Source organism: Peromyscus maniculatus, chromosome 12, assembly GCF_049852395.1.
Source record: "Peromyscus maniculatus bairdii isolate BWxNUB_F1_BW_parent chromosome 12, HU_Pman_BW_mat_3.1, whole genome shotgun sequence".
Classification (NCBI taxonomy): domain Eukaryota; kingdom Metazoa; phylum Chordata; class Mammalia; order Rodentia; family Cricetidae; genus Peromyscus; species Peromyscus maniculatus.
The window spans coordinates 22868294-23156651 of record NC_134863.1 but is presented as its reverse complement, the minus strand read 5'-3'; the positions used below and the strand labels follow the sequence as shown (position 1 = coordinate 23156651).

General features: G+C 42.0%; 2 protein-coding genes, 1 long non-coding RNA gene and 1 pseudogene across 21 annotated transcripts; 2 read left to right on the top strand and 2 right to left on the bottom strand.

Moving 5' to 3' along the window:
* Positions 1-31660: 31660 nt before the first annotated feature.
* Meltf (melanotransferrin) lies at positions 31661-54473 on the bottom strand. 2 transcript variants are annotated; one of them, XM_042259161.2, is made up of 16 exons: positions 54343-54473; positions 53082-53236; positions 51291-51390; positions 48518-48700; positions 47476-47632; positions 46183-46250; positions 42844-43031; positions 42211-42391; positions 41568-41719; positions 39819-39915; positions 38847-39041; positions 37950-38106; positions 37784-37851; positions 35832-36019; positions 34092-34290; positions 31661-33603 (listed from the first exon to the last, which is right to left on the bottom strand). In XM_042259161.2, the coding sequence occupies exons 1-16, from the start codon at positions 54389-54391 to the stop codon at positions 33521-33523; spliced, it is 2220 nt and encodes a 739-aa protein (XP_042115095.2). In that variant the 5' UTR covers positions 54392-54473; the 3' UTR covers positions 31661-33520. The 2 variants fall into 2 exon arrangements, with proteins under 2 accessions (XP_042115095.2, XP_076404815.1); XM_076548700.1 differs by lacking the exon at positions 31661-33603 and having other exon boundaries at positions 33610-34290.
* Positions 33193-38616, top strand: LOC143268105 (uncharacterized). Its single transcript, XR_013043709.1, has 4 exons — positions 33193-33299; positions 33985-34161; positions 37098-37213; positions 37481-38616. It is a non-coding gene; the product is annotated as an uncharacterized LOC143268105 (long non-coding RNA).
* Positions 54474-67338: 12865 nt separating the features above from the next.
* On the bottom strand, positions 67339-274252 carry Dlg1 (discs large MAGUK scaffold protein 1). 18 transcript variants are annotated; one of them, XM_076548687.1, is made up of 27 exons: positions 274231-274252; positions 272821-272872; positions 272050-272181; positions 253078-253244; positions 207620-207784; positions 174291-174389; positions 164246-164299; positions 153863-153913; positions 150982-151106; positions 148673-148842; positions 146592-146728; positions 143254-143398; positions 129534-129654; positions 122820-122976; positions 118344-118446; positions 110352-110466; positions 108259-108435; positions 103392-103461; positions 99032-99131; positions 86362-86403; positions 85560-85595; positions 84027-84077; positions 83040-83141; positions 82623-82795; positions 78144-78253; positions 72492-72583; positions 67339-69026 (listed from the first exon to the last, which is right to left on the bottom strand). In XM_076548687.1, the coding sequence occupies exons 2-27, from the start codon at positions 272837-272839 to the stop codon at positions 68920-68922; spliced, it is 2820 nt and encodes a 939-aa protein (XP_076404802.1). In that variant the 5' UTR covers positions 272840-272872; positions 274231-274252; the 3' UTR covers positions 67339-68919. The 18 variants fall into 18 exon arrangements, with proteins under 18 accessions (XP_076404802.1, XP_076404801.1, XP_076404803.1 ...); XM_076548686.1 differs by lacking the exon at positions 274231-274252 and adding an exon at positions 273382-273519; XM_076548688.1 differs by lacking the exon at positions 274231-274252 and adding an exon at positions 273382-273519 and having other exon boundaries at positions 99032-99128.
* LOC143268181 (nucleoporin Nup37 pseudogene) lies at positions 137834-139341 on the top strand (annotated as a pseudogene).
* Positions 274253-288358: the final 14106 nt, after the last annotated feature.

Sequence of the window (288358 nt, the reverse complement as noted above, 5' to 3'; positions counted from 1 at the left end):
AGTAACTCAGCTGGTAGGGAGAGGTTGGCTCCCCTCTTCCAAATCCTGATTTTGTAAGGTCTGGACAGTGACCTGCCTGCGCTCCTTTGGTGATCCACAACAGTGTTCACATGAAAAATCAATCAATCAATCAAACAAACAAACAAGCCAACAAGCCAAAAGCAAAGGAAACTAAAGAACTACTGTATTGAGAAATTATTTACATACAAGAAACGCCAGAAATTGTCCATATTGTCTGAGACCTGAGGCTTTTGACAAATGCCTCAGTTCAAGAAACATGTTTTCATCCCCCACCCCAAGCTCCCTCGTGTCCTCTTTCCAGCCTTCCGACTTCTTCCACTGTTCCAGACATCCACTGCTCTGATTTCTATTACTGTCCCCTGTCATTCCCAGAATGCCCTCTAAACAGAAGCGGTCAGCCAGGGTAGTTTGTGCCTGGCTCTTTTCATGGAGCGCAATAGCTTTGAAATCCACCCCAGTGGCTGAACACAACAGACGCCTGTATTCTCTTCTGACTCTGGGTCGAGGTCTGTCACTGGACAGGGTTATATACCTGGCCTTGGCCTCGTAGAGCCCCGGACTTGGACTTAATGTTTACACGGGACAGTGGAGGGCAGCCAGCTGCCTACGTGTGTGACCTATGACCACACGTCCCCATCACAGGAAATTGGTTCACACTGGCAAGTGCCCTTTTGGCTCTTCTCTTACTGGTGTCTAAATTATTCCTAGAAAGACAGCCCTCTCTATAAGAAACCTGGCCCCCTGCCCCTTAAAACACTCGGTCAGGTGTAGTAGGCATGTGAGCCGCAGGGCAGGGACCCAAGGAAACACACTGAATATGGGTGGTATATTATAGACCCGAGGGAAGGCAGGGGTGGCTGGACCCTTCCCCTTCACTGTCCTCAACCAGGAGACGGACAGGGAGGCCTTGACCAGAGCCAAGAAGACACCCCAAGGCAACTTCTAATTGGGTTGTTTAGTTAGAGCAAGCAGACTTGAGTGGGGTACCTAGGAAGCGGGCAGTGTAGGTTAGATGCCTGGGTCACATTAAAGCTGGAAGGGACAGAGCTGGAAACTGTCAGAGATGATCAACCCTTGCTTGGGAAGGAGTCAGCGCTGGACTCAAAATGGCCTCTGAGGCAACATACAATCTCTAGTCCTTGCTGAAGTGTGTCTCTCTGATGTCTCCTCTGTCACCAGGGTTTTCCTCTGCCTAGAGACACCGCACACTCTTACCCATTTAAACACTCCAGGCTGGTGTTGAGGCACCTTCTCCGTGCCCCAAAGTGAGATACCTGGAGGGGGGGGAATGCTGTGATTAAGAATGACTTTCATATGTCTTTAAAACTCATTGTATGCACACCTGTTTCCTTTTTTTGGGGGGGGGGAAGTACCTAGAAGTGTGTGGGCTGGCTTGTGTGTGGGGGGATTTGTTTTATGTTGCAGCGTTGAAGGCTAAAGGTGGGCACTGCACATGCGTAGATGCTCTGTCACTGAGCTATTAGCAACCCCCCACCCCCTTTAACTATTTATTATGAGGCAGGGTGTCACTGAGCTGTCCAGGCTGAACTTAAATTCACTCTGTAACTCAGGCTGACCTTAACCTGGTTAGCCTCCTACAGCCTCCCAAATACTCCCCGTAATTCTAATTACAGGCTCTCACCAGCAGACCTGCCGAAGTTAGTCCTTCTCTGCAGCTACAGGAAGCTGTCAAATTATTTTGCAAAGCGGTTACACTATTTCTTTTTAAGTCTATGGCAACCTATGGATTGGCTTTGAGTCTCTGTTCATTCATGTTATCTTTCTCTTTCTCCGTTTCTCTATCTCTATCCATCCATCTGTTGTCTGTCTGTCTATCTCTCCAGGGTCTCACCTAGCCCTGGATGGTCTTGAACTCATGATTCTCCTTACCTCCACCGGAGTATGGGTTTACTGGCACTCAACACCATGCCTGGCTCACTTCCTACCTCTCTCCTCTGGATCATGCTGGGTTTGGTGTTGGGCTCTGTGCCTGCTAGGCAAGTACTCTATCATTTAGCCACACCCTTATCCCTTAAAATAGGTGTGTACATATGTGTGTGTGTGGGGGGGTGTTTGTGTGTGTGCCCTTATATGTTCATGTATGTGTGTGTGTGTGCCAGGAATGTTAATCACAAAGGGGTGTCTTCTCAATGGAGGAGGTAAAAAATCAAATACCCAGCACTTGGGAGGCAGAGGAAGGCAGATCTCTGTGAGTTCGAGGCCAGCCTGGTCTACAGAGTGAGATCCAGGACAGGCTCTAAAGCTACACAGAGAAACCCTCTCCTGAAAAGACAAAAACAAAACAAAAAAAACCCAAAAACAAACAAACAAACAAACAAAAACAAAACAAGGCAAAAAACAAAAACAAAAATCAAATTCCATCCAGAATGCTGAGAGTGGATGTCGTTAATGACCTGGTGATATTTTTGCTGTCTGTGGAGGCAGACCTCACCCACCTTTTGCTATAGAGGCAGACCTCACCCCAATTCACCAGAATGATTACCCCAGACTCTTCTCTCCCTAGACTGTTACCCATCCTTAGGGGAGATGTCACAGGTACTTCATGGCCTGCTGACCTCTGTGCTGTAGGTCAGAGACCACACGAGATTCTAGGCCTTGAGCTACAGAACCCACCCTCCTGTCACATGTACTCTGTATAAGAGTCTCTCTGTAGTCATAGCTTAAGCTTTATTGTGCACCTGGAACTGGATTGATTGTTGTCTGGAGACCTTTCCCAAATTGTACTGTGTTTTAAATGCGCTGACAATGGACCACCTGGCATTAGACTCCCTGATGTCTGATCCAGGTTGATGAAGTCAGTCTGCACTGGGTTTTCATTCTCATCTTGTTGAGCGGTTCTCCTCCCTGAATGACACCTGCAGGAACCCCCTCAACACGCCTTTAATCCCAGCACTCAGGAAGCAGAGGCAGGTGGAACTCTGTGAGTTCGAGGCCAGCCTGGTCTACAGAGAGAGTTCTGGAACGGCCAGGGCTTACACAGAGAAACCCTGTCTTTGTCTGCCACTGGCTTCTGGCTCTCCAAGTAGACTGGGCTAACTGGTCAATAAGTCCCAGGGACCTCCTCTTTGCCTCCCCAGTACTGGAATTTCAAGTGCACGCACCTGGCTTTTTACATTTAAAAAAAAAAATTTTTTTTTTGAGACAGGGTCTCACTATATAGCCCTGGCTGTCCTGGAACTCACTATGTAGACCAGGCTGGCCTCCAGTTCACAGAGATCCAACTGCCCTTGCTTTCCAAGCGCTGGGATTAAAGGCTTGAGCCCCGACTCCCCCGCCACACCTGGATTTTTACATGGGTTTTGAGGATGGGATTCTGGTCTTCAAGCTTATGTAGCAAGTACCTTATTCATCTCTCCAGGCCTAAAAATGTTTTTTCCTTTCCTTCTTTGAGACAGGGTCTCACTAGGTTATTTAATCTGGCCTTGAGCTCGCTTTATAGTCCAGGCAGGCTTTGAACTGGTGATCCTCTCTTTTAGAATCCCGAGTTGCTAGAATTACCGGCCTGTGCCTTCAGGCCTGGCTTCGAACACGCTTTTGGATTAAAGAAAGTTTTGCCTACTTTATATTTTCCTCCTATGTTTTGGTCTGCAATTGAAGAGGTTGTATCATTGTGTTTGGATGTCTGATACAAGCAAATTCATTTTTCCATATGAGATGTGGAGGAGGTCAAGACTCATCTCTTCAGGGGCGGGAGAGATGGCTGAGAGGTTAAGAGCACCTTCCAGAGGTCCTGAGTTCAATTCCCAGCACCCACATGGTGGCTCACAACCATCTGTAATGAGATCTGGCACCCTCTTACAATGTATACATAATAAATAAATCTTAAAAAAAATTCATCTCTTCCATATGTGCATATCTAGTTTTTCAGCTTATTTGAAAAGACTTTCTTTTACTGTTTCGTCTACATTGATAACCTTCTTAGCATCCAGTCCATTGGGCCAGCACTGGCGGGACACACAATGGCCTCTGGACACCTTGAAAAGACATCTGTCACTCCAGGCAGAGGCCTGTTGGCACCTTTGTGAGTTGTGGTGTCTTTTTGTAGGTTGAATTGTGTGGGTGTGGATGTAGGGTGCAGGGGTGTCTTGCTATGAAGTATACACTTTATCCTGGGGATGATGAGGGGCTGGTGAAATGCTCTCAATAACAGGACAGTGGCTTGGCCAGATTTTCAGTTCACACAGCTATTATGGCTTCAGAGCCAAGGGGGAGGGGAGGTCAGAATGTGGCAGGCAGACAAGTAGGGGGTCATTCACTATACGCCAAGCGGGTCTCCCCGTTAATCTTTTCAACTGGGGTAAGCGGTGTTGTTTTGAGATAGGGTCTGGCTATGTAGCTCGGGCTGACCTTGCATCTCTTTGCCTCAGACTCAGGGAGCTGAGATTAGTGAGTGGCACAGTGCTCCCCAGGATGTCCTGATAATGTCATTGAGAGATGTTGGGGGCAGCGTTGAAGTAGTCCATTTTTTTTTTTGAAACAGGGTCTCACTCTGTATTCCTGGCAGCCTTGAGCTTGTGGCAATCGTCCTGGCTCTGATCCTGAGTGTAGAGATTACAGGTCTGTGTCCCCAAGCCCAGTTTCTGCCATCTTCTTGTTTTGTTTTGTTTTTTCATTTTTTTTTTAAATTTTATGTGCATTGGTGTTCTGCCTGCATGTATGTCTGTGTGAGGTGTCAGATCCCCTGGAACTGGAATTATAGACAGTTGTGAGCTGCCATGTGGGTGCTAGGAATTGAACCCAGGTCCTTTGGAAAAGCAGCCAGTGCTCTTAACTGCTGAGCCATCTCTCCATACCCTCTGCCATCTTCTTCAAGGGCCACTGGCATCTGTGTGGTGGCTCACACCTGTAATCCCAGCAGTGTGGCTCGAGTTTTTCTCTCCGGGCCCGACAAGCCCCAGCAGTCCCGTAGCCCACTTATAACGGAGGTTTAGTCCATTGTCATCATGGCGGGGAGCATGGCTGCGGGCAGGATGGTGCTGGAGAAGCCGCTGGTACAGGCTGATCTGCAGGCAACAGGAAGTAGACTGTGACACTGGGAGTAGCTTGAGCATAGGAGACCTCAAAGCCCACCCCCAGAGTGACACACTTCCTCCCACAAGGCCACACCCACTCCAACAAGGCCACGCCTCCTAACAGTGCCCCTCCCTTTGGGGGCCATTTTCTTCCAAACCACCGCAGCTACGCAGTGAGTTCCAGGCCGCGTGTAAACCTGACACTGCTGTTTAATTCTGATCTCTCACTAATGGCCCCCATCTCATCAACCTAGCGGGGTTAAATACTTTACACAGGGGATTAAACTTTCCCAGCAACCAGATGCACGCCACTAATCCAGCACTCGGGTGCTGAAGGCGGGAGGATTGGGAGGCATTAAATGCTGTCAGCTAAATGAGACCCTGTCTCAAAAAGGAAAAGAAAGAGCGGGTAGGGCCACAGGATGGCTCAGCAGGTAAGGGTGCTTGCCGCTAAGCCCGATGACCTGAGTTCAATCCACATGGTGGAAGGAGACACCTGACTCATGTAGGCCTCTATTTGTGCCCTGCAGGGTGACCTCTGACCTCTGTCTGTGCCCTGCAGTGTGACCCCTGACCTCTATCTGTGCCCTGCTGGGTGACCTCTGACCTCTATCTGTGCCCTGCAGGGTGTCCTCTGACCTCTGTGTGCCCTGCAGGGTGACCTCTAACCTCTGTGTGCCCTGCAGGGTGACCTCTGACCTTTATCTGTGCCCTGCAGGGTGACCTCTAACCTCTGTGTGCCCTGCAGGGTGACCTCTGTGCCCTGCAAGCTGTCCTCTGACCCCTCTCTGCCCTGTGACCTATGCATTCCTCACATTAAATAAATGTATAGGATAGATTTGTTTAGGAAGAGACATCAGATGAGGAAAGTCTCCACCAGATTGGCCCGTGGGACGTTTTCTTATATTGCGATTGATGATGGAGGGCCCAGGCCATTGTGGGCTGGTGGTCCTGGGTTCTATAAGAAAGCAGACTGAGCAAGCCACGGAGAGCAAGCCAGGAAAAGCAGCACTCCTCCACCGCCCCTGTGCCGTCTCCTGCCTCCAGGTTCCTGCCCTGTTTGAGTTCCTGTCCTGACTGACTTCCTCAGTGATGGACTCCACTGTGGCTCTGTAAGTTGCCAAGCTGGATTTGGTCAGTGGTGATCAATCACAGCAAGAGTAACTCTAAATAAGACAAGAAATAAATGTGAGGAAAGAAAGACATTTTAAAGAACTAGAGAAACGCACAAACAAAACAAGGTAAAAACTTCAATAGCTTTAGGAGAAGACAGATCATAGCAAGGACATTCTCCTGTTTAACCCTTTGTGTTTCGTATTTAAGAATGACCGTGGGTGCCGGGTGGTGGTGGCGCACGCCTTTAATCCCAGGACTCAGGAAGCGGAGCCAGGTGGATCTCTGTGAGTTCGAGGCCAGCCTGGGCTACAGAGTGAGATCCAGGACAGGCACCAAAACTACATGGAGAAACTCTGTCTAGAAAAACAACAATAACAACAACAAAAAACCCAACCAACCAAACAAATAAACAAAAAAAGAATGACCATGGGCCAGGCATGGTGGTGCAAGGATTGCAATGAGATGAATTGGGAAGGCAGGTGTGCGGAGGATTCATTATCTGCCCCAAGCAGCCTACAAGCCTTTCCATGTTCCTTCTTTACCCTTCATCTTCATAAAAAACATGGTTCTGTGTGTGTGTGTGTGTGTGTGTGTGTGTGTGTGTGTGTGTGTGTACTTGTCTATGTGTGTGTGCTCTGTGTGTGTCTGTTTATCTGTGTCTCTGTGTGTGCATGAGTGTTCAGCTGATACACGCTGTTATGTGCTAACCAATCTCATCCTCTTTCTCACTTAGTTGTGGATATCCCATGATTACCTGAGATGCTGATGTGAAGCGAAACTGTGCCGCCCCTGTAGAGACAATCAGCCCATCTTAGAGCCATCTGCTACTTTCCCTGAACTGCTAAACTCCCAGCATGCAGCAGTCCCGAAGTGGTGTGGGCCAAAAAGATTAGCTTTCCCAATTAAGGCGTTACCTCCTACCTAGCACCCTCACAGATCCTTTCAACTCAGAGGCCCCTGGTGCTGCACACAGAGATGCTTCCCCTCTCCTCAGAGATCCCCTCTCTAGAGTCTGTGAAAGGGATTGCTGTGTTCTTGGGATGCTGTTGGATCTCTTACCCAACTTCTCCCACTGTAGGGCGTTGTTCCCAAAGGATGTTTCACCTGAAATCCACCTCTGTGCGGCTCCCTATCAAACCTGGGAGGAATCCGTATGATTTAAACCATACGATTCTGAAAACTAAAATTATTTCAAAATAAAACTTAAGTGGTAGAGCATGCATTTAGCATTCAAAGGCTCTAGGTTCAATCCTCCGGCAGTATATACATGCTCTCTCTCTCTCTCTCTCTCTCTCTCTCTCTCTCTCTCTCTCACACACACACACACACACACACACACATATACACACACACATACTCACCTATGTGTGCACACACAAATGCACACAGAAAGAACTTTAAATATATATGCATATTTATAAAAATATATTCATGTATGTTTGTATTTGTAGGTAATGAGAGAACTGAAGAAATAAAAAATAAAATGAGCGCCGGGCGTTGGTGGCGCACGCCTTTAATCCCAGCACTCGGGAGGCAGAGCCAGGCGGATCTCTGTGAGTTCGAGGCCAGCCTGGGCTACCAAGTGAGCTCCAGGAAAGGCGCAAAGCTACACAGAGAAACCCTGTCTCGAAAAACCAAAAAAAAAAAAAAAAAAAAAAAAAAAAAGAAAAACATTTCTTGTTAGGGCTGGAGAGATGGCTCAGCTGTTAAGAGCTCTGGCTGCTTTTTCAGAGGGCCCAGGTTCGATTCCCAGCATCCACATGGTGGCTCATAACTGTCTGTAACTCCAGTTCCGGGTATCGGATGCCTTCTTCTGGCCTCCATGGATACTGCACACACCAGGCTCAGCAGTTAAGAGCACTGGCTGCTCCTGCAGAGGACCCGGGTGCAGATCCCAGCGCCCACTTGACAGCTCACAACCATCTGCAACTCCAGTTCCAGGGATCCACTGCCCTCTCCTGGCCTCTGTGGGCACCAGGCACACAAGTGGCACCTGAGGAAGGAAAACCCGACTCAGAAGAATAAAGAAAGGGGGCTGGAGAGGTGGCTCAGAGGTTAAGAGAGGCGAGTATGCTTCCAGAGGACCCGGGTTCAATTCTCAGCACCCACATGGCAGCTCACAACTGTCTGTAACTCCAGTTCCAGGGGACCTGACACCCTCACACAGACATACAAGCAGGCAAAACACCAATGCACATAAAATAAAAATGAATAATTCTATGGTTTTTTTTTTTATTTTTCAAGACAGGGTTTCTTCATGTAGCTTTTTGTTGTATTTATTTATTTATTTATTTATTTATTTATTTATTTATTTATTTATTTATTTATACAGAAGAGGGTGCCAGATCTCATTACAGGTGGTTGTGAGCGTGAGCCACCATGTGGTTGATGGGAATTGAGCTCAGGACCTCTGGAAGAGCAGCCACTGCTCTTAACCTCTGAGCCACCTCTCCAGCCCTCTTCATGTAGTTTTGGGCCTGTCCTGGATCTCTCTCTGTAGCCCAGGCTGGCCTCGAACTCACAGAGATCTGCCTGGCTCTGCCTCCCGAGTGCTGGGATTAAAGGTGTGTGCCACTGCCACTGGCTAAAGATAAATAATTTTAAATAAATAAATAAATAAAAGACTAAAGAACTATACAAGATAAAGGAGAGAACCCTGCCAGGCACAGTGGCACAAGCCTGAATCTCAGCATCCTGGGGCCTGAGACAAGAAAACTGCAGCCCATCTGGGACCGGCCTGGACTACATAGCAAGACCCCATCTCAAGAAAAAACTTAAAAAGAGGGATTGCTGAGTAGATAAATGTGAATAATGCATCCCAGTCCCAAAAGCCCTTTAAAAGCTTGACATGGTGGCACATGCCTGCAATCCCAGCACTCAGGAGTCTGAGCAGAAGGGTGGACGCTCAAGTTCAGCCTGAGCTTTATAGCAAGACCTTGTCTCAAAAAATAAATAACTGTGCACAGTGATTGTACAGATAATATCAAATTTCTCTTCCCTGGAGTCGTCTAGCAGCTTACTGTGCACCATAAAAAACCGTCCGCTCCAGCAGGGCAAGCGTCACACACCTGTAACCTCAGCCACCCAGGAGGCAGAGACAGGGGCATTGAGACCAGGCTGGCCTCAGACTCAGAGATCTGCCTGTCTCTGTCCCCAAGCGCTGGGATCAAAGGTGTGCGCCACCATGTCCAGCTCTACTTTTCAGTTTGAGACAGGGTTTTACTCTGCCGGGATCTCTAGTTTTCTTTTTCTTACTGGGGTGTGTCCTGATGCCAAACTTTCAATTTAGTTTTTAACTATGGCAAAATGAGTACACAGTTTAAAAGCTTTAGATAGATAGATACATGAGCTTAAAAAAATAAGCTTTAGGTAGATAGTCTGTGAGTTTTTGAACATCTGGGACGGAGCCTTTCTCCAGGTGAAGAGGGCAGCAGCCAGCTCTGAGGGATTCTCTAGTCAGGCAGTCCAATGTCATCTCCCGTCAATGGTCAGGACCCCTTCTTCCTGTTGGGGAGTCCCTCTCCCCTTCCTCTGTCCTCACTCCCTTTCATCTCCTTCCCAGTCTCACCAGGACTGAGCCCAAAGACGACGTGGCCCTCAGGCATCTGGAGACTGGCCCAGAGCCCATATGACAGCAGTCTCCCACTGTACCAGGCTTTTTCTTTTGGGCCACCAACCAGCTCCCAAATCACCACCCAGAGAGTTCTTATTAGTTATGAATGCTCGGCCTGGCTTAGGCTCATTTCTGGCTAGCTCTTTTAACCTAAATTAACCTGTTTCTCTTGCCTTTTGCCTTGGGACTTTTTACCTTTCTTTCCTTCTGTGTATCTTACTTTTATGGCTTCTCATGGCTTCTGGCCCCAGGCGCCTCCCAGGTTCTTGCTTCCTCCTCCTTCTCTTGTTCCTCTTTTTCTCTCCTGAGCCGAGATTGCTCCTCCTATTTATTCTCTCTGCCTGCCAGCCCCACCTGTCCGTCTTCTGCCTAGCTATTGGCCGTTCAGCTTTTTTATTGGACCAATCAGGTGCCTTAGGCAGGCAAGGTGAAACAAATGTTTTTGGTTGTGAGCCTAGCCTTTAACGGCTGAGCTATCCCTCCAGCCCATGGTGAAACAAATGTAACACATCTTTACAGAATTAAACAAAGGCAGTGTAAACGAAAGTAACACACCTTTACACAGTTAAAGTAATATTCTGTAGCATAAACAAATGTAAAACATCTTTGCACAGTTAAAATGATATTCTACAACATCCCACCCCTTCTTTCTCTCCCTGGTTGTACAGGGGGATACAAAGGCCTGAGTCATGCCAGGCTCTAGGAACAGCTGACCTCTAGGTTCAGGTCCATTGTGGTTTTCCTGTCTCATCCGGTTGAAAGTAGTAGTAGTAGGTCCACCTCCTCCTAGAGGGGCCTGAGGGACTTGGGACAGTGTCAGAACCAGGGAATAGGTCCTAGCTCTCCACCAACTACAACTGTGACCCCTAGCAAGCTGTCTTTTCTCTGGGTTCTTTGATTTCCCTATCTGCCGTACCACACGGTTGCCTTGAGGAGTCACACGGCTCCGTGTCCTGGAGACAGACAATGTGACGTAACCCAGACAGTGTGCTGAGGGGTCAGCCCACAGGATCGCTACAGAGACTGACATATGGCTCTGACTGGACTCTGGGGAGCCCCCTGCCCTAAGCACAGCTTTACCAGGCCGCAGGCAGTCAACCACAGCCTCTTCCCTTTGCCTCTGTGTTTTACAGGTTGAAGAAGCAGCCACACACACAATACACAACACCAAATGTGTGTGCCTGCCATTCGGTTCAGTGAATGTTGTTGTTTGTTTTTATCGCCAATAAAAAAATTTCAATTAAGAACATTCTTTTTTTTTTTTTTTTTGGGTTTTTCGAGACAGGGTTTCTCTGTGTAGCTTTGCGCCTTTCCTGGAGCTCACTTGGTAGCCCAGGCTGGCCTCGAACTCACAGAGATCCGCCTGGCTCTGCCTCCCGAGTGCTGGGATTAAAGGCGTGCGCCACCACCGCCCGGCCTCAATTAAGAACATTCAATTTGAATGACACCAAGTTCTGATTAGTCTTTTAATTAAAGATTTGTTTGTGTTTGCCTGAATATATAAAAGAGTACCGCGTGCATGCCTGGAGCATGCAGAAGTTAGAAGGGCATAGTTCCCCTGGAACTGGAGTTACAGATGGTTGTGAACCACCATGTGGGTGCTGGTCCTCTGCAAGAGCATTACGTGCTCTTAACCATTGAGTCATCTTGCCAGCCCATGTTTTTAAAATTTAAAGAACATTTCCCAAGTGGTGGTGGCACATACCTAATCCCAGCCCTCAGGAGGCAGAGGCAGGAGGATCTCTGTGAGTTCAAGGCTTCAAGGCTAGCCTGATCTACAGAGTGAATTTCAGGACAGCCCAAGGTACATAGAGAAACCCTGTCTCAAAACAAAACAAAACAAAACAAACCAGAAAACAAAAAAACAACCCCAATAAAATAAAAAACAAGCAACCAAAAATTAAAAAACCCACTTATTTATTTATTTATAGAAAGTGTGTGTGTGTAGATAGTCAGATTTGACAAGAAACACCTTTACCTGCTGAGCCATCTCGCAGACTCTAAAAAACGCTATGAAATGGATTTATTTATTTAACGTGCACGGGCATTTTGCCTGCATGTATATCTGTGCACTACATTCCTGTCTGAAGAGGGAGGAAGAAATCTCGGAACTGGAGTTACAGGCAGTTGTGAGCTGCCCTGTAGGTGCTGGGACTTGAACCCAGGTCCTCTGGAAGAGAAATCAGTGCCCTTAACTATGGAGCCATCTCTCCAGGCCCTTCTAAAGCAATTTAATAATACCTGCTTTAGGTCTCTGAGTTCGAGGCCAGTGTGGTCTAGAGAGCAAGTTCCAGGGACAGCTAGGGCTACACAGGGAAACCCTGTCTCACAAAAACAAACAGCACCCGCCTTCATGGTTCCATGTGAAGATAATTCAGGTGTGTGTGCCCTCCATGGGGCCTCACAACATTTGGTGTCTGGCTTGGAAGCCTTGAGCTCAAGCCTGGCTCTGCGGGACTGGGCTGGAGGACCTGCCCAGGGTCACACATCACTGGAGACTTGATTTTTCTCATCGCTGAAAGGAAACCAACAGGAGTGCCTTCCTTTACCCCAGGAAAGAAGCTTGTATCACCTAAGTGCTGTGGCTGTGCCCAGAGTCCGTGCCCTTTTCAATTAGCTTGTGAAACCCCGTTCCCAGTGGGAGTGCCCTGGGTCAGTTGTTTGTCGCCATCAGTGAAGCAGACCGTTCTCTCGTTAGAGCCACTAGGTGGCACCATGGATCCGCTTCTGTGAGTGTTTCCGGCTCAAAGGCAGCAGTGGGATCTGGTTGAATCTTGCTAGTGATGCTGCTTTTTTATTTTTTTTTAAATCGGCCATTTCATACGGTTCTCCTAATGCATGTCTATCTAGTCTTCTGCCCTGAGCACTTTCGCTTGGCTTATGTCGGTTAAATGCTGCCCCTTGTCTGCAGATTCACCTGCAGAGATTCCCTTACCAGCCGGCGGGATTCTCTGTGCAGCCCTGGCTGCGAGGTGACCCAAGGCCCAGGGCTGTGTCTGGCATGGATGGAGATGGATGGAGGTCTCCCTCCTGGAATCCTATGCAACCTGTAACCTTCAGGTCTTGCTGCCAGAAACATGGGGACCCTTGCTGGGCGGAGGGAGCGGAAACGACGGCTGCAGAACTTCGGGTGAGAGCCAGCCAAGGTCGCAGAGGTTTGAGCCACGAAGTGCGGCCTCCTGTTTGTCATCTGGGCAGGTTTCCCTGGCTCCCAGGAGTCTTTCTCATCCAAGGGGAAGCCATGCGCATGTGACATCGACTTTCAGTTCCCTGCTTCTTGGCGCCCACAGGCAGGGCTTTGGGCCCCCAGCGTTGTGAAAGACGCTGAGATACATCAGGAAGGTCTCCAGTCATTAACAGGATTGCCCATGATCCTAAGAGTGGGGTGACTCCCCCGAGGGCTGGGTGCGCGGCTTCAGCCAGGTCCTCACTAAAGAGCCCCTGGATTGACCTGAAGGTCAAAAGTGCATTTGTCCTGATACAGGAGGTCCGCCGGCTGGTCTCTTCCCCGAAGAGTGGCCGGAATGCTCAGCGGTTGGTGCTCACACAGCAAGGGCTCAGATAAGAACTTTGTTTAGCTGTTGTGAGGTCTCCGTTCACTTGCTGCGGGGGTCGCTTTTTCCTTCTAGGGTCCATTGAATTTCTGCTCCTGTGGCCCCCTTTCCTTTCCTTTTTAAAAACTATTTCTTCTATTTTTTGAGATTATTATAATTACACAATTTTCCTCTCCCCCTTCTCCCTCCAAACCTTCTCATATTCCCCTTCTTGCTCTCTCTTTCAAATTCAAGGCCTTGTCTTTTCATTGATTGCTGTTATGTGCACATATGTATATACATAATGTATTACTAAATACAGAGATACAACCTGCTCAGTCCATATAATGTTACTCGTGTGTGTTTTCAGGGCTGACCATTGGCGTTGGATAACCAGTTGGTGTGCTCTTCCTGGGGAAGTCTCTCTCTGTCTCTGTCTCTGTCTCTGTCTCTGTCTCTCTCTCTCTGTCTCTCTGTCTCTCTCTCTCTCTCTCTCTCTCCCTCTCAGTTCTTTGTGTAGGGTGAGGCCCCTCGCCTTGTCCACATCCACTTTGACATGTCTGTGGGTGTCTTCCCTGTTCAGCTCACATCTGGACAGTCATGCTGGTGAGACCTTATGTGTCTTCAGACATTACTAGGAGACACAGTCTCACAGCAAACTTCCTCGTCCTCTGGCTCTTCAGGCTTTCCTCCCATTCTTCCTGAGGATTCCCTAAGGTTTTGTATCTGCTGGGACTCTGCAGCTGCTTTTTTAAGGGCTAAGGGGGAGAAACAAAATTCAATTGTTTTGGTTTGTTTTCTTTCTTTCTTTTTCTTTTTTTTCTTTTTTTTTTTTTTTGGTTTTTCGAGACAGGGTTTCTCTGTGTAGCTTTGCGCCTTTCCTGGAGCTCACTTGGTAGCCCAGGCTGGCCTCGAACTCACAGAGATCCGCCTGGCTCTGCCTCCCGAGTGCTGGGATTAAAGGTGTGCGTCATCACTGCCCGGCTTGGTTTGTTTTCTTTAGGAGATGAGGTCTTCCTGCATAGTGAGGCGGCAGGACTCAGCTTCCTGAGAGCTGGGGTTACAGCCAGGCTCTCAAAGGGGTTACAGGGCTCTCTAAGAAATTTTTTTTAAAAGTTACCTTAGTCAGGCATGGTGATGTACACCTTTTAAAAAAGATCTATTTATTTTTATTTTATGTGCAACGGTGTTTTGCCTACATGTATGTCTGTATCCTCTGGAACTGGAGTTACAGACGGTTGTGAAGCTACTATGTGGGTACTGGGAATTGAACCTGGGTCCTTCTGAGAAGCAGTCGTGTTCTTAACCCCTGAGCTGTCTCTCCAGCCCAGTGACACACACCCTTGAGCCCAGTCTCTGGAGGCAGAGGCAGGTGGATATCTGAATTTGAGGCTAGTCTGGTCTACAGAGAGAGTTCCAGGGCAGTCAGGACTACACAGAGACCCTGTCTCAAAAATAAATAAAAAATGAAATAAATAAAAATAAGTTACCTTGCAGAAATATCAGAATGGTTCAGCTGGGCATGATGGCATAAGCTTGTAATCCTAGCACTTAGGAGGCAGGATGATGAATTTGAGGGTATCCTAGGCTACATAGTGAATTTCAGCCAGCCTGGGCTATAGATTGAAACGCTGTCTCAAAAACAAAATAAAAGCTTCACTACCAGGAAGTTGATGTAATTTATCATACTACCAAATGAGTAAATAAAAGGTCAGGGCTGGGGGATGGGAAGGGTCTGCCGCACAAGCATGGGGCCTGAGTTTGGATCCTCAGCATCTGAGTAAGAAGCCGGGTGTGGCAGCAGGCAGCCTGTAACCCCAACTACTGTGGGGTGGAGGGGAGACAGGTGGATTGGCTGCTCTAGCTGATTCAATGACCACCAGGCTGAGTGAGAGACCCTGTCTTAAAAATAATGAAATAAACCAGGTGGTAGGACACATGCCTTTAATCCCAGCACTCGGGAGGCAGAGGCAAGCAGATCTCTGTGAGCTCGAGGCCAGCCTGGTCTACAGAGTGAGTTTCAGGACAGGCTCCAAAGCTACACAGAGAAACCCTGTCTTGGGGGGGCTGGGGTATGTTTATCATAGTATCAGAGCCAACATCATGCTTTTTGGGCACAAAATAAGAGCGTTCCCTAGTCTGATGTGGGAACAAGAGAGAGATAAGCACCTCACAGGTGTTAGTTAATGTTTTTCTGGATTTGGCAGAAACTAGAACAGAGAGATGCTGACACCAAAGGAAGAAACGATCCAGACAGCATCGTCTCATACCTGGGAAACCCAAAGTCCTTGAACGAAGAAGCATCCCAAATCTAACGAGGATGAACAGAAGGGCCCGTTTGTTGCCTGTGGGAGGGCGGAATGGCACAGCCGGCCTGGAAGTCTCTTCAGCAATTCCCCACAGAAGTGAGATCCTGTCACCCTGTGGGGCAGCAGCCGAGACCCTTGGTGCTTAGCTAAATGAAACAAAATCTTCGAACCACATGAAACCTGAACAAAAATGTTTGTGTCAGCTTCATCCAAATTGCCAAAGCTTGGTATATAATGAAGGTGCCTTCAAGGGGTGATGGTCTGGACTCTCCAGACGATGGAATATTATCGAGTGCTGAGAAGAAATGAGCTTTCTAGTCTTGGGGACACCGAGCTCTCTCGAGTGCATACGACTAGGGGAGAGGGGCAGCAAAGCGTTTGGACAGTCCCTCTGACTGTGGGACCTTCTGGGAAAGCCAAAGCTGTGAAACGGTAGAAAGATGAGAGGATGGCCCGAAGGAAGAGGAAGAGCATGAAGGATTTTGTCCCATCGGTGAAACCGTTCTATGTGGGATCAATTTGTCCAAAGCCATGCGATGTACAATTCCTAGAGTGAGGCCAAGGCAAACCACAGAGCTCAGAGGATGACGGTCTGTCCATTTGGGTCCATGGGTGGAGCAAACATGTCCCTCTGGGGCCAAGTGTGGGGGAGGGTGCAGAAGTATGGGGGGGGGCAAAGCAGGGAGTGTGGAGAAATCCCTGAAGAGAGGCAAGGTTTCTCTCTCTGTCTCTCTTTGTTCCTCTCTCCCTTCTTCCTCTCTCTTTTCCTCTTTCCTTTCTCCCTCCTTTTCCCAATATACTATTTTATTGTCTTTTGAGAATTTCACGGAATATATTTTGAGCACTGTGGTGGGTTGAATGAAAAGGGCCCCATAGGGAGCGGCACTATTAGGTGTAGCAGCTCTTTCTTGTTGGACTTTCTTTGGACCACCAGCCCCCAAATAATGACACAAAGACTTAATCATGAATTATGAAAACTAAGCCTGAGGCTTGTTTTCAACTAGCTCTTATAACGTCAATTAACCCGTTTCTATTACCTGGCTCTTTACGATCCTCAGCCCTGTGCATCCGACTCACTCTGCATCTCACTGGCAAAGCCACAGGGCTCAGATCCTTCCAGTTCCTCTCCCCTCACCCCCCCGGAAGTCCCGCCTATCCTCTCCTGCCTAGCTATGGGCCATCCAGCTCTTTACTAAACCAATCAGAAGGCGCCCCAGGCAGATTGGGGCAAAACAGAGACCTATCTTCACAGTGAACAGAAAGATCACCCCACAACAAAGAAAAGGTGTGTCCTTGTTGGAGGAAGTGTGTCACTGGGGGTGGGCTTTGAGTTCAAGTCTGGTCCAGTGCCTCTCCTCTCTTCCTGCTGCCTGCCGATCCAGATGTAGACCTCTCAGCTCCCCTCCAGCACCCCGTCTTGTTATGTAGTCCTGGCCGGGCCCAGATGTGCTGCAGTTTTCTTGTCTCAGGCCCCAGGATGCTGAGATCCAGGCTTGTGCTACTTTCCTGGCAGCGTTCCCTCATTTACTTTGTGTTGTGAGGTATTCACCACAGCAGAGTTCTCCGACGTGGGTTTAAGCCAATAGGAAGTCTTTATCAGCTGGCTGGCGAATACACCAGGTGTTCAGTACCCCAGTGTAGCCCTGAGCCTTTCACAGGGTGATCTTTTAAACACAAAGCCATGTTCTGGGCTGACATGCTTCAGTTCACGAGAACAGTTAGTCGGAAGCAGAACTGCAGAAACTGAAAAGCAGGGTTAGTATACTAAAGACTTTCCCAGAACTATGTGGCCTTTGATGGAGTAGGTCTTTGTTTTAGTTTTGGCAGGTGGTCCTGGGTTTTATAGCCTGAGTGGTACCTCCCTCATGGAGTCAGTTGTGCTAAGGTCTGGGGCCTGCTACACCTTGCATCTTTATTCTTCTGAGTCAGGTTTTCCTTCCTCAGGTGCCACTTGTGTGCCTGGTGCCCACAGAGGCCAGGAGAGGGCAGTGGATCCCTGGAACTGGAGTTGCAGATGGTCGTGAGCTGGGATCTGCACCCTTGACCTCTGAGCCACCTCTCCAGGCTAGCGCAGGGTTCTCAGGGGCAGACGATCATTTTTCACCGTCACTGGGGAGAGACAGTTTCAAGGGTTTCCAGTGCTAGGCCAACAGTTGTCTCCCATCAACATCTGGACGATTATAGTCATTAGTGTTAATATTCTGAGCCACCCCTTGGAAACTCGCCTCTTGAAAACCGGCCCCTTGGGGCTGCCCTGCGCCCTGATGTAAAAGCCTGGTTTAAGGAAAAACCTTTCCCTTCTCTCTCTCCCGCTCTCCTCTCCATTCCCACGAGGTGTGCACCCTTGACCCCCTCCCGCTCTTCCTCTCTCTTCCTTCTCTCTTCTCCTATCTTTCTCTTCATCTCTCTATTATAATAAACTCATTGCTGAGGATGCAGTGCCTGGGTTGACATGCTGCCTCTGCCACCACATCTGCCCAGCACGTTTTCCCTCACGTTGGGACACCCTGGTCCAGCTAGCGGGAAGGTGTGCCATCGCCCGCCCCCCCCCCCCCCCGTGCGCATGCGCGTGCGCACAATATCACAACAATGAGCTCCTGTCTTCTTTTGTTGAGAAGGCTGCCAGTTGCCCACCCTTTGTGGGTCACCTCTCCTTTCTCTCTCTTCCCTCTTGTTTTACAGAGGTAAGTGTTGTGTGCGGATTTATTATTTATTTATTTATAACGGTAAACAGTGTTCATACAGCATATTTTGATCATGTTTTCCTCTCCCTCAACTCCTCCCATATTCTCCCAACCTCCCTATCCACCTAACTTTGTGTTCTTTCTCCCTCTCTCTTTAAAGACAAACACAAAACAAGAAGCAAAATCAAAACAGAACAAAAAAAAAAAAAAAAAAAAACAACTCAAGAAACACAGAAATGAAAATCAAAACAAATAAGTAAAAGACAAAAAAAAAAAAATGCCAAAAGCATTGAGTGGTGGTGGTGGCGGCGGCGGCGGCGGCGGCGGCGGCGGCGGCGGCGGCGGCGGCGGCGGCGGCGGCGGCGGCGGCGGCGCACGCCTTTAATCCCAGCGTTCGGGAGGCAAAGCCAAGCGGATCTCTGTGAGTTCAAGACCAGCCTGGTCTACAGAGTGAGTTCCAGGACAGCCAGAGCTACACAGAGAAACCCTGTCTTGAAGAAAAAAAAAAATGCCAAAACAAAACAAATTGTTGGCCAACCACTCCCGGGCATAGGGCCTTCCCTGGAATGTGGTTGATATACCCAGTGAGATCCCTCCGACAAACCTGATTTTCCCTTCCCCCAGCTCTCAGTTCCAGAGAGCTTCTTGGTTAAGGTTGGGACCTCATGTCCATTCCCCCTCTCAGTGCTGGGACCCCTCTGGCTCCACCCTGTGCAGGCCTGGGATTGCTACCACAGTCTCTGAATCAGTTCTGCTGTGTCTGGAGGACACCGATTCCTAGGGTCATCCTTCCCCTCTGGCTCTCACCTCTTTCTGATTCTTTGGGTTTTTTTTTTTTATTTATTTTTTATTTTACTTATTTTATTTTACAATACCATTCAGTTCTACATATCAGCCATGGGTTCCCCTATTCTCCCCACTCCTACCCCCTCCCCTTACCCCCAGGACACCCCCCATTCCCACCTCCTCCAGGGCAAATCCTCCCCCGAGGACTGTGATCAATCTGGTAGATTCAGTCCAGGCAGGTCCAGTCCCTTCCTCCCAGCCTGAGCCTAGCGACCCTGCATAAGCTCCAGGTTTTAAACAGCCAACTCATGCAATGAGCACAGGACTTGGTCACACTGCCTAGTTGCCTCCCAAACTGATCAAGCCAAACAACTCTGATTCTTCTTCCACGTAGATCCCTGATCCCCAAGGGGAGGGGTTTGGTGAAGACATTGGTATGGTGTATTTGTCTTGCTTGCTGTGCATTGGTATTCCTAGACCCATGATATGCATTTCAGTAGCTGTAAATATATATATATATATTTAATTTTTTTAAGTCTCTTTAATCTGCATCTTGTGTGTGTGGTCTGTCTCTGTCTGTCTCTGTCTGTCTCTGTCTCTGTCTGTCTCTCTCTCTCTCTCTCTCTCTCTCACACACACACACACACACACACACACACACACACACATGCTCCTTTTACATTCCCCACTCCTGTTCTTTTCTCAGGGTTTCACCCTTGGTAGATTATTATCCGGTTTATTTCATTCTCTTTTTATCTGTGTCAGACTGGCAGTTTGAATTTTTCTTTAGACTTTATTTTTGTTTTATGAGTATAGGATTTCTGTGTGCATGTGTGTCTGTGCACCATGTGTGTGCAGTGCCTGTGGAGGCTGGAAGAGGGCATTGCATCCCCTGGAGCTTTCAGACAGTTGTGAGCTGCCATGTGGGTAGGTGCTAGGAATTGAACCTGGATCCTTTGGAAGAGCAGCCAGTGCTCTTAACAGCTGAGCCATCTCTCCAGCCCTTACATGAAATGTTTTTCATTTTTTCTTTTGTCTTTTCTTTTTGGTTTTTCCAGGCAGAGTTTCTCTGTGTACCCTTGGCCGTCCTAGAACTCACTCTGTAGACCAGGCTGGCCTTGAACTCATAGAGATCTGCCTGCCTCTGTCTCCAGAGTGCTGGAATTAAAGGTGTGCGCTGTGGACACCACCACTGGCTAAGAAATGTTTTTCATTTTACTTTTTTCTTTATTTTTTCAGTTCTCTCATTGCCTACAAATATAAACATGCATGAATATATTTCTATAAATATGCATATATATTTAAAGTTCTTTCTGTGTGCATTTGTGTGTGCACACATAGGTGAGTGCATATGGGTGTGTGTGTGTGTGTGTGTGTGTGAGAGAGAGAGAGAGAGAGAGAGAGAGAGAGAATGTATATACTGCTGGAGGATTGAACCTAGAGCCTTTGAATGCTAAATGCACGTTCTACCACTTAAGTTTTATTTTGAAATAATTTTAGTTTTCAGAATCGTATGGTTTAAATCATACGGATTCCTCCCAGGTTTGATAGAGAGCCGCACAGAGGTGGATTTCAGGTGAAACATCCTTTGGGAACAACGCCCTACAGTGGGAGAAGCTGGGTAAGAGATCCAACAGCAGCCTGAGAACACAGCAATCCCTTTCACAGACTCTAGAGAGGGGATCTCTGAGGAGAGGGGAAGCATCTCTGTGTACAGCACCAGGGGCCTCTGAGTTGAAAGGATCTGTGAGGGTGCTAGGTAGGAGGTAACGCCTTAATTGGGAAAGCTAATCTTTTTGGCCCACACCACTTCGGGACTGCTGCATGCTGGGAGTTTAGCAGTTCAGGGAAAGTAGCAGATGGCTCTAAGATGGGCTGATTGTCTCTACAGGGGCGGCACAGTTTCACTTCACATCAGCATCTCAGGTAACCATGGGATATCCACAACTAAGTGAGAAAGAGGATGAGATTGGTTAGCACATAACAGCGTGTATCAGCTGAACACTCATGCACACACAGACAGAGAGACACAGATAAACAGACACACTCAGAGCACACACACATAGACAAGTACACACACACACACACACACACACACACACACACACAGATATGCGCTCGTTTTATGCAGATGTAGGGATTATCCCAAGCGCAGTAGAATGGATGCCTGTGTTGGGAACAGGGAGGGAGAGGAAATTGAAATGGCTGAGAGATGAAGGGAAGATAAGGGATCTGGAAGGGCTTAGGCTGCCATAAACCGAGGCAGATAACGAATCCAGCCTGTGCAGTCCACAGGAACCCTAATCTCTGCTGTCAGCAGAGAGGTTTGTGTGTGTGACCTGTCACATGGCTGGTACATGGTCTTCCTGGAAAACTGCAAGCCACTGGGGGCCCAGAGGAGAGGCAGATGAGTGACCCACTCTCTCAAGGTGTCAGCTGTCCCCCCAGTCCAGTCCAGGTCCCCAAAGCCCGCATCACTGTCTAGAGGAGACACAAGCCACCCATGGAGTCCTGCAGATGCAGCCTCAGCTTGGCCTGGGCTTCTGGGTTTTTCAGGAGAATTGACTCGAGGGTCTGGAGAGATGGCACTGGACGCTCTTTCAGAGGACCTGGGTTTGACTGCCAGAACCAACATTGGTGGCTCACAACCATCTGTAACTCCAGTTCCAGAGGATCCCATATTCTCTTCTGACCTCCACCGCAAGCACAAACATACAAGCAGGCAAAACAACCACACACATGCAATAAAAACTGAAATTTAGAAAGAAAAAGGCTTGAATCCTGTCAGCGAAGTTCTCCAGTGTGTCCCAAACCTGGCTAGAGTTCTTTTTTGAGTCCCTTCCCCTCCCACTTATGTAGACATATCTGAGTTAGAAGCAAGTCTGGGCCTCGATGCACCACATGAAATCCTAAAGAGAAGAAAGGCTTCAGTGACAACCTTCAGGGCACCAAGGGGTTTTATATTAATTATCTTTATTTTTTGGTTTATGAGACAGGGTCTGGCTAGAGCCCTGACTGGCCTGGAGCTCATGATGTCAGTTAAGTTGGCCTCAAACTTGCCCGGACCTTTCTGCTAGGGCCTCGCCAGTGCTGGGGTTACAGGCGCACCACCGCGCCTGTTCCCTAAGGACGAGAAGTTTTAAAGAAGGTTGCTCAGGGACGGGAAAGCTGTGTCCTTGAAGAAGGTGGAGAAGTGGTGGGGAACTGGGAGGAGTAGAGGGAGGGGAAACCATAATCAGGATGTATTGAACGAGAGAGAGAGGAGCAACTCATGTCCATACTGTCAACGTACTGTTAAGTGTCCATTGACAGAGAAACAGAGTGTTCCGCTAATCACCGGGAAATGTAATCCCAAACCGCAGTGAGGCGATGCCTTTCATCTATTAGGAAGGTTCCTCTCCAGAAAACCACAAGGGCTGAGGGTGTGGCTCAGCAGTGAAGTGGGGGGCACTCAGGACGTGTGGGCACCGAGCTGCCTTCCAGCCCTGCCCAAAACAGAACAAAACCAAGAAGCAGTTGTTGACGGTGAGGTGGAGAAATGGGGGACTTGGATGGTGCCCGGGGATGGGAGCGGCCCAAATGCTGTGAAAAACGGTTTGGTGAGTTCTCAGGAAACCAAAATAGAAATACTGTAGGAGCTAGCAATTCTACTTCTGGGCATATACGTGTAAGACTGAAAGGCAAGGTCTGGAACAGATGCTCATGGGGAGAAGAGGGGGCGGGGGGGGATACAGGAAGAGACAGCTAAAATTAAGGGCCATTGGAGGGGCAGCGTGGACACCTAATACAGTTGGAGCTTCCTAAAATATGCACATACATGAAGGCGATTTAAATGAAATTGCCAAATAACAGAGGAGACAGAGCCCCAGCTGGACATCCCTTATCACCAAATGAAGCTTCCGGTACTGAGAATGGGTTACATCTAAGGGAGTTGTGGGCCAAAGGGGGTCCCACGGGGAACCCCAAACAACCCAGGCTGTTGCCAAGAGTGTAGGCTGCTCTCCACAAGCTGACATCAAGACCCACCTGTAGCTTGATTTTTCCGCCTTGCCCACAGTCAGGACAAACCTCTGTCACCCGCCAGTCCCACAGCCGCTCAGACCCAACCAAGTAAACACAGACACTTATATTGCTTTCAAACCATATGGCCGTGGCAGGCTTCCTGCTAACTGTCCTTATCTTGCTAACTGTGCTTTTATCTTAAATTGATCCATTTCCATACATCTATACCTTGCCATGTGGCTGGTGGCTTACTGGCGTCTTCACATGCTGCTGGTCATGGCGGCGGCTGCAGTGTCTCTGGTCATGGCGGCGGCTGCAGCGTCTCTGGTCATGGCGGCGGCTGCAGCCTCTCTGGTCATTGCGGCGGCTGCAGCGTCTCCTTCTGCCTTTCTGTCCTTTTATCCTGCCTAGCCACGGCCGATCAGGTTTTATTTATTAACCAATCAGAGCAACTTGACATACAGACCATCCCCCAGCACAGCCAAGTGCAGACCATCTCAAACACCTGCACTCAGGCCCATGGTCCTAATCATCCTCTATACGGACCTGCTGGGTAACGCCACAAAGAACCTGAGAATGGGCTCCCACAGGACATACAGAACATCCCACAGCACCCACCTGCTGAAGACAACAATACACAACTGGTGCCTACCTAGGTCCTTTACCTTACAGGATAGTGTCCTTGGCACCAGAAATGCACGCTGCAGGCTACCAAAGGGGAAAGGTCAACACTAATCCGGCTACCAACCCTTTGATCTCCGATGGTGACCTGCCTGTATGCTAGTACAGTGGTGGCACAGAGCTTGTGGGGGTCACCAACCAACACTTGATTTGACTTAAGGTCCGCTCCATGAGATGGAACCCATACCAGACACTGCTTGAGACTAGATAAGGCAAAGACCTAGGGGAAAACCAAACACTACTGCTCTACTGAAGGAACCTAGCAATAGAACGACTCCTAAGGACATTCTGCTGTGCTCACAGAGGAGTACTTTGCTCAGCCATCCTCAGAGAAGCCCAGGAAGAGGAGACACCACAGAGCATGTCCTGACAGTCCTTGGTGAGTGAGGTCTCAGAGGAAAGCCACGTTCAGCTAATGAGTCCTTAGCCTCTGATGGAAATGGCAATGAAGGATGCACACGCTCTGAGCCTTGAGACCTCCCTGGGTGTGGCTATGTCGTGCAGCCCTCTGCCTCTGTGCCGGAGAAAAGGCCCCGGTAAAGAGGTGCGTGAGTGCGTAAATGCTGATGCTTGTGTACTCATGGCTGTCACAGCTTCGCACAGTGCAGGGCCCGGGGGAGCTTTAGCAAAAGCAGTAACTAGCCCATCCTCTGGGGCTCAGTAGCTAGGGCAAGTGGCACTTTTCAGCTCTGCAGGTCACTGGTCCCCATTCATACCCATGCTACGTTGTGGGGTTACAGGCCCCCTCAGCCAGGAGGCTGAAGGCAGGGAGGGCTGCTCTTTACTCACCTCTGGCCCACCCAGGCCTAGCCTGGCAGCCAGTGCAGGCTAGAGAGCTGCGCTGTGGAATCCTGTCCTCCAAGAGATGAGCTGGCACCCAGCCCATCTCTAAAGGGCAGGGCCAGCCCTTCTCTTATCAGGGAAGAACCTCTGCTTCCTTCAGCAAATGCTCACAGGGCCTCTCGGCTGTGGGGGCGCCTGACTCAGTGGCCCCCAGATGATTATGGAGATGGGGAGCAGAAGAGATAAATGCAATTGCACCTGGACTTTGGCCAGAGTGTCCTGGAGGCTACAGGCAGGTAGCCCAGACAGGCCTGCAGAGGACGCTGGTTTCCCAGCAGCCGGTGCTCAAATCCCAGCTGGCTCCTCCAGTCTTCAAGTCTCATTTTTCAAAACCCAGAGGGCAGGAGAACATCACCCAGCTCCCCTGCGGGAGTGTGGGAGGGAGCGGAGGAGGCCATGGTGCTTCCAGGAATTGGTAATTGGTGGTACACTATGCTTGGGAAGTGCCACCTCTGGATGGACACACTGGGTCCTAACAGCCAGCGCCTGATGCCACAGGACGCTGGAGCTGGAGAGAGCAGGGACAGAAGGGGAGGGGTGAGAGGGGACCGCTGGTGTACCCCTTAGGCACTAAGCTCTGTGCTAGGAGAACAGGCTTCTTCCCTCTCCCGGACATGAGTCAGCCAGCGCCAGAGAGCTCTCCAGCCGGCCCACTGCAGGTCAGAGCTGCCCGCTCCCTTGACGCTCTTGAGGAAAGGCCAGGGGAAGGTCAGAGCATCTAGACAGTGCTTCACAGGTGGACGGCCCTTCTCTCTAGTCCAGATTGTCACAGTGTCCTTTGACATTTTATCATAGATGGGAGTAGGGACCAAGAGGGCGTGGTAGAGAGGCTCTGACGTTCTGTGCTCAGCCTAGACCAGCAGAATCACAACAGATTGTGGCAGACTGAATGGCCCCTGCTCAGATTCAAATGTTGAAGGTCTAGTCACCTCTACCTCAGGATTTCTTTATGTAAAATTGGGTTGAGACCCGAGGTGCAATGGTGACGAGGAAAAAGGGCCGTCCACTCATCACTTTCCAGCTCTGTAACAAAACCAGGCTCCGAGTCTTAGGGACCATGCTTCTGCGGAGATTGCTTAGCTAAACAATGTCTGGTTTTGGGCCATGAGTGGGTGTGGGGGGTGACTGGGGGTGTGGGGTGTGAAGAGGTATGGGGGTGTGAGGGATGGGCTCTGGGAGGGTCCCTGCAGGTGTCCTTCAGGGAAGAGAATTATGCAAAGAGGTAAGAATGAAAACCGGTGCAGATTGACTTCATCAACCTGAATCATCAGACTTCAGGGAGTCCAATGCCAGGCAGTCCATTGTCAGCATATTTAAAACAGTACAATTTGGGGAAAGGTTTCCAGGCAACTATCAGTCCAATTCTAGATGCACAATAATAAAGCTTAAAGTGTGACTATATAGACTCCTTTACACAGTGCATGTGACAGGAGGGTGGGTTCTGTAGCTCAAGGCCTAGAATCCTGTGTGGTCTCTGACCGACAGCATAGAGGTCAGCAGGCCATGAAGTACCTGTGACATCTCCCCTAAGGATGGGTAACAGTCTAGGGAGAGAAGAGTCTGGGGTAATCATTCTGGTGACTTAGGGTGAGGTCTGCCTCTATAGCAAAAGGTGGGTGAGGTCTGCCTCCACAGACAGCAAAAATATCACCAGGTCATTAACAACATCCACTCTCAGCATTCTGGATGGAATTTGGGTATTTGATTTTTATCTCCTCCATTGAGGAGATGCCCCTTTGTGATTAACATTTCCTGGTTCTCTTAGTGCTTCTCTGTGAGTACAAGGAGCCCTGTGCCCCCAACAGGGTGTTTCCTGCGTGTGGAAACCCTGAGGATTTGGAGCAGGCAGCCTGAGGGGAAGCCGAGACCCGAGGCAGGTCCTGCTTCCTAGAGTAGTCAGCACACAATCCCAAAGGCCCTGCAGATCAACAGAGCTGTGTCCCAAACCTTGTCTCCTCCACTGCCGGCCACTGCCAGTGGTCCTGAGCCTTCTGCCAGGCTGTGGGCAGATGGCAGAGAGGTCATCAGGACACAGCGAACTGAAGTGCAAGCTCAGCTGGGTCGGTACCCGCTGGCCTGGGAGAGGCTGGGAAAAGCCAAGATCTGCCTGATGGCTCAGCAGGCAGGGACACAGGAAACCTCCTCTAGAGCTCTCCAAGCCCACCCCCTGCCTGGCTTATTCCCACTTCCCCGAGCCGCCTACGGACTAGGAAGGCAGGGGGGGCCCCTCTTCCCTCCTTCCAGCTAGCTGTGGGGCAGATGCTTAGAAGGGAAGGGAAGCGGAGGGTCTCAAGAGCAGTAACTTCTCCAAGGTCACATGACGAAGGCACAGCTGCACCTACATCTGGATTGAGAGGCTCCAGGTCTGGGCTCCTTGGGCAGAGACGAGTGCCTGTGTCTGTGACAGTGGAAGGCATCCCTGTCATTACTGCCATTGCTTATTTGTCCATTCAAGACGAAAAGGATCATTCATTCACTCATTCATTCATTCACTACCGGGCTAGAGTTTGAACCCAGGACCTCCCTCATACGAAGACCAGCACTGTACTGCTGAGCTACGTCCTCGGCAATTTTACTTTAAGTGTTTTGCAATTCAAAATTTAGAGTTCCAAGAAACTAAAAATAAAGTTTAAAGAAAGTAAAACTCACCCTTAAATCCTACCAACTGGAGAGAGTCACTTTTAACAGTTGGCTGAACAGAATCCCAGACAGCGCTGTGCGTGAGTGGGGGGGACTCATGGTGATGGAGTCGCATACTGTTTCATAACATGCTCTTTTTAGTCAACAATATGGCACAGGGATCTTCCCACCTCAGGGAAGGCAGCCCCACCCTTTACATAACGGCTGTCGACCGTCCGCTGCAAATGGAGGTACCAAGGGTGCATTGAGATGTTTCCAGAATCTTGCTGTTCCTAAAATTATATGGTGAACGTTATACCATCACCGTCACGGCCCCAGCTACTGTTTAAGTATATTTTAGCAGGCTGGCCATTTATCTATTATTGATTTATTTAATTCTATTCAATTTATTTATTTACTATTTATTTATTTTTTTTGAGAGTGTACACCTTTGCACATGAGTGCAGGTGTCCACAGAGGCCAGAGGCACTGGATTCCCCTGGATCTGGAGTTACAGGCAGCTGTGAGTCACTGGACGTGGGTGCTGAGACCTGAACTCTGGTCCTTTGCAAGAGCAGCGACTTCTTAACTGCTGAGCCATCTTTCCAGCCCAGAGTTCCAGGGTTTTAATGGGCAAATCTTGACAATGACTCTATTGCATGAGGCTCCTAGGTCACCCTTGAGGAAGGTGAAGAGTCCTGGGCTGATAGACACCAGGCTGATGTGGAAACATCTTTCTGAGCCACCAGTTAGGGGTGGCCACTCCAAAGAAGGCATTTGCCAGGCTCTTTACATTCCTCCTTCTTCTTGGGGCCAGGAAGCCTCCTCCCCACTGGAGAACTGCACGGTGCTTTCAGGATCCACCCGGGTCAGGCTGGAGGGTAGAGCAGGTTGGGGCCCTGTGCCCCATGTCTCACCCTAGAAGTTTGCTCTCTGTCCTCCCTTTTCTTCTCCCCTCAAGCTTTCTATTTCTAGTGGGGTGTCCCGGCCAGCGGGGAGGGCTCTGCCCCACAGAACCAGGCCTAAGTCGATGCACATGTCACTGGTCACTGGCATGGGCTGACTCGTGGCCTGGGGGTCACCCATGCAGGGGTTTCTCTCCAGCATAGCACCAGACCCTGCCCTTCTTGGGCAGTAAAGCACTCCAACAAGATTCCATTAGCTAGAGGGGTGCAGAGAGGGAGACAGCTTCGGGCTTCTTCTAAGACAAATGTGACGTCCTGGGTCAAGATCAAGGTTAGGGGGATACCTAGAAACCCTTGCCTGCTGGGTTAAAGGGCTTGCCACAACTGAGCTATGGGTGACCCCTTGAATTTCGTGCCTCGAGATCGTTTTTGTTTAAACAGCAGTCAGATAACTCCCAGGACGTCACCACCCCCAAGGTGACTTTCTGCCCTGTCTCTGAGCTCTACCATCTCCAGCATCGTGAGGAAGCCAAACCGGGGCATGAGGAAACTCCAGAGGCCTGGTTCATCCTCCCAGATGGGAAACCAGGAAACAGGAGTGTCAGCTGCTCCTGAGTCACAATGGCCTGCTCAAGGCCATGAGTCCACCCAGCACTCTTCGCACCCTTGCCATTTTTAGTGGCGACGAGGGATGCAAAGTGGCCGTTAGATGAGGTCCGCCCAGGCTGCTTGCCCTGGATGCCTCTCTACCATATCATTCTTTTCGTTTCTGTGCCAAGGTGGTCCGTTTTCAAGCCACCATGCCTGCTTTCTGGGCAGGACGCGGTGAAGGGCTTCCCCCGACAGCTTTCCTGGGCTATGTATGCCCAAACCCAACTGATACATCCCCAGCACAACCCCTACACCCGAGGCTCAGGGAAAATCACAGAAGAGGAGGCAGAAAGGTGGTAAGAGCCGGAAGACCAGGATGTCTTTGGTGAGATCACATCTTCTGTAAATGACCGGGAAGCGGCCCCCCATGGACTTTCAACAACATGGTTGCCAACAGGGCCAGCACAGAAACACCAGCTGACTGCCAACCTGGAAGAGGAAATTCCAGCCCCTAGACGAAGAGCCACAGGTGGACAACGAGAGAGAGAGAGTCGGTCTCCTGAGAGAACGAGCCCCCACAGAGGTTGTCCAGCCCCAGGACACATGCACACATGAACACCAATGACTGGACTCAGCAGATGATAGACACGTGGGCACATATAAGTGTATGTGTGTGTGTGTGTGTGTGTGTGTGTGTAACAATGATAATTAAGAAGAGACCATGGATTTGGGAGTGGAGGGAGAGTTGGAGGTGGTGGGGGAGCAATGACCTAGATGCAGGGCTCATGCATGAGAGTCTCAGAAAATAAAATTTTCTGAAGCTGACACCCTGTGACCTCCACTTGGTTTTGTTGGCTTGAACTCAGCTGTCTGGTCAGCCCTTAGTGTGTCTGGCTGAGACTGAGAACAGAACCTAGGGCAGTGGTTCCCAACCTTCCTGATGCTGTGACCCTTTGCTACAGCTCCTCATGTGGCGGTGACCCCCCCAACCATAAAATTATTTTCATTGCTACTTCATAACTGTCATTTTGCTACTGTTATGAATTGTAATGTAAATACTCTTGGAGACAAAGGTTTGCCAAAGGGGTCTTGACCCACAGGTTAAGAACCACTGACCTCAGAGCCTTGTGCGTACTCTGCAAGTACCCTACCACTGAGCTACCTCCCCAGTCCTGGTCAGCCCTAACTGGATATTTTCTACACTGGGGAGTGAACTTGGGACTTTGGGCATCTAAGCAAGGGTTCTACTGAAGAGCTACACCTCTCCCCCCCCAGGGCCCTTTTTACTTTACGTTTTGAACTAGGGTCTTGTTAACATGTACAGACTGGCCCTGAACTTAGTCTACAACAGGGGCAGGCCTTGAACTTTCGAACTTCCCACCCCAGCCTTGTGAGTAAATGGGCTCACAGGACCGCGTCAGCGGGCCTGACCAAGTGGATATTTTAGCTGGGTATATGGCCATATCCTAGAAGTAATCAGGTTCTGCTAGAAGGAAGGTGAGAGAAGGAATCAGGTGACCAGGGAAGTTAGCCAGTGAGGTTGCTTGGATTGAGGTTTTGGCTAAGGACACTCGGTCCAGCAAACCACTGGGCTTTTTCTTCTCTTTGACCCCATGTCTCAATGGTGGGCCCAGCAGAGAATATCAGGTTTGAGCTGCAGGTTTCTGGGGACTTGGGAAGCTGAGGAGAATGAGGGGTAGTCTGAGCACACACACACCTCCCTGGTGAACCTTTGGGTTCTCTCATCTTCCTACGGGCTGGAGGCAGGTGGCTGGAGGCTATTCCTTGCAGCTGGCTTGTTGGAGTCCACAGCTAGGTGATGGCGTCTTTTGGTACATTCCGCCTCCCCCCACAGGATACTGCAGAAGTCACAGTCTTTCTCCAGGTAAGACCCAGATTACTCCATCAGCCTTTCGACTACTCATCCTCCTGACCGAAGCCCTTAGGCGCTGGTGGGGCAGGTACCCACTAAACAGCCTCAACCCATGTCAACTCACATTGCCTCTAACCGCGGTCTTCAGGGTGAGGAAGCCTACCCATCGGCATCAGCTAGAAACGTGTCAGAAATACACACTCTCAGTCCCTACCCCAGACCTGCGGAACGTGAGCAGCCGGGTGCAGCCGTTTGTCCGACAAGGCCTCTGGGTTATGCAACCGTCAGGCTCCGAGTGTAAGAGCCCCCAAGCGCAGTGACTCTCAGCCCTGAGACTGCTTCTGCCCCCGGCAGCAGCCACGCCAAAGGCTGCTGGGAAAGAAATGAGGGAGACTACCCAACCCTCTGTCCTGCAGTTCGGGCTGTGAAAACTGACTTTTCTTGATCTTGTTTGTTTTGAGACATAGTCTGGCTGTCTACCCTTCGCTGGCCTCAAACTTTCAATTTCTCTGGCTCTGTCTTCTAAATACGGAGTGGGACCACACCTAGCTAAAGTGTTTTGTATATCTAGATTTACATGGTAAAGGGCCATCACCATGAGAGAGAGAGGAGCATAAGGCCCATTCTGAGTTTCAGCCCAGGCCAGAAGAGCCCACTTCAAGAACCGTGGGCCTTCTCCCCCACCAGTGAGTTAACAGGAAGCTTGCCAAGGATCAGGTGTGGGCAGCTTATTCTGGCGACCCAGGGCAGGGGCATCCGGGATGTTCTCATCCTCCTCGGCATCCAGTCCCCAGAGAAGCGGACACCCAAGAGGCTGAGGGGGTGGAGGCAGCTGGCGTGAACCAGGGATGGGGATGGCTGAGGCATTGCGGGGGCCAGAGAACCGGTCCAGATGGAGAAGCTAACAGAGGCCTCAGTGGCTGGAGCGCCAGAGTGGTCCCTGACTCTGGTTTCCAGTCAACGGGGCACTAAGTGATCTGTGCCATCTTGGGTAAGGCAGGTAGGCTTTTGAACAACAAAGAAAACAATTGAGCCATTGATGGACGCACAGTCTCCATCACAACCCAGGCCTCTGCATACGCAGGGATGCTTGGCTTTATTTAAAAAGGAGTCAGTGTCTTTCTTTAGCACTAGCACAGCGGTGGCCCTTGGCAATCAGACGTCATTTGCACAACACTCTTGGAAGTCACACCTGCGAGGCACACGGCACAGACATCACACTTTGGGCAGCACGAGCGCCCACACAGAATACATTTCTCGCTGCCAAAGTCTCCTTTAAGAAAAATACCAATCCCCAGGTCAGAGCGGAATGGATGGCCCTGTCCTGAGGGGAGGGGCTTGCTCTCCAGAGCAGCGTGGTGATGACCGAGATTCCCCAGGAAGGTGTGACTCCCGGCTGGGACACTGCCAGGGCCCTTCTCTACGGCTGAGAGAGCTGAAGGATCTGTCCGTCGCCCACAGGTGGGGGCGAACCACTGGGAACCAGGGCCTGTCATCAGCATCCTGAGGCCCCCCACACAGACCAGTACACAAATAGCTCCAGGCCCACGCTGCTTCCAGGGCTGACAAGGGCTGCTTGCTCCTGTTTCTTCTTTTTATTATTTTACAGGAACAAAATTTGGAGTAAAAGCTGGTAGCTCTGGAAAACTTTTTTTTTCTGGCTCTTAAGAGAACAATGGCAAAATGGAGCAGAGAGAGAGGGTCACCTCGAGACTTCCTGTGGACTCTCACGGTGTGCAGGAATCGGGGGCCCTTCGATGCCGGGTGCAGGGTTAGGTGGGGAAGGCAGGGCTCTTGCCAACCCCGTGGCTCAGGTGTGTTCCTCAGGCCCAGCTCATCACAGGGGCTGATCCTGGGCTAGCCCATGATCCTTCAGACAAGGATAGAAACGCTCCCACACAGACAAGGTGTGTGTGTGTGTGTGTGTGTGTGTGTGTGTGTGTGTGTGTGGTGTGTTGATGGGGAGCAAGGGGCACAGTGAGGCAGAGAGGAGGATAATGTTGAGATTGACCCCAGAGGAGGGAACAATGGATTCTGGGAAGCATCTCACTATGCAGTGAGGTCCGGGCAGGACAGGCAGGAGAGATCCCACCCTCTATCAGGCTCCTCACCCCCTAACATTCTTCTGGGGGCGGGGCGGCACTTCCTTCATCTGAGGTTTTCTACAGGACTTCATCCCCACAGTCCTGGCCTCTCTCCTATCCCATTCTGGTAGAATCTGCTCCCCAGGGGGTTGGGCTCCTGGGTGTCACAGAGGGTTCAGGTGCCCAGCAACCTTGCTCCTCTGAGCCTTGGTGGGCAAATGTCCTCAATGTCCTCAGGAGAGAGCGGTTGGGCAGCGAGAGCAGGGGCCGAGGGGTGGGAGTGTGCCACTGAGGTCCTCTAGGTCGGCGGTGGCCCCCTGCCTCGACACCTCTCTCCAGGCGACTGGCGTAGAGGCTGGTGTGGGAAGCCGCTCCACGGTTGCCATGGCAACCGGTCTCTCTCTCTCTCTCTCTCTCTCTCTCTCTCTCTCTCTCTCTCTCTCTCTCTCTCTCTCTCTCTCTCTCTCTCTCTCTCTCTCTCTCTCTCTCTCTCCCCCACCCCCCCAACCAGCCCGGAGGGCTCCAGGTGGGAGGCACAGGTTTGCTGCAGGCGCCGCCGCCGCCAGCGTGGGAGGCATGACTGGGCTGCTCGCCAGTCGCCTCAAGGTACCCAGGGCTCGGGCAGGTGGGAAGACTTGGCCTTAACAATCATCCTGATTCCAGAAATTTCTCTTCGGGTTAGACTCGCACATCCGAGGGCTGTGTATGCGAGACCTCACCTTGCCTCTTGCATCCCGCGCTCTCCTGCAGGGTTAGCCGGTTTCCAGGTTGCTTGGGGTGGACTCAGTAGCTTTCCCTGCACAGGCTGCCGCCGGCGGCAGCCACGTTCAGAGAACGTGCGGGAGGAGGCCTGCAGCCAGGCCCAGCAGGAGCAGGGACAGCAGGGGGACTCGATGCACCACCACGGCCACTGGGGGAGGGGGGAGGGGGAGATGACAGGTAGTTAAGGCTGGAAGCACCAGGCCTGTGGGAGGCCAGCCTGGTGCTCACACACAGGCAGCCAGTGCTATTTCTGTGTGCTCCGCTGGCTCCAATCTCTTTTTCTGCCCCATGACAGTCTTGCCTTTCCCCGGTTTCTTTACATACGCATTCCCTTCCAAATTATGCTGCATGCATATTTATGCCTTTACCTCAGATCCACCAAGGACTATCATTTTCAGCATTCATGTGCATGATCCTGGTCTATTTGGGTGACAGGCCAAAGCTCCTGACTCAGTTATCTGCAAGCCTCCCTGTTTGGACTTTCCTTGATAGTGTATGAAACAGGGATGTCTTCCTCTGCCTCTCCCAGGCCTGGGATACCCTTCAGCTTCCTCAGAGTTTTAATTCCACACCCCCAGTGGAAATGGGGGTGTCTCGGGGCCCACAAGTGTTGGCACAGAAGGCCTGTTCCCCTACCTGCACCTGAGCACTGCTGAGACAACATTCCCTCCAGGGCCACCACGTAGTCAGGACCCAGCCATTCCAGGTACGTGGTTTTCTTCCCAACGGGCACTGCTCGTACTGTAGCGTCTTTGAAAAGCAGGTCTTGGCTGTGGTACTTGGAGGAGTCAAACATTTGGAACCCATTCTGGTTGTGGTCATCTCCAAACAGGTCCTGGAAATACCAAAAAGCAACTGCTAGGCGTGGGCTTACGGGAAATCACAGGGGTCCCCAAGAGCAAGCATTTCAGGGCACCAAGTCTTTCAGCTGAAATCACCTACTTAACCACTGACGAGCCCTCTGTCCTGAAAGGAGCCTGGGGAAAGCTTTGCGTAGAGGCACCGTCCAAAGACGGCCAGAAATGTCACACCCGGCCGGTTCTTGAATGCAGAACGGAAGTGTGAGGTTTAGAGCAAGAAGGACCCAGAACTGAGGGATGGTGCAGATGCAGTGAGTCAGGGCTTGGCCAGGCCCGCTCAGCAGCAGTTCTCCATCTTTTTGGCAACACTTTCCCGTCAATCTTACAGGCGTCCTTTCCAACGAGCCAAGACAATCTCACAGAGGGAGGCCTTTGTTCCGTCACCAGGACTAAGAAAATAGGGAGCTGATGATGTCACTACTAAACCCCATCAGTGTCCCCGGCGGCGGTGACCCTGCTACTTGCCTCCCTGATGGGACTCCTTGGAGTGAATGTCTGTTGGACAACTCTAAAGCGCTAGAGGAAGAGGAGACACAATGACGGAAGCTGTACATAGAGCCAGGCATGGTGGTCTAGGCTCATGATCCTAGGACTCAGAAGCTGTTTATGCCTACCGTGTGTCCACTGTTAAGTAACAATCAAGGGACAAGGAGGAAGTGGCCATGGCCATCAGTCCTTTTGGAGGGAACTTGTAGATTCTCCTGAAGCTGTCTACTATCTCAGAAAAATGTACACCCACACAGTCTTCGTCTCCACTTCGGAGAGCATGAGGGACCAGTCGGGGGGAGCCACGGCTTGGAGGAGTTGCTCTTGGAACAGAGCACATATAATTCCAAAGTTTAGAAACAGTCCAGTCTATGGTTCTGGTGGGTCAAAAGAGGGCACATTCAGCCTAATAAACGGAGCTGGGAGGAGAGCCAGTCTGGTGTGGGGACCCGAGAGCCAATGGAGAAAGTGATTCCAAGAGGAGGGTGATGCTCAGGAGGAGGGAGCGTCAGCCAATGCTGCTGTGAGCCCAGGAGCAAGAAGGTCCTCAAAAGCGACCCTTGGATCCAGCAACATGGGTCAGGGGCCCATGACAAGAGCAGTTTCAGGGACCTACTAAAGGTTGTCCGGAGTAGTGGGACCTCCAAGGGAGACCAGGAGAGGGACTGATTGGCCATATGGTGGAGATAGCTTTGGAGGAGTTTTTCTCTCAAAGGGAGTGGAGGGGGGGCACTTCCCAGGCACGTGGGAGGCTCTAGGTTTGAACTACCAGCGCCACCCAATAGTAACAGCAGTCACAAGAAGCAGGGTTGTAACTGTCAGAGATACATGAGGCCAGGAGGGGTCGTTTGCTACTTGTAGATGGTGAAACAGCACGTTTGTCTGTTGGTGAAAACGGCCCAATCTGTTGTGAAAATCATACAGTTGTTGCCTTGCCGCCTCAATTTCTTGTGAAGGTTGGCGAAAGCCACCTAGGGGCTTGGCTCACCTCTGCCGCCCACCCCCTTGAGGTCATTCTAGCTTGGCTCACCTGGGCCTTGTCTAGGAGTCCATACACACTGAAGATGTTTGTGTCTGGATGAACCATGACAGCTTGGGATGGCATCTGTGCCAGGTTGCAGGCTTGGAACTGGCTGACTTCAGCCCGGGCCCCATTGGGGCACAGGAGCTCAAAGTCTTGTGACCTGAGGTGAGCAGCCCAGGGCTCAGGGTTGTGGCCTGGGAGATAGCATGGGGTGGGAAGAAGTGGGAGAGAGATCCATGAGACCCTTCGTCAGAGGAGGGGGTGATATCTAGAATGCTTCCCAGGCGCTGTGCTCTGCTCTGTCACAGGAGTGACAGAACCTGCTGGGCGAATGTGAGGAGGAGGCGTGCTCAATGTGACGGGCGTGGGTCACAGCCACTGCCTATAACACGGCAACGTTGGCATTATCACCTCCACTTTACAGATGACAAAACTAATCATTATTTTTTTTTGCTCCTATTTTTTTTTTTTTTTTTGCGTGGGGGACAACAGGGTCTTGCAATATAGCCTAAGCTGGCCTCAAACTATGATCCTCCTGCCTCAGCCTGCAGAGTGCTAGGATTACGGGAGTGTGCTACAACGCCAAGTCTCCATATCTTCCTGATGTTCCCTCCCAAGCAAGAAGTCCTATCTGTGGGTTATGCCCTTGAGCCTGGGCACGGGTGACCTCGAAAGCTAAGTTCTCAGAATGCAGAGGGTCTGATGCCACCGATGGGTGCAAAACACAGTTCCAAAGGACACGGCCTGTGAAGAACCTCACTCTGCAGATCCTGGGGCGAGACAAGAATCTGCGTTTCCAGCCAGCGCTTGAGATGCTGAAGCAAGTGCCTGGGCTCAGAGCTTCCCAGAAGCCGACACCCTGGGTTATCACATCATTTTTTTGTCTTAGGCGTTCACTTAGCATCCGCCTTCCTCTCTCTCCTGAAGGAACACCGAGTGAGCGGGTTCCACATGGAGCTAAAGAAAAAACAGCACCCTGGGGGCAGGGGGAGGTGTGTCGGGGCAGCCAAATCTCCCACTGTCCTCTCCAACACACTGCCAGGTTTGGGGGACCAGGCAGGGCTGTCAGGCTCATGCAGGGAGGCCAGCTCCCTTCCCTGGGAGGTGGGACCTGAGGTTCTAGGTGGCAGCTGGACAAGGAAGCTGGGCTATAGCAACAGGGAGGGCTTTCTCCAGCTTGGCTGGGGCGGAGCCCTGTGACCTCAGTGGCCTCCCGGGACTGCGAGTGGAATCTGAATTTTGAAATACTGATGTGTTTCCTACGTGTCTTAGTTGCCTTTTGGGCCACAGCTGTGCCCTCCTGAGCTGTGACTCTGAGAAGAAGACAGTGGATGGGTGAAGATGGCTGAGCCTGGTTTTGGGGGATGTCAAGGCCTGGGGCACAGCAGGTAGGTGAAAAGCACATGAAGCATTAAGTGCTGTGGACTCAGCCGCCAGCCTTTAACACAGATGTGGCTTCTCCACCTGGGTGGGGGAGGGGGTGATGGAAGGTGAGAGGCACTGGACTCAGGATCTTGGATGTAGCTTTTGGGGTCCTGGGGGGCTCTTCTGCCCCAGTGGAGACTGGGAGAGTAACTCCGGGAAACGCAATGGTTCCTGTGATGAACCTGGCCGGGCCCTGTCTTGGTGCCACTTGAGTGGACTTTCTTGCACAGGGCACTGACCTGCTCATGACCGGTGACCAGAGGAGAGGTCTCGCCACCCCCCCCCCCACAGGCTTCAGCGCCCCAATAAATACCCGCAGAGGGGCTGAGATGCAGTCACCACATCGCAGCGGGATATGAACTTGAATTCTGGACCAAAAGAAGGCATCCCCAGCAGAACCTTCCAGACTCAGTCTTTCCTGGATGCCGCTGGGTCTCCAAACCCAGCAAAGCCCTGTGCCTGGGTTGTTTTGGACCAAGAACAGCCTCCCCCCTCCAACCCGCCTTTGCTCCGGCCCAAGCCCTCTCAGGTACCATTTGTATTCTCCAAGACAGTCGTGTGCTTGACAAAGGCGACGTCCCCTGCCTTCTCCGCAAGGCACCTGTCACAGGAGAGCAAGGCCGGTGTCGGAAGGAACGTCCCGCTGGGGAGCCAGGCCAGAGGACCCACGCTGTCCCCCCGACAGCTGCCACCAAGTACCTGAAGGCTCCATTGTAGCCGTAATACCTCTCCTGGCTGCTGCCCACACACTTGTTGCGCCCGTTCTCATCGCCCACGCAGAGCGCGCACAGCGCGGGAGGGTAGTTCCTGGGGTTGTTTACGGGCACGCAGCTGCCATTGAAGAACTCGCTCACCACTGGGGCAGAAGGGCAAGGATGTGATGAGGGGCGGGCAGCAGAAAGAGAGCCAGGGAGGACAAGGGCAGGCTGCAGCCCCTCCCCACCCTCCAGCCCGCTGGCCTGGGCCTGGACTTCCTCAGGGATGGGGGGTCACTATCTGAAGATCTAGTTGCCCTTCTAGAGCAACTGCCTACTTCTAGGAGAGGGGACGGTCAAGCCCAGTGTCCTCCCTGTGCTTTGAAGTAAGAAAACTGTTTCTTTTCCCTGAGTTCCCGGCCAGGAGACAGGAATGTGGCCAGTCAGCTTAAGGACCTCACTGGCTTTGGACTGTGAGACTGTGGGGAGAGATTTGCATGAGACGCATGGAGGGCAACTGGCAAACATTTCTTATTCTGTCCTCATCTTAGCACGTAGAACATTGAAGCACTTTCTAACAAGGTCCTCAAATGCGAGGGGGCTGCTAGGTGTGGGGGCCACCCAGGCCCATTCTCGTTCCCATATACCTGCGTTGGCCAGTGTAAATTCTACTCGGATTGAGTGTCTGGAATACTTAGCCATCCCACGAAGCTGTGTGTGTGTGTGTGTGTGTGTGTGTGTGTGTGTGTGTGTGTGTGTGTGTGTTGGGGTGCATCTCTCAGGACCATGTCAAGAACAAGACCTATTAGGGTGGATTCACAGGCTCCCGACCCTCAGAGCTGACCATCTCCCCATCGGATCCCGAACAGCTTCGGGATCGGTGTCCCTTAGAGGGAGGTACCTGTGAGGACATCACAGTCCTTGGGCCGGATGAAGCCCCGCTGGATGAGGGAGCCTATGGGCACATCCCAGCCCGCGGGACTGCCCAAGCCTGGGTGGCAGGAACGCTTGCTGCGGAGCTCATCCAGGGTGAAGGAGTAGGAACTGTCCCGCCTCGCAACAGCCACCACAAAGTAGGAGTTGCTCCTGTCCTCCTCTGCCGGGAGATGGACATCTTGAAAGGGGTCCTTTATCAGAGCTGTGACCCGTGCCTCAACCGCCCCCTCCTGTTTCTCCATCTCATCTTGTGGGTACCCCACAGGCTTGGGGGTGCCCAGGCTGATGTCCCAGGACCCTTAGCGAGCAGTTGGTGTCTCCCCTCTTTACCCGGCCCCAGGAGCCCTTACCCATGGTCTTCCTCACACCCAGGTGGAATTATTCTCACTTTTGGGGAGAAAAGCAGGCGCGGCTGAAGCCTTTGGACACATTTCCTAAGCCCAGAGATTTCTCACAGCCAAGGGGAAGGGACCAAATGTCCCAAGGTCAGTCCTTAAGAGGACCAAGGACAAAGTCAAGCCCCAAGCCACCAAGAAGGTGTGACTGAGTAAATAGGCAGAGGGCTCCACGGAATGTCAGGGAGAGGCCAAGGACACCCTTGCAAACTGTGGTCTATACGTATGGCCTGGGCCGGCCGGTAAGAAGGGCTGTTATAGTTGTTAACGGGAATTTAAAAATCAGAAGAATATGCAACAGAGACCGGCTGGGCTCTGCAAAGACTACGGACCCTGCCCAGAAAGTTTTCAGACACGTTAGAGGTGTGCATTGCGCAGATTGGTAACTGAGGCCTGGGGTCGGAGGGGCTGGCTTACTGACAGAGATGAGGCCCAGAGATGAGGCACCCACCGAGAGGAAGCTGGAGGGTCTCAAAACGATTTAGGGCAAGGGTTCAGAGTTATAAAAGAACAGACCACCAGACAGGGGCAGGTACACTCACCGGCATACTGCTCCCCAGCGGCCGGGACCAGGCCGTACATCTTTCCTGCTGTGTAGATGTCCTCTCCTGTCAGGGTCACTGCATCAATATACCCCATCTGCAGGGAAGAGAGAGAGAGAGTCGCAGTATGCTTCTGGATGGCAGGAATCCCTGGACATGGCAGGCCTTTTCCTCTCTTCCTTTGGGAGTCACCCTGGTTGGGAGAATCCCATTTTGTTCCTTCCCGTACTCGTGAAGATGCCAGGCCTGGAGCTGCTGGGCAGATGGAGGGCTAAGGGCAGCCAGTATGGGTGGGGGTACCCCAGCTCCTGCCAACATAGTTTTTTGAGAGCATGGCTGCTGAGACTCCCCAATCCCTGCCTGGTCCCTGGGGACTGCCATCTCCCAGAGGCCTGAGGTCTCTTGGTACTCCTCAGTGGGCGGCACATTGCATGGACAAGATGTACCTGCAATGGCAGAATGGCTGGGAGATTAGAAGATGATAATTCTGGGGCTTCAGGAGAATTTTCCTTGAGTGTTAGGGTCCGATCCTGTCTGAGAAGGTAGCTCTTCTCTCCAGCTTCCCTGGACCCTTCCTTCCAGGTCACCTATGCCCTATCCCACCTGCCCATCCTGGAGCCTTTTGGTCCTAGCCTAGGTAGCTAGCATCCTAGAAAGGGGTTACGTGGCAATAAAGCCACAGGAATATAATACACCCCAAGAGAAGGGCCAGGCTAGAGAAAGAGGGGTCCGGGACCCTATGAGGGTACCTCCACACTATATAGCTCACAGGCGTGAGGAGGTAACAACCGTGGAGCAGCAGACATTGGACCTCGTGGGTGTGTCCCTAAGGGCTTTCTGTTTCCTCAGAGTTCCTCACACCTCTGTGATACCAAGGAAGACACAGGCTGAACCCACAGCCCCAGGGCCCACTCACTGTGGAACTCAGACTAGGGAGGTGAACGCCACACTGGACACCAGCTCCAGAGTCTGGGAAGCTAGAACTCAGGCTCACTGGGGCCTCTTGCTGAGCTTCTGAGGGGGCCTGGGGCAGACTCTGCCCCGCTCTCCACAGGCCTGGGTGCCCCTCTGAGGCTGAATGGAGGAGTCTGCAGCTGAGAGGCAGCTGACCCTGCCCTTCCCATCTCTTTGTGCTGTGGCATTTGGAAAGAGCTACCCAGACGAAGGCCAGTCTGCCAGGCGCCAGGACAGAGACACCCTCTCCTCCCAGCCTCCCTTTGCCTTAGTCTCCAACCAAGGAGGCCAGGAGGACGCACTGGATGGGCTCCGAGCAAGGGCTGGGGTTCCCCTGTGGATCAGTGGGTGCCAATGCCCCTGAACGGATCATAGAACGTGCTCAGGGCAAAGACTAAACCCAAATGCAGTAGAAAGAAACATCAAGCCTTCTTTCTATCCTTTTATATGCGGGATGCCTAGTTTTCAGACATTCCTACTAGAAACTTTTTGCACACTAGATCTCCAAACACAGTGAAATCTGCTGAGTGTGGGCTGCCCCAGACACTCCAGCGAAGGACAATCTCCCACTCAGACCAAAGGTCTGCTCCCGATCAACTGTGCACTGTGCTCTTTCCTCCTCCCTTCCCCTGTGAGCTTGTCACAGCCCTCCCCCACCCCCCCCACCCCACCCTACCCCCCACCCCGCTCCCCCCCCAACCCCACCCCCACCCCTGCTCCCCACCACCATGCATTGGGACAGGAGATGAGGACCATGGCAGGTAGTACAGCTGCCTCCTCCCCGGCCCACCCCACCTGGATCTGTTCCATGCAGTGCTCAGCGGACTCCGCCGACACACACTGGATCTCGGGCTTGAATCTCTGCCGGCTGAAGGCCACAGCCATATCTCCGCACTTCTGGATCTCCGCTGTGGACAGCACGCACCAGCGTAGGTAGTGGGGCAGCCCTGTGGAAGGGGTACACATGGGGGCGGGCTCTTCACCAGGAAGCCTTTCAAGCCAGAGATGCTTGAGGCAGCCCGGCTGCTGTGTATTGAACTCAGTCTGGCTTGCTATTTCCTTGGCCATAGGGATGAGGGCTGGAGGCCGGGAGCCCGCTTCTAGGGTCCTGCATTACTCTAGATGAGAGATAACACCTGAGCCCATAAGGTGATGAGGGAGGAGCAGGAAGCTGTGGGGTGAGAGCTGACAGTTCTGAATCGTTCTAAAATAGGCTCCAATGGCCTGGGTCCCAGACCCTGGAAGTTCTCCCAGGGTCCCACAGGTCACACAACTACAGGTCTGCCTCCTCCCCAAACCTGAGGTAGAAGTGACTACAGGGGCCACAGGCACACTCCAGACTGCCCGGGTAGGTGTCCTGCCTGGCAGCCTCATGCAGAATCCTGCCGTGTTGCTGAGGCAGGGATGCCGCTGGAAGGGCCGGGACCGGAGCACTCACGATTGGGGTCACACATCAGACCCTTCATGGCGTGCAGGTATTCCTGGCCCAGCCAGGCCTCGTAGTTCTGTGTGGCAATGGGCACAAGCTCCAAGGTGGAGTCTTTGAACAGCAAGTTCTTCTGGCCGTAGGCCTCGGAGCTGAACATCTGGAAGCTGCTGCCCTCATGGTTGAACAGACTCTGCGTGCCAAGGGCAGAAGCAGGGTGGTGAGGGGATTGCGGGCTACATCCCGTCCTCCCAAGTTCAGTCACCTGAACCCCCTTCCTGCGGCCTCAGGCCGGGTGCCCACTCTGCCAGTTCTCCGCATTGCCTTCCCCGACGACACCCTGCTCCCTCCTCACCCCTCCGCTTCTGCCTCATCAAACGCCACCATTTGAACACAGGGCTCGTGGCCCAGGTTCAGATGCTTACGAGCACACTGGACAGTGACTGGCATCACAGGACCTCTGAAAAACCCTGTTTGCCAGTTAAGCACAGTGCTCTCCGTTTCACACTGACCTGGCTGCTGACCCCATTAGGTCGATCCCAGTGGAGTCCTTCCAGACCTTAGCCCCGAGTCCCCACCTCCACCCTAAGGGGCGGGCCGGCCGGTGCTACCTGGGAGCTTTCAGGGCACAGCCTCCCTCCTCACCTGGCCTTCATTGAGCAGTTGGAATATGAGGCCCCCATTCATGTCATCCCTGACCACCACGGCGTGCGCAGGCACCCGGGCCAGGTGGCATCGTCTCCACTCGGTGACATCGGCCCGGCTGCCATCTCTGCACAGTAGCTGGAAGTCCTGTGACATCAGTGCCTTGCCCCAGGACGGCAGGGTTTTCCCTGGAAGGTGGGGACCGGGGAGTCAGCTCCTGTGCCCACAGAGGGTAGGAGGGGCAGTGGGGGACAGGAGAGGGGTCTGGAGGAGGCTGGGCACTTTGGTGGTGGGAATCCAGCACTCATAATGAAAGTCCTTCAGCTATACGCACCGCCTTGGACGTATACATTTTCTTTCTACCTCTCGCAATTTCTGTTCAGCTATACGCACCGCCTTGGACGTATACACTCTCTCCCTCTCTCCGTTGAGATAAATGTGAGGTAGTGCGCCACAATAGAACACACACAAACCTGGCCACTTACACATGAGAAGAGGAGTAAGAAACCAGAGCTGCTTAGGGGGAGAGAGCTAAATGTAGCAAAGAAGGCAGGGGACAGGAGCAGGGGGCAGGGGACACAGGGAGTCACCCGGCAGAATCCCCAGAGCTGTGGCCCCGAGGGAGAAGGATAATCCTCCAATCTTTGCCCAAAGCGCCAAATGTTACTATTTTGGTTTTTATTCCTCCTTAAGGTCTTTTTTCTAACTCACCTTCTATTTATTTCTCTTTTCTAATGCCTTGAACATAATTAAGCACACAGTTAACTTTGCACACTGCTTTTTCACCTATCTCTATATTTTCCCCGCATTATTTTTATAAAGTCCATGTTTCCTTTTTGCAGATTTATTTATATTTTTGTTTGCATCTATTTGTGTCTGTGTGAGTGTATGTGAGTGTGTATAGTTCTCCGTGGAGGCCTAAAGAGGGCATCAGATTCCCTGGAGTTACAGTGCTTGTAAGTTGATTGATGCCTGTGCTGGGACTTGAACTCAGGTCCTCTGGAAGAGGAGTAAGTGCTGAGCTGCTGAGCCCTCTCTATTCCCAGTTTCACACATTCCTTAACAGAAACACAGTGTGTATCTGAGATTGGCAGTCAATACTAAACCGGAGTATTACGAAAAGTCATCTTAAGGCCTAGACCCAAACTACAGTGGGTCCTACCTACTGATCCTCCTATGACTGCTAGACCAGTGGTCCTCATCTTCCGAAGGCTGCGACCCTTTAATACATTCCTCATGCTGTGGCGACCCCCAACCATAAAATTACTTCATTGCTACTTCATGACTGTCATTTTGTTACTGTTATGAATGGTAATGTAAACATCTGGTAGTTCCGATGGTCTTAGGTGACCCCTGTGAAAGGGCCATTTGACCCGCAAAGGGGTCGCAACCCACAAGAACCCCTGCTCTAAACTCAAACCAGGGGACTCTGCTAGGAAGTGGGAAGGCAAAGGTAACCTGTGGGATCATGAGAACTCTCACTCACAGCTGGCTACAAACCAACCCCTCAAGCCGCAGGCGCACCCAGCAAGGCCATTTCCACTCAGCACACAGACAGGGAGAGCAACCTCACGTCACACAGAACGCGTCTCTCCACATCCGGCCTCTCTCCACTTTAAGCTGCTGAAAACCTGCCAGTATCTGTGGTCTAAGAGCCAAGCAGGCCTTTCAGGCCTTAATCCACCGTTCTTACTTCTCAGCTTCTAGAGGGATCTCTCTATGTAGCCCTGGCTGTCTTGGCACTCACTCTGTAGACCAGGCTGGCCTTGAACTCACAGAGATCCCCTCGGCTTCTCTTTTCCTAGTGCTGGGATTAAAGATGTGTACCACCATACCTGGCTCATGAGGATGTTTCTTAAACAACTAATTCTTCAGAAACCATTAGATTACTACTCAAACTTAGAAACACAACAGCAACCACACACACACACACACACACACAAACACACACACACACACAAACAAAACAACAACAACAACAAAATGATCTGGGGCTGGAGAGATGGCTCAGTAGTTGAGAGCACTGACTGCTCTTCCAGAGGACCTGGGTTCAATTTCCAGCATCCACATGGCGGCTCACAACTGTAATTCCAGCTCTAGGGAATCTAATGACCTCTTATGGCTTGCTTGTGCACCAGGTGTGCAAATGATGCACGGACATACATTCAGGACAAACACTCGTGCATACATAAAACTGAAAAAAAAAATTCAATGCTGATTCAAGCTCAACACATCCCTATTTTTTGCCCTCCTTCCAAATTCTTCTTTGCCCAACCCCTCTTGGGGCCTGTATCAAGGACAGTTCATTTAGACCTTTACAAGATTGGACCCATCAAATGGTCTTGGAGTGGGAGGGGCTACCAAGACCCAGCCCCCCTGAGTCTATGAGCAGTTATTACTGCTGAGGGAGGAGGGAACAGATTTTCCTCAGTGGTGTCGCCACTAGAGGCCACACTCCTGTAAGTAACCCCTCATCTCTGCTCCTGTAAGTAATCCTAGCTAAACTCATTGGTTAAAAATCTACAAGGAAAGCTGGGTGGTGGTGCCCGCCTTTAAGCCCAGCACTTGGGAGGCAGAGCCAGGCGGATCTCTGTGAGTTCGAGGCCAGCCTGGTCTACAGAGCGAGATCCAGGACAGGCATCAAAACTACACAGAAAAACTCTATTGGGGGTGGGGGGTGGGAGAACAAAAACAAAACAAAACAAAACAAAAAAAAAAACCCTAAAACAAAAACAAACAAAAAAGTAAATCTTGCTGCATATAATTTCTACTTCAATTTAGGGAGGGAAAAAAAAAACCTTATTGATATCCAGGTAAATCCAAATTAAAGGACAGTTCCAGCCAGGTCTGTAATCCTAGCACTTGTGGCAATCCTCCTGCCTCAGCCATCCAATTGCTGGGATCATAGGCATGCACCACCGTGTCTGGCTGAGCGTGCTAAAACTCAACTACTACAAAATTAAAAACAAAATGAAACCAACACATCCCGGCAACCCATCTTCAGCAAGACTGTCCAGGAGCAGGCCAGTCTTCTCCAGGTCACAGGGAGCACCAGGAAGGGACAGGGCAGCCCACAGCGTCTTGGGCAGGGCGTGTAGACTCAAGTGGTCAGGGACAGAGCCCCACTCAGAGCAGAGCCTTGCTTGCCCTTACCCTTGCTTTACTAGGCAGTGGGAACGTCGCCGGTGAGACCCACCTGCCGCCTTCTGCAGGTGGGGAGCTAAGGTACATAGGTGTGAGACTTGTCCAGAGTCCCCGGGGAGACTCAGAGCAGCACTCAGCCCGACTGCTTGCTGCCATCTGGGGCCAACCCGGGCAGCTCCGGCCGATCCCACTCACCATCAGTGTTCTCTAGCACCGTGCTGTGCTTCACAAAGGCTACGTCACCCGCTCCTTCCGCCAGGCACCTGTGTAGGAAAAGGCACCAGCCTAGGGAGGGCGTGACCCCTGCTCCGGCCACTCAAGCCCCCCCAATCTTCTGCCCTGGAAGTTTGACCAGGGCTGCAGGGGATGATTCTAGGAGGCATCTTTTCACAGCTCCGCCGTTCTGGGGGGGGGCCTGCCCCCAGATTGTTGACTGTGTGGTTTTGCCAAGTTGTGGACCTTTCCTAGCGTCATCATCATGTGTCAGGTGGGACAGTAAGGTAAGTGGGGTGGGACTCCTCTGAGCTTGAGTGCTCTCTGTCTGTCTGTCTGTCGTCTCTCTCTCTCTTTTCAAGACAGGGTTTCTCAGTATAGACCTGGCTATCCTGGAATTTACTTTGTAGACCAGGCTGGCCTTGAACTCAGATGTACTTGCCTCTGCCTCCCAAGTGCTGGGATTCAAGCCACCATGCCCAGCTATGAGTGGTCTCTTTCAGTCAGTGCAGGTCCTGAGCTGCCTTCCCTCTGAAGCCCAGACACCCAAGGTATTTTGAAGATGACTCTCCTCTGACACAGGGGACTAGACTAGGAGGCCTTTCCTGCCATACCCAAATATCCCAAGTGGAAAGGATCTCAACTTTCATACATTCTCCCAATATGGGAGGCAGGTTGGGAACTCCTGGGCGAAGGGGCTCCTTGGGTCCTCACAGTAGACTGGACTGGGGGCAGGGGTGGTACCAGAATACTGGGGTCTCTGAGGGCATAAGGAAGAAGGGGCAGATAGCCAGGGACATGGGGAGCTGGTAAGGACTTTGTCCTTCTTCTGCGGTAAAACTTGTTCTTTCTCATCACCGGGGAGACCCCCCCATCCTAGGTGGGGGCACTGGGACGGATTGCTAGAGGGTCTAGGATTCTCCTGGCATTAGACATGAGGCTCTCTCTCTCTTAGGTCACAAAAGGCTAAAGTGCCTGTCAGGACCAGCATAAAGAAAGGCCCTCCCTGACGGTCAGACATCAGAATGGGGGCCTGGGAGGGAGCAGCCTGAGATGGCTTTTTCCATTCTCTCTGGTCAGAGCCCTCCTCCCTTTCCAAAACACGCCAAACATGTTGACTTTGTGAGCAAATCCTGCCTTGGCCCTGTCCGGTTCCGTGGTTATAAACTACAGCTCCGCACAAAGAGCTCTTTGAAGGGGCGGCCCACACCGTCACACCCCCCCCCCCACCTGCACACTGAGCTCTCTTGCTGCGCCCTGCCCCAGCCCCCTCACCGGAAGGCTCCACTGTAGTCATAATATCTCTCTAGGGGGCTCTTGTCACACACGTTGTGCCCAGAGGAGTCGCCGCGGCAGAGGCGACAGAGGGATTCAGAGGAACTGGTTTCTCCTGTTCCAGGGACGCAGCTGCCCCCAAAATAGTCACCAACAGCTGTGGGAAGGAGCAAAGAGAGGTCACTGACCCCACCCTGGGAAGTCAGGAGTGGTACCAGCCACCTTCCAGCGCCCACTGAGGAAACCCCAGTATTCACAGACTGGGCCCTCGGACCCCGGCGGGGCTGTTGCCGTGGATGGGAAATAAAATGTTTTCTCTAAATGTCTTCATAGGACAACTGGATGAAAACTGGATTCTGTCTTCCCTGTAGGGTTTTCAAATCAGTGACCAGCAATCTCACCAAAAGAGGGGAAAATATTGAAGAGACCCAATGGTCTGCATAGATTTTGCGGGTTTTTCTTTTCTTTGCTTCATCATTAGTAAGAGCCCCAGAAGCACTGCTTCCACAAATACTTGCCCATCCGCCTGGTGGACCACCCACCCTCAGCCACCCTGAGAAGCTGTGGCCCTGTGTTCTCCCAGGTTGTCAGTCACACCGTGGCTGGGCCCACAAGCCACTTGGGGGCTTGTGGGTGAAGTCAGTAGCATGTCTGGGTCCTGAAAATGTAGTTTCTGATCCTGTAGAGCTCGGGGCCTGTGTCTAGACAGAGACCACCCTCGCCAGCCTGCACAAGGTTCATCTCTGCTTGGTTTCCTTCCTACGACTGTGGTTGGGGCCTCCGTCTGGCTGTGTTACATGGGACATGGGAATGGGCAGTGTGCTCTGTAGTAGCCGAGCAGCCCGAAACTCAAATGGAGGTCACCAGGCCTGGCCAGCGGAGGGGAGGGAGGGACCGCACCGGCTGCTGTCAGGGAAGGCTCTCACAGGAGGTGGGGCTTTGCAGGTCCCAAGGGGGCGTGGCCTGAGGGTGACTTGAGCAGACTCAGCTGGGAAAGGAGGGGTTGACCCCCGAGGCCCCAAGCTGGGCCGGAGGTCCTCACCTTTGAGCACATCGCAGCCCATCACCGAGAGATGGCCGCTCTCCACTAGGTAGCCAATCGGCACGTTCCAGCCCACAGTCCGGTTGACGCCTGTGTGGCAGGACTTGGCGCCCTTCAGGGTGTGGATGGTCACATTGGAATTCCTCCTGACCACAGCCACGGCGTAATAGGAGGTGCCAGCGTCTAGGAAGAGAGACGTAAGGAGTGAGGACAGCCCGGGAGGAGGACACAGGTGACTCCAGGAAAGGCTGGGCGAGGTGGTATTCAGTGCGCATGCGTGCATGGATGACTGCATGGACGTGGACATGAACGTGTGCTTGGTTTCCTGTCATTGAGAGAGCTGGAGGGCTTGCTCTCTTAGACCACAAGATCTCCCCTGCCCCGCCACGCCCCTCCTCTGCCTCAGGAACCAGGCAGTAATTCATTCAACTGTTCCCATGTCCCTTCTCAAGCCATCTGGCCATTGCCGGGTCTCCATTTGCTCGAGTCCGGGGAGCCTTTGATTTCTAAAAGCTGAAACCCTTAGGGGAACCTGGAGGTCTGAAGGAGGGCACCGCGGTTATGGAGAGAAGAGAGCTGAGGGAGCAGGCTAGGGTGCTCCCTGAAGGAGGAAAAACCACGTCATGGTGCTGAGCTGTGGGGGTGGGAGTGGGGGTGGAGATGGGGGTGGAGAGACACACGGAGCTAGCGACGCAGCCCCGAGTCACTCAAGACCCTGAATGGTTCTGGGCACGTGAGCTCTGCAGCCCCAGAAGACTCCCCTGGGCCCACGGTAGAGAGGGGTCATCCAGAAAAGGCACATAACTCATCTACAGGGACCGAAGACCGGGTCAGTCACACACACACACACACACAGAGACACAGAGACACAGACACACACACACAGAGATACAGAGATACAGAGACACAGACACACAGACACAGAGACACAGACACAGACACACACACAGAGATACAGAGACAGACACAGAGATACACAGACACAGACACACACACACACACACACAGACAGAGATACACACACACACACACACAGACTCAGAAACTCAGAGACACAGACACACAGACACACACAGACACAGAGATACAGAGATACAGACACACACACACACAGACACACACACACAGACACACACACACAGACACACACACACAGACACACACACACAGACACACACACACACACAGACACACACACACAGACACACAGACACACAGAGATACAGACACACACACACACACACACACACACACACAGACACACACACACACACACACACACACACACACACCGGTCTCTGTGTCTCCCACATACACACACAGCGTGTGGTCATGGATGTTCATGATCAGAGCATGCTTGGGTTTGAGAAAATTAAGCAGCTGTTTCCAGCCATCAGGTACTGGCTCTCTCGTGAGTTACTGGAGCGGTCAAGACCTCTCCCACCAGGCCCATCACTGGAGCCCCGCCCCATCACTGGAGCCCCGCCCCCTCACCGGAGCCCCGCCCCCTCACCGGAGCCCCGCCCCCTCACTGGAGCCCTCTCCCATCACTGGAGCTCCACCCCATTACTGGAGCCCCGCCCCCTCACCGGAGCCCCGCCCCTCACTGGAGCCCCGCCCCATCATTGGAGCCCTCTCCCATCGCTGGAGCCCCGCCCCATCGCTGGAGCCCCGCCCCCTCACCGGAGCCCCGCCCCCTCACTGGAGCCCCGCCCCATCAGCCTTCTTTCTACCCTCCTCTATAGGCTTCCTGGCACCTCTTTCTCTTGGCCTTTTCTTTTCACACAGTCCTTGCCCTGTGGGGACCTGGGGCTTGGGGGTGCATGTCGGCTCTCTGAATCCTGCTGTTGAAGCAGGGCCTCTTCTCACCACTCCGTTCCCGACCAGGGTGCAGTGGGTGCTCACTGGGGTACTGAGTTAACCAGAGGAAGAGCTGTGCTGGGGGCCCCTGAGCCAGGGCTGTCGGTGGCCTCCTCTGGCAAGTGTGAAGACTTGCACGAGGTACCCATCAGAGGTTGGCAAAGCGGAGGGGCAAGGCCTTAGGTAAGGCTCATGGGGGAGAATCAGAGCTTGGGGACCCTTCAGAGGCCTTTTGCAAAGACAGGAGGCCCCGGGAGCTCATGGGGGGATGTGGCTACTGCCTCGCCAGCCACAGAGGCTGAGCATTGGTCAAGCTATGGGAGACACACAGAGCGTGTCCAATAGAGGGAGCCTGGCGTAAGCGAGTCTGGTATGGGACATGGGATGGGCTGAGGAATCGGCCCCAGCTGTGGCATGGTTCTGGGTCTGCTGGACTCTGCAGCTCTCACCTTCCTGTTCCCACCCCCCACGGGCTGCCTCTGAGAGGGGCACTGAAGTGTGTGTACATATGGGCACCTTGGTCACCAGGCACAGTGGATTCCACCTCGTCCTGCCCCAGGCATGGCACTGCCCCTCAGTAAGGCCCAGTGGACAAAAGTTGGTGTGTGTGTGTGTGTGTGTGTGTGTATGTGTGTGTGTGTGTGTGTGCTGTCGGGACACCCAGGAAGAAGAGCAGACTCGGTCAGCTTTTATGTTCCCGGCTCTCCCACCTGAAGCTTTCAAAAGAGAACTAGGGCATTCTCAGAGGGACTTTCTGCCTGGACCCCTGGAAGTGTTCTGTGGACAGAGCTGTGGACAGAGCCATGGACAGAGCCGGTGACCACCCTGGGGCCTTGAGAATCACGTGGCCAGACGGCCCGCTGACTGACTTCTGTGTGGGATCTTTGCTTCTCCCAGAACCAATGCCCCTTACCTTGGTCATATACTTCACCCACCACTGGCTTCAGGCCATGCTCCTTCCCTGCCTCATAAATGGCTCCTCCATCCAAGGTGATGGCATCAGCTTTATGGTCCTGATAAGAGAGTGAGGATCAGCTAGGCCAGCTGTGAGCCAACTCATCGAGAACTCAGCGACCCGCAGGCGTCCCAGAACCCCTCAAGAGGCATGGGAGATCACCAATGCCTTTTTCATCTGACCCAGGAGCCTTGTCTTATCTCGGCCCTGCCCTAAGGGCCCAGGACTTCCCCCTTTGGCAGGCCCAGAATTCAACCTGGCTTTACCACATTTAATCTTTACAAATACTAGTTACTAGTTTTACAGGATCATAACAGACACAGTGAAAAACCAGGAGATGCAAGATGGAGCTGAGCCGAAGTATCTCTTCACTGTGAGGTCCTCAGCCTCTTGGCCCGATTCCCAACCAGGCTTTTCCTCCAAGAGAGTTCACGCAGGACCGAGGCTGAGAGGAACTGTCATTCATTATTGCGGCCTTCTGCCCTTATAGGGCTGACCCCACGAGTGGATTAGTTCTCAGAGGCCTGTTGGGGGTCAGGCTGCAGTGGAGACCCAGTACCTGTCCTATGGTGACTACCTTCCTCAACCGGTCCTGCCCCTGAGAATGGTTGATGCTAGTTCAATGGGTCTCCCATCACCCAGACTTGCTTTCCTTTCTCACACAGTTACTCAGGACCCTAGAATGGAACCTTACAAGCCTCCTTCTGGAAAGCTCCATGGCAGTGAGTGATCATCATGGGCTATGAAGTCGCTGTGTTGGTTAGGTGGTCATCGTTCCCCCCACCCCCACCCCCCCACCCACACTTGGACTTGAAACAAGCTACAGTTATCTAAGGAGAGGACACCTCAGTTGAGAAAACACCTCCATCTGATTGGCCTGTGGAGCACTTTCTTTTTGTTTGTTAGTTAGTTAGTTAGTTAGTTAGTTAGTTAGTTAGTTTGTTTTTGGTTTTTCAAGATAGGGTTTCACTGTGTTGTGTAGCCCTGGTTGTCCTGGATCTCACTCTGTAGACCAAGTTGGCCTTGAACTCACAGAGATCCACCTGTCTCGGCCTCCCCAGTGCTAGGATTAAAGGTGTGTGCCACCTTTAGTGGGCAGAGCCTTTTCTTGGTTGATGATTGCTATGGAAGGGCCCAGCGCAGTGTGGGCAGTGGCATCCCTGGGCAGGCGGGTGGTCCTGGGTTGTATAAGAAGGCAAACCGAGCAAGCCAGGAGGAGCGAGCTTATAAGCCGCTCTCCTCTGTGGCCTCTGCTCCAGCTCCTGATTCCAGGTTCCTACCTTGAGTTCCTGCCTTGACTTCCCTTCTTGATGGACTATAAGAAATAAACCCTTTTCCTTCCAAGTTGCTTTTGGTCCTGATGTTTATCACAGCGGTAGAAAAATCAGCCAGGACAGTCACTGTGGCTTGCTCTCTCCCCCGTGAGTAGCAAGCATCCCTGTCGCCACCCTGGCAGGGGCATTGAGCAAGGAAAATTCTACCAGAGGACTTTCTCCGCTTCCTCCTTTTCTCACTGGTGCCTGTCTGGACTACAGCCCCCTCCATTCCCCCTCCCCGCCCCCACCTCCCACCTGGAAGGAAAAAGTCAGAAGCTTGCTGCTGGGAAAAAACTCCAGATTGCATCGCCCAGCCTTGGCAGAGGGACACCGACCTCTTTCCCAGTGAATGGGGCTGTTGTGTGCTCCTCCTGAGTCAGAGCCCTCTTGTCTGGGCCAGGGGTGGGGAGCGGGCGGGAGGGAGAGGCCTCACCTCGATGAGCTGGACACAGTGGTCAGCAGAGGTGCCCTGGATGCAGAGGAGGGAAGGCTGGATGCCAGCCCCCTGGAAGGCCTTGCTCATGTCTTCGCATTTCTGCTGCTCCGGATCCGAGATGGTGCACCAGCGGACCTCCGTCACACCGAGTGCTGTGGGGCGGGACAGTTGACATCGTATCCTCACCTATCCAGCCCGTGGTGACCCCACCAGCCCGTATGGCCAGTTCCCTGCCACACAGCCTGGCATTCGCATGGAGAGGCAGCGGGACGCAGAGGCAGGCCAAAGCTGTGCTTGCAGATGGGTAGTTCAGAACGCAGCCCACTACACAGCCGTGGGAGATCCCTGCCATTGGGGCTCAGGCTGGGGAAAGGGAGCACTGGCCCCAAGCCTAACAAATTCTTGTCCCTTTCCAAAAAGGGCACTGGCCCAGGATCCCGCCTCAGCTCTGTCCCTGCCCTTCCGCTCCAGAACGGGACCTCATGACTGAGTGGGTAGCTGTGGGTGCCTGCCTTCTGCAGTGGGGGCAGAGTCAGGTCCCTGTCGGGGAACGAGCCACAAGCGAGGGAGGCTGAGGAGTGAGTAGGTGGATCCATGTTTCTGCTCCTTTAAGGGTGACTTCAGGAGACTTATTAGCAGGTGAGAAAGCCCCCCTCCAGTGTTGGAAGTCAACCTATGCAGAGCAGGACACACAGGGCTTCCTTCTGAGTTCCTTGATCTGACCAGGTCAGAGTCCTAGGGAGCGTCCCCGCAGGGGCCCAGGGGAAGGGGTTCCAGAGTTCCTCGGGGTTGATGACTTTGCAACCAGGATCCTCTAGAGGCCTATACTTCGGGGAAACATCTGGAAATTGCCTTTGGGCTGTTTGTCTCGGGGCTGTGTCCTTTCTGCTGACAGCTTGCTCTCCATCCTCACCAAAGGTCGCCACCTGGACATTCCACTGCCTTCCTCTGCTATTGAAGGCTCACAGCACCCAGCCCTTGTCCCCAGGGCTCCTCTCTTCCTCCTCCTTACCCTCTTTTTCTCCTCCTCATAAGGGCTGCTACATCCCCTAAGCTCCCTCCCGCCTTCCACACCAGACAGGCCACTCCAGGACTTCTTCCCCAACATAGGGCACACATGCATTTTCGAGGTCTGACTCAAGGTTGCCTCCTCCAAGAAGCCCTCAGGACGTCGTGGTGCGTCCTGGTAGGTGCCAGGGGACGGTAGGCTTAGCGTAGCACTGCTGGGTACCCTCCCCTCCCTCCGGGACACTCTCACCAATGTGCAAGGCCAGGAGCAGCAAAAGAGCCATGCCCAGGAGCCTCATGGCAGCGTTGGATTGGCTGGGGTCCAGGGGGTTCCGGCCTGGCTTCCTCCTGCTTGGTCTCACTGGGCCTCCACTATTTAAGGGTGGCCCTGGCAGAGTCCACGCCTCTGACACACCCCTCACTGGATACCTGGGCCGGTCAGCACCGCCTTGGCTTTGGCTCTGGCACCCCCTGCTGACGCCTCCTCCGCCCCCAGCTGGTCCAAGGTTGCTGACCCGACACAACTACTCCCTGGCCCTCTGTCCTCAACAATTCGCCTTCCAAACCATCCTCTTCTAGGCTAGAGGACCCCAATGTCACATCCTATTGGACAGGGACACATTCAGATTTGGAAGGAAAAGAAGGGGGAAGGTCAGAGTGTGAGCTGAAGGGAAGCTGGTCACCAAAATTCACTGCCACGTCTTCCCTTCCTACGCAATGCACAAAGGGTCTGGAGGCATGGAGGATGAACCTGGGTAGTACTTGCCTGTCTGGGGAGGGACAGCTGGTTGGAGGGACCTCAGGGTCTAGGCAACTGCTTCTGCCTGGGCATAGAGAGGAGAAGAGTTTGCCTCCGGCTACCCCCGTCAGTGGCAGAGAAGGCACTAGACCCAGGTGTCCAGGAGAGCGGACTCAGCATCGTGTTATGAAAGATGGACCGAGGACCGAGGAGGAGGGAGGAAGAAATGGGAAGAGGAGCAGGGGAGAAGAGGGCATGAAGGGGGAGGGAGAAGAGGAGGAGGGAGGGAGGGAGGGAGGGAGGGAGGGAGGGAGGGAGGGAGGGAGGGAGGCAGGCAGGTGAGGCCAGGCAGGGGAGGGAAGGGTGGTCCTCAGAACAGCTGTATGAAGTTCACCCAGGAACCTGCTGGGACTCTGACCTCAGGCCCTCTTCATACCCACTTGGTCCAAATATATATTTCTTATTTTTAATTATGTGTAGGTCTGGGCATGTGTGTGCAGAGGCTTTCCAAGACCTCAGATCCCCCTGGAGCTGGAGTTCCAGGTGGTTGTGAGCTAGCTGCTTGGCAGGAAAGCTGGGATTCAGACTCAGGTCCTCTGTAAGAGCGGCCTGCGCTCTTCACCACTAAGCCAACTCTCCGCTCTGCTGTAGCATTCTGAAGGATTTTTTTTGTGTGTGTGTGTCGCTGAAGCTGGATTTAGGCGAGGCCTGCTGGGTGGCATGTGTAAGCTTGCCTTTTCTTCTTTCTTTCATTCTTTCCTTTGTCAGAACAGAGTCTCGCTCCGGAGGCCAGGCTGGCCTTGAACTCCCAGCCTCCTGAGTGCTAAGATCGCCGATGTGGACTGCCAGCCACACTGAATTTATCCACAGGCTTTCCAAGGGCAGAAGCCAGTGCTCCACCTCTGCTCATCACAGAACCCTACGGGTGAAGTCTCCCCTCTGATTTCCCCGTCACTGTGTGACAAAATCCTCTGCCCAGGGTCAGGGAGATGGCCAAGCCGCTGAAGGTCTTTGCTGCCTGCAGGTCTAACAGCTTGGGGTTGAGCCCCAGGACCCACATGCTGGGAGACAATCAGCTCCCACAGACCGTCCTCTGGCCTTCACAATGCATGTGGCCTGTGCACTCAAAACCAGTAAACATCAACGCGATCAACCATAAGAATACTCTGGCAAAAGCAACCCAAGAGAATGGGTTCATCTCAGCTCACAGTTCAAGGTTCTAGTCCACCGCTGGAAGGGGAGTTGCAGAGGCGGGAGCCTGAGACAGCTGCTCACACACATTTTCAGTAAAGCATCGAGGAGCAGGGGATGAAAGCACACCCTCTCCATTTCAGACAGTTCAGGACGCTCCGCCAAGGAAAATGGTACCAGTGGGCGGGTCCTCGGCACCAACTGACTTAATGACTTTGTAGACAGTTTTAGAGGCTCATCTTTTTTTTTTTTTTTTTTTTTTTTTAACTCAAAAGTTTCTTTTTCCATTTTATATACCAACCACAGTTCCCCTACCTCCCCTCCTCCCTCTCACACCCCACCTCACCCCTCATCAGTGGACTCCTCAGGGAGGGTAAGTCAACAGTCTGGCATATCAAGTTGAGGCAGGACTAAGCCCCTCCCCTCTGTATGGAGGCTGAGCAAGGCGTCCCTCCATAGGGAATGGGCTCCAAAAAGCCAGTTCATGCACTAGGGATAAATCCTGGCCCCTTCGCCAGTGGCCCCACAAACTGCCCAAGCCACACAACTGTCACCCACATTCAGAGGGCCTAGTTGGGTCCTATACAGATTCCCCGGCTGTCAGTCCAGAGTCAGTGAGCTCCCACTAGCTTGGGTCAGCTGTGCCTGTGGGTTTCCCCATCATGATCTTGACCCTCTTTCCTCTTACAATCCTCCTCCCTCTCTTCAGCTGGACTCCAGGAGCTCCTCCCAGTGCTTAGCTGTGGATCTCTGCATCTGCTTCCCTCAGGTATCGGATGAAGGTTCTGTGATGACAATTAGGGTCGTCGTCGATCTGATTACAGACGAAGGCCAGTTCAGGGACCCTCTCCGCTATTGTTAGGAGTCTTAGCTGGGGTCATCCCTGTGGATTCCTGGGAATTTCCCTAGCACCAGGTTTCTCCCTAACCCCATAATTGCTCCCTGTCAAGATATCTCTTTCCTTGCTTTTCCTGTCGTCCCTCCCCTCATGTTTTCTTGTCACCTCCCCTTATCTCGTCCCCCACCATGCTCCCAATTTACTCAGGAGATCTTATCTACTTCCCCTTCCTAGGAGGATCCATGCCAGGACTCTCTTTGGGTCCTCCTTGTTACCTAGCTTCTCTGAGGTTGTGGATTGTAGCCTGCTTATCCTTTGCTTTATGTCTAATATCCACTTATGAGTGAGGACATACCATGTTTGTCTTTTTGGGTCTGGGGTGCCTTATTCAGGATTTTTTTTTCTAGTTCCATGTGCCTGCAAATTTCATGATGTCATTGTTTTTTTACAGCTGAGTAATAGTAAATGTACCACATTTTCTGTATCCATTCTTTAGTTGAGGGGCATCTAGGTTGTTTCCAGGTTCTGGCTATTATGAAATAATGCTGCTATGAACATAGTTAAGCAAATGTCCTTGTGGCATGAACGTGCAGCCCTTGGGTATATGCCCAAGAGTGGTATTGCTGGATCATCAGGTAGACTGAGTCCCAGTTTTCTGAGAAACTGCTGCGGGCCACAGGAATATTATCATAAGAATTCAGCTGGTTATGGCAAAGTCACTACCTGAAGGGATCAAGGAATTCCTTCAGAGGAAGCCAAATTCCAAGGAGCTTTTGGTGTTACTTGGCTTGTTATATATCAGCTGTCTTCTGTTAAGAAAATCATGTGTGCCTTCATAGCTTTCCCAATTGATTTTTCCCTAAGAAGGGCTAACAGTGTGGACTGATCACTCTCTGGACACACACATTCAAGGTATTTGGAGAAAAGTCTCAGGAAAGGCTTCTCTGGAATCAGATATCTCCCTTAGCCACTTTCAAGGACTAACAATGATAAGATTTACACAGTTTAGCTCGTACCCTCCCTTCTTACAGCCTTACTAACTTTATAGACCTGTTAACTCCTTATCTAACCACTTCTAGGAATATTTAGATAACCTTCTGCACTGACAGCTATGCTCAGCCAGAACCCCAGTTCAAGACTCCCTGTAATTATCATCATTGGCAGCATCTGGCCAGGTCCATCCCCAGATGGAGGAAAGTACGTTATCAGAGATACCTCTGTACTCTCTAAGAACACACTTAAGCGTCCAGACTACCTGTTTGAGAAGGCCTGGCAGATGTACCAATTAAGCTTAACTTCCTCCTTTCCCAAATCTTACATGGCCCAGACCTCCCCTGTCCACCAGAGAGAGACACACTGGTCCAGGAGTCTTGTTGAAGCAGGAACTCGCTTTATTGCATCAGGAGTGAACTTATATAGGTTGGGGTGATGGGGGGAATATGGGGTGAGGATAGCGGGCCAATGAGATGATGCCATCTCAGCAGTTACTAGGCAGAGGCCGATTCTAAGTCAGGTAGTGCTGAGTCACTCGCATTTGGAAGTCATGTCCCAGGATAGGTCGCCAAACTCAAGCTAGGCTTGGGAAGTTACACTGGGCCTCACACCTGGGCCTTGTGGGGCCCAACACTTGTAGACTCTTAACATGTTCTACCAATCATGTTTAAGATTATAGTTGTGCACATAAGATCCCTTTTCTTAGATATTACCCAAATTTAGCCTTTAGTTAATTCATTGGTAACTTCCCCTTTGGGTTGCAAATGATAATTAACAAATACTGCCCCTTTATGTGATTCTTATCACCCCTCCATTTGACCCTGGAAGCCTGACAATCACTGCCTGGGGAAACTCTTACTGGCCTTTATGACCACACAGGAATTCAGGCCTGGTGATCTGGGTGGAGGGGAGGATTGTGCTTGTTTGGGTATATAACTGTAAAGCTAGAGACAGAATGATGAATTAAAGTGAATGGACTAAAGAGCTTGGTATGTCGAGATTCTATTTTCCCAAAAATAGTCCTCGCCGTTCATAGTTTCTCTCCTGAGCCCCTGGGATGTATGGTATTAAGGCTGGTTCTTCTAATACTATACAAGAAGAAACCACCATACTGATTTCCAAAGTGGCTGTACAAGTTTGCACTCCCCACCAGCAATGAAGGAGTGTTCCCCTTACTCCATATCCTCTCTAGTACAGGCTGTCATCAATGTTTTAGATCTTAGCCATTACAGATGTAAGGTGGTAATCTCAGATGTGTTTTGATTTGTATTTCCCTGATGGCTAAGGATGTTGAGGGTTTTTTGTTTGTTTGTTTTTGGTTTTTGGTTTTCTGAAACACGGTTTTCTCTGTGTAGCTTTGTGCCTTTCCTGGAATTCCCTCTGTAGACCAGGCTGGCCTTGAACTCACAGAGATCCACCAGGCTCTGCCTCCTGAGTCCTGGGATTAAAGGCATGCACCACCACTGCCTGGCTCTATATCCCATTTTTTAATTGGATTATTTGGTATTTTGATGTCTAGTTTCTTGAGTTCTTCATATATTTTGGAGATAAGTCCCCTGTCAGATGTAGGGTTGGTGAAGATCTTTTCTTATTCTGTAGGCTGCCATCAGCCAATATCAAACTAAAAGGAGAGAAATTCAAAGTAATCCTACTAAAATCAGGAACAAAACAAGGTTGTCCACTCTCTCCATATCCATTCAATATAGTACCTGAAGTTCTTAGGTAGAGCAACTAAGACAAAAGGAGATCAAGGGGATACAAAATGGAAAAGAAGAAGTCAAAATTTTGCTATCTGCAGATGATATGATAGTATACATAAGTGACTCCGAAAATTCTACCAGGGAACTCCTACAGCTGATAAACACCTTCAGCAATGTGGCAGGATACAAGATTAACTAAAAAAAAAAAAAAAATCAACAGTCTTCCTATATACAAATGATAAACAGACTGAAAAAGAAATCAGGGAAACATCATGTGGTGATGTATTGTGTCCCTCCAATATGTTGTGTACCCTAATAAAGCTTATCTGAGGATCAGAGGAAAAAGCCAGCCACTATATTAAACATAGAGGTCAGACAGTGGTAGCACATGCCTTTAATCCTAGCATTCCGGAGTCAGAGATCCAACCAGATCTCTGTGAGTTCAAGGCCACACTGGGAACAGAGCCTGGCATGATGGCACATGCCTTTAATCCCAGTATTAACCATAGAGGTCTGGAGATCTGTACAGACAGACAGGAAGTGATATAGCTGGGCGGAGAGAGGAAGTGAGATGGCCGGACAAAAAGGCATATAGGCATGGATATACAGGAAGTAGGTCTCTTTGGAAGTGAAGAGTCAGTAAGGTGAGGTTGGCTGTGGGCTTGTCCTATTCCTTTGATCTCTCAGTTTTTTTTTTTTTTTGTTTTTTTTTTTTTTTTTTTTTTTTTTTTTTTGTTTTTTCGAGACAGGGTTTCTTTGTGTAGCTTTGCGCCTTTCCTGGAACTCACTTGGTAGACCAGGCTGGCCTCGAACTCACAGAGATCCACCTGGCTCTGCCTCCCGAGTGCGATCTCTCAGTTTTAACCCCAATATCTGGCTCTGTTTTTTATTAATAAGACCGTTTAGCAATTTGTCTTACAACATCACCTTTTACAATAGCCACAAATAACAAAAAATATCTTCGGGCAACTCTAACTAAACAAGTGAAAGACCTGTATGACAAGAACTTTAAGTCTTTGAAGAAAGAAATTGAAGAAGATGTCAGAAAATGGAAAGATCTCCCATGCTCATGGACAGGTAGGATTAACATAGTAAAAATGGCAATCTTACCAAAAGCAATCTACAGGTTCAATGCAATCCATCAAAATCCCAAGACAATTCTTCACAGACCTTGAAAGAACAATACTCAACTTCATATGGAAAAACAGAAAATCCAGGATAGCTAAAACATCCCTGTACAATAAAGGACCTTCCAGAGGCATCACCATCACTGACTTCAAGCTCTACTATAGAATGCTATAGTAATAAAAGCAGCTTGGTATTGGCATAAAAACAGACATATGGATCAATGGAATTGAATCAAAGACCCTGACATTACTCCACATACCTATGAACACCTGATTTTTGACAAAGAAGCAAAAAATATACAATGGAAAAAAGAAAGCATCTTCAATAAATGGTGCTGGCACAACTGGATAGCAGCATGCAGAAGATTGCAAATAGATCCATATCGATTGCCCTTTACAAAGCTCAAGTTTACGTAGCTCATAGACCTCAACATAAATCCAGCTACACTGAATCTGGTAGAAAAGGAAGTGGGAAGTAGCCTTCAATACATTGGCACAGGAGACCACTTCCAAAATATAACCCTGGTAGCACAGACACTGAGAGCAACAATTACTAGATGGGACCTCCTGAAACTCAGATGCTTCTGTAAGGTAGAGGGCTCAACTTTTGGGGGATTTAAGACTGTCAAGTTGGCAGGTGACACTATCACAGAGGGTTACTTTTCAGTGTGAGCGATGAAGTTTTGTAACTAATGTTAACAACTGTGATGGAGTACTGCCGCTGAGGGAAACAGATGAGACCAGCATGGGGGGGACAAGGCTGCCCCCCAAGGGCTCTGCTGAGCAGCTGCAGTGGCATGGTGAGGGCATGACCAGGAATCTAGGTCCGCAGTAGGGGGCATCTTTGAATCTCTCTCTGTAGGTCAGAGAGCAACTTGTGAGAGCCAGCCCTCCCCTCCCACCATGTGGATTCCAGGGATCAAACTCAGGCTGTCAGGCTTGGCAGCTGTCGGGGGCATAAGAGGTCCTTGTACTCAGAGAAGCGCAAAGAGAACCAGGAATGTTAGTCACGTGGGGTGTCTCCTCAATGTCAAATACCCAAATTCCATCCGGAAAGCTGAGAGTGGAGGACATGGTGACCTTTTTGCATCTGTGGAGGCAGACCCTCACCTAAGCCCCCAGAATGATCACCCCAGACTCTTCCCTCCCTAGACTGTTACCCATCCTTAGGGGAGATGTCACAGGTACTTCATGGCCTGCTGACCTCTATGCTGTCGGTCAGAGACCACACGAGATTCTAGGCCTTGAGCTCCAGAACCCACCCTCCTGGTCACATGTACTGTGTAAAGGAGTCTCTGTGTAGTCACACCGTAAGCTTTATTATCGTGCATCTAGAACTGGACTGATAGTTGCCTGGAAACCTTTCCCCAAATTGTACTGTGTTTTAAATACGCTGACAATGAACTGCCTGGCATTGGACTCCCTGAAGTCTGACCCAGGTTGATGAAGTCAATCTGCACTTTCTTTTTGCTGCTGTTTTTGTTTTTCAAGACAGGGTTTCTCTGTGTAGCCCTGGCTGTCCTGGATCTCACTCTGTAGACCAGGCTGGCCTTGACCTCAGAGATCCGCCTGGCTCTGCCTCCTGAGTGCTGGGATTAAAGGCGTGCACCACCATGGCCCAACTGCGTTTCCATTCTCCTCTCTTTGAGCAGTTCTTTCCTTGTATGATACCTTCAGGGACCGCCCTTAGGCATCAGTGCCTTTACTCACCAAGTAATCTCAGCAGCCCAAAGATGGTGACATCTTATCTGCCACCATTCCCAACATGTCTGGGAACATACATGGAACATAGCAACCTAGTGTGGAATATTCAAAAAACAATTACAGCATCACTTACTAGAAACAAAGGGAAAGGTGGGAAAAAAAATCTCTTTCAAGGAGAGCACAAGCTTTGAGCACCCAGCTACAGCATCAGTACTCTGTGGAAGAACCAAGAAAAGGGAGAAGGGGTAAGTGGAGGAGACTCCAGGCAGCTCAGTGAGACAGCTGTAGATGGATTCTCCAGAGGAAGCCACCTGGGAAAAAGGGATGGCATTCCAGCTGGGATCTGGAATGCCCCCAGTCCACGGTGCTAATGGGAGGGAGTCGGTGAAAACTTTTAGAGGCCTGTCCTAGTGAGATGTAGGCTTCAGTCTCTGAAGGGGACTGGAGGGTCTGTGTCCCTGCCCCGCTTCTTCCTTTGGCCATGAGGAGTGGTTGACTAAGACATCTGTTCCTGTCCTGTCGCTGCACCTGACTTGGAAGTAACTGGCCCATCTGATCGTGGATGGGAGCCTGCGGATGCGAGCACCCCCAGGGTCTATTATAGGCACGGTCAGTTAACACAGATGGGGAGGGGTCCTGGAGGGTCAGACCCACAAAGAAGTCACTGGGGCTGGAGAAGGCCCAGGGGGTAAAGTGCCTGCCATGTGACCCCTGGGACCCACATAAAGATGGAGAAGGGACACGACCAGTGTTGTCCTCTGATGTCCACGCATGTGCTGTGGCACACTCTGTCTACACATCATACTTATACTGACTAAAAAGAAAATTCCTTTATTCTTGAGCCCACTTTACTATTTATTACTGAGCCAAAGAGGTTTTTCTTTTTCTGAAAATTCTACTACAAATACAGGTTTTCAATTTGTAAGATTACAAAGATTAAAACATTTTGGTAAGTTTTAAAGCCACTATAGAATTATCAATTTTACTGAAAAACAATGTTTCAATCTGAGCAAAAACCAGTATAGAAGAAGGCAAGGGTAGAAAGTGAAATTCAGTAAGACTGTAAGTGGCCTGCCATGCGATTTTTCATACCCTCAGTTTCTTCCCAGGAGGCATCAGCTGATGGAGGACGAAAACATCTACCCACAAGAAGATCACATTAATACAAAAAGAGAAAAGTCACAAAGCAAGATCAGGAAGAATTATACCACAAATATTTCAAAAAAAGTGGGTGCCTTAGAGATTTAAAGTCAGACCTTTTTATCGCCTGCTCCCTTTCCCACCCTCCTCCCAATCTGCAGATGAAGGTACCCCAACAGTTACACAGGCCATTTTAGACAGAATGCCACAGCAGTGAGGACCGGGATGTGGGGTCCAAACTTGCACTGATTCCCTACCCTAGATACTTGCTGGGGGAGAGGAGGGCAGGGGACAAGGGCCCTAAACATGAGTATGGGGACTGTGGAGTTCAGAGGGCAAAGGCTGCTATGAAGAAGCCTCCTGTGTGGGGCTGGAGAGATGGCTCAGAGGTTAAGAGCACTGGCTGTTCTTCCAGAGGTCCTGAGTTCAATTCCCAGCAACCATATGGGGACTCACAACCATCTGTAATGAGATCTGGTGCCCTCTTCTGGCCTGCAGGCATACACGCAGACAGAACACTGTATATGTAATAAATAAGCCTCCTTGTGGGAGAACTTAACTTCAGCCATGAAGTAAAGCAGGGCTTTGCTAGGGAGGTGATGTTTTGAGATGTAGCCATTTGCATGACAGCCATGATATGTTCAGCAGAGTATACATCAAAGGTATGGCCAGGGAGGTGGTGGTAGGTGGTGGCTGACTCTGTGCACATATTCCATTCTAGGACCATATAGGCAGATGTATTAGTGTGGATTAGGGACTGATGGAGGCCACTGAGCAGAGACATGGTTCAAGTCGCACTTAAGACAAGTCATCTGGTAGTAGCTGGATCAGACAGGGAGCTGAGACGGGACCTGGATCAGAGTGACCTGGATCAGAGTAAGAAAGGTGTGATGTTTGGGAAGAATTAAAAGTATTTGGTGACTGAAGCCGGGCGGATGCCTTTAATCCCAGCACTCGGGAGGCAGAGCTAGGCAGATCTCTGCGAGTTTGAGGCCAGCCTGGGCTACAGAGTGAGATCTAGGACAGGCACCAAAACTACAGAAACAAAAACAAAACAAAAAAGTATTTGGTGATATGTCAAAAGCACCAGTGTTGACATTTAGGTGGCTGAAATAGCATCCTAGGACGCAGCCACTGTTAGCCACAGGGAGAGATGTGCTGAGTAGTAGTGTCAGGTAAAGCAGACCTGAACCAAGCATTGATGTTCAGAGAAACGGAGCTATACTCAGAAAACTGTCTCTTCTAGTCTTAAATACCACTGGGGAAGTAGGTATTTTTGATTAAACGACTCACAAGATTTAGAAAATCTTTTTGCAGAGACTCACACTGTGGGACATATGGAGCGTTCATGCGCTGCTGTAGCTGCTCCATCTGGGAAGTAAGAGAGTCTAATTTTAGACACACTGAAGACAGATTAGGTCACTCATCTTCCCTAGAGAAAGTTCCCATCGTGCGCTCATTAGCAACTTTCACATGGTAATTGTTCTGTGTGCTCATTTCCAAGGTTTTTTGTTTTTGTTTTTTGTTTGAGACAGGGTTTCTCTCTGTGGTTTTGGTGCCTGCCCTGGATCTCTTGCTGTAGACCAGGTTGGCCTCAAACTCAAGTGATCCTCCAGAGTGCTGGGATTAAAGGCATGCCCAACCACCGCCCAGCCCGATTTCCAAGTTTTTTACATTAAGAAACAGTGTATATTAACTTACAAGGTAATAGATTTGTGATATTTTTGTTCATATTCCATATCTTTTTTTTTTTTAAATTCAACCATAAGTACAAGCTGTTCAAACAAAAACCCACCACTAACCACTCACTGAGGAGAGGTGTGTATGTATAAATGTCTGTGCTGTGCCAAGATTCCTAAGGGTTAGTCTAGAGCCAATCTAAAGGATAAAACCAAGTCAAAACCCGTGAGAGGTCACATGAGGGGACAGCTGAGGACCACGTGTTGTCTGCAAACTGTACTTTCAGGTCAGTGTGTGCAGCCAGCTGACAAAAGGATCCTTAAAGATACTGCACTTGAGTCTTCTTTCATTTTCTTGTTTCTAACCTTTCTAGAGCTTTATTGGGGGAGAGGGAGGGAGGGAGGGAGAGAAGGAGGGAGGGAGGGAGGGAGAGAGAGAGGGGAAGGGAGAGGGAGAGAGGGAGGGAAGGAGGGAAGAAGGGAGAGAGAGAGAGAGAGAGAGAGAGAGAGAGATTGAGACACCGACCACGACCGCATGGAGGGAAGAGAATACGCAAGGAGAGAGTGCAGAAAGAGAGCTAGTCTTATTTCTATAAATCATGTAGTAGATTTAAGGTCCATGGGTTACTACACAAAGAAACCAGGTAACTGATTTTTATGGAAAACAAGGTGGAACCATTTGGAGTTCAAAAAACCAGGTTTTCTGAAAAAACAAGGAAAAACCAGACTTCTGTCTCTCCATGGGTTTCTAGCGGGATGGCTGATTTTTAAGTTTGTTGTTCTGACCACAGCTATCTTTTGGAATTAGCTCCAGGACCCCTGTGGATACCAAAGCGGGATCAGGGCTAGGTGCTCCGAGTCACCCCGACGACCTGAGTATTTGGGAAGCTGTGTATGAGTTATACACAAATCCAGTATCACTTCCTTGGGACTCTGGCATCCAGACTTCCATGTACCATGGATCAATTCTCTCCTTAGATACCAAGACAGGCAACAGGGAAAGGAAAGAAATGGCTCTCCCAGTCATATTTCAAGTGTCTTAATCTCATGCCAGCCATGGTATGACCTTTTTGTATGATAGGTTTTTAAAACGAGTTTTATATTCATTGTTTTGCCTGCGCGCGCACACGTGTGTGTGTGTGTGTGTGTGTGTGTGTGTGTGTGATCCCCTGAAACCGGAGTTACAGTTGTGAGCTGCCATGTGGGTGCTGGAAACTGAACCCAGGTCCTCTGGAAGAGCAGCCAGTGCTCTTAACTACTGAGTCATCTCTCCAGCCCCATGGTGTGACTTTGTAAAGAAAGGTGTATGCATACATTGAACTGGAATTCTTTCAATGCACCGTGATTTTGTGTGCACGTGTGATTGCGAATGTGTGTGGAAGCACTTGTGGCAGGGGAGATCAGAGCCTGAGGTTGGCAGTCTTCCTCTAACAGTCTCCTCCCAAGGCAGGGTTTCATGGAAACCAGAGCTAGCCATTTGATCCAGTGATCTCACTCCAGCCCGCTCTGCTGCTCCCCCACTCCTGGTGGATTACCACTACTATTGGTTTACCGAATTGTGGAAAACCAGTGAGAAACTCTACCATACTGCACCTGCTCCCCAAGGTCTCAGTAGTATAAAGCTACCCGACCATCAATTCTGCTCCGCAGACATCTGGAGAGAAACCAAATACCATGTTCAGAACACGAATGCCCTTCTTCCTGTTCCTCAGGGTGTGACCACTTACTGCACACTGCAAATGGCTTACGCTGGGACCTCGCTTGTTGTAAGGCGGCTTCTGGAGCTCTCAACATCTCTCACTTTTCTTTTCTTTTGGTCTTTTGAGACAGGGTTTCTCTGTGTAGCTTTGCGCCTTTCTTGGATCTCGCTCTGTAGCCCAGGCTGGCCTCGAACTCACAGAGATCCACCTGCCTTTGCCTCCTGAGTGCTGGGATTAAAAGATGTGCGCCACCGCCCGGCTATCTTTCATTTTTCTTCCTGAGTGTTTGTTTGGCAACAATCTACCGTATCTAGTGTAAGAATTACACATATTGCCTCCTGTCTTTAAACTTAACTTGTAATGTGGTGAATGAGTCTGATTTAACAAAACAAAAACACAAAAACCCCTCCAAAGATTCAAGACACATTTGATATATGGATTTTACAATAAAGTTTATTAGCTGTTCTCCTCTTTCTCATAAATGGAATGGATAATGTTGGTAATTTTTTTTTACAAACCAGTACTCATTTAAGAAATTTTAACAAGGTTGCCAAAAAACCACATATTGAATAAACAATTCCAAAGAGCAATGGGAAGCCAAATGATGATAATGATGGACTAGAGAGACCGATTTCTGAAGGCCTTCGGCCTCTCACTAAAATTGAACAAGTTTGCTGTGAAGACCTGTGCAATTCTAGTACAGCGCAGCCACACAAGATGAGTGAGGTCTGGGACATCTCCAGAGCGGAGCTTGTTCGTCTACTAAGGAGAGAGAGCTAAAAGGAAAGGCGGAGGACCCAAATCAAACTCCACGACAGGCACACAACACCGACAGGAAACCTAGGACTCCTCGGGAGCTTCTGTAGGAAGGAGGAGAACACGCTCACAACACGGCTACCTGCAGTCTAGTTTTCTAGGATTTCCTCACCACCACCACACACTTGCTTTCAGTTCACATGATTAAGGAAGATAAGTCTCATCAATTAATACTTAATTTAAAAACCAAACAAAAAGTTAGAAGTAGGTGGCAAAAGAAAAATATATTTTAAATATATATATATATGTTTGTGTGTGCAACTATGTAAAGAAAATAATTCCCATAGTTACAGAGTTTAGTTAACGAAAGTTTTATATATATTTATATATATTTTATTATAACAAAATAGGCAGTTATTGTGGGTAAAATAGTCATTAAAATCTGCCCCCCTCCCTAAGCATACATTAAAATTCCAGGCTATGAACTGGACACCTTCCCACTGACATGATTATCACCACATCTCCACATTAACTTTCCTGTCCGCAGTTCTGTCTGTGGAAAGGTGAGCCCCCGAACCCCTCAACAGAGCTGTAATGAGAAGTGTATGGACAACACTAACCAGCGCTGCCCACACGGACTACAGCACACACCACTGTTCTTCCTCGCAAGTGGACGAGGGGAGGGCTCACACGATAAAGACCTCTCATGAATAACAAATAGCCCTCCTGAAATTATGAGTTAACTCAGACATTCATTGTGAAATAAAACCCCTATCTTTCTTGTCTTTAGTGAAATAATTACTTTAATACCAGAAGTCAATTGAGGAAAGAACTGGAGAGCTATTACACCGGCCAAACCATGCTATTAAATAAGTGTGCACTGTTGCTCAAGGTCCACTGAGTCACTGATTAAAACCACCTTTCGTTCGTTTGTACCGAAACTGGAAAAGAATGTATATAAAGCTTTTCTGAAAATCTCTTAAAGTTAACTTTCCCTTAAACATTAAGGAATTTTACAATTTTGCATCTACCCAAACCCCTTGATAGCTGGTCCGGCTATTCCTCTTCAGTCTGAAGAATGGCCGGAAACCGAGAGTAACACAGAAGAATACAATGATGCAACATGAAGGAGACACTGGATGTCAATAACGGGCACAGGTGCCAACCGTGAGGGGTCTGAGTCAGTGTGAGAGGAGACTCGAGAGACTCCAGGACAGGGGAGAGAAACGAGACCGTGGGAAAGGAACAGGAAAGCCATCTTCATAATTTCTCTTTTGCTGGGACCCAGATATAAGGACCAGACTGCTCTTCTATGACCTGCTTCACCTGGTTGTAGATGTCCTCCAGCGTGTCTCCCTGTACAATGGCTGTAACGACACAAAGTCCCAAGGCCCGTGAGTTGTCTTTCTTCGCCATCAACAGTACTGTGGACCGGGAGAGGCAAACTCTGGAAGCAGCTGTACACAAGCATCTCCTACTTGCTCGGCAACAACTGGCCATTCAGCTAATTTCACTACGTGGACAGCACGCGCGCGCGCGCGCACACACACACACACACACACACACACACACACACACACACACACACACATACACGGACCAAAAATGAGACGTGGCCATCCTCCTTTAGTTTGCTGTCATCTGAGCTTGCATTGGCTCGCTCACTCACTCACTCACTCACTCACTCACTCACTCACTCACTCACTCACTCACTCACTCATCTGATGGTGCCTTGCACAAGCTAACCCCATGCTCTATCTCTGATTTATGATTTCCTCAGCTTCTGTGGGAACTACAGAGAACAAGCACAGCTACGTATCTTGTGGTGGCGGGGTAGGATATTAGGGAAAGACAGCTGACTGGATTGTGTACTCTGCTGAAGTATGAAGTGTGCCAGGTCCTGGGTGTAGGTGGACTGATATACATAAGCCGGGGTCTTATAGTTAGAAACTATTAAAATCAATATTAAGAAATGTGTGAATAAAAAATGGCAACACAGGCATGTATTAAGGTGCATACCTATAATTTCACGACTTGAAAGGCAGAGGCAGGGGGATTATAAATTCTAGGTCAGCAGGGGCTACACAACTAAATCCTGTCTCAAGAATCTCAAACAGAGCTGGGCAGTGGTGGCGCACGCCTTTAATCCCAGCACTCGGGAGGCAGAGCCAGGTGGATCTCTGTGAGTTCAAGGCCAGCCTGGTCTACAGAGTGAGTTCCAGGACAGGCACCAAAGCTACACAGAGAAACCCTGTCTCGAAAAACCAAAACCAAACCAAACAGACAAACGAAAAACAAACAAACAAACAAACAAAAATCACAAACAGTAACAACAACAAAAATGGCAGTGATTACTAAGAACTAATTATTTGGGTACTTGGAGCCTCTAGTCTGTAAGGCTCAAAGGTGAGTTAATGAAACTAAAGAGGACTCCATGGAGCCAGGCAGGTGGCTTACAGAGACTAATCCAGCACTCAGAAGGCCCAGGCAGGTCTGTAAACGTGAGGCCCACATGGGCTAGCACCAAGTGTGAGCAGGTGTAAGGAAACCACAATGTCTAGTTTCTGATGGCCTGAGACATCTGGAATAAAATGCCAAATGGAGATGAGGTGTTAGGTAACACTGTCTGGCTGGTGAATGAGGTTAAGTATACCATAAGGAGGAACATCTATGTGCATAAGAAGAGCTTCTATGTGGCGAAGAATGTTGGAGTAATCAAAAGTTTTAAGTTTTATAATGTTTGCAAGTATCAGCTTTGTGATAGAAGTTCACATTCTGAGCTACACAGAGAATCCTTTAATATCTGCGGAGACACAGACATTTGGCAAACACCAGCTTCATCTGACTGGCTCACAATGCTTCACAGGGCAAGCCACAGTGTGGAGCAGTGAAGGGCAGCTATTGAGGTATGCCTTGGGAAACACACACACACACACACACACACACACACTTTGTTTACTGGGTAAGTTGTGGTTCTCCTGGGTTGAAAAAGCAAGAGGTCAAGGCCACAGACACCTCAGCCATTACAGCTGACACCACCCCACTAGGAAGAGTCCAGAATGGCACCCCAAGACTGCATGATGCAGAGGCTCAGTGTCGCTTCTTTGAAATGCCTGCTCCAAACTCAGACCCCCACATCTGGGGAGATCACAAGCTTCCCCTTGCCCTTCACTCTGAAAGAATGCCAAGGTTATGACTGACTAATAAAGGCAGGCTAATGGGTAGTTCTAGATTAAAGCAGATCCAATATACGTGCTCCTGGATTGGATCCTGAGGTTTTTTTTTGTCATTTCACTCTAACACTGCTAATATCTGGGGAAAGTCTGTATTACATGGTAAGATTATCAATGTTAAATTTCTTGAGTTTGATTAGCAGCATTCTCATTATATGAGGGATATAAGCAAACATTCAAATGTCCTTTTTTTTAAATATTGACATATTTAGAAGTAAAGGGCATCTATTTGTAACTTACTCCGATATTTTAGAGATAAAATGATAACATTTGGAAAATATGGGTAAAGGGCACGAGCTGTTCTTATGCTAATATTCTTATGGTTTCTAAGTCTGAAATTAAAAAGACCAGACCCCCTCTGCCTTCAGCACATGGCTTATGATGTCAGAGCACTTACTGGAACTCATGTGATCATTAGTTTAAATGAGGTCTTCAAGGTACTGTGTGTCGTGGTCCCAGCTACTCAGGCAGCAAATGTAAAGAGTTACTTGAGTCCAGGAGCTCAGGGCCACCTTGGGCCACCCAGCCAGACCCTCTTTTCTAGCCAGGTCTCAGCTGTTGTACCAGCAGTGGGCTAGTTGCTGCCACAGTGGGGCTGTTCATAGTCCCCTCCAGTCCTCAGTAGCCTGTGTGTACCCAGTCTACAGTATACTGTTACTGTAGCAGAAAACACACTAAGACACCTGATCCAACAATCTCATTTCTGGGTATATACCCAAATAAAAAAAATCAGTATATCAAAGAAACACCTGCAATTCTTTGTTAACCTCAATATTCACAATAGACAAAATAATGAAAACCACTTATATGTTTGTCAACAAAGAAAATATGGGGCATCTAAATAAAAAGAAGGAATCCTATCATTTTTGACAACATGAATATACAAGACACTACACTAAATTAAACAAGACACATAAAACCAATTTTCCATGGCCTCATTTACCTGTGGAATCTAATCTGAATTCCTAGAGGAGTACAGTGACGGCTCCCGAGACTGGGAGTGGGGAGAGGAAGAAAACCTGATTAAAGGATACACACTTCTCTTTTCGGGAGGACGTGGTGCTCGGGCCACAGACAGCACTGGGAAAAACAAGACCCTCCAAAGACCATTTCTGTATTTGATGTACAGCATGGTGACTACATCACCAAAGCAGACCTCAAGTGACCTCACCAACACACACCACACCAGAAACTGTGCTGACGGATGCACTACCATGACTGTGGCAATCAACTCACAAAGTATATGATATTACACTGTACACCTGAATACCTCTGAATTCTATAAATTCTATCTCAGTAAGGCCGGGGAGAATAGATCAAAATTTACAAAGGGTTAAGAGAGAAGGCCGAGGCTTCACAGAAGCAGTGAAGTTAAATCTAGTTTCCTCTGGTCAATTGTGAATTCTTCCTGTGCGCACACCACAGGAACACTACATCTTAAGGCTCCCCATTCCCAGCTAGGCTAACTTTTGAGTATTCTGTGGGATAAAACCCACAGATCTTGTAGTTTACTTTGAAAACTACAGGACTAGTTACTACGAGTAGATATGGATACAGCAAAATTCTCTCATAAAGGGCACTGTCACACATGGTTCCAACCTGTGAAATGTTCAGTGAATTCCTGTTCCAATTTCATGGCTCTCTCAAATGTTTTTCTGGCTTGTTCTTCTGTTAGGCGCTTATTCATTTCCCTATGCAAATAAATTTAGAAATTGGTGATTACCATATTGTAATATTCTTTGAAAAAAGATGAGAAAAGACATAAAATAATGCGAGTTCAACTCTGGCAAACCGTGGCCGTCACTAAGAACGGCTGCAGCCACAGGCCTGCTGCCCAGCACACAGTGGGAACAGGGCCGCAGCACTTTCTACACTAGCTCAAGGCAGCCAGCGCACTCACCTCGGACAAGGCTCACTGTGCACGTCAGCACGACGTGATTCACAGGCCTATGTACCAACTCAGACTGTAAATGCACACACCAAACAGCACGATCAGAGAATAACAGTTTGAGGAAACAGTGAAATAACCTAGCTTCTTCGCTGCTTAAAGTGTAGTGGGATGAGAGAGAAGAAAAAGGAGGAAGACTTGTATATTACAAGTTTAATCATCTGTCCTGAGTAAAACTTATTTAGAACTTGGTTAGAGGGGAAAACTGTAAACATATGACATAAGGAAATCTGACTATATGATATTAAAAATATTAAATGCCACATTCACAGTGGAAAGCCTTCTAATTCAGTAATTACACTTCAAATATATATGAAATAATACATGACATTTATTTCAAAATAATCTGGGGGTGTGTGGACAGAAGTAGTAAGCCAATCCTAAATCTTCTTGCAGCGGCATGATGGGTACACAAGGATTTGGTCCCACTTGTGACAGGAAGCCTTTGGTATCTCAGCATGAAGAAAGGCATTTCGTGTGGCTATGGTACAGTGTTCTTTCAATCAGGATTCAGAATTTCAATCAGGCATCAGAGTTCCCTAGACACTTCTTGTAGGGTAGGTATAATGGTGATAAACTCCTGCTTTAGTTTATCTGAGAACATCTTAATTTCCTCATTTAAGAAGAATTTTATTATTCTATATGTCATGGTACATGGGCATACACACCATGGCATCCATGTGGAGGTGAGGGCACCTTTGTGGTAGTTTCTCTCCTCACCTTCACATGGGTTTCAGGGACTGAATGTACACCAGGCTTCTGCAGCAAGCTCATCTCCTCGCTGGGCTGGATCGCTGGACCCTCCCCCACTCTTGCTGTGTGTAGGGTTCTTGATTGACAGGCTCAATTTCTTCCCTGTTTTTGATGCACCGACTCACTGCCTTCAGACTTAAAGTTTCTTACAAGCACTCCGCTGATAATCTTACTGGAAAATCTCTTGGATGTGATGTGTCATCTCTCATGCTGTGTACAACACTGTCTTCCAACAGTCTGACTGTAATGTGCCTCTCAGGGCACCTCCATTTCTTTTGCTTGAACTTTACTCAATATCTTGGATATTTATATCCTTTTTTTTAAAGAAAGATTTATTTATTATGCATACAGTGTTCTGTCTGCATGTGTGCCTGCAGGCCAGAAGAGGGCACCAGATCCCATTACAGATGGCTGTGAGCCACCATGTGGTTGCTGGGAATTGAACTCAGGACCTCTGGAAGAACAGCCAGTGCTCTTAACCTCTGAGCCATCGCTCCAGCCCTTATATTCATTTTAAAATAAAATCTGGGAAGTTTCTTCAAATAATCTTTGTTTCCTGCTCCCATTTTTGGATTCATGATGTATATAGGTCTATTTGATACCGTCTCCCAGTTCCTTGAAGCTCTGTTAATTTTTCTCGAAAGTTTCTAGTTGGTCCTCAAACTTGATCTTTTCCATTGTCCCATCCTAAGTTTGATCAGACTTCTGTCTGTTCAAATTTACCTGAATCCCTGTAGTAAATTTACTTTAGTAACTTTTTTTTTTTCATTCCCAGAACTGAAAAAAAAGGAAAGATCTTACTTTCAATTATGTGTCTCTGTGTTGCTGTATGGGTATGTACGCATGGGTGCAGTGTCTGTGAAGCCAGAAGAGGATGCTGGGTCCCCCAGAGCTAGAGCTACAGGCTGTTGTAAGCTGCCTAAAGTGGGTCCTGGGAACCTAAGTTGGATCCTCTCCAAGAGTAGTATGTGCTCTTAAAGGGTGAGCAGTCGCTAGCTCCCCAGAACTTCACATCTTCTCTTACTGATATTTTCAATTTGCCCAGATAGAATTTCCGTGACTTTGACCTTGTCTTTTATGTATCCTTAAGGTGTTATAAATGTCATATAACCTAAGAGCAGAAAGAATACTATGGGGACGAAGAGGACAACAGAGGCAAACACAGGTGGGTATGAGCACTTAATGATATATATGCATGAGAATGCATGGAAACCCATAGTTTTATTTAAAAACCATGTATTGTAATAAAGTCATTTTACAGTCTGTAGTGAGTTTGACATTTGGTCTGTCTCAGGGAATTTATTTTATTTTTTCCTTTGAAAGGATCATTCTTTGCTATACTTTTATATACTTTTTCAAAAAAGATTTTTTATGTATACAGTGTCCTGTCTGCACACCAGAAGAGGGCACCAGATCTCATTGCAGATGGTTGTGAGAAACTATGTGACGGCTGGGAATTGAACTTGGGACCTCTGGAAGAACAGCCAGTGCTCTTAACCTCTGAGCCATCTCTCCAGCCCCCTTTGTATACTTTTTTGTTTTTGTTTAAACATTACATTTGAATCTTATGATTCAGTAACTCTGGACACTCATTTCTGCTGTTTTATTTAAATTTTTATTTTATTCAGTTATCTGCTGTTGTAGAGTGTTTCTGTGCTGAGGCAGCCTGATAAAATTTTTCTCAGGTGTTCTCTGAGACTGTGCCATTCTATGGTCATGTACAATATATCTCTAAATTATACCCATACATGTGACTACTTTTCAAATGTCCTGGGCTGGATACCAAAAAAAAAAAAAAAAAAAAAAAAAAGGACAAAGGTCAGGGAGCAGGGGCAGGGCTGTGGAAAGGCACTGAGGCTTCCAGTCTTGAAAATTACTTAATAACCAGGGGTAGCTTACTGTACTTGTAAGTCAGACACAGAAACCATCTAGCTGGCAGTTCCTCATCCACAAAGACAGGGTCTCTGTTGTGTCCTTGGCGCCTACAAATTGCATGCAGATAGCTGAGAAAATGCATGAATGGTTGCTTGCTATGGGGCTAAAAATAAAGGCATGGGGTGTTGACACCATGCTGAGAGCTAAAATTAACCTTTTAAACCAACTCTAGGGAGCTGTAAGGCTTCAAAAGATTTCAAAGTTCCAAAATCGATAGATCAAACAGATAGATCCTGCCAGTGGAACCACTGCACACGTGGGGTGATGGATGATGGATTACTACTGTAATCCATCATTATTTGGAGATCCTCTTGGGTGACCCTGCCACCCCCACCCCAGGCTTTGTTTATGGTGGACAAGGGCTCTACACTGGACTTTTAGTGCCCTGATGGATTCTTACATTTTATCCACCTACCTACCTACCTACCTACCTACCTATGTTTTTTGAGACAGGGTTTCTCTGTGTAGCTTTGCACCTTTCCTGGAACTCACTCTGTAGACCAGGCAGGCCTTGAACTCACAGAGATCCACCTGTCTCTGCCTCCCGAGTGCTGGGATTAAAGGCGTGTGCCACGACCACCTGGGTGGATTTTTAAATTTTAAACCAGCCTTACATTCTAGGAATAAATTCTGCTTGGTTATTATTATTATTATACTTTATTAGGTGTAAGATCATGTAAAATTTTCTTTCCTTTTGTCCTTTTCTTGTTAACACTTTTTGAAGTGTAACTTTAAAAACATGGAAGTGTAGTATCTTCAATGTACAGCTTGACAAATGGTCACAAACCTGTGCACTGAGTACTCAGGTCCAATGCAGAGTACCAATGCTCTGGAAGTCAAGAATGCCATCCTCAAAGCTAAGTTTTATTTGGTTTCTGCAAGAGATGATTAAACCTGGAATTTCAAAACATGCAAACATTTAACTTGAGATCTTTTATTAAAATTGTTAGGATTCTTCTATGCATTTGTACATAGCCAGTGACTGCTCATGCTTATTTTTGCAAAATGTTTCATTATGAAAATGTCATAATTGATGTATTCGGCTGGTGGTAGTCATTTAGGTAGTTTCTAGGTGTTGGCTATTTGAATAGCACTTTTGCTGGCAAGCAAGTATGTTTGGTTAAAACAAGCAAGCATTTCTGTTGTATGTTTCTAGGAATGAGAGTTCTAGGCTAATCATAAATTAGCATATGTCAACCTTTCAAAGCTACTGTAAATTTATCAGTGTAGATTCACCAAGAGACTGTGAGGCATTTTCCGATGCTCCACATCTCTGTCAAAGACGTGTGCTGTCTTTTTCCATTTTCGCTCTTTGATATGTGCAGGTGGTAACATGGCAGCACAGCTTTCACTGTGGAAAGCTGGTCTCCTGCTGAGTGTGTGCCGACCGTCTGGAGGGCCTCTCAGTGCTCTGTCCACGGCCTGATTTCTATTGGGCCTGTGTTGACCTGCAGCGACTGCTGATGTATGCTGATGACCCCTTCCCATTCTGCTGTTAGCACCGAATGCTTGACTTCGTTTCTTGGTCATTGTTAATGTTCACTGTATTTCCAAAGACCATCTTTCCATCGACCTTCTCTGTTGTACGCCGACTTCCTATTTCACTAACTTCTCTTCTGCCTTCTTGGAATTTAATGGCTTCCAACTTCTCTTACGCTCTTTGAAACAGCACCTCTCTCACTCCGTAGCCCAGGCTGGTTTTGGATTGTCAGCAGCCTCCCTAAGGGCCTCAGCCCTGAGAATGGGGTTTGACGCCTGACGTTTGGTTTCGTCTAGTATAGGCTGTCTAATCTCTCCTCACCAAAGACATGACATTAAGTCTGTTAGCGGTTTTTGTTTTTTAGTTTTTTGAGACAGGGTTTCTCTATGCAACAGCCCTAGCTGGTATTTATATGTAGTTCAAAACATTTATCACTTTTTCTGGAATTTCCTTTTTAACTTATTCAGAAGTATAATACTCAGTTTTTAATACAAAGGCATTTGAATTATATTTTTTATTAATTTTGCTGTGGGCAGAGGATATTTGTTTTCAATCACTTGAAAACTGTACCTGGGCAGACAGTTTGGTAACTGTCATGTGTGTTTGAAATCAATGTGTATTTTGCATATGTTGAGTACAGTATTTAGTGAGTATCGGTGTCATGTACAGTATTTTAGTGAACGGAATATTTAGGTTCATTGACACTATTTTTTCTCGTTTTTATTTTTGCTTTTTCTTTTTTAATTAATCCTACTGAACAATGGAATGACATGTTTCCATGTATGTATGGAATACGTGTGTCCTTGTATGTGTGTCAGAGAGCAGCGTGCAGGAGTCCTTCCTCCCTCTGCTCTGTGGGTCCTGGACTGCACTCAGGTCGTCAGGCTTGGAGGAAAGCAAGCGCCTTTGGGAACCATCTCACCTTGTGTCCGGGAAGGAGTCACCATCCTTCATCTTTTTAATGGTTGTTGTTATACAGCTGCACTGCCCGTTTAATACTATGAATGAAGATGCTGCTGCTGCTTTAATCTCACAACACCCTCTAAGACAGGTGTAAACACTACTCTCTCCATTTTATATGAGACACTGCGATGCACGCTGCAGTTAAAGGGAGCACCATAGGCATTACACTTACATGATATTTTCCATGGATTTGGGTTTGATAAAAATAGATATTGGGTAAAGTTGTGCAATCTGCAATCTCTTTATGGCATTTCCGGACACATCAAGGATACAATGTTTGCCCTAAAATAGAGACAATAAGGAAGAAAATTAAGTAAGTGGACCAAATCTTTTCAACTATATTGAAAGTGTCCCCCACAACTCACCATCTGAATTATTCTTCATTTAGATCCTTTTTATCAAGCAAAATTGTCATTTATCAGTAAATTTTAGAAGGAAAATTAAATGAAGAAAACAATGATTATGAATAATTACTTTCCCATTCTCAAAGCCATTTCAAAGAATTCAAATGCAGTTCTCACATCCCTCGTTTTTATAAAGCAGTAACCGCTCAGTGGGTGGAGAGAGCTCGGCGCTAGTGTATCATCTTCTTGCAGAAGATCTGCATTTAGCTCATGGCACCCTTGTTGGGAAACTTACAGCCACCGGCCAAATTCCAGCTTCAGGGGATCCAAAACCGTCTTCTGGCCACAATTGGAACCTATGTGTACTCACGTGTATGTACACACACACACACACACACACACACACACACACACACACACACGTTAAAATATACAAATAACTCCAAAGGTCATTAATGAACTTCATTCTATAAAATGGCATGACCAACAGAAGGTGAACAAAATCCTAGAATTCCCTCTTTCAAACCTGTAACCCTCACTACTGCTATCCTTTAAAAATGATTTGTATTTATGTGCTCCATGTCTGTATGTGCTCTAGGAGACCCGAGGAGAACAAAGGATCCCCTAGAGCTGGAGGGATAATAAATAGGCAGTTGTGAGCTACCTACGTGAGCACCAGGAACTGGTTCTCTCTCTGTGAGAGCAGTACACACTCTTCACCACTGAGACCCCTCTCTAGCCCCTCACCACCGCTAGTCTGTTCTTTCAATCCTCATTTCATTGGGGACTAGAAAATACCATAAATTGACATTTGGTAAACCCAATTCTGGATTTATGTGACTTTTCTGACAAATTCACTGACACAAAAGGTCATTTATATTTTTATTACAGATGAGTATTTCTAGTTACATAGGAAATGAAAATTAAATAAATTTTGTGATGTTTAAAATTAGGTCCTCAATCTCATAAAGTACCTTATAATTTAAAGGTTATAGTTCCTGTTAAGAAATATTTAATTTAATAGGCATATTTATAATAAAAATATTGAAAAAGACTCCAAACATACAGAACAGGAAATGATATACTCACAGCACTAAATTTTATTACTTTTATGTATATGTGCATCTGTGTAGGCCAGAAGCTGACCCGACACCAGGTGTTTTCCCTAATTGTTCTCCACCTTCGGTTCTGAGACAGGGTCTCCCTGAACCTGAGGCTTGGCGCTCAGCTGAACTAGCTGCCAGTGGTTCCCAGGGCTGGGGCTACAGGTGCACACAGCACGCTCTGCCTCTTGTGGTACTAGAGGTCTGAAGTCAGGTATCCATGCTTACGTGGCGAGGGCTTTGCCAGCTGAGCCGTCTCTGTGGCCCGTGTTAGGTTTATGACACAGTTCATGGACAAGCTCCATGGACTAGTTAGAAGCGAGGCCTAGCTGGAGGAAGCAGCTCACTGGGAGGGATTCTGAAGGGATTTGTGTATATTTCTACTCTCTCTTCCTTTTTTTTTTTTTTTTTTTTCTGGTTTTTCGAGACAGGGTTTCTTTGTGTAGCTTTGCGCCTTCCCTGGAACTCACTTGGTAGACCAGGCTGGCCTCGAACTCACAGAGATCCTCCTGGCTCTGCCTCCCGAGTGCTGGGATTAAAGGCATGCGCCACCACCGCCCGGCTCTCTCCTCCTTTCTTTCCTCACCATGGACTGAAACCTCAGAGACCATGGGCTACAACAAATGCTTCCTCCCCCGCTTTCCTTCACTGTGACAGAAAACTGACACGCTGCCTTCGCTCTCTTCACATAGACATGTACATTCCAGAAATATTACCCACAGGTAGTGACATTTACTATACGATCACAATCTAGTTTTAGCTGGTCATCTAACGTTCCTTACTGAACAAGCAATAGGAAACTGCTGGCTGAGGAATTGGATTTTCTTACAATGTCCGAGTTGCCATCAGTTGGGCGCAGTCCCTCAGCCCTTGCCATTCCAGATCTGGGTATTTTATTAACTGGTTTGTGTGCTGCATGCGTGTGTGAACGTGGGGATGTGGAGGGCAGAGGCCAAAGTTGGGTGTCCTAGTTCCTAACCTTACTTTTTAAGGTTAGCTTCCTCATGGAACCTGGGCTACACTGGCTGGCCTGTGAGCTCCAGGGACTCATCTGTCACCACCCTGCTCACCCCCGACTTGCCTGCTTTTACATAAAAGCTGGACAAAGCTGGATCCAGGTCTCCCTCTAACTAACAAGCACTTCACCCCAATCTTGGCATTTCAGAAGAGCACCGATCATTCATTTCACAGGATAGGATTAAATTGGGCTCAGCCTGCCTCTTGGCTATCAGAGGGCAAGTTATACATTTTTGGAAGGCATACACTCTTATGAGATATCTATTTTTCCCATTTTTACTGACCATGTGATATTCAAACTTCTCTCTGCTTAGAATTTCTCCAAGATAAAATTATCTTTGTCTTTGTAACTAGTAATTTCAGGGATGACGCTTTCTCAGTATGTAAATAATCTTGTTTCTTATAAACCATCACTTACTGTGATTATTTTAAGATAAGTTTTAATAATCTCTAATGTTCCTGCCTGAAAGCATTACTACCGTGTGTAATTTCCTTACTGTGTCATGCCGTGACCTTGTAAGCGGCCGACAGTGCAAGTGAGTACAGCTTCTCCTCCACCTTTTCATTTATGTACTGCTCATGCCTTCATGGGACACTTCATTTTATTTAACCCTATGCTTTGTGATCAGTTATTAATTTACTTTGACAATCAAATGCTAATTTTAAATTTCAAAATTATACAAAATGTTTACTCAAACGCCACTCCCAGCCTTGTCGATCCATCTCCTTTTTTTTTTTTTTAAAATAAAAACGTGTAGCTAGGCTGGCCTGAGCTGCCTCCACCTCCTTCAACAAATCCTACCAGTGTGCACCACTCCTTTCCCTGTGCTGGTTACTAATCTCATTAGGTCCTGATTAGTCCTTCCTGTGTTTTCACATAACTGAGTAGATTCGTTTCCTCATTTCTTTTTTCAAATATCAAATCAAGACGGGCGAGGTGGCGCACACCTTTAATCCCAGCACTCAAGAGGCAAAGGCAGGAGGATTTCTGTGAGTTCGAGGCCAGCCTGGTCTACAGAGCTAGCCCTAGGACAGCCAGGACTACACAAAGAAATCCTGTCTTTAAAAACCAAAACCAAACCAAACCAACGAACCAAACAAGCCCCAAAAGGTAAAATATAGATCTTTCTTCATGTTGCATATCAATTCATAGATACTTCATCATTTATTAAGTATAAAGAACTCCAGCTCATGGATATTGCTGATTTTCAATCACTTTTCAATTATCTTTGCTTACCAACATGTACTAGTTTTACCTATTAGTAGGGTTAAATGTGATACATGTACTGAGTCCGGACTCATCAAATACAACTTTTTATTCAGTTTCCCTATATTTTTCCCTATCTCTACTAGTTATTAGCCTACCATTGTTACTTTTTTTTTTTTTTTTTTGAGAGACCAGGTATTACTAAAACCACTGATGTTGGCGTGAAACTCACCATAGTCCAGCCCAGCTTCAAGGTTATAATTCTTCTGTGATGTTTCCTACTGACTGATTTGATAATGCCAGATTGACCTTGAATTTATTGGACAGACTGACTCAGTCATGGTATGGTACCCTTATGATATAGTTAGGACATCATCTTGACTTCACTATAAAAACTGTTTTAACCTAATGTCAACGTATTATCAGACTATGTTAGATAATGTTTTAAAATTACTTGTTGCAGGGCACCTTTAACCCCAGCACTTGGGAGGCAGAGGCAAGTGAATCTTTGCCTCTCGAGTGCTCCAAGTTCAAGGACAATCTAGTCTACAGAGCGAGTTCCAGGACAGCCAGGGCTACACAGAAACCTTGTCTTGAAAAACAAAAATAATAAAAAACAAACCAAGACAAAAAAAGCAAACCCAAGGCCAATCCAAAACAAAACCCCCAAACTTGCAGTTACACTGTTTTTGAATTTTTATGCTGTCCTTGAAGACTCTGGAGACTTTTTTGGCACCTACGATTAACATCTTACTCAGTTTTTCTCATGGTTACTTGACTTTAGCCAGGACAAGGTCTGGCTCTAGAAGAGGCCTTAAGATTTTATTTTATTTTACAGATAGATACATGTGATCACCTTATGTTCAGATTTTTACTCAGCTACAGCGGTAACACTAACAGACAGTAAGGCCATGTTATCCATCTTCTATTTCTCCATACAAACTCCTTAGGAACCACACCAGGGTGGCTCTGGCACTCACCTTCTCCGCTACTGCTCGCACAGACTGAACGCTTGTTCCATACAGATGGTTGTTATACTGGCCAGCTTCAATGAACTTATGTTCCTGGATGTCCTTTTCCATCTGTTCCCTTGAAGTCACAAAATGATAATCTCTTCCATCCACCTCATAGTCACGCTTTGGTCTAGTTGTATCTTCAATAAAAAAGAACTTGGGGAAGTGTTTCATATTTTAAAACAGAATAAACACATCTTTACTTAATTCATTGCTTTTTAAAAAGTTTAACACAATACTTTTAAATCTAAAAAAGAGAAAGTAATATTGAAGATGAAGGAGTAATTAATAAAACAATTAACTATAACCCTTTACAGCAGTTACATTTATTTTTACGAAACAGTGACAGAAAGTGCTAAAACAGTTTTAATTTGGGTTACTCACGAGGGACGCAGGATCCAAATTTGTCGGGAAATTCTGAGATTAAATCATCATTTACCCTGTCTTTCATGGGTCCCAATATAATGACTGGTCGAGTATAATTAACTACAAAGATAAACACATCAAAAAGAATATATACTTAACAAACACTAATGTGTTTTATTTTAGCAGAGAAGAAAACCATTCTGAAGAATCTCTTTTTTATTCTTTACATTATGCTGTTTTGTAAATAAATGTTATTAAAATTAAAATTACAACGTCCATCAAGTCAAATTGACCATCTTAGACCTTTCAATATATCGCTAACACCTCATTATAAACAGAAAACAAAGCATGGTGCTTTACTGGTGGTTTCTGAAGTTAAAAACTAAGAAAGCAGAGCAAAGAGGACAGGAACAAGAACAAGTGGGTGTAGAAGTGATGGACGACAGTAGTGATCTAGAAAGATGATCCAGCAGAGCACACAGTGGGCCATGCTGAAGGGAAGCTGGTGGTGAGCATCAGACTAGTGTTGTGGTTGGGGAGTTAGATCTAGTGAGGAAGACTCAACACATGGGATAAAGAGGGAGGGCCCAGAACCTGCCTGGGGGAAGGGGTAACAAACAAGGACTTTAAAATCATCTCTGATTTTTTAAAAGTTATTTCAAGGGTAGTAATGCAATATTATACATGCTGAAAAAAAAAGTGGCTTAGGAATACAACACCAATAAAAACCAGTCAAAATAAAATGATTTGTTCTAATATTCTCTGGGTTAAATAGTACTTCTTGAAATTCATATAGCAATTTCTACATATATAGTTAAAAACAGCAAAATTCCAATACAGTATTTGACTTGTGGGAGTTGCTTCTCTTTTTCCACCATGTTGCTTCTGGGACTGAACCAAGGCCATCAGGTCTGGCAGCAGGCACCCTGTCCACCTGCCCTGTCTCACTGGCCCTGAATATATACTTTTTAATAAGGCTAGAAAACATTAACAAACTTCACAAACCTTCTTGTTGGTTCACTGGCTCATACGATAAAACATATTCTTCTTGACCACCTATGGAGAGTTAAAGCAAGGGTAAGGAAATCTCAAGGGAACGGATGTCAATGTCATCCTCGTCCACACAACTCACCCAGTTCCTTACACAGAAGACACTAGGACGTTCTGAGAACTGACAGGGTATACAAAAAGGTACTAGAGCAGAAATTATCCAAGGCAAGATTCAGTACAAAAGGGGAAATTATTAAACCATATAGGTGAGTTTGATAGACATGAGACAAAACATAAATGTACTATTTTTCCCATAACTTAATGTTCTTATGTGCTTCCTCTATTTACAGATCATCTTCCTTTCTGGCTGGAGGTTTCATGGACCGGAAGGCTGCCTGGTTTTGCCCACCAGTGAGACAGAAAACAGGCAACAAACAGGTAACAGCCTCCCTAGACAAAAACCAGAACCAACAAAATCCCTTCCTATGGACTAGGGCTGGATGTGGGACTGCTTGCCTACAATCCCAGCAAGCTTGAGGTTGGCCTGGACTATGTAGTGAGTTTCTGCCTAACAAAAAAAAAAAAAAAAAAAAATAATCAGAAAAACCCAGTAAGCCATAGAAAATACTGTTTTTGTTCCAATTGAGTATATTTATCTAAAGCTATATTTTATTTTATTTTTAAAAACAATTATAATCTTGCTTCAGAAGTTAAAGCATCTGAAGTTTAAATTAAAGGAGCTTTGTAAATATAAATGAAAAAAACAAAACAAAACTACCAACTATGTGAACACCATGAAAATAATTAAAACCCTAGTTCTAAACATGTACTATAGAAAACAAACAGATTCAGTGACTGAATGAAAGCAATGAAAACTGAATAATGTATTTGGAAAATGGCCTCCTTATAAAGATTCTGTAACAACTCTACCACCTTTGTGATTGGTTTTTATTGTATGTAGCTGTTGGCCTTATCAATCTGTAACAGTGGCACACATATCTGTACTTGCTTTAAACTGTGTGTTTAAATGTGTGTGCTTGTTTCCAATCTTATTACTGCAGTATCCCAAAACAGATACTTCATGAGCTGTTTTCTCTTCCTCTCTCTCCCTCTCTCTCAACTACTCATGTATCTAGGCATGGTGGCACACAGATCTCTATGAATTCAAGGTTAATCAGTTCTCTGTAGAGAGTTCCAGGCTAACTAAGGCTACACCTAGTAAGAACCTGTCTCAAAAAAAACAAAACAAAAGTTACTGATGTAAAATATGGTTTACATACTACAAAATCATGCAGTTGGATATTCCACAACTTAATTCATGCAAATGGTGAGAAAAGACAGTATATACTTTCATTACCCCTTTTTAGTCTAGAAAAACCACTCAACTACTCTACAGTGGATTCTGGTTATAAGCAAATAAAGAAAAAATTTCCCATTTGTCTTCTTCAAATTACATAGCATTATGTAGAAAAAAAATCCAACCAACAAATGAGGGTTAAAAGTATATATTGCCAACATGAAATATCTGGGACTGGTAACGGGATTAACCTTTTGAGCAGCCATACTCATCTGTAATCAAGATTACTTTCATTTTAGACAGCAGTAAAAAAAGTCAGAAAAACAATTTTAATTTTTAAGTTGCTACAACTGATATTCACATACTCTCCCCTCTTTCTACACCCCAATTTGCCTCAAAAATCCATATTTATATAGTTTAATTAACATCAAGAATATAGTATTAAACATCAAGGGAGAAAACAGTATTACTTTTTGAGCAATGGTTGCACAGAATAAAAAGGAAATAAACTAATAATCATTTAGTATTACTAACAAATATCTTTTTAGTGCTTATGTTAAAAACAAAATTACTAAGAAAAATATGTTCATTCCCTATCAGATAATTACTTTTTATAAGATATGCACAAATCCACACACTATGTATCGTATATACAATTAAGTTGGTAAATGGGTTTTCTTTCATTAAAACCTTGAAATTAACCTTTCTATATGTGTGGCTTGAGGGCCTCTTAGCCAAAATGCTTGTAGCAAAAATTTTTTCAGATTTATTTTTTTGCATTTAAAAATACATACACAGCCAATCCTGGCTAAGCAACTCTAAACTGAAAAGTTTGAAAATTAATTTGTTCTAGATCTGAAACTTTTAGAGTGTCACATTGTTGCTAAAGATTGTGAGTTTTGGGTCGGAGACACTCAAGTCTGTACTTTATTTGGCTTTTCCTAGTTTCTCAATCTTAGGTATCTGACTTTTAGTTTTATAGCTTATCACTGAGGAAAAGCCACTCAAAGGCACTTATCCCTTCTACAAAAGAACAAGACATGGAACACTTACGGTAACTGCTCTCACTGTCGCTGGCGTTAGAAGTTACGTGCTCTGATGGGGAAGGAAAACGAAAAGAAAAACAAAGAAAACCCAGCGTCACAAATTTAAAAGCTGATAAAAGCAAATTGTCAAAATTAAACAAGGTGATACTATAAATGTTGAGATATAAACCACACATAACCACAGAATTTTTATAAAGCATTTTAGATTTTCTATGAAAAAGTTAAGTTTTCAGCTAAATTAACACGAACTAGCAAGGGGAAATGCCTGTAGTAAAAGAAAATGCCTTACTCTTTAAATATAGTTTATGAACAAAATTCTCAGCAAAAACCCACGTAGAACATAGAACAGACACAATGTAATCTTGAATTAGTTCATAAAATACCATATCATAAAATCCAAAAGGAGAAAATATTTGGTACCATTTAGTTTAGGAAAGACCAGTAAGGACACAAGTTCCACTTGAGCAAAGAGAGGCCACCTCCTGATGGACAGGTACTTTCATCATTTATAACAGGTAAGGTTTTACCAGAGCTTCTCCCCCGCAGAACCTGGGCTCCAGAGGCCACCCAAAGCTCTGCAGATGACAAACTGTCTCACAGGTCACAAGGAAGGGAATTTGAGAGGCCGGCACTGTCTTTTAATAGACTGGCATTCCTCAGCAACTGTCCTTTTTTTTTTTTTTTTTAAAATATATTTTATTTTTATGTGCATTTGTGTTTTTGCCATGGGTGTCAGGGTCCCCTAAACTGGAGTTACAGACAGGTGTGAGCTGCCATATGGGTGCTGGGAATTGAACTCGGGTCCTCTGGAAGAAGAGTCAGCGTTCTTAACCCCTGAGCCATCTCTCCAGCCCGCAACTGTGCTTTGATAACAGACTACTTTGCAAAATAAGAGAACTGCCCCAATAAATATTAGTCAAAAGCCACCTAGCTTCCGCTCACAAGTGGCCCCATTTCATAACTCAGCAAGTAACAGGTGCCCATCTCTCAATAAATATCTTTATATCTTCCTTGAATAAAAGAGCAAAAATTTTATTTATAAAAACAAAACCACAAACTTTCAAGGACAGAGGGAAACCTAAATTTCTAATGTTAGGGAAAGAACACCACCACCACTACCACCACCACCACCACCACCACCGATGACATTGTAAGACAAAGGAGTCTGAGGCTAAGGTCTGCTCAGGCCAATCAAGCAGCTCTGAAGAAAGAAGAGTGGACCTCATGTGAGTGAAAATAAATCCGTTCATTTTAACTTGCAAAGAGAAAGACTCTCTTTAAAAAATGTGCATGTGTCGAGGCCACAGGTCAACACGGAGTGTCTTTCTTGCTAGCTTTCCAGCTTATTTTTGAGACTGTTTTTCACTAAAGCTGGAGCTCACTGACTGGGCAGGACTGGCGGGCCAGCCGAGTCCCAGGGATTCTTCCATTTTCACTCCCAAGTGCTAAGATTATAGGCACGTGCCATTCCACCAGTGTTTTTTTTTTTTTTTTTTTTTTTTTAAACATCAGGTCTTCACGCTTCTACGACAAACTTTGTTGACTGAACTACCTCCCCAGTCTTAAGGTACACACCTTTCTTAATCACAACTTATTTTAAATAAAGGGCTTAAATTTTAAAAATAGAATTAGGGGAGGGGGAGTCACTGGTAAGCTGCCCACCAAATAATCCCTCTGCACCCATGCTCAAGGAAGCCCAATGCTCAGTGCACTGAAAAGGGAAGCAAAGACGTCCAAGGAAGAGACTTGTGGGAAGAAGGGTGCAGTGGGGCCAGAGAGCATGATGGGGGAAAATAACTAAAACTTACACATGTAAGAGACTACCAGGGAGGAAAACAGTAAAAACTGTAAAGTTTGTCTTCTGTAAGTTAAGAAATTTCAATAAAATAATTGCACCTGAAACTTAGAAGTAGAATTAATACATGACAAGCACACATTAAAAACAGTATTTTAAGTGTGTATTAAATTTTGTCTCTTTCCATGTTCATGTGTACACATGCATTCTTTACACGTGCATGTGGCTGTGAATGCATGAGGAGCCTGACGAGGAGGCTGCCCATCATTCTCTGCAGCTCCTCCACCTTCTTCACTGAGGCTGGTCTCTCCATCAACCCTGGAGCTCACTGATAACACTGCTAGTCTCACCCGATATTCTGCTTCCTTTGCCTGCAGAGGCTGGAATTACGGGCAGGCTACCACAACCATTTAACATTTACATGGGTCTTGGGGATTTGAACTCTGGTCCTTATAGCTATAGGGGCAACTGTTCTAACCACTGAGGTATCTTTTTAGCGCTCTCCTCCCCCACTTCTTTTTCACGTTACTACACGGACTTCAATACAATCATTGAGATTCTTGAATAATAGTCAATTTGATTTAAATTATAATTTATCTGTTAAACATTTCAGTGTGCTTTAAACTGTTTTTTAAATAACATTAATAATTCTAAATGTTTTAGCTTTTATTACTTTTTACCTATCCTATTTCTTTAAAATTTGTTGTAAGTAGAAATTAAAAAATAAAAACCTCTGAAGCCTGTATTAGGACTGGCATTACAATCTTTAGTCTCTAAGTTGTAAAAGAAAGAAAAAGTTATCTGCAGGACGAGACTAAGTAGGTATGTAAGAGACAAAACTGATGAATGCTGAGCTGGGATTGATGAAGCAGGTAAAAGAACAGAGTTTACATTACTAGCCCACCCTTCAATCTGACACACTATAGAACAAAAAGTTATTATTCTTTTGTTTTTCATTTCACCCCCTCACCTCAAACCCTTCAAAACTCCCCAAAGGTACACTATACTAACTTTGCAGGGTTTTGCATTTTCTGTACTTAGTTCCTCTATAGTAAAACATTGTTGTTCTGAGCTAGGCTTTGGAGTAGGACAATCACTGCACTGCTTGAGAATTACAAGAAAGGTAAAGCGCCCTTCTCTAAAGATCCTGTGGGGGCGGGGCTGTTGTTGGGGGCGGGGCTGTAGCTCAGTGGTACAGCACCTGCTGAGCATGCAGGATGAAGCACATGCCCAAGCCCTAGCTCTGCCAAAATAAAAACAAAACAAAAACTTGAACATAATTTGCAAAAGAAAGTTGGAGAGCTAATACACAGATGAAAAGGTGTTTAAATTTACTTACAACACAACAACAGAACCAGACATGCCAAACAGAGACAAGGATATAAAGCAGCCAGAATCATCTACTGGGGTTAGGATTGAGGGGAAAAAGAGTCTGGACAACTATTTGCCAGGAGAGTCATCGCTAAATATCTACCAAAGGTTGGTCCCAGGACTCCAGAGGTAATACAATGTGAGGATGTGAATGTCCCTTTCATAAAACTTGTGGATTTGTATGTATTTCCCACTCTCTCCTTTCCTTCTAGACAGAGCCTCATGTAATCCAGGCTGTCCTAGAATAGGTAGCTAAATCCTTCTCACAGGCCTCTAACCTCCCAAATGCTGGGACCACAGGCACAGAGTGACACAGTCGTCTTCCATATACTTTAACCCATTTTTGATTCTGTAACTACAATACAGTGTAAATAATGGCTCAACTGTTCCGAGACTGAGAAGGAAATGACAGCCAATTCAGTAGACATTACTGGAGGCTGGGGAGTGATAACAGTAGGTAAGAGCGCACAGAACGACTGCGGGCGGGTTTGTGAAATGCAGGAGCTGCAGGAGAATGCCAACCCATCAGTTCGGTGCATTTAGTGTAGTGCTTTGAGGATGTGACAAATCCAAGTCCTATGCTTTGCAGATATCTAGACTTTTCTCCCAAGTAACTTTTGTTGTGGAATATTACTTTTACTATGTAAAGATGTGTTACATTTGTTTAATGATGTAAACACGTGCTACATTTGTTTAACGATGTAAAGATGTGCTGCTCTGCCTACCTAACACACCTGATTGGTCTAATAAAAAGTTGAATGGCCAACAGTTGGCAGTAGAGGGATAGGCAGGGCTGATGGGCAGAGAGAATAAGGAGGAGGAGCAGGGGAGAGAGGGAGAGGCCTCTGGGCCAGCCACTCAGGCAGCTGTCAGTCAGCCAGACTCAGAGTAGGACATGTAGGATGAAAAAAAGATAAAAAGCCCTGAGGCAAAATGTAGGCGAAGAGAAACAGGTTAAATTAAGTTATAAGAGCTAGCAAGAAAGGAGCCTAAGCTAAGGCCGAGCATTCATAACTAATAAGTCTCTGTGTCTTTATTTGGGAACTGGTTGGCAGCCCAAAGAAAGCCTGGTAAATTGGTGCCAAGATGCTATTTTACCTTCATCACAGTGGCTGCTCTTTTAATTACTAGCAACTTGTCTGCTCAGGTCATAGCCTGGGGGGAATTCTGTTCCCCCAAACAATGGCTCTGTTGCTGCCAACAAACACAGTGCTAACTAACTAAATCTCTATAGTTCTAACAAAACTTGAGATTCAAAGGCTAGGGAGAAAAACCTGTGAGCTCAGAGAGAGCAGCAAATGCCTAACTTTCTCTCTCAGCTGGCATCCCGGGAAGCCATTCCCTTCTACACTGCCCCAAATAAAAACCCACACTCAGGTCCTACCTGCTACTTCCTGTCACCTAGTTGTTAACCCCGACTCTCTGAGTCTAGGTTAATTTTATTTAATCAACACAAATGGAACACATCTTTACATAGTTAAATAAATGCAGCATAGACAAATATAACGCATCTTTGCCTAAACAAATATTCCACAGCAATTTTCAACCTGCAGTTTGATTAATTCTTAGATAAGGAAACTATGCATATAGAGAGTCAATTTTGTAAAGCTAAACAAATATATATGTACAACCTAAAAATCTCTCCCTCTCCTATGTATTTCCCCAAAAGAAAGGCATATATCTGAATCTCAAAAGACATGCACAAGAATATTATTTTTGACTGCATATCTGAGGTACGTAGCTTCAGTTTGACTTTTGGTTTGTGCTGTGAGCATTTTCCATGTCATCTGTATGTAGATCAGGCTAATCTCAGGCTGTGATGCTCTTGCTGTGTCTTCCCAGGACCAGATTACAGGCATGAGCGACCTGGTTAATATGATTTTCAACTGTCATATAATACTATAAATACAGATAAGTCATATTTCATTAACCATTTCCAAATTAGAGACAGGATGGCTTCAATCTTTTTTATTCTTTTTGCTGTTACTTCTAAATAATAAAATTTATCTTCATCTCCAATTATATCCTGAGGATAATCTCCCTGAAAAGGATTTAATGGACTAAAAGAAAATTTTTGAGAAAGGCTGTATTAATTTACACTTTTAATCACAGTGCTTTAAAAAGCTACTCTATAGAACTATTTCCACCATGGACTGCATCTCTAGGCAATGGGTAGAAGGCATTACTTTGTATATGCTGACTACTGGGAAAATACACACGCTTCTTCTGCTTATCTTCTGAGCTCTGCTGTGCTAGGTAGGGGCTGCACCTGTGGCGTCTCTCAGAGGTCCATAAATGAAGGACTTGGTCCCCAGCTTGACACGAGCAGAAGGTGTAGACACTTAAAGCTGCAGCCTCGTGTGCAGCTTTAGGCCACTGAGGGTGTAGTCTCCAAGAGGGCAGGAAGTAGGACACTAGCCTTTTCAGGCTTTTTCTGTACTTTCTGGAACCCTGAGGTGAACAGCTTACTCCACCACACACATTCTGCACTGATGTGCTATCTTGCCACATGCCTCCCAAACAGCAGGGCCAAGCGATCATGGGCTGCAACTTCCAAACTGAGTCAAAGTGAACGTGTGTCTTTATAGCTGATTCTCTTAGGTTTTGCTAGTAAGAGAAAGCCAACACACTTGTCTCATTCCCTGTCTAGTTTTCTAGTGGATAGATGTTTCTTATTGATTCATAAAAAACCCTGTACTTGATGCAAATATATTCTTCAGGTCTAAAAATGCTTGTGGGGTACCTGTCTAGGAAATGTGAGGCCTCAGGTTGAGCCTCTTAATAATACAGGAAGAAAGTACTCCCTAGCTTTCGCTCCTCCTCTTCCCTCTCTCCTCTGCTCTTCTATTTTTACCATGTTTACCTGTCTTCGCAAACACTTCCTTTCTGACAGGGCATGCATTGTTATTCTCTCCAAATGTTACATTGCCAATTCCAAGCGATACTACTTGACAGATTATTTGTAATCAAAGTAAAAGTCAGCCCGGCTTTGGCCCTTGAGAGCTGTGCACAACTGCTCACATCAGCTTTTAGAACAAGGAGAAAGCAGACAGACACAAGAAACCTATGTGGCTAGCCAAGGTGCTTTATAAAATTGAAAACTGTGAAGATAGAAAGGAAATAGAAAATGAGAGTGTCGTAGACAGGCAAATTCCTTTCTGAAACTGTGTGTTATGATTTCACTTCAGAGTACCCCATCTACTGCCCATTGAGTTATATCTCCTTTAGTCTTATTTAGTGAGTTTTGAACTTTAGCATACAGGTTAATGAAGTCATAAGTAATACCATGATGTACCCTTCTTCCAGTATTTTCTCTAGAATGAGCAGCCTCTAATGCTTTATGTGTTTGTTTTACATGATAACCTTCTTCATACCCAGTTTTAGAATTCTACTGGCATTTTTCTGTCTCCTTCAATATTTTCTGAATAAAACCTTGACCTTTAGATTGCCAAGTTAATAAATTCTTTCAATTCCTAAGAAATGAAGCAGATACTTATAACAAAATGAATTATAATACACTATGTAGAAAATCAAATCTTTCTCCAAATGACATTGCCTGATAATCATTTTTCTTCGTAATTTTTTTCTTAAGGAAGTTTCAATTCCCAATTAGAGAGAGACATAGGGTGAGGTGTAAGCATACATAACAGCGTATGTTATGTATGTATGTATTATGCAGGAGCCATAATCATCTCTAGCAGCACCAGTGGGAGCCCAGTTCCCACTGAGTTCTTTTTAGTGTTTTCATAGGCCTCTGGTACTTTAAGGAGATTAAAAAATTCCAAGTTGATGCACATAACCTCTAAAATATACGAACCACAAAATAAATCCCAGAGCATCTGGGGAGACATTTTCTAGTTACTGAAGGTTTTCATTGACAACTTCCCTAAAATGTAAAGAAGCTGCCACTAGTGATAGGAAATCTGTGGTGCCACCGAATTATATTTTTAATTAAAACTTTTTCATACAATATATTTTGATCATGTTTTTCCCCTACCTTAACTCCTCTCAGATCCTCTGCATCTCCCTACTCACCCAACTAAGCAAACATAAAAAAGAGCACAGCATATCTAGAGCGAAGTGTGCCTAGAATTCAGCATGCCTAGCAGAAGTACTTTACATACATATAAAGTACACTCTCTTCCGCCTAATGCAAACCTAAGTCATTAAGATCGAAGTAAAAGTAAATCATTAAAATGTAAAAATCCATCATTAAAACTGTAACATTTAATATTATTTAATGATGTAGTTCTTGGAAGGCTAACTAGTTAGTTATCAATAAAACTCTACAAGTTTTCAAAATGCCTAATAATTCTAATGAAATGAACAATTTAACAAAAAAATTAGCTTGAATGATTATTTCTATGAGTCATGATCACCTAAATTTTAACTTAGTAATATTAGGTGGCTTTTCATATTTCAGTGATTTGAAAATAGCCAATTTAAAAGTAACTCACTCTGTAGACCAGTGATGTAATTGCACTCAATGTCAGTGATGGGATCACAATGTCAGTGATGGGATTACACTCAATGTCAGTAATGGATTACACTCAATGTCAGTGATGAGATCACACTCAATGTCAGTGATGGGATCACAATGTCAGTGATGAGATCACAGTGTCAGAGATGGGATCACAATGTCAGTGATGAGATCACACTCAATGTCAGTGATAAGATCACACTCAGTGTCAGTGATGGGATCACACTCAGTGTCAGTGATGAGATCACACTCAGTGTCAGTGATAAGATCACACTCAGTGTCAGTGATGGGATCACACTCAATGTCAGTGATGAGATCACACTCAATGTCAGTGATAAGATCACACTCAGTGTCAGTGATGAGATCACACTCAGTGTCAGTGATGAGATCACACTCAGTGTCAGTGATGGGATCACACTCAATGTCAGTGATAAGATCACACTCAGTGTCAGTGATGGGATCACACTCAGTGTCAGTGATGGGATCACACTCAGTGTCAGTGATGGGATCACACTCAGTGTCAGTGATGGGATCACACTCAGTGTCAGTGATGGGATCACACTCAGTGTCAGTGATGAGATCACAATGTCAGTGATGAGATCACACTCAGTGTCAGTGATGAGATCACACTCAGTGTCAGTGATGAGATCACACTCAGTGTCAGTGATGAGATCACACTCAGTGTCAGTGATGGGATCACACTCAGTGTCAGTGATGGGATCACAATGTCAGTGATGAGATCACACTCAGTGTCAGTGATAAGATCACACTCAGTGTCAGTGATGAGATCACACTCAGTGTCAGTGATGAGATCACACTCAGTGTCAGTGATGGGATTACTCTCAGTGTCAGTGATGGGATCACAATGTCAGTGATGGGATCACACTCAGTGTCAGTGATGAGATCACACTCAGTGTCAGTGATGAGATCACACTCAGTGTCAGTGATGGGATCACACTCAATGCCAGTGATGAGATCACACTCAATGTCAGTGATGAGATCACACTCAGTGTCAGTGATGAGATCACACTCAGTGTCAGTGATGAGATCACACTCAGTGTCAGTGATGAGATCACACTCAGTGTCAGTGATGAGATCACAATGTCAGTGATGAGATCACACTCAGTGTCAGTGATGAGATCACACTCAGTGTCAGTGATGAGATCACAATGTCAGTGATGAGATCACACTCAGTGTCAGTGATGAGATCACACTCAGTGTCAGTGATGAGATCACAATGTCAGTGATGAGATCACACTCAGTGTCAGTGATGAGATCACACTCAGTGTCAGTGATGAGATCACACTCAGTGTCAGTGATGAGATCACACTCAGTGTCAGTGATGGGATCACACTCAGTGTCAGTGATGAGATCACACTCAGTGTCAGTGATGGGATCACACTCAGTGTCAGTGATGAGATCACACTCAGTGTCAGTGATGAGATCACAATGTCAGTGATGAGATCACACTCAGTGTCAGTGATGAGATCACACTCAGTGTCAGTGATGAGATCACAATGTCAGTGATGAGATCACACTCAGTGTCAGTGATGAGATCACACTCAGTGTCAGTGATGAGATCACACTCAGTGTCAGTGATGAGATCACACTCAGTGTCAGTGATGGGATCACACTCAGTGTCAGTGATGAGATCACACTCAGTGTCAGTGATGGGATCACACTCAGTGTCAGTGATGGGATTACTCTCAGTGTCAGTGATGGGATCACAATGTCAGTGATGAGATCACACTCAGTGTCAGTGATGAGATCACAATGTCAGTGATGAGATCACACTCAGTGTCAGTGATGGGATCACACTCAGTGTCAGTGATGAGATCACACTCAGTGTCAGTGATGGGATCACACTCAGTGTCAGTGATGAGATCACACTCAGTGTCAGTGATGAGATCACACTCAGTGTCAGTGATGGGATCACACTCAGTGTCAGTGATGAGATCACAATGTCAGTGATGGGATCACACTCAGTGTCAGTGATGAGATCACACTCAGTGTCAGTGATGGGATCACACTCAGTGTCAGTGATGAGATCACACTCAGTGTCAGTGATGAGATCACACTCAGTGTCAGTGATGAGATCACACTCAGTGTCAGTGATGGGATCACACTCAATGCCAGTGATGAGATCACACTCAATGTCAGTGATGAGATCACACTCAGTGTCAGTGATGAGATCACACTCAGTGTCAGTGATGAGATCACACTCAGTGTCAGTGATGGGATCACACTCAGTGTCAGTGATGAGATCACACTCAGTGTCAGTGATGGGATCACACTCAGTGTCAGTGATGAGATCACACTCAGTGTCAGTGATGAGATCACAATGTCAGTGATGAGATCACACTCAGTGTCAGTGATGAGATCACACTCAGTGTCAGTGATGAGATCACAATGTCAGTGATGAGATCACACTCAGTGTCAGTGATGAGATCACACTCAGTGTCAGTGATGAGATCACACTCAGTGTCAGTGATGAGATCACACTCAGTGTCAGTGATGGGATCACACTCAGTGTCAGTGATGAGATCACACTCAGTGTCAGTGATGGGATCACACTCAGTGTCAGTGATGGGATTACTCTCAGTGTCAGTGATGGGATCACAATGTCAGTGATGAGATCACACTCAGTGTCAGTGATGAGATCACAATGTCAGTGATGAGATCACACTCAGTGTCAGTGATGGGATCACACTCAGTGTCAGTGATGAGATCACACTCAGTGTCAGTGATGGGATCACACTCAGTGTCAGTGATGAGATCACACTCAGTGTCAGTGATGAGATCACACTCAGTGTCAGTGATGGGATCACACTCAGTGTCAGTGATGAGATCACAATGTCAGTGATGAGATCACACTCAGTGTCAGTGATGAGATCACACTCAGTGTCAGTGATGAGATCACACTCAGTGTCAGTGATGGGATCACACTCAGTGTCAGTGATGAGATCACACTCAGTGTCAGTGATGAGATCACAATGTCAGTGATGAGATCACACTCAGTGTCAGTGATGAGATCACACTCAGTGTCAGTGATGAGATCACACTCAGTGTCAGTGATGGGATCACACTCAGTGTCAGTGATGAGATCACACTCAGTGTCAGTGATGGGATCACACTCAGTGTCAGTGATGAGATCACACTCAGTGTCAGTGATGGGATCACACTCAGTGTCAGTGATGAGATCACACTCAGTGTCAGTGATGAGATCACACTCAATGTCAGTGATGAGATCACACTCAGTGTCAGTGATGGGATCACACTCAGTGTCAGTGATGAGATCACACTCAGTGTCAGTGATGGGATCACACTCAGTGTCAGTGATGAGATCACACTCAGTGTCAGTGATGAGATCACACTCAATGTCAGTGATGAGATCACACTCAGTGTCAGTGATGGGATCACACTCAGTGTCAGTGATGAGATCACACTCAATGTCAGTGATGAGAGAGATCACACTCAATGTCAGTGATGAGAGAGATCACACTCAGTGTCAGTGATGGGATCACACTCAGTGTCAGTGATGAGATCACACTCAGTGTCAGTGATGGGATCACACTCAGTGTCAGTGATGGGATCACACTCAATGTCAGTGATGAGATCACACTCAATGTCAGTGATGAGATCACACTCAATGTCAGTGATGGGATCACACTCAGTGTCAGTGATGAGATCACACTCAATGCCAGTGATGAGATCACACTCAATGTTAGTGATGGGATTACAGGCATGTATCATATGCTTGGCTCTTATTCAAATATTTATTAGATTCCTTCTACTTATCAGACCTGCTAATCTTTATATAACTAATTAGTAGATAGAAGGTTAAGAGCAGCAGCAATAACAATAGCAAATCAGAGTAAATAACCTGGTTAAGAGAGGAGCACTAATTATAGTATACTCTATATCGCTTCTTATGGTCTTAAGAAAAGAGGCTACTTAATTTTCCCCTAGACTGCTGCTTGAACTTGATGTCTATCTTATCCTTTCACATTAAAGCAAGGGGTTTCTAACATATAACTGTGTGATTTACACTTGTTTTAAAAAGGGAGACACAAAACTCCAAAGGTATACATGTCAATGTTCTATTAATATGGGCAGGTAGTATCATTTAAAAAAAAACCGTAAAAAAGTCTATAATTAAAAATTTTCTAGCAAAAGCAACTACTAGAAAAATTATGAAACTCAAAATGTAACTGAGTTTTTCAAGTGGTATCTTAAAAAGGGAACACAAGAAACAACAAAAATTGTATTATAGAAATAAAAATCCCAAGCATGTTACAAACATGGAAAGTCTAAAAGCCATCTAAAGCACATACCTCCTCATGCCAGAAAGGCACTATTGTGAATCTCAAAATGTACCCGAATAAGGTAGGAGGTTAAAAAACAACTTGGGAGTGTTTCGATCACTTACTCAGGCCTTTTGATCCCATGTCGTCAGGGATCTCCTGTAGAGAGTAGTCCCCAGAGAGCAAGCAATAAAAAGACAATCAAAGAGAATAGTTGTCAGTGATGCATAGAATTGGTGCTACAATAAGAGACAGTTCCAAGACCATTACAGGTACACACATCTTAAGAAGAATGCTTGTATAGTTTTCAAAATTTTCGAATGATCTACCAACTAAATGTTACTTACGAAAGGAATGAAAATTGGAGCTTGACTCCAGATGATCGAGTATCAGAAACTGGTAGTACTATACTCCATTTTTTCTCCTCAGAAATACTCTTTGAATGTGTGTCAAGTGCTTTTTATATGAACCCTTACTTCAAAGAATTATATTTATTTTTATATGTAAGTTATAAACAGATAACTTAAAATACTGTTCAACAATTCCTGGGTGCCAGAAAAGTTAAGACTGGCATACAGATTAATTTATGTGTATTAAATTTCTCCTGGTTAAGACAATCAGTCACCTGTTGCAGCTCTTGAAACTGTCTCCATGGTAACAACCAACTGCAGGGCAGTAGGTCCCTCTACATTCTATTTTCAGTTGACCAATGGATCCACATACTTACGGTCAGCATCACTGGTTTCCTGCTCACTCTGGTCCTTGTTCTTGTAGAAGGGAAATTTTCGGGAAAAGAGGTTCTTTTTACGCTTGTCATTGAATGACTGCTGAAGAAGAGAAGGAGGGCAAAACAAAGGGGGTGTCTACTTCTGTGTGCACAAAGGCCCAGCCTAGCAGCTATGGAAGCTGACTCCTGTGACCACAGTGTGCAGTCTGCATCAATTTTACACTGATCACATAAAAAATGAATTTCTGAATTTGTGTAAGGTCCTATAATTCTAATATTTCACAAGTGGTAAATATTAGAATTTTAGAGCACATTCAGTTTTATCTTAAATAATAAATGCTACTTGACAAAAAAGTTAATCAGATTACTATTATAGTATAAACCAAGCTAATATTTATTTATATGAATATGTATTTTTCTAGGAAAATTCCCAGGTAGAGTAATAGATATGTGATACCAAGTTATTTTTAATATTATATTGCTGTTCAATTACCTGTCACGTATTAAGTAGCAATCTTGATTTTACTTTGTCCTAATTATGCTTTTTCTTTTGTGCCTTTACTTGTGGCTACAATGAATCAACACAATAGCCACTATAAACAAAGCAAACCTAAAGAATTATGAGGATGTTCCTAACCAAGAAAAAACAACAACAACAACAATAACAACAACAAAACACCCTTCTTTTGGAAGAGAACAAGGTAAGTGTGACCTCTGTGACATACGAATGGGAAGGACATCTGTGCAGTCACTAACTGAGACTAGAAGCATGAAGGGTGTTTGTTAAAGAGGAAGTGTTCCCTGTGCAAGTCTTCTGTTATGGGCTTTCTAAGTAGAAAGGACCCCACCTACCAGTGACATTACATGAATTATCTGGCGTGAGGATGATATGAAGAGTGTTTTTTGGGGGGATGGTGGGTGTAGGCAGTGTTAGGGATTGAATCCAGGGCCTTCTTATACATGCTAGGCAAGTGTTTTACCACTAAGCTACACCACTAGCCCAAAGAGAGTAATCTTGTTTTGATTTTCCAAGTTCACCAGTGTCATAAAATGCTACATGCAGCAGCCCTGTACCGTCAGCAACCTACTTCCCAGGGCTTCAGTTACCCGTGGTCAACTTGGTTTGAAAATATTAAGTGGACTATTTCAGAAATGAACAATCCCCAAATTTTAAACTGCATCTTGATATGAGTATCATGATGAAATCTTACGCTATCCTGCTCCAACCTACCCTGGATGTGAATTGTCAGTCATTCTGTCCAGTGCATCTACTGTATACTCGACTGACTCATGAGTGATTTGGTAGCCATCTTTGCTATCAGATTGACTTCTTGGAATCAATGTGTTTATGTTCAAGTAAACATCATTTGACTTAATGTATCAAGGCACAAGAGTAGCAATAATGGCAATTCTATTCTATTGCTATAATTATTCTGTTATTATTAATCTCATATTGTGCCTAATTTATAAATTATACTCGTCATAGATGTGTATCTACAAGAGAAACCCAGTATATATATATATATATATATATATATATATATATATATATATATATATATATATGGGTTTTGGTTCCATCTATGGCTTCAGGAATCCACTGGAGTCTTGAAATGCATCTTTACACGTGGGCCATTGCCGCACATTCTTCTGCAGCACACTGACACCAATCTGTACTGCATGTCCTTGTTTATAAACAGGGGGTGCGAGCAATTAAGGAAGGAATCTTTAGCTCTACTTCTGTAACTCAAGTTTTACTTTGAAAAGAACCATTATAAATTAATTAGATAAGTAAATTTATAAACCAAGCAAATTATCTTCCAAGTGGAAGGTTCTGAGGACCTAGAAAGAAGAGAACTCTTAGCAGAAGCTGAAACGCTGTTGCTGAGGAGTAGGGTTGGCCGCTATTTCATCAACCGTCAAGTAGCATTATGTGATTAAAAATGGCCATCTTTTTTGTATAATAATCACTGACGAATTTATGGTTTTTGAAAAAAATGATGATAAAAAAGGTTATTTACCCTGTTTACTGCATATATAATGGTCAGAGTCAGTTTCCTAGCACACAACCAAAAGAAACATGAAGTTCAAAAATGTTTTGATTTTTGTTATCTTTGCAGTTAGCCAAAATGAGATATCACAAGGACATCATAATACAGGACAGGAAGAAATGTGTGTTAGTTAAGAAATGTGTTAATTATACTAATTTAATATCATCTAGGTGAATTTATTAAAAGTGCAAATAAAAGTAGCATAAGCAAACAAGTAAGAAAAAGTTTATGGAAAATACAAAACTGAAGAGACATGTTACCTTCAGTTTTTCTGTATTTTCAATGAAAATTATCTGTAATTTTTTAATATCATCAATGTCATGTTGTAAGAGTGTAATAAACATAATAAATGATACAATGCCACAAACTCCTGATACATATATTAAACATAGATACATAATTTCCGTATGTAGCATTTCAAAAATAGCTAAATGAGTGGTAAAATGTTAATGAGGAACTGAAATGTTAAAGGTTTGCAATAAAAAAGTTTGCAGCCCACTATGTAAGGAAGGAAAAGGAGGAACAGAAAACACTACAGGAAGAAACGCAGTTCTGCATCAATGGCAAGCGTAGTTTTACCCCACTGAGTACCATGCATACTTCTGATGCTGTGTTAGAACACAGTGACTGTGTACAAAGTTGGTTACAGTCAACAAACAAGACTAAGATTTAAATGTCGTTAATTAAGTTAACTTTTTACAGAATGAAAGGAAAGTTAAAACATGCAACCTCTTTTTCAATTCACTGATGGTTTACTGTACTGACTTATTTAAATACACACATAAAACAAGTATAAAAAACACTGAGTTATTTAATATCCTGAGTATTTACTTGGGATTTTTCTTCTAATAAAATTTTCTAACTTATATATTACTTCAGGTTATAAGATGTAATTGTGCTTTTGCATGGAGCTACAAGTTAATTTTACAGAAATTTTCACTTTCAAAAATTAAATTATGTAATTTATTCAGATTTAATTTCTTTAAAATATTGACGTTTTAAGCATTGGGTGCTTCGTGAGATGTGATGTATAGTGGTGAAGGTAGAGAGTAAAAGTATTTGCTGACTTAGCTTTTACATTTATTTCAAGAATAATGAAAAGCTTATAAAATTTTGCTTCAGATTAAAGAAACTGAAGACACAAATGTTATAAAAAGCATTTCAGTACAGCATGTGTAAAAGTTCTTTCTTCGGCTTACTTAGAACATTTCACTGCAGGGGGTTATGGGTAAATAGGAATTGCACACATAGTATAACTGAAACCTGTACTGTCTTTCTCATCGATCAGCATCTTATATTTTCACATTGAGCAGACTTAAAGTAAAAATATGCAAGAAACTTGATATATTTTCACCATCTATACAACTTCTTTTGACTTTCTTCTTCTTCTTTTTTTTTTTTCCTGTTTTTTTTTTTTTTTTCGAGACAGGGTTTCTCTGTGTAGCTTTGCGCCTTTCTGGAACTCGCTTTGGAGACCAGGCTGGCCTCGAACTCACAAAGATCCGCCTGCCTCTGCCTCCCGAGTGCTGGGATTAAAGGCGTGCGCCACCACCGCCCGGCCTCTTTTGATTTTCTTTATTCCCTCCAAATATAGCTTCGTGTTAATCTTAACATCAAAAACCATGGATTCTAGTAAGAAATTAATTATGGGATGAAGGGGATACAGAACCAAGAACATGACTTCACCTGTAACTTGTGAACTTACACTGTGACTTAGTTCAATGAAACACCCATCCATCCACCCTTTAAAGACAAGGTTTTACTATGTATCAATGGATGGCCTGAAATTCACTAAGTAGAGCAGGCTGCCTCAAACTCACAGAAATCGCCTGCCTCTGCCTCCTGACTAATGGGATTAAGGTGTACGCCAATATGCTCAGCAGATAATAATATTTAGTGGGAGTTAATAATATAGAAGAATCACTAAACTAGCTGTCCTATAATACCTGAAACACAAGCATGTCTGTTGCTTATCTGCTTCTCTCTACACCTTGGTATTAGAAGTGTGCATCATCAACTCAACTAAAAAAGTATCATCAAACAACTGAGTGACAGCTGAGTCCATATCATTTATAAAAATAATACTGATCAAAAGTTACCAGGAGTCTATCAAATGGTGTAATTGGAAAAGTTGTGCAGAATAACTACTTTATAATTAATGACTACGACTATTCTAACCTGCACCAAGAGCTGCTCACAGTTAATTTGTACAGTAAGTCTTCTTATTGTAACAACAGAGCTGAAATAAAAATTATGGAAAGGCCTACTGTCTTAGGAATTTCCAGAAGTAAGAGATTTCATAGACTCACCCCTTTGTCTCCTCTTGCTTTAGAATTGAACTTGACTGTCTTTAACCGGGCTCGTTCTTTCTTCTCCACTCTGTCAAAGCACACAAGGTCACTGACTTTGTTGCTGGAGACCGAATCCTAAGCCTTACACGTCTTAGATTTTCTAGCACCGACCCTTGATTCCTAGGTTTTCCCCATTTTTAAGTTGGACTTTCACTATGTTACTCAAGCTTGATGTGAATTCAGAACCTTGTCTTACCTTCCGAGTAGCTGGGGTTTATAGTCTACATTACTACTCCTGGTTAGAGTGGTTTTCTCTTAAAAATGTGTGTGTGTGTACATGTTTGTGAGTGTACATGCATGTACACATGTATGCATGGAAGTCAAAGGTCACCATTAGAGGTCTTCCTTACATGCTCTCTACCATGAAAAATATCTAGTTGTATGTATGTATGCATAGATATATGTATGTATGTATGCCTGTATATGAGAATGAGCAAATGAGCAAATTCAGGAAAGACAGAAGAGTTGGATCCTCAAACTTAGGTCATAAGCATACAACACGATTTGGATGTTGGGAACCAAACTTGGGTTCTCTGCAAGAGGCAACACATGCTTTTAACTCAGTGAGCCATCTTTTCAGGCCCCTACCTACTTTTTTGAGGCAGGGTTTCTCACTGAACCTACAGTTCACCAATTAGGGTAGACTGGCTTGCCGGCACACTCCAGGATTGTCCTGTCTTTGTCTCCTCCAGTGTTGGAATTCCTGGCGTGCACCATCCTGCACCTGACATTTTGTATGGATGTCAGGATTAACTCAGGTCCTTACACTTGTGTGACATTTTACAGACCAAGACATCTCACCAGTCCCTAGATGTTATTTATGTCCAATACAATTAAGAGCCTTGCTTGACATCACCTATAATCTAAAATTCATTAGACTTGCTGATAAATGACACATCGTTTTACTGTGAAGTCAGAAACCTCTTATGAAGTACCAAACTACAGTATAACGTGTACACTCTCATGCACTCAGTTCATAACTACACTGAACACACTGCCAGACTTCAGTCATTTTCCCAGGTCTCCTTCTTTCCCCTTTAAATACTAGCTTAGCATAGCACATACATAATGAAAATAAAGCTCGAGAGAAAGCAAACGTAGCAAAATTAAAAAATTTGGACACACACTGTATTATTCTTGAAAAATTCTGTACTGTTCTGAAGCTCTGAAATGTAAAATACATGTAGAAAAAAAATTTAAGCTTAATTCCAATAATATATATGTAATAGATACAATTGTATCTTGTAATATACAAGTCAGAGCTGAAATGTATTTTGGAAGGAGAACAGGCAACATTCATTACGTCTTTGAGGGCGAAATATATACTCTGGGAACAGGTTGAGAGGTGCCAGAAAGGCTTTACAAATACTGAATTTGAACCTTGGTAAAGGAGCATCTACACTGTGCATGGAGGCTCATTGTGAGCTTGAGGTCAGACTGTGTTCCATAGTGAGTTCCAGCCAGGATGGGCTAGTGTCCTGACACTCAAAGATATAACAACAAAAGGGTCACCTATTCAAACATGCAAGGAAATGAAACCAAATCTCATTTGGATAGTGACATCAAAATCAATCACACAAATTTGGTTTCATGTGTATTAAACTTTAGTTTTCAGCTTTTAATTACGATAGCATACTTCAGGAAAACCTAACATAACAGCCTATGAAAACTATCCAGTTTTCATTTCTATGTCTGACTGTGAGTCCAACAGGACCTTCGTGTCACAGATGGAAGCCTCACGTTCTTGAGTACTCCAGAAGAATACTTGGAGAACTTAGTGTACCACTAAACTAGAATTTATTGACTAAACATTTACCATTCAAAAATGAGACTTTTCTAACTACTGTTTGGTTTAGTAAATATATTTATTTATATTTTATTATATTAGTATTTATAAATGCTATTCCTGAAATAAAAAGAACTTGAGAACTGTAACTCTTCATGGTATTAGATTTCTGGATAAAAGATGGTTCTATTTAAGAAAACAAAATTTAAAAACATTCAAGAAAAAATGAAGGTGCCTGTGTCTCCTGAAGCCTGTGGTTGTGAACTGTGTCCAAAGCTATCAAGGGCACTGTGGAGGAAGGCCTTGCCTTTCTTTGATATGCAGAAATGGCTGGGGCATTATAAGGCCTAGATTGCTGCCCAACAATCCAAAGTGCTGAACAACCTTTCAAGATCCCCTCTTGGTGCCATGCTTTAGAAAAAGAACAGAATTGGTACTATCTGGGCTCAAATATAGTGCAATGTAAATACAGAAGATTTTAGGGGCTGGAGAGATGGCTCAATAGTTAAGAGCACTGGCTGCTCTTCCAGAGGACCCAGGTTCTATTCTCAGCACCCACAGGGCAGCTCATACCTGTCTGTAACTTCTGTTCCAGGGGATCTGACATTCTCACACAGACATACATGCAGGCAAAACACCAATGCACATAAAATAAAAATAAATTACTAAAAAATATGTAAGATTTTGATGAATATTTCTTTGGAACAATATAATCAAAGGTCTGGGTGACATCAGCAGGAGAGGCTAATCAAAGTGGGGGAAGTACCCCCACCTCACCACTTGGGCAAGGAGAGACCCAGCCCTGAGCAGAGCACCTGGAGGCTGCTTCTTATGATCTGTTTTCCACTGGGAAGAATATTTAGTGAAAGCTTCCTCAAAGTGTGTAAAAACAAAGAACTACTTCATCTTAAAAAAACAAAAACAAAAACAATAAGGCCAATTTGTTGTGCCTTCCTACTATATTTCATGGTAGAAAAATCATCTCCTAATTCTATTTAGGAACTAGGGGATGAGTGGACACCTCAGGTGAATCTGTGTTCCTTCTTTCTTTCCACCCAAGTCAGTATGCTTCTCAGCGGGTGAGGGCACATGGGAAGCATTTGTAGGATACGAGACTCCAGAGATAGGACAATTTTTAGGAGCTGCAACTTTGATATTTAAGATGTGAGGTTTCTGTCGAATCAAGAAGGCAGAGAAGCAATTCTAACTGAAACACACTATATTTTAATCTAGGAAAGAGGAATGCCAAAGGCTGCACTACTAAAATAAGATTTCCATCAAACATACGATTATACAACAGATGGATCTTGCTAAGCAGATAGATCTAGCTAACAACAGTTATAACCCGTCCCGCCCCCAATCAGTAATTATCTTGGCAATACTTTAATATTGCTCTGGGGCTTAAGGTGTAGTTCAGTGAAGAATGCTTGTGTAGCATGCACAAACCTGGGGGTGGCGTGGGGCTGCAAATAAAACAAAGTAGCACTGTTTGTGCTATATATGAGAAAGAGACATGATACGGTGTATTTTTTCCATTAAAAAAAGTATAAATCCAACTTGTCAACAAACTTCATCCTAAATGAATTAATTAACTATAATAAGCATTAATACCAGATTTGCTGGCTATCTTAAAGTCTAGATAACTGAAATAAAAGGGAATGAAGCATCTGACAAGTTCTTTCTTCTTTTGTGGTATTGGGGATTGAACTCAGGCCTCATGCATGCTAGGTAATCAAACCCGGATCCCCTGGAAGAGCAATCAGTACTCTTAACTGCTGAACCATCTCTTCACAGTCCCCTCAAAGATAATCTGGTGACAGAATATTTTGTAGTTATATCACCGGCTACTATTTTGTTTGTTTGTTTGAGACAGTCTCACTATGTAACCTTGACTGTCCTTGACTGAGATCTGCCTGCCTCTGCCTCTGAGTGTTGGGATTAAAAGTGTGTGCTACCTCAGCAGGACCCCCACTGGTTACATTTAAATGTGATAGATTTCAAGAGTTATGAATCACACCATGGAAAACAAAGCATACATAAAATCACTATTTAAGGAAAGATATTTATTAATTAGCTTCCTCAACTTATTAGTTCAATAACCTTAGGGTTCCAAAATTTTAAACTGTGTATATTTAAAGTATAGTAATGCACATCTGCATCCTGGCACTTGGGAGGCTCAGACAGGAGAACTGAGAGTTCAAGGTCAGCCCATGATACATAGCAAGACCATGGCTCAAAAAACAAGGTTGGGAGATGGCCCAGTGTGTAAAATGTTTAGTGCACAGCTCAGAGTCTCAGAATCAACACAGAACAGGAAATGGTAGTGCCCCTCCTACGTTGACGGCAGGTGGAGACAGGAGGATTTCTGAAAGCTGAGATGAGCAGCCATCCTGCAGTGGTGACAAGAGATCCTGCTGCAGACAAAGTGGAAGACGAGGCCTGACTACCACACGTGTGCCACGGCACATGTAGGCCCTCCCTCACACATAAAGCCTATAATTTGATTTGTTATATATATTTTTGATATTCATAGGTAAAAACAATTGCTATAAATCATGGTATTACATACCTATCAAATCACAGTTATTTATTTTTTATTTTTTTTGGTTTTTCAAGACAGGGTTTCTCTGGTAATGGCCATGGCTGTTCTGGAACTTGTTCTGTAGCCCAGGCTGGCCTTGAACTCACAAAGGTCCATCTGCCTCTGCCTCCCAAGTGCTGGTATTAAAGGTGTGCCCCACCATGGTCCAGTTCACAGTTATTTTTAAAACCTTCTTTGGGTGGTGAAATATTTAACAGTCTTCTTACCTACAGACTCATCACACCACACAGCAGCATTCTGGAGTTTATTTTACAACTGAAATGACGTTATCTTTTGACCAACATCCTCCCACTCCTCTTCCACCCACTCCGGACTATTTGGAAGGTCACGTCAAGTGACACAGGCTCTGACTGTCTGTATCAGACTGACCTCACTAGCACAGTGTGCTCCCGGGACAGCTGGGGAGCAGAGTGAAGAAATGCCAGCAAAGCATTTACCTGCGTTTACTAGGAATCACTCCGACTTCATCCCTTTCACCATCTGCCGCCACCTGCCTGGCTTGCCACCACTCATCATCAGACGCGTTGATAACGTGGAGAATGTCTCCAAATTTGAAGTTCAATCCTTGACTGGGAAGGCCGCTATCTTTAGTCTTGTCGTAATCAAAAAGGGCTCTAGATTCAGAATCAAAGAGTTCATAATGATTTGTTATAGTGGTACTAATCCATTTAAAAAATATATGGGATTCCAGAAACATATATAATTTGTACAAACAAATTATTAGTAGAGTATTTGTATAGACAAAATGTTTAGACTTATTTCACATTACATGTAAGACAGTAAGAGCAAACAGGAATCATAGAAATCATACTGTAATGGAAACAGTCTTAAGTGTACTATTTATTGCTTTCAGTGTTTTAGGACAGACTGGATGCCTATTTATTTGATACAGGGAATTGCTGTATAGCCCAAGTGGGCCCAAAACTCAATATTGTTCTTGCCTCAGCCTCCTGGTGCTGGGAAGTCTAGCTTCTTTATCTCCCTGTGACTTCTAGGAAACTAAAACTGTCCCACGTGACTCATGAGCACTGTTTCTATTGGTCGGTGGGGACGCAGATGCTTTAGCGTAGGGCGGTTTCAGTGCTGGGCCAGCTCTTCCTGGGCTTGGCTGCACTGCGTTTTACTTTGACAGTTTCTTTCGTTTCACTTTGCTCTTCCTTTCCTATTCAATGGGACTAATAATGACATATTGTAGAACTGTTCAGAGGATTACATCACATTTTGTAAAGTGTGTAAGAGAAATTTAACAAATCTCTGGGTACAGTGACCTATACCTGTAGTTTCAGCTAGCCATGAAGTTGAGGCAGGAGGATTGCTTGAGTCAAGGAGTTCAGGGTGAGCCTCGACAATATATTGACACTCATCTCACAAAAAAGAATAAAAATAAAAAATCCAGCACCCAAAATTTCTTTCACTATAATCCAATAACAAACTATACTGGATTTTTAAGTGAAAAGAAATATAGCTATTCTAATAAAATACAATGTAAACATTATTTATTGTCCTCTCTGATTAGATATCTAGAAAAACAAACTTGTGTCCATAGGTTAACAAAGATGTAGACATAGATGAGACTACACCAATAGTTTTGATTCCACTAGCTAACTACTTCCCCCGCTTGTTTGCGAAGGTACAATTAAAATACTTTATTAATTTTATCTGACATGCACAATGTTAAGTTTTTCAAAATTTGTTAAAAAGAAAATAGTATTTGCTACCATTTAACTAATTAACACACACTATTTAAACAAATTGATTCTTAAGTCCAAATAATCTCTCTCAAAAGAAGAGGGAAAGGCTGGACTGCAGTGTGCTTGTCCAGCATGCACAAGGCCAGGAGTCTGATTCTCAGCACCAGGGACGAAGGCGGGCTGTGATCCCCACACTTTCAGCACACAGCCAAGAGAACCACAGACAACTGTGGCAAGCAGACTGAAACACAAAACATCAATTCTTTTGTCGAAGTTGAAAACTGAAAATTAAGGTCAAGTTTTTTCATGACAACCAACACTACATTTTTTTTTTTTTTGGTATTTTTGGTTTATAGTTAATTGTTCTTTAAAAAATGGTCAGTTTTGGACATAGTGGGATGCAGTGCCTACTGTGTCCTTCACCCTTTCCTTTTACAATATATGTGCTAGTGATCTAACTAGTTTTAGAGTTTTATGTAGTCTTTTATAGCATTACTTTTTATTATTATTTTATGTTTAAGAGAATATGAGCAGGTAAATGAGACCCAACCAAGCTTATGTAGTCATTACTAAAACATCAACCTAAATTTTTTTTAGTACACATTTATTTTGCTTTTCTTTACACCATTATTAATTCAAAGGGTCACATAATTTAAATTATTAAAATTATAATATCCTAACTCTTGAAAGATACAATTCAGAAAATCACTCATGAAAATGTTTTTATTGATTTGCACTGAATTTTTCTATAGTAAATTCAAGTAAGTCACAGTAAAAACCTAAAAGAATCTGTACACATAAAGTGATTAAGTGATGTCACAATTATAAGACAGACTCACCTGACATAGAGGGACCGCTTCTGGCTAGTTCGAAGAGAACCCGACCCTGAACTAATGCTACTGCTCATCAGCTGCTCCCGTAAGTCATGTATTTTAGCTTCAAAACGGCTGTACTCTGATGGGAAAGAAGAAATAAACTAAATATTCCTAAAAACAAGTTTTTTAAAGGTAAAATGTAAACTATATAAGGTGTCTTAAAACTGATCTAATAGCGGGCAGTGGGGGCACACACCTTTAATTTAATCTCAGCTTTCAGGAGGCAGAGCCAGGTGAATCTCAGTGAGTTCAAGGCCAGCCTGGGCTACAGAGTGAGTTCCAGGACAGCCAGAGCTATTACACAGAGAAACCTGTCTTAAAAAAACAAACAACCCCCCCCCAAAAAAAAAAACACCCTGACCTAATGACCTAAAAACTCTAAATTAGTTAGATCATTAACTTCTAGCCATTAAGTATGGCTGCAAATTTAAAATAGCATTAAGCTTCTAACTGTACCAGAAATTAGAAGTGACTAGTGGAGGATGTCTTTGTTCAAGTTACATTTGATCCACTGAAAGAAAACTCCATGAGCTGGGCGGTGGTGGCGTACACTTTTAATCCCAGCACTTGGGAGGCAGAGCCAGGTGGATCCCTGTGAGTTTGAGGCCAGCCTGGTCTACAGAGCAAGATCCAGGACAGGCACCAAAATGACACAGAGAAACCTTGTCTCAAAAAACCAAAATGAAAGAAAGAAAAAAGAAAACTCCATGAATCAAATAACACTAGCAGTTTTCATTATCTTTTAATTTAGTTGTAAAATTTAAAAAGGACTTATTCCAGTTCTCAATTTAAAACAGAAGTCTACAATAATTAATGTCAAATGCTTTGACTCCTGCTATTTTCCTTGCGAGAGAAAAACTCTCAAATACAGAATTTATGCAAAGTTAATAACAATGGAAAATATACCCAGGCCAGATAATAGAACTAAAACTAAACTAGTTTATAGTTTTTAAATTGTCAAAATGCCAAAATAAGAAAGGTAATCAGAAGTAACATTCATAAAATTAAAAAAAAAACATTTAAATTCTTTTTTTGAAGGTCTCTATTTTAAACCATACTATAATGTTAAAAACCATTAAGTTCCCTGGTACAGTGAACCTGATCACAAGCTCTGCCTCAGTCAGAAGATTATCCTAGCCTTTTTAAGACTCTGTGAAGTATCTTCTAATCTTGTTTTTTCTGAGTGTCCACAGACCGAGCGAGGCTGGGCAGCTCTGGCAGTAAAGTCACAGCAGAGGAGCGTTGATGCCCCCGGGTCATCTACCTACATTTCATGTCTTGTTAAGTTTGATGATTTTATGTCTCTGGCCACTTGATGAGAGAGGCTGCCTGATGGGTTCCTTCCCCCATCTCAAGTGAGTTGTTGAAACTGTGCACATCTTTTAACTCTTTACATTAAAAACAACTATTCATTGTGTTGGGGGAAGGTATGCATATTCCACAGACCCCGTGTGGACACAAGTTGTCAAAAGGTCACTTGTGGAAATTGGTTCTCTCTTTTTGTTGTGTGGATTTGGGACTGAACTCAGGTCATCAGGCTTGGTCACAGTGCCTTTACCTGCTCAGCCATCTTACTAGCCTATCAAGATTTTAATTAATCAATTAACTAACAGTAGTAAGGACTCATGATTTTCTAATTCATTTAGTAGGTTATAGTTAGTATCATATCACTTATTTGTAGCAGAAATTGTTAATTTGGCCAGTGTGTCTTGTTCCATCTTGGATTTGTTTTTCTTTTTCTTTTCTTTTTTTTTTTTTTGGAGTATGTTTCCATCATTGCTTGAGTCTTTTACTTTTTGGCACAGAGTATCACAAAATAACATAGCGTTTTCCCCGCCTGAGTCTGGGAGCCAGCCATCTATCTAAAAAGCCTCAGTTTTTAATGAAGTATTCCTCATTAGAAGGCAAGACCTAGGGACTATGCGTGCTCATTGCTACTAGGATGTGTCTGGGTCCGGACCCTCAGTGGTATTGGGGGTAATAAATATGGATAATTATATATGCATATAAAGATGTTTAGATCTATATTTGTATTTACATCTACCTAACCTGAAAATTGAGTTCATACCCAATTTTCTAATTCTAATCCAACATTACAGAGTTTATATTTAGCTTTTCCCTTCCTATATTTAACCATGGTAAATACTGGCTTACCATGTGCATTCACTTTAGTATGTTTCTGTATGTAACAAGTGTCTGCCCATCAGCATTCACTACTTCCTGACGGTGCTGACGACTCAGACAGGACGGTACCTGGCAGGAAGCCCTTCTCACGGGTTATGCCCAGTGGACCACAACAGCACTTCTTTCTGCCTTAGCCCCGAAATGTGCCCTGTTCTGTGTAATGGTGTCAGGACCAGACTTATCAAGATGTGGAAGAGGAAGCTGCCTCGCTTCAATGTACAAACATCTCCCCAGTTTCACTACTTCCTTAAGGAAATACTAGTCTTGGTGAAGTTTAACTTCTCCTATTTTAGTGAGTTTTTCAGTCTCTGCAGTCACTGTGGTTGGTTGTTCTCTGCATACCCCAACTCTGTTCTGTGAGTACTCCTGAGACATCAGCTGTCAGTAAGTTCAAGGGCGTGTCCTCTGGCACACACCTGTCAAGACAGTATTCTCATTCTTCTTTTCGGTTCTCAAGCAGGTTTCTATGTGATTCGGTCTTGATCTGTTCAATTTTATCTAAAATTAGTTTCCAGAATCCTTTTTTTAAAGACAGGGTCTCCTGTAGCCCAGACTGGCCTTAAACTCAAAAGAGATAAATGCAGAGATTAAATGCTTGGCTTTCCCTAAAATTTTGGGGAGGCTCTGTAATAACTTCATCCTTCTAGTCCAGAGCTTCCTCTTTTGCTGTTTCTGCCAAGTGTTCAAAGATCTAATCTAGTATGTGGGGATTCTCCTACTGTTTTTTGTATTTACCCTATGAATTTACTTTTCCATTTGGATTTTATCCCCGGTGGTTTTTTTTTCCAAGTGTGGGGTTTTGAATTCAAAGTGAGTTAGAGCAGGTTGTCATGGGCCAACTACTGCAGCCTTCCCAGCTGACTGCAAACTCACTGTACTCAATACAAAGACTGCACAAAACCTCTCCCTGCTACTAGTAAACCGTCCTACTTCACTTGCTACTACTCACTCAATAGGAGCTTTTCCTATTGCTTTGCCCTGTACAGTCAGTGATATCAGAGGGGTTCAGTAGTGTTCATAGCTTGCTTAGATCAGTTTTTATTCTGTGACTCATGGAAAGTTCCACCTAATTCCGTTGTAGATCTGTTAATAAATTTTAATTTTTGCTCTCCTAATTATTTTGAAGGAAGGGGCAGAGAAGTTCTGGGACATTCAGCATTAAACCTACCATTTCATTTCTGCATTTCCTAGGAGTTCCACTGATTCTATACTTTTGATTTTAACAATTCCTGTATTGATTACTATTACAAGTGGATGTGGGTGTGCACACGCCATGGCATGTGTGAAGGTCAGAGGACAACTTTCAGGACTGGGCTCTCTCCTTCAGCTGGGTTCTGGGTTGAATTTGGACAGTCAGGTTTACACAAGTGCTTGACCTCACGGAGCCATCTCACCTGTCTGAGTTTTCCTTGTGTTACTTGTTTTGTTTTGAAAGACAATCTCAGTATGTAGCCTAGGCTGACCTCAAACTTGCCATCTTCCTCAACTTTCCAAGCAGTATGCCTACGGCAGGCATGATCACTCCAGCTACTCCTATGCTTTATTATCTTTGTTGTTTGAAAAACATTTTAGCATTGTTTATTCTTATAGTTTCATTTATTTACTGTTTTTATTTTTCTTTCTTTCTTTCTTTCTTTTTTTTTTTTTTTGATTTTTTTTGAGACAGTTTCTCTGCATAGCCTTGGCTGCCCTGGAACTCTATCTGTAGACCAGGCTGTCCTCAAACTCAGAGATCCACCTGCCAAGTGCTGGGATTAAAGGCGTGCGCCACCACTGCCCGGCTTCTGTTTTTCTTTTTTGAGACAAGGTAGATGAAAAGGCCTCAAACTCACTATGTAGAGGACAGTCTTGAATTCCTGATTCTTCTCTCTACCTCCACAGTGGCTAGGACTATAGAGGCACACAACTATGCCCAGCTACATCTTCCTTTTAGTAAAAGTGTATCCATCTTCAACAATTAGTTGGTAAAATCCCCTAAGAACAGAGGACTGCTCACGAAGGGAAGTAACTTCTGTGCTGTGCTAGCTCTAAGTCCCGCTCTTCTCTTCATATTGGGTCCATAACTTTACTGCTCTAACAACTCGACAGTCTTTAACAATATGCTCATTACACTTGATGGAGCTGGCATTACTAGTTTTCACCTTGACAATCTGATTATGAGAAACCTTGGGCAATTTTAAGCATTCAGCATTTTAGAAAGTTGAAAACTTTCTACCAAAAGAGCAGATTACATTTTACAGTGAGGTTGGCGAGTTCTTTCCTGAGAAGCAACCAATTACTACAGAGCAGCAACCATCTCAGACATTAAACATGTAAGACTGGGGAACTCGGATGATTACTAACAATTTCTTAAATATAAAAACAACAAATCACAAGTTCATGGTCCTTACTACTAAGAATTCTTTGTAACATTTGTCTTTATGACCCAAACACTCGTCAACACACTTCCTTCCCAATGTCACTTTAAAACGGTACACTTCATTTACCTCATCAAAACTGCTGTCCTCTGCTTTCCTTTCCATCGGTCCCCACCTGTCTTCCCATCGCCACCTTCCATCTACTCCTGCTTCATGGGGAGGATCTGGTCTCCCTTCTTGGTCACGTGGACCCTTCTAGAGACCACACATGCTCTCTGACAGAGCTGCTACTGGGAGAGAACAGACTGTGCACCACACAGGAGATGTTCTCCAACATTTCAAGACTAAGGACTAGAGCATATTTTATCTCATGTGGCATATTAGAGTTATTTGAAAACATCTAACTAGCATGTTCATGCTTATTTGAGGAGAGATAATGTTTAAAGCCCCCTCCCCATTTTAGGATCCACAAATCTGGTATTCAGAAAAATTTTGGAAATAATAAACATACAAGAGCAATCTATAAGGAAACCACTGAAATAGGAATAACATACTAAATACTAGTATTTAAGAAAATTCTTTTATTCAAAACTTTTCCCCCCTGTTTTTGTTCTTATTCGAGACAGGAACTCTCTGTGTAGCCCTGGCTGTCTTGGAACTTGCTCTGTAGCCTGCCTCTACCTCCGGAGTGATGGGATTATTAAAGGTGTGTGCCACCACTGCCCGGCTTCAAAATTTTCTTCTTAAATTAAGACTAGAATGGTACTGATCATCACCAGACCCCCACAACCCCCCAAAAAGAAAAGAGGATCAATCTGAAAGATCATTTAAAGAGAAGCTCAGAAAATACAAAAAAACCAAAATAAAACAAGTACAAATACCATAAAAGAGAACAAAGAAGAAAATTTCTGGGCACATTTAGTAACTCTGGAGAAACACTATGAGCAGCAAGTACACCTATTCGATATAGGGCATGTGCTAGACTTAGTTTTGTAAAAGTCAGTGGTCATAAAAAAAAAAAAAAAAAACAAAAAAAAAAAACAAGACTATATGTGTTCTGTTCCACCATAACAATCCTTCCTGTTAGCAGAAAAGTTCTTCTTCTTCTTCTTCTTCTTCTCCTTCTCCTTCTCCTTCTCCTCCTCCTCCTCCTCCTCCTCCTCCTCCTCCTCCTCCTCCTCCTCCTCCTCCTCCTCCTCCTCCTCTTCTTCTTCTTCTTCTTCTTCTTTTTTTTTTTGGTTTTTCGAGACAGGGTTTCTCTGTGTAACTTTGTGCCTGTCCTGGATCTCACTCTGTAGCCCAGGCTGGCCTCAAACTCACAGAGATCCACCTGGCTCTGCCTCCCGAGTGCTGGGATTAAAAGCGTGCGCCGCCACTGTCTGGCTAGTAGAAAGTTCTTATGAATGTATTGAATTGAAATTTCAAACATTTACTTTCTAAAGGATTTTTAAATAATTAAATTAAAATATAAATATATCACTCCCCCTTTCCTTTTCTCCCTCCAACCCCTCTCACATTCTTTCACTTTCTCTAACTGATGTCCTCCTTTCATTATTATTGTCACACACACACACACACACACACACACACTACATAAACATGCAAGTACAACCTGCTAATGTTGGATATGTTGCACACACACACTACATAAACACGTAAGTACAACCTGCTAATGATGGATATGTTGCACAGACACACACACACACACACACACACACACACACACAAACATGTAAGTACAACCTGCTAATGATGGATATGTTGCACAGACACACACAGACACACACACACACAAACATGTAAGTACAACCTGCTAATGATGGATATGTTGCACGCGCGCACACACACACACACACACACACACACACACACACACACACACACACAAACACGTAAGTACAACCTGCTAACGATGGATATGTTGCACACACACACACACACACACACACACACACACACACACACAAACACGTAAGTACAACCTGCTAACGATGGATATGTTGCACACACACACTTCTTTTCCTTTGACAACACCGCCATAGCCTATTTTTAGCTTTTCTCTGGCTCTGTCTTCCTTTGTTTGCTTCTGTCCTATACTCCCCAATGAATTGCTGCAGCGTCTCTGGGTTTTGTTAGCTTACCTTATTCTCTCTCCCGGCTCTTAGACTTCTACTTTGTAGTTTTTTTCAGAGTGGATGCATAAACTGCTATGGAAGCTGAGGTTACCTTTCATGTCACACGTCACCTGTCACCTGCTGCAGAGCTCTGCTGCTACTTTCTGCTGTTTATAACACCTTCATATGAATGCTCAGATTAGCCACTTTTAAACTACATATTACTCTGAGTTGAGTTTTGTTGAACCAGGAAAATAAGAGTAAATATAATAGCTGGTAATTGTGTTTCTTTAAATGCTTCAATTATAGAGTTTTTATTTAATGCTTAAATTATAAATTATTTAATTTAGCTCCTTCAGCGACTTCACTTTTCCTTCCTCATCGTATCGTTTATGAACATCAACAAGTATGCTACTATGTATTCTTCTGGGTGTCCAAACTGATCAACTCCACTGAGGTTTTACTAGTGAACTGGTAATGTTGATGCCTACTAGAGTTTTATACATGTTTACTAGGATATTACCTCACATTTTCCATTATTATTTTCTTCCCTTAGGAATCTAGTCAAACTATGTCATGATGCTTTATTGTCTAGAAACACAATATAATACAAACTTCATTCTTATATTTTAAACAACAAATGCTACTAGAAAATATTATATTAATAAGTATAATCTAATTCAATAAAAAACTCTTGAGTAACTTCATTTTCTTTAGCAGCATTACTATTTTTACTTATGGTTTTTATTAATCTTTCAAATCAATGACTTAGTAAAAGTGATATTAAGATGTGTTAAATAGGAAGTCAGATTAAAAGAAACTTGAAAATTAATCCAAATAATGGTACAATCTCAAAAGAGTTAGCAGATGAAGTGTCCCTTATCCTAATGAAAAAACAATTCTGACTTGGAAAATGAATTGGTTTAGACTGAACAAATGCTGGATTAGTAAATTAAAACAAAAGATAAAAGAGTTAAGATTAGAAATGAGACATTACTATGGGCTGGGGATGTAGTTCAGTTGGCAGGTGCTTGACTAGCATGAATAAAGCCTGTGGCTTGATTGCCAGCACAGTACGAAGACAGGCATGGTGGCATTCAACCATAACTCTGGTATCTGGGAGGTAGTGGCAGAAGGATCATTTCAAGGTTATCCTCAGAATCACATTGAGTTCAAGGACAGACAAGGCTATATGAAAGCCAGTCTCCAAAAATAATAAAGGCAAAAAAGCTAACATTATCAAGAAGAAGAATGTAAAATTAAGAACATGCAATAGTAACAGGCAACAAGAATTGTATTACCTTCAGGTCGATATTGTGCAACGATAGTGACAGCTTGGCCTGCATTTTTTAATGCGGCTGCTGCTTGCTCATGACTTGCAGCTCTGAGGTCAACACTGTTTACCTATAAATAAAATCAAATACTAATGTAAGAAAACATAGTCTTTGATTAGAAATCAATGGCCTGTTTATTATGTGAGTAGGCACAGGTTAGTTGCAGTACTTCATTGTTTAAATACATTATACAGTAAAACAATACATGATTATTTTAAACAATTTCATTCACTAAGAATACTTTATCAGCAAGAGGAGAAAGTCAAGCATATCCTCAAAGGATTTCAGAAGGCTGGCTACCCAACTAACAGTAATACTTTATCAGAATGGTTTCTAACTGGTTCTCCTCTGGGTCAAGTCCTCTCGGCTACAATGCATGACTGTGTTTCTAGATACACTCTATTACTCTGTTGAGGGTCTAAACGTCTACATTCACAAACAATGTAGCTTTCTTGTTCTGTCTGCCTCACAGACTGAGTTGGGAAAATATTACAATTATTCTGATTTTCAGGAGTTTCTTAATTTTTTGAAAGATTGTCAGTGAAACTGTCTAGTCTTGGACTTTTGATTTCTCTTTCTTGCTCCACATATATAATCCATATACCATAAAATATATATTTATATTAGTATTAGGATCAAATCCATGACTTTACGAATGCTAAGTACATGCTCTATCACAAATTACAATCCAAACCTTTGATTAGTGATTTAGTGTTTGTCCTTTCTTGCCAGCTCAGAGCCAGCATTCATTTTTCTTATTTTCGGTTTATATCTTTTACAAATTTATGAACAGTAATGTATGTAACACATACCTATTATTTTAAGTATATAAACATATATAAGTATATAAGCACACACACACATATATATTTAGTAATCACTTTTGTTTTAAACTCTATATTCTTATTATTTGTGCTTGTGAATTTTACCTAATGAGGTACTTAAATGTTTTTCCTAGAGTTTTTAGGTCGTGTTCAGTTTTGAAGATCTTTTTGCACATTTTCCTCTTGCTCCTAAGTATTTTTCTCCTTTGCTTTCATGGCATTTCCCCACAGAAAACTAGTAAACATTTACATATCCATGTTACTGATGTATATTGTCAAACAATGCTGTCTTTAAACATAACCAGGCTGAGCCTTGAACTCTCTGGAGTGGTCTTGGCTGTGCTGCTGGCCTAACATATTTTGGCAACATTGTGTGTCAGTGACCCACATAAGCTGGTCTCACACTGGCAACTTAAAATTATCTATTATGGTCTGAGTTTTTCACACCAAACCCTATGCCACCTGAAAATGTACTTTGACAGAGGTGTGAAGTGAAGGTCCTAAGCTAATTTTATTTTCCTAACTAGCTAATTTGTTTAATGACACCACCAATTTATCCTTACCACACTATAACTTATTTTGAAAAGACTAAACTACAGTATAACTTCACAAATATAAAACAAAACAAAACAAAAAACTCTATGACTAATTAAGATGGAAATATCTGGCAACTATATACACCCATGAAACTCCTTAAAGAACATACATGCCATCTCTATTATCCAGCCCTGAGAGTTCTACTGGGCACTTTAAAAAAACACCTTTTTATTGATTCTTTGTGACTTTCATATCATGCACCCCAATTCCACCCGTCTCTCCGTCCTTCCATATCCTCCCTCTGCCCTTTGAGGTTTGCCCCTCAAAGAAAACAAAAAAGTCAATGTAATAAAAGACAAAATTAAACAGTGTCCAAAAGTGACAAGAAGACACTTATGGTTGCTCTCATCCTTGACAGGGTGGTGAAGGAAGGAGAAACAGATGGAAATAAGAAGAAGCCACTAAAGAAAACTACTCAACATCTGGTTTCTTGTAGACTGGGGAAAACAAGATTTCCAGGAAGCCACAGGACAAATCTAGATGCCCAACCTGCTAACCTCATTACAATGGATCTTGACTGAGTGTTCAAGTAATCAAGTTTGGGGACTGAAACATGAGCACTAAGACAGACGTACTCATTTCTTAATCGTAGAGGGTACTTCCAAATACAAGACAGGAGCTGGGCTAGTCTGAATGTAACTGGCCCCCATAATCTCATAGTGGGTGGTCTATTAGGACATGTGGCTTTGTTGGAGTGAGTATGGCCTTGTGTATGTCACTGTGGGGGTAGGCTTTGAGGTTTCCTATGCTCAGGATATCGCCCAGTGTCTCAGCTGACTTCTGGTTGCCTGCAAGCCATGATGTAGCCAGCACCATGTCTGCCTGCACCCCAGCACGTTCCCCACCATGATGATAATGGACTAACCTCTGAAACTGTAAGTGAGCCACCTCCATTAAATGTTTTCCTTTCCTTTGAAGAGCTGCCATGGTCAGGTGTCTCTTCACAACAATAAAAACCCAAACTAAGACAGTAGCCTACTAAATGTAGCTCATGATAATCTTCAATGTGGTCAAAGTACTAAAAACTGACACTGAAAATCTGTTAAAAATTAACAAAAGGAACTCTTTACTTTTAGTTGCTTGGGAACGGAAGTGAACCAAGAGAGGTCAAACAAAGCCCTCCAAGTCAGTGCAGACAGAAGAGAGTACAGAATGGGAAACAGATATTCCCAAGGTAAAGGACAAACACAGGACGGACATTCAGAGAACAAAAAGGACTACAGCACCTTGAAAAGTTGGGAGCTGAGTTATAAAGTAGTTTTGCAAGTTGGCAGCTCAGCTGTCCAGTCCTCAAAAAATGCTTGCTTGATCCTACTCTTAAAAACCAATCAACCAACTAACCACCAACCAAAAACCAACAAAACAAAACAAAACAAAAAACAACCAACCAAAAACTCCCAGTAAATTAAACTGAAGCTCTAACAAAATATAGTTCAATTACAGATCATGTGCGTACAACTTGATTCTGGAAGCCTTAAACACGAATCATTCCCCTAGGATCAATCCCCAACATACAAATCATTCTGTTACAGAATGATAACATATAGTATTTACTTCATGCTCTAAACAAAATCTGGTTCTTCAATGAGAACAAGAGAGGAGGGCGGGAGGTGGGGGAGACCCCTCAGACTCCCCCCCCCCCCAGTTTGCATGCCCACTCCTCCCTGAGAAGAGAGAGGAGGAGGAGGGGGTAAGGTCAAAGCATAACTACAGCTGGGTCTCTTTCCACCCGTGGGTTCCAGGAAGTGAACTCAGGCTTAGCAGCAATCATCGTGTGTGTTATTTTATCCAGAACGTCTCATGATAGTTAAGATCATAAGACAAGCAAAGATGGGAGACTAAGAGAAGTTAGGCGGCTGTGGCGGCGCATGCCTGGATCTTAGTACTAAGAAGCGGAGGCAAAAGGATATCCAAGAGTTGCTGGCCATGCTGGACTACACTATGGAGGGTAGCGGGCCAACCAGGGCTTTAGTGAGACCTTGTTACTAAAAATAATAATGATTATTATGATAAAATCATGATGATGAAAATGCTAACAGCTGTAGAGACAGCCGATGTGGATGATGAGTTTGGAGAGGTTGAGCAAAGGCATAATAACTATCAAAAAAAATGAACCAAATGGAATTGCTAGGGAAAAAAATGATCAGAGATTTTCTTTGAAAGACTTAGTAGTATAGAAAAATTAGCAAAAGTAAGAAATAGGAAACTTGAACATAAGTCACAGCAAGTTTCCAAGCTGAAACTTAAAGACAGGGAAAGATGGAAGACAGACCATCTCATCATCCGTGGAATAGTATCACACAGTTTAACAAACACAGGGGAATTCTGAAGGGATACTGACAGACAGAACTCCCAAAACTGACAGAGGAGACATAAGATGGCAGGCAGAACAGTAAGTCACAGCACTGCCATGCAAGCCTGTGAACCTGAAGTTGATGTCCTGAAGCCATGGCGGAAGAGAGCTGACTAAGGGAGACTTCCTTTGACCTCCACCCACAGCATGTGTGCTCACTACCACTCATACCCAATAACTTAAAGAAGTGCCGAAAGAGAAAAAAATGCTGACAAGTTCTCTATTCAGTGAATTATGAGAAAAGGAGGTGAATGAAACATAGTTTAAAAAATCAGTACTGAAGAAAAAGTAAAAAAAAAATTGGAGAATATTGTAGTGTAAATAAAAAGCAAAGATATGAGACAGAAGTCTGTAAGAATTACTAATTAATAACTGTATCCCTTCTGGGATGTAGCTCAGTGGTGGAGCAGATGTGTAGATGAGAGGCCCTAGGTTCAGCCAAGTGCCACAAATAATGGTAATCATTATATCACAATAAATTGTTAGATGCGGAAAATGTCAGTTTGGTTTAAAAACAACAACAAACAAACAACAAAACAAAAAACCAAACAAGACTGAACTCTACAATGCGTATCAGAAATATATTTTAAGTTATTTTTAAAATTCATTTTTTAAATGATTAACAGGTAACAGTAAAGACAATAAAAACACCTAATCATCAGGTCCTACCGATATAATACGATCTCCTTTTCTGAGCTCTCCACTGAGATCAGCGGGTCCTCCAGCCAGGATGAAGGAGATAAATATTCCTTCTCCATCCTCACCTCCCACAATGTTGAAACCAAGTCCTGTTGAGCCACGATGAAGAACAACTTTTCTAGGTTCCCTAAAAATGAAGAAAAAGAAATGAAATACCTACAATAAATGAAATGTCATGTAGAACTTGAACATTCTCACCAGAAGCGCATCCTACTGATGACACCTCTGAGGGATGAGGCCCTACAATGGCGCCCTGGCTGACCTTCAACTATCTGGCCTCAAATTCATCGCGACCTTACCCAGTCTCCTGATAATGGGGATTACAGGCATGTGTTACTATTACCAACCAACACACAAAGTTAAATGGAAAAAAAAAAATCAAACAAAACAAAACCTAAATGTTATATAAAAGGTTTCCCAAAATTACAAGGGAAAGAGAAATAGAAGGGGGAAAAAAATCTAATTTTATATAAAATTTAAAAAAAATCAATGGTAAAAATCAAGCAAACAAAACACATTTTATAAATATTCAAAGAATAAAAATATCAAAACTAATATAAAGTAGTAATATGTAGTCTGTCAAGAAAATTTGTGCGTACTATTGCCTGAGAGTCACCACAGCCATTATTTCTTAGCTACACAAAGCAGCTATCTCTGTCGCTTGGGGCGGAGCCTTTCCTTAAGCTGCAAAGACACCAACCATTCAACTGTAAGTCCAAATCACTTCCTTTTGCTAAGGAGAGGGCCTCTGACGAAGGAAAAGAAAATGTTCTGTCCTTTTCCACAGAAAAAGACCTTAACAAGACGGAACACATTCCTATCCATTCTCATATCACCCACTTGACCATCAATGAACATAATGAAATCTCCTTATTGGTTTAGATATACTGCAATTATGGAAGTGAAATCAGAGACCTCAGAGGTGCTATGGGTTGCCCTGCCATCCTGGAAAATACCCATCTCCAAACTTTTTATTTGAAATAATTAAGCATCTTTAACAATTGGACATGACTGCATGCACCTGTAGTCCTAGCTGCTTGGGAGGCCAAAGAGTGGGAATTACTCAGGACCGTGATCTGAGCCCATTCGGGGATCACAGTCCATCTCCAAACAAGAGCAGCCTTCCTGAATTTTATTATCCAAAATACAAAAGATTTTTTTTATTCTGAGTGTTTACTACTTTTTTTTTTTTAAAGAGAAAATCTCACTATGTAGTTCTTATGGCCGTAAATTCAGAGATCTGCTTGCCTATGCCTCCCAAGTGCTTGTGATTAAAGGCCTGTAGCATCATGCCCAGCCTTGTTTATTACTTTACAAAATGAATTTTAAGATGGATGCATTTACCTTCTTCTACACATAAAAACTCTCTGGACTGTATCTCCCCATTGATAATTTTCACAACTGTTGGCACAGTTATGTGAAAATCATTCACATCTATCTTATGGTAAGATCATGAAAGTGCCAGCAGTAGATCCTTTTAAATTTGATGAAATATAGAATTCCACTGACAGGCATTACTCTTAAAAAGAATATAGTATATCTGAAAAGCATTTACAATTTTTAATATTTTTTTAAAACGTAAAAGAAAACAATTGGTTATAATAGCCGCGAGAGCTAAATCTTATGTTAAGATGAATTTTAAGAATTATTAAACATAATATTATATCAATATTCTTAGGTGCTGGCCTACTCAAAACTTGAAAGAGTACGTTCTACATATACATAGGTAGCCAGCATTATCCAATTTTGCTAACTCTTTTATGGAGCTTATAAAGTTATTTTTCTTATCAAAAATGGGAAATTAAACAAAATGTTTAGGAAATACAAGTGTATATATACATCTATATGAAAGAAAATGTGGCTAATAAAATTCAGGAAGGCAGTAATCTGGGGACACTGAAGGAGAGACGGGGTAGGACGAGGAGCACAAGCGTTTCACCATGTTAGGTAGCGGATTTCAGGGCGCAGGGCAACATATGCATGAACTGTAAATTCAGAGAATTATTATTTTCAAGTTACTTCTGTAGGAAAATACATTCTAAATGTAAACGTGATAAATGAAAAGGAGCCCAACAGAAGCTGTCGTTAGAACAATTCAACTACAAGATACTCCGGGGCTCTCCTAAGCAACTGGCAGTGACTGTAAAGTACTCTGATGGTCACTCACGAAGCCAACACACAAACAAGTTACATACGGTCTTGGAACTCCACTCCTGTCTATTTCCTAAATAACTGGCTCACAGCAAGCACTTGAACAGATACATGAATGTCAGTGGTTACCACGGAAGCTGGAAACAATGTAAGTGACACATAGGGACTAATAAACTGTGGTTTCAAAGTGTGAAGAGGCGCACGCGCGCGTGCACACACACACAACTATTAGTCAAAAAGATGAATGAAGATTAATATATACTAACCTATACGTGAACCTTGAAAACAATGCTGTAAAATGTCAGTCACAAAAGAAGACATATTGCTTGGTTCCACTTACATGAATTATTTAGATGAATCAAATTTGTAAGACTGAAAGAAGACTCAAGTTATCAAGAGCTAGGAGTAGTGTGGATTCATCTGTCATGATGAAAACAGTTTTGGAAATGGCTTGTGGTAACACTGAATATAATGCACCTAAAATATACACTGTGGCAATGACTACCATTTTAATTTTATTATATACATATATTTTATCACACTAAAAATGAATGACATGCACTACAAATGACTGAGTGTGCGTATGTGGGTATTGATGTGTGCAGTCAGAGGAAAATCTCCAATGTCATTCCTCAGGTACTGAGGTATTCCTCACTGGTCTGGAACTCGCCATATGGGTGAAGCTGGTGGGCTTAGGGACCTGCCTGCTTCTGCTTCCCTAGTGCTGCCATTGCAAGTGTCACAACTTGGCCTTTTAAAATGTGGGTTTAGAGTACGTAAGTATCAAACTTAGGTCTTCCGACTAAGCCATTTCCCAGTGCCCTCTGTAAACTTAACAAGAGTAAATTATGGTGAGTATCTGAATAAAACTAATTAAAAAATATTTGTTTGTTTGTTTGTTTTTCAAGGCAGGGTCTCACAATGTAGATCTGGCTGTCCTAGAACTCACCCTGTAGACCAGACTGGCCTCAAACTCACAGAGATCTGTCTGCTTCTGCCTCCCAAGTGCTGGGATTAAAGGTGTGTGCCCCCACAGTCGAGCCTGAATAAAGAACTATTAAGGACTGAACTTTATAGCAATTAAGTATATGCTGTGGTATTTCTGAAGGGAAGCTGAGAATCAGAGACCACTTCTCAAGAGGCTTTGGCTCAAACTCTGGAGGACTCGCAGTGTTTGGGCACTGATTTTTGTACTTTATGATTTGGGTGAGGAGCCTAATTATCAAATGGGACCGATACAATGCATACCATTTTAAGAAGTCCTAGTCAGTACCCATCTGATTTTCACATGAGTATGCAAATATGTACGTCTGTTGTGATAACCATCCAACAGATACTCTAGATATGGGACATGCAGAGAGGCTGGATGGGGACAGGGAGGAAAATGGAAATAAAACTCACCCTTTAATTGGCAAAATATGTGAAGATATTAAAGATATAATAGGCACTATTAGCAAATAACAAAAATAGATATCAGTCAAGAAGTAATGCTTACAAACAATAAGCACTGACTATTCTATTCTTTCTACTGATTTTCATTATTAGTCCAACTAACAGGCATTTATTTTGTTTCCAACATTGCTAACTCAGAAAGAAGATAAACGCTTCTATACTAGAGACATCACTGCTTCTTTTCTTTTTAAAGACTTAATTATTTTCATTTTATATGTATGAATGCTTGCCTAAATGTATGCAAGTACACCACCTGTATGCTTGGTGCTTACAGAGACCAGAAGAGGACATCAGATCTCCTGGAACTAAAGGGACAGGTGGCTGTGAGCCAACATGTGGGCACTGGGGACTGAGCCTTGATCCTTTTTCAAGAGAAGCAAATCCTTTTAAGCATTAAGCCAACTCTCCAGCTCTGAGCCCAGTTTGTTGTTGGGGTTTTTTGCTCTCTTGGGGGACCCACCACCCAGATCCCAAAAAAATTCACACACGGAGGCTTATTCTTAATTACAAATTCCTGGCTTTAGCTTGGCTTAGTTTCTAGCCAGTTTTCCTTAAATTATCTCGCCTACGTTTTGACTCTGGGCTTTTACCCTTCTCTTACTTCTAAATCGTACTCTTACTCTGTGGCTTGCTGTGTGTGGAGCTGGGTGGCTGGCTCCTGGAGTCCTCCCCTTCTCTGGCTGCTAGATCTCTAATCCTTCTTCCCAGATTTCTCCTTCCATTTATACTCTCTGCCTGCCAGCCCCGCCTAACCTTTATCCTGCCTTGCTATTGGCCGTTCAGTTCTTTATTAGATCATCAGGTGTTTTAGACAGGCACAGTAACACAGCTTCACAGAGTTAAACAAATGCAACACGAACAACAGTAACACACCTGAAAATATTCTACTACACCAGTTTCTTTTCTTTTTTTTCTTTTTTTCACCGGAGCTGAGGACCGAACCCAGGGCCTTGCACTTGCTAGGTAAGTGCTCTACCACTGAGCTAAATCCCCAACCCCTACACCAGTTTCTTAATCTGTAGGTGCCAATCCTACATTGAAGGCACAATGAATGTGGGGATGATGAAAAATTTGGCAAAAGTAAAAGGTTTTTGAATTTACAATAAGCAGAAATGAATTCAAAGTCAAATGTGTCAAGACTCTCAGGTGTTTCTGGTCGCTATCTCCCGTGCTGCGTCATGGGATAACACTGCACCCTTGCTTTTGAATGTCTCAGGTGTGCATGCTGTACTGTGCATGCTGCTCCACTAACAAATGCTGCTTGACAACCTCATCTAAGATTTAAGACTGCTGTGCATTTGAAAAACAAACCTCTTACAGAGTTCTGCTCTTACAGGAACCACAATGCTTTAATTACAGAAACAAAGACTTTTTAAATATTTTCCAATCATTTTTCTTTAGCATGTAAATACCAAAGTAGTATATCTTTGGATTGTATAGTAGACGATTTGATTTAAAAACTTTCGTGTTTGAGGCCAGGTGGTGGCAGCGCACACCTTTAATCCCAGCACCAGGCAGATCTCTGTGAGTTTGAGGCCAGCCTGGTCTACAGAGCGAGATCCAGGACAGGCACCAAAACTACACAGAGATACCCTGTCTCAAAAAAACCAAAACCAAAACTAAAACCAACCAACCAACCAACCAACCAACCAAACAAACAAACAAACAAACAGAACTTGGTGTTTGAACTGATAACTTGAGTTTCATAAAAACTAACCAACCAACCATTAAATGAATTCTGGGAATGCTTGGGATCAGGATAGAAGATCCAGTTCCTGAACTGTCCCTAGCCATACTTCTGTTATGTACTGCACTTTTACGCAACACGCTGTTCTCAGCAAACAATGCTGACCAATGCTGAAAATACTCTACAGCCTGCATTATCAAACATTTAGCCAAGATTTAGTTTTTACTTTTAATTAAGTTTTAAAAATTAATTTTACTTATGGAGGTTAGAGGACAACTTGGAGGAAGCGGCTCTCTCCTTCTGCCAGGTTGGCTCCAGGAAGTGCACTGAGGTGGTCGGGTGTGCTGGCAGCTACCAGTACCTGCTAAGCCATCTTGCTAGCACCAAGATTTGATTCTTTATGTTATAATAAATGAGTACATCCATCTGATTAATATGAAAATTTGGTCTTTAATTTTGTTTTATAAGATTTACTCTTGCTTTAAAATAAATTATTTTATCAATTAATGCTTGATTTATGTATCTATTTTATATACCCATATATCTGGCAATCATGTAAAATTTCTCCAAAGAAAGGAGCTGTAAAGAGTTTAGGAACTAAGTCTAGTGTCTGCAGTCTACTGAGAAAAGCCACAATTCAAACAAACACCAAAGTTCAAAGCCAACAATGCTTATAATGATGAAAGTAATAAAAACATAACAGACATTACTGAGTACATATATAATGCTAAGTGCTACAGTTAATACAGTTAATATAAAATACTTGTAAAATTTACAAAGCAAGCTATACCTTGAATAATATGAAAAGGAGCTAAAATATTTCTATCTCATTACAATTCCAGGGAATGTCTTAGACATAAACTTTAGTGCAGTTACTACTGTTAAATGAAAGCAAATTTTTGGTGTCAGAGTTTCAACAATATATATCAAGCAATAAAAGTACAACTTGCTGATTTCTGAATACAAATGCTTACTATAATATTCTATGACATGTATTAGAAAAAAATCCCACAAAGTTAGCTTAATGGATCAGTGTTGTCTTAGTTTAGCTTTATCTAAGCTAATCTCTTCCTTTAAAAACAAAACAGAACAGTCTTGATCTGTAACCCAGATGAGCCCGAAACTTACTATGTAACCTAGCCTCGAACCTGAACTCACAATCTTCCTGCTTCAGCCTTTTTTCATGGCTATAACACCAGGTATGTACTAGTATACCAAACTATTTAAGCTACGTTTAATGAAACTTACCTCACCTTAAGACAGTAAAAAGCAGTATTTTAGAAAGGAGCAGAAATTACTTATTAGTCTTAAAAGGTATGGCTCTCTTTCATGGCTAATCAAAATGTTACTTAACAGTTGGCTTTATGTAAGAAGATGAATATTAAGTGCCTTACCTAGTAATCTCATCATCTCCAAGCACTGGTTTAGAAATGGGTGAGTATCTTGCGGGTGACGCTGGTGTCTGGCCCAAGTAGGAAGATTGGCTAACATGGTTATCAACAGGTTGAGAAGAAGCTTCAAAATAAATTGAGAAATATATCAAAAATGAAAGATGCCACTTAGTACCTGGATGTGTACTTTAAAGTTAAAGTAGAATCCTTTTTGCTACTTTGTGTAACAGAATTTAGTAGAGAAGATGTCAGCTAAGAACAATGTATAAGTTCAAGTTTCAGGTCAAAACTGGCTTTAACATTCAGATCAATGAAGCTAATTTATTTCACTTGCACTCTTTTGAGAAAATACAACTACAAAAGAGTTTTATATAAGCTGATTTGCAAAATTAAGTCCAGGATAGGTTAAAAACTGTCACAGAAAGGGATAAAATATGATGTCACTAGTAAAAATATTCATTATTATTAATTTTATGTGTATGGGTATTTAGTCTGCATGGATGTTTCTGCACCATGTACATGCCTACTGTCCAGAGGTCAGAAGAGGGTGTCAGATCCTCTGGGCCTGGAGTTACAGGCTTTGAGCTGCCAGTTAAGTTAACTACTGACTTATCTCTCCAGCCTCTTTAATTTTGTTAAGAAGCCAATTGTAGACATTAAAAAAAAAAGAAAAAGCACACAGATTCACAAAATTATTGTGAATGGAGGCCAGAAGTGTAAAAATAGTAAAGCCTTATACCAGGTTTATAAATGTCTATCCAATCTGTACCTATTTTTAATTATACCCACAAAGAGTGGACATCTGGTAAAGCACAAAATGTAGGGGTTGGGGATTTAGCTCAGTGGTAGAGTGTTTGCCTAGCAAGCGCAAGGCCCTGGGTTCAGTCCTCAGCTTAAAAAAAAAAAAAAAAAAAAAGTAAAAAGTAAAAGTCATTTGTTGTTTCATTTTTATAATAGTATCATACACACTTGGTCATTCAAGTAAAACTGTAACACAGAGTTATACTGCAACTCCTGACCACAAAGTCCCAGGCAAGGAACATTTTAGCTATTGTTTACAAAGACACCATCATTGAATGATCTGAATCATTGCCAAAATACATAGAAAGCAATAAAGCATTTCAAAACTAGCTGCAATGTCTAACATTTTTATTACCAACCATTGGCTTTTCCTTTTACTGTACTACTAAGCATTTTCTACAGGTAAAGAATCATGGGGAGTATACAATGTGTACAGACGTTATCAGTTCAAGCAACTACAGTGGTTGTGAAGGTGACTTTAAATAAAGAAATGAAGGGATCTGAATGTGAGACAATGGGAAATAACTGAACTGTATGGTATAAGGAGAAAATGCATACTCTACTAAAAAGGAAGCAGCATCTATGTCTCTATACCATACAAAAAGTTAGAGTGTGTGATGTCTCCTGGCAATATAACCCAGAGGTCCAGTGTGTCTACTGGTATCATGGGTGTGCAGAGCCTAATAGTAATCGCTTCCTCACCAGTTCCCGAGAGAGTCTTTTATATTTTCATCAAAGTACTTCCTACCAATGGTTCTCAACTTTGAAGTCCAAAGTCCTTCCTGGGTTATATATATATGTATATGTATATGTATATGTATATGTATATGTATATGTATATGTATATGTATATGTATATGTATATATGTATATTTATTGATTTTTGACTGTCAGGTTTTGTTGCTGTATTATCCTGTTTGTATGGAACAAAAATCCAAACTAATAACCACAAAACTGAACAATAAAAATTCTATTAAATGTCAAAATAAAAAATGTATCTTTTCCCTGCTAGATTTAAACTGCACCTTTATGCAGTGAACATTTGAACCTTTAACCTCACATGTCAATCTATCAGACAGTTAGCACTAAACATTTGTGTTCCTTTCAATCAATTAACCCAAGGAAAGATCAGAAAAAACATTGCTATTTTTATACTTGAAATCTTACATAACAAGATCTCACAGAGAAATGATGGAACAAAGAAATCCAATTTCCTATCATGAAATATCAACACCAATGACCCAAGACCTATAGGTGTGGACAAAAAGCAGCAGAACTTAAAGTGAAAGGGAGAAGAAACTGGAGCGAGATCGTGGGTATAACAGGAGGATGTAAGTTGACAGGGAGAAGCTAGGAAAGAGTCATCACGGTGGTGCTGGAACTACCTCAGGGATAACGATGGGCTTTGTCATTAGTATCAGGCATACTTTTATCCCTGTACACTGTACTTAGGTTCCCATCTTGTTTTGCTTTGTTTTTCAGGACAGAGCTTCTCTGTGTAGCTCTGGCTGTTCTAGAACTCGCTCTGTTGACCAGGCCTGCCTCTGCATCCCAAGTGCTGGAATTAAAAGGTGTGGACCATCAAGTTAAAAATATTGGTTGTGCCTTTCCGATTCCTAAGGTTCAGACAACTTCCATAAACGTTTTTTTTTCTTCAGTGTTCTTGCCAAAAGGTTTTTTGCTATCCAGTAAATCAGCTGTTTGCTGCTACCTTTGACATCTGCTCTTTTCTAGAAACCCCCCTCTCCCCCAGTCTTGGACAACCACCTCCTAAATCCAATGTGATCTAGTTCTTTTTTCTACAGAGATAATGAACGACAGAAAACACGGACAGTCTTATTTACCAGGTTAACTGAATTAAGAACTAAAATCTTGGGCTGGAGAGATGGCTCAGCTGTTAAAGGCTAGGCTCACAACCAAAAATATAAGAACTAAAATCTTTCCAACCAAAAATTCCAAGTCTATATAGATGAATTCATTGATAAATTACACTATCAATATAATTTATCATGTTAAAAGAATAAAAGAGAAACTCTCTGCAAATAAAACATTTGTGCATTTTAAAAACTTACAGAATAAACTCTGTAAGTCCGGAATAAAAATTTGCTTTCTTAACCTGATAACGGGAATCTACCGAAGTCCTGGCAAGATGCTATTTTCCTAGATTGAGACTGTGGCAGTGATATGCATTGTCTTTTCTTTTCTTTTTAAAATTTAATTATTTTATGTGTATGGGTACTTTGCCAGCATGTATGTCTGGGTACCATGTGTGTGCCTGGTGCCTGCAGAGGTCAGAAGAAGGTGTCAGTTCCCCTGGAACTGTAGTTACAGATGGTTGTGAGCCTGTGGGCGCTGAGAAATGAACCCAGGTCCTCTAGAAAAGCGGCCAATGATCTTAATTGCTGAGCTATCTGTCCAGCCTCTGTCATTTCTTAACACTGACCTGGAGGTTATGTCAGTCATCACACAAACAAAGGAAATAAATGTTTAGAGAACAGGGAAAACAATTAAAAAAAAAAAAACCCTGAATTTTATACACAAATCACATGGTTGAATACACAGACTTTTTACAAAATAACCTAAGGTACTTTTAATGAACTTAGCAATACTAATTATATAATCAACATAAAGAAGCCAGCCATGTTTCTACATATTAATAAAAACAAGAAATATTTAAAAAGCAGTATCATTTATAATAGACTGGGTATCAAGGTTACCCAGTATCTTGGACTAAATGTAACAAAAACAATTATAAAATCTCTATTCTACAAAACACTCCTCAGATCAATTTGAAAATATCTGTGTAACTAAGACAAAGATATCATACTCATGAGTGACTCAATTTTCAATTCTGGAAAAACTGCGCTGTGGTTTTCTATTCTTTTCTTTTTTGTTGTTTCAGCCAGGGTCTTACCCCATTGCCAGGCCAACTCTGAACTTCAGATCTTCTTGCCTCAACCTCCTAAGGGATGAGACTGCAGGTGCGAGAAACCTAAGCTTGGCTCTATTTGTATATTTGTCTGTATATGGTGCATGCACACGTCTAACCCTGTGAGTGTGTGTGTGTGAGTGTGTGAGTGTGTGTATGTGTGTGTGAGTGTGTGAGTGTGTGTGTGTGTGTGTGTGTGTGTGTGTGCGTGTGTGCGTGCATGTAGAGGTCAGGAGCTGACACTGCGTACTGCTGTGGGATAATGCTCTTACACACTGTAAACATTTGCCACTTGAATTGGTTTAATAAAACACTGATTGGCTGGTAGCTGGGTGGGCAGTTAGGCGGGAAAGCCAAACTGAGAATGCTGGGAAAGAGGAGGACGGAGCAAAGGAGTCAGTCGCCAGCCAGATGCAGAGGAAGCAAGATGAGAACGCTGCACTGAGAAAAGGTCCCGAGTCACGTGGTTAGACACAGATGAGAATGATGGTTATTTAAGTGTAAAGAGCTAGTCAGTAATAAGTCTAAGATATTGGTTAAGCATTTATAAATTATATTAAGCCTCAGAGTCAATTATTTGGGAAGCAGCTGCTGGGTATTTGGGAAGTGGCAGATGGGAGAGAAACTTCTGCCTACAGGGTACCTTCCTTTACTTTACCTCAGTGATTGGGCTCACTGAACTTGGAGCTGGCCATTAGGCTGGACTGGCTGCAGCAGGATCCTTCTGACAGGATCCTGTTATTTCTGCTTTCCCAACACTGAGGTTACGGACAAACGCTTCTATGCCTGGCTTTTCTGGGGTGTTGTACATCTGAACTCAGATCCTCATGCTTGAATAACTAGCACTTTCCCACTGAGCCATCTCCATAGCTCCAACATTGATTTTCATTTGAAAAATCATCAAAGAACTTCAAAGAAGACTTAAAAAAATCTTGAAAATAAAGCTGAAAGACAAACAGAAATCAACATGTATTATAAAGTCACTAACAGAGAATGTGCTGTTGCCAAGAGGATTGATAAATACATCAATAAAGAGTCTAGAATTAGAACTATTCCCTTAATATGTAATAAAATCACCAACAAACTCAGTGGTAAGCATCATAATCTAAGAGGCAGACAGATCTCTGTGAGTCCTAGGCCAGCCAGGGCTACATATGCTGTGGAGTATTATTTTAACGAGGCAGTGATGCTGCATTTGTTTAACCATGTAAGGGTGTGTGTTCAATGATGTAAAGATGTGCTGCATCTGTTTCACCTTGCCTGCCTAAGGCACCTGACTGGTCTAATGAAGAGCTGAACAGCCCAGCTAAGCAGTGAAACGATAGGCAGGGCTGTAGGGGAAAGAGAATAATAAATAGGAAGAGAAATCTAGGCTGGGAAGGAGGAGGAGAATGAGGAGACACCAGGGCCAGAGCCTGGCAGATGCCAGACAGACAAACAGAGAAGCAGTGAAAGAAGATATACAAAAGTAAGAAAGGAATAAGTCCCAAGGCAAAAGGTAGAGAAAGAGAAACAGGTTAATTTAAGTTAAAAGGGCTAGCCAGAGGGCTGGAGAGATGGCTCAGTGGTTAAGAGCACTGACTGCTCTTCCAGAGGTTCTGAGTTCAATTCCCCAGCAACCACATGGTGGCTCACAACCATCTGTAATGAGATCTGGTGCCCTCTTCTGGCCTGCAGGGACATGTGCAGGCAGAATACTGTACACATAATAAATCTTTAAAAAAAAAAAATAAGTAAATCTAATGAAATAATAAATAAATGAGCAACTGAAAAAAAAAAGACACCACTTTTTAGCCGGGCGGTGGTGGCGCACGCCTTTAATCCCAGCACTCAGGAGGCAGAAGCAGGCGGATCTCTGTGAGTTCGAGGCCAGCCTGGTCTACAAAGTGAGTTCCAAGAAAGGAGCAAAGCTACACACAGAAACCCTGTCTCGGAGGGGAAAAAAAAAAAAAGAGCTAGCCAGAAATGTGCTTAAACTAGGCTGAGCATTCAAAACTAAGAACAAGTCTCTGTGCCATGATTTGGGAGCTGGTTGGTGGCCCAAAAAGAAAACAACAACAAAAACACCTGAAACATACATATTAAAACCTTGTTTCAATAAAATGGGGCTGTGTATGTCATATTACCTTTATGTTAATATCTATGCTTCACACATAATCTAACTTGCCTTGCCTTGGAAACTGCATCCTCTAATCAGGAATTCTAGAGGTTTCATATAATATTAAATAAAAATAAATACTTGGACTGAGATTTATAATTGAGAATCATTCACCAATGATATAAACTTAAAAAATCCTCTTCTCAGGAAGCCAATGGACATTAACTCCTGTCCTCTTATTAGAATGATGCTGATATGTGTTTTAGGTTTTTTCATTTCAAATTTCATAATTTGGTCTTATTTACTATAAAAGAGTGAGAAGACATAAATGATACTTTTAGACTGAAAGAAGGTAGTAAGAATTTTAAATTTAGGTCAAAATCAGTGAGTACTATTTTGTGAAAAATTTTATCCTGACATGTCTGGACTACTCTTTTTGTATAAACTTAATATGCAAAAGTATGAACATTTTAAAAATGTTTCTGCTGCTAACAAGTTACCAAGATATCATTATACATATTGCTGGGTATGTGACTCAATTTGTAATCTCAGCACTTGGGAGGCTGAGGCATGAAAATTGCCAGGGGTTGGAGGTCAAGCCTAGCTTACAATGTGAGATGCTGTCCCCCAAAACATACCCATAAACAACAACACTAGTATATTGTTCTGCCATAAAGGCTATCTTAGGGGCCTAGGAAAGTGCTCAGTCCATAAAGTACTTGTAATACCAGCCCTGGGGCCTGAGTTTGAACCTGGAGGCAAACAGATCCCTGGACTCAAACCAGCCTAACTGGTAAGCCCCAGATCCTGGGGGAAAACCCTTTCTCAAATGAAGCAAGGTGGATGGCTCCTGAGAAATGACACCCAGGACTGACAACTGGCCTTCACATGCACATACATACATACATATATATATATACACATACACACATATATACATACATACATATGCGCATTCAGAAATACATACTCACACATATACACAAAAAAGGATATCTCAGGATGCTATTACTCTGCCATTAAAATGTGTGTAATCATGAGTTTTAAAAAAATTTAGTTATGCATATTATGGAATACATTTCTGTTTTCAGATAACTAACTTGTAACCAATTATTTCATTTCTTAATATTCTTCTGGGATTAAGAAAATTGTGTTTAAAAATAATACATGCTTTGTGTTTGTTTAGCAGCTTACAATTGTCTTTGCATTTGACAATAAGAACCAAAATTTCTTCAGTGTGCCTTTGTCAGCTAGTAATGACCAGCAGTGAACACCTTAAAAGTATTTATGAAGTATTATACATGCATTTAGGCAAGTAGAATTTGTAATTGAGGCTCTTGATATTGTTTTTTCCCCCTAAAATTATTATGTATACAGTGTTCTGCTGCATGGATGCCTGCATGCCAGAAGAGGGCACCAGATCTGTTGTGAGCCACCATGTGGTTGCTGGGAACTGAACTTAGGACCTTTGGAAGAGCAGCCAGTGCTCTTAACCGCTGAGCCATCTTTCCAGCCCAATGCTAAGTTTTTACACTCCTCACTAGAAACAGGGAACAGAAAAGCAAGCATTCACATGCTTCCCTCATCACTTTGGAGGGCCACGGCCTGAGCCTGACTGCCTTGCTTACACGCCTCACATGTTCACTGCATAACTGGAGTGTCCACTGCTGTCTCTGCTCAGACATATTCAGACAGGAATATTCCTGCAAGTCTGACTTGGTAATTATATACTTCATCTAGAGATGGTGGCGCTTCTCATGGGGGTGTGTCATTGGAGCCCTTAAGAGTGGAAGAAGTTGGTGGAGAGGTTAAGTGGGGTAATGACAAAGATTTGGTCTCGTGCCTGTTTGTTGTGGGGTTTCACTGGCTGCTGGCATTTCCCAGTGAACATCTCTGTCTCAATTTCTAAGGGAAATCTGAAATAACTCATTGTGCTTATCAAAATTTAAAGTACCCTTTTGTCATTAGTTATCCTAATATAATAGAAAAAAATGGATACACAAAGTATTTTGTGTGTGTGTGTGTGTGTGAGAGAGAGAGAGAGAGAGAAAGAAAGAGAGAAAGAGAGAAAGAGAGAGAGATGTTCAAAGCCTTCAAAATAACCAGAAATAGGTCATTTTGCCTCATTCATTTGCCTAAGTAGCTAATTTCAAGCTCAAGAAATTTCTGCGCAAGCTGTTAATATTCTTGTATTTCAGACTGTAAGCTTAATAGCAGGACATTGTATCAATAATTGTGCAGCAATCATTGCTGTATACCTTTGGTGCTTAATAAATGTTCATAATTATTTCAAAAAGAATCATAATCGGTTTAATAAATAGTGCTGGATCACTGGGGTATCTGTCTGAAAGAAATATATTACCTACAAAAACTAAATCAAAAGATCAGGCTTAGATGCTACAAATAAACTGTGAAGCTTTTAAGTTCCCTAACATGACCATAGGATGGGAAATGATCTCAATGAGCTCTGCAAGAATGAATCATGGAAACAATAACAACAACAAAGACTTCTCTAGGGATGGTGTGAGCAGCAGCTGCCACGGCAAGGAGAGCAGTGCTCAGGTCACTTCCTGACATCTAAAGGAGGCTTTTGGAACCTTACAAGGTCTCCAGTTTGATATATTAATCAAACAGAAGTCACAATAAATGCTGCCTCCACCACGGCTTGTGAAGACTGTGTGCAAGTGGTGGCAGGGTTCAGGAACTCTAACTGTGTATGGTGGCAGTAACCCTGTGGGGGTCGGCATGTAACATTCCAGGAGGGAAAAAGAACAGAAGACATTCAGCATAAAACACGGAATACTTCACATGACTGCAGTAAAATATTAACTTGTGTTATATCTGTTTAATGATGCAAAGATGTGTTGCATTCTTTTATGTTGCATTTGTTTAACTCTATGAAGCTGGGCTACTGTGTCTGTCTAAAACATCTGATGGTCTAGTAAGGAGCTGAATGCTTAATAGAGAGGCAGGAGAAAGGACAGGTGGGGCTGGAAGGCAGAGAGAATAAATAGAAGGAGAAACCTGGGAGGAAAAGAAAGAGCAAGAGAACAAGGAGAGGAGGATGCTAGGGGCCAGCCACCCAGCCAGCCACCCCCAGAGTAAGAGTGAAAGAAAGATACAAGAAGTAAGAAAAGGAAAAGGCTCAGAGGCAAAAGGAAGATGGGGTAATCTAAGTTAAGAAAAGCTGGCATTTATAATTAAGAATAAGCCTCCCTCCATGTGTGATTTATTTGGGAGCTGGTTGGCGGGCATCCCAAAAGAGCAACAATTACCAACAACACATGATGGCTAGCCTGTGGGCAAGAGGCCAAACTTGATTTCTTGCTTCCAATAATCAAACTTAGTACTTCAGCTGCTGATATGAAGATTATTTACTTGTGATCTTCAAGATAAAAATGAACACAAGATTTTGTAGGGCCAGCCAGATTTCATGAATAATTTGGTGTTCCATCCCAAAGAAAGCTATGAAATTGCAAGGGTAAGCAATGGCCCCTCCTGCAGGGTATGGGGCTTGGAAGGAAAAGTAGATAGGCCATTTTCTTCCTCATTCTCCTTAGGAGTGCGGCATACCCAGGATGCTGTTAAGTTATGGTTGTAAAGAAGAATGAAACAATCTTGTTTTATGATCTAGGCCCCAAAGTCTCTTTAGTCAAATAGACTGGTGCTTAAAGCATACCTTTAAAGTCGGTGCTCTTGCAGAAAGTTACTGGCTAATTTGGCAATGTCTTCTGTACAGGTACCCACAAGAGACTAGCCCTGTTCATACGGAGCAAGCACACTTATTTCAGGTGGTCTGCAATTAGTGAACACTTGTTTGCAGCCACTGGTCATCCTAGTAAAGTGATAGATCAGTTTCAAATATATCACTGAGGGCAAGCTCAGCCTGTCCTTTCTAGTTCTGTAGCTGCTGGAGCTGGTCTTTTCCACTACATGCAGTTGGAGGCTATCACACGTGGCTGTTTTGGGTGACCAAAATATAAAATAAAAATTTCTCTGTATTTTTGATCTTATACTTTATGATTTTAGTATTCTGTCCAATTTCTTATTTTAATACCAAATATACTATAAACTCTAGAATATCTCAGTTGTCTCTTCTGTTAAGTAAAATAGTCAAAAATTGTTCAAAAGTTGTTCAAGTAATTTGATTAAAATATAAAATTTTATTCAAAAATAAGTAGGAACAGAAAAAAAGTAAAACAGCCAGGTGGTGGTGGCACACGCCTTTAATCCCAGCACTTGGGAGGCAGAGTCAGGTGGATCTTTGTGAGTTCGAGGCCAGCCTGGGCTACAGAGCAAGATCCAGGGCAGGCATCAAAACTACAGAGAAACCATATCTCGAAAAACCAAAAAAGAAAAAGAAAAACAAACAAACAAACCAAACTAGGTGGACATAGCTGCAATTTCTTGGATTCACAAGCCCTCCTTCAAATCAGTAAAAATGTCCGGGCTGGGGAGACGCCCAGTCAATACAGCACTTGCTGTGCATGATGAGGACGTGAGTTCAGATCCCACCACTCAGAGAACAGCTGTGTGTGGGTCTGCAACCAAAGCTGTAAGTACAGGAAGGACGGGAGAGAAGGGAATACCTGGGGCTCACTGGCCTGCTGGCTTAGATGAATCTTTGAGTTCCAGATTCAGTGAGAGACCCTCAAAAGGCAGGGCAGAAAGTGAGAGGAGACACCTGACACTGACTAGTAGCCTCATAAGTACACCCACATGTACATGTGCAAGCACAAGCATAAACATGTAGAGTTTAACTGAATGGCATAAAAGATACCAGTCAAAGCAATAATCACACGAAGGTGATAATTACTCATGAATTACCTAGAAAATACTCTGATTTCTTTTAGATAATGTAAAATTTTTGCCTTTTCTGGTCACCAGGAAAAATAATAAGTGAAGATCAGTATGAAAATGATTAATGCATAACTCAATACATATCCATTATCATGTATAAGTAATAAAGACTAATGATCACAAAAGTTGAAGATGCAAAAACCCAGACTATAGTGTTTCACATACTTTGTTAATTTGTCCATGGCCATACCACCCTAAACTCACTGCTCTATAACAGCAATGTTACTCTAAGAGAAATGGGGTATATGTTCAAGAAAAATATGTAAACTGGGCATGGTGGCACATACACAAATCAGAACCAAGGAGGCTGAGGCAGGAGAAGCATGAATTTGAGGACAGTCTGGGTTATATAGCACAATTCTGTCTAAAACAAATAATGATGGTGAGGGAAAAAAAAAGATGTGCAAAACCAGCCATGGCAGCCACATTCCTTCTAAATCAAAACTGAAAATGACCCAGCAGTAAAACAGAAAATCTGCTGTATGTTCATATAACAGAATACTAACTACACAGCACTCAACAACAAGAAAACAAACCACCAAAATGATATGACCACACAGATCCCACATACCTTTAAAGCAAGCAAAAGCAGCAAGTTACAAGAGTACAAACAGAAATTGAAGAAGAAGGAGCAGATCTAAAATATCTACATATAACAAAGTAACAAATACACAGAGACACAAGGTTCTCTTTAAGAACAAGACAATTTAATGCCACCTCTCCACTCTTGACCAAGGGAGCCCAGTCTTGCCTGGTACTTTTTCCTAGTCATTCTCTCACTGATCATTCTTCTCTCACCTCCTTTACTTTACATTTACTCCTCAATCTTCCAGAAGAGAACTTTCTCCTTATCACTGTACTTTCAAATCTCCAGCTATGTTCTGAGGTGAGGGATCAGGACTGAAGAAGACAGTTGGTTGAAACACCGTTGGAAAGAAGAGTCAAGAGACTGGAGGCGTACAGACGTGAGCATCACCAACAAACAGTAAAGCCTGAGTGAGCTTAACAACCCATCAGGAGCTGGGCAGTGGTGGCGCACACTCGCCTTTAATCCCAGTACTTAGGAGGCAGAGCCAAGCGGATCTCTGTGAATTCGAGGCCAGCCTGGGCTACAGAGTGAGTTCCAGGACAGGCTCCAAAGCTACCAGAGAAACCCTGTCTTGAAAAACAAAAACCAAACCAACCAAACAAACAAAAAACCCCCCAAAAAACAAAACAAACCAACAAAAAACCCATTAGCAAAACAGAGCTATAAGGAGGCAAAGAAATGGAGTTACATCACCCAGGGTCAAATGAGGTGGAACCGGTAAGAGAGTGACTGAACTGATGGCTGCGAATGCTCTAGAATTGTTAAAGGTGATGAAGGTACCTTTACTGAATTACTGAAAAGATCTGAAGTGTCAGGACTTACAAACTCAAGCTGAAGCGGAGGACAGAAGAGAAAGCAAGAAATCAAGACAGCAGAAAGCCAGGGTGTACATGAATTAGTGCAGCTTTCTGTCATCTCTAAGAATGGCAATGTGAATAAACGCTGCAAGAAAGATCATGTAAGTATTCAACGAATAAAGCCAGATCTGAAAGGGAGACTCAAGATGATTATAATACAGGGAATAGGCAGTAAGTTTAAGGCAAGGTCTGACAAGGGCTTAGGAAGGCAAAAACTACTTATGAAAAATAAATTGAAATGCTTAAAAAAACCCCACAAAATAAATTATTCATGTTTTTACATACTAATAAATATAATTTGTAAGTATACCCAAAATTCATGACTGTAATTGCCTGAGATGGGGAATGGTAATAAAATACAAAGCTGTGCTACCCAAGGTGAACTACAATTTTTTCATCATGTTCTCTCAGTTCATTAACAGACAGGAAACGAGAACAAAAAGAAACAGCTAAACATTCCACAAAACACATAACCAACAACAGTCGTCATTACTTACTCTCCTCTACGATACCTCTTCCACTTAAATATACCATGTCATTATCACAAAAGGGCTAATTTCATAACAATACTTTTCTGTTTAATGTTTTTCTAGGTAGTAACCTGGCTATTTGTAATCCATGTTTGATCAAAATTAGGACATCAATTATCAATTTGTAGAAGAGCTGTCCCAAATGTACACATGGCTGTCCTAAAGAGACAATATGCAAAATGAGACTGACGCCTGAAACAACAAGCCAGATTGTAGTTCAAGTTGTAAATAAACACATACATAGTCCCTATGTGAAGTTTATACACAAGATCAAGGACATAAAAATAGTTACAAATAAGTAGCAAGGTGTTTTCTTTGTCAAAAAGAAGTATACATCTGTTGATTAGAAAGGCTAAACATCATTAAGAAAATAACTCATTTACATTAAAGTCAGTGCTTCTCAAAGCATAGTTAATGAACCAACCAGGAGCATCAGAATTAATTTGCCCATACACAGAATAAGCTACTTGTTTATTTCTGTGCTTAAAGCACATAACATGAATCTGCATTATTTAAAATACCTTTAGTAACTTATTTATAGAAAAGTTTAAAAATCAAGGTGAAAAATAATTTTGTTATAAAGATTATGACTTAATAGATTCTTAAAAAACTATCAGATTAAATGATTAATAGTTCTCTTAAAATACTTATGTTCTTAAAAAAGATTTTATTTGTAATTATGTGCATATGTGTTTGCGGACACATGTGCAGGGGCCTGAGGAGGACAGAAGAGGGCACTGGATCCCTGGAGCTGGAGTTGCAGGTGGTTGTGGACCACCTAAGAGGACACTGGGCACCAAACGTGGAGCCTCTGTAAAAGTAGTATGCTCTCTTAATTGTTGAGCCAGCTCCTTGGCCATTTTCTTCTTTCCTTTTGGGACAGTCTATAGCACGGAATGGCCTTAAGTTATTTTTACAATCCCGATCTCCCTTCTCCTTAACAATATATAGTATTTTTATGATGTCTACTCTGTTTTATTACAGTACACTAGTAACATTATAAAGGACATATTTGTGAAAATAAGACAAATTTAGGCAGCCTTAAGCTAACACACTTACAGTTAGTGATGTCAGGTGGTGCATAGCCATCATTTATATACATACTTGTTGGTTTTGCCACTTTCAAATAAACAAAATCAGATGTATTCTTTAAGGCAGTTACTGCTTCTTCATGAGTAACTTCTTCTAAACATACACTATTCACCTACAAGAAAATACCAAGAGATATTTGAAGACATTTCCATATGCTTTCTGATTTTTAGTTGAAAATAATTACCCAAAAGATATGGGATATGAGAAAGTAATTTAAGGAAAACAAAGATATGTGGAAAGAAAAATGCCAATCATTCTATGAAACAAGGAAATTATTTACATATGTTCATGAAATAGACATTTTGATTCTAGCTCCTTTTCCACAGCCTCAACATTTAGGGATGTAGTAAATTCTTTTAGGGAGAGACAGGGTTAAAACACAAACTAAAGCCGGGCGGTAGTGGTGCATGCCTTTAATCCCAGCACTCAGGAGGCAGAGCCAGGCAGATCTCCGTGAGTTCAAGGCCAGCCTGGTCTACAGAGTGAGATCCAGGACAGGCTCCAAAGCTACACAGAGAAACCCTGTCTCCAAACAAACAAACAAACAAACCCCCAAAACCAAAAAAAAAACCCAAACAAAAAGCCCCCACAAACTAAAGTAAGCTATTACTATTAAGTACTGCACAATTTGTACAACTATGCACAAATACCCTGACATTCTGTCACTAAATGTTATGTTTTCTTATTTTCCTATTTAGTGTTAGATATGGAACATAAGAGCTGACAAGATATACTGAGGCACTCAATGTGCGGTAGGAAAGAAGATGATCTCAAAGTTTAGACTTGAGCAAAGTTATCTGACATTGATCAAAGAGTCTTGATTTACAGTTAAACAATGACCTTGGGAGTGGAGTAAGCACTAACAAAACACAGAATGCACATCTTAATGTTTGTAAGAAAGGAGAGAGAACCAGTGAGTGAGATAAAGAAAAATATCAAATTAGAGGCTAATTATGCGAAATACAAAAAGTATTTGGAGAATGATGGTGTGCCACGCACCAGGTTATGTCAATTAAAAATGAGGCTTCAAAAATTGTGTAAGTTCAGTGTAATTGTGAGAATAAAGGCTTCATTAAAGTTTATTTAGATAGAATGCAATCCTGTTGCTTTTGAAAATCAACATAGGTTATTGGCTTCGTGCCAAGAGTACTGGTTCTGGACAAACAATAAAAGAAAGCAATAAAAATAAAATTGAGGGCTGGAGAGATGGCTAAGCGGGTAAACGAACTAGCTGCACCATCCCGACAACCTAAGTTAGATCCCTGGACTCAAAACCAACTGGCAGTGGTGCTATACATCTGCGATGCCAGCACTCCTAACGATGGAGGCAGACAGACACGGGACTCTGCGGGAAGCTAGCCTGGGGTGTGCAGCACAGCAAGAGAAACGAGGGCCACCCTGCCTCAAGAAGGGGCAAGGGAGTCCTGAGCTGGCACCTGTACTCACACACACGTATACAGAATAAAAAATAAGTACGAGATGAGAGAAATCGAGTGATCTGTGAGGCTGTTTGTATTGGCAAATGTGTACTTGTGGTGGAACTACTGCTTGTACTACTGCTTAGGGAAAGGCCGGCGATTCCACTCTAGGACAAGAAGTGAGAGGAGAGAGCACGCTCCTTCCCCTTGCCCACCGCCAAGTGCTAATGCTGAAACAGTTATAAGTGTCTAGAAAACAGTAGGGTGGTAGCTTTGTGGCTTAGTAATGTTACTAGCAGAATACCCAATGAGCCAATAAAACCCATGCTTACTAGTCAATGGAACTTTGTATACAAGTACACAGCAGTTCTTCCTACCATAATTATTATAACACTCCAAGTGGAAATGACTTAACTACTACTCTACTACACCCATTTTACGGCTTCACAAATTTATCTGGGTCCTCCCGTCACTAGGCTTGAACGTACACTGCCCTGGCTATTTTGCCCTCATTCTGTCTCCTAACTGTTACCATTCTCTCAGTCTATTTTGATTAGGATTAGGCATGGCTGATGTAACCCACACTTGTGAAAATGTTAACATGTCTGACATGTTGTGCTGGCTGGTTTTGTGTCAACTTGACACTGCTAGAGTCATCTGAAAGAAGGGAAACTCAATTGAGAAAATGCCTTCCTAAGATCCAGCTGTAAGGTATTTTCTTAATTAGTGATTGATGCGGGAGGACCCAGCCCATGGTGGGTTGTACTACCCCTGGGCTGGTGGTCCTGAGTTCTATAAGAAAGTAGGCTGAGAAATCCATGGGAAGCAAACCAGTAAGCAGCACTCCTCCACGGCCATCAGCTCCTGCCTCCAGGTTCCTGCCCTGTCCTGACTTCCTTTGGTGATGCTAGTGTTAAGCCAAATAAACCTTTTCCTCCCCTCCTGGTGTTTCATTGCAGCAATTAGAAACTGTAACTAAGATACACATCTAGCTTTCTCCTCCCTTTCTGGACTTCATAGGACCTTAACTTTTCTTCAGGTTTCATTTTCCTAGAGAACATGAAGATGAAGGCAGTTGTTGATAAACATTGGATAAACTATGATAGAGTCACAGTTAAATTTGTATGAAAGGATTTTAGCTCTAGAAAATGATATGGATACATCACAGTATCACCACACTGACCGAAAAAAGCATGAGAAAACTACATATAGTCCAACACCCTCAAAAAAGTTTCCAAAAAATTAGCTAAATATTTAGACATATGTATGTGACTAAACATTCTAATTATTTTATGTGTTTTGTATTCATTTTGTGTGCACGCACACATGTGCATGCCTGGTGTTCATGGAGGTGAGAAGGTGGCATCAGATTCTGTCTAACTAGAGGCACCGTGGAGGCGCTGGGAACTAAGCCTGGATCCTCTGAAAAAGCAATAAACATTCTCAACCACTGAGCGATCTCTCCAGACCCTGTTTAAACAATTGATAAGTAGAAAAAAAGATACACAAAACTACTGGTGTTCTAGTTTTGGGGATGAGTAACGACTTCATTGGTTTCATTGTGTTATAAATGGACGAGTTATAATAAGAGAGCCACACATGACCACGATAACACTGCACTGTCAACTTTGTGATTTAACAAGTCTGTGCATTTCAGGACTCGAACTCTTTAACTAGGAAAGAGAGGTGGGAGAGAGGAAGTGGGGAAGATGGAGAGGGAGGAAGAATCAAAACCAGAGTGGGCTCGCAGGAAAAAGTAACAATACAAGGATCACTGCAGGCTAGAATCCACTCAGATAGCTCTTACATAGTTTCAGTATAAAAATAGCAGTTTTGACAGGAAAATGTAGACAGGAGAATGACTTTTAGAAAAGTACTTATACTCACTGCTAGGAGCTTATCTCCAATCTGAAGCTTGCCATCCTTGTGTGCTGCACCTCCTTCAATTATTTTGGTTACATAGATGCTGTTATCACCAGGAATATGCTGATTTCCAACACCTCCAGCAATGCTGAACCCAAGACCTGGTTGGAATGTACTTGTTTAGAGTCACATCAATAAGGTGAATTAAAGCTCAGGGGAAAAGGGATGACAATCGAAGTGATCATTCCATCACACAGAAAATGATTTCTAGCTGGACGATGGCAGCGCATGCCTTTAATCCCAGCACTGGGGAGGCAGAGGCAGGCAGATCTCTGTGAGTTCGGGGCCAGCCTGGGCTACAGAGCGAGATCCAGGACAGGCTCCAAAGCTACACAGAGAAACCTTATCTCGAAAAACAAAAACAAAAACAAAAAACAAAAAACAAACCAACAAAAAAAGATTTCTTAAGTTATCCGCTTTTCAGATCTTAAGTGTAGAGACTGGAGAGGTGATCTGTGGTGAAGAGGGCTGGCAGCGCTCACAGAGGACCAGAGTGCACACACACAACAGCTCCCAACCACCTGTGACTCCAGTTACAGCGACCCAACATGCTCTCTGGCCTGTGACCACCAGTCACTAACATAAGCAAGCAAAACAGTCATACAGATAAAATAAATCTAAATGTTTTTAAAAAACCTTAGGTTATAAATGCAGGGATTCTAATAGTTACATATGTTCCTTTTTCTTTGAATTTCTTAAAAGTCTTAATATAAGTGGATTTCAGAATCAACAGAAATGTAAAATTACGTTCTACTTTTGTTTCTACTGTAGTTACATTGTTTATTAACACTTTAATATTTCCCCAAGATTAAAACAAGTAAGGGGAAATATTTTTTTCTTTGTACTAAGTAGAACACCAGGCTTTACAAATGTGGACACTTTCCCCTCCTAAACAGTCTTGAATTGACAACTTAAAATAACAATTTTTGCAGTTCCAAAATCCCATCTTCAATACCAAATTCTCCACAGTTTTCATTTGTTGGAATCCTACTTCCTCTAGGAGGCCAAGTGCTAGAATTACTATTTCGACTTATCCTCAATCTCATCAATGTCTTCAGAATTCAGAAATCACTTCACCAGTCCTCGATACAGAGGTGACCGCCATGATACACACCATACCATCTTTTTCTTAAAAAAAAAATAAAGATTTATTTATTTATTTATTTGTTTGTTTGTTATGTATAGTGTTCTTTCTGCCTGCATGTGTGCCTGCACACTAGAAGAGGGCACCAGATCTTATTACAGAAGGCTGTGAGCCACCATGTGGTTGCTGGGAATTAAACTGAGGACCTCGAGAAGAGCAGCCAGTGCTGAGCCAACTCTCCAGCCCCATACTATCTTCTTTTAAAATCAAAAGTTAATATAAACACTGCACACGACTTCAAGAGACAAGTATTTCTTTTAATATGGAGAGTTTAACAAATGACACTGAAAACAGACACAAACAAATCTACGTATACGTTAAGTGGAGGGCTGGTGAGATGATCAACTGGTAAAGGTGCCTGCCACTAAAACTGACAACCTAAGCTGACCTTTGACCTTAGGGATCCACATGAAGGAAAGAGAGAGCTAACTCCTGCAAACTGTCCTGACTTCCCTATGCACACTGGGGCAAGCCTCTCCTTCCCCATCACATAAATAAATGTAAAAAAAAAATTTAAAGTAAGTAGAGATTCTGTTCCCTACTTTTTAAAGCTATTAAGGGTAGGCTATTAAACAGCAAGAGAGCCTCTCTAAAAAGGTAAGATGGAGAGTGACAGAAGTCAGACGTTATCACCTTCTGGGTGTATACACGGGCATGCACACAAACACTACATATACACATCATCACAAAGAACTTACTCCTAAATTTATACACACACAACAGTACATGGAAATTAACACATGACATTTTCAAATACTGCCACCTTGGGAGGGATGCCGCCACTCTAAAATGCTATGAACCTACTGAGATCCTGCAGAAGACTAAACGTATGATAACCTTCAACATAAAAGAATGTTTAACTTGTGTTTCTTACACTGTCTTACTCTGATTGACAATGTACCTTTAGGACCTTTAATGAGTTTTATTTCCATGATTTTCTCTGATGCTGGCTTCCGCCTTTTCACGTACAATCGCACAATAGATCCAGCTTCTTTCAGTGCCTCGACTGCTTTGCTATGGGTTACATCTCGAACATCTGCCTCATTTACTTTCAGTATACAGTCATTTACTCTGAGAAAAATATAAAATATTAAAACAGTAAGTATCAATGTTCTATTTCACCAATTTTTAATTTCATTTTATTAAAATAATTATTTATTCTAGAACTATACATGAAGAAGCTACATCTTAAATTTCAATGTATAAATTTCTTAAGAAATGTATAGCAAATCTCAGCAAAGGGAGAAAAAAATTGAAAACAGATTAATTTAAAAATATTATTTGTATACTTCTTCTGTACAGACAAAGATATTTGATAAAAATAGCAAACATTTGGCACGGACCACTTGCTAGGCACTTCCTTGGTGTTTCAATTCTTAAACTACTTGTACCAGTTATGTATAGATATAATTTTTACCCATGTGGCATGATGAATTTAAATATATTGCTCTCAAGGTCATTAATGAGTGACAGAGCTGTAATTAAAAATAAGAGAAATGGCTGGGTGTGGTTGCCCATGCCTTTAAGTCTAGCTCTCAGGAGGCAGAGGCAGGCGGATCTCTGAGTTCAATGCCAGCCTGGTCTACAAAGTGAATTTCAGGACAGCTACGCTACACAGAGAAACCCCTGTCTCAAAGAACAAAACTGAACAAAAAAAAACCCCCAAACAACAGCAAAACAAAAAAGAAGAGAAAACTGGAGCTCAAAGAAACTTAAAGTCAGTTAAGCTAGTTGAAGGTCAGAAGAAGGTAGTATCAATTTTAATTTCTTCAAATATGAGATGTAGTATTAAACATTACTTATATTTAAAAAGTTAAAGACCGTATCATTTACTTCAAAGTTCTCTTACGTAAACAACATAATTTGATGGTAACTAAATTTACTTTTTTTTGTTCTTATTCTCATCATTTTCAACTTAGCTCTGGTCCTGGCTTTGACTGCATGGCACTCCATCAGAAGAAAAATGATGGTCATTTCAAATTAGCAGAGGAGAACAAACCATATGTAAGACAGTACAATTGGTCCTGATAAGTTTCTCTATCACACCCAAAGGAATGACTAGTACTCTGGGTGTGTTCTTCAGTAAAACAAGGAACATAATAATTTTCACAAAAGCTACACAAACAAACGGAGTGACATGAGATTAGGAAGTAAATGTTGCATATGCATGGATGGTCAAATTCCTAATTTTTATGTCTAATTCACTAATATAATATACGACCTGCCCTACCAATGAGAAGAGAGCTGAAGTACTCAGAACCTTAAAATAAGATGTTGATTTAACAGCTCATGGACTATAAAATCCTTACTCCCAACATGTCAGTCTGTAACTATATATAAACATAGATCAACCAAAGAAACTGGAAAAATGGTCCAAGGAAATACCAGTTTTGCAAAAGACATTTTCCAAAACAGAACACTATGTAAGTTTATATACATGCTTTCCTAAACAGAAAATAAAATCGTTTTGTGACTTTGTCTGATAAGGACAACTCATGACATCTATAAAATTGATTACATGGGGGCCTGGAGAGATGGCTCAGTGGTTAAGAGCACTGACTGCTCTTCCAGAGGTCCTGAGTTCAATTCCCAGCAACCACATGGTGGCTCACAACCACCTGTAATGAGATCTGGTGGCCTCTTCTGGCCTGCAAGGACACATGCAGACAGAACACTGTATACATAATAAATAAAATCTTTAAAAAACAATTGGTTACAGACATTTAATCCATCAAAATGCATTACTTGTCCGTGACCCAAAATAGAGTCCTAGGGCATGGCATTACTCGGCTGGGCAGTGGTGGCACATACCTTTAATCCCAGCACTCGGGAGGCAGAGGCAGGCGGATCTCTGTGAGTTCAAGGCCAGCCTGGGCTACCAAGTGAGTTCCAGGAAAGGCGCAAAGCTACAGAGAAACCCTGTCTCGAAAAACAAACAAAACAAAACAAAAAAAACCCCAAAAAACAAAACACACACACAACCGGCCCCCCCCCCCGAAAAAAACCCACAAAACCAAAAATGCATTACTCAAAGTATTATAATACCTAAGATAAAACTGAATTCCCAAAGTCTAAAACAATACGAGAAAAATTACCCGAGAGTTGGTCATTTAAATGGGCTTGAGCATCTACCTACATTTATTTATTATGTTGTTTCTTTGTGTTAGTTCACGTCTTTTGTAACACCACAACATTAAGTTTAAGACATACCGCAATCTTCCATCCTGGGCAGCTGCTCCTCCTGTGATAATTTTGGTGATGAAAATACTTGAGTCATCTCCAATGTGTGGGTTGTCTGTACCTCCTGCAATGCTGAAACCAAGCCCTGAATTTCCCTAAGGACAGAGGGAAAAATTCCAGAGATCTAAGCATTTAGGCTCTAGAAACTGTACTAAACTAGGAACTATAACACAAAAAGGAATATGAACAGAAAAGAGAAAGAGTCTAAATTAAATAGACATGCACTTCATATAAGGAAAAACTTCTTCAGAGGTATTATTGCTCAGTAGGTGAGGCTAAAGAAAATGTACCAAGTTCTTCAGAAGCCTAGTTTGAAGTTCTTTATTTACAAGTATGTGTAATTTGTGAATTACTCTCTACTCAGAGAGGTGACATAACAAATTTCTTTTAAAAGGCGTCTATCTCATTCATGTTTGATAGGGCAAATCTCTTCCAAGAGACAAAGCACCTGATCTCTTCGCTTCGTCAATTAACTTGTTAATTAATTAATGTATTTGAGAAAGGTCATCCTATGTAGCCTAGACTAACATCAAACAGGATGCAATCCTTGCCTTGGCCTTCTGAGCTGGGAATACAGACGCCACGATGCCTGGCTACTGCCTTTACTTTTGAGGACAAACATCATTTCATCTTTTAAAAAAGGGTGGGTGGAGGTGGTTGCTTTTCTTCTGACCACTTTGCCAGTTGTTTATTTAAAAACCAACAAACTGGTGCTGATAAGTAACAGCAACCATTACTCTCTGAGTGTTTAACCAATGTACCCAAATACCATGGCATTGTTTTAGTACTGAAGCCCAACCTGAGAACTTAATATTGGTGAGCTTTTCTTATGGCAAGTAGACTTTGCCAACTACCACTTTACCTTTTTGCTTATCTTACAAACAAGAAAACCGAATTTCTGAGGACTATTTGCACACAAAAGGGGTCCTACTGCCATAAGAAGTCTATAAAGAGAAATGATATTTCTTTGAACTAAGAAAAGTTATGTAAAAAAATGTCTATTTTCTCAAGAATTTTCTGCATGTAGCTTTCTAGCAACTCAAATAAATGGATATATCTGACTTGTTACTTTAACTATTCATATTTAAGAACTTAACTAATTTCCCACTACTTGTCCTAAAATTCCAATATAATTAAATTTTTGTTTGTTTGTTTGTTTGTTTTTTGTTTTTTGAGGCAGGGTTTCTCTGTGTAGCTTTGTGCCTTTCCTGGAACTTACTTGGTAGCCCAGGCTGGCCTCGAACTCACAGAGATCCACCTGCCTCTGCCTCCCAAGTGCTGGGATTAAAGGCATGCGTCACCACCACCCGGCTTATAATTAAATTTTTTCAGTTTATATTCCTTAAAGAATTAGTAGTATGTCAACACTACTAAAAGATTGTGAAAAGCTGCCAACAAATTTAAGTATTCAAGTTTTTTAAGCAGTGAAAAATATACAGTCCTAAACTAAACATGATAAATTCAAAAGGCATGGAGAGGATTATAAATCAAACAGCAAGAGATGTCATAAAATGCCACATTAAAATATATGTTATAGATTAATGCTGAGCTTACTTGAGTGTTACAGAGGTACCTGCCTAATTTAAGTAGGTGGCATGAAACTGAGTAGTAGACAATGAAGATCTACTACATATTCAAAGAACCTTTCAGTTTTACTTGTTTTTCGGGCATCCATTCTCGCTTCAAACACAACACAATGTAAATCTAAGATTTCAGTTTTTTTTTTTTTTTTTTTTGGTTTTTCGAGACAGGGTTTCTCAGTGTAGCTTTGCGCCTTTCCTGGGACTCACTTGGTAGCCCAGGCTGGCCTCGAACTCACAGAGATCCGCCTGCCTCTGCCTCCCGAGTGCTGGGATTAAAGGCGTGCGCCACCACCGCCCGGCTAAGATTTCAGTTTTTAAAATGCAGACATTTTGTTACTCTGGAGAGTTACTTGTGTAGAACATTAAATTCCCTGAAAGTGCCTGCCAGACAAGGGCAGCCTTTCTAAACACAGCATAAACTGATTATGCCCGCACATCCTCTCATCCTCACAAACAAGAATGTGTGTATGGAGGTAGGTATGTAGATTCGAGACAAAGTCTCAAAGCTCAGGCTGCTTTGAATTTGCTATGCAGTAAGGCTGGCCTTGAACTCCTGCCACCACCTCCTAAGTGCTGGGGACACAGGCTGCCGCTGCCCAAACAGCGTGCTACTTTCTTAGAGACAATTAAAAAGAAAAACCCGACAAACTACCATAGTCTAGAGCACCCAAAGGAGATAACTAAATGGAGGGTAGTTTCCTGGAAAAAAACAAAACAAAAACAACAAACAAACCATAAAAACTAAGGAATAAGAAGTGTAGACTTCAGTTAGTAATACTGTACGTACATATGATGACGCATTATGGAAACAAGTACACTGTAACAAAGGCAGATGTTAACAATAATGGAAGCGGAGTGCAAAGTAACGGGAATTCTCTGTACTATCCTTATGCCTTTTCTGTAAATCTACAAAAATTTAAAGGACATTAAAGAAAATAAACATTCTGAAAATGCCATGGCTAACTTTATGACCTGTGATCTTAAAAACATTTTTCTGGTTTTGAAGGACATTTCCCCCTTGTATTCTATGATTGAACAATATATTTAAAAGTTCAAACAACAGGCCGGGCGGTGGTGGCGCACGCCTTTAATCCCAGCACTCGGGAGGCAGAGGCAGGTGGATCGCTGTGAGTTCGAGGCCAGCCTGGGCTACCAAGTGAGCTCCAGGAAAGGCGCAAAACTACGCAGAGAAACCCTGTCTCGAAAAACCAAAAAAAAAAAAAAAAAAAAAAAAAGTTCAAACAACAGATTAAGATAATAGTTTTTACCCTTTCAAGTGTGATTTCCTCATATTCATAATCTGCATCAGTACCATTAACCTACAGAGGAAAAAGAGAAGTAGCTTAAAAATTCAGAATGAAAAATCCAAAATGTCAAGATAATTCTACATGATTTGCTAATGAAAACCTGTTAAACACGACAGTGGTTAAGAAAACATAGCCTCACTTTAGTAACTTTAGGAAAGATTTACACGGAATGGAGGAGTGTAAATATGACTGCTATAGTAGTATTACCATGACTTTCAAAAACAGGAGGGGTGCATTTAGCATTTACTATTTTTGAATGCTGAGTTTTCTTCTGATTTTTTTTTTGGGGGGGGGTTGATTTTTTTCAAGAAAGGGTTTCTCTATGAAACCCTGGCTGTCCTGGAACTTGCGAGCGTGTGTGTGTGTGTGTGTGTGTGTGTGTGTGTGTGTGTGTGTGTGTGTGTGTTTAAGATTTATTATGTATACGGTGTTCTGCCTGCACACCAGAAGAGGGCACCAGATCTCATTACACATGGTTGTGAGCCAAGTGGTTGCTGGGAATGGAACTCAGGACTTCTGGAAAAGCAGTCAATCATCCAGCCCCCAAATCATTCTGGGTTTTAATCAGACTGATTTTCAAAGTCCAGGCTGGTAACATAACACAAGTCTTTCAAAACTTTCAGAAATTCTCTTTGTCCAAAACTAAAGTCTGTGGCTTTATAACGAAGCCTCTGTATGAATTAACCCCCACTGACCACTTGCTCCCATCTGAGACACATCAAATATGTTCTCTTACTCCTTTCACTTGATTCTCTATTCTCTCTAGAAGAAGCATCCCTGTAATGAGTGCCCTTGAATCAGATTAACCTGAGTTTGAATCCTTGCATTATAATTTCTAGTAATTGGGGGCTAGGCAAATATACTCACTACAGGTCAAAAGAGATTATGAGAGTCTATTTCTGAAGATAACTCACATTTTCTACCCTACTTACTCTTACAGTATCACTAAATCTAACACCAAGGGGCACTGAGTCTATTTCCCTTCCTCTAGGATTCAGGTAAGTCCTACTACTACCTTAAATAAAGCAAATTGTATTAGATGGTTGAGCCTGGGTTTTATGATACCGTGTAGTACTTGGCTTTGCCTTACAGTTCATTTCTTATAACTTAGCAGATACTGCTACGGGCCACAGAAATATGTAGTAGGAATTTAGCTGACTATGGCAAAAGCTATTTTCTGGAAGAGTTAAAAACTCTTCCAGAGGATAAAGCCAAGACACCAAGGAATTTTGGTGATATTAGCTTCTTTTTCCCCCCCAGAGCTGAGGACCGAACGTGACATTAGTTTTTAAATATATTAGCCAGTTCCTGCAATGATTTCCTGGTGTGCTATGGTAGCGTTCCCAATTAATTCTTTTTCTAAGAACTTCTAACAGTGTAGTTGATCATTCTTTGGGCACAATTTCCCCTATATTTGGGGTATTTGGATAACTTCCCCCAACTGTGTTGACAACCAGTCACATAGTCAAGATCCCATTTTTTAGGCTTTTGTTCCTTTGTTTCTTAGCATTAGACTCAGAAGTCTGCCTTTCTGTAATTGTTGTCATTAGCAAGTATCCAGCTAGGGCCATCTCCAGACAAAAGTATTTTATCTGAAATATCTCTCACACATCCAAGGACAGACTGCAGATAAGCATCCATATCATCCTAGTCTCCCGAATTAAAGTAAATAGTCAAGTCCAGGTGGATATTAGGTACAAGCCTTGTTTCTTGTGCAACTTAAGCTTAAACCCTCCTTTCTCCCATAGCCCAAGTGGTATGTCTACACTCCCCCTTTAACAGTCTACTCAGAACAAAGACTTTTATACACCAGGTACATCAAGCTGTGACACAGGCTGCCTAGCTAACCCTGCCCTGCCAGGAAAAGGCACAGCCGAGATTAAGGGCAGTTTATTTCACTCATGACTTAGTGACTCAGACTCTTAACATTTTAACTAACCACTTCTAAGAATATAATTTGAGCACAAAATTCCCTTTTCTCAGATCTATTAACTAAATTTAGCCCTCAGTTGATTCTATTCTTTATTAGTCACTTCCCTTTGGGCTGTAAATGATAACTGACAATTACTGCTCTTTGTGTGGATCTTATCACCTCCTTTTTGACCCTGAAAGAATTCAAGCCTGGTGACCTTGCCTTAGCCAGAACATTGCTAATTGTATGGGTATATAACTGTAAACCTCAGGGACTTAGGGAGAACTAGATTGGGGAATTATGATGGAAAGAACTAGATTTGGAAAAACTAGATGGAAAAGAACTAAGCAGAAAAATGTAGCGAGAATCAGGCAAGAAAGGAGCTAAGTATGAGAGCAGAAAAGAAGCTGTGTAGACAGAAAACTGACTCAGAAGAATAAAGTGGAAAGACTAAAGAGTTTCATGTATGTAGATTTATTGGAGTATCCCTGAGATTAATTAATCTGCTGCTGGTAGCATCTCTTCTCGAACTCTGGGAAAAGACTATAGAGGGGCTTGACCCTAATAGTCTTTGTTACCATAAAATCTTAGGAAACTCCAACTGCTGATGAGCAGATAAAAATGAAGGAAAACCAAGCAAGATACTCGGTCCTCAGTCTTAGCTTCATTCTTAACCAAGTAGCCAGCACCAACTGCCATTCAAAAACCATGAAGTAATTTTAGACTTCCTAGTTTTTAGCAGTAACCCACCCAAAACACTATTAGCAGAATACCCAGCTAGTTAACCTGTGAAATTATGAGAAATAATGAATTACTGCTCTTTTAAGATATAGCTTTTAGTGCGATTTATATGAGAGATAGCAAAACAACAACAACAACAACACACACACACACACCCCAAAAACATATAGTGACCCTTAGTCCAGGTCTGTCCAGAAAGTAGCTCATGATTTCCTTGAGGGCATTTGCAATCCATATCTACTGGGAGACATGAGGAACAGGAAGAGAACAGAAAGACTGCAAACCCTGCCACAATCATATGTAAATTTTTCATGGTCCTATTCATTTTCTCCAGACTCATCTATGTACTTGACATAATGCCACTCCTCTGAAAGGGAGGGGAGAGGAGAAGAGGGAGAGAAGAGAGAAGAAATGGAGAGAACTTGTTGCATATACTGTGGAGGGCTGGATTTAGACATAAATGCTTCATCTAAAGAGTTAGGCTGTTCAATAATTGTTTATATTTAAATCAATTAATACTCAAATTTTTAATTTCATTCTGCTACTGTGGTGGGTAACAATTATTGATATGACTTTGTTGTATTTCCCTTACATCCTAAGGATAAATCTCATTAGACACAGTGAATAGTAAATTTATTATTGTGCTTTGAATTCAGATATAGTCTTCATACTATTAATTCTGTATATTTTCTTTTTAGATGACTGATTGCTAGGCATTTCACATTTTTTTGTTATTATAATTTATGGAACCACACTTTCTTTTTTTTTCTTTCTTTTCTTTTTCTTTTTCTTTTTTTGAGACAGGGTTTCTCTGTGTAGCTTTGGAGCCTGTTCTGGAACTCACTCTCTAGCCCAGGCTGGCCTCGAACTCACAGAGATCCACCTGGCTCTGCCTCCCAAGTGCTGGGATTAAAGGTGTGAGCCACCACCAGCCGGCTCTTTTTTTTTTTTTTTTTTTTAATAATTTATTTATTTTTATTTTATGTGCATTGGTGTTTTGCCTGCATGTAGGTCTGCTGTGGGATGTTTTCTATGGCAAATATGTTGCTCTGATTGGTCAATAAATAAAATACTGATTGGCCAGTGGCTAGGCAGGAAGTATAGGCAGGACTAACAGAGAGGAGAAAAGAAAGAACAGGAAGGCAGGAAGAGACACTGCCAGCCGCTGCCAGAACAATCAGCATGTGAAGATACCGGTAAGCCACGAGCCACATGGCAAGGTATAGATTTATGGAAATGGATTAATTTAAGCTATAAGAACAGTTAGCAAGAAGCCTGCCACGGCCATACAGTTTGTAAGCAATATAAGTCTCTGTGTTTACCTGGTTGGGTCTGAGCAGCTGTGGGACTGGCGGGTGAGAGAGATTTGTCCTGACTGTGGGCAAGGCAGGAAAACTCTAGCTACATATGTCTGTGTGAGCGTGTTAGATTTTGGAGTTACAGACAGTTGATATCTGCCATGTGGATGCTGGGAATTGAACCCTGGTCCTCTGGAAGAACAGTCAGTGTTCTTAACCACTGAGCTATTTCTCCAGTCCGGAACCATACTTACAAGTGGTTATTGTTTACATACTGGAGTAACATTTATTATTAATAAACTTTAAAATGACATACATTTTGAATACTGATACATATATGCCATAAAGAAACACACACAAAAAAACCCTGTAATAAATATATTCAGTCCTTTCCTGACACAGACTTAAATTTTCTAATTAGAAAAACATCAATACAATCAAAGAAGACAATCCTATTATGTTACAAAGTGTACTACTTGGCCAAAGGAAGATAATATAGATGCTTAATTTATTAATACCATGTAGTTTAGGTTCAAATCAGTAATATTTTTCCTATAGAGTCAAGATATTATGCATCAATATTCATAATTCATGACTCACACTGCATAATCTCAGTAACTAAAACCCTCAAAGCCAACACCACACAAGCCAAAAATCTAAAATAAAATGTACAGAAAAGCAAAAGCTTTTCCTAATGGAAACTAATTTTAACTAAATCAAAATAAGCCCTAAGGAGTTTGCTTAAAATATGCCCCAAATAATGAATCCAAGTTGATTTAAAAATACTTAACTATCAACTATATTACATATGGAAAAACTGAAGATTTTATCATGTAAGAAATTTATCAAATCTCAACTAAATGAATTTTTTTTTTTAACATTTTGCCTTTAGGATTAGTTTTAAGAGAAAATAATGACAGAGAAGATGAGAGTGAGTTCAACAAATTTACCTTTTTACCTCTTTAATGGAACCTGTAGAAATCTTCATTTTTGATCCTTAAGTCTGCCCTACATTTTTACTTAAAAATATTTTATTTTACTATTTTTATCTTAAAAAAAAAAATCTTGTGTTTGTGTGGCTATCATGGAGGTCAGAGGACAACTTGTGGGAGTCAGTGCTCAGTCCTGAGGAATGAAACACAGGTCTGTAGGTTTGGAGACAGAATATGGCTAAATGGAGAGACAGCCAAGTTCAATGCCAGTGAGGTTGTATCAATTTGTACTTAAAACTGAGTTTAATACATCGTATTTTAAAACTGAGAGCTTACCTCCAAAAAAGAATAAACAAAGATGTTTGGCCTCAGTACTTGTATTAAATATAGCAGTGAAGGTTCCAATCAGGGATGTAAGTCAAGAATCAGACACATGTGGACTGGCAAAGAATAAGTAAAACTGTATCTGCAGATAACAGGACTGAATTATAGAAAATCCAAAGAAATCTACAAAGGATCAGAACTAATAATGGGTTCAGCAAAGCTACAGGATAAAACACCACTATCTAAAATTGTATGGTATTTTATTCACTACCAATAAGTATACAAATTATATACTAAAAATTATAAAATTTTGCTGAAAGGAACTGAAAGAAACTTACATATTGCTTATAAGAAATTTATTTATTTTTTTGAAAAACAGGAGCTAAAACCATTCAATAAGGAAAGAACAGGCTTCAACAAATCATGACAAGCAAACTCTACATTCAGAGGAAAAGAATGAAGGTATAGCCCTACCCACATCCTACGAAAATGAAACCAAAATGGATCAATACCTAAATTTAAGAGCTAACACTATAAAAATAGTAGGAAAAACATAAATGCAAATCCTCATGATTCTGCATTAGGCAAAGTTTCCTAAGACTAAAAGTAACAAAAGAAAAAAGTGTGATTTGGACTTTGATGTTTCAAGGGAAATTATTAGGAAATTAAAATATGGAGCTGGAGAGAGGCTCAGAGGTTAAGAGCACTGGCTGCTCTTCCAGAGGGCCTGAGTTTAATACCCAGCACCCACATGGTGGCTCAGAACCTATAGCGGCATTTGATGCCCTCATCTGGTATAAAGGAATACATTCAGACAAGCGTACTCATATACTTAAATAAATCTTAGCTGGATGTAGTGGTGCACACCTTTAATTCCAGCAGAGGCACCCTACAAAGCGAGTTTGAACTCTACAAAGTGAGTTCCAGGACAGTCAGAGCTGTTACACAGAGAAACCTTGTCTTGGAAAAAAAAAATTGTTTTAAAAGGAAATTAAAATAAAGCCAACGTAATGGGAGAAAAAACTGCAAGCCCTATACGCACAGAGGACTTCTATGCAGAACACTTCAAAGGGAACTAAAAGACAACTAAAAGTGGGTAAATCACCTAAACAAACATTTCCCCAAAGATGTAGAAATGGCTAGTAAACACATAAACACTGTTTAACTTCCTCAATCACTAGGAAATGTAAACCAAAGCCATAGTAATATAGGATATCTATAATTAAGAATATTGTAACAACACCCTTGATGAGAAATAACAGGATTAGTGGTGGTGGAGAAACTGGAAACCCCATATACTGCTGGTGGGAAACAGAAAATAATAGCTATGCTGGAAACTAATTTGTCAATTCCTTAAAGTGTAAATATACTTATCATATAGCCGAGCAACTCCACTCTTAGTATGAAATGAAACTTTATGGGCACTCAAACTTCTAGTGTTAATCACATCAGTTTTATTCATAACAGCAAAAGTAGATACACCCCAAATGTTTCTCTGCGATGAGCATGTTCATGTAAGAATATTTACCAACCAAAAGAAACTAGCAGGGCGGGGTGTGCTCAGTGCAGCCTGAGACTCAAAAGGGCGTTGGTCACTGCGGGTGGGGTGCGGAATGGGGGACCAAAACAGTAACAAAAACAAAACCACAGAATTGATGCTTACTACACCATGGACAAATTTTGAAAGCACTATGGAAGTGAAAGGAGCCAGACAATTAAAAAAAAAAAGTCACAAGTGGAATGATTTTATTTATGTGACAAATCCAGAACAAACAAAACACACTGTGACTTAAGGAGCCTGGGCACTGAGGAAGAGTGGGAAGTGATTATTTGTGGGTACAGGGTTTCTTTATAGGATGATGAAAGTGTTTTATAACTCGATAGTGGTGACAACAACATAATGTAAGTACATGAAAAACCAGGCATCCTGTGTTTTCAACAGGTAGATTTTGTGGTGTGTGATTGTGGCCTGGGGAAGAGATGGTAACGCGGGGCTCTTCTCTGCACCCAGACTGTTGGCAAACTTGTTGCTCTCCTAGGTCTGGCTACTGAGTGTTGGGGTTACAGACACATGCTACTAACTCTGGCGAAATTTACGATGAGTTAATATTTCAAATGGCATGTTATACATGACCGAAAGCTTATTAGCACTGTGCTGTTGAGTGCTTGGGGTAAAAATACATCAATGTAGTTTTGTTGAAATATAAACAGGCACAACTTTTTGAAGAACAATTTAAGCAAAGTGGGCCTATGTGGCCAACTGAAAGCAAATCCTTAGGCACTTGGTTATTCTGGGCTTCCAGGACCAGGAACACTGTATACATGCTGTTGCATTATCTTTGCAGGGGAGAGTGCAATGTGTGATCTGACTGTAGAGTTTCACTTACTACATAGTTATGGTGATGTGGTGGCCTCCAAAGGCTCATGAATGCTTGGACCCCAGTTGGTGGAACTGCTTGGGAAGGATTAGAAGGTGGGGCCTTGTTAGAGGAGGTGTGTCACTAGGAATGGGTTTAGAGGTTTCAAAAGCCCGGGCCACTTCCAGTTAGCTATCTCTCTATTCCTTGTGATTGTTGTCTTACCATGTAAGCACCCAGCTACTATAGTGTCACCCCCATCTCCCAATCATGACGGTCATGGACTAACAGCAAACACTTTCTTCTAGAAGTTGCTTTGGTCACGGTGTCTCTTCACAGCAATAGAAAAATAATTGAGACAGATGAATTGGTGTTATTGTTTTGTGTGCATGTTCACGTGTATGTAGGTATACGTCGGTGTGAGTTTGTGGAGGTCAGAGGACTATCCTGGGTGGTAGTCTTCAGATGCTGTCTGCCTGGATTTTTCCCCCCTCTTTTTATTTAAAATTTATTTCTTTATAAATTTATTAATTTTTTTTTATTCTTACATACCAACCACAGTCCCCCTTCCCATCCCTCCTTCTGCTCCCCACCCTGCCCCACATCCACTCCTTAGAAAAGGTAAGGCCTCCCATGGGGAGTCAGCAAAGCCTGGTACATTCAGTTGAGGCAGGGCCAAGCCCCTCCTGACTGCATCAAGGCTGAGCAAGGTGGTCCACCATAGAGAATAGGCTCCAAAAAGCCAGCTCATACACCAGGGGTAGGTCCTGATACACCTGCCAGGGGTCCCTCAAACAGACCAAGCTACACAACTGTCTCCCACATGCAGAGGGCCTAGTTCGGTCCCACGTAGGCTCCACAGCTATCTGACTAAATTTTGGAGATAAGATTGTTTACTGGCCTGGAACTCACCAAGTTAAGTCTCAGGGATCCACCTATCTCTCTGCCTCTCCAGGGCTGGGATTACAAACACAGGCCACCAGACCTGGTTTGTTGTTATTGTTTGTTTTTTTGAGATAGGGTCTCAATGTGTTGAACTAGTTGGTTTAGAATTCTCTACAGAGACCACTGTAGCCCAGGGTAGCCTCAAATTCACAATCTTCCCATCTCAGTCTTGAGTGCTAAAATGACAGATGTGGGCCACCACATCTAGCAACTAGTAGTATATTGTCTTAATAATGAATAAATTACATTTTGTCTAGACTTTCTATCAAATCTCAAGTCATAGGGATTGTCTAGAAGGCCCCACCCCCGTCTCCCCAGCAAAGATATAAATGTTAGAAACAGTCTCTAGAGTGCAATGTTCTTTTCACGTAGTCACTATCACTGTGAGAGGTAACACTGACGGAAAGAAGACTTTTGAAAAGTGATCAACAGCTCTTTGGGGCCGGCATCAAGTCTCTTTCTTTGAAAACCCCCAAGTAAGCCACACACCAGTATTTATATGAAGACAGAATAAGACGTTTGTTGAATAGACTGAAAACTAACTATGGATTTTTATTTTATTTTATTTTATTTTATTTTATTTTATTTTATTTTATTTTATTTTATTTTATTTTATTTTATTTTTTTGGTTTTTCGAGGCAGGGTTTCTCTATGTAGCTTTGTGCCTTTCCTGGAGCTCACTTGGTAGCCCAGGCTGGCCTCGAACTCACAGAGATCCGCCTGCCTCTGCCTCCCGAGTGCTGGGATTAAAGGCGTGAGCCGCCAACGCCCGGCCTAACTGTGGATTTTTAAAAAGTGGGTAAAGGGTTTCCTAAGTTTATAAAATGACACAGCATTAAAGACGAGCCCGGCTGGAAGCAGAGCACTTCCAGTTAATGCACAGGCACCAAGCTCTGCCTCCAAAGCCATTTGTCTTCCAAATCAAAGTCTTAGATCATACTATTGCTCTGGCTATTGATCTGGAAAGGGGAAATTTTTTTTTTTTAAAAAGTAAGTTTACAGAAAAAAACTAAAACTAGAGTTAAAACTATTTCTTCAAATACACAGAAACCAGTTTACTAAAAAACTGATCATGTAATTAAAATTCTAAAATTACTGTGATTATGCAAGCATTATGTAAGTAACTACACAAAATTATTATGAGTTGGGTTAGAGAGATGGCTTAGCAGTTAAGATAGCTGGCTACTCTTCCAGAAGATCTGGGTTCAATTCCCAGCACCCACATGGAGGCTTGCAACTATCTGTAATTCCAGCCCCTTGGAGCCCTCTTGTGGCCTCTGTGGGCACTACACACATACATTGCACAGACATGTATCTAGTCAAATACTCATACACATGAAATAAAAATAAATATAAACCACCCTCTAAATTATTAAGTATGTAAAAGCATTTAGTGAAAGTTATTTATAAACTCAAAATTAAAACATAAATTTCTATTTTACCATTTCTGCTTTGTGTAAATCCTAAAACAAGTTAGTATTGCTTCATTTACTATAGCAACTCAACCAGATGATAGTATGATTCTATTTACTATCAATGATAGGTATATTGTATACTAGTAGAAACAAAACTTTTTTGAGACAGGGTCTCATGTAGCCCAGGCTGGCCTTAGACTCACTATGTAACCCAGGCTATCCTTGCACTCCTGATCATCTGTCTGCCCCTGCTTACCAAAGGCCAGCATTAGAAGTGTGTACCATCATGATCAGGTTTGCAGTATATAAAGTCTTAAGTAGAATTCATTACAGAAAATAATGCTGTGGCCTTTTTGACTACATCAAATTGAACAACAAAAAAGGCATAATTAGTTAACTTTGGTGATGAACAGAACTTACATAAGTTGGTGTCTCCAAGCTGTCTGTGTTGACCAGCACTGGAGGAGGATTTGCCTGTAAAGAAAGAGTTGTAAAGTGTTAGTCTAACAAGGAAACCAACAAGCTCCAGTATCACGTTCCAAGTAATAACAGCTTAACACAGACTGGCTGTGAATCTTTTATTTAAGCAGGGTATGGCTCTGTAGCACAGTCTGGGTTTGAACTTGTGATACTGCTGATGCAGCCTCCCAGGTGCTGAATTTTACTGGCTTGCTATTTCTAAAGTTATTATGTTATTTGAGCTTTTTATATATTAAACAACGCATTCAGGTGAGATATATTAAACAATACAGCCAAGTGAGGGAAAACGAAATCGAAACAGCTGTAACTAGGTTTGCTATTGTTTCCCTTTTTCTATTTTCTTGTGTTTATGCACATGTTGTATATGTGTGACACACGTGTGAACACGTACACATGGAGACCTGAAGTTAATGTCTGGATCATCCTCCACTGCTATCCCACCTCACTCTTCAAGGCACACTCTCTTACAGACCCAGACTCTAGTTCTACTCTTGCATGGCAAGTACTTTAACCACAGAGTCGCCTCTACAGCCCCAAGTCTCTATTTCTATGAAAACAGGTTCAAATATGAGATTTGAAAAGAAGCCCACCACAGTCTTCTCTAACCCAAGTGGCATTCTTTAGTAAAACAAACAAAACTACTTTGTGAGGAAACCAGTTATTTATTTCCAAGGATCCCACAAACATTCCAATCATTTTATCAATCTAGGAAAAAAATTCTGCCAATAATGAATTATTTGAATGTTGAAAAAAAGAGTCCCCTCAAACATACACAAAACTATCTGCCACACAGAAAATCAGTCACAAATTAGGAGAAACAGACTATTTCTCCATGTAAAGACCTAGATTATTTTGGTTTTTGCTGTTTTTTTAGACCATCCACAAAATAATGTGTTACAACATGCAGAACAAACACTGAGCATCTAGTAACTCTAAAAGGAAAAAGAAAAACAACCTGATTTCTTGTTAAGTTCAAGTTCTTTTCTACATGGATGATACTAAGGAACAAAAATCAATTATCAAATGAAAAACATACCAGAAATGATCAATTCTTCTTAACATTATTTTTTCAAAATGTTTTAAGATTTCTTTGTAAGAGTGCCAAATCAAACACTACTATGAAGGATTACTGTCCTTTAAACAAACTTTCAGAGAGAGATACTTATATGGTAACATTAATTCTTTAAAGAAGCACACAGCAGCCAGGCGGCAGTGGCGCACACCTTTAATCCCAGCACTAAGGAGGCAGAGGCAGGGGAATCTCTGTGAGTTTGAGGCCAGCCTGGGCTACAGAGTTTCAGCACAGCCAGGCTACAGAGAAACCTTGTTTAAAAAAAAAAAAAATTACGTAGCAAAGTTGTATAAAAGCACATTGTAACACAAGACAGTTTTCTTCTAAATATACAAACTGGCTTTTTATTTATGTACTTTTTGTTGTTTTGAGGCAGAGTCTCATAGTACAGCCCAAGATCTGGAATTCTTTATGTAGCCCAGGCTGGCCTTAAACTCACAGCAATGCTCCTGCCTCAGCCTTCCAAATGCTAAGATCACAAGCATAAACCACCATGTCCAACTTTGTGTAGGTTACTTTAAAATGTGAATATGTAAGCCAGTAGGGAGACACATGCTTGCAATCCCCCACAAGGCTGAGGTGGAGAATCTCAAGTTCATGAACAGCTTGAGTTACAAACAGAATTCAAATGATACATTACTGTCAGTCAAATACTATCCCAACGATCATTTGAGAAAATGGGTAAGCACAACAATTTCAGTTTGGGCTACATGTATAAGAGGAGTAGTTTAAAATCAATCAGTAGTATTTAATTATCTACAAAGACAACATGAACTCCTCCTACATGTTCAACCCTATTTAAGTAGTCTATCGGTGATGTAGTGACATCAAACATGATAAACTACTACTAAGCAAAACTTACAGACATCTGGGATTTTACAGACAGTTGAAATGACTCATTTCTTTCTTTCTTTTTTTAAAGATTTATTTATTTATTATGTATACAGTGTTCTGTCTGCATGTATGCCTGCAGACCAGAAGAGGGCATCAGATCTCATTACAGATGGTGGTGAGCCACCATGTGGTTGCTGGGAATTGAACTCAGGACCTCTGGAAGAGCAGCCAGTGCTTTTAACCGCTGAGCCATCTCCTCAGCCTATGACTCATTTCTTAGTGGCAAAATGAGATTGGTAATCTTTACCTTACTCACGATAGAGCTTCACTGTATTCTGCCTAAGCAATTTTAGAGAAGAAAAGGCTATTTAAAGTTTAAAATAAATTATATTCTTCACCCACTGTGAAAGGAAGTCATTTGGTTCCCTTGACTCATCTGTATCAATCATGCAATGGGTAGGTGTTTACGGAAACCTAATTTACATAATTTATTAATATATTAACCATAATTATTAAAATGTTTCCTGTCAGAAACAATCATCATTGTAGATGCTTTGTTTTTTATTCTAGTAATTTATAATACTGAAATATGTATATAAAACAATACAATCTTCTATTTACTTAAAACTTAAATAATGCAGAATAAGTTGTCTATAGATATTGGTAAAATTTAGAGTGACCATACCTAAAGGGAAACCTTAAGAAACATGAAACTGGAGAAAAAATCATGAATATTCACAGTAAGAATTAAAAATTTAAATCAAACTAGCAGCTGGTAGATAAATCTATCATGACAGAAGAAACCCTAGCAATTTAAAATGCATTGTGACAGAGAAAGACCTTGGAACATTCAGCATTAAATAGGATATCTCCATCGAATCTCTCCCTTCAGGGCTCAGAGAATCCCACAGAAGAGGAGGCAGAAAGAGCAGAAGAGCCTGAGGAGATGGAGGACACCATGAACAAGACCCTCAGAATCACCATGATCAAGCTCACACGGACTCAGAAGCTGAGACAGGCTGCGCCAGCATGCAGAGGCCTCCGCTCCCTGTATGTGTTATGCTTCCAGGGCAGTGTTTCGCTGGGATTTCGGAGTGGGTGAAGGAGCGGGGCTGACTCTTCTGCCTTCTCTTGGGCTCTTTTCTTTTCTTTTTTCTTGGCCAATTCTAATGAGTTAGTTTTTGTTTGATCATATTATATTTTATCATTAAACACATAATTATAAAAAAGAAAAATATCATAAAAGGTCATTGGAAATAAGTTACAGACATAAAGCTCAAGTAGCAAAATGGACTGATTACCTCAAGTGTAGGGCACCTAACGTAACAGTAAAACATCCAAGTGATATCAGGAAGTAGGAAATGAAAACATCTATGGATATATAAATTATGTACCAATTTAAAATTTTCTCTCAAGATGGTATTTGTTGAGATAGTATTTTATATTTCTCCAATTTGCAGTAACAGGAATGAATGGAGGAACACAATTTGCGTGGACGTTGAAGATATAAACACAATACAGACAGATACAATCTCATAGCACCAAACTAAACGCTACCAGCAAAAATAAAGGACAGGCCACTCTGACAGAAGGCAGCAAGTGCAGCTACAGAAAATAAACTAGTTTTACACAGTTGCACTAAACATCTCAAGTAAATTTCACACAGATTCTTTTGAGTGCTTAGTGCTTCCCTGTAAGCAAGGTCACTCATTCCAAGTTACCTCTTGTCCCATTAAGGTTTTCAAGGTCTTATGTTGGCCAGAGTAGCCCCTACTTTCTGTTTTCTTATTATCTTAGGTGGGAAAAGAAAAACTCACTTCCTACATCTCACTCCAAAAGACACTATGTCAAGACCTGGTCCAAGATCTCTATCTCATAGTTATTCTGTGATATTTGACTATAGTAATCCAAATGAACATTCAAACTTTTTATCCAAGAGGACTATATGAGAAGTAATATAAAGAAAACATGTCATGAACAGTAGAAAGTTACACACATGCTTATCTATTGTTGTTTATTAACGAATATAGCAACGTATGTGTTTTCACTTGACAAGAAAGCCCTATAAATCACTTAGAGGCTAGGGGAAGGGATAGTACAAAGGCAGAGATATTCCAGAGAAAACCAAATGGACGAGCCAGTAACCAATCGGACCTGTTAATAGTAACAGAGAGTTCATTTTACTGATCTATTTCATCATCAATAAAGTCTCTGGTAGTGATTGCTGCTATACCAAATTACAGAAATTCAGACAGAACTCCTAACTGATTAATAATGATGATACACAGTAAGAGAAGCTAAAAAGTGGACGGAGTTAAGTACAAGTATTAACAACTAGAGGATCTAGGTAAAAGGATAAAACATCTTTGTACATCTTGCAACTTTATAAACCTGAAGTGATTTTAAAATACAGACCAATATAAAAACTAAAATCTAGAAAGCAATAAAGGAACTTCAGTCAAGTGTCAGTATACAATTACAAAAAAAATTAATCCAGATAATCGCATAGATGCTATTTCATTTAAGATTACTCATAAAATGAAAACTTATCCAGTCAGACAATACTACTGATACAATAATTTAAGACTCAATACTCTTATATCGCAAAATTTGAAAAGTTCAGAGGTCATTATACCTCTAAGGTAATGACTCTCATTCAATAATAAAATTAACTGCTAACTTTTCTCCTGTCGAGTTACAGGCTCTTCCAGGAAGTCATATATAATATTACTATATTTGTAAGTCCCCCTGATCCACAGGGCATATCTCTCAAGATGTTGCACAGGTATTTAAAATAATCGGGTAGTAGTACCGTATCGTACCGTGAGTGTGTGTGTGTGTGTGTGTGTGTGTACACCCACGATAAGGTTTAATTTATAAATTAGTCATAGAAATAGATTAACAGTAATTAGTAAGAAAATAAAACAACTTACAACATTATCTCATAATAAAACTTATTTAAAGTTTATGTGTCAATGGCTTCTAGAATTTTCTACTTAAGCCAAATCTCAGATGGGGAAGGATATTAACACATATGATTGGAACAATTACAACAACAAAAAAAGAATAAAACCAGCTTATTGTGAAGTGTGTGTTTGAGTATCAAAAGAGCTCCTCCACCAAGCACACCCCAAGCATGGAAGGGGAAAGGAGGGAAGAGAGTGGGAGGGGAGTGGAGGGAAAGGAAGGGATTGAGGGGGAAGGAGGAGAGGAAGACCGAGACCATCCAAGAGTGCACTAGAACTTTAATCACAGAATAGTGCTTCAGGCTGACATGAGCAAGTCTAAAGCATCCACTGAGTGCAGAACACACCTCTGGATTATAAAGCTAGAACCATACAGACGAGTGGCTGCATCCCTAGCAGAAAGAGTAACATATCATCACATGCTTGATTTTCAAGTGGAAAACTAGAGCTCTGAAAAATTGAGCAATTTCTTGCACTATCACGTCTAGAAATGAGTGTGACAAAATAGTGGTGGGTTTAGGTCAGACTATTAAGTTCATGACGTTTCATTAATTTTAGGGAGCCATTCAATGTATCTTGCCCTGTACCACTTGTAGTCAGCTTAAATGAAGTTCAAATGATATGATCAACATAAAAGCACTTTGTAAAAAGGAAAAACAATATAAGGTGTTTTTGTTTTTTGTGTTTTCTGGCCTGTGTGAAACTTACTATGTAGACCAGGCTGGTTTTGAGCTCACAGGGATCTGCCTATCTCTGCCCCCTCCTCTGCTTTAATGGTAGTATTCAAGGAATGCACCATGGTGTCTGACAGTCTTAAAAAATTATCCATCTATGTACCTTTCTTTCTTTGGGGGTTATTTGCCTGATCCTCAAACTTACTGGGAATGGGGTGGTATAATCTCTCCCTTACAGATAAGGGGAGTATAGCATTTAGGAAGTGTAACTTGTTTGTGTTACAAAGACAGGACTAAACTCCGAATCTTTTACCTTCCGCTTCTGCGCTGACTAGTTTTATGTCAATATGACACAAATTAAAGTCATCTGAGAGAAAGGAATATCATTGAGAAAATGCCTCCATAAGATGGAGTTGTAGGAAACTCTGCACAGCATTTTCTTCATTAGTGATTGATGCAAGGGTCCCCTGGATGGGCGGGGCCATCCCTGGGCTGGTAGTCCCGGGTTCTATAAGAGCACAGGACGGGAGAGGCACAGGCAGCAAGCCAGTAAGCAGCTCCCTCCAAGGCCTCTGCACCCGTTTAACTGCCTCCAGGTTCCTGCTCTGTGTGAGTTCCTGCCCCGACTTCTTTCAGGGATGGACTATGATGTGGATGTGTAAGCCAAATAAACCCTTCCCAACTTGCCTTTGGTTACGGTGTTTAATCACAGTAATAGCAGTCCTGACTTCTATTTCTTTACATCCTGATTCTTCTAAAAATAAAGTACAATTTAAAAGGTCAAGCCTGAGTTCTAAATTCTTTTAAAGATTTATTTTTTTATATTACATTTTTAAAGTACCTAAATTTTTTCACACAATAGATTTTGGTCATATTCTTTCCCCTCCCCAAGTTCTTCTTCCAGACCCTCCTCACCTTCCTACCTACCCAACTCCATGCGTTTTTCCCTTTCTCTCAAAATAAACAAAACAGAAGAGAATTAAAAACAACAAAAACAAACAAACAAACAAAAAACCCCAACAACCCCAGAAAACAAAATAAAGACCCAAAAGACAGAAAAAAAAACAAAAAACCAAACAAACAAAAACCAAATCAGCCGGGCGGTGGTGGCGCACGCCTTTAATCCCAGCACTCGGGAGGCAGAGCCAGGCGGATCTCTGTGAGTTCGAGGCCAGCCTGGGCTACAAAGTGAGTTCCAGGAAAGGCGCAAAGCTACACAGGAAAACCCTGTCTCGAAAAAACGGAAAAAAAAAAAATCAAACAAAAAACCAGTAAACTGTAACAACAAAAATCAATGGAGACCATTCTGTGTTAGTCAACTACTTCTGAGCATGGGACCTACCCTGGAGCGTGGTTAATATATCCAGTGTCACTACACTGGAGAAAACTCATTTTCTTCCTCCCAGCAGGTCTCAACTGCAAACAGCTTCTTGGCCAGGGGTGGGATCCCCATGTCTACTTACTTCCCCTTCTCTCTGCTGGGATTCCGTCTGACCTGAATTTGTACAAGAAGTCACAGTCTCTGAATTCCTATGTGCAGCAGCCCTACTGTGTCGAGAAGACTGCCCTAGTCATCCATCATGTCTAGCTTTCACAATTTTCTGCCTCTTCTTCGGCCCTGGTCCCTGAGCCTCAAGGGGAGGAGGGTTGGATGAAGACATCCCATTGAGGGCTGAGTGCCTCACGGTCTCTGTCTGCACATTGTCCAGTTGTGGTTCTCTGTGCTAAATCTCATTTGCAAGTCTCTGATGAAGGTTAAACAATGAAGATTTAATTTGTTTTTTTAAAGTGTGTATATTTGTGAATCAGGTGCCTGTAGAGGCTAAAGAAAGTGTCAGACCCCCTAGAGCTGGAGTTAAAGGAGGATGTGAGTCACCTGACCTCAGTGCTGGGAACTGAACTTGGGTCTTCTATAAGAGCAGTACCTGCTTTTAACTGTTGAGCCAGCTTTTCAGCCCAAGTTACATATCCCTTAAAAGAATATGTTTCAGAATTTATCTGGGGACAAACATTTAAGTTCTATTAATTTTACAATAAACATGTTATACTTAATAATGAGACAATCCCAGCATCTTTTCTCATAGTATAGAGCATGTATCACCATCATCACCTAAGGATATCAATATTGGTTACAACTGAGGATATGGCTTTTCTTATACGTGCAGCATCGCTGACTTTGTTTGCTTGTGCTTTGAGACATAGTCTCTACGTAGGCCTGGCTGTCCTGGATCTCACTCTGTAGACCACATTGGCCACGAACTCAGAGATCCACCTGCCTCTGCCTCCCCAGTGCTGGGATTTAAGGTGTGAGTCACCACACCTGGCCACTCACTGACTTTTAAATTTATTCATTTGTTCTCTCTCTCTCTCTCTCTCTCTCTCTCTCTCTCTCTCTCTCTCTCTCTCTCTCTCTCTCTCTCTCTCTCTCTCAAAAAGGTTAAGCAGATAGTATGAGGGGATTATGTGCAAAGGTACTGTGCAGATAACACCTATTCTCTTTTTCACTGGGAACTGAAATCAGGACTCCCCATACCTCATCTATCAGTCAGGTTCCTAATCACTGCAAAACCTCTCAATCCAGAACTACTACTACTCTAGCAATGCAGATTAGCTAGCAGACTTTATCACTGTAAACTATCCAGTTACACACCAGTAATTGGTTGGAATGAGTTGAAAACAAGTCAGACTGACTTATAAACTTTTGTTTTTTAACTACAAGCCTGTGATTGTTTCAACAATTTACGGTAATAGTAGACTGCTAAGTTAGGGACACCGAGTAAGTAAATGAAAGAACCCAAAAACAGAGCAGAAACCTGTACAAAATTTCAAGGGATTCTAGCAAACTATTTTAACATAAAAAGTACAGGGATCAAGTAAAATAAGCTTTCAAATCTTCTTTTAAAAAAATGTTATACTATTAGACACTTAAAAACATATATTAATCTTTACCATATTATAACAACTTTTAGATTGCTGATTGCTCATTCTTTGCAATATGAAAATAATATGTATCTGGATTTACCTATTCATGATGGCTTCATAATGACTAAATTCTTAATGATTTCCACAAAAGGTGAAGACTTTGAAGTCATAATATAGTATAATTCAGTCATTATGATATATACATCTCACTATACTACTGATGATTTCTCCTAGAATCTCAGTATGGCTACTTTGTCTGATTTTCAGGTTCCCCCCACAAGGTTTCTCTGTCTAGCTGTCTTGGAACTTGATTTGCAGACCAGGCTCAAATTCACAGAGATCCACCTGCCTCTGCCTCCCAAGTGCTGGGATTAAGGCGTGTGTTGCCGCCGCTGCCGCCGCCGCCACCGCCACCACCACCACCACCACTAGGCTGATTTTCAGTTTTTAGCCTAAGGTAAGCCCTAAAATGTGAGAGACCCCAACTGCTCTCATTTCCCTCTCAGTGGGGCTCGTTTGAAGCTGTAATTAGACTCACGCACACAATGTCTACCTACCTAGATTTATGTCACTGTCAGTTTCATCAGTGGGGCTCATCCGAAGCTGTAATTAGACTCATGCACACAATGTCTACCTACCTAGATTTATGTCACTGTCAATTTCAGCAAACATGTCTATAAACACATGTTTTACATTATGAGCAATACTCGAAGCTCTCAAACAAAAGATCATTAATACTACACTTACTATTAATTTTACTGAATATTAATATGTGTTGCAAGGGCAATAAAATGTCAGCAAATCACTCCTTCCAACTAATAAAATTCTAAAAATAAAAAATCATCAAATTCGCTGACATCTGACTACAATTTTATTTTTTTCTCACTGTTCCATAAGCTTTAAAAAAGCAGACTTTAGTTTGGAGCAGTATTTACAGAAGTTACAAAGACCGTGTAAGTATCTCACACAGAAGCAGAGCATCATGGCGGACATCTACATCCCAGCACTCAGGAGAAGGCCCAGCATCACGGCCAACAAGGACGACACAGGGCCCTGTCCTAAAACAGGAGTTTTCATGTAATTGAGATACAATCTACATCAATACATGTAAAGCGTGGGATTTAACCAAATAACAAAAGGCTGAGTATTTCCAAAGACAAATCTACATTGAGAAACAGTGCCATATAAAAGAATGGATCTGGCAAAAGAGCAGGACCACTAATTGTAGAAATTAGACAAGTTTATAGAAACAAAACCATAGAACTTACTTTGAACATTGTTACAAGCACAAAGGCATGTTAACAAATCTCCAAACGTTTAATATAAGCTCAGAATGCACTTCATTTCATAGACTACCAAATAAAAGCTAGTGTTGAACCTATCTTAAATCCCAACTGAAGTCAAAGCAAATTAATATACCTAATGAAAAAAAAATACTTCGACAGTTTTAAAGGAATACAAATAAAACATTGAAAGCAAATTAACTTTTTATAAAGAAAAAAGAAACCAATAAAAACCTGTGGTGCGTTGGGCAGGACGACAGTACTCTCAGCAGGGACGGGCAGGGCAGGGGTCACAGGGACAGTGGGAGAGGAGGGAGGAACAGCTTCTGTGGGCTAAAATCACCAATGACAAAAAATCAGGAAAAAAACATCAAGTAAAAAAGACACAAACAGAAAGTTGTACCATAAAGGTAAATTATAGTTCTCCATATACTAATTAATAAGTGAGAAAATTATTAAGGTATTACTTAGTTAGTTAAGTAATGAAACTGTCCTATGGCTATTTCAGCAACAATTATGACCTCAACTTACAACATCAGTGTCTGTGGTTAAGAAGATCTGTTCTTTAGAATGTACCAACAAAGACAATCAATCATGCACTATTAAATGATACGGCTGTTTTATAGTCAGATTGCAAAAATTTTTCTAGCATCCAGAAGCTATCTGATTATTTTTCCTTTTCACATTAAAAAAAAGTTATTAGCCTACCATGCAAATGTTTATGAATACACAGGAAAACATTAAAAAAAAATCTCCAAACAGAATTTGTATCATTTAAAATAATCCATACTATTAAAACTCTTGCTTCTGAGAACAGTAAATAACCTGCCTAATGTTCCTGTGAAGTCATTATCCCAGTTACCACTGGCTCCTTTATGTGATCTACTCGACAAAAGTGGAGGGAAAAGCACAGAGGTGTTTCGGCAATTTAAACCAATAAACTGTAATACTTTGTATACTTAATTACTGTCTGGCTTGATTATTGTCAAGAGTAGTATGTAATATGCACAGAAAATATATTTTCTAACAAAATTATACTACTATAAACACATTAACTCAAAAATACAAATGAAATATAATGTAAGAAAACATTTAAAATCAAGCAGATAGGGAGACAATGGATACTAACAGAGACTTAAAGCAAAGAAGAAAAATTAAGATGAAGCTACTTTGCTTGTCACTGATAAAATTATATTAATAACTACTGTTTATCACATCAGTCAAGATTCATTAAAGATGTATAAAGCATGTGTGGATGGTGCACTGGTTGAGGCATAATTCAAGGACAGCCTAAACTCATAGCAATATGTATTATTATACAATAATACTGTCTCAAAACCAAAACCAACCAATCAAACAAAAGACTAAATGAAGATTTGAACAGAAAATTTTACCAAGTCTTACAAGTATGCAGTGAGAACATGAAAGGATTAGTCAGTAGGGAAATGCAAACCAAAGCTAGTGAGTTGGCATTTTATACATACTAAAGAATGGGGTCGCCGGGCGGTGGTGGCGCACGCCTTTAATCCCAGCACTCGGGAGGCAGAGGCAGGCGGATCTCTGTGAGTTCGAGGCCAGCCTGGGCTACCAAGTGAGTTCCAGGAAAGGCGCAAAGCTATACAGAGAAACCCTGTCTCGAAAAACCAAAAAAAAAAAAAAGAATGGGGTCATTCAAACAAAATGACAAAAATCAAAGTAACAAGTGGCGGCAACGATGAAACTAAAACCCTTGTGATACTGCTGTGTGTGTATAAAATGGCACAGGTTGGGGCTGGAGAGATGTCAGCAGTTAAGAGCCCTGGCTGCTCTTCCAGAGGACCCAGGTTCAATTTCCAGCACCCACATGGCAGCTCAAAACTGTTAACTCCTGTTCCAGGGGATTCAGCATCCTCACACAGACACACATGCAGGCAGATACCAATGCATATAGATAAAAAATAAATAGATTATTAAAAAAATAAAATAAAATGGCACAGGTATTTGTGGAAAACAATTTAGTGGTTCTTCAAAAGCAGCCATGGAACTATGGTGTGATCTAGTAATTCTACTTCTAAACAACTAAAGAGTGGGAAAAAAGATTCAACTACTTGTATGCAATGTCCAAGGCAGTGTCATTCCCAAAAGCCAAAGGTGAATGAACAATTCAAGTGTACATATATACAGATAATCAACAATATGTGGAATATACCTATAATGGACTACGATTCAGCCTTACAAAAGAAACACATTCTGGCACATGGTATTACATGGGTGGACCTTGAAGACTTTATGTAGATAAAATGAACATACCACAAATTGGTTCTACTTATACACACTTTATTATAATAATATTTTAAAGTTGACTATCATATCCTATCACATTGCTAATGGATATTTAAATCCACGCAAAGTTTAGAAAAAGTAACTTATCAGTAAATACCTATATTAAAAACTGCCTCAAGTCTGACTTAGTAGTTTAATGTAGTCTTAAGGAACAATTTAAAAAGGAACTATAACACTTCTGAGATATTCTCTGGAGAAGAGTTTGTAACTGGGGAATTGTGGAATATTATTATATCCTAAGGTATCTCAAGTAGTGCTAACCATTAACATCAAACGTTTTGAGCAATTAATCTATAACAGCTTATAAATCAGATGGAACACTGCTTATAATATTAAAAGAGAGAGGAAACAGAAAGAAAGGTTTGAAATGTTAACAAACGGGGTCAGGATCATGACTGTTTCCTCTCTTGCTTTTATTTTGAACTTGATTTCTCCAATTGTTCACAATAAATACACAGAGACATTATAAATACAGGGTGAGGGAGGAAGATTGGTGCATACTAACACAAAATAAATCGTCTGTCACCAGCACATTCTCTGTAAGACAAACAAATGAATGTGCTCTAAAGACACTGCAAATCTCAGTAATGCTGCAAGAATTTTTTTCCAGAGTTGAGGACAGAACCCAGGGCCTTACGAGCAAGCACTCTACCACTGAGCTAAATCCCCAACCCCACGCTGGAAGAATATTAACACTGATAAATGAGCTTAAATTGATGGATTCTACTATCTGAATGTCTTATTTTCCTTTCAAACAGATTTTTAGCCATTAGATTTTATGGTGAAAAAAAAAAATCAATCTCCCCTCCCCCCTGAAGAAGTAATTCTTAAAATGAGGGATGACATTTGCGTAATATTGTGAATATACTTAATGTCACTGAGTTATACACTTAAAAGGCTAAAATAAGGGGCTGGAGAGATGGCTAAGAGGTTAAAAGCATTAACTCAGAAGCTGGGTTTGAGTCTCAGTTAACCACATGGGTGACCCTGGTTCCAGGGGACCTGACGTCGTTTGCCGTGGAAAGCAGACGCACTGACATGCATGTAGGCAAAGCACCCAGACATGAAAAACATGCATCTAAAAGGCTGAAGTGAAAACTGTATGCTATGTTACTTCACCACGAGGGAAGAAAGTACACCGAATTAAGAGGGTATGGCTTTGACTTGAAGCTTCAGTCACTATTTCTACTTCTGAATTCTGTCTTTGAAGGTTAGAATTAAAAACTTAAATGGTAGGCAAACAATTTTCACTCAGATACTCCCACGACCTTTAAAATGATTTATGACAAAGCCCAGAGGAAGAATGGTTTTGAAAGAATTGTTGCTAGATCACTTGGATGTACATGCTGAAAGAACAAGTGAATACAGATCCCTAGTTTCAACCCCAGAGAGAAGCAACCCAAACCCTCTAGAAGGCAATATGGTAAGACACCACTGCCTTTGTAGAGAAGGCGACTTACTGAACAGAGAAGTAGACATTGCTCGAACCAAAGCAGGGTAAGGAGATGCTATCAGCTGTGAGCAAGGAATGGTGGGAGTGAGCACTGTGCCATAGAGCGTGGTAGCTGGGACAGGGTGAGGGCGGTGTTGTATGGGCACAGCAGCATAAAAGCCTGGCATGAGGCTCAACAATCCCAGTGGAATACAGAAGCAACCTGTAGATGCTGAAGCAGTGAGGAAATGGAGAATGAGGGGAGGTGTGAAGGGAGATTTCACTCTAATGAGTGAGTATAGAAAGGGCAATGGGAGCAAGGTTTCTCATGTTAGAGACAAGTAAAGCTGTAAATTATGAGAACAGAGAAAACTCAGGACGGACCTATGCTGTTAGACCAGATCTGAAGTACTGGGATAAACATAATGGTTTTTCAACACATATAGAAACAAAACTAAAAGAGGAGTCCTTACAGAAATGGCTGGCTCCAGTGCTAGGATCCAGTGAGTGTGACATCACCCGGACATGCTGCTATCTGCCCCAAAGTAAGTAAGTACTCCAAGAAAAACAGTTATCAAAGGGCCTAAAAAAATATCTTGAAGGGCTGCCACCTGGGAAACACCCAAGACTCAAAATAAATAATAATTGTATTAGATTAGTATTAGTATTAGAAAAATATTAGAGACTTTTCTTTTGCTGTGATAACCATGACCAAAAGACTTAAGGAAAAAGGAATTTATTCTGGCTTATGGTTCTAAAAGGCTAGAGTCCACAATGGCAAGAAGTGGTAACATGCTGGTAAGAGCAAGAAGCCGGCGGGTCTCTTTATTCATCCATACACAGGAAACATTGAGAGACATCAAGTGGGGTGAGGCTATACAATCTCATAGCCCGCCCCCCAGTGATGCACTTCTACAGCAAGGCTGTACCCACCTAAGGATTCTATTATCTCCCCAAACAGTACCACTTACTGAACAAGTGCTGAAAAACTTGAGCCTATGGGAGAGATACTCTCATTCAAGCTACTAGAGTAACAGTGGCATAAAACTCAATAAATAAGATAGGAGAGTCCATATTGAAAAAATGCACATAGGAATTAATAAACAAAATGCATTTCCTAGAAATAAAATGCTAATTAAAAAGTGTAGAAGAAATGGTGAAATTATCAAATCATCATCTGGCAACCATCATGTTATAATTCATTTAAGAAATAGCAATGGATGCTTAAACTTCCTCTTGCTGTTTCTAAGTGAAACTTCCATTTCATTTTACTTGACATACATCTGAATGGGACACGGACACACACAGACAGACGGATGGACGGACACACACACACACACACACACACACACACACACACACACACACCCCATACATAATGTATCTCCTCAAAATACTAACCTGGATAAATCCAACAGATACTATCCTAATAAAGTAATCAGAGGTAACTTTACGGTAACAGGACAAATTGAAACGAAATACTATCTCAGAGGAGACAATGACAACACTAACTTTGGTGGCAAACACAATTAACTGCATCTAATCAAACAGCCAGCCCAAACCAAGCGATAATACTACAAAACAACTGGTCATAGTCATCATAACTGTGATAATTATTTCTTACAATGTTTGTTCAGTTTTGATGAGATTTAGTAAAACTACTATAAACTGTCCATATTTTAACTTTTATTGTGTATGGGTGTTTTGGCTGAAGTATGTCTTTGTCCCACACATATGTACTGCCTGAAGAGCACAGCAGAAGGGGCCAGATCCCCTGGAAGTTACAAATTGGGGTGAGCTGCCATGTGGGTCCTGAGAATTGAACCAGGATCCTCTCGAAGAACAGCCAGTGCTCTTCACCATGGAGCTATCTCTGCAGCCCCCAGAGTAGATATTTAACATTCGCAATCTGATGAGTTGACACATATGAAATCATGATCACAATGCACCCTGTGTGTATATCCACCACCTATACGAGTTTCCCTGTGTTCCTTTGCTGTTTTAGTTTTGAGTTGTTAGAACACCAAAAGTATTTGATTTTTAAATGTCTCAAAATATCATAATGTAATATCCTTTTCTTATACTGGTATTAATTTCTTGGTAATGGTCTAGTAGTAAGAAAGTACTACTATATTAGTAGTGCTCACTAGAGTCCTAATACTAGGGTAAGAGTAACAGATCAAATAAAACCAGGTAAAGCTACAGGCTTACCTCAAATTTCAAAGCACAAGAAATATATCCACTGGTCAGCTGCTCCCTAAATCCCTTTATGACAAACTATTATTCTTTTTATATTACATTTAAACCCCACTGTACTGCTCTTTTCAGGGCCTGTTCTAGAATCTATCTCCTTTGGGAAAGGATCTAAGTATTGTTTCTTAAAAAAACAAAAACAAAAACAAAAAAACCCTAAAATACCCTATGACATCTTAATCTATCTTGCTGTCTATAAGACACCTAGAGTTAAGAATTCTGTGGAAGAACACATGCCCTACCTTTTCAGAAGGCTGAACTTAACAACAAATGACCTACCAACAAACAAAATATCCAAGGTACAAATGATAAAGTAACAAAATAATCCATTTAATTTACTTGAAACAAAACTATAATCTTAAAAAACCTAACCTAATGAAAGTTAGTGGAGAATGACAGACACTAGATCTTACAGAACAGTGAGGAGAGAAAGTGAAGGAATGTATGAAGATGAATACATTTGAGAACATGACAAAATGCTTGGGACTCTACATTGGAAAATGTCAAATAAAATATAATGCATATAATGTATGGGTTAAATACTGAGCAAATGTAAAGAAATCATTACACGTGTTATTTCAGAAAAGAAAGATTAGAGAATAGCACTTTAAACTTTAAAAATCTTCTAAAACCATATAAATCAAGCAGGAAACAACCACCATTATGTCACTTCTGTCCTGTACCATCGGTAAGATCAGCTCACCAGAAGCCTGTTTTTGTTTTGAAAAATCTTGGTCATGTGACTAGCAACAGTCTCAGTTGTTTGTATCCATAGCAACACCACGGAATCATTAGCCTCTGAGGCTGCCTTTGGAGACTTGTTTCCATGACAACAGAGGTTATAATATTAACACTGTCTGAAGGAACACTGCAGAAAATTGTAAATTTTTATAAAATAATTTGACAGATCATACACATTTTCAAATACTTTTGAAACAAACATCACATTGACAATTATGTGAAAGATGCTTAAAATGATTTAACAAAATTGCACTAATTTTCTATATAGGTTTATATTTTATACTAATTTAAGGTCTTAATTTAGGAGACCTGTACTTAAAATGTAGATTTTTTATGTGATCTGTGCACATCCTCATTTATGAATAGTAGTGCTACCCCTCACTTTTAGGTATTCAGCAATACATACATATTGTGTTAGCCTATTTATCAAATCTCTTTCTGTTTAGACAGCCAATGTGCTTTCTATTACATCCGTAAGAATCCTAAAGAAAGAATCAAGAGGTAAATTAGGAGACTGTGATAATATAGCTGAGAGGTGATGATGGCGTAACCTGATGCAGTGTCAGTAAAAATGGACATGAGCAGTCACACAGAAACTGTGAATGTAGAGTTAATATGCCTTGAGGACTGATGGGAAGTAAGGAGTATAAATAATAATCTCCAGCTGGGCAGTGGTGGCACATGCCTTTAATCCCAGCAGGCAGGTGGATCTCTGTGAATTTGAGGCCAGCCTAGTCTACAGAGTGAGTTCCAGGACAGCCAGGGCTACACAGAGAAACCCTGTCTCAAAAAACAAACAAACAAAAAGAATAATCTCCACAGCATGATGCGGTGGTACATGTCTTTAGTCCAAGTACTTGGGAGGTAGAAGCAGGAGATCTCTGTGAGTTCGAGGCCAGCCTGGTCTACAGAGTAGTGAGTTCCAGGACAGCCAGGGCTACAGAGAAGTCCTGTCTCAACCAAATAAAACAACTTCCACAACAGCAACTAAAAATTATTTCTTAGATAATAATTAGACTTGGACATAAAAGAGCTATAGTGCTATCTAAGTATCTATTTTTCTTGCTAATTATTAAGACTTTCAGGACTGGAAGGGATTGGCTCAGTGGGTGAATGCTGGCTTAGCAAGCACAGAGCCCTGGCTTTAAAACCTAGCTTCCTAAAAATCAAGAGTTTGTAAAACATAAGACAATCAAGAGAGGCTGGGTAGTGGTGGCGCACACCTTTGATCGCAGCACTTAGAAGGCAGAGGCAGGGGGATCTCTGAGTTTGAGGACAGCTAAGGGGCTACAGAGAAACCTTGTCTCTGGGTGGTGGTGGTGGTGGTGGTGTGGGTGAACACAAGAGATAAAACAAAAAATGATTTTCAGAATGTAAAACTGACAAGAAAAATAAAACCACATTACTAAGTAGCTAATATTTACATTTTGTATTAACATGCTTCATGAAACCAGTAAAATGTACTTGGGCTAAACACGAAAGTCCAGAAAGATCTAAAAGTACACTGTATTTTCAAGGAAAATGAAATAAACAAATGAACAAATCTTTTGGTAGCAGTATTTTAAGACATAACCACCTTTGCCCACTGTTGTTGAATAAGGATCTTGAGTTTAACATGGCATAGTTGGAATTCTTAATCCAAGTTCTTTGGACCTTTATTTAATGATCTACTATACCACAAAGAGGCATGCTTCTGATTAAATGTCAAAGCAGCTACTTAAAAGAAAGAAAGAAACCAAGAAAAAACTGCAAGCCTTTTGAATGTTTACAGAAGGATAAAATACAGCCAAGTACATTTATAAAAACTCCACTTGGGAATTACTGTATTCAAGAAAGGATCAATATCTGCAGGACAAAAGGTGTTTTTCATGGTTTAATATTTTTCTTATGACTCATATGCCCTTTGCCACTGTCACTGCAAACATATTACATCTTTAATATGAGCTGTATAGTTTTCAAAAAAGTGAAACAGTATTTCAACCAGTTGTGTGACATCCATGCAGCATCTCAGAAGCAAGTATATATAAAATCAGACATATTTTAAATAAGCCACAAAGGATATCGAAACACAAATATTTTTAAAAACTTAAAATAGCTATGGGAAATAGGAAAAAAGATCTAGCAATTAATTCTATTGTAGAAGCATGGATGTGAAATTGTTAGTTTACACAGACAAGTTAGCTCATGAATCTATTATTTTGTAATTGCAACAATTCATAAAACTCAGTTAAGGTTTCTAATCTCTTCATTATGAAAAGACTGTATTTTATATTAGCACTCAGCTAACGACCTTTGAAAAAGAATGATTCAATCACTAAGAATTTAAAGAAAACAGAGACTTAAAGACTGAATTTAAAGATATGGTTACATAATTAACACAGGGAAGAAATTATCAATTAATATACCTTTGTCTTTGATATTTTTCAGAACTAGCCAACTAAACGTGTGCCATAATGGACTTCATTAACTACTAGGCTAACACGGGCCCTTGGCGCTGCTTAGTAACCCTTTCTGCTCTGTTCTAGTCCCCGTCTTTAAGTCCCCAATGCCTCCCTCCACTTACCTCTTCAGTTACACTGGCCTGCTGCTCTCTCCATAGCTTTCCTATTTTTCCTAAATTTTGCTCTTTATACCTTTCTTCCCAGAATGCTCTTGGTTAGACATCTCCAGTCTCAATTCTATGAACTCTCTCCATCGTTACTCAACCATCACCTTCAAATCCAACCCTCCATCAGCAATCCTATCACCTCCCCACAAATCTCACTTTCTCTCATTTTCTTCCTGAATACCACATATTTTTGGTAATTAACTGTTGTCTCCTATTAATACGAGGTTCACAAAAGCAAAGATTTTGGTTTAGTTTTAGGTTCAGTGTCACAGGAAGCTGTGTGTGTGTGTGTGTGTGTGTGTGTGTGTGTGTGTGTGTGTGTGTGTGTGTGTGTGTCAGATGAACCAACCCAATTCTGGAATGGATTCTGAATACTTGCTCTTCCTTCTCTTGCTCCCTTTCATGCTGTACACAGAGCAGACACTGGTTGAAGGTTCTTTCTGCATGGGGGGTAGCTACACCCAATCAAAGTGTTCAAGGCATTCTATTTGCCAACCCTACAAACAAGTTTCAAAGTGTAAAAATGCAAAACCAAAGCAAACTAAACCATAGCAACCCCAAACCCCAATCCAAAACAAGGGCCTCCCCCTCCTGTCGTTGGACAACAGCGCCCTGCCGAGTGCTGGCGGCCTAGGTGACAACAAAGGTGTCTGCAGAGTTCCATCTGTCTCCTCTTCAGACTGTCAAGTCCATGGGGTCTTCCCTCTAAACTTGTAGGTTCTCCTAATCTCAGGCTGGACTCGACTCTCATAGATCTTAAAGTGTTTCTTGCTGTTCCTATCTGCTTTACCGTTTTATTTCCATTTTGACCTTTTAGTTCTCGAATACACTTTTTGTTATCACTCTTTTGTTTTTCCCTTCTTTTGAGACAGATCTCACTATGGAACTCTGGCTGACCTGTAATGCCTTCGGTCGATTAGCCTGATCTCAAATGAAGAGATCCCCGTCTCAGCCTCAGGAGTGCTGGAACTAAAGGCATGTTCCAGTGCCCAGCTCTTAACACTTGTTCAACTAATCTTCTCTTACATTAGATGATTATCGTGGGTTTTGTTTTTTCTCTTGGTTGGACCCTGCTAAGGTTAAAAATCCTCTACCTAAGACATACCTATTTTCATTACTTTTTAAAAATTAAGACATAATTCTTTTTTACTCTATAATTAGATTACTTCTTCAGATTCCTTTCTTATGAGGCCATAATATTTTGTGGAACTGCTGACAATGGTGGCAGCCACCATCGTGTTTGTGGCACTGAATGAGGACGATGGTGCTACTGAACTGGGGACTGCCCTCCAGGCCTGGAGGAGCTGGGAGAGATTCGTGGGTACTGTCTTGTATAATTCTTACTGAATCTTGACCCAGATAATATTTCCATTCCTAATTTCTAAAAATAAAGAAATAAACTCAGAATAGGTCATTTTCCCAATGTGCTATGCCAAGTAAAGGGCAGGATATAGACATAAACTCAGGCCATTATCCTCCAAAGCTATCCTTAACCAGCATAGGATGCTGTCTCTTTAAACAGCCTAAGATGAAGTTCAGTTGTTCTCAACTGTAATCACTATTTAGCAGCAAAGGTGATATATAGCACTCTACTGATATACCTCATATCTGTTTCCTAAAATACTCTGAAACCAATTTCAAATTTACAACCTTTTATTATAATAGATAGTTTTACAAAGAATAATTAGACCATACAAAAATCAAGATGGGATCCATTTTATTTAAATTCCAGGTTATAATCTCCAGTTATTTTCTGAAAACCATTTTTTTTTTTTTTTTTTTTTTGTTTTTCGAGACAGGGTTTCTCTGTGTAGCTTTGCGCCTTTCCTGGGACTCACTTGGTAGCCCAGGCTGGCCTCGAACTCACAGAGATCCGCCTGGCTCTGCCTCCCGAGTGCTGGGATTAAAGGCGTGCGCCACCACCGCCCGGCTCTGAAAACCATTTTTAAAAACGTGTACTCTGTAATAATCATTATCTGTTTCAAAGCTAGATGGCTAAGCTAATGGGAGAAGTCTCACAAACTAAAACCCCAACCCGTCCCCAAAACCCACCCCAAAACTGTTTAGAAATGGAAACAACTTGGTGTTTTAAAAATTATTTAAAAATTATTTTAATTTTATGCTTATAAGAGTTGTGCCTATATATATACATACATACATACATACATATATATACATATATATATATATATACACACACACACACACACATATATATATATGTTTGTATACCACTTGCAAGCACTGTGCCCAAGGAGGCAAAAACCCAGTACACTGGATCCCCTGCAACTGGAGTTACACATGGCTGTGAGCTGCCTCTTGCATGCTGGGAATTGAACCCAGGTCCTCTCAAAGAGCAGGCAGTGCTCTTACCTGCTGAAGCATCTCTGTTAAAGATGTATGTGGTGGCAATGTCTTTAAATACTCAGAGTTCTGTGAGGACGCCTTTTGAAATCCTCCTCCTGGGGTTGGAGAAATGGCTGGGCGGGGAAAACCACGTGCTGTTCCTTCCAGGCCTGGAGATCAGTTCCCGGCACCCACGCCAGGCTACTCACAACTGCAAAGTAACTCCAGCGCCATATTATCCAATAGCCTCTCCAGGCCTCCACAGCAACCTGGACATACACGGCGCACACATATTCACATTAAAAAAATTCCCTGCTATCAAATACCATGGTCAGTTAATCTATACTTGCTTAAAATCAGACCAGTGTTTTTGCTCATCAATTCCTACGTAACTGTAAAATGATTACATCAGTAGGTTTACTTAAAAGTTTCTTAAAGTGATAAGTATAGGCTACATGTTCTGAACAATTATTTTTACTTTTATCAAAATTCTAAATTTACATAATAACATTGTTGGGGATTGATAATAGAGCAAAAGATCTTTTAAAAATATGAGTTTTAATGATACAATTCTAAGTTCTTCACATGTGTAGAGTATAACTCCTCACATAATTTTTCCTTTTTCAATTTCATTTAATTTTATGCAAGTACTTTGCCTTCATGCAAGTCTGTATACCAAATGTGTGTCTGGTGCCAGTGCTTTTGTTGTTGTTGCTTTTGTCTTTTGAGACAAGCAAACTATGTAGCCCTCGCTGTCCCGGAACTCGTTATGTAGACCAGGCTGGCCTTGAACTCAGAACTCCATCTGCTTCTGCTTCCCAAGTGCCGGGATTAGGGTGCGCCGCCACCACTGGCTAGCCAGCACTCTTTATTGTTGGTCCTCCCCACATTATTCCTTTGTTCTCAGAATGTTTCTAACTACTTCTGAAATATCTTACAAACCCTATGTTATAGATGTGCCCAATTTTAAGTCATAGTTGTACATAAATTTTGTGAAAATAATGACCAAATCATATTTAGAAGCTCCAAGCTTCCTTTCAGTCAGTGCAGGATTAAATGGAAACAAACAACTATACAGTGTCTATTTATTCAATAAATTACTTATCAATGCATTTAATATGCTGGGCTGTAGGAATAGAAGAGAAACTGCCCACCTTACAGTACCAGCTCCTATGAAGCTTACGGTTCAGCAGATGACACTGTACTGTGATAACCCTTCAGAAAGTAACACTGCTTGAAAATAAAGAGCCAAAATGAAAGCCTAACAAACCTGAAAACTCCATAGATGTGTAGCTCCATCCTTTTGTCAGTAATTTACTTTAAATTTATCTTTAAAACTTACTTGACTATATTAAATATGTAAATATGAAATGTGTTCCTTTTAGCCTATTTGTCCTTGACAGAAGGGCCAACTACATTAAGATATTATAGAGAAGCTGCACAGATGAAAACTTACATAAAATATTTCTCATTTAGTTCTTCAGACTAAGCCAATCTAAATTTAAGATAGCAACTTTGTATTTTTTAATAGAATTTAATTTTCAGACCAGATTTAGGTTCACAAAAAACTGAATGTCAAGTACAGCAAGTTCTGTTGCATACCCTCGGCCCACACATGTGTACAGCCTGCCCACTATCAACAGCCTGCAACGGAGTGGTCTATTTGTTACAACAGACGAGCCTGTACCACCCCACCATTCTCAAAGTCCAGTGTATACCGGTTCCCTCTTACTGTTGGACAGTCTATGGGTTTCCAGATGTACGATGGCATCATCTGCCATAATCGCAGTCCAGTGTATGCTGGTTCACGCTTGCTGTTGCACAGTTTACGGGTTTCCAGATGTATAACGACATTATCCACCATTGTAGAACCACACACAATAGTTTCACTGACTGATTCTTCTCTCTAATCAAAATCCTGGGAACTCCTGGGAATGTTACTTTGTGACATTCCCCAAACATCACAAGGTTGGGATAATATGTATAAAGCCTTTCAGACCGCTTTGTTTTCTCTGACTAAGCATTTACTATTCTTCCCTGTGTTCCTTGACTTAATCTTTTTACGGCTAAGTACTATTCCATTGTCTGATGTGTATCAATTCACCTAATGAAGGACATCTTATTGGCTTCTAGGTTTTTGACAATGATAAGCAAAATTATAAACATCTATAGATAGCTTTCCTGTGGACCTAAGTTTGCAGTTAATCTGAGGAGATTCAAAGGGGTAGCACTGCTATGTTGTACGGTCAATTGATATAGGCTGTAAAAGCCTCTATAAATATTGTAAACAAATACGTTTTGTTTAATATCTGAGTAAATACATATGCGTGTGCTGTAAAAATCTTAAGACAAATGGAAATATGATGTATGTCCCTCAATATTCTTCCTGTAAAAGGGTGAACATTTTCAAATGTGAGTCATGGTCTTTTGAGTGAGGAATTAAATAGATGCTCCTGCCCAAAGAAGCATTTTATAACTAGTCAGACAGACACTTTGTGCCTCCTTTCTCCTGGAAACGATCCTACTCTTGATCAGAGTCAGCACTTCTGAAGAAGTTTTAAAAGGCCGCCTACTTACTTTGTATATATTCCAGTTTAGTGCAAAGGCACTACAATACTAAATATAAGCAGCCTCTTAAGGATGAAGACTATCCTCCCATCCTATCGGGACCAGCTTAATAAAAAATGTATAGATATAAGGGTGGAATCTAGGATACTCCAAGATAAAGACGTCTTGGTAGGAACACTGAAGCCTGTTGCCTAGTTATAAGTCAGAAGATAAATGGATATAAATAGGTAACCATATGCCTTTGTTTGCCTAGGAAATACGTATTTGTACTTGTCCCACTTTAGTTATTAATAGTACCCTCTTTCCATCTAAAGCCTAAGAGTTACATAGTCATCCTGACTGTGAGAAAACCGACGTTTTTTCCAGGCTCACTTCCTCCCCAGTGGGACAAATAAGAAAGAAGCTATCAGTCAGAGGAGCAGCTTAACACTAAGGCACTACACAGATGTTCACGGAGGGATTAGGACAGAAGAAGACACAAATCTGCACCAGCTCTTCTGAGTACAAGTTGATGTGTCTGCTTCTTCCCTCATTCAACAATATTTGTGATGTTGTATTTGGTATGTTGCCAACAATGCTGCAGAAGCTGAGGATTAGCATAAACATAAATGGAAAATTCCGCCTATAGAAACGGACAGTCTACTGAAGGAAACTCACTCATAAGCACACACTCCCCCCCCCCACATAGGTGGGAGTGTGGGGGCAGAGCGAGAAGCCTATCCTAAACCCAAAGCCAATAGGATTTGTTGTTATCTTGGAAGTGAAGCAAAGGAAAAGAAGATAATCTTTTTGTCTTTATATTCTCAGCATACATAAGAATAGGAAGTAATAAGGTTAAAAACTCTTGGAGCTGAAATGTAGCTCAGCGGTAGAGCATGCTTATTAGCATAGCCCAGATGGTGTGTTTTCTTTCAGTCAAAGACCACAACAATAATAACAAAGAAGAAAACAAATGAAAAACTTAGTTAAATGAAAACAAGAAAATCAGTAATAGTAATAATGAAGAAATTATATTTTTAGTATTTCATATGTGTAACTCAAGTGAAAATACTGAGTAAATAGGAAGCTGTAGCAACAAAGCCTAGTATACAGGAATTAGCTCTAAGCTAAAGACAGAAATCTTGATGGGAATAGCACGAGACTGGACTGGACAAGATTACTTAAAAACACACACGCACGCACACACGAGAATTAAAGACTAAACAATAAGAAAAAGGAAGACACTCCAAAGGAAATTGAAGCTGGGAGAATATCAGAGGATCAGCATCTAAAAGTCAAAAGTGAAAAAAAAAAATTAAAGTAGCAATCAATTGAGTTAAATTCTTTTGCCTAGCAGGTAAAATGAAGAGTAAAAACTGACAAGTTGGATTTGATAACATACACACATAGAGGCATTTCAGCTGTTTGTGTTAGTGAGAGCTATTTCAGCTCATGGGAATGACCTAATATACAAGAAAAGGCAACTGAGAGAGTGGAAAGTGGAGTCGGATGAGGCCTTGACTAGTCAAACGGGAGTGAGATCCAGCAGAAGAGAAGGGTGAGCTTTAGGAACACAGACCGTTCACCTACTGCAACAGGCTAAAACATAAAGGGAGATTATTTACTCAGACCGAGACTTAGAAAACAGGTACTGTAGGCTTAATGTGCAGTTTCAGAGCTGTTGTGGAGAAGGCAGAGCTGCAATTAACAAAGTATTGATGCTTCCAAGAAAGAGACGAAGGGGGAGAAGGTTAAAATTATGGAAGAATGTGAGCAAGGCAAAGAGGGAGGATGTCTGAGTAGCAAAAGACAGTAAAAACCATCGGTCCCTGGGGTCTTAAGAGGATTAAAAAAAATTATTGTAGTGGGAGTACTGAACAGTAAGCTGAAAAGAAAACAGTGCTAGTCATGTGAAATGCTTGCATCAGAAATTTAAGTGATATATTGAGTGGTGTTGAAAAGTCTTGAACATAATCATTTGAGTAGATTGTTCAAGTAACAGAAAACACAAGATCCCTGTGGATAAAGAGATCAAAAATAGAAAAGCCAAAGTTTTATGTAGATTATATAAGGATACTGGAAGCCACTAAACATGATTATCCAAATAGTGGGCAGAACAAAGACAGTAAGTCCATAGCTCAAATTCTCAGCAAATCACATGACTAAGAGAGATGCAGATGTTCAGAAAGGGAGGGAAAGGAAATATTGCCCAATGACATCTGATCTTACTGATGGAAGTTTAAAAAAAAAATAAATGAGTTGAGATTACAAAAAGCAGTTTTTATAGTCATGAACCAAAGAAAAGGGAAAAGGTAAGTCATCCACAAAATAGTAAGAACAAGAGAAGAAAGACATAACTCCATCTCTTGGTCCCATGGGAACTATTTACAAGAGCAGGATGGATGGATGATGTGAGAAACCAAAAGGAATGGTTGACACTGCTTATAAAATTATTATATATGTATTAATTATTCAAAACAAAGAATAGTTCTCATATGAAGTCTCTGAAGAAAAAAATTATAGCAAGATAAACCAATTCACAACAAATATATCTTAATAATTAAAGAGTCCCCTTTCCCAATTCACAATATAAACTTCTGAGGCAAAACCAAATGAATGGAGATAGCATGTAAACAACATTTTTATTACTACTGGTGAGGGTTAAAGGGTGGAGGAAATCCAGAGCACATGGGATTTGTGTGGCCTAAGGATAATATGAAGCAAAAGAAGAGAAGAGCCACTGTGGATCATTAAAAAATACCATTCCAGGTAACTGAAACAGATATTAATTTCACAAACATTTACTAAGCACCAACAGGAGCACTTGGTATCTTGTAGATCTTTGTAATTATTTGGTTTTCTTATCATTCAGAATACAATGACTTCCTAAAAGTTCCAAATATTCCACAGAACCTGGCACATAATCATAGTTTTAAACATGAATACTTCTAATAGACAAGCAGTTCAAATGAATTTGCAAGCAGTTTCTTTTAACTTGTAGCAGGGTGTGTTTGGGAATAACAGTAGTGATTGAGATAATAATTAAAGTTTTATTTAGTAACAACTCTCCAAATTGCTAAAGTATAATATAATTCAGTTAAAGAGAATTAGATTAAAAGTTAAGCTTCCTACAAATCTTTAAAAAGTTCTTCTCAGACAACATCAAAAGAGAAGACCCTGCTACTTACCAATCACAGTACAGAACATATTCATAGTAGTTACATACTATATGTTCAACAACAAATGAGGAAATGTCATCAATCTACTTTGCTCCTGACAACAACATGCAAATTCTTTTGGTGCTACAAAGCTGCCAAGCCTGAGTTATTATACAAATGTACTCCAGCATCAACTCAGATGCAATCACGTCTCAACTTCTTTTTCAGTTCCACTATATTTTATCCTATAAAATAAACTCCAAAAAGTCATAACTCAAGACTTGAACATATCAATTATGCAACTCATCAGATAGGTATAGGAAAGAAAAGTGAAATGTGATTACTCCGGGAAAAACCTCTGACCTAGGAATTTTTTCTACTTCCAGAGACAAAACACAAAGCTAAAGGACAAGAGAACTATCTGTTAAGAGGTTTGCAAGAGAAACTAACTCATTCCTCAGCGTACAAACACAACAGGAACCAATGGGGGGTGGGGTGGGAGTGGGGGAGTAATATTCAGTGGTGTAACAGGACTACAACCATCTTAGTGCCTAGGTTACTGTATTCTAAATTCTATATTTTCAATGGTTTTATATGCAAACTATTGGTTTTTTCATTTGTATATGTCCTAAGATGAATATCAGATATATCAATGTGTAAATACATATGTATAGTAATTTACATAAATCATCGGGTATATTTTTATTGATGATGAAAATATTATTTAATATTAATCCATAACAACCGGTAACACTAACCTTTAATTTTTTCATCCTTTTATGATCAGAATCAAGATAAAAACATTCTTAGAGCAGTCAGTATTCAATTTAAGAGTCAATCATTGCCTTTCAGTAAGTTTTGGCTGGAAGCAATCTCAGTGCCTACATATAAAATGATGATGCTTCCTACTCTTGAATTTCATCTTAAGCATATGAGAAATAGGTATAATTTCTGACTTTAAAAACTGACATTTTACTACCAAAAACCATTATGAGAAAATTCTAGTAACCAAAACAAATAAATCAGCTTGGCAATTATATCTATATTTACTGTGCTGCCTCTAGTGATGGAAGAAATAATCTTTAAAGGAAATTTGTTTTTAAAGGCCCAAAAGAATGTTTATGCATCTGTATGCATATTAAGAATCACTGACTTCAAAGGAAAAACCAGTTTCATTTTATTTTTAAATTAGACTATTTTGTACCCTCTTATTTTTCACTAGTTGAATATATGCTAAAATGTATTTTAAAATATTAATACTTCCTTTCATCTTCTTTTATACCAAACCACTAGCATTTCATTCAACTGCTTTTATTCTCTTCTCCTATTCAATATTCATTTCCCCTTGAAGTAATTTTATGGGACTTTTTAAAAAATTAAGACTTTTCCTGTTTGCTAGCTTCTTTACAATTTGACTGTGTTAAAAATATTCCATGACTATGCAATTGTACACATTTACTAATTCCAGATTCGCCTTAGACAGTATATATTTATAAAATGGAAGGACTCATTAATATCTTGACTAAATCAATTTAATGTAACTTTAAGATAAATATATATAATATTAGCTAACTATTACATCAATCTATTCTCAAAACATTAAAAATTAAAATATTTAAGCTATCTTTTGTTTCTTTACCATAATTTCTCCCTATGGTTATCTACTAACATGCAAAACTAAACAAATAGGGCATTTTCTTTTGTTCAAACATCACTCTTCATAGCATTTACCACCATCTAAAAATAAGATGAACATTATTAACTTGTATTTTAACAATATTCATTTTTAAAGAAGTCATTTAGCAGAATCAGAGACTGTTTTGTTTAGCATTACATAACATAAGGGAAATGTTTTTCATTTCCCCTTCTGTGCTAAAGATCTGCAGAGACGGACTAGAAACATAAAATTTCAGTGCCAAGATAACAACACAGAAGACACATTTTTAATAATAAATCTGCATGAAGACATCGTGGCAAAGCAAATATGAACATAAATATATTAAAAATAATTTCAACAAGTGGCATGTTACCTGGGTGGAGCTGGTGGCTACCGAGATGCAGTCAATAAAGCTGTGTCTTCGAGTGAAAAATGCAACTATCTGCTGCCAGCGTGAAGGCTCTGGCTCAGCCTGCAGTTCATCTGACGAGCCCTTTTTTGCCCAGTGTTTCTGCTTTGGGCCTACTGAGCCATGGCTAGAGCTAGTATTGCCTCCTCGACTGGCGCGAGAGTACAGAAGTGTGTTGTTTCCGAAAATGTAATTCATCTCTGCAGCCCTGCAGGTGGTTGCCAAGCAGTCTTACTTCTCTACCAGCTGCTGAGTGGTGAATGATCGGTAAAAACTGCAGCTAGAATTACAGCAGCATCACTTGTAGATCAGGGAAAATAAAAACCTTGAGAAATGATGCTCATTTTCTCTGTAGTTTCTTCTTATGAACGAGCTTGTATCTTCCTTCTGTACCTGTTAGCTGTATGATGGCTGAGTTTATTTTTGCAGACAGAAAAAGACGACATAAGGTGGATTTCTTTCTCGTGATTATTTTTTCACCAGCGTCTGCAGGAACCAAAAGCTGTTCTTTTGTTAGCTGATAACTAGACGGACTGAAATCCAGGAAGTGAGGTCGATTAGCAGGTAAAGAAGGATGTTATAAACACTGGGCTACCAAGACCCTTTGGGGCTGACTGATTTAACGCATTGGGTGGAGAAAGCCCGGGTTACTAAGTTTCAATCAGTGTAGAGTAAAATCCAATGGCATCTTCACTGCTTACATAAATTATAAATATGAACTGAATTTTAAAATACAAGGTTTCTTTCTGCTAACAGCTCTCATTGTTTAAAGTAATTTCATTATAAGAGTATCTGCTATTCACAAATTTTGACATCATAAAGGATCTTACATTATTTAGCATTGGTTTTTAAATTGAAGAGACCATGTGCTGAATTCTGAGGATCTAGTGTTAGGGAAAATATGTTTATAATACAGCACAATCATTTTATGAAGTATAATGATTTTTAATATTTTGATTACTGTGTCTACAACAGATTGATCAGCAAAATATATACATGGCCACTGGAGCCTTTATGATAAAAGAACTGTTAAGAAGGAATCTGTACCATCTGTTTAATATATCATAATCAGGAAGATTACAAGATTATGAGTTTATGCAAAAGAACAATAATAATTTTTGTATTATAAAACACTGTACAAATGTGCTCTGGCTCATAAATACTGCTTGATTTCTAATAAGCATTATTAATCTATATTTTTCCTGTGTTTTTTCATCATAGCAGTTAACCTTAGAACTGACTAGTGTTTAATATAAATTCTTTAAATTTTTTAAAATTTAGTTTACGTGTATGTGTATGTGTATATGCCACGTACATGCAAGTGACCAGGAAGGCCAGAAGAGGGCATCAGATCATCAGATCCCTTGGAGCTGGAGTGACAGGTGGTTGAAAACTGCCTGTTATGGGTGCCTGAACTCAACCCAGGCCCTTTGGAGGAGTAACACATGCTGGTAAACAATGAGCAATCTTTCTAGCCCCCATGGGATGCTAGTTAAAAAGCTCCCTAAGTAACTCTTAACACCTTCAATTTCAAGAAGTAGATTCTGAAGCCTAACCTATGCCATGCTATATTAGTATATGTTACAATATATGTCCACTTTTTAAAAGTGTATGTGAACAAAAGTGCTACTTGATAATAATTGAGTGAATCAATTTTTAGTCCTGTATGAATACATCATAAACTGTAGGCCCACTCATGAACATTTTTCAGATGTGGGAAAAATCTCAGTTGTGCACTTCACAGCAGAAATTAAATGTAACTACTGGACACAGCACTGCAGGTCACAACCCTGAGGTCCGCTGCAAACCAGGCTCTAGAAGAAAAGGTGCCTACATTATCTCTTTGGTTCCTTGCCTAAGACACGCCCCCAAAGAGCTGAGACCTGTGCGGGAGTATTAGGGATAAGACACTTTACCAAAGAGATTACAGCAGAGTTTGGTGTTTCTTTCCAAGGACTAGGAAAGCAGCTTGCAATCTGTGGTTCTAAAGAGATTAATTCTATTTAAGTCCAGTAGAGGAATATAAGAAAACATTAAAAGCTGACACAGATCTAAGAATCCTCTTTGAAGAAAAGAATAAGATCTCCTGAAAAACTAAGTTTTATTATGGACAAGGTATTTAATAAACAACTCATTAATACAGTTCATACAGAGAGTAGTCAGTTTGATCCCGAAATGTGTGCCATGAGCCATATATTCTGACAAACACCAAGAGAAAAGAAAAACTAAACCCAACACTGAAGTTTTGACGCAGTCTTTGATATTGTGGATTATTATGACAAAGACACTGAATATAAATCCCAAATACAAACCTACTTCCTCAACTTGCAAACAGTAATACAGACACAACAGCAATCCTTCAGTGTACACAGACTTATCCTTGAAAGCCACAGCACTTCAAAGTTGAGAGATCACATCATTTCACATTTCTCAAAAGCACAAAGTATGCTCTAATATATAAATTTCCTATTCAAATCTATTCACTACACAATTTCCAATTTCTCAAAAAGCTTCTGTATGAAAATGTCTTGTTATCCAAAGTACAAAAAATCTAGGCTCTAGATTAGGTCATCCACTGCCTAAAAGTATATGCATACAAAACAGTATATGTATCAAAATCATAATTGGTTCCACATATTTTGATTGGGATGTAGAAGACAATCAAAAGTACTTTACCGCAAACCAAAATAACTGCTGTCAACATCTTAGGGTATATGGAGATTAACCTTTTATATAGTTTAGTGTTTCCTTTCAAATGACTTCTTTGTATGTCTGCATGACTCTCTGTCTGCCATGTAAATGCTCGTGCCTATGGAGGCCACAAGAGAGGGCTTTGGGTCCCCTAGAGCTGGAGTTAGAGGTGGTTGTGAGTCACCTGATGTGGGTGCTGGGAATCAAACTCCAGTTCTCTGGAAAAGCACCACATGCTCCTAACCACTCAGCAACCTTTCTAGTCCCAACTTTCTCCTTTCACACTAGAATCCTAGCCTCACAACTGGAGAAAGCTTAGTTTAGGAAGGTGAACTACACATACACACAAACATCCATATGCATGTGGTGGCTCCTCTTGGTTGTTAACTACAGCTGGAATTAACTAAGGGTCAAGCAGGCAGGCAACTGTGCAGGATTACTCTTGGTCAAGTCATTTGAAGTAGGAAGAGCCAGGTTAAATCTGGGCCCCAGCCTCTGGTGGCAGCCCTACACAGGACATGGAGAAGGAAGGAAGCTTTTGCTCTCTGCCTGCTTGCTCTTCTCGCTCTTGTTGCCAGGTCCATCCCTTCACTGTTATTCAAGCTAATTCTTTGGGATTCTGATGGACACTTTAGACCAGCTGAGATATTCAGCTTGGTGGACCAAGCAACCATAAGATTCTTCCATTTCCTGTCAGGAGACAGCTATTGTTAGATTAGCCGAACAACAGCTTTGTAAACATATCTATACATTCTAGCAGTTCTGTTTCACTGGACAACCCAGACTAGTGTACGTACACACACACACACACACACACACACACACACACACACACACACACACACACACAGTAGCCCTGGCTGGAGTGGAACTCATACAAATCTGCCTGCCGGGACTAAAGATGTGTACCACTATACCAGCAAAGTACATATTAATGATCATTATACAAAACTTAAATATCATAATAAGCTTAGGAGTATAATATATCTTTTAAGCAGAAGTAAAGATAGTTCAAAATTATACAGAATATCAATTATTTGCATACATATTTCCAAACTTACAAATCAACCCAGAAGCCTTTATGTATAATTACAAAACAAAATATTAAGTAATCTTAGTGGACAAAGAGTGCTATTTATTTAGAAAAGCAAACACACAAAGACATACAGACAGACACACAACTCTCATTTAAGTAAATCCCTTCTGTATGAGCACCACCTAGTGGTCAAACTGTATACAAATTACATGATCTTAGTTTAAGGCCACCCCAACAAGAAATGAAAAATGAAAAAAATTTTACATGAAAAAAAATCCTTAGGGCCGGAGAGACAGTTCAGTGGTTAAGCACACGTATTGTTTTTTCAGAGAATCCACAAGAGTCCCAGTGCTCAAATCAGACAGCTTTACAATCAACTGTAAATCACTCCAGCTCCTGGGGATCCAATACCTCTGGCTCTGGGGTGCGGGTGGGTGGGCGTAAGGTTGGGGGAGGGGGGTGGTTGCGTGCATGCATGTTCATGTGCCTGTGCTAGCGAGTGCATGCACATACACAAACCCTGACATACACATGCACACAAAATTTTTAAAATATTTAAGAATGAAAAATCCGGGGGCTGGAGAGATGGCTCAGAGGTTAAGAGCACTGGCTGCTCTTCCAGAGGACCTGAGTTCAATTCCCAGCAACCACATGGTAGCTCACAACTACCTGTGATGAGATCTGGTGCCCTCTTCTGGCCTGCAGTCATACATAATAAATAAATAAATCTTTAAAAAAAAAAAAAATGAAAAATCCAACACATATATTCCAGGGTTGTAAAAATGAGTTAATTTCAAAATTGCTCATTATTTACTTGAAACAGGAATTATTCTCTTTTTTTGGAAGATTTTTTATTTTTTTTTTAACTTTTCTTTCTTTTTTTTTTGGTTTTTTGAGACAGGGTTTCTTTGTGTAGCTTTACGCCTTTCCTGGAACTCAACCAGGGTACCAGTTAGGAAAGGGGTATGGCAGAGGGCTCCTAGTACCCTGGTACACTGAACTGAACTTCAATGCTCAAGTCTCTCCCCTACAGTACTTACTCCAGGGTTGTTTCTAACTTGGCTTTCTTTAACACCTTGTTTAAATGTCGACTTTCTTATGTAATGTGATTCCTCCTATTATTTTATAACATACTGCGAGGGTTAGTTTTAATTATCAACCCGGCAGAGTCTAGAACCATCTGGGAAGGAAGTCTCAATGAGGGACTGTGGATTATAATGGCCCATGAGCATATGTGTGGGGACTAACTTGATTAGTGGGAAGATCCATCCTCCATAGGTGGCACCCTGTCTGGGCACCCAAGTGAGCAGACACTGTGTGTGTGTGGTTTCTTAGCTTTCTGGTTTGACTGTGGATGCCATGCGACCAGCAGCCTCCAGTCCCCATGTGCCCTGACTCCCCTGCCATGAGCTGTAACCAGCAATTCGGAGCCAAATCAGCTCCTTCTCCCTCAGGACGCTTGTCAGGGTGTTTACCACAGCAGCAGAACTGATACGGTATAATCATGCTCCATCTAACTTCCCATTAAAGGACTAACCACTGAAAGCTAAATCAGGATTACTCTAGAATACCTGTTTATGTTTTTGAGGTATAAGCAAAACTGTTATCTAGCAATTATGGCTTGGATTTCTTTGTTTTTGATTGTTTTCAAAGACAAATTATCAGTCCATGCTGGCCTCAAATTTGAAATCCTACTGTTTCAGCCTCCAAAGTACTAGCATAGCAGTTGATTTTTTAAAGGATAATCATCTATTAAATAAATTTTACTGTTTTCTTATTTGAGGATTTGTTTTGTTTTGATCTAACGTAAGCCACGCCGGCCCCAAACTCACTATGTAGACAAAACTTTGAATTCTTAGTCCTCTGGACTCTGTATTCCAAATGCAGGATTACAGGCACTCAACACAATGCCTTCTGACTCTGAATTGTTTTTACTTTTCTATCATTAGCTATTATTCGAATTATGAAGACTGAAGCAGTGCCTAGTCAATATTCAGCTCAGCAAATCAATCTTATTCAAAATACTTACCATAATTGCAAAAATAATAATTGGAGGAAGCATTAACTAAAATAAAGGATACATGAAAAGCCACATAGGGGCTGAGTGTGGTGGAGCATGTCTTTAATCCCAGGATTTGGGAGGGAGAGGCAGACGGATCTCAGTGAGTTCAAGGCCAGCCTGGGCTACAGAGTGAGGTGAGTTCCATGATAGCCAGGGCTATTATTACACAGAGAAACTCTTGTCTCAGAAACAAAAACAAAACACACCCACACACCCACACACCCACACACCCACACACCCACACCCACACCCACACAGGAAAAAAGGAGCCAACAGGGATGCCTACTATCTTAAACGTCAATTTAAAAATATAAGTTAACAACAATGACAAGTGTTAGAAGGGAGATATCCCCAGTGGCTGGATACTCCTAGGAGCCACTGGCTAAGAAACAAAACCCCAGTGCCAGGTGTGGGATAGCTCTGTGTACTGGTGGTCAAGGAGTCCCAAAGGCCCCTAAAACAATACAGGCTCTTGTCACTGCTCTCAGTTGTCACCAGAACTACATCCTAAGACCTTACGGCTGAAGATACATCTTGGTCGTAAGAACAAACATCAAGCTAGAAATGAACTGGAAGCATTCATAAGGCTAGAAGGAATGCAGGCAGCTAGGGGAAGTAAGGTGAACAGTGGTCTTTTGTTTGTTTGGTTTTTGTTGTTTTTTGAGATAGGGTTTCTCTGTGTAGCCCTGGACGTCATGGAACTTGCTCTGTAGACCAGGTTGACCTCAAACTCAGAGATCTGCCTGCCTCTGCCTCCCAAGTGCTAGGATTAAAGATGTGCGCCACCACTGTCCAGCTAACAGTGGTCTTAACTATGAGCTACAACACCAACCTGCCAGAAAAGATTTGACCACTGGCGCCATAGCAGCATGATTGGTGGGGTGGGGTGAGCCAACTACTCTCTAATGGGATGAGCCCTGATGCACAAAAGGGAATCCATACCTAGTACTGTACGTCTGGACAGTAACCTGTGCCTAGAAAAATCATAGGCCCTTGGAAAGAATTTACTACTATTGTTTATCTAGAGTGATGTGGTACGGAACTACCTTCTACACTCTATCTGTGTTTATAACATAGATAGATGCTACTATTACCTTCAATCAGAGAAGCTTCTCTATGCAAAGAACAGTGGTGAATGCAGAGATTCATGGGTGTCAAAAACAAGGGAACTTGTGTCCTCAGCCCTAAACAGGATGTTTTTTTTTTCTTTCTTTCTTTTCTTTTCTTTTTTTTACATTTTTATTGTGTACATGTGCGCCATGGTACACATGTGGAGGTCAGAGGACAACTTGCAGAAGATGGTTCTCTCCTTTCACCATATGGGTCCCAGGTATCAAATTCAGGTCATCAGCTTGGCAACAAGCACCTTCACCCACTGAGTCATTTCACTGGCTCTAGAGGAGATATTTATAACCCCCATCCAAGGTTCAGGGAACATTGTAGAAGAGGGCATGGAAAGAACATAAGAGCCAGAAGACAAGGAAATGGTTGTAAAATATTATCTCCTGGACATGGCACAGCTGTTGCAAATAATAAATGTAGTCTTAAAGAAAATGGCCTCAAAAGGAGTGGCACTATTAGGAGGTGTGGTCTTGTTGGAGGAAGTGTGTCATTGTGGAGGCAGGCTTTGAGGTCTCATATATGCTCAAGCCACACCCAGTGAGACAGACCACTTCCTGTTGCCTGTGCAAGATACAGAACTCTCAGCTCCCTCTCTAGCACTATGGCTGTCTGCCCACAGCCATCATGATGACAATGGACTGAACTTCTGAACTGTAAGCCAACCCCAGTTAAATGTTTTCCTTTAGAAGAGTTGTGTGGTCATGGTGTCTCTTCATAGCAATAGAAACCCTAACTAAGACAGGAACTCCCAGTAGTTATGGTTGTCTGCACTGGGTCTGTGTAAGACGGGACTTACCAATATCAGCCAAGGACAGAGGAGGAGATCACTGGGGCCTTACCCTCCTCGCTGAACTAATTGGTTACTGATAAATCTGAGGGAAGGAAAATCACTGTCTTCAACTGTGTACCCACTGGTAATCCTGCGAGGTTCCACCGAGTCATTTCAAACCCATAGTCACACAAATGGCCCTAGCTAAGCTTAGTAGGTCACAAAAACAAAGATACAAACATAGGCTAGGGACTTAATAGAGGAGGGGACTGTCAACAGGGGTCAGGGATCAAAAATAATCAGAATGAATTATATACATGCATGATATTATCAAATAACAAATTTAATTAATAATAATAAAAAACAGACACTGAGTTGTACAAATTCCTTAAGAAATGCTTTGCTTCATTATAAACCACAATACTATAAGGGCAGAAAAGGCCCCTGCATTGGCTTTTTTCTTTTAAAGAGGTTATTAATCTGATATTTGGACATGGTATATTATATAAGACCATGTTTCACTACTGAGTTCCCTATAATATTCATCTCTTTAGAATCTATCAATTTTAAGTTTTAAAATTTTTACTTTCTAATGAAAAGAAAAAGAAATTCTGTTGGTGGAATATTTTAACTAGGCAAAGATATGTTGCATTTGTTTTACCTTGCCTGCCTGAGGCACCTGATTGGTCTAATAAAGAGCTGAACGGCCAATAGCTAGGCAGAAAAAGGACAGGTGGGGCTGGCGGGCAGAGAGAATAAATAGGAGGAGAAATCTAGGCTCGGAAAGAACAGGAGGAGGAGAAGAGTGGAGAGAACAAGGGAGAAGCCCAGGGCCAGCCAGGCAGTCCCCAGCCAGCAGACAGGAGAAGCAGTGAAAGCAGGATGTACAGATGGACAGAAAAGTCAACAGTCCAAGGCAAAGGTAGATAAAGAGAAAAGGCTGGTACAGAACTCTAGTAATTTTACCCCTTTTTCTTTTTTAAACTTTATTTTTTAATTTTTTAAGGATTTATTTATTTATTATGTATAAAGAAGTGGGTGCCAGGAATTGAACTCAGGACCTCTGGAAGAGCAGCCAGTGCTCTTAACCTCTGAGCCATCTCTCCAGCCCTAAACTTTATTTTTATTTTATGTGCATTGGTGTTTTGTCCAAATCCATGTCTGCATGAGGGTGTAGGATCCCCTGGAACCATAGTTACAGGTAGTTATGAGCTGCCATGTGGGTGCTGGGAATTGAACTTGGGTCCTTTGGAAGAACAGTCAGTGCTCTTAACTGCTGAGCCATCTCTCCAGCCCCAATTAATTTTATCTTTATCCACTCTTACTATTTCATCCTTCAAACAAGTATTTTATGAGGTGACTGTCACAATAATTTATACACAGGTAGGAAAAGAAATCCTCCAAATTATTGCAATTATATCATAATACAGTCTATCAAATATCAAGAACTTACGAAAATATTATAATTTTGACTCAGTAATCTGAGTTCTAGGAATCTATCTTAAAGAAATATCCCCATACATCTTTTTATCCAAAGATTACTCACTATCTCTTTCCTTACCCTATATAAAAGAGGAAACAGGGAGAACCCCTGCTTGACCAGAGGCCACGCCAGCCAACAGAAGTCCAGGTAGGCTACCCGCCATCCCCTCTCTCTTGGTGCCCCTCCCCCAGCGCTATCCCCAATCCACCTATCCCACTCCTCATCACTGTGTCCCAGGCCACAATTTGGGGCAGAGACCCTCTGATCAACCAGAGGCCATGCCAGCTGCCAGAAGTCCAGCCTCCAATTCTGGTAGAGACTCCCTGCTCAACCATTAAATGAGATCAAGGGATACAAATTGGAAAGGAAGAAGTCAAAGTATCGTTATTTGTAGGTTATATGATAGTATACATAAGGAACACCAAAAAGTCTTCCAAGGAACTCCCACAGCTGATAAATACCTTCAGGGAAGTGCCTGGATACAAGATTAACTAAAAACAAAACAAAACAAAAAAAAACAAACAAACAAACAAACAAAAAAACAGTAGCCCTCCTATATACAAATGACAAATGGACTGAGAAAGAAATCAGGGACACAACACCCTTCACAATAGCCACAAAAATATAAAGCATCTTGGGGTAATGCTATCCAAGCAAGTGAAGACTTGTATAACAAAAACTTCACACATTTGAAGAAAGAAATCTAAGAAGATAATCAGAAGATGGAAAGATTTCCCATGCTCATGGATCAGCAGGATTAACATTGTAAAATGGCCATCCTACCAAGAGAATTCTACAGATTCAATACAATCCCCATTAAAATTCCAAAACAATTTTTTATAGACCTTGAAATGACAGTACTCAACCTCATGTAGAAAACAAAACAAAAAAAAAAAAAAAAAAACCCAAAACAAAACAAAAAACAAAAAACTAGGGATACCTAAAACAATCCTGAACAACTGGATGTTCAAAAGTCTAACTGGATGTCTCCATGTTGAAGAACACAAATAAATCTGTTGTAGAATATTATTTTAAGGTGTGTTATTTTAGTTTATGTTGCATTTGTTTAACTCTGTGAAGCTGTGTTACTGTGCCTGCCTAAAACACCTGATTGTTTAATAAAGAGCTAAACGGCCAATAGCGAGGCAGGAGAAAGGATAGGTGGGGTTGGCAGGCAGAGAGAATATATAATATATAGAAGGAGAAATCTGGGAGGAAAGAGAAAGAAGTAGCCAGAGAAGGAGTGTACTCCAAGGCCCAGCCACCCAGCTATAAAGCAAGCCACTGAGTAAGAGTAAGATTTACAGAAATAAGAAAAAGGTAAAAGCCCAGAGGCAAAAGGTAGATGGGATATTTTAACTAAAAAAAGCTGGCTAGAAATAAAATAAGCCAAGCTAAGGCCAGGCATCTATAAGTAATAAGACTCCGTGTGTGATTTATTTGGGAGCTGGGAAAGAACAACAACAAAGATCCATACTTACTATCCTGCACAAAACTCAAGTCCAAGTGTTTCAAAGATCTGAACATTAAACCAGATAAACTGAACCAGATAGAAGAGAAAGTGGGGAGTAGTTTTGAATGCATTGGCACAAGGAGACAAATTCCTGAACAGAACACTAATATTGCAAGCACTAAGATCAAGAATTAATAAATGAGACCTCATGAAACTGAAAAGCTTTTTTAAGGCAAGACACTGTTAAAAGGACAAAACAGCAGCCTACGTAATGGGAAATGATTTTCAGCAACTCCACATCCAATAGAGGGCTAATATCTAAAATATTAGGGAAATGCAAATCAAAACTACTTTGAGATTCCATCTTACACCTGTCAGATGGTTACGATCAATAACACAAGTGGCAAGGATGTGGAGCAAGGGGAACACTCCTCCACTGCTGGTGGGAGTGCAAACGTGTATAAGCCACTGTGGAAGTCAGTATGGTCGTTTCTCATAAAATTGGGGATTGACCTACCTCAAGACCCAGCTGTACCACTCTTGCACATAACCCAAAGGATGCTCCATCTTACCAAAGGACACCTGCTTAACTAGATCCATAGCAGCTTTATTCACAATGGTCAGAAAATGGAAATAACCTAGATGTCCCTCAACCAAAGAACGGATAAAGTAAATGTGGTACATTTACAAAATGGTGTATTCAGCTATTTTAAAAAATGACATCATGAAATTTGTAGGCAAATGGATGGAACTAGAAAAGCTCATCATGAGTGAGGTAGCCCAGATGCAGAAAGACAAACATGGTATGTACTCATTTTTAAATGGATATTAACTGTAAAGTAAAGGATAATCATATTATAATCCACAGACTCAGAGCAGCTAAGTTAACAAGGAGGGCTCAAGGGGGACCCACATGGATCTCCTGGGAAGGAGAAGAGAACGGACTCTGCCAGTTGACTGAGGGCAAGTGAGCTGGGATCAGGTGGGGTGGAAGAAGAGAGCATGGGGAGAGACAATTGGAAGTGGAAGGCAGCGGGGAGGGGGTGATGTGAAAATCGAGTGCAGTGGAAACTCCCTCGAGTCTATGAGGGTGACCCTAACGAGGATACAGAGCCTAAAATGTCCACCTTCTGAAACCAGGCAAGGCTTCCAGCGGTGGGACTGGACACCAACCCAGCCACAAAACCTTTGACCTACAATCTGTCCTGCCTGTAAGATGTGATGGAGCAGGCCGGGCAGTTAATCCCAGCACTCGGGAGGCAGAGGCAGGCGGATCTCTGTGAGTTCCAGGCCAGCCTGGGCTACAGAGCGAGATCCAGGACAGGCACCAAAACTACACAGAGAAACTCTGTCTCGAAAAACCAAAAAAAAAAAAAAAAAAAATGTGATGGAGCAAGGGGTAGTTCAGAACTCCTGGGAGTGACCAACTATGACTAGTCTAATTTGAGGCCCATGCCACCAGAGGGAGCCCATGTCTGCCATTGTCTGGATGACCCAAGAACTGGAGACCCAGGGCAGAGCCAAACACAACTGGCAAATAAATAAATAAATGAAAATTAATGAATGATTCTTAATGATGATCTGCTATACTCATAGACTGGTGCCTTGTCCAGTTATCATCAGAGGCTTCGTCCGGCAGCTGAAGGGAGGGAGTGGATATAGAGAGCTACAGCCAAACAAGAGGTGGAGAGAAAGAGTCCAGGTTGGAGGTCTCCATCAGGTTTCTTCCCTCAGAGCTCTCGCAGAAGAGGGGAAGGAGGAATTTTGGGAGTCAGGGGGGTCAAGGACACCAAGAACGCATGGTCTGCAGAATCAACTAGCCAGGGATCATGGGATCTAACGGGGACTGAACTGGCAATTGTGGGGCCTGCATGGATCTGTGCTAGGTCCTTTGCGTATCAGTTATGGTTGTTAGCTTGGTGTTTTTGAAGGACTCCTGACAGTAGGAGGGGGGGTGTCTCTGACTCTTTTGCCTGCTCTTGGGACCCTTTTCCTCCTACTGGGTTGCTACAAGCAACCTTGATGTGAAGGTTGGTGCCTGGTATTATTGTATTGTATTGTGCCATGTTCAGGTGATGTCCCTAGGAGATCTACTCTTTTATAGGGGAAGATGGGGGTCGGAGAGAGGATCTGGGGGAGAGTGGAACTGGGAGGAGTAGAGGGAGGGGAAGCTGTGATTGTCATATATTGTATGAGAAAAGAATAAACAAACAAATAAATAGGAAACAAATATTGCAGACTGAATATGTCCATCAAATATATTATAGTGTAAGTATACACAGTACAAATATACTATGCAATCTATTTCGAATATTCATCTTTTCCTTTTATTTGGGAGTAAAGGGAAGGCCACAGTTTCTCTATGCAGCCCAAACTTGACTTTTCTCTTGCAGCAGTCTCTAGCTCAGGCCCCAGGGGTATGAGATTACAAGTATATGGCACCATGCTGGGCAAGCTCTTAAAGTTCTCTAAGTTTTGCTATTACGTATTAGCTAAAAAACCACTTGAAACAGTACTGGGTATGGTAGCCCAGACCTGTAATCCCAGTAGCATTCGGGAGGCTGATACAAGAGAACTGAAGATCCTAGTCAGTCTGAGCTACAGAAAAGGTAAAGAAATGTTCTTTATAAGCAATATTTACAATAAACAAAGGATTCAATCAGAATATGGAGGGGAATGGATAACAACAACAAAGAAACAAACATAAAAACCCATTCACTTACAAACTGGTCAAATGATGTTCCACACAAAAGCAAGCAAAAATCCTAAGTAGGCAAGCCACAAAACAAGAAACCTGACTGATGAGTAAGTATATCCTAGCTCACTATAAAAAGGAATATGTATATTCAAGACACAATGAGGAAAGGAAAATAAGAACACTATGTATTTATGAGAATACAGACCAATTAAAGCCCTGCATCTTGCTTTTCAAAGTGAAAATTATACAAATATTGTAGTTTGGCACCATAATGGGGGAGGGGGGGTCATATGTCTCTCCTCTATTTTTAGCTAGCAGTAACCTAAAATTCAATACCAATTAAAAGTGAGAAAAATTATGAATGCATATAAAATAGAAAACTCTACATTGTGAAACTAAATAAGTTGTAGGAATATAATGTTGCACAAAAATGCAAGTTAATATATGAATCTATTAAATAAAGTTCAAAATATACAACACAATACATTGATTATAACTCTAAATATGTAGCAGAACTTTAAAGGTAAACATCAAATTCAGGATTGTGATTAGGAAGAAAGAAGAGATCAGACCAAGACAGAAATTTAAAAGACTTATGTTAAGTGTTTAAAAATGAATTTGAAATGCTACTAAAAAGCAGGAAATTCTTTAGGACTATAAAACTAAAACCAACCCAAAGAGTGGGGAATTTACATGAGCTTGAACAATTATTTATAAACAAAAGTAACATCTAAGTCATAGCAATAAATAATAGTAACAAACAGTTATTATCCTACCTTTATTGGTGAAATATGAGAATGAGAAACAAATCCATGGACATTCTCTATCTCTGACAGGTTCTTTTCTGAGACATGAACCAATTCTGGACCTAGCACCTCATTAGTGACTTGTGGGGAAATGTGCTCTGGAGGAGGTACCTCTTCATCCTGATACCGGTATTTCTGTGAAGTAAAGAAAACTATTAAATACGAAGAAACCCTAAAACCAAAGGAAGCTTAATTCAACTAATGATTTTCATAACTATTCAAATATTAAACATAAACAATATAAAAGCATTTTATACAGTTTATTCATAAAATTTGAGACAAACAGGACTCTATTTTAAAAATCTTGATAAAGGTTTAAAAATTGCAATATAAGTTTAAATATCAATTTGACCATTTCTTTCTTATCCAACACTATATGTATCTCTAAAAGGCAAATGTTTGAATGAAGTCAGCACAAAAATCTGCTTATTTAGCTAAACTGGTCTGGTTTCTTGTTCTGTTAACTTGTACAAAAAAGAAAATAAGCCAGTCAGCCATTTTAATTTAGAACTGAAAATTAGCCCAGCAGAAAATAGCATTTTCCTTTACCTAACAAAATAATCTTAATCACTTGTCTGTGCATGGATAGATAGATGGACAGAGAGACACTTCTCTTTTCTTTGCAATCTTTGTTTGTTTGTTTGAGACAGGGTCTCACTCTGTCGCCCTGTCGTCCTATTATTTACTTATGTAGACCAGGCTGGCCTCCAACATATAAGAGTCACAGAGATCTGCCTGCCTCTGTCTCCCAAGTGCTAGGATTAAAGGTGTACACTGCCATACCCGGTCCTATGCAATTTTTTTGTTGGTTTGTTTACTTTTATTTTATGTGCACTGATGTCTTGCCTGCATGTATGTCAGTGTGAGGGTATTAGATCTTGGAATTACAGACAGGTGTGAGCTGCCACCTGGGTGCTGGGAATCGAACTCAGGTTCCCGAGATGAGCAGCCAGTGCTCTTAACCAGAGCCACCTCTCCAGCCCCTGCACAATCTTTTTTGTTTTGTTTTGTTTCTGTTGTTGTATTTTGAGACAGGGTTTCTCTGTGTAGACCTAGTTGTCCTGGAACTCATTTTGTAGACCAGGTTGGCCTCGAACTCACAGTGATCTGCCTGCCTCTGCCTCCTAAGTGCTGGGGATTAGGGTGGTTTTTTTTTTCTGGGGGGGGGGGTTGCAATCTATTTTTAAAAGACTAACATAACTTTTAAAAACAAATTTACCTCATAACATATAAAAGTAAATAATAGTAATAGGAACTGGAAAAAAATAAGGCACATTTTCCAATTCAGGCTATGTTTGTTCTCTACAAAAAGTTAAAACAAAACACACTCAGATCACTCACAAATAAAACTAACAATAAAGAAAAAATAATGTGTCAGGCAGTGGTAGCTTTAATTCCAGCAGAGACAGGTAGATATCTGTGAGTTCGAGGCCAGCCTGGTCTACAGCACGAGATCCAGGACAGGTACCAAAACTATACAGAGAAACCGTGTGTGTGTGTGTGTGTGTGTGTGTGTGTGTGTGTGTGTGTGTGTGTGTGTGTGTGAGAGAGAGAGAGAAAGAGAGAGAGAGAGAGAGAGAGAGAGAGAGAGAGAGAGAGAGAGAAATTATTAGAAAAGAATAGCCAACAAACACAAATAAGTATGTTTAAAAGTCACACAAACAGGCCAATACCTTACAGGAAAATGCTCAACTTGTTCAATAAGCAGAAGTGTCAGCATGAAGAAAAACGTGCAAAATTCATCACATTCACATTAAGAATCTTTCTGAGGACAGTCTCACAATGATTCAAAGGCTTGGAAAATATTTTTATTTCTTTGCCTAGTAATTCTACTTCTAGGAATCAATCTTAGAAACATTATCAATGACACACATGTAGAAGACTAGAACTAAATTTCTATTTTTCACGCTGCACAAAAATCAACTCCACGTGGAGGTCCCAACAGCTTTAAGGAGATATCCATCTACAGAGGAATGGACAAAGAAAATTGTTTGTCCACGTATGCACAAAGAGAATTCTTTTAGCTATAAAGACGTTTACAGAAAAATGAATGCACCTGGAGATAATAATTAGGCAAATAAAGTCAGTCTCAGGAGGATAAATAGTGCATGTTTTATCTCCTTTGTGGTTCTTAGACTTATGTAAATACATCAAATCATGGAAGTACACATGGTGTGAAACTATCTAGGGGACAAAGGTGACGAACAAGGAAAGAAGGGAAGCAAAGGAGGAGAAATACGCCCCAATGTACATCACATACTTGTATGAAAATGTCTGTTATGTCACCCAGTGTCATTGTCAGAGAAAACAAAAGAGCAGCACAATGAAAAGAAAGCGTATCAATGAAGAACACCAATACTGGCTGAATAAAAATAGTGCCTGGCCTGGCAAGATATGGCCTTGATGCAATGAAAAGAGTGATGTGAACGCTAACAGTAACCAACCACTTCCTGACTGCACTTGAAGTCTGCTCCACAAGATGGAACCCGCTCCTAGTCCCCTGGGCCAAAAGCCAATGGCTGTCTAGGTCATAGTTCCTAGGGGAGAACCTAGTACTATTCTTATGCTAATTGTACATAGTAATAAACTGTACCCTAAGTTCTTATCTTTATACTCTTAACCCTCATCAGAGAACGTTCTTTTTGTAGTAGATACCTAACTCAGCTGAGTGGAAGCAAACTTTACTCATGGCAGATATGACACAAAGAAATCACATTTGTAACTTTATAGGAGTTCCACCAAGTCGCATGTACTTTTAGGAGAAATACCTCCACAAGGACTTTGACTTCAGAGTAGTTTGGGGGAAAAATTAAAAGTACCTATTAATAGATTCTCCCTGTCACCCCCACAACAAAAAAAAAAAAAGGCTAAGTAAACTATGATACAGGCATCATAGGAAATACTATGTAAGTTAAATCAAGTAAAAATGCAATAGGACCAGGAGGTGGTTATGGATATGATAAGATGAAAAGGGAGATTATGGAATCTACTTTTAAAAAGGAACTACTTGTTTTAAATAAGATAAGTAATGAAAATTTTTTGGTCTGAGTTTATCTGAGTTTGGTTTGGACACTGTTAATATATAATGGAGTTTTTATTCTGAATCTGTCAAATGTTAATGGACTAGATATCATTAATGTAATCTTGACTGTGTATATTGTATATACTTATTGGATATAATTTTTCTTGTATTAGTTATAAGCTTTTTAAAAATATTAGAAAAAAAAGAAATGTGATGGTATTGTGTTCCCCAAAATATTGTGTACCCTAATAAATTTATCTGGGGTCAGAGAACAGAACAGCCACTAGTTACAAAGGCTAGAAAATGGTGGCACTCACACCTTTAATCCTAGCACTCCAGAGGTAGAAATCCCTCTGGATCTCTGTGAGTTCAAGGCCACATTGGAAATGGCTAGACATGGTGACATACGCCTTTAATCCCAGAAAGCGAGCCTTTAATCCCAGAGAGTGGTGGTAGAAAGCAGAAAGGTATATAAAGCGTGAGGACCAGAAACTAGAAGCATTTGGCCTGGTTAAGCTTTCAGGCTTCTAGCAGCACAGTTCAGCTGAGACCCATTCTGGATGAGGACTCAGAGGCCTCCAGTCTGAGGAAACAAGACCAGCTGAGGATCTGGCGAGGTGAGGTAGCTGTGGCTTGTTCTGGCTCTCTGATCTTCCAGTTTACCCCAATACCTGACCCAGGTTTGATTTTATATATAAGAACTTTTTAAGATTCATGCTACAGGTGGTGGCGCACGCCTTTAATCCCAGCACTCAGAAGGCAGAGACAGGTGGATCTCTGTGAGTTCGAGGGCTAGTCTGGTCTACAGAATGAGTTCCAGGACAGGCACCAAAGCTACAAAGAAACACCCCCCCCCCAACAACAACAACAACAACAACAAAAAAAAAAAAAAAAAAAAAGGAAAGGAAAGGCTGAAGATATAAATTACTGAACTGAAAAAAAGCATGTTTCAAAATTAGGTATTTATATTTTATAAAAAAAAGTTGTTTATGTGCATAAATAAAATTACAAATACATTTTAAGGCAAAACAATAGTGACTATAGGAATACACTGAATAGGCATATAGATGTGTTCATTGTGTAAAAATGCATATACTCACACTCATGAATGTAGATTAAAGAAATTAACAATAAGAAATAAATTAAGTTCATTTTGAAAGGCCAGAGAAATCATTTTAAATACTGTTTTCTAATCACTTTTTAATCTACACATTTCCTCTCGATCTCTTATTTCATTTTCTTTTCTTTAAAATAAATTTATTTTTCTTTTATGTATGAGTGTGTTTTGCCTGCATTTACGTTTGCAGTGTCCTTAGGGGCCAGAAGAAAGCAACAGGTCCTCTGAAACTGGAGTTACTGATTGCTGTCAGCAGCCATGTGGGTGCTGGGAACCCAACCCACGTCCTCCTAACCACTGAGCCATCTAATGGTGTGTTCTTTCATCAGAAAGCACAAAATTTCTAGCTATTTATTTTTGTGATATTAGTACTTCTTGATACTTAGTGCTTAAAACAAGGCATTCCCAGAGAAGGGTTTGCAAATTGATGACAAGCTAATTTTTTTCACTAACTAAATGGAACGCGTGTAAAAGCAACACTTCACCAATTATTTGGTAATTTGCTAGCATGATATATACAGAAGTAACAGGAGAAATGCCTGAATTTTTCTATAATTAGATTTCATTACACACAAAAATTGGTTACCACCCTCCTAAGATGACCCATAATAGCTTTCAATATCTCATCTGGCACACTCCCTCCCTCCCTCCCCCTTCCCTCCCAAATTTTCAAGCAGATTCTAATGTTCATATGGAATTGCAAGGGACCAAGAATAGCCAAAATAAATCTCTGAACATTAAGAATGAGGGAAAAACTCACACCTCCTGATTCTAGAAGTCACTACAGATACACACACACACACACACACACACACACACACACACACACACACACACACACAATGGGTGGGGTGTAGCTGAGCTGGTAGCATGACCTAAATATTCAATACACATACCAAAATACATGTGGCATTGTTTATAGAACTAGAAAAAGGAACCTAGCCATTCAAATGCAACCATAGTCAAAACAGCCAAAGCAATCATCAACAGAACAAAGCAGGAGGCATTATGCTACTGAACCTGAAAGTGGTTTTTTGTTTGCTTTTTTGTTTTTTGTTTTTCAAGACAGGGTTTCTCTGTGTAGTTTTGGCGCCTTTCCTGGAACTCACTCTGTTGCCCAGGCTGGCCTCAAACTAACAGAGATCCACCTGCCTCTGCCTCCCAAGTACTGGGATTAAAAAAGGCAGCCACCACCACCGGGCTGAAAGTGTATTTTAATTTAATGAATGTTGAGAAAATTTGATAGTCTATGAAGAATGAAACCAAATCCCTGTTAACACAAATCAACTCAAAATGGATTAAAAATTTAGTTGTAAGACCTAAAACAATGAAGCCACTAAAAGAAAATAGGGACAATAGCTCAGGACATTAGAATGGCAAGGAAATTTTGATAAGACCTCAGACAGGAAACAAGAGTAGACAAATGAGATTTCAAAGAAAAACTTGCTGCACAAGAAAAGCTGCACTCATGACTGAAAGACAAGCTACAGAATGAGGAAAGTGAAGGCTACACATTTAACACAGGCTCAGCAAGCAGAAAAAGAGAGTAATTTAAAACATGCAATAGTTAAACCACCAAATAACCCAATATAAAACTGGGAAATGGACAGAAACAGACATTTCTTAAAATGAGGCAAAGAAAAGGCCAAGAGGCACGTGACCCAGGCTCCACATCAGCAGCCAATACAGAAATACAAATCAAAGACACACTAGGTACCATTTGACTATTATTAGATGGCTATTATCAAAAGACCACTGGTAATCTTTGTATGCTGTTGATGAGAATATAAGTCAATATACTCACTATGGAAACAGTAGGGAAGTTCCTTAAATTTTTAAAAATAGGCCAGGCAGTGGCAGGGCACGCCTTTAATCTCAGTACTCAGGAGGCAGAGGCAGGCAGATCTCTATGAGTTCAAGACGGCCTGGTCGACAGAACTATTTCCAGGACAGTGGGGCTACACAGAGATACTCTGTCTCGAAAAATTACACACACACACACACACACACACACACACACACACACACACACACACACACACACAAATAGGATTACCATATGATCCAGCGATCTCACTACTGGGATACACCCAACAAAGTAGGAATTTAACAAAGTCACCGCACCTGTACTTTGCAGGTTTACTGCAGCTGATAAATGGAAATAACTGAATTACTGATCAACAGGTGAACAGGTAATGAAAATGTGGTAGTACATATACAGACAGAATGTTATCCAATATTAAAAAGGAATGGAATCCTGTCACTTGTGCCAACATGGATGGAACTGGAGGTCATGCTAAATGAAGAAAGCGAAGCGCAGAACAACAAAGAATACAGAACAATACATAACACAGAGCTCCACTGATGTGTAGACTCTAAAAGTGTGGTTTTTGTAGCAAAGTAGAACAGTGTTCAATTGTACCCTGCACTTCTATTTTGTGTCACGTATGTGGTGTGTATGTGTAAAAAGAGTATTCTTAAATAAAAAGTTTATCTATTAATGTTTAGTGACTGGTTTCAAGGTAGCATTAAATACTATAGTCCAGTGGTATGGGGACATATTCATTATTTTTCAGTATGTACAGACTAATTCAAAGGTAGTTTCTGGCAATATTTATTTTTAGTCCTGAAGGCTGAAACAAAGAAGTAATAATAGATAAGAATTTAAAAATATAGTAGAAAATAAATAATAAAATGGAGTCTAAACCTGGTTTTGGCTAATTTTGCCAAAGAGATTTGAGAGGGAGTGAGCGCAGGGTGGGGGAGTGAATATGTTAGTTGCAGTCTGGATCCTATATGGTGTCTTGTTGACTTCTAATTTTTTGACTGCTGATGAGCAAACAATAGCTGCTGAGAGAATGAATTATAAAAAAAAAACCTACTAAATTAAAGCAACCTATATATTTTTAAAAATGTATGAACTTAAAAATGGAAGTAAAAAAAAATGTTATGTTGGGGAAGAAGTTACACTTTTGTTTCCACAGAAAATGAAAGGCTGTGGATTCATTCAAGTTTGATAGAGATCAGATTTGATCGGGAAAGACTCCCTTAAAATTCTGACTACAGATGTAAAGAAATAAACCTAGAAAAACTACAAGACAGGTGACATACATTTTACCTACTCAAACATAAAACAAAAAAAATCTTCTTTGGCTGGTTTGTGCACAACACACAGTCCACACTTGCATTAATGCAGATATGTATGTTACCTTTGAAAGTTGGTGTGTTTTCAGAACAAGGGGACCAGACACCAATGAAAACAGGTGGCCCGGGTGATCTAACATCTCAGATGCTTCTGTTGCAGTGTCCTCAGAATTCTACATCCAGAGCAGCTTCAAGGCTGCTGGCTGAGATGGTCCAGCCTCACAGACTACTCCAGCCAGACTTCAGCTAAGCCGTGCACCCCCCCATCACACCGAGACTGGACAACAGCTAGCTCTCCAGGACTTAGTCATTATCTCAATTTTCTCAGTGTCTCCTAACGATGTCATTGCCCCCAAACAACAGCAATCAGTCTAGAGAACTCAACGTCCATATTCCCAAGAAATGGGGTGGATGGTTTTTGGTCGTTTGGTGAGTTATGGATGTTAAACATCATTTGGGGAAGTTAGTTACAAATTGTTACTGGTCATAGTCAGGGAGAAAGCTAAACAAAGGTTCAATTTAGGGATCTCTTTCTGAAGGGAAAAAAGGGGGATATGGTATATAAATGATGGGATAAAGGGCAGATTGTTGAGTCTACTTCTGAACAACCATTAGTCTCAAATATTTTACATTGGTATGGATTGTTGTATATTGATATAAATTAAGGTTATTTTTGTTATACTGTATATATGTTTCTACTCTTGTTTAAAGTATTGTACCTATGCAGCTCATTTAAAAATGTATTAAGTTTTAGTCCTTGAAAGCTATTTAGGATAATAAAAAAATACAGGTTAATAGTCATTTATAACAATTAAACTTATGCTCAAGTTACATATGTTTTCAAGGTCATACAGAGATATATTTAGATAGACAGGTAATCTTCAAACACTTCAAAGACCTACAGAATATGCATTTAAAATGTTTTAATAACAAAGCTTTTCATAATAATGAGACATGTCTGCTTCTGGCAGCACCAATTCACTTCAAAAAAGGAAGGTGGGCATCAAAGAATCTCCTTACTGAGATTGCTTTCATTGTGGCAAAGCTTGCCAGTTGCCTTGACTGCTAACAATATACTGTACAAACTGGACAAGCAGGACACAGAGGGATAAGACCACCAAACTTTGCCAAGACAAGACAAGACAGTCCTTCAAAATTCCTGCTTCATGGAAAACCCTGTCAGATATTCAAGGCCTGTAGGCCAAAGATGGATGCCCCAACATTACAGAGGAGCCTAGGGTGACTGTCCAGGCAACCAGATGTCCCTGTCATTTCCATAGCTTTGGAAGTTGCCTTCTCTGCACTTCCTATTTACTCAGGTAATATTATATCCTTCTCGGGCCTTTGATAGAGTTAAAAACTAAATAGTTATAGTTATCTAGTTTTTCTTTAGTCTTAATAGAAAGTAAATTAGGTACAAAACTTTGGACTCATCAAGATAGGATAATAGAGTATTTTCTCTGAATTTGCCAAATACATATGGACTGGATATTGTGAGTATATTTCTTACCTTGTAATTGTTCTTATTGTATATAGTTTTGTATTTTTAGAGTTAAAACCTTTCCTTTTTATTTAGACAAAAAGAGGAAAATGTTGTGGAATAATCTTTTTGTACATTATGAAGATGTGTCACTCTGATTGGCTTAATAAAAAGCTGAACAGCCAATAGCTAAGCAATATGTGTGGACAGAAAGGACACTGGGAAGAGGAGTTACCAGCCAGATGCTGAATAACCAGAATGGGCATAGTGGAGATGAAGTAACAAGCCAGTAAAAGAATGTGGAATAAAAAATGCAGGTTAATTTAAGTTGTAAGAGCTAGTTAGAAACAAGCCTAAGCTAAGGCCAAACTTTCATAATTAAGAAGTCTCCATATCATTATTGAGGAGCTGACAAAAAAATCCAACTACAATAATTATCACAAAGGATACAAGAAAGGCCTCTGACAAAAAATGAACATCTTTTATCATAAAAGCCCCAAAGACCGATATAGTGATGCCACACGGACTTTAATCCTAGCTCTCAGGAGGCACAGATCTGAGTTCAAGACCAGGTAGCTCCTGAGTTTCAAGGCAGCCAGGGCTACACAGGGAAACCCTGTCTCAAAACAAACAAGTCCCAAAGAAACTAGGAACAGAAGCATATTTCAATAGCCATATGATAAACCTATAGCCTAAATGGGAAAAACTGGAAGTATTTCTCTAAAATTGGAAACAAGGGTTTCTGTTCTCTCTACTCTAACTTAATACACTGCTTTAAGTCTTAAGAGTGCTAAGGCATGAGAAAGAAATGTATACAAGCAAGCCAATCTAGGTTTCATGTGTGAGATAAAACATCCAATATGTATCCTTCTGGGTTTGGCTTATTACACGAAATATGGTGATCTCCAATTCTATCCACTTGCCTGTAAATGCACACACCCACCACACTCAGACACGAAATAGAACCAGGGCTGTGAAGACAAAGGGTACTAGTGAGAGAGGACAAGAACAGATAAGGGGAAGTGAATATGGCCAAAGTGCACCATACATTTGAATAGAAACATCATTACAAAGCACATAACTCTGTATAACAAACATACTATTTTTTAAAAGAATGTCTGTTTTAATTTATCTTGTATTTCTGCTAAATGGACAAATAATTTAGTGAGAGCACTTATGAAATTAATGACTTCAGCAAAATTAATACACGAAGTCAAATTACACACTGCTTCACTCAACACCCCCACCTGCTCTCCTTGCTTTTCTCTAATGCACAGGCTACGTAAAGCTAACTACCATGCCCCCACTCTTTCTTGCTAACAGAGTCAACATTAAGATAGACACGATCAATGAAACATAAACAGACACTTACTGGTTCTGTAAACCACATCCCTCTCCCTTTCTACCTCTTCTTTCTATAGTATGACTGGAATTACAACAGACTCTCAATGGAGCAATCTTAGTACCTAGAACAGACCCTTACCTCCAAGCTGGTTGTACTAGGTAGCAGGGGAGGAACATTTATTTAAACTGCTGCTGTTTTATTTAGTATTTAATTATTTGTAAGCTCAGCCTTAAGCATGAGTTAGCTGAATAAAATCTGTCAGCCAGATTGTTCAAATCTACACTGTAAGGGTTTTGTCTTTGTTTTCCTCCCAATTAGTGAGGGGTAGTACAGGGGCAATTATATGAGACAGGAAACCATCCCACCCAATGGCCTCTAACTGGAATAAAAGACAGCAAACCCCCACGAGATTATTACTTAAAGGATATGACGAGGAGGCAGAGTAAGGAGTCACAGCCTACATGAACAGTGTGTTTGTGTGTGTGTGTGTGTGTGTGTGTGTGTGTGTGTGTGTGTGTGTACGTACACTTGCACAAGGCCAAGAGAGAACATCAGGTCTTCTGTTACTATCAAACCTCCTCCACCTTATTCCCATTGACACAGGGCTCTCACTGAACCTGGAGCGGGGCTGGCAGCCTGCGACCCCCAGCGACCCTTGTCTCCACGCCTACGGATGGCTGCCGAGATGACAGCTGCACACAGCCGCATCCACTCTGCGTTCTGTTCTGTAACTAAGGCTGGGGTCTGACCTCGGGTTTTCCTGCTTGCACAGCAGCTGCTTGCGCCCACTAAACCATCTCTCCAGTACCGTGAAATGGCATCTCCTGAAAATCATGTATTCACTACAAATTCCGTACTATAATTATATATGCGTAAACACCTATTAATCAGTTTTTTAAATTATTTATTTATTTTTATCTGAGACAGGGTTTCTGTGTTGTTTGGGTGCCTGTCCTGGATCTCTCTCTCTGTAGATTTCTCTTTCTTTTCCTTCCCCCTTCCCTTTCCTTTCCTTTTCCCTTCCCCCCTTCCCTCCCTCCCTCCTTCCTTCATTTACTTATTTGTTTTTTGAGACAGGGTTTCTCTGTGTAGCTTTGCGCCTTTCCTGGAACTCACTCTGTAGCCCAGGCTGGCCTCAAACTCACAGAGATCCGCCTGGCTCTGCCACCCGAGTGCTGGGATTAAAGGCGTGCGCCACCACCGCCCGGCCTTTATTTTTTAACATAATTTCTTTGTTGATTCTTTGGGAATTTCATGTCATGCACCCCAATTCTGTTCACTTTCCAATCTCCTATATCTGCCCCTCATCCCTGCAGTGTTCCCCCAAAAGAAAATTTAAAAGAAAATTCAAGTTTTAAAAAAATTCAAACCATAACAAGCAAACAAACAAAAGGGAAAAAACAAAAACCCAAACCAGCCCTCTTCGCTCCCTCTGTCTTTCCCACCTCTTCCTTCACCCTCGGGGCATTAAGAGCTCTGGTGTGTCCCACAGTATATATACCCTTTTGTCCAATCAGCTTTACTTGTAAATGTTCATTGCAGTAAGTCACTGGTCTTTCTGGCACACCATCATCACTGGGCCCTCACCAAACTCCTCCAAGATATCCCAAGGCTCCCCAGTCATGAAGATTCTATAGACACTGTTCCACAGGACCAATCCCTTCATAGCTCTAGCAGGTCCCAGATGGGGTAGATGTTAGGGTGGGTCAACCCAAGGCCCATCTGTGGGCCTGGGTGGTAGCTGAGCTGGTCAGTCGGGGCCACTGGGACTGACCCCCTCAGGCAAGGGGTGGAGTGAGCTCTCCTAAGCCCAGGCCATTGGCTAGTTCCCCCTCATCCATGGTGAAGGGTGGGCCCATCTCTCCTGAATGGGGAGCGGGGGCAGGTCTCTCCTGAGGGTTGGGGTTAGCTTTCTTGCTGCAGTGTCCAGTGAGGGGCAGGGCCAGCTTTCCCAGGGCCAGTGAAGGGCGGCTTAGTATGGTCTTCTGATTTCATCATGCCTGGTTCTATGACCCCTGTGGTAACACAGGCCACAGACATCAACACAGACACTAGTGTAGCAGGACCATGGAGCCAGACATGGCCCTCAGCAGCAGCAGAACAGGCCACTCAGATCAGGACGGCTCTGGTGGCGCCACAGCCTCTGGACACCAACAAGGCCACAGGTTGTGGCCCAGACCCCAGGCTTCCGTGTGCCCTTTGGTGGTAACAGGGGACTCAGACTTTAACACAGACCACAGATCCAGACATGGTCCTCAGTAGTAGCCGGGTCTGGCAGTGCAGGCCACTCAAGATTGGCATGGTCCCAGTGGCAGCGTGGCCCTCGGACACTACCATGGTCCCAGGTGGCAGCCCAGACCTCAGGCATCCACATGGCCATTAATCCATTTATAACCATAACCAAGCTGCAATAGAAATATATTTTTTAAGTATTTTAAGTATTTTCCCCCCTTTGGTTTTTTTGAGACAGGGTTTTTCTGTGTAGCCCTGGCTCTCCTGGAGCTCACTCTGTAGACCAGACTGGCCTCAAGTTCACAGAGATCTGCCTGTCTCTGCCTCCAGAGTGCTGGGATTAAAGGTATCATTATGCATGCCTTTTGTAAATGTAAAGTTTAAGTATAATGCTTATGTACTGGTAAAAACGATTTATTTTCCACTATTTCAAGCTGTTTCTGACATGTTTTAACCAAAATTTACAGGACAATTCACCTCTCAAAAATGTTCTGCTTTGATTGTACATTTAACATTTTGATTTTATTTTGCCACAAAGCTTTAATAAATTCTGATTTTATAAAAATACATCAATGAAAATGTAACTCATCTGTAGTCTTAGATTGTATTTATATATATAATCTCTGACAATAATATATACAGCTTAATGTCATTCCAACATTTTAGACAAGTCTTTAAAAATTCTAACTATAAAGTTAAGCCTCTCACATGATAATACTAGCCAATCCACATTCTTTTTATTTCCAAAATTATTTAAGTATTTCTTAAGTTATTGGATGCCCTTTCCAATTATCTTTAATTATTATACATATGCCCATAAGACATTTTCAATATACTGTTTTCTTCGCTATCCCACTAGAGGGCCACCAAGAACTCCTCTCACAGACAGACTCCTACCACGATTGAAGTGATGGGGTTTAGAAGAGGTCTTCAGCGGTCACAAAGAGTACTAGACTAATCATGACCAGTGCTTGCAATCTCTTAGAAGGACCCTGACAGTGTTGGCACTTTAAAGACATCTTATGGACCTCATCATATATAACAGCTTAAATTAAAAGAGAGAAAAACATTTTCCAGTGATTAATTCTTTACACTGAAAAACATTACTTTTAACATTTAAAACCCTTCCCCCAAAACATCCCATTGTATACAACACATGAAGAAAAGCCTAATAAAACACAGAAGAAACATAAATGCAGCCCGAGTGGTCTATGTCATACAGGGGAACTTTGTTCTGGCTCATAATTTAATGCCCAATAAAAATGTTAAAACACATTAATGAAAGCATTTTTCTTGTCCAACCATTTCCATTTCTGAAATATTACTAGAATTTTCTGACAGGATAAAGACTTTTTGTAATGAAGAAAAAGCAAAAGGAACAACCAAACCTCCCCAGGTGATCAGAAAAGGAATATATTCATTAGTAAGGTTTTTTTTTTTTTTAAAAAAAGCTTCAGTATATATATTTTAGTCCACTACCAATTTAAGACATATTCATACCATAAACTGGAAAGTTTACAGTTCTCCAAAAACCAAGGAAAATTTTTTTATTTAAAACGATTTCTGGAGCCAGCAAGATGGCTCAGCAGGTAAGAATGTTTGCCAGCAAGTCTGGTGACCTGAGTCCAACCTCTAGAACCACATAACAGGAGAACCTGCTTCTGCAACTGTCCTCTCACCATGGCATACATGCCAACACAGTCACCAAATAAATAGAGATAATTTAAGAAATTAAATAGTTCTTTATAACTAATTATTCCCAGAAATATATTTTTGTTAGACAGCTCTTCCTATTTTCAATTGGTTTTAAACCATGTGCTATTTTTAATTGCAGAAATTATGTAAATACATCACTTTAAAAAATTTTAAATTGTATGTACATGAGTGTTTTGAGTTCATGAATGTATGCGCCCCACATGTGTGCCTGGTGCCTGCAAAGGATTGAAGAGGGTCAGAGCCTCTGGAAGCGGAGTTTCAGGTGAAGCCACCCTGTGGGTGCTGGGCACCAAACCTAGTTCCTCCGCAGGAGCAACAGTGCTCTTCCCTGCCGAGTGAGTCGTCTGTCCAACCCTAATGCATCACTTCTCTGCGCCTTTTCAGAGTGCTCTGTGTCAGGGGTTCTCAACCTTCCTAATGCGTGACACTTGAATACAGCTCCTCAGGTTGTGATTCCCAACCGTAAACTTATTTTCTTTGATACTTCATAACTGTAGCTTTGCTCCTGTTATGAATTTAATGTAAATAATCTGTGTTTTCTGATTGTCTTAGACAACCTATGTGAAACCCAAAGGGGTCACAAGCCACATGTAGAGAACTGCTGTTCTATGTAAAGATAAAGATACAATTTGCATTTTGTGGCCAAGTTTGGGGCTTATTTTCTTCATGTATAATCCATCAATAAAGTAATGTAACACTGACTTACACATGGTGAGTAAGGGAGTATGCTTTTGTTGTTTCATTTTGATAGAAGCTTTTTTCTATATAAAATCTAAGATCAATTTGATTTAGAATTTTAAAAAACCTACAATATTAATGTAAATATTGAGCCTGCAACCATCGATTTCATCAACATGTTACCAGAGGAGATTTCCAGCCCCATAGTAAACGAGTTTCCTATGTATTTAATTTCCCACAGGATCACACATAAAAATGAAGCAAACAATACTGCATCAATGGAAAATGATGGCATTTCACATTAAGCGTTCATAAAAAGTAGAGCTTGGGGCTAGAGAGGTGGCTCAGTTTTAAAAACCCTCGTTGCTCTTTTAGAAGACCAAACTGATCTTATATCAGACACATAGGGAGACCCACAACCTCCTGTCACTTCAGCTCCGGGATCGGATCCCTCTTGGGGCTTTTGAAGGTACCTGCACATTTGGCACACACATAAATAAAAATGAAAGGTAGTTTTTCTTTACAACTGTATTTATCTATTTCACACATATGGGTGTTTTGCCAGCATGTATGTCTGTACCACATGTGCTCGGTGCCCACAGAGGCCAGACGATGGCGCTGGGTCCCCTGGGACTAGAGTTAGAAGAGAGTTGTGAGCTACCATGGGGGTGCTGGGAATTGAATATGGGTCCTCTCAAAGAGCAAGCAGTGCTCTTAACCACAGAGCCATTTCTCCAGCCCACAATATAATAAAAGTTAATTAAAAAAAAAAAGGCAGAGCTTTCCTACTACATTTTATCTGTGCTCAGACCAGCTCTTGTGTGGGACACACAAAGGGCGGAGAATTTCCTGATACAAATTAAAGTCAATCAATCCAATCCATCTTACTTGAATTATAATTATTTATTTTCAGAAATACTACTAGATTTTTAATACCAAAGCTTCTTTACAGAGTATTGTCCAAACTCATATCCAAACACTAAGGGCACTGTGCTGCTGGTGCATGCTACTTTATAGTGCATGACACTGGGAAGAGCCGTTTGTAGTTGATCTTAGGAGATATTTTTTCTGACCCTGAGCACGTCAATCAATTTAGACTGAAATTCTAGAAAAAACTTCCTTGGCCAATGCTGCCTGCCAACTGTAGTGAGCATGTAACCAAAGCTCACTTTCCCAAAGACATGCATGCTGCTTCCTTCAGCTGGCTCCACCTCCACAGCTGAGGTCAGCTCTGCATATATGACTGGGACTCAGATCCGCAAGATGGCTTTTTCTTATGTACAATCAAATTCCTGGACTTCAACTTGTCTTCATCAAGGCCCCTAAATTAAATTTAACCAAGCATGGGAGCCACCATGGGCTCCACCTGCTGCAAGAAACTCATTTTGTATAAGTAAGAAAATAACTTCTCTAATTTGATGTACAAGTGGGATTTGTCTCACTCTCACTGATCATGTAGACTGTGAGTAATGGGCCTTCAAAAAAGATATATCCCAGCACATCTGCTCACCCAAAGTCCATTACTAGCATGTTGTCTACCAGAATAATATGTCATGCAAAGTTCAAATACAACTATTCAGCCAAAGGTCTTCATAATGGACCTACCTTAGCGAGCTGGTTGGATGGTAATATAAATGTGTAACATTTTTCAATTATAATACCGTGCTATAATCATTTTAATAATTAAGAATTTCAGTTGTTCTTATTTGATTTTTAAAATAAAGGTGATTAATTTATAGAGTCAAAATTTATCAATACTTCAAACTACAGACAGTATGAGAAATAGAAATTTGTGGCTTAATGTGCAAAACCTAATTTTAACCAATCATAAGTATATTCTGTCAAATAATGAGCTTCAAGCAGCCTAAGGAAAGCATTGTTAACAACAAGAACACCAACAGTTATCAATAACAGCTGCTTTATCTATTACTTACCAGACATTGTACAAAGTGCTTACATGTTAGAAAGGCTATTTAAGCGTGAATATGCACAATCTTTCAATACTGTAAGAAGAAAAAGGCTACTCAACATTATCTGAGGAAATGTTTCTCAACATGGGATAATTTTGTTGAAACAATTTGCAATATCTGCTTTTACAGCTGACAGGCAAGGTCTACTGGCATTGTGTGGGTAAAATGCAGGCTTGCTACTGAACATCCCTACGGACACTGGACAGCTCCCCACAGTGAAGAACGATCACGTTTAAATCAATAGTGACATTAAGAAACTCTTGACTTAAAAGAGAATATACTTCAAATCACTATTACAAAAAGTTAAGGTGTCGAGTATATATTCTTTTTGTTTGTTTATTTTTATTTTATGTAAACTGATTGGTGTTTTGCTGGCATGTATGTCTGTGTGAGGGTGTCAGATCCCCTGAAACTGAAGTTACAGACAATTCTGAGTTGTCATGTGGATGCTGGGTATTGAACTCCAGTCCTCTGGAAGAGTAGTCATGCTCTTAACCACTGAGCCATCTCTCCAGGCCCCAAGTTATATATTCTAACTTAATGATTTTATCAAGTAGAGAAGAAATAATTTTTTTAATAAGAGAAGATAACTAAAAGTCCATAGCCTTGTAGCCATTAACTAATTTCTTTCCAAATTTGATACCTTTATGGTAATAGTCAAATGAAATACAATCCATGGTCTATGTTCATTTTATATTTGCCTAAGTGCAATGGCTTAGTTTTCCTGGGGGAAAAAAAAACGCACTTAACACTGTACTTAGTTCATATAATCCAAATATTTAAGAGATCAGTTAAAAACCACTACACTGTTCATTTGATAAATATGGAATATACAGTTTCAACAATTTACCCAGGGACACAATTAGCAGAAAAGGGAGTCCTCTCTGACTCCAGATTTCATTTTCAATGACTAATAAATGCAAATAATGGTTAGATACCTGTTAAGTCAATTTTGAAATCCAAAATATTTACTGTCCTTTCTTGCCAGAATGACAATTTGAGGAAATAAGACAGCATTTAAGAATGTATTTTTAAATTGGTGTTTTCTCAGTAGTATGTCACAAAACTAAATATAATTCATACAAAGCACAATATTTAGATCAAATCACCAAAAGATACCACATATAGAGCAGAATCCTTTTTTTTTGGGGGGGGGGGGACTGGGTTTCTCTGTGTAGTTTTGTGCCTTTCCTAGAACTCACTTTGTAGCCCAGGCTGGCCTCGAACTCACAGAGATCCACCTGCCTCTGCCTCCCAAGTGCTGGGATTAAAGGCGTGCGCCACTACCACCTGGCTTAGAGCAGAATCTTAAGCCTTAAAGAATAAATAAATGAATTTGGGGCTGGAGAGATGAGATGGCTCAGTGGTTAAGAGCACTGGCTGTTCCTAGAGAGGACCCGGTTGAGTTCCCAGCGCCCACTTGATGGCTCACAACTGTCTGCAACTACACTTCTAGAGATCTGATACTCTCTCTCTTCTAGCCTCTGTGGGTACTGTAAACATGCAGAGTGCAAAAATACAATGCAGGCAAAACATATACATACACTAAAAATAAATATAGCTCTACTTTACTAGGTCTCTTCCAATTGCTATAGATACAATTATTTCAATTGTATGTTACTGACTTAAATTTAACTTCAACAAGTAAGAGCTAACCTACAAGCTAGTTAATGTAGCACATGATTTTTCTATGGTGACAGCCCAGATATGCAACATTAATGGACAGCCACTGATAACTTCAACAATTGGGAATTATCCTCAACAGAAACTCCTAATAATTCTCATGAAAAAGAAAATGCTGTTGATAAATCTATCTAGGATTCAAGTGGTTAATGGAATTAGAGAAACATCACCATTTCTCTTGGATTTCATGAAGAATCAACACCAGAGAATATGACTTAGTTGTCTGACTGCTGTGACAAAAAGCTTGACACATCAACTTGAGGAAGAAAGGGTTAATTTGGCTCAGTTTCTTGTTCATTCAGTCTGGAACCCCAGCCCATGGAATAAATAATACCCCCATGTTTAGGATGGGTCTTCCCGTCTTTACCCAATCTAAATAATCCCTCGAAAGCACGTCTGGAGACTTGTTACCATGGTGATCTAAATCTCAACGTGACAAGATAAACTGTCACAACTCTCCCCGTTGTCAACCAGACATCCAAACAACACCTTTCACTCCGTGTCTCCAATGGCCATTTCAGAATGTAAAATGCAGTCATCTTTCCAACAATGTTTCAAAGGAAGACCCAGTCCAAGCCTGATCTGAGATTCAAGGTAAGCTCTTACCCATGAAGTCCAATGGAATTCTTATCCACCTCAGGAATGAGAAGAGGACTTCTGTCCTCATGAACAATGGTGTATGGATCCCGTTTCAGGTGGTAAATCAGTCCATAAGAACCAATTCAGAAATGCCAGATGGCAGATTAAGCAAACAAAGGCTCTGAAATGCTTTATAAAACCAGATGTGATTAAAAACCAGACATGTGCTACACAGGGAGCTGAATGTGTGTACACACACACACACACACACACACACACACACACACACACAGTGAAAGTGTTCCAATAAAACAAACTGGGGGAGGGGAAGCATCTTCAATAAAAAGAAAATTTCAGATAATCTATAAGATAAAAACTAAAAGACCAACAAAATGGCAATATTTGAGTGAATAGTAAAAGCATTATTCTTGATTTTTAAATGTCTTTTAACAGGTAATTGTACAACACTGCAACTCTTAAAAGATGATACAGAAGTGACCTTAGTATGGACAATAACTCTTTTTAGATATACCACTAAAACAACTCATGAATGAAAAAACTGTTAAGATGGATTTCATTGTATTAAAAACATCTGTATCGGGGCTAGAGAGATGGCTCAGAGGTTAAGAGCAGTGGCTGCTCTTCCAGAGGTCCTGAGTTCAATTCCCAGCACCCACACGGTGGCTCACAATCATTTGTAGTTAGATCTGGTGCCCTCTTCTGGTCTGGCTGCATACATGCAGGTAGAACACTTGTATACATAATAAATAAGTCTTTAAAAAAAGAATTTAAAAAATCTGTATCTGTAAGAGATAATAGAGAATAAAATAAAAAACATAAACTAGAAGCAAATATTTGAAAATTATTTGATAAAGAACTAACTAATAATCAAAATATACAAAGAACTCTTATAGTTCAATAACAAATAGGCAGAAAATATGAATAAAAATTTAACCAAAGGGAAAAAGCATATAAAAAGATGTTCAACACTACATGTTGTATGGGTTTTTTTCAACACTGCAATGAGGTGCCACTATTTACCCAGCAGGATGACTAATACCTATGCCATGAGGTGCTGCTCTTCACCTAGTAGAATGACTAATACCCAACAGAGAAAGGCAGAAAACAGCCGGCACTCACTGCTTGTAGAACAAACACAAAATTAAACTTCTGACTGGCCCACATGGCAGGAATGGATACATTGTAAAGAGTGCCTCTCTCTTTGGTTATCAAACTGTTCAAACAATAGACTCGAAGGAATTGGAATTTCCCAGGAATCTCCTGAAGCACTGGGGAACTAGAGCGAGAGTTTGTAGAGAAAGAGCCTGTCTCCTAAGGAAGAATCGCAAGGTAAGATACTGCATATCATATTTAGTAGAGATCCTCAGAAATACAGATCAGGGCCACAACGTGTACAGACAATGGGTAAAGTCAAAGGGAGAGACAAAATTGCTCTTAGTAACAAAAAGGAAAGCAAGAGGAAAGTCATTACCAAAGTAGGGGCAAGACAGAAGGAAATTCAGAAAAAGCTGGTGAAAGGCAAGGCTAAGTAAAATAACACAACAGTACATTACCACAGACACCAAGAGCTGAAGAACACAGCAAGAATGTGACTGGTTACGGAAACTACTGTTAAAAGGCTGGAGAATAGAAGTGTTCAACAGCTGTGCCAAGAGAACCTGTCAGCAATTTAATAAAGCAGTTTAAATGGAGTGCTAGGGTGGACTAAAGTCAACTGAAGAGTTACTGAGGTAGGAAAGTGGTACCAAGCTGTGCAGACAAATCTTTAAAGAAATGGAGCTATGATGGTTTGCAGAGAAGAAAGGACAGATGGGTGATATAAAGTTTTAAGTTGAGAAAGGACATTTTTCATGCTGAAAGAAATTACAGTAAGTTGGAGGTATTAATATTGTGTGTGTATCCATTTGTTTCATAAATACCTTATACACATGATCTAAAAAGAAATGTCTACAGTATGTTTCATGTACCAGAATTTTGATTGTAACCTATCACATACAGTGAAATGTAGAATCTCCCACAGGTGGGCCATGTCAGGGCTCCAAGTTTTTGGAGAGTATTTCAGATCTTCTAATAAAAGATATTTAGTTTTATTTTAGTTTTTTTTTTTTTACTTTAGTTCAAGCTCATAAATTTGTTCTACAAAATTTATGAACTATTATATTTAAAGAAGCTGTTGTTAATTTATGCTTTGGGATACATTAACCATGAAATTATAATCCGGATACAACAACAAAAAGGGATGGAACAGAGCTGTCAAAAGGCAACTGTTGTGTGCTACTCAAGGTAAGTTGTTTAAGTTCACAACAATGTGTTGTAACTTTAGGATGCTGAATGCAATTCTCATGGAAAGCACCAAGAAAATAGATGGGGAACATACACAAAAGAGGGTAAGAAAGCAGTATCAATGTTCTACACAAACTCATTCAAACAAGGGGAGAGAAATGCAGGGAATGAAGAACAAAACTGTCATAAAATGCACAAGAAATAAATCAAAAAAGTGGGAAAAGGGTGAGTTAGTTGAGCACTCACACCCTCAGATGCAAGCAGAAGCAGAGAAAGCAAACAGGAAGAAGGGCGAGGCTTTCAACTCTCCAAGTCCACCCTGAGTGGCACACTTCATTCAGCAAGGCCACACCTCAAAAGGAAGGGGAGTTTTTATTCAAATGATCACAGCTAAGGACCTAGGGAAATGGAGAGTCAGTAAACTGCCTGCCTCACATACATGAGGACCTGAACTCAGATCCCTGGCACCCACAAAAAAGTGAAGTATTGTAATGCAATCTAAATCCTAGCTGGAGCTAGGGAGAGCCAGGCAGATCCCAGAGCTCATTAGTCAATTGGTGAATCTGGATTCAGTGAGAGACCCTGTTTCAAAATATAAAGAGAGTGATAGTGAAAGACTACTAACACACACACACACACACACACACATGCACCTACACACACAACGTATACAAATACAAGTATTATGAGGGGGCAGGGAGGGGATATACAAACACAAATATTACCGGAGGGGGGCCGGGGAGGGGATAACTATCTAGTTTCAAACATTTCAGAACTACAGTACTCAAAGCAGTGGTACTAAAGACAGATATCTAAACAGAACACTATAAAAGGACCACATTAAACCCTTAAATACATAGTCAAACTTTTTTTTATAAGAGTTTCAAAACCATTCAATAAGAAAAGGCAGTCAGCCTTGATAGAAACACTTCACATCTATATGTTAACAAAAAAAATTAGGTTGGATCTTAACCTAATGTCATATAAAAAACTTGAACTCACAACTGACAAAGGATCAAACATAAAACATAAAATGTTGAAAACTGTAATGTTCCTTAGATATGACAACAAAAGAAAAGAGAAATAGACAAATGGATCTCATGAAAAATTTAATTCATGCACCAAGATACTATCAACCTTGCAAAAGCAAATTCAAAGAATGGGATTTAATCCCAGCACTCAAAAGGCAGAGGCAGGCTGATCTCTTATGAGCTCCAGGCCACCTTGGTCTACATAGTGAGGTACAGACCAGCAGAGCCAACAGAGACCCTGTTTCCACAACAACAGAAAGAACAAGATAAAGTATTTGCAAATCACATATCTAATAAGGGATTAATATCCAGAACATATGAAGAACTTCTAATTATAATAACAAAATCCAATTCAAGATTTTCCAAATAGATTAAATGCAAATGATCTCCTTCTTCTGTCAAGGCACACTTCTACGACCATGGCAAAGACCATGGTAAATCACAGCATCCACTCTTTCAACCTGTTAGAATTCTTGGTGATCACCTATTGCTCATAGTTTGCCAGTCTCTGTCTCTCACATTCATTTTATATTCATTATATATTTCTATATAATTTTTAAAAAGCAACTTTAAAATTTATTTCTGATCTTTTCATTTTACAGTGAAAACTATAAAATCAGGTTAAATTTTGCTCAACATAACTTAAAGAATGTCTCCTTTTAAATCTTAAAGACCTCATACTTTCACCTTTACTTAATATTAAATTTTCAAAATCTGAAATATTTTGAAACATAAAAGTTCTGAAACTGCAAATACCAAAAGATAAAATAAAACAATTATTTAGAAAATCATTACATATGGTTTGCTTATAGGTTATCAGTGTAAACTCTGAGTCACACAAGCAAAAGGAGATAAATGCACCACATGATGTGTGCAAAGAGTTATAACTAAGCAAAAGTTTGTTTTAGGACCAAGCTTTTCCAAAGGCCAATAAGAGAAAAATATGCTTCATGAAGTATTACTTAATTATAATAAAACAATCAAATCATCACAATAACATTTATAGTATCAAAATTCAATCTAGTGGCATAATAAATAATAAAAAGTTATCCTAGCATGGGCACGTGAACATTGTGTGTGTGTGTGGCAGTAAGGCATTAGAGAACACTAGAGGGCAGCATTTCTATTCATTTTAACTTGAAAAAAAATCTGAACTCTCAAAAAAAAAAGTTCACAGCCCTTTCAAAGCTCTGGCTGAGATGCAAATTTAATACAACCTATTATAAGTACAAGTGCCCCAGTGTATATACGAATGCTTTGTCCACGTGAATCAAATGTGGTATTTATAATTTTCAAGGAAGTAAAACAAAAATAATGGTGCAATTTCTTATTGGTTTTTCATTAGTTACCCAGTTAAAATAAGTACTTGTTGAGTACCCACTGGAATCACAGTCATCCCCACAAAAGGGCGTTTCTTTCTTATCCACACAGGATACTCACACACTAGTTCCCAGAAGAAGTACTCATCAGAACCCCAAACCGTTAACAACTTGAGACTCAGAACTAAGATGCAAAATAAAAACAACAAAGAGCTGATAGAGTGGAAACAGGCATGACCGAGAGACTTTCAATCTCACCTTTTCTTACTGTTGTTAAGTTCAAGTTTGTTCTGATAATAGGGCTGTACTTAAAACCATCCAGCACCCCCAGTCATTTAAAAAGCAAGGGACAGGGACTGGAGAGATGGCTATGCAGTTAAGAGCACAGGCTGCCCTTCCAGAGGACCTGGGTTCAATTCCCATGAACCACATGGCAGCTCACAACTGTCTGTAACTCCAGTTCCAGGGGCTCTGACACCCTCACACAGACATACAAGCAGGCATAATACCAACACACATGAAATAAAAGTAAATATATTAAAAATAAAAAGCAAGGGACAGAAAGTACAAAAGAACAGAAAAGGTATTATTCAGAAAAGACTACTCTGAGCGGCCAGGAGGCTACCTATTTTCTATTTAATAAAAGTTACTGTTACCATGCCAGTCACTGTTTCCCAGTTGACAGGTTTTTTTAGTTCAACTCATCTTTAACAAGTTGTAAAGAAGGTACCACTATCTCCCCTATGTTACAGATCAGGAAACTGAAACCCGGAAGAAATAATAAGCAACTGGCCTCACAATCAGGAATTTAATAGGAATTTAAAAAGTGAGTGGCAGAATAAGAAAAAGCCTTACTTATTCATGTGGGAGTCATTATAAAAGGATGAACAGAAAATAAAGTCAGTACTTGAAAACAATGTCTCTTATTTAAACTCAGAAGATTCCAAATCAGACATGCCCATATGCACTGTTAGATACTAAAACATAAGAAAAAGGTGAACTGAGAAACACCACATATTACTGGTAGTATACATCTTTAATCTCAGATTAAAAGAGCCAGGGAGACTTCTATGAGCCACTCTGGTTACTTGGTGAGCTCTAGGCCTAGGCTACATGGTGAAACCCTATCACGAAAACCCCAAACACAAAAACTACGAAGTTCAAAATGACCTAAGAGTAACAGTTAGTCTTTCCAAATGTAAACAATTTAGTGGCAATACATTCAATACACATTATGGCACTGAACTGAAAAGACAGTCTGAAGGTAATTAAACTATGGGACACTTGACAGTATTCACCAAAACATTAAAAATGTTATTTACATTAGAAATTCCTCAACAAAAGAACCGTGATTATGCTCAGATTTAGCAGCAAGCTTATCATTTTAAGGGGAAAAAACAAACAAAAATGTTGATTAATTATATTATAAACAATGAAATCATTTTAAACGCTACAGGAAAACATTCAATGGCATGTTAAGGATTTTCAAAATGCATTAAACACAAATATCCCATTCCCACCCACCTCCAATCCCTCAGCCACACCAAAACCACCAACTGATCACACCACTCCTGCCTTCTTAATACGACTGCTGAGGATGTAGCTCGGCAGCAGAGCACCTGATCAGCAGTCACCTGACACCAACCAGTAATAGATAAATGTTTAATGTGAAGGCGGTGACAGGTGGGTCTCTGTGAGTTTGAGCAGGCCAGCCCGGTTTGTATAGTGAGTTCCAGGCCAGCCAAGAAAAGAAAAAAAGAAAGGAAGGAAGGACACAAGGAAGAAGTAAGTTGGTTTTGGTCAAAGAATACACTCTGACCTTGTTAACTATTAAAGTCATGATACAAGGGGCAAGAACTACTTAGGAAACAGGTGAAATGTCTTTAATCCCTCTTTCATATTGTGTCCTATTAACACAAAGGAACCCCTAAGGACTCCAATTAGAGTAATTTAAAACCCATCTTCTCCAAACAAGGAAAACTACAGTAGTTTGTTTTTAAAATATATTTTATTTAGTGTGTGTGTGTGTGTGTGTGTGTGTGTGGTGTGCGCACGCATGCGTGTAGGCACATGCCATGGCATACACGTGGAGGTTCGAGGACAACTTTTGGAATTAGTGCTCTCCTTCTACTATGGGTTCTGGAGATCAAATTCAGGTGGTCAGGTCTGCATGGCAAGCTCTGTTACCTGCTGAGTCATCTCACTGGTCCTACAGAATCTGCTTACAGCTACTTCATACTGGTATGGGGAAAGGCATATGAGATGAATTTACCCAGACCTCTTGCCTCTCTGAACTAGCCAAGAGATATTCCCAAGGATGCCATGCTACTTCTTTAAATGGTTTCTCAGTAGCAAAATGCTTAATGAATTTAATAAATTGAGCCCAAATTTTGTATAGAAAAATAAATAAAGCTAGGTATAATAGTGCATACTTCGAAACCCAGCACTTAAGATTGTAGAGACAGAAGGATCAGGAAGCAGAGGTCAGAATCAGCTGCATATGCATTCAAAGTCAATCTGTGCTATATGAGACCCTTTCCTCAAACAAACAAAAGAATAAGTAAAATTTTAAGTAAGCAGAGCTCTAAAACAGAGAAGCAACAAGACTTTATCAGATTCTGAATCATACTACATTAGTTTCAATTAGTAAAACACTGACAACCTGGTTCAGTCAGTGAAAGAAACTGACTACCCAGAAACATGGGAATTGACTAGGTCTAACCTCCAGTTAACGGGGTGGAGGTAAACAGGGACTTTTTAAGAGAAAACAGGAACAAATGGGTAACAACTTAGAAAAAACCTTTGACTGAGAAGGGGGACCAAGAGCAGCACTGTGAGCAAAGTCACTTGACAAGTGTGTGAGGGGAGGGGAGCCTGGAAACCTGCAGCTGACATCACAGACACAAGTGCATTTCTGATTGAAAAAGTTCTAACAAACTACAAAACGAAGGACCAGCCCTCCAAATAATACAGTACTATAAACCTCAAGCACAGCAGAGAGATGCAAACCAAAACCTCACTTATGACGAGCATGGTGGTTCATGCCTTTAATCCTAGCACTCAGGAGGCAGAGGCAGGCACAGCTCTGTGAGTTCGAGGCCAGCCTGAACTACAGAGTGAGTTCCAGAAGAGCCAGGGCTACACAGAGAAACCCTGTCTCTCATAGAACACTATTTACCCAGCAAAAGTAAGAAATATTCACTCATACATTACTAACAAAAATGAAAAATGGCACAATTCCTATGGAATTATTTAACAAAAACACCAAAGTTAAGGTACATTCCCCTCTGAACTAACAATGTCACATATACACAGGAGACCTTCACAAACACAAAATGACAAAGCTGTTTACTGAAGCAGTGCATTCACCAGTGGAAGAGTAAAAAGAATCTTTCTGTTCACTCAAAGTCTTTATAATTGTTTCAACTCATTTGTGCTTCTAGAATACAATGCATTATAGATTCGGTAATCAAAAGAGATCTGAACAAATTTCCTTTGTGTCTGGAAGTTAGACCGTACAGTGTCAGGACACCTGCAGGACAGGTGTCTGGAAGTTAGACCGTACAGTGTCAGGACACCTGCAGGACAGGTGTCTGGAGTGGCTAAGAGGCAAGCTCCAGCAGAACACTGTATCCTCCTCACTAGCTGAAAGGGTAGAGGGGCAATAAGCCTTTCATCAGGATGCTACCTCAAGAGGTCAAAGCAGTCATGACATAATCATTTCTCAAAAGCCTCAACTCTCAACACCTACACATTGTAATGTGTTTATTTTAACATGAATTTGGGGGGTGTACCATCACTTGAGCCTTAGCATGTATCTTTTGAAGATCTGGAATTTTTCCTAAAATAGGTATGGATCTAAATTCTATTTTTGCTTAAATATAATCACATACACATAATCAAATTTATTTTTTAAAAATCACTGAGGAAGTTTATAAGTAAAATCAGCAAAGGGTGAAAGACCACATAAATGTAAAACACACTATCAATTGTATAAAAGAAAAATAAAAGCATTCTTTTTACTTGGAACTGTATGTAGTAAGTCCTAGAAAAAGAACAAACAAAGAGTTCTGAAAGCTGGGGAGGTCAGGTGGTAAGGCCATGCCGAGCAGACCCCAGCATCCAAGTAAAAGGCCAGGCCCGGCAGTGTGCACCTGCAGTCCCAGCACTTGAGAGGGAGGTAGAGGCAGGAGGAACCCTTGGGTTTGATGGCTGAAAGAGGAGGACTAGGTTCTGTGAGAGCCTGTCTCAAAAACTGAAAAGCAACTGAGGAAGATACCAGCCCTCCACATATGTGTACACATGTGTACACACACATACATACAAGAATACAAACAACAAAAAACCAGTTTCCTACGGGAGCCCCCAAGAGAAGGACTGAAAATGAGACAGAGCTGAACAGCACGAGGAGGGAGACAGTGAGGCTGACACTGTCAACGAGGACAGCAGGTAAACCAGGGCGCCCTTGAACTCACGGTGCTCTTCCTCCGCCTCTGCTTCCCGAAGGCTGGGACAACAGAGGCAACAGTCATGTCACGACAGTTTTGATTTTGTGGTTTTAGTTAGACGGGGTCTTGCCAAGTAGCCCAGACTGGCCTAGAACTTGCCTCTACCTACCCCTGCCTCTACCACTCAAGGGCTGAGATGACTGGCATGTGCCCTAGCTAGCTAGTTGTTTGCGTGTTTGAATTGAGGTTATTACTCAAAAATTACATTTAAAAAATTCAGGAGGAGAAAGTAAAACATTAGCTGCTGAATAAGAATGGGTGTTACAAGCCGGGCGGGTGGTGGTGCCTTTAATCCCAGCACTCAGGAGGCAGAGTCAGGTGGATCTTTGTGAGTTTGAGGCCAGCCTGGGCTACAGAGTGAGATCCAGGAAAGGCGCAAAACTACACAGAGAAACCCTGTCTCAAAAAACCAAAAAAAAAAAAAAAAAAAAAAAAAAACTAAAAAAAAAAAAAAAAAAGAATGGGTGTTACAGACCAATAATATTAGCAGCCACATTTTAAGTGCTAGTAAAAAGGACAGTAATGATTTCAGAACCTCTCCACCACTACATGAAGTTCTACTGGACAATGCTGAAGCTGCTGACATTCTGCAGCTCAGAGACGGAGTACTAAAGTGAGAAAAGATTCTGTTTCCCAAATCTAGTATAACCTAGAAACAAAGACAAATGTCACACAACCAGTGGATGATTAGGGTATTAAAGTGAGTATCCAAAAAGTATCAACAAGAAATGACACCGTGGAGGGCCGACGACGAGACGGCTCAGCGGTAAGAGCACGGGTTGCTTTGCCAGAGGATCCCTGGTTCGATTCCACATGGCAGCTCATAACTGTCTGTAACTCCAGTTCCAGGGGAATCTGACACCTTCACACAGACATACACACAGGAAAACACCAATGCACATACAATAAATAAATAAATGTTTCAAAAAAAGAAATGTGTGGAAACAACAGGATCTTTCTGGATCATTCTCAATTCATTATTTTTTTTTTAAAGATACAGAATGGTAAGTAATTTTTAATATTTTATCTTACATGTGTGGGTGTTCTGCCTGTTTATATGTCTGAGCCCCACTTGTGTGTCTCGGGTCCATGGAAGCCAGAAAAGTTTATTAGCATCCTGGAATTGGAGTAACAGACAGCTGTGAGTCACCATATGGGTGCTAGACATTGAACCCAAATCCTTGGAAGAGCAACCAGAGTTCTTACCACTAAGCTATCTCTCCAGCCCCAATAAATAAATGTTAATGACAGTTTTCTGAAATATCCATATGTATATTACAAAGTAAAATAATTTTTTAGGCCTCAAGTTTGGGTTCTCTGGACCAAAGTTCCACCCATAACATACTATACTGAGTCCCTACTATATACTGAACACTGGATCAGGTAGAGATACCACGGAAAACTAAACAGTGCTTTTGTGATACTTTCAATACAATGAGAATACAGTAATAACGAATATAAATGCATGGTCTATTATGTGTTAGAAAGGAAAAATGAGGCACACTTTTCTAGACGAACTAAATCTAATCAGTACACTAGAGAGTCCCTGATGAAGTCATCCATAAGCTGGAGTCAGAAGGGTAAGATCTGAGAGTAGAAGCTTGTAAACTGTGATGCACAAATACTCAAAGATGAAAGAAACACCTTAAAAGGAACTGAAAAAAACCCTATTAACCAAAATAATGAAAACCTAGTATAGTTCTTAAAGCAAATGTATTGCCAATTCCTTAATTGGGAAAAATATCCAAAGAAAAAATATATATATAATATACATATATAATAATATATAAGTACTTATATCAATATTGACATTTTATATATTAATATTTAATAGTATATTATAAGATTATATATAACATATATATCTCAAAACTGTCCTTGATAGCACATAATATGGTCTACAAGTGTTGGCAGATTAATAATAAAAATATTAACAACTGAGACTGGAGAGACAGCTCAGCAGCTAAGAGCACTGGCTGAGCTTCCAGACAATTTGGGTTCAATTCCCAGCACCTACATAGTTAACAACTGTCTGTACTCCCAGTTCCACAGTATCAGATACCCTCTTCCGGCCTCCTCAGGCACTGCATGCACATGGCACACAGACACACATGCAGGGAAAAAGCCAATATGCAGAAACTAGAATATATCATGAAAAATATTAGCAACTGGCACTTGAGTGTAGGCGAGTGTCTTGAGCTGGAGTTACTTTCTCCTTCCTATCCTTCATTAAGAACTATGTACAGCACACCTTTACTTTAGCTCTATTCTGTCACCTATCAGTCTATTAAGTAATTCTCAGAAGACAGACAAGAGCTTTTTCCACATAGATGAACAACAGTTAGTGTAACACAGGGTGGAAAAGGTTATGATCCTACCACAGGAAACTCTGACACTAAAGTTACACCTGTTAGCCCTCTCTTTCTTTTCTTCCCAGAAGGTACTGGATCAGGTAAAAATCTGCTATGACAAAGAATATGTATGCCCTTAGCTGCAGTTTATATGTATGTAAAGCACTTTACTGCTACTATAATAAAAAAAAGATACTTAGCAATATTCCCAAAGCATTCCTTAAATCTAGTGTGCTTACAATGAACTTTCTTACAGTGATAATGAACCTGATAAAACTATATTCTCTACCTAGTCCCTCATATTAGCTCTACACTGATGTATTTATAAAGTGGCTAGTTAAGAACTTAAGAACTCTCAAGGAGAAAATTAACTGTTTTCTAAGACATTATATGGGAGACATACAAGAAAATATTGTATCCAAGCAGATTAAATAACATGTAATCTGTATTAGTACAAGTAAAAACAACTAGAAAGAATACCCTAATATAAATACTCCTTCCCCTTGAAAAGCATTTAAACCCAGAACAGTTTTTGTTTTTGAAATTCAAGAAGGAGGCATGCTTTCCAACCCACTACTTTTCTGTTTCAGATGTATTAATCAGGGCTGGGTATGTAGCTCAGTGGTGGAGCACTTGCCTGGCATATGCATGGTCTCAGGTCTAATTCCCAGCTCTGGGAGGGGGAAATCAACTTAGTTCCTTTTAAGGAACGCATTAATCAGAAAAGGAACGTAGGGTTATTTATAACTGTCTTAAATTAGTAAATGCCAATTATACTACTGTAGATGAAGGCCAAGATTTAGCAGTTCAATAACAGTGAAGATTTAGTCATCTCATCTCACAACCTAGTCATTTGAAAGCGTTTTAAAATAAGTCTTCATTGTGAAGAACATATAGTTATTATAGTTATGGGGGGACTCAAAAACTAATCATCATTGCTTTAGCTCAACCCACATGCCTGTTCTTAAGGGTATCCATGGTAGCAATGATGCAACATGCCTACCTAGTTCACTGTGCCTACACAAGTGGGAGAACGGGGGGCGGATGATGCTAACATTTTACTGGAGGTGTTTTAGTATTAACACGATAGAATTATATCAACTACACTGTGAAGATTTTAAAAACCAGAAAGCTCTCCACAAATCAGATAGGATCCTAGTACAGGAAGACAAGAAGGGGGAGGAAGGATGCACTGAAGCCTTTAGTTGGAGAGAGAGAAAAAAATGTTGCTCATCTTGCTGTAGCAGTTAGTTTAAAATGTTCAAAGGGTTTATTTCTAATCATAGAATAAATGATTCTAATTTAGAATTTTCAAAACTACAAATAATGTTTTATGCTTCCTAATTTCCAACCTACATATCTTCCTATTTTTATTTTCACAGTTATATAATAACTTATAAATATTTTAAGGACAGTGCTTATATCCAGTGTTTTTTAAGTAAAAAAATTGTTCTTTTGATTTAAAAAAAGGAGGGTGGATGCAAAAATAAATCTAAATCTATGAAATAAAGACTAAAGAGATATATCAAAAGACTTTGCTATATAATATTGGAAGTAAGAAATTAAACTAAATAAAATTATACAAGGTAATTCACAGGAAAAAGCCAAACATAGATATTAAAAAAAGAAAAAAACAAAGCTTGAAAGGAAAACACAAACAAACAAAACTGTTTTCAGGCGTATGTGTCCTTTAAACACTCTTTGGGAATACTTCAATAAAGCAGTTTACTTAAGTCCTGGAGAAGCCCACCCTCTTAGAGCAGAGAACAAGCCCCCCTCATGGGCATACTAGCATCTGATCACAGACTACTATCTGAACCATAGCTCTGCATGCAATAATAAAACAAAAGTCAATGCCATCAGTTTTCCCACTTTTCTTCTTCTGAGAACTAATTCTTTATACAGAAATAATCAGAGCTTGCTTTCAGAAATACTGAACACAGTCTTAAAATCTCAACAGTTGTGTCTAAAAATCACTATGCGGCATTAGAGCGTGAAAATAAAAACTAAATGAGTACTTCCTGTTTTGAAAACCCAAATATAAAGTTGAAATGTAAGCACCTGGAATTAGAACCACACACTACACAAGGCCCCCAAACTGGTGCTTAGAAATCAAGGTGGTCTGCTAGAGACCAAGTGAGGCGTGCCGAGCAGGACAAAAAGCACAGCAGGCTTGACAAGGACTTCAGAAGCGCTGAGCAAGTTCACGGTTCACAGTCCAGACCAGAATCTATCTAACAGCACCGCAGCGCGATCACGACTGCTTAAAAAGAACAGTCCAGAAACTGTTCCCAAATGAGCTACACTTTCAGCTAACATGACATGTCCAAGGGAAGAGAAGAACTCCTGATGAAATACAAGACCTAAACATACCAAGGCTTTCCAGACCTATGCTGTTAGGAGGAAAGCTTCCTGTAAATCTTGGGGGAAAAAAGAATCAGTTTAACACACTATTTTTACCTAGCTGAAATAATTTCAAACTACTGCCTTTGCTAACTATGTATCACATAGAGTCCAGTATCTATTTTCAAGCATCTAACAACGGTTATATCTTAGTTTAAGAATGAACACAGAAAATCATACTGTATCTTACCTTTGTAGTTACAATGCACAGGCAATCCATTATTCTACCATTACAATATTATATACATAAAGCAGAACTATTCAAATTGCCTATTTCAACAACAAAAAACTTCAAATAAAAAAGTTGCTAGATAAAAATCATAGATGAAAAGTTAGAACTGTGCCAAGATCTCGCCAGCATCCATTCTTAGAGCTAGCAATTTTTCTACTATCTGAATATAAGAAGCCCGAGTGCACCACGTGCCCTCCAATCTTCTTTATGTAATCTGTGTCTGAGGAAGTTGAAACAAGCCACAAAACACTGGGGGGCTCGTCGGGGTTCCTTCCGTGAGAGCCCACAGCTGCTTTAGACGCTAATTCATTAATCCCTCTGTTCAAGAGACGCCGCAGCCACGGAGTCATCTGATAAAATGCTCCACAAGGAGGTTCCCCCAACACAAATTGAAATGTTTCTCCTTGTTTGATAGAGTTTGGATATTCAAAGAACTGCCAAAGAAGAAGAAGAAAATCACTAGAAAAACGCAAGCCAACATTTCTTCCACTAAACCATTTCAGCAACTGCAGCCTGCAAAGTAATGACTTTCTCGGGCAGTAATGAATGGAATATTCCAAGTGATATTTCTGAGAGGGGAGCAGGAAGAGCAAAGCAGTAATGTAAAATATCACTAAAACTTACATTTTTTTTCTCCTTACCAAAATAAACAACACTTTGCCACTGAAGCCAGATTTTTACTATCAAGTAAAAATTTTGACAATCGAGTGTTCCTGAGTCCACCTCACCCAGTCCCTTGGCCCTCGGGTCCAGGGAGGAAGCACCACCAAGAGGCAGTTATAACTGGACCATTTCAAACTCCTAAGGAAGTATTCATTTTGAACCCAGAGGCCACCTAACTTTTTAAAAGGTATCTGGCCCTCAAGATCACAGGCTCACAGAGGGAAAGGACACAGAGACGCCACCAAGTGGCTTTCAGTTTTGTCACTGAGGCTGCAATTCCAACTCCCCTATGAACACACATAGTAAGGAAGAGTACTATCTGCAGTTTTGGTACCTTACATAAAATTTATCATTTCTTAAAGCAGAATATTTAAAAAAAAGTATGTAATATTTCAACACTGACAAGGCATTGCATTTTGTGAAGGAAAGTAGAAGAATTCAGTTGGTTTCTTCCTTAGTGTTCAGAAATTTCTCTCATAAAAATTTTAAGATACCCAGAGAGGGAAGGTCTCCCTCAGTGTGGCAGACCTTCTAAAAGTGGAGGTTGGACAATCCCTATAGCAAATAAGAAACATGGTTCAACCCATTAATAAGCTATATAGCCAGTCATTTTCTTTCTTAGCAGGGGGTGGGGGGAGGCACACTCAGTTTTCCCTTTTATAAAACACACAGTGGCATTAAGAGTCTCTCCCTTACTTCTGTTATAATTTCTATATTCAATAGATAAGTTCCAATGAGGGCAAAACTCAAGAATGTCCCTGCATCTACTGTTTTGTCCTCAGCACCTATGATTTAGCATAGGTGACCAGAACATAATGTGGCTCAGTATATGTTGATGACTGAGCAGCCTTTCTAACATCTAAACTGTCGGTGATTATTACAAAATTCAAAGTCTGAATTGATTCTAAAAAAACGAGACACCTCATTTTCCCAAGAAAATCTCTAAAATACCTTTGCTAACTCAATTATAAACTTGTAAGACTATAGATTAAAAAGCCAAAGAGCCAAGTTTAAATTTGAGTCACCTTGATGCATATTTAACAACAGTTGCATTTTAGGAAATAATTTTTTTTGTTTTGTTTTTTGGTTTTTCGAGACAGGGTTTCTCTGTGTAGCTTTGCGCCTTTCCTGGAACTCACTCTGTAGACCAGGCTGAACTCAAACTCACAGAGATCCACCTGCCTCTCCCTCCTGAGTGCTGGGATTAAAGGCGTGCGCCACCACCGCCCGGCAAGGCACTAACTTTAGTTGGACTCTATATTCATCTTAGACAGCATGGTCAGCACATAACTACACCACTCTAGTCAGATGTGGGCTGGGAGACGACTCCGTTCATAAAGTGCTTGCCCTGTAAGCACAAGCACCCAAGTTTAATGCTCAGAACCCACATTTAAACTTTAAAAAAATAAATAAATAGAGCCAGGTGTATGGCTCAACCTTCTAATTCCAGAACCGGGGAAACAGAGACAAGGTAGAAGATATCTGACGCTTGGTGGCCAGCCAGCTTAGCCTAAATTGGCATGGAACATTCTAGGCCAATGAAAGACCCTGTCTCAAAAACAAAGGTGGACAGCAAGTGAGTAACTACTCCAGAGATTGTCCTCTGGTCTGAACACACAAGTGCATGTGTGCCTATATACTCACCTCCCAAAACATGCCACATACATTTCTGTATGCATGCACTCACACACACTCATATCTACTTGACTTCAAACAGGAGTTTTACAGAATATAGGTGGCATGAGATGTTGCTTTTTTAAAATTAAAATGTCACCTGAACATTTACCCAATTTCCTACTAGTATCCATTTTAAGTACACATATTTTCCCTATTTGGACAATAGTTGTATATTTAAAATGTCTATGATGTAACCAATTAACTGTATCACCCTTTTAATGTACTTAATTGTCTTTCAATGAAGCTTGAATGTAGCATATCATACTCAGGAATGATCATTTAATCTGTATTAAATTCTGCATTTACTCCACCTATCAACACCCAAACTGGCATTGACGAGGCACATTTTAAATCAATGTGTTTCTTTCTAGTCATTTGCTCACTGAAATGATTTAGAAGCTACCTTGTAATATAAGCAACTTTAAAAGAACTTAAAATAAGCCTTTGGAGATGACAATCCCACACCTAATATCTAGGCACATAAGATAATCAACACCACTTCAGAATACCAGTGGCTTTCTAGGTAGGCAACTGCTTTAACCATGATGGGCTGATAGGGAACAAAATGATCCACCTTAAACAACTCAAACAAAAACACTGGGCAAATATAGAGGACTCATTTTCAAGTACTGAAAAGAGGCAGTTCAGAGCAATGAAGCTGTAGCAGAGGAAGCAGAAGATGAACCCTGTAACTGTCCAGCCCAAGTTTTGGAGCAGGCAACAGCAAAGGAAGAGGAGAACTAAACACAGCCCAGTGATATTCGAGAGACCTAACTGAAAACTCGGTAAGCAAGAACAGGGCTACACAGGCAGGGTTCCTTTGAGTGCCCAGATTAGCTCTGATCTTGATCAAAGACATCAATTTGAGGCTAAGAAAAAAACCAGGAGGTAAAGGAAGGAGATGTGTCAGTACCAAGAATTCACACAGTACCAAGAATAATAGAACAATTCCTAACAGGCAGGACACCAGGCAGGATTGGGAGTATGGTCACAATCTGGGAACATTAGCCTATACTAAAGGTTCCCCAATACTGCTAGAAACAGACAAATAAAACAACAACAATAAAAAAAAAACTTAAAAGAACAACAGACTTACACTTTTTCCAAATAACTTCATTGTACACCAAAGCAAATTTCAAGAATATTTAAAGGAATGAAATAAAATAATCTATGCTTACAAAGGGTTAAAATTCACTATATTTGCCAAACTTATTAAAAATGAGCAGGCATAGCCAGGTGGTGGTGGCACACGCCTTTAATCCCAGCACTGGGAGGCAGAGGAAGGCCAGCCTGGTCTACAGAGCGAGATCCAGAAAAGGTGCCGAAGCTACACAGAGAAACCCTGTCTCGAGGAGAAAAAAAAAAATGAGCAGGCATATAAAAACCAGGAAAATATAATCCAGAGAAAAGCCAATTAAGAAAGTCAGAAATGACAAATGAAAAAATAGTGAACAAGGGCATTTTAAGTTACTTTTGGTTCTGCCTCAATATGTTCATGCGGAAAACAAGCAAAGCAAGCAAGCAAGCAAATGATGACCATATTATAAGATATGGGAAATTCAAAAAGAACCAAACTGAACTTCTGCAGATCATTAACATATTTGATATGAAAATTTTTCTGAATGGAATTAACGATACTACATTTAATGAACTTTAAGACATAAAAACTGTCCATAATGAGGCAAAGGAAAAATTATCATAGTAATGAGCTATGAGACACATCCAATGGAACTGATTTACATGTAATTGGAATCCCTGAAGAAAAGAGGGAAGGGGACATATACCTGGAATGTCTCTTTCTCACTTTTAACCCAGGGTCTTGATGGAGCTAGGCAAACACTCTACCACTGATATATATACCCTTGTTCTCATTTTTATGTTTTATTTTGAAAGAGTCTCACTGAACTGTACAGAGTGGCCCTGAACCACCCAAGCAAGCCTTAGACTTGTAATATCTACCTATCTATCTCTATATCTATATCTATCTACCTACCTACCTATCCACCTACCTACCTACCTACCTACTTATTTATTTTGTGTATGGGTTTTTTGTCTAAATGTATCTATGTAGCACCTGTGTGTGACAGAGGGAGTCAGATCCTGAGACTGGATTACAGACAGGTGTGAGCTGCCACGCAGATGCTAAAATACAGCCAGCCCTTGTAACCACTGAGCCTTCTTGTCTCAGACTCAAGAGTAGTTGAGATTTACAAACTATCACCAGGTCCCACTCAGTGGGTCTAATTTTCCAATGTGGGTAAAAACTATAGACCTACAAACTCAAACTCAATGAACCCTAAGCATATGTGTTCTCGCGTGTGCACATACACACAGTTTTCTGTGGATATGAGGTTTTTCCAAAACAAAAATTGAGAGAGACCTAAAAATTAACTGTAAAATATGTAGCTCAGTGGCTGATTACTGACTCTACCTCTCAAGAAGAAAAAAGTACAGAGGCATACAGACATTAGTTTGTACCCAAAAATGGGTGAAGATCTCACATTAAAGGTTTTGAACTGAGCCGTCAAGGTGCATAAGGTGCAACAACCATTTAAAGAATGGCACAGTTTTTTGTGTCATTTTGCAAATTGTGGTATGGATCATAGATGAGCATGAAAAGCAAAATGAAAGTGTCGGATTAAAAAACACCCCACGACACAGGCCAGGCGGCGGCGGCGGCAGCAGCAGCAAAGGTGCACACCTTTAATCCCAGCACTTGAAGAGGCAGAGGCAGAGTTCGGAGGCAGCCTGGTCTACAGAGTGAGTTCCAGAACAACCAAGGCTGTTACACAGAGAAACCCTGTCTGGGGGTTATGGGGTGGCAGGGAATACAATAGAAAAATCTTAGTGATCTTAAAGCCAGAAAACACTGCACTAATTAATCGTTAAGTGAGGCTATATTAAACTTTGACCATTTAAAAAACAGGAGTGCTAGGCATGGTGACAAATGCCAAGACCCTGGGTTAACCTCAGCACCAGGAGGCAGAGGCAGTCAATTTCTGTGAGTTCAAGACCAGCCTGGTCTACATAGAGAGCTCCAGGGCAGCCATGGGTACATAGTAAGACCCTGGCTCAAAATATAAAAAAAAGTTAGTAGAAGCATGACCAAGCGTTAGAGAAAATATTTTAATATATGCATTTGACAAGGGAATTATATCCAGATACAGATCTTGTTGATCATAAGATAGAACATTTACCAAGTGAGTTCCAGGAAAGGCGCAAAGCTACACAGAGAAACCCTGTCTCAAAAAAACAAAAAAAAAAAAAAAAAAGAGAACATTTTTTTAATGGGTAAGAAATCTGAACAGATACTTCACTGGAGAATCAAAATGACCAACTGGGGGTTGGAGTGTTGTCTCAGCAATTAAGAGCATGTGTTACTCTTGCAGAGGACTTAGGTTCAAGTCCCAGTACCCACACAATGGCTCACAACCATCAGTAACTCCATTTCCAGAGGACTCGATACCTCCTGACCTCTGTGGGCACCAGGCACAAATGTGGTGCACATACATACATGTAGGTAAAATATTAAAAAAAAAAAAAAAAAACACCTACACTTTAATGAACTGACATATGAAAAGGTACTTGCTAATTGTTATTCCATGATAAGAAAATTAAAAACAAACCAACCAGCCATCATGAAGAATCTCTACACACTTCCTATGCATGTATCAGAGATCTTTAATACATTTTAAGTCAATCTTTAGAAGGCTTTAGATTAAACTTAAGTAGTCCTATGTGTTTTTAACTATCCTGCCTCCAAAAAATTCTAGATAAAATAAATCCTAAGATGTTTTTTAATATTATTTTAACTAGGTAAAGATGTGTGGGGGATGGAGAGATGGCTCAGGGGTTAAGAGTATTGGCTGCTCTTCCAGAGGTTCTGAGTTCAATTCCCAGCAACCACATGGTGGCTCACAACCATCTGTAATGACATCTGGTGCCCTCATCTGGCCTGCAGGGATACAGGCAGGCAGAACACTGTATATGTAATAAATACATCTTAAAAAAAAAAAAAAAAGATGTTACATTTGTTTATGCTACAAAATATTACTTTAACTGTGTAAAAGTGTGCTACATTTGTTTATGCTACATCTGTTTAACATGTAAGGATGTGTTTAATTCTGTAAAGATATGTTACATTTATTTCACCTTGCCTGCCTAAGGCACCTGATTGGTCTAATAAAAAAAGCTGAACGGCCAATAGTAGACAGGAGAGGGAAAGGCAGAGCTGGCAGGCAGAGAGAATAAACAGGAGGGAAAATCTAGGCTCAAGAAAGGAGAAGAAAATGAGGAGAAAGAGAGGGACAGGCTGGGGGCCAGAAGCCAGGCAGCTACCAGACAGACAGACATGAGAAGCAGTGAAAGTGAGATGTACAGAAAGAAAGAAAGATAAAAAGACCCAAGGCAAAAGGTAGATAAGGAAAAACAGGTTAATTTAAAAGAGGTAGCCAGAAACAAGCCTAAGCAAGGCCGAGTACTCAAAACTACTAAGTCTCCAGGTCATGATTTGGGAGCTGGCTGTTGGCCCAAAAGAAAAAGCCTGGTACACTAAGATGAAAGAGAAAGAGATGATCTCCCCACACAGGTGGATAACTCTAAAGGCCGGACAAGGAGGCAGCAGATAACAGGCACATAAACAACAGCACTGAAGGAGACAAGTGTGTCTTCTTTCAGTCAACTATTCTCAGTTTCTGTTTTGTTTTCTTTCCTTTTCGGTTTTTGAAACAAGGTTTCTCTGTGTAGTCCTGGTTGTCCTGGAACTCACTCTGTAGACCAGGCTAGCCTCGGAACTCCCGAGTGCTGGGATTAAAGGCCTGTGCCACCACTGCCTGGCAGTTTCTTCTTTTTACAGCATACTTTGTGGCATAAAACCTGCTTCGTTCAATAGATACATATACTCTGACAACGGAATTATGTTTTAATAACCCACCATAAATTGAAAACATGATCCACTGACTGTGTGACTGCATGGCTGACAGGGTGGCATGCTGCCATCGTCTAGTATCAAAAGATGAGTCTTGGGGGCAGGGCTACAACTCAGGGGTAGAGCACTTTCCCAGGCTGAGTGTGAGAAAAGATCAAAATTCAAAACTCTGAAGTATGTTTTCTACTTTGTGTATGTGTATATACATGCGAACATGAGCACAAGTGCCACAGCACACATGTGCAGATCAGAAGAAAACCTGTGGAAGTCCGTTTTTCCCATCAACCACGTGAGTCCTGAGAAGCCACCTTCATCCATTAAGCCATGTCACTGACCCAGTGGGATGTTTTTTTGTTTGTCTGTTTGTTTGAGACAGGATTTCTCTATGTAGCCCTGACTATCCTGGAACTCAGATTCACCTGTCTCTGCCTCCCAAATGCTGGGAATAAAGGTGTGCACCACCACCACCACCACCCAGCCAGTACAATGCTTTCAATCTAGTTCCTTACTGGTAATCATTTAGACTGCTTCCTCTCTTCTATTTATTAATATACATGGAATGCTGCAATGGGCATATCTTTAATTACTTTATGAGAACATAAATCCTGACACACTGGTCACATTCATTATATATACTGTTGTCTCTCAATTATTACACAAGTGTACCCTCCTCTACCAACCACGTAAGAGTTTCTGTGTACTCATTTAGTTAATCTTTAAAGAGCTTATCATTTGAAAATATCCCTTGTCAATTTAAATCTGCATTTATTTAATTTATATTTTTTATAAACTGTTCATTCACATCTATTGGTCACTTTCCTATTGAATGCTGGCTATATATAGTATGTGTTTCTTGGGTTTAAGTGCTTACAAATAAAAAATAGAAAAAATTAGCCCTTATGCATTATGTGAAAATTTCTCTTTTTTGTTTTTGTTTGTTGGTTAGTTGACACTCAGGAGGCAGAGGCAGGGGGATCTCTGAGTTCAAGATCAGCCCAGTCTACAGAGAGAGTTCCAGGACAGCCAGGGATACACAGAGAAACCTTGTCTCAAAAAACAAAAAAAGAAAAAAGAGACGGTTTCTTTTATTCTAAAGGCATAGAAAATTTTGTTCTTATGATCTCATTTTTTAATCTTCTGGTTCTTTCAGTCACTTAAAATGTGCTATCAGAAACAGAACACTACATTCTTTTTGTAATATCCCAGTAAATTAAGTAATTTCTCCTACTTCATCTTCTTTCTTTAAAAAAGTTATATACTTATACTCTCTCAAAGCAATTCAACAGAATTATTTTTATTAAAACGAAATGTCTCTTTTTTAAAAATGAGTAAAAGTACAACAAAGAAAAAAAAAAAAAAGGAGGCTCCAGCAATGTAGGTCAGCAGTAAAATGCCTTGCACAAAAGCAAGCTACCCAACTGACCATCAGTACTGGGGTGAGGGTGGAGGGAAACCTTTGCCCCCCAAACAGTTTTTTTTTTCTTTTTCCGAAACAGTTTTTAAACAAACATTATTCTAAACATCTCCCTAGGCATATATGTGGTCAAAGTAAAAGGCAGACATTAAAAAGGCTCTAAGAAAATAAGATATCACTTTAAAAATAAACTATATTAAGCTTAATTTTACTATATTAAGAAAAAAGGTTAACAACATCATAAGGTTAACAAGGATTTGGCAAGATTTACATCCGTTTCCAACTGTAAATAAGTAAGACAAAGAAAACTGGATAAATGCAAAGATTTACATCATTAAGAGAAAACAGACAAGTACTTATAGAAATTGATCAATCTCAAACACTTTTTGCAAAAACAAAAATTGTAAAAGAGGCAAGAGCATACTGAATGACATTTTTGTCAGAAAAAGTCTGTCTATCCAAGATTTAGTGTATGACTCTAATAATAACTCAAATCATAAAGTAAAATAACCTTAGGATTTTCAGGTTATCTTTCAATTTGTAGTTAAATAAAAGTATATTTTTGCATGTGTTTGAATTTGGCTCAGTGTGCTCCAAAGTCTTTCCAGCCACAAACATGACTCAAACAAGAGATCAAGTCAGTGATCACTTAGCCAGGCCTCCCATCCAAAAGCAGCAAGAGTGAATGGGGAAGAGGGGAACACATTTCCTACTCACACAGCACTGTCAAAAACAAAGAAATCTCCAAACATTTCAGGGTTCTCATAACTGCCCGTCAGTGTGTTTTAACTACTTACATTTTCAGACTAACATCTGTCAAGAAATTTGCTACAAAAACAGTAATTCCTAATAACAGACCTCACTCAAGTTTAGAATATTCATTTCTCCATTAAAAAAATAATCTAGAAACTGATGGACATATCCCAGGGCTCCTCTTAAGTGTCCATCCATGAATGGGTATGAACTTCAAACATTACCCAAGCATTTCCCACCGGGAACACCATGTGAGCCTATCCTTTCTCACACATTTTCCAAACTACTCACATCTAACATTTATTTAAAGCTCTCACTCTTCTGTTCACTTGAGACTTCAGCATGTCTAGACAGTTTAAGCAGTGAAGAAACCAGGGCTGTACATAGCATTTCCAGGTACTAGTGTTTCACATATTTATAAAAATATAAATGTTTCTAAACTCCTTTTTCTTCGGTGTTGGAGACTGAACCCAAAGGGCCTCAAGCGGGCCAAGCAAACCCTCTACACTAAGCTCTAACTTTTACTCTCCAGTATAATGTTGATGAAATTCAATACATTTGTGCTGGCTAGTTTTATGTCAATTTCTCACACAAGCTAGATTTATCTGGAAGAAGGGAACCTCAATTAAGAAAATGCCTCCATAAGATCCAGCTATAGGGCATTTTCTTAATTAGTGATTGATGGCGGAAGGCCCAACCAATTGTGGGTGGTTCTATCCCAGAGCTGGAGGTCCTGGGTTCTCTAAGAAAGCAGGCTGAGCAAGCCTAGAGGAACAAGCCAGTAAGCAGCACCCCTCCATGGCCTCTGCATCAGCTCCTGCCTCCAGGTTCCTGCCCTGTGTGAGTTCTTGCCCTGACTGCCATTGGTGATGAATAGTGATATGGAAGTGTAAGCCAAATAAACTTTCCTCCCTGAGTTGCTTTTTGGTCATGGTGTTTCATCATAGCAATAGTAACCCTAAATGAAGACAAAAACAACCTTTTTGTTTTTATTTTGACCTTTCTTACTGAAATCTATGTGGAGATAAACTTTCACCTCATAAAAGGAGTTCATTTTTTAACTTAATGAGTATCAGACATTTTAAAATAATCTATAAAAGGGAGGCTGGAGCTGGCTCTGTGGTTACGAGTGCTTGTTGTTCTTGCCAAGGATTGGGGTTCAGTTCAGTACCAATGCGGTGGCTCACAACTACCCATAACTCCAGTTCCAGACCTTCTTCTGACCTCAAGCACTGGGCATGCACATGATACACACATACATGCAAGCAGGGCATTCATACATATAAAGTAAACTAAGTAAACTTAAAAATAATTTTTTAAAAAATCTATAAAAACTAGTAAGTCTCTGCTTCATAATAACAGGTATTAACTAAACAATAGAAAAAAATAGGTAAACATGAAAGTCAATGCTCTTAAACCTCAACCTTTTTTTAAAGACACAAGTCTTTTAACCTAGGACTAAGACAATAAATATGAACTGAACATATGACAGTAATTTACATAAGAGAGAATAAGACAGAAGTACATTCCTCACAGTACTGGAAGTTAGGAAGCCCAGAGTCTAGGCATGTGCCCTGGTAAGGACTTCTGTTTCACTCTCATGGGCAGAGGGAAAGACCTTCTTTCATAAAGGCCTTAATTCCACTCATGAGGAACAAGCCCTCATGACCTCATCACATCCCTCCCCAATTCTAGGCCAGCAACTGAACCCAGGACCTCAGGCATGCTAGGCAACTTATTTTGGAGGCAACACATTTATTTGAACCCTAACAATAACTAGACATTTTAAAACTGCATTTGAAATAGACCACAGAACGAACTATCATTATAGCAAACGATATAGCAACTAAAAAGGAGTGGGAAAGGAAACTGTCCAAGAAACTGTAATTTTAAAAAAGAGTAAAGAAACAAGAATACATACAAAGAGAATGTGTAAGGTTTACTAAAATAAATTATAAATTCAATGTTAAGAAGTTTGACTACCAAAGATAGACTTGCCCAAAACTAGCTAAAGAAGTTGGGTCAGTCATTTTCTTTTAGATTTCTTTTTTTCAGCTTTAAAATATAGGAGAGCGATTATATTGTGCTCATTCATACTGCTCTAAAATGCTAATTATATAACAACATATTAAATAAAAGAAAGTGAAAATCTGACTGCTTCATTACCAATGTGCTCCACAGCTGCTACGGGCACACCACCACTTTTCTGACTTATTACTCATCAAACAGAAGCTGATTCAATTCTCTAGGCACAGTCTAGTACTAACCAGAAGGGACTAACTCCAATTTAGAGACAACCACTTTTAAATGACTAACGCCTGCTTCTCAGGCAGAATCATCATTACAAAACGCTGCACTGATCCAACTCTGCTAGCAACAATATAGGACAACTGAAAAAAGGGCATCACCAGTTACCAAGACAGTCATTAACACGGGAAGAATTAGGCAGTTTAACTACAGAGAAAGGTAAACACCAATGCTGACTGGAAGGAGAGTTTTAATGCAATTCTTCAAGCCAATCTACAGAGAATTCTATTAGTAAGGGCTCAGACCACCAATTACATTCTTTCTCTAGGCAAGAACACCAAAGCAAAATCATCTTTTCAAACTATGATGGCCACGTTAATAATTATACAAACGGAGCTTTTTGAGATCTACTACGTAAAACACTTTCTAATATCCTAAAACAAGTATTTCAGACCTCAAACAAGTTACAAACTTTAAGACAGAATCAAAAGAAATTCTCTACTTTTAAAGAATATTTTAACTCTATTCTGTATCTTATTATTAAGTATTTCCACAAAATATCCACCTTTAAAAAAATGCACAAGTTAATAAATTGATCACTAAAAAAATGACGTTGTGAAAACTGTCTCTTACCTCTATAGGAGGGCTAAGGCTGCTGGGCAATGTTTCTGAAGTCACAGTAGTGCTTGGAAGGCTGGCAATCTCCCAAGTATTCACAGGCTGAACTGGTTCAGACTGCTTTGAATGATCTACACATTTTGGATTATCAAGTAAGGTCACTTCATAAAATTCTTGAATATCTAGAGATGAAGAAAACAAAAATTTCAAAAGCATATATATCTCCTAAACTATGCAATGCTAAAACAACATAATTCAAAGGCAACGTCTTACTCTTAATTAGAAAAATAAGTTTACCACGTACTTTTTGTTGTTGTTGTTTTGTTTGTTGAGACAGGGTTTCTCTGTGTAGCCCTGGCTATCCTGAAACTCACTCTGTAGCCCAGTCTGGCTTCGAACTCTGAGATTTGTCTGCCTCTGCCTCCCAAGTGCTGGATTAAAGGCGTGCACCACCACCTCTCTCAGCTCAACTGCACACTTATACCAGCAGGTATATGTCACAGTTACATCGAACCCTGCAGGACACCGTGTGCAGTCCTAAGTATTTTACCCTTCAAAAGTCGGCACTCTGGAGATAGTTCACAGTTAAGAGTGCCCAGTGGTTAAGAGCGCCCAGTGCTCTTGCAGAGGACCTCAGCTGGGTTCCCAGCATCTACGTCAGCGAGGTCACTATTGCCTAAAACTCCAGCTCCATGGTATCCAATGCCCTATTGTAGTCTCTGAAGGCTCCTGCATGTTCATGTACACATCACTACACACAACACACACATTCACACAATTAAATTAAAACACATCTAAAAAGTTAAGGCCTCATGGATGGGAGAAGGAGCTCACAAGCCCACCTTAGCTGAAAAGCTACAGGCAGTTGACAAATGCTGGAAGGGGGAGAGGCAATTTTCTTTGAGGGTATGATAACTGTGAGGTTACCCATGTTCCCTCCAGTAGATGGCCCATACCCATGCACATAAAAGCAGCACTAATTAGACCCATTAGTCATTTTAAAAAACTGTATTGGACATGAAGGTAGGAAGTAGATATAGGGGCAGAGTGTAGGGGAATTGAAGGGGAAATTAAAGGACAGATCAAAGGGGAAATGAAAATACATTGTATACATACATGTATAAAATTTTCAAACAAAATGTATTTTTTAAAAAGTGCTGGGTTAAAAATCCTAAATCTTTTACCAGTTTGCTCCATGAACAAGATTACTAGTTCTCTGATATGTCTCACTGTAAACTATGTAAGAACTGTGCTAGTTATAAAGTGCTTAGGTTGTTAATACATAATGTACTCTTACTAAACAGTGGTTACTATCAATATTACAAATTGTTCAGGTGAATATTTTACATCTTTATCATCACTATTCAGACCAGGAATGTAAATCCTCAAGTGGTTTTAACTGTCCTTCTAACCAAAGTGAATATATTTTTTAAAAGTTAAGAAAAACCAAAGAACCAGGACATCTCCAACTCCTCTGGTCTGCATATCCAAGAGGAAGTGAGAAACAATCACTTAAAGGTATGACAAAACCCTGAAAGAAACGAAATAGAATAGCACAGCATAATATAAAAGATAAAATTGCTTTGCTCCAGTTAGAATTATGCAAACTTACTTAATATTAGCTCTGGCTACTCACACTGCTTAGTAACGATGAGTGACAATTACCTAATGTTTAGATTTCGCACTGTAAGTTCTTTAGTCATTTACTGGTATAATTTAGAAATCTTTTTTTTTTTTTTTTTATTTTTTTTTTTAGGTTTTTCGAGACAGGGTTTCTCTGTGTAGCTTTGCGCCTCTCCTAGAACTCACTTGGTAGCCCAGGCTGGCCTCGAACTCACAGAGATCCGCCTGGCTCTGCCTCCCAAGTGCTGGGATTAAAGGCGTGCGCCACCACCGCCCGGCAATTTAGAAATCTTTAAAGAGAGGGAATTATTTAATAGCCAATATGGGCATTATCCTATATAAACAATGAACAATAACTATTAGTAACATTCAGTGTAACTTTCACTTCTTGTTTCCTCCTATCTTTAAAGTGTCGTCGTGCCCTTTAAGACATCTCACTGGCAAGGAGACAGACAGCTCGGCAGGTGAAGGTGCTTGTCCCCAAGCCTGATGACCTCAGCTCAATTGCCAGGACCTCCATACAGAAGGAAGAACTGACACCCACAGTTGTCCTTCGATTTCCACACTCTAAAAACTGTGGCACATGTATACCCACACACAATTGTAATAAAAATTTTTTGAAAACCCACATCTCACAAGACAGTAGAGACAAAGTTGTTCTGTTTTCAGTTTTAATAAGTAGAATTAAAAAACTCCAAGTACTAATTAAAAAATAATGCTTGTACCCTGAAGATGAAATCAACCCATCTCATCAGCTGTTAAAATTGTTACTGGGCTGGAGAGATGGTTCCGTGGCTAAGACAGCTCTTGGAGATGACCAGGGTTTGGTTCCCAGTGCCCATGTAGCGTCCTAGGACAGTCCTCAACCCCAGATGCAGAGGATTCAGCATTCACCACCTTCCTTGTGGCCTCTCCTCACACCCCAGGCAAATAGATACAAGCTGATAAAACACTCTTACAAATAAAATGAAATCAGTTAAGTCTTTCCTTTTTTTAAGAATATTACCAGAGAAAATTGGATGTGAAAGAATTTTATGGACCAGAAATCACTGTATGGAAAACTGACACATAGCCATCATGAAGAAACCAAAAATTCAAAATCACTGTATCTCCTATAAGGTATCCACACCAAAATTAGTTAGTTTCAACCCCAATCAAATCTTCAGAACTAATTTCTTGTCCACAGGAAATACCCTGAAAGGAAGAACAAGTCAAAAAACAACCAAAAGTCAGCCATAAACAAGATCCCAACCTGACACCTAGCCTCTTCAGAAAGTCAAAGCCACGAGAGGGAAAAGGAGTCACTTCAACATAAGGACTGTTCTAATTTCCTACGAAAGAAGTAAAGACAGAGGACCAACTGCAGTGTGAGCCTTGACTACTGGTAATGTAGGGTTGGGGAGGCAGCTAGAAAAGGCAATGGGAGAAGTTGGGGAAACACCAACTGCTTTCCAGAACACTTCAGGGATAGCTGTAATACTTTTATAGAAGTGACTTATGGAGGGGGATTTATGAAGAATGTGTATTTTACACATGTGGCATATATATCTATATTTATATCTTACCCATATTCTCAATTAGTAGCACTTGCACATGATTATGTAATATACACGAGGTTCTATTATATTAGGCTTCCAAGAGCATTGAATGAGTATTGAAGAGTTATCAGTATCTAAGTAGACTATACTAGAGTAAAGCAAACTTCAAATTTTAAACTCCTATACGACCTTTTATCTTATAATTAACAAAGCACTGTTATAATACCAATGCAGTGAAAATCTGTACTAGTAATAACCTAAAAAACCAAACAAAACTTTCTGCAATGATAAAAATGAATTTGGCTGCATTATCCAAGCTTCAAGCTTTATATGGCTGGCTATTTAGCATCTGAAATGTTACTAGCGTGTTTAAGAACTGAATTTATAATTTTTGCAGACATAATAGCCACCTGGCTAGACACTACTGTAGAAATCTAGACTACTATACTTCTAGAGCAGTAACATTATATTTGACACGTATGATCAATGAATAAAGTGTGAATTTTTGGAAATTTTCACAGCATCTTGCTTATCAATTGAAGTCCTCAACTCTAGATCTTATATTCATCTATCAAGCAGCCCCTTTATATATGTATATATGTGTACACATATGTGCATGTATATATATGTGTATATATATATGTATAAAGGAGCTGTTTGAGAGATGAATATATATACATATATGTGTGGATATATAGAAAGTGTGTGTAAGTTAAACTGGCTTTTAAGATTTTTATTATTTTGTGCGTGCGTGTGTTGGGGGGGTATTTTGTCTGCATGTGTGTCTGTGCACATGCATGTGGTGCCCTCAGAGGCAAGAAGAGGGTGTCAGGTCTCCTGGGACTGGAATGAGAGACTGTTGCAGGTGTTGGGGTTGAGTCTGGGTCCTGTGGAAGAGCGGTCAGTTCTCTTCACTGCTGAGGCGCTGCCCCAGCTCCCTCAAACAGCCCCTCTAACTTGCTAATGTAAACTCCTATAACTGGAGCATAAAGTATCAATTCTCTTTCAACTGTATCAGGGTTAAAACAAGACAAGCTGAGGAAACACCACTTAGATTGGCTATTATAAAACAAAACGAGCCCAGCAGTGGTGGCGCACACCTTTAATCCCAGCACTCTGGAGGCAGAGGCAGGCGGATCTCTGTGAGTTCGAGGCCAGCCTGGTCTACAGAGCGAGACCCAGGACAGGCAAGGCTACACAGCCTATTTTGAAAAACCAAAACCAAAACAAAACAAAAATAGAAAGTACTAACAAGATATGAAAAAATATGAACCCTTCTTCACTGCTCATGAACTGAGAGTGTAAAATGTTAAAACTGTCACTGAAAATGATCTTAAGGCACAGAACTTCTGTGTGATCCGGTAATTCCACCTCCTAGTATACATACAGAGAAAAAAGATAGGAAAGGAAGAGAGGAGGAACTGACCCAGATTAACAGATCTGTATACATCTGTATACCAATGGTTAGTTACTACATCATAAAAACTGAAAGGTAAAAATTCAACTAGCCTTCTAGTGAAACAAGCTAGACATAAAAAGACAAATACTATATTTCATTTATATGAAGTACCCAGAATATCAAATTCAGACACAAAAAGTGAAATCACTAGAGTAGAGAGAAGGGAGGCTGAGGATAGGGAATTACTGCATTTTAACAGGCGTGATCTAGATGGTTTTTTGTTTGTTGTTGAGACATAATGATTGCTCAAAAGAGAAGTTCAGTTTCAGTTGAAAATAATTAAAAATTAGGGTGCTAAATTTTATATTATGTATACTTTCCCACAATAAAAATATCAGAAGAGTTCTAGTATCCTAGATAAACAACGTTAAGGCTTGATAATGAGGAGGAGGAGGAAGGCTACGAAATGCTCTCCCGCAGACATGGCATGGCTATGGCACACGTGAACAACTGCAGGTGCAGACGCAGGGCTTGTCAAGGCCAGCCTATGAACAGTCACAGATGGGAAGGGGCTCATGGGGCCACGCCTTGAGGAGCGCGGGGAGACAGGAAGTCACTGTCCTTGATGACACAGCCACTGTTAAACTGCCCGTGCTTTAGTGGTAAACTTCATGCCCAGGCCCTTGGAAGTGATCCTGGTTAACAGTGGTAGGTCACAAAGCAAACCAACCAACCATCAGCAGTTCACAGCCATCTGTAACTCTAAACCCAAGGGATCTGATGCCCTCTCTGGACTCTGTGGGCACCAGGCATGCAATGGTACATATATGTGCAGTCAAAATACCCATGCACATAAAAATAACAATAAATTATAAATAATATTTTTAAACCCAACAACAGACGTGTCTTTGAACGAATGAGAAAACGAAGGGAAAGGTAGGGTGTAACTCAGTGGCAGAGCACTTGCCTAGCATATACAAAGCCCTCAGTTTAATTACTATGTGTATAGGTAGATATACATAAACATGTAACATGATTTGTTACACACTTAGAAGTTATTTTAATACAGAGTAAACTGCTGTATTTTAAAACACAAATTTATTATGCTCACCCATCTTTTTAGAATTAGTAAACTCAGGTTTACAGAAAGAATTTAGGGTTACAGAGTAACTGAACAGCGGCAAGCAGTCTCCACGTCCTCCCCTTCTCAACTACTGACCTCTGACGTTAGGATATGCTGCACGCGTTCAAACTGACATTTATGTGCCGTTCACTGTCATCTGAGGACCAGTTTACATCAGCATTCACTTTGTGTTGTACACTGAGTTAATATGTACACTTGTTGTTCTGACACATTAATCCATTATTGTGACACCATATACAGCATTTCACTGCCTTAAACATCTGTGTGCTCAACTATTCAAATTTCCTCTAGTCCTCAAAGGCTGGAAACTGCTCATCTTTTTGCTACCTCTCTAGTTTTAGGAAATCTTCCATATCCTATCTTACCTTATACATTACATTGACAAAACCTTTTGAAGAGCATTTCATGACAAAAGTCTCAAATGCATTCCTCCTTTCTCACCAAATAATGTAGTTTTAGGAACTGATCCCAAACACACAGTCTTTGGAGACCGACTTCTTCCCCTTGGCAGTACATGTGAAGTCTCCTGTCTTTCTTGTGGCTTGTTAAGTTTTATCTCTTTATTGCTAACACTCTAATACTCCATATTATATGGTTCTACTGTATTATTTGCTTAACCATTCAAGAACACCTTGACTACTAAATTTTACTAATTATTAATAAAGCTGCTATAAATAATACACAGAGTGTTTTTTTTTTTTAATCTTCTTCATGGAGAAGCTCTTACCATGGAGCTACATCCCCAACACCTAGATTTTATTCTGTGTGTTGTTTTAAGGAAACGCATGGTTTCCAAGGTGTTCAGTCCATGGTCACCTGGCTGTGTTTCTGGGCCTGTTGTAGAACACTAATGGGTGTGGGAGTGTGTAGCAGAAACTATTAATGGTGGACAGGAACACAAGAAAAGGGGCTATGTGAGCGTTTGTAGTGGACATGTTTTCAACTCGTCTGAGGAAATACCAAGGAGCCTACGTAACTGCTGGGTAATCTGGTGTTAACAGTTTTGAAGAAACTGCCTGAAGAGTCTTCTGACGCGGCTGTGTTGTTCTATATGCCTCCTGGCAGTGTGTGTCACGCACATCCTCGCCATCATTAAATCTTATCAGTGCCATGATATGCTTTCTATCTACGCTTTCATTTGCTTGGTTCTGAGACACAATTTCGCTCTGTAGCCCAGGCTGCTGTAAACTCAAATCGTCATTGGCTTCAACCTTTTTTTTTCTGGTGGGGAAGTTCATTTTTTGAGACAGGGTTTCTCTGTGTAGCCCTGGCTGTCCTGAACTCACTCTGTAGGGCTGGTCTGAACTCACAAAGATCTGCCTGCCTCAGGCATGTGCCACTACTGCCCGGCTACACACTGGCTTGAACTTTGATCCTACTGACTCAGTTTAGTCACTTTCCTTGGCAGTGCCCTATAGTACTTGATGATTTTAATATATTTTTTTATTTTAATATATTTACTTGCTATTTCTGATTACTGTAGGGAGATATTTGCATCTTCTGCTCATTTCTAGTGGGTTTTTTCTGTCAAATCTTACATGGCTTTTGTGTTAAGTGCCAGTCTTCTGTCAGATTAATGTGTCACAAATATTTTCTTACTGGTTGTGACTTGTCAGTATTTTTCCACCAAATAAAACACTTTTTCATAGATTAAGAATGTTCTGTGTTATGTTAAATTATTGCATATTCTTAGGCATATGTTCAGACTCTTCTTGAGCCTGACCTAATACTAGCCTTAGTTCTTAGCTTGAGAAACATTAAATGATTTGTGAGGTGTTTCTGTTTAGGATGACACGGGTTATCACCCAAAACAGTAAAGTTTCTTTTTCTATTTGAAAATGTCCATCCTTCTATTTCTTACTCTCCTGCCTCAGCTCTCTACCTTTGGGGCTATTTCCGAAATGCTGTACTTCCTCTTCCAGTGTCAGCAAACTATGAAAGTAACAAAGGCAATGAAAATCTTTTACAGAAAGACTTCTGAAATAAGTGACTTGATTTCCACAGACAACTTTCAGGGATCGGTGTTACAAGCATCTTTACTTACACAGCCATCCCAACCTCTAAAAATGTTTTTGATATTTTTTGAATGGATATGAATGATTTTGCTGATTCTTAAAACTCATTCAATGTCTTTAAGCTTTTAATTTTTTTTTTTCATTCATATGTTCAAGCTATTTGTGACCTTCTGATCTAGAGCTTTGTTTAGGAACTACACTTGCAGGAACCAGTTTAGTCTAAAATCAGGGAGAGCACTTTCAGACTATGAATGGAAAGTACGACTACAATGTGGTAAGACAGATCCAGGAGATTCCAGTAAGGTTTTCAATTATGATTCATTTAAGCGTGCCATTTCCTCTAAGACATATTTTAGCATTCCTGCATATTCTTCTATAGTTTTTTCTGCTAATGTAACACCATTTTCACAGAAAAATATTTTCAGAGTAATAAACAAAAATGTAATGTTATTTTAATTATATTAGTTAAGCATATCTGGGTGAGCCGTCTGCAGCACCTTCAAGGAAGTTTGGAATCATTCTCAATCTGTAAGTATCAATCATTCTTACCATTGTACTCACTTATTTTCTTTACATTTTCAAAGTAAAAATTCAAATAAATGGTACCTAGGTTTACTGAAGGACTGTTACTTTACACTGGTTAGTAAATGTGGCAATTTCTGAGAAAACTGTACTGAGAGAGACAACTTTTGAAGAATTAATTATAATTTATTTACTTTTCTATAGTTAAATGTTTTCACAGTGTATATATAAAATTATGAGCAGTCCCTATTGACAATGAATATTAAAACACATGAATAGACTAGAACTGAGAAAAAAAATTAACGTGGTCAATTTAATTGTTAAGTTTCTGGTGATGTAACCTTTACCTTGCTTGAACAACTTCCCTTTCAATTTTTTTCAAAATTTGAATACATATTTAGTCATAAAAATTTAAATATATAATTAAGTTGTTATAGTATCGTAAACCATAGCCATCACACATTTATTAAAATACACCTTTTTAGTGCGTGTGTGTTGTACATAAATATATGTGTGTAGCTAGGGATTAAACACACAGAATGCTTTTTAGAAGTCTTGAACGTAGGTGAATGCTTTCCTAAACGATGGAGATAATCTTGGGGATTAGAATATAAAGAACAGTCCTTCCTGGTATGATACCACAAGCAGAAAACAACTACCTGTCTACTGATAAATCTAACCATAAGTAAACATGAGTTTTTAAAATCCAAGTTTAAAAACACGTAACAAACAAGGGTAGTTATTTGTGATTCACCTACCAACATAGTTGATATGCCTGGTGTTAATTTTATAGTAAGGAAAATAGTAATATAGTAATTTAAGGGAAAAGAGTAGGAGGAAGTACAATGACATGAACAGATAATTCAGAAATTAAAATAAAACATCAAAATAATATATCCCATAAATCAGGAGATACTAAAAGATATATAATATTTTATATTATTGAAGGCAAACTAGTCATTCTTCTATATACTGCCTAAAATATTATATTGATATAACATTAGTAAGAGTAGTTCACAAATTACAAGAAAAGCCTTAAAATGTACACCCCTTTTCACCTAGTAATTAGCATCTGACAATTTATCTTATGGCTATAATAAAGAATACAAAACAACAACAACCCACACATGTATGGGTGATGTGCACACTTGTATGCCTATGAATACAATGTTTATCAACTCATAAAAAATTAATTTAAAAACCTTGTTCCTGAAAGACCATTAACAGAAAAATCTACGTTATGTAAACAGTCATCTAAGATGGCAGAAATCTGGTATGGAAAGAAATCTGTTGATAAATTTTAGGAAAAATAAAAATAATTATGTATGGTGCAGAGAAGTTACACATTTATACAAATTCAACTGCAGTATCCCAACACACTCAAAAGCAATTCTACCTGTCAACCCACCACGTAACACACTCAGAAGACTGCTCCCTCTAATAGCCTTGGCTCTCATGTGCCTCTTACAGTGTGAGCTTCCTGCTGTATCTCACTACAGAGTGTGATTCTTTAATTCTTTTTTTTTTTTTTTTTATTTTTTTTTTTTTTTTGGTTTTTTCGAGACAGGGTTTCTCTGTGTAGCTTTGCGCCTTTCCTGGAACTCACTTGGTAGCCCAGGCTGGCCTCGAACTCACAAAGATCCGCCTGCCTCTGCCTCCCGAGTGCTGGGATTAAAGGCGTGCGCCACCACCGCCCGGCTCTTTAATTCTTTTTAATACAAGTCACTTAAACAAGTTCATTTAGTACTCAATTAAAGAAACTGAAACAATTATGCCACAGAGAAAAAAACAAACAAACTATGTAATAGTCAATAAGCAATAGTATTAAATTTCTATAAGATTTTCTGGGATTATTTTAACTAGATATACCTTTTCACCTTATACAATAATTTTATATTTTATAAGATTTATTTTGATTATTTTTGAGTGACTATTATGTGCATGTTCGTGTGTATCAAAGTAGGTACGTGCATATCTCTCTGGAGATGGAGATCCAGGCACTTGTGAGCCACCTGATGTAGGTGCTGGGAACTTAAGCCACATGCCTGGCAAGAGCAGCACGTGCTCTGAACCTCTGAGCCACCATCTCTCCAGTCTCTCCTTACACGCCAACTGAGCAATCAGTTCTCACATAGCAAACAGTTTAGCTGTCTTGTTTGCATAAGATGTTACAGGTACAGATGGATACACAGAACAATGACTTGTATTTTACAAAACTACAGTTGTCTGACCTTCAACGTTTTAGAAGGAACATGTATTATCTTTGTAACAGATCCATTTTGGAGGGCTACGGCGCAGACCACTAGAGAGCAGGATGACAGTGACATACAGCCCGCATTGCAGAAGGAAAACCATCTACCAGTTCATCTCACAGCAAAATGTAAAAGTCAAAGATACTTAGCTAACTTCTAAATCAAGGTGCACTGTAAACGTCATGTGGACTCCCAAAGAAAAGAAATATGCGACAAAATAAAAGTATTTTGTATTTCCTACACTGGAAACATGGTATATATTAAACTAGTACATTAAAGTAAGTTATCTCCAAGCTTTGGACATCATTTGACTAACACATGAATACTCCTTCAAAACGTGTATGGCTGGTAACCCTAAGGTGAAGAAACTAGACATGTCATAGAAGACACAAGAGAAAGCTTAAGGAGGACACCCCTGAGCTAAATCTGAGACAGTCTAAACATCAAAATCATTAGAAGGGTGAAAAATGACAACCAATGAAAGAAACATCTGCAAAGCTCATGGCAGACACAGAAGGCTTCTGATTACAATAAAATGTCAAGTGTTGCTGGACAGTGATGGCACACGCCTTTAATCCCAGGCAGATCTCTGAGTTCGAGGCCAGCCTGATCTATAGAGTGAGTTCCAGGACAGCTAAGGCTACACAGAAAAATCCTGCCTCAAACACCAAGGTGGGGGGAAAGGGGATATGCAGGGGTGTGGAGTGTTGCTATTATGTAACTATCACTTTTCAACAACCACAGTAACAAGTACTTCAAGTAAGAATCATCCATGGTGTCTCTTCCACATACGCACCTAAGTGCAAGGGGCAGATACTAGAAAGAAGAGAAATCAGACAACAGATAACTAGGTGATCAAACTTAATGTTACCATGGAAGGGAAGACAACACTGCATACTTCTGATATACAGAATCCTATGCCAAGAATACAAAATCTGAATGTAATTACAAGCAAAGACCAGATAAACCCCAAGTGGAAAAACATTACATAAATGCATATGAGCAGGAATGGGAGAGACAGCTCAGCAGTTCAGTACACTGGCTACTCTTCCAGAGGACCCAGGTTCAGTTCTTAGCATCCATATGGCAGCTCACAACTGTCGGTGACTCCAGTTCCCAGGGAATCTAATGCCCTCTTTTGGCCTCTATGGGTACTGCAGGCATGTGGTATACATGCACGCAAAACATTAATGCCCATAAAATAAAAAATAGATCTTTTTTTAAAGGAGGTGTCAAGGGGGAATTGTATTATTCAAAAAGGTCAATGTTGGAGCTCCCTGGGACATGGAGGCAGGAAGATTTCGTGTTCAGGGTCTACCTGGGCTACAGAGCAACTTCAGGGGCCATCCTGGTCAACATAGCAAGACATTGTCTAAAATTTTTTACGATGTTTTAAAAGGTGCGCTCGCGCTCTCTCTCTCTCTCTCTCTCTCTCTCTCTCTCTCTCTCTCTCTCTCTCTCTCTCTCTCTCTCTGTCCTTCCCCTCCTCCTCCTCCTCCTCCCGTCCCCCCTCCTCCAACTAACAGTAATATCCAGTCCTGGCCTATGTCCTGTACAGAGCAAAGGTTCCATCCTGCATAGAGGAAACAGCTTAGAAGCAGTTACAGATGCTTTTACAGCTCTGCTAGCCCAAGGTTCAAAAGAAAATTCATCCAGATCCAGCAACATCAAAACAATGCTGCGGTGCTGGGGCAGACAAATAAACAACTCAGCTTTAGGAAATCAAAACTACTACATGAAAAGTTCATAAAATTCTCTTAATTCCAGTCTGATCCATAGCCTGTTTTCCTGCTCAAACCTACCACGCAAATACAGTAACAGGCTAGAATGCAATCTCCATTACGATAAAAAACGCAATTTTGACATTTTAGCTCCAAAGAGTGCTAAGTTCTCAAATCCTGTTTATAAAAATCAACTCATCATTGCAAACAATCTCCTTGAAAATGATATTTTAAAAATAAATAAATAACCACTGCCCCTACAGACCAGCATGTCTTAAACTTATCATGGTTATTACAGTTAATGTAATGACAATGAACATAATGATAAGGGATATTGTAATTAATAAAGTAGACGAGGTCCTGGATTCAAAGTAGAGTTCAATTTCACATGACACAAGTATCTGAGGGTCCATGGGCAAAAACTGGCTATTTCTAGTGCCTCAGACTTTAATCCAGACAATGGTAAAATCGCCTCACTGGTGAATGTACCTCACAGGACGGAAGACTAAGTGAAGTGTTTGAAATTAGCCATTATTACTTTTTATATCATTCCCAGCAACAGTTTTCATGGGTTATTTGAGATCTTGGCTAGGAAAAACACAAAAAAGCTTCAATTAAAAGGAATCGAGAAATCTAAACATACATTTTTTTTCCATGGACGTACAAATGATGAAGGGGGATGATGGAAAGGAGCTCAAACCACTAAAGCCATGAGATAACATCCTGCACTTACAGGAAGTCCATCATCACAAACACAAGAAATAACAAATGGCAGCATGGACACAAAGGGAACCACGCTACACTACTGGTGGGAATTTAGATCTATAGAGCCACTATGAAAAACAGTCTTAGTTTCCCAAAGAAATTAAAAATACAACTACCATACAATCCAGGAATCCCACTTTTGGGGACAGATATACCCAAAGGAGATAAAATCACCACTTTGTAAGGATATCTACACACCCATCATGTTCACTGCAGCATCACTCATAAGCACAAGACACAGAAACAATTTAAATGTCCATGTATGGACCAAATGCTTTAAAAATGTGCTGGTTATGCACACACATATACATACATACAAACACAAACAAATCCATTCTTTAACAAAAAGTTTCATCTACTACAACATGAATGAACCTAGAGACACTGTGCTAAAAATACTAGACACACAAAAACACTGCCTGATTTCACTTATGTGTGGAATGCTTAAGAAAGTGAAGCTCAAATATGGAGACTGAGGATGAAATCTGTGGGTGAGAAGACCTAGGAAAAGAGGTTAAAATATGTGGGATACATGTGATGAACAAATTTAGAAATCTGATGTTCAACGTAAGGACTAAGACCAATAAAAGTATATAGTACTAGGGATTTTTGTTAGAGTAAGCAGATTTTAGCTGTTTTTTACTAAAAATAAAAGTATGCAAGATGATACACTAGTTGCTTCACTATAGTTCTACTTTATCTATCTAGCTCATAACATCATGTTGTAAACCTCAAATATACACATCACAATTTAACTTTTGTTTGTTTGGTTTGTGTTGAGACAGGGAACACTTCGGAAGAAGGTAGGAAGCGGAAGAGGGTGGCAGAGCTGGGAAATGCTGTACTCTGGACATGGATGGCATGGCCAGTGCACTAATGAGCTCACAGCAGGGAATGGCTGCTGGGGAGAGAATCGTTTTCTTTGTGTGTCTGTGTGTCCGTGTGCATGGCCACTGGTCGGTTACCCATGCACACACAAGCAGTACTAATTGGACTCGGTGAATTTTTTTATATATACAGATGGACAGACAACATGAAGCTGCGGTGCTCCAGGGGAAGTTGGAAGGAAAAGAATGGGGGGCGGGGTATGAACTCTATGTATGTAAAATATTAAAAATATAAGGTTAAAAAAAAAACAAAACTGTGGGGGCATTGGGAGTGTAGTCCAATGGCAGAGTGCTAATTTAGTGTGGGTTTAATCCCCGGTATACCTTCCCTTAAATAAAATTAAAGCTTACTATTTATTGCAGATAAAATGAAATCATGCACATCACATGACTAAATTTACCCAAGGATCTGAAGACAGACCTTGATACCAGAATCCTGTGCACAAGGAAAGCAGATGTGCTGAGAAACTACAGGCTACAGGCCAGGCAGGTGGTGGCAGTGGTGGTGCACGCCTTTAACCTCGGCAGAGCCAGGCGGATCTCTGTGAGGTCTGGGCCAGCCTGGTCTACAGAGCGAGCTCCAGGACAGTCAGGGCTACACAGAGAAACCCTGTCTCAAAAAGAAAGAAAGAGCTACAAGGGTAGACTGGTATGAAGCCTCCACAGACTCCCAGGGTCACCCTGAATCCCAGACACCTTAAAAATGACCTGAAATCATTATGAATCTGCGTATCTGGGTTTTGATATAATCAAACCATGTCGAATCTATCTAACTCACCAAACTTTCAAATATCATATGGGGGAATAATATATATTACATTTTCAAAGACGTTCTGAATCAATGACAAAAGGATGATATTCTCATTAATAAAAAAAATAAAGCCAGGTGGTGGTAGTGCATACATTAATCCCAGCACTTGGGAGGCAGAGCCAGGTGGATCTCTGTGAGTCTGAGGCCAGCGTGGTCTACAGAATGAGTTCCAGGAAAGGCTTCAAAGCTACACAGAGAAACTCTGTCTCGAAAAAACAAAACAAACAAACAAACAAACAAAAAATCACCAAATATGCTTGGGACTAACTTTTAAACAAATGTGCAGATAATGTGCTTTGTTGATAGAATTTAAAATATTTGACTCGAAAAAAAGCTGAAGCCAGCTGTGGTGGTGCATGCCTTTAGTCCCAGCACTCGGAAGGCAGGGACAGGTGGATCTCTATTAGTTTGAGGGCAGCCTGATTTACAAAGGGAGCTCCAGACCAGCCAAGATTACATAGTGAGACCCTATCTTCAAAAACAAACAAACAAACAAAAAGAACTTAGCTGAAACTAAAAAGTTAATAAAAATGACTGCTTTTAAGACTTTTCAATTTTTTTTCTTTGTTTTTGGTGGTTTTTTGTTTTTGTTTTTCAAGACAGGGTTTCTCTGTGTAGCTTTGGAACCTGTCCTGAAACTCACTCTGTAGACCAGGCTAGCCTCAAACTCACAGAGATCCACCTGGCTCTGCCTCCCAAGTACTGGGATTAAAGGCGAGTGCCACCACTGCCAGAATTCTATTTAATTACTAGAACATTTCCTACGTTTTATTAAATTGAGATTATCAATTTTAAGTTGCATCACTATTTCATGTGCCAGCAAAAATTTAAAAAAAATTAAATCCACAACCAAACAACAAATTAATAACAGCATATACAAGCCAGATGTGATTGCTCACATCTGAATCCCGGCATTCCAGAGCCTGCCTGGGCTACACAGAAGGGGAGGGGCAGGAAAGAGGGGAGGATATAGAGTGTGTAAGATGCCACCCAAATTCAGACATATTAAAATATTTTTTTTTTAATGGGGGCCAGTGAGATAGTTCAGCACAAAGGTGCTTGCCACCAACACTGATGACTTAAGTTCAATTCCCAGGTCCCATGTGATGGGAGGAGAGACAAATTCCTAAGTTGTTCTCTAACCAACATAAGTGGCACATGGGTGCTCACATGTAAGTACGCGTCTATACACACACTCTCTCCCTCTCCCTCTCTCTCTCTCAATATAATAAAAATAAGATTTTAAATGATATCACAGAACAGATTCAAAGTAGTTTGTCCTTTCAAATAACCCTAAGGTATCAGAAAGCTAATGTATTTATCAACTAGAGGAAAAGACAGCATTTCCATACCACCAAACCCCACAACCTCATACAGACTGTAACTGCACAAAAACAATCAATACTAACTATTACTTCAAAGAATCAATAAATACTGATGAAATTACAAAAACACTTGGCAAAGAACATGCCTACTGCCAAAAACACTGAACAAATAGGTTAATTCACTAAAACCTAAGAAAATGAGTTCTAAACTATAGTCCAGAAGCTAACTGCCTCTGGGTGGTGGCTCACACCTCTAATCCCAGCACTCAGGAAGTAGAGGCAGGAGGATCTCTGAGAGATCAAGGATAGCCTGGTCTACAGATCGAGTTCCAGAATAGCCAGGACTGCACAGAGAAACCCCGTCTTGGAAAAAACAAAAAATAAAAAAACAAAACCCTACCTGCCAAATGACTTTTAATTAGCTCTGGTCATCAGGCCTATTTTTCCTTTAAATCTAGATATAAACCCACATGCACCAGCTCAGGAAATAAAAGTGCTACCACTGAATGGAAAGCAGTCAATCCACAGTTGTTGGGAACTTTTTACCAGCTGAAAGTACACTGCAATACTACTTCAAAAAAACAGCAAAGATGCAAAGAAAAAAATCTTAACAGCTTAAAAAGATTCAGAATAAGAAGCAAACGTGTTTTGTGGTATTGTTTTTTGTTTGTTCACTTTTTAGCTCAGACTCTACTTAAACTCACTATTTAGCCCAGGTTGGACTGGAATTCCTGATCCTCCTGCCTCATCATCAAGTGCTGAAATTATAATATGTGCCAAAGAATGAATATATCAGTGCAGTAGAATCATCAACTCAATTATAATACACAAATACACAAAAACCACTACCAAAACATCTATTTCAGAATGCCTAAAATCTGTTACTTTTGTTCCACTAAAATCTGATAGCACATAACTGCTGTGGAATGTTGTTCTGTATGCTATGAATGTGTGTTGCTCTGATTGGTTGATAAATAAAATGCTGATTGGCCAGTAGCCAGGCAGGAAGTATAGGCAGGATAAGCAGACAAGGAGAATTCTGGGAAGAGGACAGCTGAGTCGGAAGCAAGATGTGAAGGCAAGACTGGAAAAAGGGTTAGTTTAAGTGTAAGAGCTGGTCAGTAATAAGCCTGAGCTAATGGCCAGGCAGCTGTATTTAATAGTAAGCCACTGTGTGATTATTTTATAAGCGGGCCGAGCGAGGGACTGGGGGGGTTTGGCGGGACCCGGAAAAATCTTCCAACTACATGTTAACTATTAGACATTAAAATACAAATAAGCCAAATAACAAAGTAAGTTCATTAAATAACGACATTATAAAGACAAATAAAATTCTCTAGTACAAACGTAAATAGAAAATAATCAAAATTCAATTATGCATATGAACAAACATTCAAAGCAGGCAAGGAAGAATACGCAACAACTGCCTCAAAACCTAGCAATCACAATATGGGGAGGGTCGATTCTATTTACTTTACTGACCACTCAGTTCTCCTAAGTAACAGCTTTCCCACACAGTAAGACTACAGTCTACATATACATGTGCATGTAAATGAGGACAAACAAGTCGTGCCGTTTTTTCTCTAAAGTGTCCCTACTATATAAAAATTTCTAGGTTTAATGTTGATCTAGAAAAATCAGCTAAAAAATTATTTTTCTCTTCCTCATTTGCTGGTTTTTTTTTTCCATCCTCCAAGGAACCAATCTGATGGTTCATTTAAACCTTAAACTTCATGGCTTAGAAATACAAATGCCAAAGTGTCTACTATAGCATTATCAAAATGCTGATAATTTCTGAAGGTGGGTGACAGATATATGGCCCTTCATCATCTCTCTATCTTTAATGCATGTTTTTAAGTCTGTAGTAACACTAAATTTTATAAAGTTTTAAGGTCTATCAAGTGTCTTACAAATATCTTTCACTCTAAAATTCAATAAAGAACATCAACACAACAGTAAGGCATGCATTGAAAACAGTGTTCTAATTACACCAATAATTATCTATCAACACACACACACACACACATTAGGCCTATCTGCTGGAAAGTTACTGGGAAAACGAACACAATGTGAGAAAGGCTATGTCTTATTTGAACATGTTATACAGCTGGTTTTTTTGTTTTTGTTTTTTAAATCTTGTTCTTAAACCTGGAAGCAATAAAGACCCTGGTATAGTAGTTTGCAAAATTGTAAAGTACACAAAGCAAGGTGTCAGAGACAGATCAATTTGTTTCTTATTTTGGGGATGGTATGGAAAACAAAAAATTCCATTTTTAAAAAGGCCTTACCTGCTTTCTAAGGTATCAAAAGCCCATTGCTTCAGTTCACCACCCACAGTCTACAGTTCATCAGCAGCCTACAACAGCTACATGAGTTTTCTGATATGTAATCACTGACAGTGTCAGGAACTAAATTCCAAACTTCAGACTATTTGTCCCGTTCTTTAAATCAATGAACTATCTCATATATAAGATACAGGAAAGAACAAGACTGTTACAATACCGTCTGTGGAATAAGGTAATTACTAGACAAGGCCATCTCTGAGATTGCTTTCCAGATCTAAAATTCATATTGCACAAATGCCACATTTAACAAAGATGTCCACTAAAGTGATGAGAGCTATCAGATATAGAACCCTCCACATATTTTCAAGGGGTCCAGAAATACAAGTCAAATATGGAAACACACCAATAGTTCAGTCATTAACACATTTCTACAACTTGTCCATATTTTAATAGCTAACACTAAGACATGAAATGCAGTTCTCAAAGTGCACAGAAGTAATCACACTGGTAAGTGTTTCTGGCTATTAAACATTTTTAGAAAGGACAGTGACCTAGCTGAAAAACCACACTAACTGACGATGTGCTAAACTAATGACCGTCCCACAGAGAACCACATACATCACCATTCTAAGTTTAAAGTCACAGAGAAGCATCATGCATTAGCGCAGTGGTCACAAACATAAAAAGTTTGAACTCCCACCTATTAAAGCTTGAAAGAGGTTGCTCTGAAATATGTTAATAACCCGCTCTATGGAACTTCTGAGCTGTCTGTCTTCAGTCTGGCTTAGTTTCGATCGATATTCTTCCAACAGATGCAATGCTCTCTGAGTATCTGAAAAGACAAGTATGGTTAACATTTCACAGATGTATTGTGTCTGTGTGCATTATTTACAGGAAAGTGGCATGTGCTCCATCTACAAGACATCTGAGGGGTTCCCTCAAAGTCCCTCCAAGTCAACCACTATCGTCACTCCATTCATGTTCCTATTCCCTACTAACACAGATATTGTCAAGGCTTTTATATCACAGGAGAGAAAGATGAGCAGTCTGTGGTTAACTGTGCACTGAGCAACCTAGTTTTACACTGCTTAATAGACAAGAACAAATTACAATTTGTCGCTTTAGCCCAAATTTTAAGCATTCCTAAGTGTCAGTCCTTAGTATCCCCCAGGTGCTCACAAAATAGTGTTGAGTAAGAATGACAAAGTGAAATTCTGAAGCAACAAAGTTTTTAAAAAGACGTGGTAGGGTACTGATTGCTTCTGTAACCACCGGAGATGTCAAGAAGGTGAGTTGAACGAACCTCTGTGTTTCCACCTTCTGAAAATGATGTGACGCTTAGATACCATAGGCAATAAAGGTGAGACTGCCCGCACATCAGTTACACCAACCTGTCAAAAACAGTCATCACAACGCTGATAGATGTTTCAGCGAGTGACGGCCGCACAAGAGCTGCAAGATAAATTCTCACCTTGCTTCCGGACCGGCATTTTTCTCCAGAATCAGGAAGGCGGCACACACACCTTTAAAAACACAAAACAGGAAGGAAAACTTGAACTAAAGCAAACAGAACCGTGGATCCAATAGTAACGCCCCCCCACCAACCCCCCCACCTCCCCCAACTTTCGACTAGGAAACACTCCAACCTTGGTGTGAGTGCTCACCTTCCAAAGTTTTCCCAAGTGAAAAGCCAGAGCTTTCCTTTCAGCCAAGGCAGAAAGCTGCTCCCCAGGGCTCAGGATCCCCCGATCCCCCCACCCCGCCACCCCGCCACGGATCAAGAGCGGACCCAGGCCCGCTTCGGAACGTCGCTCCGAAGCTTCTTCCCCCCCCCCCCCCCTCCGCAAAGCGCACCTGAAGACGAGGAGCGGGGCCACCGCCACCGCGCCGTGCTCGCCGCGCTCCCCACCTGCTGCCGCCGCCGACCGACCGACCGGCCCGCGGAGCAGCCGACCAGCCGCGCCGCGCAGCGCCCCGTCGAGCGCCCGGCGGCTCCCCCCGCCCCGCTCGGGCCCCCTCCTCTCTCGCTTGCCTGGCTCCTCGCTCGCCTCCTCCCGGCAACTCCAGCAGGGGCCGGCCCGGCCCGGGCCGCCGCCGCCGCCGCTCGCTCGCTCGCCGCCGCTCTCCGCGCCGCCCTCGCGCCGCTCATGCACCTCTCGGCGGCCCCCACACCTGCGGCGCCGCCGCCGCCGCCGCCAAGTTGCCGCGAGCGGCGAGCGCGGGCGCCCCGGTGCGCTCGGGCCGGACGCGGAGCAGCTCCCTGGCCCGGCCCCGCTCCACGTACCCCGCCCCGCCCCGGCTCGAGCTCAGCCGAGGGGGTGAGGGGACGGGGAGGGGAGGAGCTCCCGTCGGCTGCCGCACCCCCCCCTCTCCCTCCACGCGCCGCCGCCTCGGCCGCCGCCGCCGCCGCCCCGCTCGCCCCGCTCGCCTCCGGGCCGCCCCACCCCCGGAACCTCGCCTCCTTCCGCGGTCCCCCCCAGTCGCTCTCCCCCTAAACTTTCCGCCAAGATGGCGGCCCTGGAGCTGGCCGGGGCGCGCGCCCACGTGACTGCCTTTCCCCGGGCGCTCTCAGCCAATGAGAAGTGAGGAGGCGGCTCGCTCCGAGCCCGGGGCTCCGGGCGCTGCTACCTTGGGGCTGGGCAAGGGAGGAGGGCCGGGAGGGGAGGGCGCCGGAGAAGTGCGAGGGAGACCCGCCGGCACCCAGAGGGGAGCGCGCCTTGCAGAGAGGAGCCCCCGTCCGAGTGGCCCCGAGGACAAAGGAGCGGACACCCGCGCTCTACAGGTGGGCTGGAGTGGCGTCGGGACGGCCCGCCGCCGGGAACTGGCGTGCGCCAGCCCCCGGGGATGCTGGAGGCGTCGGGGAGGAGAGCCGTGGCCTCACCTGCGCCGGATCCAGGACGCCGACTCCAGACGCCCCTGAACCCCGCGGCACACGTGCCGGCCAACTTCAAGGTTCTTGCCCGGCACGCCCGGGGTGGATCCCCAACCAGGAGAAACGAATTTGAGCCGACTGCGCCGCCACCCACGTCTAGGGGGCGGAGGAAGAAGGGACTTGGGAGGGGCAGGGGTCGTCCACGTCTTCTTCCACTTTGTACTGGTTTTCTAAAAATGCCTCGCGTCTCAGAGGTTGGGGGAGCTTCATTGAGGACTGGGTGTATGTCACACGGTGATGGACGGACTGATTGGCTGAAAGTTTGAGGGTGTCAGAGGATTTTTAGGTCTTAGTGGTTAACTCCTAGCATGAGCGCGCTGAAGGGTGAAAAGAGGGTCCCTCATTCATTTTTCTCATTCATTCATTCACTTGTGTCCCGCCCAGTGATGCTCCCAGGTGTTACCCATATTATGGCTGCCCCTTTAAGAACTCACAGCGAGCTGCTCCTAACCCTCACACCTGCTTTAAATTTCTAACACTTCAGAGCCCAGCAAACAGCCCCAAAGAGTTGAGCCAGAAGTTTGAGCAAGTTCTCCGAGTCACTGCCCAGGTCTTTGAGCTGCTTCTGAGTAACAGGGACTTTTCTGCTCCGTAGCCCTGGAGAAAAATTTCCCCAAAGCCGTCAGAAGTTACTGAGGTGGAACCAGAAATCCAGAGATTGGAATAAGGCTGGATCAGCGAGATGGTTCACCTGGTTAAGGTTCTTGCTTCTGAGCCCGAGGACCTGAATTTCATCCCTCAGACCCACATGGTGGAAGGAGAGAACCTCCCACAAGTTGTCCTCTGAGCTCCACGCACATACACAGAGCCAATCAGTAAATGTTCTGTAATTCAAAAGGGAAAAATTGAGGTTTTTCAATAAACCTGACAGCCTTTCAGTGAGACTCTGTCCTTGACCAATGGAAAAGTCTGAGAAGGAACCTTGTACCGTAACCGTAACTCGGAGGTATGCTGACGGCTGGGTTTCGCTTTTGGATTTTCCCTTAGACTCCTAACTTATGAGAACCTTGGGACTTGAGAGCTCACGTAGGTCGGCTTTCAGTTCAGAAAGGTCCAGAAAGGGAAGAAAACACTCCCCATGCCATCTAAGCTGCCCAGTGGCCACAGTGTACAGCTCAGCCTTCCTAGCTCCAGCCCAGGGCACTTGACACGGATTCCAGACAAGCATGTCGGCAGCGTTGGTCATTAGGCACGCTGGGATCTTGAGCAACAGTAAAAGCCACATTGCAGAGAGGAAATGGGTCCAGAGAGCAAATGCGGATGGCTACTGAAAGAAAAGGATCTTAATAGATGAGTGGGGGTGATTGAACAGCGCAAATGTCTGGTGGCTTCATATTATTGTCAAGACTTCACGGATATGCTGCCAGTATAATGACTCCAGTAAGGAACCATTCTTAACCTCCATGTCTCTGGTCCCCATAGAACCATCCTAAAAATAGAATTTCTCCAGAATTTGGGATGGAGGGAAATTTGTCCTCTTCCTTGCTGTTAACTCTGTTCATGTATGTTCAGTTGCTGGGAAATGCAATGGGGATAGAAATAGCAAGGTCCAAAGCTGTGCTTTCAAGGACCCAAAGCCCTGCAGCAGATGGATAAAGTTCAGTGATTTCTGGCCAGGGGAACCTGAAGAGTAAAATCCAAATGTGTGTTGGTCCTTAGTGTCATCCTAATCCTTCCCTGAAAACCGAGAGAAAGGGGCAATGATAAAGGGCACATCGCGATCCTCAGCGGCACCCCGAGATTATTGTCAGCGATGTCCAAAGCCAGGAATGAACCCAGTACTTACACTACTTGAGGGGTTGGGACAGGTCCAGATCTACTCCGAGGGGACTTTACTGTTATTCTTCATTTCTGTCCCTCTGTGTGAATTAGTTAGGGCTATAGAACAAGTTCCTTGAAGCTTAGGAACTTAAAAGAACAATAAATAATACCACAGCCTCTATGGGGCAGGAATTGAGGGGCTCCATAATTCCATGACTCGGGTTCAGGACCTCTAGAAGTTGCAGTCCTCTGAAGACTTAGCTGGGTCCAAGGAGGTTTTATAGGGGGTCTGTGAGGGGGTTGAGAAAGGGCCTCACTACGTAGCCCTGACCGGCTTGGAACTCTTGATGAAGACCAGGCTGGCTAGCAAACATGCTGGAATGCTTTGGGTTTTCAGTCCCCAAGTGCTGGGATTGTGGGGGTACACCACCAGACCCCGTGTCTTTCGGCATGACTAATTCCCATGGCTATGAGCAAGAGGCTTCAGTGTCTCGTCATGAAAACCTGACTGCACCACTGCTGGAGTGTCTTCATAACACAGTGATTGACTTCCCCCAGAGCACGGGGATCTAGGAAGGCAAAGCAGAAACCATAGTATTTCTCATGCCCCGGTCTCAGGAGAAACACTGGTTTTGATCCATTCTGGTTACTTAGAAGTAGCTAATTTATAAACAAGAGTCTTATCACAGCACTAGGGGATTTGACATGTAATGACAAACGCATTCCTCTAAATCAGCGGTTCTCAACCTTCCTGGTGCTGTAACTCTTTAATACAGTTCCTCATGTCGTGACCCCCCCAGCCATAAAATTGTTTTCGTTGCTACTTCCTAACTGTTAACTTGTGCCACTGTTAGGAATGGTAACGTAAATAGCTGTGTTTTCTGATGGTCTTAGGTGACCCTGGGAAAGGGTCGTTTGACTCCCCGACTGGGTTGCCATCCACAGGTAGAGAGAACTGCTTCTGTAAATGGTGTCCTTTTTTTTCTACACCTTTGTGGAAAGGGAGATAAGCAGGCTCCCTTAGGCCTCTTTAATGAGGACAGAAATCCATTCATCAGGACTGATATCTCCTCCCATAGGTAGGTGTTCAAGAACCTGGGTACAGGAAGTAAGAAGTGTCAAGAACCATGCCAGAAGCCGGCTACCATATCACAGCATTCAAAGCAGTGAATGTCTGTATGTTTCCAAATTACTTTTATTGTTACAAACTCTTCTTACGTCATGCACTTAAATGCATAGGGCCCAAGGTATAATCTGATTACATTAACAACCCCCTCACTAAAAATACACATGCACATGTATACCCACAAACACCCAAATAAAAGAAGTTCAATCTGACCACAAAATTTTCAAGTTAACCTTTCTGTTGACTAGTTTAGAAGCCTTAGACATCAAAGGACCACAGGGAAAGGCAAACTTCCCGTTCTTTCACTGCTATGGCAGAAGTGTGATCAGAAAGAATGTTATCTTCTAAGTTCAAGCCTTCTTTCCCAGCCATCCTTTTCCCTAGGCTATCTTTGCAGCTCAGCATCTAGCTTTCTCTCCCCACCCCGAGCTCCCAGCCTGTCCTCTGCAGAGCTGTACAGATCCTGCCAGACTCTACGGCAGAGTTAGTGCTCTGGCCAGCGAGTAGCAATCCACAGGCTGTGCCAGGACAGTCACAAACAGGAAAGGAAGTGATGCTGTCAGGAAGGCTTGTGTCAGCTTACGTTGTGAGAAGAATAGTGTGAGGGGTAGTGAAGGTGGCCGCAGGTAGTGTCACAAGCTCACTAAGCCAGAAGCATGGATAGACACACTTCGACCTTTCCACAGTGTCAGAATGTACTGAATAATAATAAATTCACAAGGTTCAGCCGTTTCGATGGCAGCAGTGTGTCTGTCACGTGATGGTACCTGCCCAGAGTGATGATGTAGCTTCTTTTATTCCAATCTTAGTTACTAATGCTAACATATCTCATTGCACACAATAAATATATCTGTATATCTATATGCATATATGTAGATTTCATACAGAGTGACTGCAAATTAAAGAGGCTACAGCAGAGTTCAAAAGGTTTCAGAAGTGGGCTGAGGAAGAATCGGGAATTGATAAGATAATGAACCAGACTAGTGCCAGGAGGGAGCTGCAGGGATCAGGCTTGGGAGCAAAGCTGCAAAGTTCAGTCACTAAGTACGAGTCAGGAGCAGGAGAGCAAAAGTCGGGTCCAAAAGGACAAACAGATGGACGGGCAGGCAGTCCAGAAGTCTGCATTGACAGCAGAGAACTGAGCTGGGTCAAAGCTCCAGGAGTCAGGGAGCCCTCTCTCCGAGGCTCCCTCCTCCTCCACCACCCCACCTCCCCGGCCCCCCCCCACACTGCTTCTTAATCCTCTCCTTATCTCTACACACACACACACACACACACACACACACACACTCACACCAGATATCAGATGATAGGTTGCTGTGTGGTATCCATCACTTTATGCGTGATATACCTTTCCTAGTCCTGGCATGTCTGATACATTTTTGAACCTGGTTTCCCTGGTAGAGTTTTAATACGCCCGTATGACTCTACAGTCTGGGTTTATTCCCATCAACTTATAGGGTGGCTCCTTTCTACTCCAAGGAAGAAATCACTTATCAGTTTGGGATAGGGGTGATAGAAGGTACAGTTTCTGAGTCCACACAAGGGTTTCTTCAGTCATCCTATTCAAAATGGAGCTGGACATGGCGGTGCATGCCCTTAATCATAGCATGCCAGAGCAAGAAGCAGATAGAGCTCTGAGTTTGAGACCAGCTAGGAACCTTGCTGATAGGGCTAAACATAGTGAGACCCTGTCCAAAAAAAAAAAAAAAAAATGGAAATGGAGTCTCTTAGGGTAGGCAGGGCCTGAAGAACCAGTGATCTCTACAATGTAGAGTGACTGAGAGTAGCATATAGCCTTATCTCAACTGATGTTAGGACTGCCATGAAAGCCAGGGAGGCATATCTTAGTAGAACACTTTAAGAGGGACTAAGAAAAACCAGGGTCTACAAAAAAGAGTATAACCAGAACAATAGTGTTCCTGAAACCTTATTTCAGAGAAGCAATTATTCCATCGAGGGCCATTTCCCTGAGGAAAGAGAGCTCTAGGGAGCTTGACTTCGGTCTTCAAGCAGACTTATTCTATGTGTTCATGGGACAGAAATTCAACCCGTGGATGAAAGGTATGTGGATACTGCAAGTTCTTCCCTAAGGTGCTTGGTCTAACATTCCAGAATTCCAGAAGGTGCTGGGAATGTCCCATGAGAAAGTTGCCGAATGCACTCAGCAGGGTCTCCTTCACATAAAGGGCTAGACAGCCAGGACCAGAGACTGAAGCTCTGTGGCCACAGCTGGAAGCCCTTGCAACTTCAGCCCCTGCTGAATACTATAATGCTGTTAGTATCATTTCACTACATCAAGAATCCAGTCTACCCGGTTTAGATGATACCAAGCCTGGCCTCGTTCTCATGGATAATGTTCTAATTTCACTTTTTTAAAATTGTGATAACATACTTGGACCAAAAAGAAAAAAAGAAAAAGAAAAAGAAAAAGGAAAGAAAGAAAACTTAGATCTCATAGTTTTTACTGGTTTACAGTTTCAGGGAAGCCAAACTCAGGAACTTGAAGGAGATGGACACACTCAGATGAAGAGCAGAGAGTGAACACACGCCTGCTTCTTAGTACTCAGTTTGCTCTCTGCACTTACACAATCAGAGCTCCCAGCCCAGGGAAAGGAACCACCCTGGGTCTTGTCACAACTTAAGACAATCTCTCACAGATGTGACCAAGGGCCAACCCGATAGAGGCGATCCCTCCCTGAGAATCATTGCTCAGGTGAGTCTAGATTGTATCAAGTTGATGATTAAAATTGATCATCACAGCCGGGTGTGGTGGCACACGCCTTTGATCCCAGCACTCGGGAGGCAGAAGCAGGGGGAATCTCTGTGAGTTTGAGGCCAGCCTGGCCTACAAAGCCAGTTTGAGGACAGCCAGGGCTGTTACACATAGAAACCCTGTCTTGAAAAAAAAAAATTAACCATCATAGAGAATTACCAGAATAAAAAACTACACAGTGAAACCAGTTTCACTTAAAATGTGGACAGTTACCCATCTCTTCAGTAGGCAATCCAGGCATCAACCTCAGACTTTTTAAATGGGGAATCACCCAGCTTCTGTATATTGTTGCACACTCTTGGATTCGATATTAACCTGTATCCCTTAAACTGGGACAGAACTTCTTATAGTTTTGAAAGGTAGACTTACTTTAGTCTCGCAGCAACCTAAGAATCGTGGTTATGCTCTCCCACTTTGCAGAGGAGGGTACCAAGGAAGAAAGGAGTTGTTTTAGGGCACCACAGCTGGGTTACAGTGGGACCAGGCATCAGTTGTTTTTCATGAGTCTACATTGCCTCGCTTCCGCTTGACCTCTCCATAAGTTAAAAGCAAAACCTAAAAGTGTATGTATAGGTATGGAGGGGAGGGGTAGTATACACAACTAAAGGGGAACAGAGATGGGTAGAAAGACAGAGAAACTGGAGGTGAGGAAAACAGACTGAGAAACTTAGCTCAAATAAAACACATGGCACTCGGCAGAGGCAGGTGGATCTGAGTTTGAGGCCACACAGCAAGCTTCAGGCCAGCTGGAGCTACACAGTGAGACCCTGTCTCAAAAAAACAAAAAGCAGGCCGGGCGTTGGTGGCGCACGCCTTTAATCCCAGCACTCGGGAGGCAGAGGCAGGCGGATCTTTGTGAGTTCGAGGCCAGCCTGGGCTACCAAGTGAGTTCCAGGAAAGGCGCAAAGCTACACAGAGAAACCCTGTCTCGAAAAACCAAAAAAAACAAAAAAAAACAAAACAAAAAAAAAAAACAAAAAGCAACCAAATAAACAAAACAACAAAAACAGGAGATAGTCTAGTCTGTTGTGTATTTCTATCTCAATGCCGTCAACAGTGGAGACAATTTTGATGCAACAAAATGGGAACATTGCCTCTCACCTCAGAGAAATAAACCTGGTTATGTGCTATGACTAAATGAGTTAGGGCTTTGCTGTTTTTTTTTTTTTATAATTTATTTAAATTTATTTTATGTACATTGGTATGAAGGTGTCAGGTCCCCTGGAACTAGAGTTACAGACAGTTGTGAGCTGCCATGTGGTGCTGGGATTGAACCCGGGTCCCCCGGAAGAGCAACCAGTGCTCTTAACCACTGAGCCATCTCTCCAGCCCCTTGTTTTGTTTTGTCTGTCTGAGGACCAAACTCAGGGCCTTGCACTTGCTGCTAGCAAACGCTCTACCCCTGAGCTAAATCCCCAACCCCTTGTTTGTTTGTTTTTTTTTCAAGGCAAATGTTTATTTTTAAAATATCCTGGGGCTGCAGAGATGGCTCAGTGCACTAAGAACACTGGCAGCTCTTCCAGAGGACCCAGATTGGCTTCTCAGCATCCACATGGTGACTCACAACTGTAACTCCAGTTCCAGGTCCAGGGGATCCAGCAACCTCTTCTGGCCTCTGTGGGCACCAGACACACAGATGGTAAACAGGCATACATGCAAGCAAAGCACCTACACATGTTTACAAAGTAAAAGTAAATAAAGAAAACACCGTATAGTTTCTTCTTCCGTTTTCCTGGGAGGCATCCTTGAGTATAGTTGTGAGGTTTTTCTAGATACTGAAATGTTCAACTTGATGAAGCCCTTAGGTACCACCTGGACCCATCCTTTGTTTGACAGGCAGGCCTTGTAAATCCAGGAGAGCTCCCAGTCAGCATCGCACGCAGTTACCAAAGGACTTTCCCGGGTAGCAGAAAGCTGTTAGCATTTCCGAGTAATCAGCCTTGGGCTGCCGAGATTCAGCTGTTTTCCAAAGGTGCATCTCTCAGTTTAGGCAAGTGGGACTTCAGCTGTGAAAGAACTCTTCCTATTGAAAGAACTGCAGGTCTCATACTGGAGCCCTCAGGGTCAGACTAAAATCTCCTTCCTCGAGAAGGCCTCCTCACCCCACCCTTTGCCAAGAGGATTAGCAGTGTCTCTTCCAGGAAGGCTCTGTGTAAGGCTCCTCAATCAGATTATCTTTTTATAGTCAGAGAATACAGACTTAATTGAAATTTGAATAAATGTTATTAGACCGTTATGAAGTTATTTGTATTTTGTTTCTGATATGGGGCATAACAGAATTCAGATAAACCAAAAGAAGTTAAAAGATTTTTCATAATGGAATGTGGACTGAACCATGTGACAGAACATTTTTGGGATGGAAGACAGTCAGAGCTTTCTAAAAAACAGTTTCCCATGGCAGCCTCTCATCTGGGAAAGTGGCACTCATGAGAGCTATAATTTTCCTGGTTTTCATTTTGAATAACTTTATTAGTCCCTGTCATTTTACACTCATAAGGACAGGAAAGACAGCAAATCATCTAATCTTACTTGCTATTTAAACTTCCTTTGAATGTATATTCATTTCTTTCCAAAATAATTTTACCAACTGAGATATTTGTAATTAAAATATCCTCTGCTTTTTATAAATAAGTCAAGCCACAGTTGAAATAAAGAAAAGAAAAAAAAAACCTTTTCAGAAATTCTTTCAAAACATCATGGCAGAGGCAGAGGCAGGCAAATCTCTGTGAGTTCGAGGCCAGCCTGATCTACAGAGTGAGTTTCAGGACAGCCAGGGCTACACAGAGAAACCCTGTCTCAAAAAAAAAAAATGCAAAGTAGATGAAATATTGGTAAATTGATGTGTCTAGGTTAGGAGTTGAAAGAATAAAAATTGCAGTTTAAAAAAAGTAGTAGAGAAGAATTATACACACACACTCATACACACACACTCATACACACACTCATACACACACACTCATACATACACACACTCATACATACACACTCATACACACACACTCACACATACACACTCATACACACACACTCATACACACACACTCATACATACACACTCATACACACACACTCATACACACACACTCACACATTCATACACACACACACTCATACACTCATACACACACACTCATACATACACACACACTCACACACTCATACACACACACTCACACATTCATACACACACACACTCATACACACACACACTCATACATACACACACACTCATACACACACACACTCATACATACACACACACTCACACACTCATACACACACACTCACACATTCATACACACACACACTCATACACACACACACTCATACATACACACACACTCATACACACACACACTCATACACACACACACTCATACACACACACTCATACACACACACTCATCACACACACTCATACACACACACTCATACACACACACTCATACACACACACACTCATACACACACACTCATACATACACACACACTCACACACTCATACACACACACTCACACATTCATACACACACACACTCATACACACACACACTCACACACACACACACACACACACACACACTCTTACACATGCACAAAGGGTGTGTATGTGGATTTCTCTCATTTTATGATGGGGTTATAAAAATATCCCCCAGCTGCATTCAAATACTTCTGTTACTGAACATAGCTTGGTCTAATTAAACACAAAGCCTATTTTATAGTAAAGGGTTGAATGTCTCATAATTTATTGAATATCCACCTCCAGAAAAATAACAACACTATGAGCGATTTATCCTCTTAACAGCATGGCTGACCAGAAGCTACAGCAGTACAATTAAAATTGTATTGTATTGCAGGCTGAGTTAGGGGAAAATGAAAATTCAAAATACATATGCTGCCTTTATCTCATAGTGAAATTGCAAAAAAAAAAAAAAGCATTAAATCATAAATTTACTGTGTGCTACACACGCCATGTGTGATAAATGCAAAATGGTCTATTCTATTCTGAGTACTTTTGTGAAGATTTGAAATATTTCTTAATTAAATGTTTAAGCCTAGAAAAGTCAGGTAGTTGTGGGAATGACAGTCCCAAATTCCAAGGAAGTTGGGGGAATTTAGAGTTTGTTGAGGTGAGGGCTGAAACCAAGGAAATGGTGGAACATCTATGTAAAGAAAAGCAAGATGCCCATGTTCCCACTGATTCAGGTGACACCCTCCACTTCCTCCAAAGACAGAAGCTTGACCTAGTTCAGATCTCAGAACCTACGTAAAGCCAGACACAGGACTAGCACATGTCTGTAATCCCAGTGTCTCTACAGGAGAGATGGGAAACAGAGACAAGAGCATCCCTGGAGAGCAGCCTGACATAAAGCAGTAGCAAACTGATGCGATGGAAGGTAAGCATTCCCTCCCTCCCTCTCCCTCTCTCGGGGGGGGGGGGGGGGGCCGGGCATCATAACACATACATACAGAGATTAAAATAAAAATTACTATGGCAGTTTAAGAAGCACATATACATACCAATAAAATTCATCCTCTGTTCCCATTCCTCCCATACCCACTAAAAACAGACTCCCTTTCTTTCTTTTTAAATTTTGAGACACTATGGCTGCGTGGCCCAGGCTTAGCCTTGAACGTGCAATTCTCCTGTGCCAGCCTCCCAAGTTCTGGAATTACAGATAATACACCGCCATATTCAACTTAGAGTGGATTTTAATAGATCGGTAAATCCCTTTGAAGGCCACTCCATTTTGAGGTGTTCATGTGGCTGGGGATAAAGAGGCCATTTGAAAAACCGGCTGAGACAGATGATGGTGGCCTGAATATGCACGTGGGCACTGACTAGACCAGATGTGCCAACGGGACTCTGAGCCACACCCTTTCCCTGAATCAGCACGCCCGGGAAGAGAAACCTCGATTTCCACAGCCCTTGGCTGTGAGGAGTCAGGGCTCGCCTCATGGCTGCCTCTTTCCTGATGTATGCCCTGGCTTCTAACTGGAGACAACAGAAAATTGAATATGCCTCCCAAGTCCCACCTCCCCTGGGTTGGCATGGCTCTGTCATGCCAACACAGCCGAAGGGAACATACCTGAGGAGCTCCTCTCCTCTTCTTCTCTTTTTTGTGCTGTGGGGCTTCCCCATTCCCAGCCAGCTTTGCGGCTTCTATGACCGACCGTCAAATGCAAGTGATAGCAGCCCTGGCCCTTGCTAGCACAAGCTCTGCCTGATAATCGCCTTGATTTATTCTCATCCAGGTGACCACTGCTTATTTCAATAATGACATTAGAAACTTTCTCAAAAGGGCAAACATGAGAATTAGAACAGAAAAACTGCTTAGTCAGCTCCTTCGCTAAACGCCTCATTCTTCGGGTCCCTCGCTTAACTGATACAGATTATGCATCTATTATGAGCCAGACACTAGGAACCATTACACTTCTGTAGGATAGTTCAGTTCAATGAGAAAACCAGGATACCACATAGCTGATACCTTGGCAGATATCTGGCAGTTCAAATCTTGATTCTATGCTTATTATGGTCTATAGCATGGAAAGGATCGACTTCAAACTTCTTCGAAGTTCCCTCGCTTGCATGTGAATGAAGATGTCCTCAGTATGACTACAATGTGCCCCAAAGAAATACTGCTAATAGGGCCTGGGGAGATGGCTCAGCAGTGAAGAACATTGGCTGCTCTTCCAGAGGACCCAGGTTTGATTCTCAGCACCGACAAGGAGGCTCACCATGATCCATAACTCCAGTTCCAGATGATCTGATGCCATCTTCTGACCTCTCTGAGCACCAGACATGCACGCGGCACACAGACACACATGCAGACAAAACATCCATACATGTAAGAGAATAAAACAATTTTTAAAAAAGGTTTACTACTAATATCTTTTTATGCCAGTTTATTTTTAAAAGCAGAGACTCCATATCCCTGAAAGTTTGTGACACTATTTTTAGAACCATAATAAAAAAAAATGTACATATACTTACTTGTCTAGATTAATGCTCTCTCTCCCTCCCCCTCTCTGTTTTTCAGTTTTATATTTAATGTATTGATTCACAGCACAAAGTTTTCATTAATAAACTTGGCAAACAAAGCTCCTGGAAATCTTGCTCCAGGGAATGATATTCTGGGTAAGTTTTTACTAAAGATGACATTTTCATTAGCACTGCTAATGAACTGTACTTATTTCTTTGGGGAGTTATGATTTATTAAAAAAATTAAATGTTTGAAAAAATACCAAAATAATTACATCTATTCGTTTTGAATATGATCGCAGTGTTTGCAATAGAAAAATTAGTGACTGTTCCCCGTAGTCATGGTGGTTCTTAAACTCGGCATAATTCTGGAGATTGCCACTGGGAAAGATTGCACCATTGCTCATTAGGTGGATAATGTCATTATAATAGCTTTACTCAGAGACATAAACCAGTTAAATGAAGCACCCAAAACCCAAAGGCAGAAGTTTGTTTGGTGAATCATTCTTGTTGTATGGCGGCTCTATATCGAGCCAGAATGCAGCTCAGGGCTTAATTTGATGAATCTTCCAAGGAGATGCTGCGGGAGGCTAGAGTTCCTATAATTGGTCTCTAGGCTTCGTGATCTCTGTTCACAAAGTTGTCTGTTCACACAGCTTTGCAAGCTAATTGTAAAGAAGCCAGGAGAGAATAAAAACTCATACATAATAAGCATTCAAGAAGACACACACACACACACACACACACACACACACACACACACACACACAATATTCCCTTACCCCATCTGTGCTTTTGAATCTCTTCTGGCCCTTGTGACCTTATATTGGGAATTTTGGTGCTGCTCTGGCCCAAAGTGCTGGGAAGTTCAGATCAGGTCAAGGGCAAGGCCAGGCCAGGCTGACTCCAAGGTTAGCCTTATTCACATGTTTTTTTTAGGCTGGGCTTAAGGAACATAGCCAGCTTGCTGGAGGTCAGTAAATTAGTTCTTCAAAGCAGAACCCACTGCCATAGTAAGAAAACTGTACTGCACGGGTTAGCTCTAGCCCTGAGCACAGCGTCTCAGGAAAGGCTGTCTTAGTCAGGGTTTCTCTTGCTGTGAAGAGACACCATGACCACAGCAACTCTTACAAAGAAAACATTTAACTGGGGTGGTGCAGTGGGTAGCTGTTCCAGTTTTGATCTGGAAGTACTACCCCCAGTGAGGTTTCTGGTAACTGTCAAGCCTACCTATGACCTGCCCCTGAGGCAGGCCAAGACGGAAGCCCTTAAGACCCGAGATCTGGATGTGCCGGGCTCTTGGTTCCTGGTGATCCTGGATGCTGGATGGTAGACCGAGCAGAGTTCTCCAGAGGACACCACTGGGCTGCACTTCACCTCTCCTGGATCTTATAACCAATCCCTTTACTTGTTGTAAGTTACCCCAAAATAAACCTCCCTTTTAACTCCATGGAGTTGCCTTAATAAATCCCACAAAAAGGCTGGTCGGTGGGGGTGCACGCCTTTAATCCCAGCACTTGGGAGGCAGAGCCAGACAGATCTCTGTGAGTTCAGGGCCAGTCTGGTCTATAGAGTGAGATCTAGGACAGGCACCAAAACTACACAGAGAAACCCAGCCTTGAAAAACCTAAATAAATAAATAAATAAATAAATAAATAAATAAATAATCCCACAATGTGGTGGCTCGCTTATAGTTTCAGAGGTTCAGTCCATTATCATGGTGGGGAGCATGGCAGCCTGCAGGCAGACACGTGGTACTGCTACATCTTGACATGCACGCCACAGGAAGTCAACTGGCAGTCACACTGAGGGAAGCTTGAACAAAAGAGACCTCAAGGCCCGCCCCCACAGTGACGCACTTCCTCCAACAAGGCCACACCTCCTAATCATGCCACGCCCTTTGGGGGGCCATTTTCTTTTAAACCACTCCAAAGTGCCTTGTACATTTGGTCGTGGTGAGAAAGCTGTGTAGCAGAGGCCACGGGTGGACTCCCACTGAGAGGAAGGTCTTACCCCAGGACCTATCAGCTGCAAGGAAGTGGCTGCTTTAAAATTCTTCACCCTAAGGGCTCAGTAGTTAAGGTGCCAGGTCTTAAAGCCAGGTCTGACCACGTGAGTTCGATCCCTGGGACTCACCAACCAAAACAAACACTCCTGTAAACTGTCCTCTGTCCTCTGACTGTGGCACATGACAGCCCCCACGATAAATAAATGTAAAAGTTAATTTTTTTTTTTTTTGACTCTAGCCTTGTTGAATGTAGCAGAGTGCTTCCTGGAGAAGTGAGCGGGCCAGTGCTCTGCATTCTGGGGATGCCAAGGCTTTGGCAGTCCAAGCTAGTGCTGGAAGCCAAAATGACTTGAGGACTGCTTCCAAACTAAGGAACTGCCTCCTGGCAGAGCCCCGAGCAGGATAGGGTTGGGATGGTGCCGG

Excerpts from the sequence above, each read along its gene's own strand:
- Dlg1 (XM_076548687.1), bottom strand. Across the intron at positions 118,447-122,819 it reads AAGGAGATCGTATTATATCG|GTAAACAGTGTTGACCTCAG; the intron begins GTAGGACCTGAT and ends TTTTATTTATAG. Across the intron at positions 110,467-118,343 it reads TGCACAATATCGACCTGAAG|AGTACAGCCGTTTTGAAGCT; the intron begins GTAATACAATTC and ends CTTTCCCATCAG.
- Meltf (XM_076548700.1), bottom strand. The coding sequence starts at position 54,391 with ATGAGGCTCCTGGGCATGGCTCTTTTGCTGCTCCTGGCCTTGCACATT. Across the intron at positions 51,391-53,081 it reads ACTGTGTCCAGCTCATCGAG|GACCATAAAGCTGATGCCAT; the intron begins GTGAGGCCTCTC and ends CTCTCTTATCAG. Across the intron at positions 48,701-51,290 it reads GGGTGAAGTATATGACCAAG|ACGCTGGCACCTCCTATTAC; the intron begins GTAAGGGGCATT and ends CTCTCTTCCTAG.